The sequence below is a fragment of the Peromyscus maniculatus genome, chromosome 3 (genome assembly GCF_049852395.1).
Source record: "Peromyscus maniculatus bairdii isolate BWxNUB_F1_BW_parent chromosome 3, HU_Pman_BW_mat_3.1, whole genome shotgun sequence".
NCBI lineage: Eukaryota > Metazoa > Chordata > Mammalia > Rodentia > Cricetidae > Peromyscus > Peromyscus maniculatus.
This window is the reverse complement of record NC_134854.1, coordinates 150,525,917-150,803,415: the sequence shown is the minus strand read 5'-3', so window position 1 is coordinate 150,803,415 and position 277,499 is coordinate 150,525,917. Positions and strand designations below refer to the sequence as shown.

Sequence of the window (277,499 nt, the reverse complement as noted above, 5' to 3'; positions counted from 1 at the left end):
CTATGCAGATGAGCAGTGTCCCAGCCACACACTCTGGCCACTAGGAATTCTCCCAGGCCGTTGCCACCATGATGGACCACATCCCTCAAACCATGAGCCAAAATGGGCCTCTCCTTCATTTTCTCAAAGCAACAGAGAAAAGGAACACTTTGTGAGAAGAAAAATAATAATGTGCCTGAGGAAACATTCCATGTGGATTTGTGAATAAAATGCCATTGGGTAAAAAGAAAAAAAGAAAAAGGTCATTCCAAAGCATTATCTTGGAAAACATGCCTATTTTTGAAACATCTCCCACAGAAAGACAGATCAAACAACTCACACTCAACTCTGCAAAGAACTTCCCACGAAGATCTAAGTGTAGCCTACTTAATGTCCTTCTAATGACATTGACAGGAAAGACAGGAGAGGTCTGGAGCAGAACAGTTACCAGAGCACACCTCTCCTGCATCTCAGGACCCTGAGAACTGCAGCATTGCTGGCCACTGGGAAACACTCTGTGTCTTACCAGGGGCTGGGGCTTCTTGCTTAACAACCCTCCACCCAAGCTCCTGGTGGGAGCATTACTAAGGAGTGGAAAATATCCCAGAAGCTTAATTCAGTTCCTCAACTGGATGACAGCTCATACTCAGGTTGGGATCCCAGGATTCTGCTGTGAGGTTATCTGGCCCTGGAAGGAACATTTTTATCTCAAAATCCAAAAGAAGGAATTTTCTGGTTCGTTGTCCACCGTGGAAACAGCACCTCAGCTCAGCACCTTGAAACATGCTTTTTCTCCTACCCCAGAAGCTCCTCCCAGGTTTCTCAAGACTGCCTCCTTCACTTGCTGTCTGTGTGCTCAGCATCATGAAGTTCAGCAACACCCCAAACTAAGGGACCAGGCACACAAGGGCTCCATTCCAGGGCCCTGACCACTACCTCTCACATCTCCAGGGCTTAAGAGATGGACCACATTTTAGAACTGTGCTCTACCTCAATAATGAGAAGCATTAAGTGCTGTGGATATCGATCTTTATAAATAAACACTGATTGGCCAGTGGCCAGGCAGGAAGTATAGGTGGGACAAGGAGAGAGGAGAATTCTGGGAAGTGGAAGGCTGAGTGGGAGAGACCTTCCAGCCACCGCAATGACAAGCAAGATGTAAGACACCGGTAAGCCACGAGCCATGTGGCAACTTATAGATTAATAGAAATGGGTTAATTTAAGATAGAAGTAGATAACAAAAAGCCTGCCACAGCCATACAGTTTATAAGTAATATAAGCATCTGAGTGATTATTTTATACGTGGGTTGTGGGACTGCGGGGCTTGGTGGGACCTGGAGAGAAGCTCTCCAGCTACAATTAAGCTTCCTAAAGTTTAGTGGAAGAAATAAATAGCATCATTAAGAACCTTTCAGAATCTGAATTCACTAGGCTGGATGTACATCAAGAGAGAACAGGAAAAGGCTGTGGGGAGCCAAGTGTGAACAAGGCTGTGGCCACTTGGTTCACTGTGGGCTTTGATGTGGTCACGCCTCAATTGCATCACCTCTTGGGTTCTTCTGTTCATGTCTCATGTGGACAGGGCCTGTGGTCACAGAGACACAAACATGGCCAGAGCCTTGCCCTGTCCCCAGGATTATAAACAAGAATTCCTGTGGCCAGGTTAGCCTAGGCTCAGGCTGGATGTGACCTCTGTCTCCATCTTTTGTGTTCATTTCTCATCCCTCAGTTTCTATAGATTAAGCCTTGTCTTGTTCTTGCAAGCGATGCTGGTCTCATTCTGCTTTGGGAGTCCCCCAGATGTGACAACAGTAATGTTTTCCCCTGCCATTATCTCTGCAAGACCCAAACAATGCCCCTACATCCAGAAGAAAGTGAAGAGATCAATGATGACTCCTTTGGGGGCTGTTTCCTGGATTTGATTTACTTTTTTCCTAGTATCTCAAGGTCTAACTCCTGATGATAGGATTTGCAGGGAGAAATGATGCCATAGTGCAGGGAGCCGGGACAATCGCCATTATAAGATGGCGCCAACTTCCTTGCATTCTGAAGATTTATTACTTATAAGACAATGCTTTCGATGAAATACACGCCTCGGCTTTGCGCATGCGCAAGCTATATATATTGGTCCCTAGCCAATCCTGTGGTGCCTGGTGGTGGCAAGCTAATTTCAGCCAGTCAAGGAGCGATCCGTGCTTCTTTTCCCTATATAAACAGCCGCTTTTAGTGCTCGGGGCCCCTCACTTCCAGCTCTCCCTTAACCAAAAGGCTCTCCAATAAAGTGTGATTTGAGAAGAATCCCTGAGTGGTGGTCGTTCTTTCTCGCTGGTCGAGAAGACCACCGCACCATAGTGTCTTCTCTTAGGCCAGGTCCTTTTAGAATTGTGTTGCACTCTGCTTGGCCCCTCCCTCTCCTCCCTCCCTCCCTCTGCTAATCCTAGTGAATGGAAACAGATTTCCTAGGGAAAATAACACAGCAGTGATTGTTCCTCAGATAACTGTGTGTCAAATGAGTGGCATGCTTTCGTTGCTTCTAGGACACACCATAAAGTAACCAAAACTATTGCAGGCCTCATGGAGCATGCATTGTAGTGGGAGCATGCATATGATACACTCTAACCAGAAGAAAAAAGGAACCATTGTTTCAGAAGGTAGCAGACATTATAAAGAAGGTGTTCCAGGAAGCAGGCGCTTTAATACGGTGTCCCGTATGCAACATGATCGTCAGGAAAAAAAAAATTAAGACAGGAGAAATCTCCCTGAGAATGTCCAAGCCATGATTTCTCCAGGCTGTGGATCCTGCAGCACAGATGCACTGTGACAGAAGCATGTCTGTACGTTGGGGATGAATAAGGAAGCTAACTACTAGAACAGAGGCATGCCAGACCTTTTCTCAATGTGACAGAACCAGAAGACAGTTGCCTCCAGGGAAGTGGGACGGGACTGTTTCCCCTTTCAGAGAAAATATCCTCACAGTATCTGGGAAGAATGTTGCCTTTCGCTGAGATTTGGGCATTGAGGAAAACTGACTTTGTGCATTATATGCCAGAAAGGAAAGCCACAAAACCGAGAGGCTAAGGGGCCACTGCTGGTCTTCTTAGGGTCCAGATGTCTCAGATCTACCAAACCAAATCATGTTGGATCTCCATCCTTGAAGTCCCAGGCTTCTAGTCAGACCTACCTGGTGAAGGAGCATCGTCCTGACATATTCTCCAACTCCACACAGAGCGGAGAAGCAAATGAGGTTCACCAGAGGTGAATTTTTAACTGAAACAACCACTCTTCACAAGACACAAAGCACACAGGAGACCAAGTGGACAAGAAGCACTCGGCTCTCATCACCCTTTCCCTCAAAGCTCCTGCTTCTCTTGCCTCATCATCAGGGCAGGTACTGGGTGCTGATTTCCACAGGTCTGTTGTTCCAGCTCCTGTTTAACCAGAGAAGGGAAGCTTGAGGTCCTAGATTCTCCTAGGGCCAGTTAACATTTCTCCTGGGATCCAATAAACACCCAAGGAGAGATGGACTCGCCATCACTGGCCAAAACAGAGATTTAAAGGAACATCACATCTGAAGAACCGCTGGCTAGCTGTCTCCCTCACCATGGATCCCTTCTGTGATCACCAACCCCCCTGCACACAGATATGCTAATAAGTCAGAGAAGAAGAGCTCTAGCCACACCCAGTCCTCCAGCCAGGACTGAGCCCGCTCTGGGCTGTTTGCATGTGCACTGCAGGGATTCAGAAGAAAGGTGCCCCTCAAATCAGACCAGAGAAGGTCTCCCAGTGAGCCACTCTTGGCTTTGATTCCCATCACAGCAGCAGCAGCAGCAGCAGAGCCTGCTCCTCTGCCTGGACAGTGCCGCCCCCCATCGCCATCTGCTGGTCGGCAGCTCCATTGTCTGCTCACGGTACTCCTGCCCTTGGCTTGAGCCCCTGGCCCTCTACCCTGGTCCTGCTGCTGGACCCAGCCCTTTTAAAGCTCTTAAGCCTCTTGGCCAAGCCTGGCTTTCTCATATCTCACTCACCATTTAAATTACTTTGCTATGCAGCTTTCCAAATGCAAAATCCTCCAGTGGTGCGATCTTTTTCAGTTAAATCCTCATCCCAACTTCTCCTTTAAACCACACCAGTTCCTAATATCCCTAATCACTCAAAACCTGTTTTTCCTCTGTTCCTGAGATAGTCTGGGTATGTCCTTCTGCTCTGATATCCACAAAATCTTCTTCTTTGCCAGTCTCCTGACACAGGCATCTTCTCCTGGCTTCGTTTCACGTTACTTCACTCCTATGTGATTTCCCCTGTCTCCTCTGTCTTGGTTACCTTACTCTATCTGTGGAGAGACCCCGTGACCAAGGCAGTTTATAAAAGAAAGCATTTCATTGTAGGCTTGCTTACAGTTTCAGAGGGTGAGTCCGTGCCCACCGTGGCAGAGAGCGTGACGGCAGGCAGGCTGGCACAACATTTAAGCAATAGCTGAGGGCTTACGTGTTGAGACAACAACCATCAGGCAGAGGTGGGGGAAGGAGGGAGGGAGGGAGGGAGGGAGGGAGGGAGGGAGGGAGGGAGGGAGAGAAGGAGGGAGGGAGAGAGGGAGAGAGAGGAAGGGAGGGAGAGAGAGAGGAAAGGAGGGAGGGAGGGAGGAGAGAGAGAGAGAGAGAGAGAGAGAGAGAGAGAGAGAGAGAGAGAGAGAGAGAGAGAGCTAACTGGGAGATGGAATGTGCTTTTGAAACTTCAAAACCCACCCCAGTGACACACTTCCTAATCCTTTCAAAACAGTTCCACCAACTAAGGACCAAGATTTCAAATATACGAGCCTATGGAGGCCACTATCATTCAGGTCATCACATCCTTACACCCATTTGCTCCTCCCAGAACCTCTTCCTCACCTCCCCTTCCCTATTCACTTGAGTCTCCTGCTCAGGACACCCTTGCAGAGGGCAGAGGCGATGTGTACTGAAAGAGGACTCCAACAACAGCGCAACTCCTCAGGGGTCGCTCCTTCTCCTAGATAACAGCCCCAGATGCCACGGGCCGCTGGTGAGGGGACTGGGGCTCAGTTGGCGGAAGTCATGCCAGCCTCGGACAGACGGCTCCTGCCCGCCCCGCCTGAGCCAGAGTCGCTTCAGCACCACGGACAGTTCCTAGGATGCCCCGAAGCACAAACCCCCAAGGAGACAGCTTGCACCTCTAGCCTCTTCTACCTACCGCCCACTTGTCTGTTGGACAACATGCAACAGAAATCAACGGGCAAGAAGAAAATGCCTGAGAATCAAAGCAGAGGCTCCAGGCAAACCCAGTGGCCAAGAGGAAAAAGAGAGATGCTGAAAGACGAAGCAGAAATAGAAAGGGAAGGCAGAGGAGTTCCAAAATGTCACAAATTCTTTTTCCCATGTCCAGCCATCTCAAAAGCTGAAGCTCATCTTCAAGACTTTCTGATGAGGGACCACACCTGCCTCTTTGGTACCCAGCAATCTGCATTTCTGGGGATGCCCTGGAGCACAGAATCATGGGCCATCAGAGCCTCTGGAAAGCACTTGAGGAACTAAATCTAGTAGGTATCTGTGGCTGATGCTTCCAGACCCTTCTGGAGTGACCATTCTGCTTGACATTTAAGAAAGCATGTGCAATTAGTAAACACTGGATTCAGTTTGAGACCCCAAACCAAGAGAATAGAGCCATCTAGTTTTAGAATGGGTCTTCCCACCTCAATTAACCCAATTAAGATAACCCCTCAAAAGCATAGCCAAAGGCTTGTTTCCCAGATGACAAGGATTCTGTCAGATCAACAATTAACACTCTCACAGTGTGCTGTGATGTGTGTGTGTGTGTTCATGTATGTGTGAACATACATATGCTCGTCTGTGTACATGTATTATAGGCCATAGGTCTAGTCAAGTATCTATATCGCTCTCCACCTTATTTTTTGAGATGAGATCTCTCACTGAGCCTGGAGTTCTCTGATTAGGCAAGACTGACTGGCAGATGAGCTCCAAGGAGCCTCCTGTCTCCACATCCCCAGCTGAGGATTACAGACGTTTGATACCACATGTGGGTTTGGGGTGGGTACTGAAAATCTGAACTCAGGTACTCATGATTGTGCAGCAAGTACTTTACTGAACCATCTTCCCAGGACTATTTTTGGGAGCCATGCAGCCTAGCTTTGGAGCAGTATATGAGTGTGTGTCCAATGGGTCTCCAGATGAGGCAAGAGCCCATGGGGACAGTTGAAGCATGAACCTACTTAGTCTTATCAATAAAAACCAGGAATCAAATATTGGGGTAATAATCTGAAAGATCAGAGAAGCAGAGGAGCAGCCACCAGTAACTTCTCCCCGGGTCCCCCAACACAAAGGGCCAAGATCCTGTCTCTACCCCCTTTATCACTTCCTCTTTCTGTCTCTTGAGTGCTGGGATTAAAGGTGTGTGCCACCACCGTCTGGCCTCTACAGTTAACTAGTGGCTAGCTCCACCCTCTGGTCTCCAGGCAAGCTTTATTTGTCAGAACACAAACAAAATATCACCAACAGTCTCACTCGGCAAGAACCAGTGGACTTGGGGACAGAGCACAATACTGCTGGGACCGCGTGGCCTGCACGCTCTCTTCTCTCTCATTGATGATTCTCTTGGCAGTTTTAGTGTCATTTTGTCAATCATGCATGGGACAGGTGTGATCATTCCTGGAAATCACAATTTTCTAGAATATTTTCTCCTAAAATACTTTGGGAGCTGATGCTTCTCAGGTTTCTTGTCTGGGGATGGCAGCTGTCACTTCAGACCCGGGAGCTGTCCTGATTCAGTGCTGACAAGATCGGAGGCAGATCGTCCTGATTTCTGTAAATGTGTTTTTTTAAGTTTTGAACGATATTGCTATTCTTGAAAACGTGTGCCTATGTCAATCACCTTTTAGTTTTGTAAAGATGGGATGTACCTGGCTTGATATTTGGCTAAGCTAGCAAAATGATAAATGTTGTTTTTGGTTTAAAGATGTTTTGATGTAAAAGTTGGGAGAAAACATATTTGACATATTTGGTTTTGACAGAAGTTAATGTTGGAGAATGGGAAAACCTTGTTTGTTAGGATGGAAAAACATGCTTGTTTTTTATGTATAAATAAAGGTGGCTAGAGCTATTTGGGGCCCAGCCACTTATGTGAAATTCATCTGGTGGTCAAACATTCATTTCTTTATGCTGATAACCCTTCCCGGTCTCAGGACCTGAACCCAGGCTGCAGCAGGACCATGGCAGCCTATGAACGTTATTTAGAAGACAGATGTTTTCATTTGATTATTTAAGCTACTTCTACACCTCGGCTGTGCCTCATTCATCACTTGCCACACTTGATAATCAACCTGTATTGACTGCATTACATTGCAGCTGAGGTGTGGAAAGACCCAAAGATTAGTTTCTGGAATACAATGGCAAGCACAGCCTTGTTACCCTCTTTTAATTTTACAATTTTTAAAAAATGTTAAATCGGCCTGGAGAGATGGCTCAGCAGTTAAGAGCACTGGCTATTCTTCCAGAGGTCCTGAGTTCAATTCCCAGCAACCACATGGTGGCTCACAACCATCTGTAATGAGATCTGGTGCCCTCTTCTGGCATGCAGGCATATATGCAGGCAGAACACTATATATAATGAATAAATAAATTTTTAAAAAACTATTTAAAAATGTTAAATCAGTGAGGTTTATTACTTAGATATGTTCATTTCCTACTGTTGTGGTATTGTGTTCCCCCAAAATATTGTGCACCCTAATAAACTTATCTGGAGTCAGAGAACAGAACAGCCACTAGATATAGAGGCCAGAAAATAGTGGCACACATGCCTTTAATCCTAGCCTTCTGGAGGCAGAGATCCACTTGGATCTCTGTGAGTTCAAGGCCACACTGGAAACAGCCAGGCATGGTGACTCACACCTTTAATCCCAAGAAGTGAGCCTTTAATCCCAGGAAGTGAGGGCAGAAAGCAGAAAGGTATATAAGGCGTGAAGACAGGAACTAGGTTGGTTAAGTTTTTAGGCTTTTGAGCAGCACAGTTCAGCTGAGAGGCATCCAGTCTGAGGAAACAGGATCACCTGAGAAATTGGTGAGGCGAGGTAACTGTGACTTGTTCTGCTTCTCTGATCTTCCAGCATTCACCCCAATACTGGCTTTAGGTTTGATTTTATTAATAAGACTCTTTAAGATTCATGCTACATCCTGCATTAATGATCATAAACTTAGGACCTGCTTTATGACTTTAATGCTCTGAATATCTGAATGGGGTGGTGATGATTAGGATTATGTAAGAAATTTGTTGAACTGTGGTGGTGTCATAAAATTATATGGAGACTTTTACTTGTTTGCTTTCACTAGTGTTTGTACAGTTTTTAAATTTTAGATTTACTTAGTTTATGTGTATGAATATTTTGCCTGAGTGTATGTCTGTGTGCCATGTGTATGTCTGGTACCCACAGGGGTCAGAAGAGAGTGTCCAGTCCCCTGGAACTGGAGCTATGGATGGCTGTGAACTGCCATGTTGGTGCTGGGAACCGAGCCTACATCCTCTGCCAGAGCAACAAGTGTTCTTCACTGCTCCAGCCCCAGTATTTGTGTATTTAATGTGTAGCCCAAGACAATGCTTCTTTATCCAATGTGGCTCAAAGAAGCCAAACTGTTGAGCACCCCTAGTGGACGATGCCGCCAGGTGGCCTCTGTGTCTGGGCATTGTTTAGAGCAGGGAACCTACCTTCAGAAAGCATTCTCAGCTTAGGCTCTCTGCTTTCAGATGAATTTGCATTTCCCCAACACAGAGGCTTTGGTGGATGTCTTCTTATTCTCGGAGCATCTTTCCCACCTTCCCAGCACAAACAAAGAGGTTTTCATTAATGGTACTACTCTCTTTCCCCATTGTAACTGCTACTTCAGCCTCCTTGTCTGCAATTCTGCACTCATTTATATCCACACCAAGTGGACACATGTTCATCTCTTCCTAATGCAGTTGGTGCTCTTGCTCACTATATCTGGATAATAATGAGAAGTAACGATGCCACGCCCTGGATGGAATCTTCTCTGGAAAGTTCCTTTGTCAGACAAAGCAATCCATTACTTTTGAGTTCAGCCTCACATGAGTTCTCAGGACATGGGCAGAATACATCAGATCCTTTGCCAGAATACTAAACAAATGTTTTCTAGCCCAAGAGAGCCCTTGTTTCCCTCTGATATTTCATGAGCCATACCTCCATTGTCTGCATCTCTCTCAACATGCTTGTTTTCCAAACTCACACCGGAATGGGCCATTAAACTATGTTTATAATGATCAAGGGCTTTTCTAGCCCAAAGTTCCAAATTCTTCCACATTCTTCCACAAACTAGTTCCTAAGCATGTGGCTCCACTTCTCCAGAAGTTCTCCAGTTTTCTGGAGTACTTTACTTCCGTTGCTGTAGCAGAACACCTGACAAAACTGACTGAAGAAGAGTTTATTTGGGCTCACAATTTGTGGAGACAGTCCATCACAGCAGAGAAGCCATGTCAACAGGAATATGAGAGAGGCTGGTCACACTGGGCCCACAGTCATGAATCAAAGAGAAATAAATGCTGCTTCTCCACTTGATTTCTTGTAATGAGTCTTTCTCTGTCCCTCTAGCCAGCTCCGAAGTAATGACATGAAGACTTATTAATTATGAAAGCTTGGCCTATAGCTTAGGCTTGTTCCTAACTGGTTCTTATAACTTAACCCATTTATATTAATCTATGTTCTGTCATGTGGCGTGGCCTCTCTTCCATCTTGCAACTCCTGTTTCCTCTCAGTGTCTTCTGGCATCTCCCACATGCCTAAATTCCTTCTCCTCTTCCTTTCTTTCCCAGGAAATCTCACTTTTACCTCATGCCTAGCTATAGGCCATTCAGCTTTTTATTACACCAATCACAGCAACACACCTTCACACAGTGTACAAATACCCCACAACATTTCTCCCTTTTTATCTAAATAAAAAAGGTTTTAACTCTAACATAATAAAGCTATATACAATAAGAACAATTGTGAAGTAAGAATTACATTCACAATGTTTAGTCCATATGCATTTGTCAAATTCAGAGAAAGTACTATATTATCTATCCTATCTTAGTGAGCCCAAAGTTTTATACCTAAACCATTTTCTATCATAACTTGTATTACCACCCTAAAAATAGCTTCTTAGATAAACAATTTATGCTTTTATGTCTCTCAACCTTATATATATTATACCTCTTTTGTGAGTTTTTTTTTAATTTGGTAACAAAGAAAATTGTATACTATCTAGTCTTCAACTCCATCACAGACCCAAGAAGGATATAATATTACCTTAGTAAACAGAAGTGCAGAGCAATCAACTTCTAAAACTATAGAAATGACAGAAACAGCTGGCTGCCTGGACAGTCACCCAAGGTTTCTCTGCAACTTTGGGACATCCATCTTCAGCCTAAAGGCCTGGAATATCTGACAGACTTTTCTGTGGAGCAGGAAATTTTGAAGGACCATCCTACCTTGTCTTTGGCAGTCACCTTCTTTTGTGTCCTGCTTGTCCAATTTGGACAGCATACTATCACAGTTGAGGCAAGGGCAGTTTCTTGCCCAAATGGCTAGCTTTACCACATTGAAAGCAAACTCATATGGAGATTCTCTGATGCTCATTATCCTTTTTTGAAGTAAATTGGTGCTGCCAGGAGCAGATGTATCTTACTATCACGTAAAGCCTTATGTTATTCACACATTTTGTACAGCATAGAAATCTCTAAGACATACACCAGGAACTGCACTCTTTGGACAAACTGCATGTTATTTAAGTCATCATAATTGCAGATCATAATGCACTTTAGGTGTTGTTTTTCAATAATTATAACATTTTCACTTACAAAAACAATTAAACAACTAATTAAACAATTAAAGTTCCTGGTATTTTTTAGTGTATGGTACTACATAAAACAGTTTCCTCTCTGAAGAGGGACCAAACAAAATGTACATAAGTATCTAGATTCATTCCTTTCTCCCTGGGTGGCGCAAACTCTGCAGGCTCTCGTAGGAAACGTTTTCTTTCCACTCGCTGGAATACACGCAGGTTCATGCTGCTTCATATCACCTGAAAACCATTCGGGTGGATCTTTATGAGGTGCTCTCCTTGCAACCCTGGGGAAGAGCTGGACAGATTTGTCTCTGGTTCTGGAGATTTGTCATCTGTTATCCAGTCTCTCACCACTGATTGCAGAAACTGTTCATACTTCATTTTTGCCTGTGGATTGAGGATGCTATACATTCTAAGTGAATTGAAAAGTCTACAGTTTATAAGGAACAGCACTATTATTTTTGTCCATTTTATCGTTTTCCTTGGAATGGAACAACATGAAAGGAGTTGATCTGCATGCCTTTCATTTGGGCACTGTATTCCTTGAAGTGGATGGGTTTTACAATATCCTCTCCTGTTTTTCTATTTTTTTTTCTATTGTCAAGACAGAAATGTCATGGATCATTGATAACATTCAGACAACCTGCTTGTCTTTCCAAGCTAGGAGAAGAATATCATCTTTTCTGGAAAATATTATGTCAACTTTCTTCATTCTTAATGTTTTCACTTTCAAATTTGGAGGTAAACCTCTGCTCGCTCTAACAGTCCCACGGACTCTGGTTTTGTTCCATAGCAGCCATTCAGCAGCAGATGTAGCACTGTAATAATTATCCTGGTAAATATGGTGCCATTTGCCAGGATAGGGTCCAAGGACCCAGTTCCTTGCCATTTCTCTCCTTCGGCAGTGTATAACCCCATATCGCAGACACAGCTGCTGTCACTCTTGAACAGCATCTGAACAAACACCATATTTTGCTATTTTCACTGGGTTGTATGTGCAAAATTTTCAAATGTCATCTCCATGGAATTATTCCCTCAACCAAAGACAACTGTTGCTTTGGTTTGTATATTGTTCAAAATTTATGGAGGAAGTAATCCAGCACAGGCTGGATCTTGAAAAGTCTTCCCAAGTGACTGTCCATTTTGGTGTTATCATTGAAATGCCAGAATGTCCATATTTGCTCAAATATATGGTGACCCATTGTCTGTGGAAACATAGGGGTACATATCAAAAGATCTGTTGACCAATAGTCTTTCAAGCTACCTTTTCTTGTTTGATCCATCAGAATAATTAGGCCAAGAAGTTTCTTGATGCCCTTGTGTGTAACCAAAGACCACTTCAGTGTTCTAGACGGTGTTTGGCAGTTCACTGTGGTTTGATCATGATGTTTGGACGGCTCTTTGCACAACATCTCAAATAATTCATCACCAAAAAGAGATTGGTCACAGAGGGTACAGAGTCACATTGAGAAGTGTAGTGACCCCAGCATGACCTTCAAACATTGTAAGCATGGTGCTGTGTCAATTTCAGACCAACAATTATCAGTAGCTTCGTCAGTGTGAGAATCACTTGAAAGCACCGCCACCTTGTACTTCCTTACAAGTCTAATAATTTCACTGTCAGGAGACTTGGTGGAATCATCTCTGGAATCGTCAAAACAGTCATCTGCATCTTCATTCTAAGAATATCTGATAAATTATCATTAAATACTTCCAGAAGTGTATCAGTTCCATTGGTTTCCCTCCTTTTTCTGAGTGACATTTCTAAAAGAGCCAGGAACTTTAAGACAAAGACTACTTGAATGACCAAAATACAATGTAACTGCAATGCTTTATGGGTTCATGCAATTAAACAGTTTTTTTGTAGATTAACATGCATGGTTTCCACCAATGAGATCACTTCATTTAATGTGGACAAGACAGTGTGTTGACATCTAAGGTCCATAGCAGATGGGCGTGTAAAAATGAGAAAACTCGTGAGCAGTACAAAATGTGTTAAAAACATCTTAAATGCCATATTCTGTAGGTCTCTGAAGTGTTTGAAGACCTTTTATCTGTCTAAAATATATCTCTGTAAGGCCTTGAAAGCATACCTAATTGTTGTGGAATATTAATTTAAGATGTGTTACATTCATTTATGCTGTGGAATATTTGTTAAATGATACAAAGATGTGTTACATTTGTTTGATTAAATAAATTAACCTGAGGTCAGGAGGCTGAGTCGGCAACTAGCTGACAGGAAGTGGTAGGGAGGAACCATGTGCACCTAGGGTTCTTAACTGGGGGAGAAGCAGAAGAACGCCCTGTTTTGGGGAAGACACAAGCTAGGAGAGAAGATTAGCTACTTGCTATTCAGTCTCTCTGAGTGAGCAGAATTTTACCTCAACCTTGGAATTCTGAGATCTATAAGGAATAGAGATCTAGATAAACTTCCCTTTAGTGGCTGTGACAGAGCTGGTGCTTGAGGGAACAGAATTCCTGCCCGTCTATGGCCAGTGAGGCCAACCCTCTACCGGTAACTCTGGAGTTGCAATTGCTGATTAGGACAGCAGTTGCTTCAGGGCCAGCTACTGGATTTAATGAAAAACAGCACCTAAGATAACTATAAGTTTGATTGTTATAGAAGACTAACTACTAACCTACTGTTTTTATTTGTTTTGAGACAGGGTTTCTCTGTGAAACAGTCCTGGCTGCCTGGGAACTTGCTCTGTAGACCAAGCTGGTCTCAAACTCACAGAGATCCACCTGCCCCTGGCTCCCAAGTGCTGGGGTTAAAGGCGTGTGCCACCACTGTCCAACCTAACCTGCATTTCTTAATTGTCCTAAATAGTTTATAATAATAGCTTTCAAGGACTAGAACTTTACATTTTAAATGAGCTGCACATGTATGATACCATAAACACATACCTTTTTTTCAGGAGGTCTCCCCCAATCAAATCTGATCTTCATTAATTTTGAAAAGAATCATAACTTTTGTTTCCTATGGAAACAAAGGCATAACCTCTACCCCAAAGCAACATATTTTTTACTTCCATTCTGAAGTGAAGATGTTCTTTTTTTAAAAGATTTATTTATTATGTATATAGTGTTTTGCCTGCATATATGCATACACACACACACACACACACACACATATATATATATATATATATATATATATATATATATATATATACTATACAGTGTGTTCTAACAAAAATAACCTTAAATTTGTATCAATATATAAAAATCCATATCAATGTAAAATATTTGACACTAAGTGGTTATTCAAAAGTAGACTCAACACTCGACCCTTTTATCCCATCATTTATATAATATATCCTGCCTTTTTCCATTCAGAAGGAGATCCCTGATTCTAACCTCCTATGTTCAGTTTTTTCCTGACCATGATCACTAACAACTTGTAACTAACCCCCTTAAATGATGATAAACATCTATAATCCATTGAACAACCATAACCACCCACCCCACATCTTGGGAATGTGGGTGTTGTGTTCTCTAGACTGCTTCCTGTTGTCTGGGGGTAATGGCATCTCTAGGGGACACTAAAAAAATTGGGATAATGACCAAGTCCTGGGAGACCTAGCTGTATCATTCATTGTCCAGTCTCTGTGTAATGGGAAAGTGCAGGGCTTATCTGAAGTCCTGACTAGAGTAGTCTGTGAGGCTGGACCATCTCAGCTAGCAGCTTTGAAGTTGTTCTGGCTGTAGAATTTTGAGAAAACTGCAACAGAGGCATTCTGAGAGGCTAGATAACCTGGGATACTTGTCTTTATTGGTGTTTGGGTTTTTTCTGCAAACATGTAAACTTTTGAAGGTAACATATATATCTGTATTAATATAAGTATGGAATGTTCAGTGTGCACAAGTCAGTTAAAAATGATTTTTTGCTTTATGTTTGATCAGGTAAAAGGTATTTATTAACTTTATAAGCTTGTTTGGACTATATAACCAAGCCTCTATCTATGCCATATGAAGGGATTGTATATAATATTAAGTCATGAGGATTCCATAGCCAATAAGATTTACCATGTTTCAGTCAGTCTCAGAACTGATCCCATAGTAGAGGAATCAGCATATACACCACCTGTCCTGTAGTATTTCTTGGTTTCATTTTTCATATCTATAGTCATGATTTTCAGGAGGTCTTCCCCAATCAAATCTGATCTTCATTAATTTGTAAAAGAATTATAACTTTTTGTTTCCTATGGAAATAAAGGCATAACCCCCCCCCCAAAGCAACATACATTTTTTACCTCCATTTTGAAGTGAAGATATTCTTTTTTTAAGATTTATTTATTATGTATATAGTGTTTTGCCTGCATGTATGTCTGTATACCAGAAGAGGACACCAGATCTCATTATAGATGGTTGTGAGCCACCATATGGTTTCTGGGAATTGAACTCAGGACCTCTGGAAGAGCAGCCAGTGCTTTTAACCTCTGAGCCATCTCTCCAGCCCCATGAACACATTTTTAAAATACCTAGGTTGGTTTAATTTAGCAGTTCCCATAATCTAATGTCTCTCAGCAGCCATTGTTTTTTGTACATTAACATTTAAAAATTCGAGAGGCAGGCAGGCAAGCGCCGCGGCGGGTGGCGGCCGAAGCACAGTTGCAATAAAGACCAGAAACTGAGCTATTACCCACTGAAGAGTTAGTGAAAACAAGCTCTTAATCAAGAGCTTGGAACAGGGACGCCTTTAATCCCAATACCTGGGGAAGGAGCCAGCTCCATGGGACGGAACCAGAATGGTCTGAACACTCCATCTGAGGCCAACCCAGGGCCCAGTTGCTGATCCTGCGAAACCCAACAACTTGGAGGTGTTGGTGAGACTACCCTGCTCAGCTGAAATCCATCTGGGAGAGGATTCAGAACCCTACAGTTTGAAGTCTGAGGAAACAAGATCAGCTGAGGAGTTGACAATGAACAAAATGTGACCTGAGAACACAGAAGAAGGAGCCACCCAGCCACCGAACCAGATCACCAGAATCATAAGTATACACTTCACCGACTGAGAACAGGTAAGCTCCCATCTCCAGACCGACAGATCAGGTCCCTAGCCCCTAAGCCCCACCCATTGAAGTCCCAAAGACCAGACAGCTACCTTTCCCTGCTCCCCCACACACACAAAACACACACACAAAAAAAAAAAAAAAAAAAAAAAAAAAAAAAAAAAAAAAAAAAAAACCTAACCCCTACAAACCTAACAACCACTGAAACCATAAGCACACCCTGCACCAACTGGTAACAACTGCTCCCAAAGACAGAACCCATTAATACTGATTTGACTAAGCTACTCCCAAAGAAACAGAGCCCCATAGCACCAATTTAAGCAAGAACTCCAAGTGAACCAACCGAGACTAAAAATTAGAATGAGAGGCACCTTCAGACACAGACACTGCCTGCACCGAGCAGAGGAAGAGATGAGTAGACACCAGTGCAAAAATACAGGCAACAACATAAAGACCTATATGACAACATCAGAACCTAGTGATTCTACACCTGCAAGACCTGAACATACCGAGACAGAAGAAACAGATGAAATCAATCCTAAAAATGACTTTAAGAAGATGATAGAGGCCCTTAAAGAAGAAATAAAACATTCCCTTAAAGAGGAAACAAAAAATTCCCTTAAAGAGGAAATGAAAAACTTCATTAAAGAGGAAATAAAAAATTCCCTTAAAGAAATGGAAGAAAAAAACAAACAAAAAATTGGAAGAAATCAAAGAAAGCCAAGAAAAAGCAATTAAACAGATGAAGGAAACAATTCAAGATCTGAAAGTTGAAATTGAGACAATAAAGAAAACACAAACTGAGGGAATGCTGGAAATAGAAATCCTGACTAAACAAACAGGAACTACATAAACAAGCATAACCAACTGAATGCCAGAGATGGAACAGAGAATCTCTGACACTGAAGACACAATAGAGAAAATATTCGTCAAAGAAAACACTAAAAACAAAGTTGTAATACAAAACGTCCAGGAAATTTGGGATACCATGAAAAGACCAAACCTAAAAATTATAGGGATAGAAGGAGAAGAATACCAACTCAAAGGCACAGAAAATATATTCAACGAAATCATAGAAGAAAACTTTCCTAACCTAAAGAAATACCTATGAATATACAAGAAGCTTACAGAACACCAAATAGGCTGGATCCAAAAAAAAAAAAAGTCCCCTCACCACATAATAATCAAAACACTAAACACACAGAACAAAGAAAAAACATTAAGAGCCACAAAGGAAAAAGACCAAATAACATATAAAGGCAAACCCATCAGAATAACACCAGACTTCTCAATAGAGACTATGAAAGCTAGAAGGCCCTGGACAAATGTTATGCAGACACTAAGAGACCACGGATGCCAACCCAGACTATCATACCCAGCAAAACTCTCAATCGCCATAGGCGGAATAAACAAAATATTCCATGCTAAAACCAGATTTAGTAAATACCTGTCCACAAACCCAGCCCTACAGAAAGCACTAGAAGGGAAAATGCAACCCAAAGAAGCTAAACACATCCATGAAAACTCAGGCAATACATAATCCCACACCAACAAACACCAAAGAAGGACAACACAACACAACCACAAAAAATAACAGGAATTAACAATCACTGGCCATTAATATCCATCAATATCAATGGTCTCAACTCACCTGTAAAAAGACACAGACTAACAGAATGGATAAGAAAACAGGATCCATCCATCTGCTGCATATAAGAAACACACCTTAACTTCAAAGACAGACACTACCTCAGAGTAAAGGGCTGGGAAAAGGCTTTCCAAGCAAATGGACCTAAGAAACAAGCTGGTGTAGCTATCCTAATATCTAATAAAATAGACTTCAAACTAAAATCAATCAAAAGAGATCAGGATGGACATTACATATTTATCACAGGAAAAATCCACCAAGATGAAGTCTCGATTCTAAACATTTATGCCCCAAATACAAAAGCACCCACATTCATAAAAGAAACATTACTAAAACTTAAAAACGCACATCAAACCCCACACATTAGTAGTGGGAGATCTCAACACACCACTCTCACCAAAAGACAGATCTACCAGACTGAAACTTAACAAAGAAATAAAGGACCTAACAGATGTTATGACTCAAATGGACCTAATAGATATCTACAGAACATTCCATCCTAACTAACACAAAAGAATATACCTTCTTCTCAGCACCCCATGGAACCTTCTCAAAAATTGACCACATGCTTGGTCACAAAACAAATCTCAACAGATACAAAAAAAAATTGAAATAACCTCCTGTATCTTATCGGACCACCATGCCTTAAAGTTAGACCTCAACAACAACAAAAATTATAGAAAACCCACAAACTCATGGAAACTGAATAATGCCCACCTGAAACATCAATGGGTCAAGGAAGAAATAAAGAAATTAAAGATTTCCTAGAATTCAATGAAAATGAAAGTACAACATACCCAAACTTATGGGACACTATGAAAGCAGTGCTAAGAGGAAAATTCATAGCTCTAAATGCACACATAAAGAAGATGGAGCAATCCCGTACCATTGAATTAACAGCACAACTGAAAGCTCTAGAACAAAAAGAAACAAACTCACCCAGGAGAAATAGACTCCAGGAAATAATCAAATTGAGGGCTGAAATCAATGAAATAGAAACCAAGAGAACAATACAAAAAATTAATGAAACAAAGAGTTGGTTCTTTGAAAAAATCAAGATAGACAAACCCCTAGTCAAATTAACCAAAAGGCAAAGAGAGCACCCAAATTAACAAAAACATTTAAAAATTCAAAGTCAACAAAGCACCATACAGGATCCAGATATCCTGTGTATTTCCCATCCTTAAATGGCTTATTCTTTTTATTACTTTATTCTCTCTTTAAAGACTTTACTGTTTTTAAACTTTATTTTTTTTTTATTTTTTTTATGACTGTCTATATCCATTTTTTACTGTATCTGTTTTAAAGGTTTTCTCAGTCTGGACCACTTTACTGCATGCCTGCAGTATTCTCTGACCATAATACAAACCTTAAACAGCCAGGCCAGTGCTGTGCAGTTCTGGCAGTTGGCTCCGCCCACTTCAGTTCCCTGAGAGTCTAGCCTCATGTCCATGTGTTTACTGCCCTAGTCTGGGAAGCTGCTGTGTCCACTATGCAGCAGGCATTTTGACCTAGCAGGCAGGCTGCTCAAGTGCTCTGTTGCACAGCAGGGCCTCTTAAAAGAGCCACACCTCTATGTGCCAAGCCTACCCAAGAGACCACTTTCTCAGGCCCACATTGGGCGCCATATGTAATGAGTCCTTCTCTGTCCTGTCAGCCAGCTCCCAAATAATGACACAGAGACTTCTTATTATGAAAGCTCAGCCTCTAACTTAGGCTTGCTCCTAATTTGCTCTTATAACTTAAATTAACCTATTTATATTAATCTATGTTCTATCACATGGTGTTGCCTCTCTTCCATTTTGCATCTCCTGTTTCCTCTCAGTGTCTTCTGGCTTCTCCTGCATGCCTAGATTCCTCCTCTTCTTCCTTTCTCTCACAGGAAATCCTGCCTCTACCTCAAGCCTACCTATTGGCTGTTCAGCTTTTAATTATACCAATCACAGCAATACACCCTCACACAGTGTACAAATATCCCACAACAGTTTCTTCTGCTTAATTAGCACAGAATTGTGCGGCCCATATTTAGGTTGTATCTTCCCATCTCAGTTAACTTAATCTAGAACTCACTCAGAGACATGTCCAGTGGTTTGTCTCCTAGATATTCTAGATGCTGCCAAGTGGATAACATTAACCACCACAGACACTATCACTTACATGTATTTTTTTTTTTTATTTAACAACCCTGGGGATGGAACCCATAGACCTTGTAGCAGGGTCCTTGCTGTTGTTCCCTTTGGGGGTGGGGGCCAAGTAGACACAGAGTCAAACCACACAGACTCTGGGAGAATGTTGAAACAACAAGCTCAGTTTATTCAGGAAGAGGCAAGCCTTATATACCCTCCACCCCACCCTGGGGGAAGGTCTGATGAATATTCATCAGCTGGTGTGACATGGCTGCCTCTCATTGTTCCGGGTCAGTTTCAGCTGCTGTTGCTAAGACCATCAGGCAGACCCAGGCTGGCTCTCAGAAAGTATCTTTTTTACTGTTTGGCCCTCTGGCCCTGAAGCCGGTTAGGGATGAGTCATCCCACAGGACCTATATGTTCTAAGCAAGATCTCAATCACTCTTAAGCATCATCTTCATCCCAGCACATAGCTTTTGAGTCCCAAGGAAGTAGCAGTTATTCCAGGGAAGACAACGGGTGTGCAAGACTGATGGAGCTGGATCTCAAGGCCTCAGTCAAGTGTACAGATTTGACTCTGGCCTCTGATAAGGAGTGGGGAGCCCTTGAGGAGCAGTCTCAGGTTGGGCTTGGGAATTCCCCTACTGAGTCATGCATGCTGTGAGTGTTGGCTCCACAGATGTTGGCTCTCTCTGCCTTTCTCTGTCCTATACTACAAGATCCCTTTCAGCAGCCCAGTCCCTCTCTTGTTGAAAAGTTAGTCGTTGAGTTGGTTGCAAAGTCACTGGACCACTTGTTTCTCCTACATACTACTATGCTTTCTTCCTGATGTTTCCACTCTGTCTAAAGTGTTCTTTCTCACCCTGAATCCCTGAATGTCTATTTTCTTCTCCCATATGATTTTTGTAGTATCTTCTTGTACTCCTCCATGATTTTCACTGCTTTTAAAAATATTGGTTATTTGGAGAACTCTTCTCCACCCCCATATTAATTGCTCTTTTGTTGCTGTAGTGAAATACCATGGCCAAAAGCAACTAATAGAAACTAGAGCTTATTTTGATTTATGGTTCCAGATGGAGAGTCCATAACCGTAGGGGAAACACAGCAGCAAGCAGCCAGAACAGGAAGCTGAGCAATCACACATAGGAAGTAGAAAGTGAACAGGAAGTGGGGTGAGGCTATAAACTCTCAAAGCCCACCCCCAGTGACATGCTTCCTCCAGCAAAGTTCTTTCCTAAAAGTTCCATAGCCTTCCCAAACAGCACACCAACTGGTGAGCAAGTGTTTAAATACCTGAACATATGGGGTGCATTCCTTATTCTAACTACCACATCTTCTTAGACTATAAACTCATGAATGCTGTATGAATTGGAGTTCCCTCTCATTACTCCAGAATACACCAAACTCAAGGCCTTGAGCACAATAAAGGTTCAAACACTGTGTTCAATAAAAGAAGACAGAAGACAAGAAGCAATTGTTCTTGATTGTAGAGAAGAATGGCATTTTATTGCTGCTATGTGCTGTGGATATCACTCTGTATAAATAAAATGCTGATTGGCCAGTAGCCAAGCAGAAAGTATAGGCGGGACAAGTAGAGAAGTGAATTCTGGGAATAGGAAGGCTGAGTCAGAGAGACACTGCCAGCCGCCCCATGAGAAGATGTCAAGATACCAGTAAGCCACGAGCCACATGGCAACTTATAGATTAATAGAAATGGGTTAATTTAAGATATAAGAACTAGATAACAAGAAGCCTGCCACGGCCATACAGTTTGTAAGCAATATAAGTCTCTGTGTTTACTTGGTTGGGTCTGAGTGGCTGTGGGACTGGCAGGTGAGAGAGATTTGTCCTGACTTTGGGCCAGGCAGGAAAACTCTAGCTACAGCTATGGGATGGTCTTCCTGTGTGGTGTGAATGTTTTGCTCTTGTTGGTTGGTAAATAAAGGTGTTTTGGCCAATAACCAGGTAGAATAAGGTTAGGCAGTATAATCAAACAAGAGATAAAGAAAGAAGTTGCAGTAGACTTGAGCCAGCAGCTGAGGAAGCAAGACATATAGAAAATGAGGTAACAGGGCTGGAGAGATGGCTCAGAGGTTAAGAGCACTAGCTGCTCTTCCAGAGGTCCTGAGTTCAATTCCCAGCAACCACATGGTGGCTCATAATCATCCGTAATGAGATCTGGTGCCCTCTTCTGGCTTGCAGGCATACATGCAGGTAGAACACTGCATACATAATAAATAAATCAATCTTGGAAGGAAGGAAGGAAGGAAGGAAGGAAGGAAGGAAGGAAGGAAGGAAGGAAGGAAGGAAGGAAGGAAGGAAGGAAGAAAAGAAAATGAGGTAACAAGCATGAACCATGCTTATCTGCGGCAAAGCAGATAAGAAATATGGGTTAATTTAGATGTAAGAGATAGCTAGTAATAAGCCTGAGCCATCAGCCAAACACTTATAATTAATATAAGCCTCTGAGTGATTATTTAGAAATGGCTTTGAGACAAGGCAGAACAGAGAAAAGCCTCCATTTACATATCCCTGTATGTCTCACTTCCAAAGAGGTTGGGAGTGTAGCTAAGTGGTATAATGCTTTGCCTATCATGTATAAAGCCTCTGCCCCCCAAATGGTAAAAAAAAAAATGAATAACAAGCCAGGCGGTGGTGGTGGTGGTGGCGGCGGCGGCGGCGGCGGCGGCGGCGGCGGCGGCGGCGGCGGCGGCGGCGCACGCCTTTAATCCCAGCACTTGGGAGGCAGAGCCAGGCGGTTCTCTGAGAGTTCAAGGCCAGCCTGGTCTACAGAGTGAGTTCCAGGAAAGGCGCAAAGCTACACAGAGAAACCCTGTCTCGGAAAAAAAAAAAAAAAAAAAAAAAAAAAGAATAACAAAATTAAATGACATGGCAATATATTTAGATAAATTGTGTGCATATATACATGTATTTATATATGTCTGCATTATGCATGTAGATACATATGCTATAATGTATTTTCATGTGTATATAGTTGAAGATAAAATATCTTAAAATTTAGATTTCTAGAAAAAAAAGTTACTATGATTTGGCTTAGAAATCTTCCTCACAGGCTTGTGGTTGTTTGTTTGTTTGTTTGTTTGTTTGTTTGTTTGAAACAGGGTTTCTCTGTGTAGCCTTGGCTGTCCTGGAACTAGCTCTGTAGACCAGGCTAGCTCACAGAGATCCACCTGCCCCTGCCTCCCAAGTGCTGGAATCAAAGGTGTGCACCACCACTGCCTGGCCAGACTTGTGCATTTTAAGACCTGGTCTCCAGTTGGTGGCACTGTTCTGGAGAGTTGGGAGACATGGCTGGGGCAGGTGGATTACTGCCAGTCACTTTGAAGGTCATAGCCCTGCCTTGCTTCTGGTCCTTTTCTCTCTGCTTCCAAGTCAGCACCATGCAAAAAGTCACTGCTATAAGCCGCCATTGCTATGTATTGGCCCACTCCAGATGTTACGTGTGCCCTGCCCCACCAGCCGCCATTGCTATGTATTGGCCCACTCCAGATGTTACGTGTGCCCTGCCCCACCAGCCGCCATTGCTATGTATTGGCCCACTCCAGATGTTACGTGTGCCCTGCCCCACCAGGACGGACTGTGTCACCTGAACAACAAACCAAAATAAAGCTCGCCTCCTCAAGTTGTTTCTGGTTAGGAATTTGACCACATCGATGTGAAAAGTAACTAATACAGAAGTCATTTCTAGGCTTCCTCTTAGTTGTGGCACATACATGTTTTAAAAAGTAATTCTAGGGTAACTGATAGAATATAAGGATATTGATGAGGACTTGAGATGCCAAAGACTACCTACAGGAATAGCAAAGCCTCTGGTTTTTCTGTCCGAGGCACAGGCTGAATGCATCCCCACTACCATTTTCTATCTGTGTGGCATTTGGAACATTATTTGGGGTGCAGAAATTCACTTCATTTCTGTCCTCAGGTTCTGGTCAGATATATCTCTAGCTAGACATGTGGGGGGTGGCGGAGGAGGGGGAACTACTGTGGAGGAGGCAGAAACAACATCAGCTTCTGCCCAGAAGATTCGCTGGATTCTGGACAAGTGGGAATCATTTTTGTAGGGAGTGGGTAGGGGTATTTATTCGGTATTATAAGAGCACATCTGCACATCTTGTGGAAAGAAACCAGCATAGGCACACTATGAACAGTCCAGTTCATATATATATATATATATATATATATATGTGTGTGTGTGTGTGTGTGTGTGTGTGTGTGTGTGTGTGTGTATGTGTGTGTGTGTATATATCTGCAGCAGCTTGTTTGTGGTGAGTTGACCTTTAACCTAGATGTAACCCAGATGCCTCAGGGGGAATGTAATACTCAGTGGCCTTGGGAGTATGCAAACCCCCACTACACAGAAAGATGGGGATGGGGGACGTGCAGGGGATGATAAGGAGAAAGCGTTAAGACCATGAATCCGAAGAGACAAGGCTGACCACCTGACAGGGCGACAAGACTAAACTTTGGGATGATTCAGTGCCCTTGTTCTGATCTTCTAAAATATGAGAAACAAGGCTGGCCACCTGACCAGAGGGACAAGATTAAACTTTGGAATGATTCAGTGCCTTTGTTCTAACTCTCTATAAATATGAAAGACAAGGCTGACCATATGACCAGAGGAACAAGATTAAACTTTGGGATGATTGAGTGCTTTTGTTCTGACTCTCTATAAAGTCTGCTAGCTGGAGACAGGAGGGAGAGGCAGGATTTGGATGTCAATCCTCTGGCTTTTCACACTGATGGCTCTGTAAATAAAGCACATCTTGAAGGTTCAAGCCCTGTCTTTGCCCACTGGCGTTTGCAGTGCAGAGCAACAAAAAACATAAGCATTTCAATTACAATTCCTTCCATCCAATGCCTCTGACCCGAATACCAGCTTAAACTATGTTCTCACCCTTCTGCCACCACACAGACGAGAATTTCTGGATCATGCTTCTTGTGCATTCTGTTAGGAGACTTGAAATGAACCAGATTGTCATCCTCAGAGAAATAAAGCTGATAAAAGCCTAGAAGTGTTTGCTGAATCTCTATTCATGTTAGTGAGGTGGTCTGAGCCAACACCTGTATCCTAAATCATGTTTTAAAGATCTCTGGGATGTGACTTCCTTGACTATAAAACGGGCATAGTAACTGTGTTCACAACATAGGAAGTTACAAGGATAAATCAACTATTCATTCGAAGCATGACCATGAATAACATTTGATTCAGGCGAGTATAAACATGGCATACATTGTTACCAATCCTGATGTTCAAAAGTGATAAATGAGGCTCAGCAACTATATTATATATCTTGTCTCATTGTTATGACAAAAAATACCTGACAAGAAGCAATTTAAGGCAGGAAACGTGTTGTTGTTGTTGTTGTGGTGGTGGTGGTGGTGGTGGTTTGGTTTGGTTCACAATTCCAGGTATCAGGAAAAGACAGGATCACGGCAGCAGCAGGAGCCTAAAGCAGCTGCTCACCTGATATTAGCGCTCAGATCCTTCCAGTTCCACTAAGTCTAAATAATCCCTTCACAGATTTTCTGAGTGACTCTAGATCCTGTGGAGCAGTGGTGGTGGTGCACATCTTTAACCTCAGCACTCACAGTCGGGAGGCAGAGGAGGTGGATCTCCAGAGTGAGTTCCAGGACAGTCAGGGCTGTTACACAGAGAAACCATGTCTTGAAAAACAAAACAAAAAGAAATTATCACACGCTGGATGGTTTATAAACAACAGAACATTAAGTTTCTTTTCTTTTCTTTTTTTTAAAAAAGATTTATTTATTTATTTATTTACTTACTTACTTACTTATTTATTTATTATACAGTGTAAAGTCTGCATGTATCCTTGCAGGCCAGAAGAGGGCACCAAATCTCCTTACAGATGGTTGTGAGCCACCATGTGGTTGCTGGGAATTGAATTCAGGACCTCTGGAAGAACAGCCAGTGTTCTTAACCGCTGAGCCATCTCTCCAGCCTAAACATTAAGTTTCACAGGTCTCGAGTCCAAAATCAAAACAGATTTGCTGTCCATTCATAAGTGCTCTGCCTTCCAAATAATCACCACCTAAAGGTTACAGATCTTAATCCCATTACCTTGGAACTTGTTTTTAAATTATTTTTGTTTCACATGCATTGGTGTTTTGTCTGCCTGTGTGCCTACTTGAGGGTGTCAGATCCCCTGGAGTTACAGACAGTTGTGAGCCACCTTGTGGTTGGGTGCTGGAAATTGAACCCAGGTCCTCTGGAAGAGCGGCCACTGCTCTTAACCACTGAGCCATCTCTCCAGCCCCAATCCCATTACCTTGGATGTTAGGAATTCTACCAGTAATTTGTGAGGTCATAAACATTCAGACTATCATACCACATGCATTAGTCTGGCTACTCCAGGGAAACAGAAGCAGGAATGAGAGAGAGAAAGAGACAGAGAGAGGGAGAGACAGAGAGACAGACAGAGAGAGAGTCGAATGACTTATTTCTCACGTGACTGTGAGAAATAGTCTAACTCCTGCAGGTGAGGCTATCAGGCTGGAGACCACAGAAGGGCTGACTTGTAGTTCACAAATGCTCCTGCCATTAACTTCTGCATCAGAGTCTTTGTCCTATTCAATGTCCACCTTCATTTGCTTTACTTAAAATCTGCCAGTTTTAATGTTAAGCTCATCCAAAAACACCTTCCAAGAAACAATCAGGAAAAAATATCTGACCCAATATAAGGGCACTGTGGCTCTGCCGCGTTGTTGACGCACAACATTAACAACCACGCCAACAACAGCTTCATCCCTGTATTAAGCACATATACTCCCACTACACAGCACCATTTCAATTAATCTTGAAAACCCTATAAAGTAAGTAAATATTCTCTCTCTCTCTCTCTCTGTTTTTTTTTTGTTGTTGTTGTTGTTTTTTGTTTGTTTGTTTTTTTGTTTTTTGTTTTTTGTTTTTTTTGGTTTTTTGAGACAGGGTTTCTCTGTGTAGCTTTGTGCCTTTCCTGGAACTCACTCTGTAGACCAGGCTGGCCTCGAACTCACAGAGATCCACCTAGCTCTGCCTCCCAAGTGCTGGGATTAAAGGTGTGTGCCACCACTGCCCGGCTAAATATTCTCATTTTTAACTATGCAGTGTGGTGGTAATCTAATTGTACTGAAATATTATTTTGATTGTATGTTAATAAATAAAGTTGTCTGGGGGTCAGAGCTATTAGAGCCATAGCAAGAGTGTGGCGGTGGTGGCACACACCTTTAATCCCATAGATATCTGTGTGTTCAGGGTCAGAGTTATTAGAGCCATAGCAAGAGTGTGGCGGTGGTGGCACACGCCTTTAATCCCATAAGATCTCTGTGTGTTCCAGGATACAGTCAGCATTGGAGACATATGCCTTTAAGACCTAGGGGGCTGTACATTCAGACAGTGACGAGGCAGTCATGTGTTTGGGTTTACAACCAATGAGAAGACAGAACAACATACTATAAAAAAAACAAACCGACAGGAAGTAGGTCTCTTTTCGCGAAGCTGGGACAGCAGGAAGAAGGGTGAGATTTTAGCTCTGAGCTCTGACTTCTCGGCTTTCTCTTTTACATTGTTTCTGTGTTTCTTATTTAATAAGACGGTTGGTTACATCTACATCTGGCACCCAACGTGACAAGAATCCATTAAAAACTGCTTGGCTTGGCGGCAGGTCCGCTTTCCCGCAAGGGCGGCAGGCGGCACGCGGCGGCACGCGGCGGCCGGCGGCAATCAGCTTCTTAGTCCGAGCAGCGGCTTCTTAGCCTGGGTCTAGTTCTGCTTGACCTCAGGCTGGACTATCGGTGAGCTGCTTGCTTAAATCCTGCTTGCTTAAAGCCGGTGCTACAAACAACTCAGACCTGCCCTGCCGAACAGGGCCCTGCCTGTAAAGCCAACGCACGTGGTCGGAGCTTAAGGAAGTCAGACCCAAGCCTTGACTCGGCACAAGAGGGAACACGTGGCTGCATTTAAACTTTAGCCAGCTACGCTTTCTTGTTCTCTCTCTCTCTCTCTCTCTCTCTCTCTCTCTCTCTTTCTCTTTCTCTTTGGATTTACACCTGGGACACTAGGTGGCTGCTTTGAAAATCCCCTCGAATTTCTACTGTTCTATGCAGATTTGGTAAGTCATAATATATCAGATATTTTAAAGGAAACTATCTAAAAGTGAATTTTTTTCCACATTAAAAAACAAATGGGTTTTATGTGTACATTGGAAGAAAATTGGTTTTTGTTCGAAATTTTAGGCAGTCTGGCAATGGAACAACTATATAATATTAGTATTGGTGGAATTATGCACCTTATCACTATAATAATCCACATTTTAATATTTAAAAAGATAGTCAATTTAAGTGCCAGGATAACAGCTTTAGAAGAACTTGTTAAACCTGTAAAAATTCAGACAGAAGAAATTAACAGTGAAGTTGTTTCAAGTCGGGATCATAAGGTTGCAGAAAGAAAGCCTGTTTTCACACAGTCACCCTTAATTTATCCTGTAACCATACAGCAGATGCCTGATCAAATGGCTACACAAAATACTTGGGCTCCAATTGAAATGTTGGATTTAAAAAGGTTTAAGGAGGCAATAGTATCTTATGGCATGTATTCCCCATATGTAAAGCAAATGTTAAACACTTGGTCAACATATAATAGGATAGTACCACAGGACTGGCGGGACCTTGCACAAGGTGTTCTGGAACCCAGCCAGAGACTTCAATTTCTGACTTGGTTTAAGGAGGAGGCTAAAAACATAGAAAAACAATGGAGGGATAAAGGAATACAAGTTTGCCAGGATCAGCTTATGGGCGAAGGCCAATATGCTTCAGCACAAACACAATGTTTATATGATGTCCAAACCCTAATTTTATGTCGAACGGCAGCCTTGAATGCATGGGACAGAGTTGAGGAACCAGGAAAAAAATCTGAGTCATTTACAAAGGTGATGCAAGGCCCAAAAGAGTCTTTTACAGATTTTTTACAAAGACTGGCTTCAGCAGTAAAGAGAATGGTCTCGGATTCAGAAGCTAGTAAGGCAATAATTGAATCTTTGGCCTTTGAGAATGCGAATGCAGCATGCAAAAGAATAATCAGGCCATTAAGGGCAAGATCTGCACCTATGGAAGATTGGATTAGAGAAACAATTAATGTTGAAGCTGATGAGCATGATGATACATGGGTAGGAGAAGTAATTTCAAAAGGTTTGAGGAGTGTTAGATGTTTTGGATGTGGAAAGCAAGGACATTTGAAAAGGGACTGTAGACAGGTCATTCCCAGAAACAATGTTTCTTCAAGGAACAATGGCAACAGAATGCCCCTTCCTTCTGGAGTATGCAGAAGGTGTGGTAAGGGAAAACACTGGACCAATGAATGTAGATCAACAAAGGACAGACAGGGTAATCCTTTGCCTCAGTCTTCGGGAAACTCCAAGAGGGGCCTCAGACAGGCCCCCAGTGCAAATCCAGTTCAAACCTTTCCTGCAGCCATAGAGGAAATGCCTGCTCTGGAGAGCGATTAAATAACCAAATGCCTATTGGAATAAATCATGCTGGTCAGGATGATGAAACAGAGAGAATAGAAAATTCAGGAGAAAACATAAAGAAAAATTTTTGGCAAACTTCTATTAATGAACAAAGACCAAAATTAACAATAAAAATAAATGGTGTTTTGTTGTCTGGTCTGGTAGATACAGGTGCGGACGTTACCATAATTGCACCAGAATTTTGGCATCCAACTTGGCCTCTTCAGGAGGTAAACGTTCAACTGTTAGGAATTGGGACATTATCTCAGGTGAAACAGAGTGCAAGATGGCTCGAATGTATAGGTCCAGAAGGACAGAGAGGAAAATTAAAACCATATGTGGCTAACATAACTATGAACCTGTGGGGTCGAGACTTGTTGCAACAATGGAATACTCAGATTAACATCCCTCCAATCTCAGAAACAAATCATAAACTAGCACATGTTACTGAGAGAAATATTAGAAGATATTGTTCTAATGAGTGGTCACCAGCCATCCATATTATACAAGAACAGGGCACAATAACTGATGATCTTCCAAAGACACCAACAGCTCTACCTTTAAAATGGTTAACAGACAAGCCTGTATGGGTCCAGCAATGGCCTTTAACAACAGAGAAACTCCAGGCTTTAGAAGAGCTGGTAGAAGAACAATTAAATGCTCAGCATATTGAAGAATCAACCAGCCCTTGGAATTCTCCTGTATTTGTTATTAAAAAGAAATCTGGTAAATGGAGAATGGTAACAGACCTTAGAGCAATTAACAAAGTAATTCAGCCAATGGGCTCTCTACAATCTGGGATGCCTTTGCCTACTCTGTTACCAAAAGGATGGCCTCTCATAGTTATTGATTTAAAAGACTGTTTCTTTTCAATACCCTTACAAGAAAAAGACAAAGAAAGATTTGCTTTTACAGTGCCTACTTATAATAATTCTCAACCGGTTAAAAGATTTCAATGGAGGGTCCTCCCTCAGGGAATGTTGAATAGCCCAACTCTGTGCCAATATTTTGTACAACAGCCATTGGAAGTGATACGTAAAAAATTTCCTAAATCTATAATTTATCATTATATGGACGATATTTTACTAGCTGACTCAAATGCAGATACTTTAGAAATAATGTTTGAAGAAGTAAAGAAAATTTTGCCTTGCTGGGGATTACAAATTGCTCCTGAAAAGATACAAAGAGGAGATTCTATTAATTATTTAGGATATAAAATAGAGCTACAAAAAATTAGACCCCAAAAGGTGCAAATTCGGAGAGATAGACTACAGACTCTTAATGACTTTCAAAGATTATTTGGAGATATTTCTCATCTACGAACTATTGTTGGGGTAAAAAATGATGAACTGACTAATTTGTTCAAAACCTTAGAAGGTGACAAGGACTTAAATAGTCCAAGAGAATTATCACCTGAAGCTGAGAAAGAATTAGCCTTGGTAGAAAAGAAAGTGCATGAAGGACACGTGAATCGTATTGATCCAAAGCTGGATTGCATTTTGGTTATCTTACCTTCTAAGCGTTCTCCTACTGGAATATTAATGCAGAGGGAAGATATTATATTGGAATGGATATTTTTACCAAATAAACCAAATAAAAAATTAAAAACTTATGTGGAAAAAATCTCTGACTTTATTTACAAAGGAAAACTGAGACTTCGTCAATTAGCAGGCATAGACCCAGCAGAAATTGTCGTACCATTAACTAAGGAGGACATTGAAAAATTATGGACAGAAAGTGAACCTTGGCAAAGAGCTTGCAGTAATTTTTTGGGAGAAATTAACAGCAAATATCCCAAAAGCAATAGAATTGATCTTATAAAGAGAGCTGATTGGATCTTGCCTCGAATTGTACGGCAAAAACCCATATCTGGAGTTCGTACATTTTATACAGATGCCAACAAAGAAGGAAAGGCAGGTTACAAATCAGAAAATTTAAGTAAAGTGGTTCAAAGTCCGTATAATTCAGTTCAAAAATCAGAATTGTATGCTATTCTGTTGGTATTAATGGATTTTTCAGAACCTCTCAACATAGTAACTGACTCTCAGTATGCTGAAAGAGTGGTGTTACATATTGAGACTGCAGAATTTATCCCTGATGCTTCAGAATTAACTTCACTATTTATTCAATTACAAGATACAATCAGGAAAAGGAATCATCCTTTATATATAACTCACATTCGATCCCATACTGGTCTGCCAGGCCCTCTAGCACAAGGCAATGATGAGATTGATAAATTATTGATAGGAAATGTGCTGGAGGCCTCAGAATTTCATAAAAAACATCACGTCAATAGTAAAGGTTTAAAAAAGGATTTTTCCATAACCTGGCAACAAGCCAAAGAAATAGTAAAGAAATGTCCTACTTGTTCCTTCTACAATCAGACGCCATTACCAGCAGGATGTAACCCAAAGGGTACTCAGAGAAATGAGATCTGGCAGATGGACGTGTTTCACTTTGCAGAATTTGGAAAATTGAAATATGTACACCACACTATCGATACTTATTCAGGATTTCAATGGGAAACTGCTTTGAGTTCTGAAAAAGCTGATTCTGTAATCACTCATTTGCTAGAAGTTATGGCCATCATGGGTATACCTGCACAAATCAAAACTGACAATGCTCCATCATATGTCTCTGTTAAAATGAAACAGTTTTTTGCTTATTACAATATAAAGCATATTACAGGCATACCACATAATCCTACAGGTCAAGCAGTTATAGAAAGATCAAACAGAACTCTAAAGGATATGCTAAATAAACAGAAATGGGTAACAAAAACCCCCAGAAATAGACTGCATAATGCTCTTCTAACTTTGAATTTTCTGAATGCCAATGAGAAAGGAACAACAGCTGCAGAGAGACATTGGATAATAGAAAAAACTACAGAATTAAATCAGCCTATATACTTTAAGGATGTGCTGACCTCAGAATGGAAACCAGGGTATGTATTACATTGGGGACGAGGTTTTGCTTTTGTTTCTACAGGAGAAGATAAGCTGTGGGTACCGTCAAAATTGATAAAGGTTCGATTTGAACAAGAGAGACCTCTTAATTGAGGAGGTGATAGTTCATTAACCAGCATGAACATCCAATTTAAACTAACTTGTATCAATAACACATGCCTTTTCATTTAATCAGATAATAACTTGTCAAAAGGAAACATCCCCAAAATTAGTCTTGGGGAAAGGTTTTTGTTTTTGTCTTTTAGGAGAATGAAGGTTAAGGAATCTGAAGAACACTGGACAAATGAGACAACTGAAGAAAAGTGACAAATCATCTATCCCAAGAAACAGAATGAAACGGTGTATGGGTATATATTATCTAAAAAATTTTATGTCTTCCTAAATGTTTGTTTCTGCTTTTCTCTAAAGATTTAACACTATTGGTTTTCTAATAGTCCCAGTTCAATTAAAATTTAAAGCTGACTTTGGAGTTGGAGAATGGCTCTCTCCTTCTTTAAACTCAAGCATGTTGTTAAAAGGAAAATGCAAACTCCCTGTATCATGCCAGAATAAGAGCCATCTTCTGCTATGGTACAGGACAAAAGCAAAATTAATTAAGGGACTATTCTATTACTAATCTCAACTCTTTGATTCTATTCTGATTCTTTAAACTTTTCTCAAAGTATAAATTTTATATCAAAATTTACAAGATTAATATATATATATACATTTTAAACTTTGTTAAGATATGAATGGTCACATAGAGTACTAACTAATTCTAGAAAAAAGGCTAGCTGCATATATATGTTTTTGTGTTCGAGTCTCTTATCAGTTTTCTGCAGGAAATCATGGCCAGGCCTAACATCAACTGAAGTGTCCAGAAAGAAGATGGGGCCCCACAACAACAACAATTCCACGTGGACAATAATAATATCATTAAGCTGACAAACATCATCCACAGATCAGCTTTGAACTACAAGGTGCTCAGAGCAAATTTGAGATGACTAGCTGAGATGATCCAGTCTCAAAGACTACTTGAATAAGGACTTGAGATAAACCCTGAACTTTGGCATTATACACAGACTGGATAATGAAGGATATAGTTACCTCTCCTAGAATTTGACAATTAACCTAAAATTTTTCTTTCAGGATAAAGAAAACTTCGCCCATACCCAGCAGGAAGCAATTTTAAGAATACGACGCCCACATTCCCAAAGAGGTGGTGTGGGGCGGGTGGTTTTTTGGTCTTTTTAATGGGTTTTGGGTCTGGGATAATTTTCAGTAAATAGGGGGGTTGGTTACAAGTTATTGTCAAGGGTTAGGAAAAAGGCTAAGCAAAGGAGATTAGATTTAAGGTTCTTGTTTAAAAAAAAAAAAGAAAGAAAGAAAGAAAGAAAAAGAAAGAAAGAAAAGAAAAAGACAATTACTAATTTTAAATACTTTACATTGGATTAGATTGTTTTATATTGTATACAAATTTGAAATTGATATTATTAGAAAATGCTATATGTATATTTCTAATTGTATTTATACCATTCATTTAACAATGTAATGCAAATTTCTGATCCTTGAATGTTATTATTATCAACTATTAGGATATAAAGAAATGAAAGCTAGTAGTTAGACATTATCATAGAACTTGTAGTCATATTAGATATGTTTTAAAAATTGAGCAGAGATGTTTTAGACAGGTCATCTTCAAACCCTTCAGAGATCTACAGAATATGGCATTTAAAATGTTTTAATAACTTAGAAAATTTTTCTTTTTTGAGACATGTCGGCTCCTGGCAGTACCAATCTACTTTAGAGAAAATATGGGCATTGAAGAAACTGCATATGGAGTCAACTTTCATTCTGGCAAAAGTTAGCCACTGGACAACAAAGTATCCTCGAATCAACAGGACAAAATGGACAGACAGATCACGAAACAAGGGACTACTGATTCTTGCCAAAACAAGTGTGGTTATGGCTTTATCAAAAGGCATCTTCTGAGGCCAGGACAATATGGCACCATCCCTGAAGTGGCCTTCGCATCCGGAAAAGGTACAGTGGCCTTTTCTTCGAAGGCAGCTTAACAGGCAGAGGGCCGATGGATTCTGTTGTACAATGGAACAGCAGCTGAAAGCTCATGCCTCTCAAAAGTAGACTGGCATTTAATAGAGGGATGTGGAGAAGAAGGGGATGCTGAGATAAAGCCATATATACACAGCCAAGAAGAATGGACAGCTGAATTAAAAAACTGTCAACAATTTCCAGAATTTAAAATCCTGAATCATGACAGGACACTAGTGGAATTCAGGTGTTTCTGGTACATGGACTGCTCTCACCCAATGTGAGGTTGAACTGTTGACCTTGTGTACATCCTACTTCACAAATGAGTCTGTCAGATACACTAAGCCTATAGGCTGAAGATGATGCCCCAACACTGCGGAGAAACCTCAGGTGACTGCCCAGGCAGCTGGTTGTTTCTGTCAACTCACAAAATTTTTTGGAAGTTGCTTGCATGCACTTCCTGTTTTTTATTTTTGTTAGCTAATTATTCCCTTCTTGGGTCTCTGAGGGAGTTGAAGATTAGTTAGTTATCGTTGAAGATTAGTTAGTTATAGTTGAACATTAATTAGGATAGAAAGTACATTAGATACATCTTGGAATTACCAAAATAGGATAGATAATGGAATTATTTTCTCTGATTTGTCAAATACCTGTTTAGGTATTTATTACTTGTATATATTGTATATAGTTATTGTACTTTTGTATATAGTTTTTCTTTTGTTAGTTATAACCTTTTGCTTTTTTTCTTTTTATTAAAATAGAAAAGGGGAAATGTGGTGGTAATCTAATTGTACTGAAATATTATTTTGATTGTATGTTAATAAATAAAGTTGTCTGGGGGTCAGAGCTATTAGAGCCATAGCAAGAGTGTGGCGGTGGTGGCACATGCCTTTAATCCCATAAGATCTCTGTGTGTTCAGGGATACAGTCAGCATTGGAGACATATGCCTTTAAGACCTAGGGGGCTGTACATTCAGACAGTGACGAGGCAGTCATGTGTTTGGGTTTACAACCAATGAGAAGGCAGAACAACATACTATAAAAAAACGAACCGACAGGAAGTAGGTCTCTTTTCGCGAAGCTGGGACAGCAGGAAGAAGGGTGAGATTTTAGCTCTGAGCTCTGACTTCTCGGCTTTCTCTTTTACATTGTTTCTGTGTTTCTTATTTAATAAGATGGTTGGTTACATCTACAATGCAGAACCTAAGCCCCGGGATGATTTAACCTGAAAATGCACATAATTTAGAATCTTGGCCCAGGCATGGTGACACATGCCTTTAATTCCAGGACTTGAGAGACAGAGGCAGGTGCATTTCTGTAAGTTCAAGGCCATCCTGGTCTACATAATGAGTTCAAGGCCACCCAGGGTTACAGAGTAAGACCTTGTCTGGGGGAAAAAAACATCACTGCCAACTTCAATGAAATAATGAAGTCAGTTCTAACCAAGTAGAAACCAATTCCCCCATCTTCCTGAATTTTTCAAGGTGCTCACAACCAAGCCAGGCATGTGGCACACTCCTATAAACTCCAGCTACTGCAGACACTAAAGCCAAGGGAATCCTGTGAGCTCTCAAGCTCAAGATCATCCTAGAGAAACAGGCAGATCACAGCTTTAAAAACAAAATAGTAAGATTCCATTCTCAAAACAATAGATTAGAAGCCAGATGTGGTGGTGCACATCTGTAATCCCTGAACTTGATGAAGCTGAGGCAAGAAGGAAGCCATCTTGTACTACAGAAGAAGACTCTTATCTCAAAAAGCAAATCAAATAACTAACGGGAAGGGGGATAATTCTCATGACCAAGTTCTATTGCTTTAAATGTTTCATTACTTTTTGAAGACTGATCATTGTCCTATTCACACTAATCCACTCAGCATTTCATATCACTTGTCTCTACTTTTCACAGCAACTCTGAAAGATGAAGTAAATCCACAGGACTGGCTGTGCCTGTGATGGGAAATTCACATAAACTTCCCACCCCACCCCCAACTCCCTTACCCCACCACCTCCCACACCCCACACCCCGACAAGCCAGATAAGCCGGTGGGCAGCTCTACTATCCTAAGTTCCTCTGCCATTTTATTTCTGTCATCTTTAATTCCTCACTTCCGTTCAGTGGCCTAAGATACCTGTTATTCCTGTAGTCATTGGTTTGCATTCTAGTTGTCAAGATGTTTGGGACAAAGATGGATGTGTTCACGTCCTTTAACAGTACTTCCCACACACGTCATCTTGCCTTACACCTACTAATCAAGGTTTGTGTTTGCTGAATGATGGGGGTGTGGAGGGGGAGTTCCAAACAGCAGTTCTGCTCCCCTTCCTCCATCTCTCTCCCACAGCAGGTTCTGCAGACACCCACTCTGTCTGCAAACATGTTGGTAGGGAATTCTGAGTAGGGTTCAGCCACACCACATTGATACACCCAAAAACCATGACACACTCCAGATTCCTGGCCCGCAGGAACGCTAATAAAATTTTAATCCTTGGTTAAAAGAAACGCCATTAATAACTATTTTTTTTTCCTCTGTCAAATCTGAGGCTGGAGTCTGCCCCACAGCAGTATCAAAGATGTTTTTGATAAGGAATTCTTCAAACCATTCCAAGATGAGCCTGGCTGGGCTGGCTGGGCTACAAAGGAAAGAAGTAATAAATGCCAGGAAAACACACTTGCTAGGGAAGTTCAAGCACAGAGGGGATGTACAGATCCTGGATGGACAGGAAGAGAAGGGCATTCTGCCTAGTGTAACCACAGCAAGGGAGCTGGGAGTGGAGTTCATAGCAAGGGTTATGGAATTCAGCTCAGGATTAGTGCTCTTTCAGGGTTTTGAGCAACAACCTAAGTGCCTTTATCAGGGCCTGGAATGCTCAAGGCCCCACGTGGAGTCAAGGCTGTCTGGAAACCATGCTGCTTGCTGGATCATAGAACACTCAAGTCATCCAGTGCTCCTTAGTCAGGACAGAGGATAAGTGGGGTAAACCAGGTGACCCTAAACTATTAATAGGGTAGAGGAAAGTGGGATTCACAGCAAAGTTCTAGAAGTATTCTTTTTCAATATAAATAACAGCCGGGCGGTGGTGGCGCACGCCTTTAATCCCAGCACTCGGGAGGCAGAGCCAGGCGGATCTCTGTGAGTTCGAGGCCAACCTGGGCTACCAAGTGAGCTCCAGGAAAGGTGCAAAGTTACACAGAGAAACCTGTCTCGAAAAACCAAAAAAAAATAAATAACAGCAGGTTATGTAGACAATAATGTTACATATGTGACAATCTGATGTACTGTACTCTCTTGAGTGACAGGAAGGGCATGTGTCTGCTGTGGAATGTCTTTCTATATGCTGTGAATATGTATTGCTCTGATTGGTTGGTAAATAAAGCTGCATTGGCCTATGGCAGGGCAGGATGGAGAGGTGAGAAAATCCAAGGGAGATAGTGAAAGGAGAAAGGAGAGACAAGAGATGCCATCCTGCCATCCAGGGAGCAGCATGTAATGACACGCAGGTAAAGCCACAGAACATGTGGTGACATATAGATTAATAGAAATGGGCTGAGTTTGGTTATAAGAGCTAGCTAGCAAGAAAATTGAGCCATAGGTCATGGCCATGTGATTTATAATTGATATAAGCCTCCGTGTGTTTATTTGGGTCTGAGCATCTTCAGGACAGGGCAGGACACAGGAAACCTTCTGACTCCATGTGCCAGGCCTAGGAATGTCTAACCAGAATAGGTGGAGGGGCGAAAATGGTAACTAAATTCCATGACTGTACCTGTTGTTCCTTTCTGCCACAGAGAACTCAGGCAGCTAAGTCCCAAGCTCTAGGAACTGAGATGGAAGCAAGCTGGCCTTAGGATGAAACAACTTATTGAGAAATGTATGGTAATGGTTGCTTACCATCCCATGAGGAGATAAAGGACAAGAATGTAAATCCCTAAGATGCAAACTGACTCTTTAGTATGACCACAGTAGTCAAACTCAGTGGACAAAAAGTAGGAGTAACTATGGATGGAGCCACTGACTTGTGCCCCAACAGTAGAGATGGCATTGATTAATATCCAGCGAGGTCCCCAAGCAGCTGCATTTCATACACTCCACTCCTTTTTGTAATCATCTTCAGTGTTAAGATTTACTTTTAAGTGTGTGACTGTTCTGCCTGCATGTGTGTATGTGTGCCACATCTGTGCAGTGCCCACAGAGGTCAGAAGAGGGCATCAGATTCCCACTAGAAATGGAGTTGCTGACAATCATGAGCCACCATGTAGGTGATAGGAAGCAAACCCAGGTGCTCATAACTGCTGAGCATTATCTTTCCTTTCTAAAGTTTTCAAAACATTTTGTTAGTCGTTTTCTGTTGTTGTTGCCACATATTTATTACACATAGTGCTGGATTACAAAAGGACATTTTCTTGCAAGTATATAATGTACATGATCTCACCCAGCCCCTTCTACGCTCTTCTTTCCTCTCATTGGTTCCCTTGGTTCAGCTTTTCTCCTCTTTTCATGTCATATATGTATATGCATACACAATTTTATGTATCTATATAAGACCTAGGATCCATCAATGAGAGAAAACATGAGCTTTTTGTCTTTGAGTCTAACTTTATGCACTTAACTTGATTATTTCCACTCTCACCCCTTTACCAGCACTCAACATAATCCCCCTCTTCTTTTTGACTGAGTAATATTCCACTGTGTACACACGCCACATTTTCTATGGTGGATATCTAGGTTGGTTCTGTAACTTAATTGTTGTAAAAGATGCTACAATAAACATGTGTTAAGTATCTCTGTGATGTCTTGACTTAGGGTCTAGGTAAATACCCAAGAGTAGCACAACTGGGTCAGACTGTGAGTCTATTTTGTTGTTGTTGTCTGAAACACTTAAAGCTGATCTCCAAGCTAGCTCTTGCTTCAGCAGTACATAAGGGTTCCCTTTTCTTCAAATCCGCACCATCATTTTGTGTTTTATTTTGTTTTGAGACAGGGTCTCACTACATAGCCCTCACTGGCTTGGAACTCACTATGTAGATGCTGATCTCAACTCAGAGATCTGTCGGCCTCTGTCTCCTTAGTGCAGGGATTAAAGACATTTGCTACCCCTCGATAGAGTTCTTAGTCCCCTCTAAAACAGCTTGAACCAGGCTTCCACTGTCCACGTTTCTCCTTGCAATTTGGTCTTCCAAATACTCACTACCATGGCCTGTTAAGCTCTGCTTATAGCATTCTAGAGTTTCTCTAGCCACGGCTCCAAAGTCTTCCACATTCCTCCTGAAAACTAGTTCCAATGACCTAAGAACCAAATGATCAGTTTACCACAGTACTGATTCCATCCTCAGCACCAATTTCCCAAATTATTAATCTTTTCATCGCTGTGACAGAACACTTGAGAAGGAAAGAAGGGTTTGTTGTTAGTGTTTGTCTCCTGCTGATTCAAAATTATAGCAACTTGACAACCAAGATTAACTATCAGAACGGATCCCATCTCTTTTCTTCCTTTTGTCTACTCCATGCTGCCCTGGTGATCCTCTGCTTCTTGAATTTGTCAAGTGCTCTTCCCTGAGGTACCCTAGTGTTCGTGACCTCACTTCCCAGAGTCTGGACTGGAGAGACATTCTCTACTCACTAGTACAATACAGTACAACACCATAGTATATATATATATTATGCTGTAGTTCTCTTGCCCCTCCTCTAACACTGCCTAGGCCCTCACTTCTCTCTCTGCCCCATCTCTACAATGCACATAGTTACTTAGGCATATCCTCCTTTCCCATCAGAGTGCAATATTACTTATTAGTAATATTTTTAAAAGAAACTAATTGTATAGAGTGCAAGACCCAGTGTCAAGACATTCTATACGCTGACTACTAGGGAGGGCAGAAAATGTGTCTCCTTCATCAGACTAAAGGAACACATTCTATTCCTCCACAGATCAGTGGGGTAACTGTAGTTCAAAATTACCTATTATATAGTTTATGGAAAACTAGAAAAGGAGTCCAAAGGTGCCAAACACGAAGTATTGATAAGGGAATGGAAATGCTAGTTACTGGGACTTAAACAGCAATCACTATATACTAAATGTACTAAAGTATCATACTGTATCCCAAAATATGCATCATTATTTCAATAAAAAATTTTAATACTTAAGAAGGTAGAATATAACTACCCTAATTTGTTTGTTACATACTGTATACATTCTCTGTAGCCCATAAATGAAATATATATAGTGAAAAAAAACAATAAAAAATAAAGTCTGGCCGGGCGGTGGTGGCGCACGCCTTTAATCCCAGCACTCGGGAGGCAGAGTCAGGCAGATCTCTATGAGTTCAAGGCCAGCCTGGACTACCAAGTGAATCCCAGGAAAGGCGCAAAGCTACACAGAGAAACCCTGTCTCGAAAAACCCAAAAATAAATAAATAAATAAAAAATAAAAAAAAATAAAGTCTATAATAAATTGGCATTTTACATATATTTATATATTTACATATATTTTATTTATCTAATTTTACAAAGATCATACAATCTTTCATCATATAAATGTAGATAAATTGTATGTAGAAAATTATGTTATTTTATTTGATCTCCAGGACCTACCCACATGGTGGAAGGAGAGAACCAACTCCTGACTGTTCACTGTGAAACATGTGCAACTACAGACAGATATAAGGACAGACAGACACATATACACAAAGGGTATGTAAATAAATGTAAAAAAAAAAAAACTTAAGTAAAACATTTTAATATTGAAAGGGAAAACATACCAGCACTCAAAAGGTGAGGTGGTAAGATCATCAATTTGAGATCACTCCACACTACAAAGCAGGGTCTAAGTCAGCCAGAGCTACATAGTGAGATACTTTTTCCACCCAGAAAGAAAAGGGATGGGGAGATAGAGATGGATGGGACAGAAAGGAATCACATATTCAACTCCAATTCTTTAACCTTCACAAGTCTGATGACCTAAAGCAGAAAAGCCTTTGGAAACACCCTATTATAAAAGTTGTGGAGATCTAAGAATATAGGGAACATATCTTAACATAATAAAGGCAATATACAGTGAGTTTGTATCTAAAATCACATTAAATGGAGAAAAATTCAAAGCATTTCCACTAACGTCAGAAACAAGAGTATCCACTCTCCTGCTCAGGTTCAGTGACTGAAGTCTTAGCTCAAATGAAGAAGATAACAGGGATATAAACAGCAAAGGGAGAAGTTAGTGTATCCTTATTTGCAAATGATTCCATATATAAGACCCTAAAGACTACACCAGAAATCTCCTACAGCTGATACACACACTCAGCAAGGTAACAGGATACAAAATTAACACACAAATATCAGTGTCTTCCGACATGCAAACAACTAACACACTGAAAAAGAAACCAGGGAACCAACACTGTTCATAGTAGCTTCAAAAGTATCTTGGGGTAACTCTAACCAAAGAAGAGAAAGATTTGTACAGTGAAAACTTTAAGACATTGAAGAAAGGAATCAAAGATGATACCAGAAGATGGAAAGACCTCCATACTTGTGGATTGGTAAGAATAACATTATGAAAATGGTTGTCCTGCCAAAAGCCATCTAGACTTATTGCAATCACAATTAAAATTCCAGTGTGGTCATAGTGTTCCCCCAATATGTGGTGCACCCTAATAAACTTCCGTCAGAGAACGGAACAGCCACTAAACAGACATAGAGGCCAGAAAATGGTGGCACACACACTTTTAATCCTATCTTTTGGGAGGCAGAGATCCATTTGGATCTCTGTGAGTTCTAAGCCACACTGGAAACCGCCAGGCATGGTAACTCACACCTTTAATCCCAGGAAGTGGTGGCAGGAAGCAGAAAAGTATATAAGGTGTGAGGACCAGGAACTAGGCTTGTTAAGTGTTTAGGCTTTTAGCAGCAGTTCAGCTGAGATCCATTTGGAGGACACAGAGGCTTCCAGTTTGAGGAAACAAGATCAGCTGAGGAATTGGCAAGGTGAGGTTGGCTGTGGCTTGTTCTGTTTCTCTGATCTTTCAGCATTCACCCCAATATCTGACTCCCCAGTTTTTTTTTTATTAATAAGGCCCTTTAAGATTCGTGCTACATTCCAGCACAAATCTTTGCAGCAATTGAAAAAGATACTCTTAAATTTCATATGGAAACACAAAACACAAAATAGCCAAGGCAATCCTGAACAATTAAGAATTTCAAAACTACCAGACGTATCACCACCCAAGATTTCAAGTTATACCACAGAGCTATAGTAACAAACAGATGCTGCAAGCCGCAGGAAAATGTGATGGAATTCAGCTGCTAACACAAAAGCTACTACTTGGAAAGGTCAAGAACTTTTCCAAAGGTCAAGCCATGACTTAAGAAGTCTTTGTGGATATTTTAGCTTTTGTATATATAAGCCAATTCCTGCAATGATTTCCTTGTATGCTATGTATACTTCCAAGAACTCATAACAGTGCATTTTATCTGAAACACCTAATCAAGTATCCAAGGCCAAACCATCTCCTGATTTAAGGTAAATTAAGCTCAGACCCTCCTTTCTTATACAGCCTTAGTGGTATTTATACTAACATTGTAGACTCCTAACATTTACCTAACCACCTCTAGGAATGTAGTTTGAGCACATAAATTCCCTTTTTCTGATCTATTAACTGATTTTAGCTCTTAGTTGACCTCCTCCTTTACCACTCCCCTTTTGGGTTATAAAAGGAAGCCTGACTGATGGTCACTGCCTGAGGAAAACTCTTGTCTGCCTTTAAGACCCTGTAAGAATTCAAGCCTGGCCAGGCAGTGGTAGCACACGCCTTTAATCCGAGCACTCGGAAGGCAGAGCCAGGTGGATCTCTGTGAGTTCGAGGCCAGCCTGGTCTGCAAAGCTACACAGAGAAACCTGTCTCAAAGAACCAAAAAAAAAAAAAAAAAAAAAATTCAAGCCTGGTGACCTTGCTTTAGCCAGAGCACTGTTATTGCACGAGTATACCTCAGAGACTTAGATTTAGAGAGGATTTCGACTGTGGAACTAGATGGAGAACTAGAAGAATGAGATGGAAGATGAGGAAGAGCTAGATGGGGAGGAACTAGGTGGGGAAGAACAAGATGAGAAAGACCAAGATGGGGCTTTATTCTATTTATTCTATTAAGATAGAACATAGAGGAGACAGCAGATAAATGAAGAGAGAAATTAGGCAAGAAAGGAGCTAGGCATGAGAACAGAACTGAAGCTGTGTAGATAGAAATTTTATCCCAGAGGAATAAAGTAGATGGACTAAGAGCTTGGTGTACTTAAGAGTCTTTTTCCCCCGAAAATAATTAGCATCATCCATAGCTTCTCTTCTGGGCCCCTAGGAAGATTATTAAGACTGGACCATAATAATATTAGAGAAACAGAGCATGGTACATGGCGTAACAGTAGACATGTTGATCAATAGGATAAAATTAAACACCCACAAATAAGCCCACACTCCTATAGCTACCTAAATTCTGACAAAGAAGCCAATAATACACATTGGAGAAAAGACAGCACCTTCAGCCAACAGTGCTGCTAAGACTGAATAACTCTCTGTTGAAAAAACGGAACTAGCTGGGTGGTAGTGACCCACACCTTTAATCCCAGCACTCAGGAGGCAAAGGTAGGCGGATCTCTGTGAGTTCGAGGCCAGCCTGGTCTGCAAAGTGAGATCCAGGAAAGGCGCAAAGCTACACAGAGAAACCCTGTCTCAAAAAACAAACAACAACAACAACAACAAAATTCTGGTGTGGGCTGAGTGTCTAGCATAATAGCTCAGCAGGTAAAAGCACTTGTCACCAAGCCTAACAATCTGAGTTTATTTCCAGGACCCACACTGTGGAAGGAGAGAACTGAGCCCCTCAAGGCGTCCTCTGCCCTCCACATCTGTGCTGCGGCATGCACAGGCCCCCACACATACATACAGTAAATAAGTAAATATAATTCTTTTAAAAATGCCGGGCACTTCAAACCTGTAATAATTCTAGCACTGGGGAAGTGGAGACCGGCAAGCCCCTGGAGCTCAAAAGTCAACTAGCCAGCATAGTGGAATCAGTGAGCTCATACATGACTCAGTGAGAGACCCTGCCTCAAAGAGAATGTGGAGAAGCAACTGACTTCTGGAATATACACACAAGTGCGCGCTATAAATAAGTGTAATTTTATTTTCACTTATTTATTTTTTCAATACAGGGTTCCTCTTATGTAACAGCTCTGGCTGTCCTGCCTCTGGAGTACGGATTAAAGGTGTGTACCACCACCACCTGTCAAGTAAGTGTAATTTTAAAAGACTTAAAAAGAAGGGAAATGTAGATATTTCAGGTCTACTAAGGAATTTATCATTTAAAGTCTTTCACTAGCAGACAGGAGGATCTCTGTGAGTTTGAGGCCAGTCTGCTTTACATAGCAAATTCCAGGCCGTGCAGAACTACATAGGGAGAGCCTGCCCTAAAAGAAAAGAAAAGAGGAGGAGAGGAGAGGAGAGGAGAAGAGAAAAGAAAAGAAGGGGGAGGGGGAGATGAGGGGGAGGGGAAAGGGGGAAAGGAGGGGGAAAGGGGAAAGGGAAAGAAAAGGAAAGGAAAGGAGCCTTTACTGAGAGAACCATGAATGCACTTCCATCAGCAAGGAATAAGAACAAATTAGGAAAGTTGTCCTCTGATTTCCACATATATGCATGGCACACAGGAACCCACACTCATGCACATATCCCCCACACACTGTGGTTGTTGTTGTTGTTGTTGTTGTTGTTTAGGATGAGCAAGGTAACATTACACTGCAATTTAGTTTAGGGTCCTGTGTTGTCCAAAAGGCAGACTGGTGAGTTTTAAACTTTGTTAGAAAAAATACAGAGTTTAGAATGAATGTCCACAAATTTTAGAGTCAGAAATCTGTACCTGCAGGGCTTGAGTCACAAAGCCTACTTCTGCCTTCTTAATATCTTTGTTAGTTGACAGTACTTCAATTTAGAACATCCGACATTGACTTCACCTTCCCTCCACTCAAACACCATCCACATCTCCAGGTGATACTCAAGCATCCAGCCATCTTTGATTCCTTTTCTCCCTCCCCACCCAGCTCCAGTCCCCAGAACAGAGCATCCTACTTGGGAGTATGCCTCAGCTCCTTCTCTTTCCAGCCCTCACATGGCCCAGCCCATTTCTCACATTCTGCTGCATCCAGCATGGCTTGGTTCTGGAAACCTAGCTGGAGTAACACAGGAATAAAGAAATGACAGAAAAGCTGGGATCAGGTGGGCTGTGCTTGCTCTGATGAAGGGCAGCTGGGATCAGGTGGGCTGTGCTTGCTCTGATGAAGGGCAGCTGGGATCAGGTGGGCTGTGTTTGCTCTGATGAAGGGCAGCTGGGATCAGGTGGGCTGTGTTTGCTCTGATGAAGGGCAGCTGGGATCAGGTGGGCTGTGCTTGCTCTGATGAAGGGCAGCTGGGATCAGGTGGGCTGTGCTTGCTCTGATGAAGGGCAGCTGGGATCAGGTGGGCTGTGCTTGCTCTGATGAAGGGCAGCTGGAATCAGGTGGGCTGTGCTTGCTCTGATGAAGGGCAGCTGGGATCAGGTGGGCTGTGCTTGCTCTGATGAAGGGCAGCTGGGATCAGGTGGGCTGTGCTTGCTCTGATGAAGGGCAGCTGGGATCAGGTGGGCTGTGCTTGCTCTGATGAAGGGCAGCATCCCCACTCCGCCCCCAAAACTTGTAAACACTCATACTTGGGCCAGAGAAAGGCCTTGCCATTCCTGAGCCTCGCCCAGGGAAGGCTTTGCCATTTCCATGTGTCTGAGGCATTGGAGTCTTTAACATGGCTGTACTCATGTCAATAATGAACATACACTGAGACCCCAGAGCCCACCTAGTAACACACCTCTTCCAACAAAGCCATACACACACCTCCAATCCTTCCCAAACAGCTCCACTAACTGAGGACCAAGCATTCAATCATTTGAGCCTATGGGGCCATCCTCAATCTACCAACCATCAATAACTTCACTTCCAGGGCTCTGAGCCCTCTTCAGGGTTCTTCAGGAAGTACACATGTGTAGTACATATACATACATAAAATTTTAAAATAGTTATAAAAAAAATCAAGTACTTGGGAAAATAACTTTAATACATTTTTTATTTAAAAAAAATTTTCTTTCCAATTACATACCAACCCATTCCCCGCTCCCTCCCCTTCTCCCACTCCCCACCACCTTTCCCCATCACACCCCACCCCCTCCTCATAGAGGGTAAGGTCTCCCTTGGGGAGTCAACACAGACTGGCATAACATGTTGGGGCTGGACCTAGCCCCTCCCCAATGCATCAAGGCTGAGTAAGGCATCCCACCAAAGGGAATGGGCTCTAAAAAGCCAGTTCGTGTACCTGGGTTTAAGTCCTGGTCCCATTGCCAGGGGACCCACAAACACAGAAGCCACACAACTTTCACCCACATTCAGAGGGCCTAATTCGGTCCCACGCAGGCTCCCCAGGTGTCAGTCCAGAGTCCATGAGCTCCCACTAGCTTGGGTCAGCTATCTCTGTGGGGGTTTTTTCCCATCATGATTCTGACCCCCTTGTTCTTATAATCCTTCCTCCCTCTTTTCAACTGAACTCCAGGATCTTGGCCAAGTGCTTGGCTGTGGGTCTCTGCATCTGCTTCCATCAGTCACTGTATATAGGTTCTATGATGACAATTAGGATAGACACCAATCTGAGTGCAGGGGAACTCAGATAGTTCAAGCACCCCCTCTACCATTGCTATGAGTCTTAGCTGGGGACAATCTTATGAGTTCCTACGGTTTTCCCTAGCTGCAGATTTCTCCCCATCCCCTTAAGGGTACATTCTGTCAAGATATCTCTTTCATTGCTCTCCCTCCCCGTCTCTCCTCCAACTCGGCCATCTCAAGTGGGGAAAATAACTTTTAAAAACATTTATTTATATTTAACCAGAAATGAAAATAGCATTTACATGCATCAGTGCTTATTGAGGAATCTGTATATAGAAAGTTCAAGATACTTTTAACAATACACAAATGCTTAATTATAGTTCAGATATGTAAGACACTGTGCAGCCAAAAAACATTTTTTAAAAATAATATTTAATAACATGAAAGAATATTGATGTACATCATGTATTTAGAGACTAAATGAGAACTGGAGGGGCAGGTCGGCTGGTAGAATGCTAGCATGGTGTGCACAGAGCCCTGGATTCAGTCTCCAGCCCCACATAACCTGGGTGTGTTAGTTCATCCTCTAATCCCAGCACTTGAAGGGTGGAGGCAGGAGAATCAGACATGTAGAAGACATCTTTGGCTACATAGCAAGGTAAAGTCCCTTCTGAACTACATGGGACCATCCCAAAACAAGTTGGCTCAGCAAGTAAAGGCATTCACTTCGAGGCCTGTATCGACCTCGGTTCAATCCCCCGAATCCCACATGGTAGAAGACAAGAACTGTCTCCTGTGGAGTATTCTCTGACCTCCACATGTGTGCTATGGCATGTGAACTCATACACATACTCTCACAGACACAGGTTAATATGGGGGAAAAAAGTCATCAGAAGCTTACAGACAAGCTGCAGCCACATGGAGTGGTAAGTCTCCCACTTTTCTGAATTATTCAGAAAGCATAAATTCCCTTTTCTTCTATCTCTTTTCTAAGCATGGTTTCCTAACACTGGGCTTTCTTACTCTTTTTCCACCATGTGACTGCTTCTCTGCCACACGTCTGACCTCCATGCTGGCTTACAAGGAATGGACTTCCTTTTTCTCCTCCACCTTCAACCTCTGAGCAACGGCTTACAGCTTGCCTGCCCTGGGAGGGTTTTCTTTTAAACGCTAGTAAAAGTATCCTAAGTTTCCATTTGAATCTACTCTTTTATTAATTTGAATTGTTAATTAATTATATAATAATTTATTTATATAATTATTTATTATTAATTAATTTGAATCCACTCTTTTATTAATGCGACAAAGAACTCTAAAAGGGGACCCTGATTTTTCTGGTATTGTCTGGTGACCATTAAGGGACCCCTAAATCCAGTAACAGACCAGTTGGGACTGAAATATCTCTGAGGAAAGACAACTGCAGAAGCTCAAGAAATTTTTGATACTCTGAGCCTGAGAGATGGCTCAATGGTTAAGAGCGCACTTGATGCTCTTCCAAAGGACCAGATTCAATTCCCAGCACCCACATGGCAGTTCACAACCCCCTGTAACTAGTCCCAAGGGAATTCATTGCCTCTTCTGGCTTCCTCGGTCACTGCACAAAAACTGGTGCATTTACATACATGCATGCAAAACACATACAATAAAATTTTACAAACTTCTGATAAAATCATAATGCTCCATTTACATTTACAATTCTGCTATCTTAACTCTCTGAAGAACACCTCATCAAGCTTCAAATAAAATAGAATCACAAAAATATGAGCACACCATCACCAAAGACAAAAAAAAAAAAAGCCAACTCATGATCACATCGTCCTAGTTACTTTCTACTCAAGTGACAAACACCACAATCAAGGCAACTCATGGAAGGAAGTCTATTTGGGCTCACAGTTCCAAAGGGTCACAGTCCATGATGGCTGAGCTAAGACATGGTGGCCAGAGCAGGGAGCTGCAGGCTCATATCTTGAACCACAAGCACAAAGCTCAGAAGGCCCCTCCCAGTGACAGACTTCCTCCAATAAGGCCACACCTCCTCAAGCTACCCAAGCAGTGCCACCAGCTGGGGACCAAGCATCAGATGCCAAGACTATAGTGGACATCTCACTTAAACTACCACACACACAAATACCTGAAGTCTAAGAGGCAAGATGAAGCCAAGCACCAGCATTCTGAGAAAACCGAGAGCTCTGTTCCTGGGTCTGCTGCTGCTGCTGCAAGTCTAACAGTTTGGGACTCAGCAGATGTTTCATTTAAAGAGAACCCTTGACCTCCAAGCTCAGGCTACGCGTAGCACAGTGTTCTGAACCTGGAGTGATACCTACCAGAGTTGGTCGTGCTGTCATTGTTCCTTCGGATTTCAGGCTTGTGATGTAGTTCTTGCTTTTCATTGTGGAAAATACTGAGTTGGTTAATTAAGTTACTTATTTCAAATTCATCTCATAATTGTGTGTTAATAAAGAACGCATACAGGGCTACAGAGATGATGGCTCGGTGGGTAAGAGCACCATCTGCTCTTATAGAGGACTGGAGTCGATTCTCAGCACCCACATGTGGCTCACAAGCATTTACAATTTCAATTCCAAGCTCTGCAATGCCCTCTTCTGGCTTTTGCAGGCACTGCACACATGTGGTGCAGAGACACTCCTGCAGGTAAAACAGTCATGAACATATTTTTAAAAAGTAAAAATAAGCCAGGTGGTGGTAGCATATGTCTTTAATCCCAGCACTCAGGAGGTAGAGGTAGGCAGATCTCTGAATTCAAGGCCAGCCTGGTCTACAGAATGAGTTCTAAGACAGTCAGAGCTACACAGAGAAACCCTGTCTGGAAAAACAAAAAAGTAAAAAGTAAAAATAAATACATACATTTAAAAAAAATAAGAGAAAACTACAAGAGACATGTATATAATTTTATACACATTGGCCACATGTGAATATATGTGTACATATACACAGTCATAGAGCCAGAATATATGTATACTACACATACATCTGTGTGAATGTACACATAGACACATATATGAATGCAGACAAAAAGGAAGGAGATCCATCAAAAAAGTAACATCCAGACGGTGTAGTAGATAGCTCTTGTGTTCTTCCAAGGACTTTGGGCTACATTCCACAGCCGAGACGAAACACGTTACCACGTCTGCCATTTAAAGCAGTTCTCTAGCAGTTCTGATAAACATTCCCTCATTGAGCTACATCCCTAGTCAACATGTCCTATTTTAACAGTCTCCTCCGATGTTGAAAGGCTTAAGCCCCATATGGGCATCTTCTTAGTAGGCCAGGTTGTTTGCTTGGTTGTTGTTTTAGTTTCATTTTTATTAACATATATTAATATGCTAATAACAAAACAGTAGGTTTCCCTTGGACATTTTCATTCATGTATACAATATACTTTTGACTACATGCACCCCCATGAACCCTCTCTTCTCCTACTGATCATCTTCCTCTTTTCAACCAATGCTCCTCCTCCTTTCCCTTCGGTCAACCAATGAGCTCAATTAGGGTTATTACAGGAGCAGGACAACTTACTAGTAGCTGTACCACTAGAGAAAGGGTCCCACTAATTGCCCACAGATCCTCAGGGAAAGGCAGTGCCTTTTGAGACCCTCTCCCCTAGCAACCCTTAACTGCCTATATGTCCTCAGGGACTGGCAGGACCTTATCAGATGCTCCCTGCTCCGTGACAGAGGGTTGGTGGGCTAAATCGTATGCAGGTTTTGTATAGGTAATCAGAGCTGCTGGAAGTCAGAGAGGACAACAGCTGCGTCATGCCCGGAAGACAGTACTCTCCATCACTCCACCCCTTCCTCTGGCTCTTACATTCTTTCCGGCCCCTCTTCCGCAATGTTCCCTGAGCCTTGGAGGGGGTGATACAAATGCCCCATTTAGGGCTGAGCATCCCAAAGAGTCTCTGATTCTTGACCAGGTATGTGTGAGCCTCTTCACTAACTGCTGCCCAGAGCAAAGAGATGCTTCTCTGATGAAAGCAAACAGCAGCACTGATCTATGGACATGAACACAAACACATGAAAAGCATTTGATGGGCACATCATATTCAAACATCAGAAGTAACTGCCCCGACTCATGTCTAGGACCTTCTCTGCCTTGGGCTTTTGATCAGGTTTGTAGTATATTGTAGTGAATTCCCTTCTGTGGAGTGGGCCTCAAATCCAATCAGAAAGTGGAAGGAAGCCTGTAGAATCCTTTTCAGGTTTCAGGTTCCAAAGAACAAAAGACTTTAATACTGAAAATAGACAGTCCACTTCAAAAGAGAGAACTTTGAAGTGGGATAAAGTGAGGCACTTTGGCGCAGGATAAATTTCCTATTTCTTTAAATAGCCAAACGTGTTGTAATGCTGTGCTCTGGCCTGCCTTGGATGCCCTTCCTAGATTTGTGCACTAAGAAACACCTATCATCTTCCAAGACTCAGTTCAAGTACCTCCTTTCCCATCTCTCCTCAAGACATCGTGTGGGGAACCACATGAAAATATCACCTGCAAATTATAAGTAACTTTGTTAATGAATGTGTATAAGAAACGCAGAGATGATTTCCCTGACCTAAAAAGGGAGGAAAGAGGGATTGTCGTAACTGCCTTGCGGGCTTTCACCTGCCTAGACCCAGCCATTCAGGGTAGCTGTAGCTCTCCTGCCATTCTCTCCACCCCCAACCCATTTTCTGGCTAGGAATCTGACCTTCCTATTGGCTACTGCCTGCTTTACGACATCATTCTCCCTCCAAACCTATCAGCGTCTGTTAGAAGTTTGGAGTTTCCATGTAGTTGTCCATAAACAAATTTGGATCATCCCAAGTGACCAGTGACCAGACCTCATACTGGACACACATGCTATTCAGCTTCAGCAACCCAGACAAACCATATTACTGCATGGTTTCTATCTGCTGTTGATGGTATCTGTGTCAGCAGATACTTGTCTTCAAACACAATGGAACTTGAAACAACAGACTCTTCCAATGTGGCTTGTATTCTGAAGGCAGAAATCTGAATCAGAAGCTTTTGGTCCTGATGCCTGACCATGGAAATATCACCCTTCCACCCAAAGACAGGGCGAAGCTTGAGAATACAGTGCAATTCAATACTGCACCCTGTCAGTACTTCCACTCTGGAGTTCAAGTCATCCACATGGCATCCGTTTACTCTGAAGAAAGCAATGTTGAACATGCCTTTATCCTCTATAGCAAGTACATCAAGTCCTTCATAGAGAAGTCCCCAGGTAGCGGGATGACAAAATAGTTGTCATTCCTGAGAAGACACAGTCAAGAAATTAAAGAACTTGCTTTTCTCCAGGCAGAAGAACCAGAAACAGTTTGGAAACACACACCAAAGAATGTGAAAAATATGAAGAGAAGAAGGAAGAGTTAGAATTTTCCCAGAACACGACCGCCCAGCAAGAGCTGGGGAAAGAACAAAAGCTGCATCAGTTAGAACAGAAACAGTTCCATGCCTTTGAGAAGATGATCCAGAACCAGGAGCTGGAAAAAGAGTGACTAAAAATTGTGCAAGAGCTTATCAAGATAAATCCAGACCCGGAGGGCCGCAGGGGCCAGACTTAGAAAAGCCCCGGATAAGCATTCACAACCTGGGTGTTATCCACAGGCTTCAGACTGTAACACAGCCATAAGGCTAGCTAGGTCACCAGTGGTAGACAAGTCTTTAAGCCCTGGAGTGCTGAGCAACCCAGAGATGTTCCCATCATCAGTGGACCACACTGCACGTACGGTACCTTGAAGCTCTGCCAAGTTTCCCCAGTTCACCAATGCTAACCCTGCCCGTGACACAGAAACATGTGGAGCACTCTGTGGGAAACTGACGTGGGATGAGTTCACCATTATACACGTTATCATCCCAGACAGATGCTGGGTCTGGTTATTGCAACACGGAGAATGAAGAAGACATTTTCTCCCTCCAGATGAACTAGGTGTGCTCCTCCTTGGGTGGAGTCACACGCCCCTCGCAGTCTTTCTTTCCAAGGTAGAGCTACACATTCACTGCTCTTATCAGATGATGTTGCCAGGATCACCAGCTCCTGTCTGCATGCTCCCCTCAGGTTCTAAGCTAACTGACCACAGACTCCAGGAGACTTCTCTCTGTTCTCATAATGGCTTTCACACAACAAAAAACATACCGTTGTCATGTGACTGTTAACAACTAAGTTGTGACTGTCACAGATTAGTGTCAACCTCCTAAGAGCTACAAACCCAAATCAGTTTACTGCTGCACTTGGGTTTAAGCTTTCCAGAAAGATTTGGAAACTTCTTTCAAAGAAGACAAAAGGGCAATGGGAGAGAAAGACTGATTTTTCTTTTTGTTTGAAACAAATCACTATATATATTTTTAAGACAAATGTGAAAGGAGAAACCTATCACACTAAGCAACTAACTCAAAAATTAGGTGGACTAGAGAACATCACTCTGCCCTTCTAGATTCAACCCTTCCCCATCTTCCTCTACCCGCCAGCTTGTACATTATCCACCTTTGGACTGCAGACTGGCATCTGTCTAGCGATCTGAAAGCCGTGAAGGAATACCTGGGTTCTCCCCTGGCTTGAGCCAAAGTGACTGAGGCAACTGATGAAGACAAGTTGGGATGAGTGATTGGTGGCCCAGATTGGTCAGCTCCCTATTTCGGTGTTCAGGGTGTCACAAGTTGGCTCTGTAATTGACAGAAGACCCTGCCCCACTAAACAGCAGACTGGATTATCCCGTGTTCCTCCCTACACCCTGTCATCATCACTACTACGTCTCTGCTGCTTTAAGAAGGAGTCACTGTACACTGTGATCTGTGCTCATATGTGAAGACCCTGAAACCACTAGCTCCTTCCTATTTAAACTCAGCCCCTTCTGGTAGGATAGCCTGTCTTTGGTGTTCTGGGTTTTTTAGCTTTTGGTGGAAATCCAGATACCAATTAGGACCTCCCCGTTTCAACAAGTCATGTGATTTCACATGTTTCTGATGAGAAGCAGCAGATCTAATTGTCTAGAAATTTGCCTAACACCTAACACAGACAATGGATTAGGAAGCAGCTTGGGATTGGATGCATTATCTGTGAACTGAATGAAAAAAAGAAATAAAAGGAGGACATGACTGCTCCTAAGGGGTTGAGGTTTGTATTATATATATAAGGGAGACAGCAGGTAGAGATGGAGACATCTGGGAGAGTCCCGAGTGAACGAGGCAGACAGAGCCAGGCCATGTGAGGAGAGAGGAGGGAGAGCAAAAAGAAGAGCCTCTGACCAAAAAGGGCGGCCTGGGTCAAGAAACTGGCCAAGAGACACATGCTGCTAAAACTGGCCAGTTATGTAGGGGCCAGAGGAGCTATCGGGAGGGAAGCCCAGCCCAGTAGTTGGTTGGGCTGGAGAGTTCAGGGTAGTGCGCAGGGTATGGCAGCCAGGAGAACTCCCTAACAGGTAGGGACTGAGGGATGCTGGGAGAACTTGGCCACCAGTGTCTGCTTTGATATGTTAATAGACATCTCAGTGAGCCCTCTGTTCCCGGTTGGAGACCTAACAGAAACCAAGTGCGCTCCTGTGCAATTGAGGCGCCCAAGGCAAATACAGAGGGACTGCCAAGCATCCATCTTTGAATGCTTCCCCTCTCACACAGGGAACTCGGTAAAGGGGATGTTTGCTTAGAGAACAAATGAATGAAAGGAGAGTATGCTGAGGAGACGAGTGCCTGCGTATGGCCACCTTACCCACAGAAATCCACCCTAGCAGGCAGAAACCTGTTCCGGACAGCAGCTGTTTCTGGGCTTCCAAAGCCCCGGTCGTCTTAGTTGAGCCCAGGAAGCTGGTCGTCTTATTAGAAAGCAAGACACGCACCCCACCCATAACTCTGTGACAAGTGAAGAACATGTGAGCACCGGCCCCATGATAAACGGAACTGTAATGACCGTCACGGAACACCACACATATGCAACAGAGAAAAGAGCTCATGGTGGGGTGGAGCAATCAGGGAGGTCTTCCTGGAAGACACTGATTTTGAGCTTCCCAACAGAAGATAGAAGGAAAGAAAACAGAAAAGTCACTACCCACCGGTCTGGAGGCATCCTGGAGTCCCAGACCTGAAGCCTCAGTCAGAGATCCTGAAGCAAAGGGACATGGGTAGGCACCCAGCCCACAATCCCGCTATTGAGTACTGTACTACCAGGGCAGGAGGGGTACAGAGGACAACTCTATACTGTCCCAGGCTCCACACAACAGTGTACTCTGGAACCTTGTGCTACTGTCCTGCCCCCACCTCACTTCCAACTAGATCTCTGCCTTTTTAGGATACAGAATAACAAGGTAGGACATTACTAAGACTAAGCAACAAGCCTCCTCACACCACCTTCCTACAGTATCAGTGAGCCAGCACCAGGTGGTCGAAGGGATGGGACATGCTAAGCAATCAAACGAGCCAGAGAGTCCAAGGAGAAGGTGGCCTTGCCTTCCCAGATTCCCACTCCTCGTTGACAGAATCAGCTTGGCTCATGGAACTAGGTAGGGCCAGTCTCCCATAAATAGCCCAGCGTGTTTGCCTGAGGAGAAGGAGCTGAAGAGCGTTGTCTTCCTCAGTGTTCTTTGCTCTCCATTCAGCCACGTGATACAACCTGCATGCCTCGGAAGCCAGTTTCTCGGCTCCCAGCATCTACCAGACTGCGCCTCAGAATTCTCGCCTTCACCTCTCAAACAGCAGTTTATCCATCTGAGCCTCATCCGCTGATGTGCACAGACGCTCAGGTGCACCCTGGGCTGGCTCTCTCCTGTTGTCCCCAGGACACTGCAAACAATATGGTAGACTAAAACAACACGAACTCAGAGTCTCAATAACTCAGTCCATGGCCTCTGCTAAACCCTGAATGCTATACGTACAACAGACACAACAAATTACCACAAGCATGTTGCTTAAAACAAGAACTGTGGTAGAGGGTGCTTATAATACCATCATTCAGGGGAAAAGAGCCATGAGCTTGAGACCAACGAGACCCTAGGGCAAACAATAAGAAGCCAGGTATGGTGGTACACACCTGTAATCCCAGAAGTTGGGAGGAAGAAGCAGAGGAATCAGAAGTTCAAGGTCACCACACCAAAATTTCAAGGCGAGCCTGGGCTATATAAGACTCTGTATTTAAAAAAAAAAAAAAAAAAAAAAAAAAAAAATATAGCCAGGCATGGTAGTACAGAACTTTAAGCCAAGCATTTGTAAGGCAGAGACATAAGGATTTGAAGTTTGAGGCCACTCTGGGATACATGGTGAGCTCTCATTTCCAAAACATAAAAATAAGTAATAATGGTTACACAGTAGGTTTTGTTATGAAAATTTCGCATAAAACAAATAAAATGCATTTTGACATTTTGGTTCTGAGCCTAGTCTTTAACAGCTGACACACCTCTCCAACACAAAAGTGCATTTTCTGTACCAGCAGTAAACAGAAAATCTTTGAAGGCATTTAAAGTAGCAGCAAAACAACGAAGGGGATGCTAAATCCAACGAAGGGGATGCTAAACCTTATGAAGGGGATGCTAAATCTAACGAAGGAGTTCGAGCTCACTGCTGCACTCTTCACAACCCCTAAACGGTCGAGTAGCCAAGGGTCCAGCAACAGGCGCACTTAAAAATGTGATAGATAGTGCTCGCTTCGGCAGCACATATACTAAAATTGGAACGATACAGAGAAGATTAGCATGGCCCCTGCGCAAGGATGACACGCAAATTCGTGAAGCGTTCCATATTTTATGATTGCTCCAAACCACAGAGGAGGCAAAAAAAAAAAAAAAAAAAAAAATCTGCAGGAAACCATGACCATGCCTAACAGTGACTTTGAAATCTTCAAAAAGATGACAGGATCGTACAACGATGATTCCACATGGACTATGATAAAGCCATTAAGCCGATTAACACCATGGAAAAATCGACTTTAGACTACAAACTGGTCAGAACAATTTCGAGAGGACTAGCTGAGATGATCCAGCCTGACAGACTACTCGTACAAGGACTTGAAACAAGCCCTGAACTTTCCTATTATGCAGAGACTGGACAAATGATACAGGACTTGACGATTAACCCAGAAATTTTCTTTTCAAGATTCCCTAAAGATATTTTCAAGCAAAGAAAGCAAAAAGAAAAAGAGAACATAGATATGAGATAGATCATCGAATCTACTCTGAGAAAAAAGATAAAGAAATAATAGGATAAATAGGTAGATCATTGAATCTACACTGAAGAAAAAGGGGAAGATATAAAAATGACAAAAGGTAGACTAATGAATCTATTATGAAAAAAAAAGAAAATATGGATATGATAAGATAAAAAGGGACATTATGGAATCTACTTTTAAAAAGGAACTACTTGTTTTAAATAAGATAAGTAATGAAAATTTTTTGGTCTGAGTTTATCAGATGTTACTGGACTGGACATTGTTAATATAGATAATGGAGTTTTTTATCTGAATCTGTCAAATGTTAATGGACTAGACATCATTAATGTAATTTTGGCTGTATATATTGTATATGCTTATTGGATAGTTTTTCTTGTATTAGTTATAAGCTTTTTAAATTTTAGACAAAAAGAGAGGAGATGTGGTGGTATTGTGTTCCCCAAAATATTGTGTACCTTAATAAACTTATCTGGGGTCAGAGAACAGACAGCCACTAGATACAAAGGCTAGAAAATGGTGGCACTCACACCTTTAATCCTAGCATTCCAGAGATAGAAATCCCTCTGGATCTCTGTGAGTTCAAGGCCACATTGGAAAAAGCCAAGCATGGTGACACATGCCTTTAATCCCAGAAAGCCAGCCTTTAATCCCAGGGAGTGGTGGTAGAAAGTAGAAAGATATATAAGGCATGAGGACCAGAAACTAGAAGCATTTGGCTGGTTAAGCATGTGGCTGGTTAAGCTTCAGGCTTTGGAGCAGCAGTTCAGCTGAGAGCCATTGGGATGAGGACACAGAAGCTTCCAGTCTGAGGAAACAGGACCAGCTGAGGAACTGGCAAGGTGAGATGGCTGTGGCTTGTTCTGTCTCTTTGATCTACCAGCGTGGACCCCAAAAAAAAAAAAAAAAAAAAAAAAAAAAAAATGTGATAGATATGCACAGTGAAATGGTATTCCGCCATACAGGAAGATGGCTAGAGCTGAAGATTATGCTAAGCAAAATAAGCCAGACTTGAACAAATACTACATGTTCTCTCATGTGTGGAATCTAAATGTATACACGTGTCTCTACAGAAGATGAAAGCAGAAAGGGAAACCATTTGGGAAAAGGAAGAGGACAACGAGGAGGAGGAGAGAGGTGGGAGAGAGCACTAGGCATAAGAACAAAGGACAGTGACATCTACATGTGAAAGGCCACACTGAAACCCGTTACTGTGCATGCTGACTCCCGACCTGGAAAGACACACACAGCGTTCCAAGTCACACCACCAGGAGGCAGAACGGGCCGGCTTCTCCCACCTGACTCCTGTTGGCATTTCCCATCATTCCTCTTCTTTGAAGGCTTTTGTCATCGTCTTTAGCGCCTTGCATTTTTTGTTTTCATTCTGGGGAAATTCGTTCCACCTTCTCTAGCTTCCATTTCTGTTTCACTGACGAATCCTTTCGTTTTTAATGGTTTCTCTCTCTTCTGGGTTGTCATTCTTCAAAAACACAAAATCACAATTTTAATGGAAGACATTTTAAAAAAAGCCATTCTCTATGTGAGATATCTGGAAGATAAAATCCTAGAGAGAAACAGGGTTGAGCAAGGAAAATAGAGACCAGTTGTTTAAATGCGTAGAGACTTCCTGTTTGAGAAGAAACAGGAGGATCCCAGAGCTCTTGACCAGCCAATCAGTGAATGCCAGTTCAGCGAGAAACTGTCTCAAAAGGTGGATGGACTGAAAGAACCAGGTGTCACAGTTTTAATCCGGACACTCAGGACACAGAGGCAAGTTGAGAGCTCTGTGAGTTCAAGGCCAGCCTGGTCTACACAGTGATCTCCAGGACAGCCAGGACTTCGTAGAGAAACACTATCTTGAAGAAAAAAAAGAGGAAAAAAGTGGATGGACTGATGAGAGGGGGCTCATCCACTAAAAGCACTTTTTGGTGCAAACCTGATGTCCGGAGTTCAATTCCCAAATCCATGACAAGGTGGAAGGTGAGAACTGACGCCACAAAGTTGTCTTCTGACCTCCACTCATGTGCTGTGGGACATACATACTGAAACACACACACCACACCACATAATACATACATACATACATACATACATACATACTTAAAATAAAAATTTTTAAGGGGGAAAGGGATGGAGGAAAACACCGACACACATATGGATGCATACTTACCCAATGGGAATAACATTTAAATGAGCCAGGGAAGGAAGGGGTGAAGAGGAGGAGGAATAAGAAGAAAACACCTGAAGAGTACACAGTGAGCTTAGGCTAGCTATTCTTCTAGAGGACCTGGGTTCAATTCCCAGCCCTTCCCATGATAGCTCACAGCCATCTAACTCCAGCCTGGGAAAGCTGGTGCCCTCTTCTGGCCTCCACAGGCATTGCACACATACAGTGCACAGACACACATCCAGGCAAAACACTCATACGTGTCAAATAAAACGGTCAAAAATTTAAAAAAAAAAACCAAAAAAAAACAAAAAACAGTGATATAGACAGGAAAAAGTCCAGAAGCGCATGGCCCTGCCCTGGGATCAAGACCTCTGCCTGTGTATCACTCTCATCCTCGGCCATGTCAGAGGAAGGGCCCTCTCACTGGAGATCTGTCCTCACGTCCCTGCACACGACCTTCCCTGTTACCACAGTACTGTGCCCACCTCCGTCCCCACACGTATCACATCACAGCGATGACCATCACTTACTCACCTGACACTGGAGGCCCAGAGCCGCCCCGGTGCACAAATGCAGTTCCCTCTTTTCTAACCGTCAAGTCACCCTATTTACAGGGCTCCCAATGGAGGCTTGCAAACGAGGCGGCCTGCCCCAATTTACACAGCTGTACTTGGGCGACCCGACTCTTTTCCTATTGCTAACCACATGTTCCGTCCACCGTATTAAATTAACCTGTTTAAGCAGTGTGAAGGCAAACGTTGATGCTGCATGAACTCAAAGGCGTTAGGCCTTCCATGCTGTTCTCAAGGAAGACACACGCTCACTCCTGCAAAACTTACCTTCTCTATCACAGTTGGCTGTGCCAGATAATACCCAAAGGCCTACCAGAGTCTCTCACCAGAGAGATAACTGCCATGTGCAAGCCAGGGCTACACAAGAACCTTCACTACCGGAGAAGCAGCTGCTCCCCTTGCACATCCTACAACAGTGTCTCTAGGCATCCAGGAAGTCTTAGATTTTGGTTAAACTCATAAAACTGTAAACTGCTGGAAAGAATGGGTTAGGTTCCATCAGGAAGGACTACAACGAGTTATCTAACAGTGATACTTCAACCAAAATAATTAAGTTTTATTATTATTATTTTATTACACTAATTTGGGAGGGACAACAGGGCACACGGTGGGTGTCAGAAGACAGTTTGCAGGAGTCCGTTCTCTCAACGTTGTGGGTGTTAGGAATCAACCCCAGGTCCGCAGTCCAAGCACTGAACTATCTCGCAGACCCCGTAGTAACAGCCGACTGCCTACGTAACTGGCATCACCGAAGAGCATCGTGCCAAGCACACACGGACACAAAGTTCGTTACACTAGAATGAAAACTCACAAAGCCAATAGGTAGCCATCTGGTAGCACTTACCAGGCGCTATGTGTGTCTGTGGTACTACAGTGCTGGGCAGAGTCAGGACCTCGCCAGGCAGATCTTCCGATCACGCCAGCGCTGTTGCAGTAACTACAACTCCACAGGTATCACTAAGGAGCGGCGGCTGCGATGGAAAAAATTCCTTCCTGTCTGTCCACCTTTGGTAAAAAGGGAAAGGGGACTTTTTTTTTCCCCTCGTGAGCTCAAACCACTTCGTGCTCCACCACTAACAAAAAAAGGCTGGTTAGTATGGTGGGAGGAAGTGCTTCCACACACACGTACCCCACTTCCAAGGCCCCTGCTCACGGAATTTTGGAAGGCAGCTCATCCGGCGGGGCTGCCAGGCTGCGGGGAGGACAAAGCTGTTGGGTCCCACAGTTTGTGCACCCGGGCCTTCACTCCCTCGGCCTCGAATCCCCACATGGCTAAGGTGCCCACGCCACGGGTGCCTGGGGTCCGATCGCTGGCATCTGGCTGCCTGGCTCCGGCTCCAGATTCTACGCTGCGGGGCCGGGTGCACGGGGCGGGCCGGCAGGCAGGCCTGGACTTGGGAGTCCAGAGGATGGAGAAGGATCTGGAAAAATCGGCTCGACTCCGGCGGGGTGGGGGTGGGGAGGAGGACGTGGGGAAGGGTATGATCACTGACATCCGAGAGGCCCCGGAGCGGGAGAGGGGGTCGCCCCCAGGAGCCACAACCAGAAAAACAAATCCCACCCCCCCCCCAAAAAAAAACCTCGGGTGCCCTCGGCCCAAGAGCCCCAACCCGTTTAACCGCTTCTCTAGAAAGTTCTCCGCTCCCGCCCCTTCGCAACCCGCTCGTGCCGCTCCTCCTGGCCCCGCCCCCGGGGCGAGCGGGGCCAATCACGGGCCGGGCCGCGCCGCTCCCGCCCCTCGGCGTCTCCCCCGACTCGGCCGCCGGCGGCGAGCGCGCCGAGAGCCCGGTTGCGCGAGCCTGGAGCGAGGACCGCCGTGGGCAGCGCCGCCTCCTGCCGCACGCCATCCGCACCGCCGCTCGCCCCGGTCGGCGGCCAGAGCGCCCGGCTCGCGCTCGCCCCACTCCCGCAGCCAACGGTGCGCCTAGCGGCCATGACCGCCGAGGAGATGAAGGCGGCCGAAAACGGGGCGCAGCCGGCGCCCCTGCCTCTCGAAGGAGTGGACATCAGCCCCAAGCAGGACGAGGGCGTGCTCAAGGTGAGGGGGCCGCGGCGCCCCCGGCTGCAGGCTCGTGGGCCTCCAGGGGGGAAGGGGTGTGCCGCGGCCGGAGGATGGGGGGCATTTGCCCTCCCGGGGCGGGCTGCGGCGCCGAAGGTGGCCCGGTGGCTGCACGCTCCCGGAGGGTGCGGCCCCCGGTCGGGAAGGAGCCCCCACTGCAACGCCAACTCGATCCGGCTGCACTGTGCGGCCGAGAGGGGCGGGGCGGAGCGCGAGAGCCGCAGCCGGGGGCCCGGGCGGGGTGCACGAGGCTGGGGCGCGCCTCGGGGCTCGGGCCTTGCCTCCCGGGGACCCCCCTCGTCCGCAGCGTGCGCGCGCGGGCCACCTGGGCGAAGGTGCGTCAGGGCTCGCCCACTTGAAAGTTAAACATTAGCTAGGACCTGAAATGGCTCCCTGCAGCCGTTTTCCTGGCCCAGAGCCCTTTTGGGCCTCCCCGCAATCGCCCCCTCTGCAATCGCCGAGACCCAGCGAGGTCACGGGCTCGGCCATGCTGTGCCCCCTTTCTCGGCCCGGGGAGAGCAGGAGCGGTGCATGCCGGGATCTGTAGTTCCTCTCCCGCCCCTCCTGAGTCTTCTTGAGTTAGGGGTTCGGTGTGCTGGCCGTGGGGGAGGCGGTTTGCCCTGGAGCCAGCGGCTCGCTAATCGCCCGACGGCAAATAGCCCGGGGAGCGAGGGGGAGGGCGCCCTGACCCGGGTCGGGACAATGGGCGCCGGTTTAGAGCAGGTTCTGCCAGCAGTCCAGGACGGTGAAATCCTAACCCGCATTGCATGCGCTCCCTGTATCCATTGTTTCTCCTCCAGGCGTCCCATTGCTCAGCTCCTAGTGTGTGTGGCCTGTGCTAAGCAGAGACCTCAGGGAGCCTTGTTGGTCTAGAAATGCTCATGGCTTTTACACCAGCTCTAGCTGCTCCCGTGTGAACATGTGGCCCGTATTTCTCCCGTTTTCTGCAAGGTTCTGATTCCTAGAAGGGCCAGTTCCTCATTTACCCTCCACTCCTTTGAGGCCCCTGTACATTCTTATCAGGGAAGCCTTCCTTTAGAGCTCTACATCCACCTAGTGGCACGCCCACGAGGTCACCGTATATAAACATGTTAAACAGAAGCAGATGCCTATACGTTCATGGGAGGTACTCTGGTCCTGAAAAAAGGGGCCGCTTAGCTTGACGGTCTGGTAATTTTGTTTCCTAGGGCCTGATGCAGAGCCTCTGTGCTTACCTGTAGTCTTGCCCTTCCTTTTACCAGTTTTGAACCCATCTGTTCCCTTCATTCCATTCTATTCAAACCAGACCTTGATCTGATGACCCACTCGTTTTCTGTCCACGCTTTATCAGTTTGTTCTTCAAGCACCTCCAGGGGGTAGGGATTGACCACAGTGCTTGACAGACAATTTCAGGGTAGTCCACCAACTTGTCTAAAACCATAGACAAAACTTAAACCCAGGTCACTTATCTGAAGTTTTCCAAAACAGGTCAGGAAAAACCTAGAGGAAGTTGGGAAGGTTCCTTGAGTCTAAGCCAAACCACTAACATCAGAATCGTTTGAAGATTGAGCTCTTGGATATGCTAATAAAGAGACGGGGCAGTGGGTCGGCAGAGTCCAGTACATGCCTTTCATGAGCTTATAGGCGCTTGGGGCCCTCTACCCACATCCTTGGATACTCACTTTCTCCCCACTTCCTCCCAGGTCATCAAGAGAGAGGGTACAGGCACAGAGACACCCATGATTGGGGACCGGGTCTTTGTCCACTACACTGGCTGGCTGTTAGATGGCACAAAGTTTGACTCCAGTCTGGATCGCAAGGACAAATTCTCCTTTGACCTGGGAAAAGGTAGGCATGGTTAGTGGGCCGGCAGGATAGGCTCTGAAGTGGATAGTAGCTGTCACAAGCAAAAATTCTGTTCTCAGCCAAGCTTGAGCTGGGCACAGTAGTGCTTACCTATGTTCCCAGCTACCAGAGAAGTTGAGGCAAGCGAGTCACTTGAGCCTAGGAGTTCAAGATAGCCTTGGCAAAATAGCATAAACTAGTCATCAGAACAACAAAAAACCCAGAAAACACCAGATCTAAAATCAAGGAGGAATGGTTAAGAATCCCATCTGTTGCCAGGCAGTGGTGGCGCATGCCTTTAGTCCCAGCACCCAGGAGGCAATAGCAGGTGGATCTCTTGAGTTTGAGGACAGCCTGGTCTACAGAGTGAGTTCCAGGACTGCACAGAGAAACCCTGTCCAAAACAACAGAAAAGGAATCCGTCCATTATGCATCCTGTGTTTTCTTCTACTGTCCTGGGACTGGCTGATATCTTCCCCCAGCTCATCGATTCAGCTCCTCCCTCCCTCTGAGGTGGACAGTCTTGCTTCTTGCACTCTGTTGCAGGGCTGAGCCATCTTCTTCTTTTTTTATTTTTATTTTTTATTTACTTTTTGGTTTTTCGAGACAGGGTTTCTCTGCGTAGCTTTGTGCCTTTCCTGGAGCTCACTTGGTAGCCCAGGCTGGCCTCGAACTCACAGAGATTCACCTGGCTCTGCCTCCCGAGTGCTGGGATTAAAGGCGTGCGCCACCACCACCCAGCTGGCTGAGCCATCTTCTAATGTGCTGAGAATGACGCCACTGCTGCTGCTTGTCTCTGGTCCCATTTCTAGAGATGTTCGGGTTCCCCTTGGGTGTATGCAGCAGCTTTCCTTGGGGACATTGAGCCTGGGGTTAGACCCCTGCTAAGCAGGTTTCGTTTGCCTCTACCCACAGGGGAGGTCATCAAGGCTTGGGATATTGGTGTGGCAACCATGAAAGTGGGGGAAGTGTGCCACATCACCTGCAAGCCAGAATATGCCTACGGTTCAGCAGGCAGCCCTCCAAAGATCCCCCCCAACGCCACACTTGTATTTGAGGTGAGTGCTGGCCAGAGCACCAGGCAAAGAGCCAGACCTTATCTCACCCCATTGCCTGGCTGCCCTCCAGCCCTTCCTGCCTCTTTAGAGACAATGTAGCCAAGCCTGAGGGCCTGGCTTTAATAGGAGGAGAGGTGGAAAGGTAGCTGGCTCTGTTGCCTCCACGGTGGCCAGCAATAGAAGCTTTGGGTGGGAAGGGGGTGGGGGCTTTCAAAGCCCTTCTAGAATAGGAGTGACTGAGGCTTTCTTAACTGAAAGGAGTTGGGGGTCAGGAAGCATCGGGGTTATAAAGGATAGTGTGGAATATTGGCAACTTGGGCCACAGGAAGGACAGACAGCTTCTTACAGGTCAGGGGTTGAAGCCTCCACTGAAGGGAAGAATTAAGGCTGTTTAGTCTGAAAGTGGAAAACCAATCAGTGGGCATGAGAAAATACTCACAAGACCACCGAGATACCATGTCACTTCTGATGCCTGCCAGATTCAGTTTCTCGGGTCCTTGATAAATGAAGCAGGATGATAGCATGTCTTTCTGAGGCCAAGTGAAGCCCATGTGTCCTGCTGGCCTCTGACAAAGTGTAGGCCAGAGCAGCCACCAACAGCTTGTCAGAAGTGCCACTGTCCAGTTCCTCCTGGGACTGTGCCCCTCTGGCTAGATGTGGTCTACATTAGTCTTAACTCTTCTGAGTGACAAAGAGTTTCACTGTTGAGTTGGTGCAGAAAGGCGTTGGTCACCTTATATCTAATCCCACAGGTGGAGCTGTTTGAGTTCAAAGGAGAAGATCTTACAGAAGATGAAGATGGCGGGATCATTCGCAGAATACGGACTCGTGGTGAAGGCTATGCCAGGCCCAATGAAGGTGCTATAGTGGAAGGTAAAAAAATGGCCGGGCAGTGGTGGCATGTGCCTTAATCCCAGCACTCAGGAAGCAGAGGCGGGGTATATTTCGGAGTTTGAGGTCAGCCTGGTCTACAGAGCTAGTTCTAGGACAGCCAGGGCTACACAAAGAAACCCTGTCTCAAAAAACAAAACAACAGGGAGTGGGGAAAGTGTATTCTGGTATAAGAAGAAAAATCTAGAGTTGCGTAAGATTCCTAGCTCGGAGACAAAAGACTTTGGGTGGTTTGGACCAAGTCATTTCCTTTCTGTGAGTCTTTTGTCTCGTCCATAAAATAAGGAGTTAGACCACACTGTCTTGGCATCCCTGCAGGTCTGAGATACAATGGTTATCTTGGGTATAAGCAGTAATTCGGAGATGTGGGGAGGCTGGTGGCAACTTCCTCAGTGCTCTGCCTTCTCACACCTGGAGCACTGCCTCTCTTTGATGCCAGTGGCACTGGAAGGCTACTATAAAGACCAGCTCTTTGACCAGCGGGAGCTCTGCTTTGAAGTCGGCGAAGGGGAAAGCCTAGATCTGCCCTGTGGGCTGGAGACGGCCATTCAGCGCATGGAGAAAGGAGAACATTCCATTGTATACCTCAAACCTAGGTGAGATACAGGCACTTTGCAGAGCAGAGAGACATAACTGAATGTCCACTGTGAGCTGTGTGGTCTGCTGCTACTTCAAGGGGATACCTGTCACCATCATGAACCCTTCGTTGGGTCTCTAAGTGTGGCCCACTCTTGTCCACATTGACTTGCATTCAAGCCTCACCTGAATCCCTTACCTTCCAACATCAAGACTTTCATCTGCCATTAGTTTATTCAATCATTAACGTTTGTTGAAACACCTACTGTGTGCCACACATACTTAAGCTCTTAGGGCTTCAGAATGGTTCTTGCTTCGTTGTCTCTGAGTTGGTCATCTCAGTGGTGTATGGTTAAAAGAGTTGGGAGCAAGTGGTAGTGAGTCTGTGGGCGTGCCTAAATGTGCAGTGAAGAAATTAGGGAAATGTTGGCCATTTGAACCAGGTCTCAGGGTGAAAAGGTACTTTCCAGGAAACATACAGGAAGCCTTTCAACCCAGAGCAGACTAAGGGCTGTGAGGTGACCCAGGCGTTTTCACCCCTACAGCTATGCCTTTGGCAGTGTCGGGAAGGAAAAGTTCCAGATCCCACCACATGCACACCTGAGATACGAAGTACATCTGAAGAGTTTGGAGAAGGTGAGTTTGCCTGAGGCGTGCGTTCTCTCTCCTGGAGTCTGGCCCGTGGGTGACTGAGCAAGCTGACCACTGTGTCTGTCCTCTGGGTGTGACAGGCCAAGGAGTCTTGGGAGATGAACTCCGAGGAGAAGCTGGAACAGAGCAACATAGTGAAAGAGCGGGGCACTGTGTACTTCAAGGTGAGCCAAGGACGAGACACCGCAGGGGGACTGTCCAGGTGATACCCTGCCACAGTCATGGAGACCTCTTGCGATTGTCACCATTAGATCTTAGTCCGTTGGTCTGGGATGGGGAGGAGTGGGAATCTGGTGTCCAGGAGTCACTTGTGGCTACCAGGTAAGGCAACCTGGGCTGCTGAACCTCCGCTGGGTGCCTCAGCTTCTCTCCCATTCTAGGAAGGCAAGTACAAGCAAGCTCTACTGCAGTACAAGAAGATTGTATCCTGGCTAGAATACGAGTCCAGTTTTTCTGATGAGGAGATGCAAAAGGTCCATGCACTTCGACTGGCCTCACACCTCAACCTGGCCATGTGTCACCTGAAACTGCAGGCCTTCTCAGCTGCCATCGAAAGCTGTAACAAGGTGAGATCCCTTCAGAGAATGTGGAAGCAGCATTTACAGGCAGGGCTTAGGGCTGGTGCACCACCAGCCAGTCTGAAAATGGCCCGCAGTCACTGGGTGGCGTTAGTGGGATGGATATGTGGTTGGGAATTCTGAGTTACAGACCCATAGAGAGGCCTAGTGTGGATATAGCAGGTGCTTCAATGGTGGGAGACAATAGATGCAGTGAGCAAGCCCTGGGTTGGGGAAAACTAAAGGGAGTCGGGTTGTTTGGTGATTTTCTGTATCTGGAAAGGTGAGATTGTGTTCTTCCTGCATCCGAAGACCTGTATTTCCTTTCTTCCTCTTGAATTATATTAATTTTTTTTTTTCTGAGCCATGACCCTTCCCATTTAATGCCTCAGTCTATTTTTTTTCCTAACTTGACAACAGCCATTTTCACTGAGCCTCATCTTCCTGCGGGGTCCCTCGGGAATCCAGCTGGTGCTGCCGAGTCTGATGTCTCTGCTGCTTCCTTTCTGTGCTCTCAGGCCCTGGAGCTGGACAGCAACAATGAGAAGGGCCTGTTCCGCCGGGGAGAGGCACACCTGGCCGTGAATGACTTTGACTTGGCACGAGCTGACTTCCAAAAGGTCCTGCAGCTCTACCCCAGCAACAAAGCCGCCAAGGCCCAGCTGGCTGTGTGCCAGCAGCGGACCCGCAGGCAGCTTGCCCGGGAGAAGAAGCTCTATGCCAACATGTTTGAGAGGTTGGCTGAGGAGGAGCACAAGGTGAGGGTTGGGGTGTGTCGTAACCACTTTTCTGTGAAGAGACAACCATGACCAAGGCACCTCACAGTTTTTAGAGGATGTACAGTTCCAGAGGGTCAGAGTTCATGGCAGGCAAGTAACAAGCAGAGGCAGAGTTAACCTGGAATGGTATGGGCTCCAGAAACCTGCAAGCCCTTCCGAAAACACACCTCCTTCAACAAGGCCACACCTCCTAAGCCTTCCCAACAAGTTCCACAAACTGGGGACCTATGGGGGCCATTCTTCAAACCGCCACATGGTGGGAGTGGCTACAATGGGTAGAAAGGGGGTTTCTTGGCCCCTTCAGCACATAAGGTGTGGGCGCTGTGCCTGTGGTTGCCTGTGGGGCTTAGTTGTAGAAGCCAGATGTTATTCTTTGCCCAGGAAAGAAGCGTAAGTCCTCAGTTTTGACCGCACTGGTGAGGCCAGGCCAACAGCATGGGAACTACACTCTCACCAGGGCGCAACTCTCACACCAGGGCCTGGAACTCCTGGCTGTCTGCCTGCCTCTGCCCCGTGAGTCCTGGGTTTAGAGGGTTGTGTGTACCTGCACACTTGACGCCTAGGAGGATAGGCATGTAGTTAGCCTTCTGCCTCCACAGAGGCACGTGATCCTGCCAGTTCAGCCTCCCCCCTCTGTGTGCGCCTGTCCATGGTTCTCCCCCCGCACCCCCCCACACACACCCCATTAATTAGTGACTGGAAGCTTAGCTTACATTCCTGTAAGACCTTTCACCCTGACTCTCATTTCCTCACCCTGCTGTGTAGTATTCCACTGCACATACACAGCACATCTTACTTAACCTGTTTGTTGATTCAGTGTTTCTAACACCATCAAAAAGAAACATTATGCCATGTGGCGGTGGTGCACGCCTTTAATTCCAGCACTTGGGAGGCAGAGCCAGATGGATTGCTGTGAGTTCGGGGCCAGCCTGGGCTACAGAGCGAGACCCAGGACAGGCACCAAAACAACACAGAAAAAAAAAAAAAGAAACAGATTACAAAACATACTTTTAATAGTAACCACAGTTATGAAACTAAATAGTGCATTGGATATATTGCTCAATATATTTTTAATTATTTGGGGGGGTTAGCATATAAAGAAATGGGTTTAAAAGTACAGAAAACTTCAAAAAAATTGTGTGATAGCCTTCCTTGCTCGGGGCTATGCTAATCTCTATCATTACAATTCTAGTAGACATGCCAACTGAGGCAAACATGACATTAACATTTAAAGATATTTTTGTTTAGACAGTCGGGGATATGGCACAGTGTGCTTGCCAAGCATGCTCAGGGCCCTGAGTTTAATCCCAGCAACACAAAGTAAAAATACTTTAAAACATCGGAAATTGTGACATTCAGCAGTAGTGTGTTGAGTAGCCTTGTCAGTTCGGTGTGTGCACGCTTGCGCTTGGAAGACAGTTCCAGGGTTGCTGTGCCTGTGCCTTTCTGTCAGGAACTGAGCCTCTTCCTCATCTTACAGGCCAAGGCCGAGGTGGCTGCAGGAGACCATCCGACTGACACCGAGATGAAGGGTGAGCCGAACAACGTGCCGGGGAACCAGTCTCAGGTGGAGACAGAAGCTTAGCCTGCCTGCCTCTCCGCCTGTCGCCCCTGCAGCCGCCTGCCCCTGCTCCCTTCCCTGCTCCACCCTGTTAGTTTTGTAAAAACTGAAGAATTTTGAGTGAATTAGACCTTTATTTTTCTATCTGTTTGGATGATGGCTTTGGGGGGAAAGGGGAGAAGAGCAGGCTGGGGGTGAAATGGGGGGTAGTTTTAGATGGTGTCAACCCTCTTTCCTTCCCCCATTACACACGAGTGTATATCCTTCCATACGTACACGTCAGAATGTTAATTTATTTCTCCCTCTGTTGGCTCCATTTTTCAAGTGGTAGAAGGGAGTATGTGATAGGGATGGAGTCTGATAAGAAGCCAGGATGGAGACGACAACTCCTGGACAGCCATTCTCCTTATCCCTTCCCCCTCTGGTTGTTTTCCAAGCCTGCGCTCTCCATGCAGGTGCTAGGGGCATGGGAAAACCACTGTGTGTCCTCTCTTGCCTTGCTCTCCTGAGATGGTATCCCTGATAATCCTGGTACAGTGATCACCTCTAGACAGCGCCTTCCAGTGTGTCCCCTCTTACCAGTTTCCCTCATCCAAGTTGTCCCTGTCCCCGTCCCCTCAGCCTCTTTAATGCACGCTGAAGGTCCAGGCACACCTCAAGTCCTGTGCTTGAGCAATAAAGTGGAAACAACAAACTGGGTGTCAGGCAACCCTTTATGTTGAGCTCTGGGGTAGGGTGTGGTGGGTCCATGTGGTTGGGGCGGAATGAAGAGGGGCACACTCCAGTCCAACTCCAGTGTGTGATACAAACTGGCAAGGCAGGAGACGGCCTCTGCACACACACCCTGAGCTCCAGTGCAGGCTAGAGCAGCCCGGCATTAGAATGCTGGGGTTTTTCCCTCAATGGGAAGAGGAAAATAGAAATGCCAGAAAACTAGGGCCAGGCCTAATGGTTCTGAAGCTGGGTTTGTACTACTGCCCCTACTCTGGCAGACATCTTGGGTGTTTACATGATTTCTTTTTATTTTTTAATTTGGGTATTTTACCTGCATGTATGTCTGTGCACCATGTGCATGCTTGGTGTCTGTGGAGGCCAGAACAGGGCAACGGGTCCCCTGGAACTGAAGTTAGAATTGAGTCACCAGTTGGGTGCTGGGAATCAAACCCGGGTCTCCTGCAAAGGCAGCAAGTGTACTTAACCACTTGAGCCATCTCTGCAGCCACAGTCCTAGGTTTCTTAAGGTGTAAAAGCCCCACTGTTGCCGGGCGGTGGTGGCGCACGCCTTTAATCCCAGCACTCGGGAGGCAGAGGCAGGCGGATCTCTGTGAGTTCGAGGCCAGCCTGGGCTACCAAGTGAGTCCCAGGAAAGGCGCAAAGCTACACAGAGAAACCCTGTCTCGAAAAACCAAAAAAAAAGCCCCACTGTTGCAGGTTTTGATGTGCTTTAAGGGACTGGTGAAGTGCTTGTCAAATCCACCTTCTCTGTCTTAGCAGGAACACAGTGTACCTCCTTCATACCTCTTTCCTAACTTTGCGAGAAGCCAGAGGCCCCTGTAAACCACATTGAACTTCCACTTGATCACCTCTAGTCAACGCTCAACCTGCCCATACTTTTCTGTGTGGGCTCTCTGGCAGTCTGCCTACCCACATACCTGTACAGCTCTTGACATTGTAGAGGGCTCAGTTTTTCAACATGTCTGGCATTGTATCTGCTAGTTCCCTTAGTAGGTGTAAGTCTAGGCTTGGGCTTGAGTTTTATGTTTGGTTCCTTTGGGTATTTCTAACTTTGACTCTTGCCTTTGCTCTCAGTGACAATACCAAGCAAGTCCTTGCTAAATCCTAAGAACTTAACAGAGTAAGCTTTGACCTACACCAAGGACTCTCTATGATACAATCTTTGATCCAACTGCCCTAAGAAAGAGGCATATTGGTGGAATTATTAAGGCAACTCTGCATAGTTAAAAGGGAGGTTTATTCTGTGAGGTAACTTACAATTAAAGGGATAGGTTACAGGGTCTGGGAAAGGTGTAGTGCAGTCCAATGGTGTTTTCTTGAGAACTCTGCTCTGCTCGGTCTACTTCCACTGTCCAGGATCCAGGAACCAAGAGAGCCTGCATGTCCAGATCTCGGGTCTTAATGGCTCCTCTCTTGGCCCCGCCTTGTAGGCGTGACGGTTGCCGGAAGCCTCAATGGTGGTAGTACTTCCAGGACAAAGCTGGAACAGCTACCCACTCCAGAGGCGTGGCCCATTTTACAGATGAGGAAACTCAACCAAGGCTTTGGGAACAGCTCAGTCACTAGACTACTTACTGCAAAAGTGAGGACCTGTCGAAAGCTAGGTGCTGGGCCTAGAGACAGCAAGGTAGTTAGGAGCACTTGCTCTTAGAGAGGCCCCAGCTTTGGTTCCCAATCCCACCCAGGCAGCTCCCAGCTGTCTAACTAGTTCAAAGAGGATCCAGTACCTCCTGTGCTCTCCACAGGTACTGCACACTGTATACGTGTGGAGACTCAGGCACTCAAACATTTTTTTTTTTTTTTTTTTTTGGTTTTTACGAGACAGGGTTTCTCTGTGTAGCTTTGCGCCTTTCCTGGAGCTCACTTGGTAGCCCAGGCTGGCCTCAAACTCACAAAGATCCGCCTGCCTCTGCCTCCCAAGTGCTGGGATTAAAGGCGTACGCCACCACGCCCGGCACATTTTTATTTTTTAAAGATTTATTTTTATAGCAGGCATGGTAGCACACACCTTTAATCCCAGCACTCAGGAGGCAAAGGCAAGGGGAATCCCTGAGTTCAAGACCAGCCTGGTCTACATAGTGACTCCAGGGGCATATAGTAAGATAGTCTTTGAAAACTAATTATATATGTGTGAATTGCATGTATCTATGTGTACAATATCCATGGATGACGGAAGAGGGTATCAAATCCCCTGGAACCAGAGGTAGTTGTGAGCCCTCACCATGTGGGTGCCAAGAGCAGCAAGTGCTCCCAACCTCCAGCTCCAGGGAACCCAGTGCCCTCTTCTAGCTTACACCGTCACCTGTACACACATGACATACACTCAGTGACAAAACACATAAGACTTAGCAGGCATGAAGCACTGGGTCGGATTCCTAACACCACATGAACCTTGAATGATGGTATACATTAGTAATCCTAGCACTTGGGAGGTATAGGCAGAGGGATCAAGAGTTCAAGGTTATCTTCAGCCACTTTGGTTCAAGACCAGCCTGAGCTATGTGAGACCCTGTCTCCAAAAAAGTTTGCAAGAGTCAGACATATTTGTACTTGAAGATGAGTTCTCTGAACTAGCCCAAACTACTTTGAGGTTATGTGATTCAGGCAAGTCTTAAGCCTCTACAATGCATGGATAAAAAGCATCCCAAATTCTGTTCATGTCTGAAAGTTCCTTGAGATTCCAAGAATTTAAAATTTGACTGTACTTTCATAGAGCAGTGGAGATGGAAAAGTCCTAGCATTTTGTAACATTAAAACTGTCTAGTGAAGATGTTTTGATAACGTGATTAAGTCTTTATGGCTAAAAATAACCATGCTACATCCTGAACTCTGTTGGGTCATTGCTCATGTCTTCTGGACACTTGGGCCTTGCTTATCCACACTTCAGCATTTATGCAGGGACATGCTCAGATTAGAAAGTCCAGCAGCAACTGATATTCCGGGCTATTAATGCACATTTCTAGGTAGTTCTCTGAGAATAAGCTAAAATGGAGTTCTGTAAATTATACTGCCTAAGTCTTTCCAGTCTCCAGCCTATGAAATGTCTTCCCCTACATGTCTTTCCCTCTCCATCTGCACTACTAACCTCTTTAAAAAGGCACTTTTACCCCTCCTGCACTATATACTGTTTTGTCCCTCCACTTTGAGAGGCTTCCTGTCCCATTCAGGCCAAAGATGAGAGTCTCTGCCATGGTGTCCCACAAAGCCCACAAGGCCTGATGCTTGGTGGACCTGTGGCACCCCCCGAGAGTACTTCAAGTTGTGTGTCCCATTTCAAATTGAAGGACAAGAGAATGGCAACAACACTAAGAACTAGAAAAAAAGTTTTACAAGGAAATGATTGCTGGGAGAGGGATCCAGCTGCTTAGCTACGCAGGGCCCAGTCACAGGTTCCCTTGTGATGAACAGTGTATTCAAAGGATGTGGGCATGCAAAGATTTGGGCTAGCAATGGTTCAGTGAGGAAATGCTTGCACAAGCATGAAGACCTGCTTTAAGACCCCCAGAACCCATAAAAATTGTGCATCATGCATACCTGTAACTGAGGAGCGAGGTGGCACAGTTCACTGGCCAGCCAGACGACCTGAAGTAGTAGCTCCAGATTAAGTGAGAAACCATGTCTCAAGATGGAGAAGCAATTGGGGAAGACATTTCAAAATCAACCCCTGGCTTTCACGTGTGTCCACATCGTCAAGTACACCCACACATACAAGTGCACAGACACATAACACAATAGTTACACCCTGTCTTTTAGGGACGGACTTTCCTTTCTAACTTGATTTGGCTCTCTTGAGTGGCAGAAGGTATGGCATGCAAGTTGTGAATGACATGATGTGACCTTCATGATGATAACTACAAACAGCTGGACACTGCCACTGAAAATTCCAGAAGTCCAAATGAGGGAGATTATTGTGTAGCACTGAGTCAGGAAGTGATTTCAAGGAATTGGGTCAGAGCAGGGTGTACAGTGGGAGAAGTGGGCTGGTGCTCTTCTATTCTGTCCTAAGAATTTATTAATATGTTTATAATTTTATTCAGAAAGGAAATAGTAAAGTACAACAAAGCATAAATTACTTATATTCTGGCACAAACACTTCAAAGTTGGTTTTGTTTTCTCCTTAAACCCTAATAGGAAGTTTAGAGGTTGAGCAGGATGGCGAGAGGAGACAGCAGGTGGGTGAGCCTGCAGCGCCCCGTGAGAAACCATGAGTTTGGAGCACCAGGCACACCTGTGTGACCCAGACCTTCCAGTGGATCTAGCCACCCCACAGCTCACCACCCATAGGAGCTGGCAACCACTTACCGAGGAGTGAGTCTGCAGTCCCCAGTACTGATCTGACTGCCTCCTGTTTGCTTTTCCCCTTTGTTTTTTCAGCTGTCCGATCCACTGAAACCAAACCCATCATTTTCCCTCTCCTAGGGTAGAAAGGTCTCACCCTCAGCCTTTCCCCACCATCTTCAACATAGAAAGTAGGGCCATCTCTCTGGTCCAACATACCCTAAGTGTGTCTTTGTGTAAATCAGCCTGAGCATGCACATTTAAAACTTAAAAAATTGAGACAGCCTCATGTGTTTCAGGCTGGCTTCAGACTCGGTGTGAAGATAACTCCGAACTTCTGATCTCCTGCCCCTACCCCCTGAGTGCCAGAAAGGTTGTTATTTTGTTTTTGAGACAGGGTCTCTTGTAACCAAAGCTGGCATAGAACTAGTTCAAGGCTGACTTTGAAATCTTGATCCTCCTGCCTACTCCTCCCACGGGCTGGAATTACAGGCAAGAACTACCACATCTAGCTTAGCACTCTTGTCTCAACGAGACCCCTCAAAAGAACAGCAGGACCTGACTCAACAGGGAAAGGATCCAAAGCAGCCAGTCATGAGAATGAGGATCCCACCTAAACTAGAATAAGGCCACTTGGAAGAGGCAGCTCTGTGCTGGTGGTGGGGGCTACACCATACAGCCAATCCAGAATCCCAGTAGCCTTCACTTTACTAGGAACTCCAACAGTGACAGAAAAGCTAGTATTTTGGGTCAAACATCTTGGTTTGAGTCTCACGTCTACCGCTTTATCTAAGTTACTCAATCTTGCTGAACATGTTTTCCTCATGTGAGGAAACAATAAAGTTTACATAGTTATGTTGATTCTATTAAATACATGAAGTGTGCTTTGCAGTGGGTTTTTTCACTGCTGCCTACCAAGTACACAGCATAAAAAATTGTTTTTAATTATAATCCAGGATATATATGTAAATATAAACAACTGAAACAAAACTTTCACAAAATAATACTATATGTACTACTAGGGTCTTTTTCTATTCATATTTTTTAATGTTTTGTGATGGCTGTCGTGCTGCATGTAATCTGTGCATCACGTGGGTGTCTAGCTTCCGATCCCCCGAAACTGGAATTACTGATGGGTGCGAGCGCCATATCGGGACTGAGAATCGATCTTGGGTCCTCTGCAAGAGCAGCAAGTGCTCTTAATTGCTGAGCTCTTTCTGGTCTCTTAATTTTTTTAATGTGGGTTACAATCCACTACGTTGTGTTGACAACTTCAATTGGGTAATTTCATAAAAGAACTGTTGGGAAATATAAAATTGTTAATTATGACAGCTATTAATACGACCTGCTGACGGTTTGACTCCTCTGAGTCAAGCCTCAGGGCTCAGGTCGGCTCGTGGCCCGGAAGGCCCGCCTCCTCCCCTAAGGTTAGACGAAGAAAGCCGGAACTGGAGGCTCAGGCGGTGACGCAGACTTCCGGTTTGGTGGCCTGAACGCGCGCAGCTGTCGTGAGGACTCGGGGGTCGTTTACCCCGGTGGCCCGGCACCTCAGCTCTCAAGGGCGCCATGAGGTCGGTTAGCTACGTGCAGCGCGTGGCCCTGGATTTCAGCGGGAGCCTTTTCCCGCACGCCATCTGCCTCGGAGACGTCGATAACGACACAGTGAGTGCATGCGCACTGCAAATGACTGCATTTGGGCGGGGCGAGAGGTGGGAAGCGGCATGTGGTGCGCGTGCGCACTGCAGCCAACATGGCGTTTGAAAGAAATCTTCATCGTCAGTTCCAGTCCTTGAACAACACTGCTCGCGGCTTACCTGGGCTAGAACCTCTGGAATAGTTCTTCTTTATTTTTCAGTTTTAAAATTTACGTGTAGAATGTTTCGCCTGCATGTACGTCTGTGTGCCACGTGTGTGCAGTGCCGGTGGAGACCAGAAGAGGAACATTGAATGCCCTAGAAGTGGAGTTACAGACAACTCTGAGCTGCCACGTGGGTGCTGGGAATTGAACCCTATTCCTCTGGAAGAGCAGCCAGTGTCTTAAGCGCTGAGTCATCTCTCCAGCCACTTTTTATTTTTATTATTATTAATAATTGTAATGGATAGTTGGTCCTCTTGCCCAGTTCAGTGGCCTATCTTGTAAAGCAGTGGTCAGGTGTCCTGTATTATTGCTTCCCCGAGTCCAAATACCCTTTCAAATTCTCTACCCTTCAAAGCCCAATTTGTTGTTTTTGTTTTGTTTTTGGAGACAGGGTTTCTCTGCAACAGCCCTGGTTTTATGGAAAGGCTTTGTAGACCAGGTGGCCTTGAACTCACAGAAATCCGCCTTCCTCCGCCTCTGAAGGGCCGAGATTAAACGCCTGCACCACCACCACTGCCCGGCGCCCCCATTTTTTTTTTAACCTGTAAATTTCACTTAATAATATCGCGCTACCAATGGCTTTGCCCCTCCCATCCCCTATGCTACCAGGCTTGCGCACTTGCTGCTCTTGCCCCTGCCTCCCGCACTGGAATGGTTGCCGCCAGTCGGCCGCAGATACCCCACAGTCTTGATCATGTCAGGCTTATACTGTGCCTACCCAGAAGAGACTCAGGTGTCTGACTTTGTAGTGCTACTTCGTTGTTGAATTACAAAAGCACTCTTTTCTTTCCTAGGCAGTTGTTCCTTCTTAGATTCAGCAGGTGAAGCGCATCGTTTCACATCCAGGCATACAGTTAAAGACCTGGAACTGTTAGTGTTTTCAGTGTTAGCAGCCGTCCCAGTCCCAGTGTTACGTGTCCAGGATTCACCAGACCACATAGGAAATATTTCAAGAGGAAAGAAATGGGTCTGTACTGAACATGCTCAGATTTCATTTATTGACACCATTACCTAAACAGTACGGCATAGCAACTACAGCCCTAATGAAGGGAATGCTTTTGAGGAGTGCATTGTTGGGTTACTTTGTAGTCCTAACATCATAGTGTGTGCTTATACAAACCTGAATGGTATTTATCCTGACATATGGAGCCCAGCATTGACCAAACTATATGCAGCACGGGTCTGTATTCATATAGCCCTCGAGATAATTTAAAGTATATGGTAGCAGCCTGAGGATGTAGCTACTTGCCTAACCGTGAACAAAGCCCTGAATTGAATTCTTGATACCACAGAAATAAATAAAAGAGTAAGAATTAAGTTGGGCATGATGGCACCCTCTTTTAGTCCCAAAATTTGGGAGGCAGAGGCAGGCTGATCTCTGAGTTCAAGGCCAGCCTGCTTGACACATCAAGTTCCAGGACAGCCAGAGAAACTCTGGCTCAAAAAAAGTAAAATGTCCAAGGGGTTATGTTCAAACACTACTCTATGATTACAGAGTTCCTGTAACCATGCCCCACAGATACAGAGGTTCAACTCTCATTTATGTGTCCTTACTTTTCTTACCTACATTGTGAGCGCCATTACTATAAATTCCATAAAGATGGAGTGTGTGTGTGTGTGTGTGTGTGTGTGTGTGCACGTGCACCTGAAACCAAAGAAAATGGTTGTGAGCTGACATGTGGATGCTGAGAACCAAAAGTGGTTTTCTGCAGGAGTAGCAAGTGCTTTAAACCACTAGGCCAATCTCGTCATCTCCCATGCTCAATAATTTTAAAATTGTATTTACTTACTTATTTGCACGTGTGAGTGACAGAGTGAGTGCACACACGTGCCGCAGTGCACATACAGAAGTCAAAGGACAACCTGCAGGAGCTAGTTCTCACATCTACCATATGGATGCTGCCCAGGTACCAAACTCAGGTTTTTAATATAAAATTGTTAGGAAAGGCAAGTGTGAAAAACAAAATCTTGTATGATGGAGGTGCTGGTTATAGTGTCTTTTTTTTAAAAAAAGACAAAGCAAATGTGATTGTTGCACAGCCATGTGAAGAGCTTTGTGTGTTCTTGGGGGGAAGATGGAAGAAGTTGAAAAGGTTAACTAGTTAGCAAATGATCAGCTCTAGTACATGACTGTAGGTAAACAATTATAGGGGGGGGTGTTTAGCCCAGTAGTAGGGCACTTGTCTGGAATGTGTGAGGCCCTGCATTCCTTTCCCACCACCATTCCAAAAAGGAACAAAGAAAGAGAAGAAAATCGCTGCTAAGCATGGTGGTACACATCTGTAATTTCAGCACTCCGAAGGGAGAGAGGCAGGAAGGACATCATTCATTGCAAGTCTGTGGCCACCTTGATCTGCCTAGCAGATTCCAGGCCATCCAGGACTACATAGTGAAATGCTGTCTCAAAACTACCAATAAAACATGGTTTGCATGCCAGGCAGTGGTGGTGCACACCTTTAATCCCAGCACCCAGGAGGCAGGGGAGGTGGATCTCTGAGTTTGAAGCCAGGCTGGTCTACAGAGTGAGTGCCAGGACAGCCAGAGCTACACAGAGAAACCCTGTCTGGGGGGGGGGGGGGGACGACACGGGACATGGTTTGTGGTCCCCAAACATTTGGAGCTTTGGGAGTGGAGACAGATTGATTTCAGCCCGATAAACCCTTAGCCTAAAGGTCTCCAAACCTGATTTATTTCCTGCGGAGGTGGAGGGGAAGCCGGGACTAAAGCATGCTTTTGGACCGCCCACAGAAGCATGGCTGGACGTGGCCCAGCAAGCCTTTGGGAGGCTGAAGCAGATCACAGAGAGATTATACCTTCTCACTCAGCATTCCTGATCATGGTGGACCTTCCCTCTGGGGTCCTTTAGTGTCACCGTGTGACCTGGTGAGGCCAGAGCTAAGCTGTCAGAACAGCAGATCTGATGAGAAGCATTCAAGGGCTAGAAAGCAGACAGCCACCCTGGAAATGTCCTCTCCCACATGTTGCCTCCAGCTGCCTGAGTCACATCTGCTTGCTCAGTGTACTTACTGTGCTGTTTTATGATTCCTTTTCTGTGTCTGTGGCTCTGCAAAACAGAGGCCCTGCTCAACAAGGGGGCCGCCTGGAAACTGGGAGGAGGGCTGACTGAGCATTTTCTCTCATTTCTACTTTTTCTTTCTTTGATCAAGTCTCACAGTGTACCTACCCCAGGCTGGTCTGGAATTTGCAGTCCTCCCCTCCTTCCTCCACCTCTGGGTGCTGGGATTATAGGCATGCACACCATTGTAGGCTCCTCTCAGCATTTGATACCTGAAAAATGTAAGCAAGGACAGCAGATAAAGGCGCTTACCACCAAGTCTGGTGACCTGAGTGTGATCTCTAGGACCCACATGGTAGAAGGAGAGAGCTAACACTTACAAGTTGTCCTGTACACACACACCACATGGCACCTATATGTATGTGCATGGACGGATGGACACACACACACACACATACACACACACACATACACACACACGCGTAAATAAATGTCTGTAATTTTAAAAATATTTGTTTTGGAAGCACAAAGACAATTTTATTAGAACGTAAAAGAAAAACCTGGCAGGCACACTGTCAAACATCAGCAGCTGCCTGAGGTGAGGAAGGGAAAGGCCATGCCATTTTATCTGGACACGAGGTCAGAAACGTGACACACAAGCAACTGCGTGGTGAGAGGGGAGCTTTAGAGAAAAATCAAGGAAGCCTGAGATGCCTTTTAAAAGCTCCAAGTATTAGGGAAAGCATGCACAGAGAAGACAGAAAGGCAAGGAAAAGTCGCACTTTTCTGAATAATCCAGAAAAGCAGGCAGACTTACAACCCTGCATGGATATGGCCCGAAAGTTTCTGCCTTCAAATTTTTAAGAAAAGTGTAATCAAGGTTGGAGAGGTGGCTTGGCAAAGAGTACTGGTTGCTCCTCCAGAGGACCCCAGTTTTAGTCCCAGCACTCAAGGGACAGCACTCACAGCTGTCTGCAACTCCAGTTCCAGGGGCTCTGACACCCTCTTCTGACCTCTGAGAACACCAGGCGTGCACATGGTGCACAGATGTACATTGCAGGCAAAACACTCATATACATAAAATAAAAATAAATCTTTTAGAGAGAGAAACCAGGTGTGGTGGGGTACACCTTTAATCCCGGCACTCAGGAGGCAGAAGCGGCCCATCTCTGAGTTCAAGGCCAGCCTGGTCTACAGAGTGAGTTCTGTAACAGCCAGGGCTACACAGAAATCCTGTCTCCAAACACCGAAGAGAGTGAGAGGAAGGAGTGGAAACGGCATCAGGAGGATTGGTGTTAGAATTCAGCAGTTGCGCTCTGACCCTACACTGTGGATCCACTACACTGTGGATCCACTCTCCATGGTGTCTGCAAAAGTTCTCTCGGGGGCTGGCTGTAGTTGAGACCTCAGCTGTGGGGCTTTGTAAAAAAGCAGAATATATGCTTCTATAACCAGATACTCCCTTTTGTGTTTTCCTTTTTGTATAACTTTGCACAAAACTCCCATAACTATTAAAAATACATCTTTAAAAGTCAAATAATTATGTCAATCCCAGTTTGTCTCAAATTTCTTCTGTTTGTTTGTTTGTTTTCTGTGGGGGGATCCTCAAATTGCTGGTCTCAAATAGCTGGCTCTAACAGATCCATGTCACACCACGTGATCTCTCTCTCTCTCTTTTGGGTTTTTTTTTTTGTTTGTTTGTTTTTGTTTTTGTTTTTGTTTTTTTTTGTTTTTTGGTTTTTCCAGACAGGATTTTTCTGTGTAGTTTTGGTGCCTGTCTTAGATCTCGCTCTGTAGACCAGGTTGGCCTCAGACTCACAGAGATCCGCCTAGCTCTGCCTCCCGAGTGCTGGGATTAAAGGTGTGGGCCACCACCGCCCAGCCTGTTGTTGATCTCTTAAAAATCTAATTTTAACTTTCTCTTTGGGAGAGACATTCATTGTCTTCTTCCCAAGAGAAGACAGGAAACTGTAGAAGCTGGGGTTGGGGCCACCTGGTGATCATGAGGAACTCCCCAAATGGATTAGCAGTGGTGGGGGAGAGGCTCCGTGGAGGGACCCTCCCTTCCTCAGAGCCAGGATGCTGACACCAGCAAAACTTCAGGCCCGGTCGGTCCCTCAAACAGGTCCATTCCTCTGTGTTCCCATACACATGAAAATCATTAAAACTGAGGGGTCTTGTGAGAAGAGATGGGGCCCTGGGAACTGGCTTTGTATTTTTGACCTCTGACAAAGTAGGAGGTCTGAAGTAATATTCTTCCAAAGTTCACTATTGGACTGTTTTCAAAACATGTCCCATTTGTGATGGACAAGTGAGAGTCGCCAAGGCCAGGCATTTGGACAGAGAGCTGTGCCGATAGCTGACCTACCCGAATCACTGCTCTTGTGTCGAGCCTTTCCTTTGCGCACACACGGAAGTGAGTTCTGGGAAACTATGGCTGCCTTGGTCCCAGAAGATTTGTTTGTTGTTGGGTTCCTTTTGCTTAACTGTGCCAGGCAACTGCTCTGCTCCTGAGCCAGCCCCAGCACCCAGGCAACCAGTCTCAGAAGACTTTTTCTTTTTCCTGAAACATGTTCTTACTGTGTAACCCAGGTTGCCTTGAACTTGCTATCAGTCTCTTGGCTTCAGTCTCCTGAGTGCAGATCACAGGCAGATCTACCGTACCTCTCAATGCCTTCTTTTTTTAAAGGCAGTGTCCAGGCTGGCCTTAAATTCGCTATGTAACTGGGGAATGACCTCAAACTTCTGACACTGTGCCTTCACCTCCCATGCTGAGATGACTGGTGTGTGCCATGATGCCTGTTTTATCTTGTTTTCGTTTTGTTTTTTTGAGACACTGTGTGGCCCTGAATGTCCTGAAACAGTCTATAGACCAGACTGGCCTTGAACTCACAGTAATCCTCCTGCCTCTGCCTCTGAAGTACAGGGAGGGATCAAAGGGCATGCCACCACACCCAGCAACCATGCCTCATTTTTTGTGGTGCTGGGGATAGGACCCAGGGCCTCAGGCATTTTAGGCAAAGCACATTACCAACCCAGCTATACCTGCAGCCCATCAAAGTTTTTTTCATAATGTTATGGTTTTTCCAAAAACAAACTAAGCTGATAAGGGGTTGCTGAGGTTCAATAGAATCCCTTCCTAACATTGCTCTCTCTCCATTTGCAGTTAAATGAACTGGTAGTGGGAGACACCAGTGGGAAACTGTCTGTGTATAAGAATGATGACAGCCGGCCATGGCTCACCTGCTCCTGCCAGGGAATGGTCAGTATTCATCTCTGCAGGGCTTGGGAAGGAGCTAGCATGCCTTTGTGTTGGACTGCCAAGGAGTCCCACAAGAATTCCCTAGCCACTCAGCCCAGTCACCACTTGAGAGTTTGTTTGACGGTGGGAGGTGGGGGGTTAACCTCAGGAATTGCTCTCATCTGTCCCCCTTTCAAGTCTCCCACAAGACTTTATCTTAGTTTGCTTTCTGTTGCTGTGATAAAGGTCATATACAACTGAATCTCTATTTCATATTCTTGCGGCCTGCAGCACAAAAATAACTTGGGGAGGAAGGAGCATATTTCAGCTTACAGCTTATAGTCTGTCTTGAAGTCAGAAGTCAGGGCAGGATCTCAAGACAGGAACCTGGAAGCAAGAACTCAAGGAGAACATGAAGCTGCTTACTGGCCTGCTTTCTTATACAGCCCAGAACCACCTGCCCAGGGCTGGCCCTGCCACATCAGCCATTAATCAAGAAATTGCCTACAAGCAATCTAATGGAGGCACGTTCTCAATTGAGGTTTCTCTTCCCATATAACTCTAGCTTGTGTCAATTTGACAGAGGAAAAAAGGACAACTAGATTGTCCTTTATGTTGTAGAATGAACTTGCTGCTTTATGGAGGCTGCCTAAGATTATATGATTGTATGCAGTGCAGTCATGCATGGGTTAATAGCAAGGACGCGGTCTGAGAAATGCATCATTAGGTGACCACCACAGCACTTATATAAGCTAAGACAGTCACTGCATTTCCTTAGTTCTGTGAGGTGGGGTCTTGCTTTGTAGCTCAGGCTGGCTTCAGACTTTCAGTCCTCCTGCCTCAGCCTCTTAATTGACACCCAACTATGTGATGGGATCTTATAGGTACACCATAATATATGTGACGTGCTGTTGACTGAGATGTCCCTATGCAGTATGTGACTGTATAATCAAAATGGGGATGATAATTGGAATAATCTAGAAGTATGATAACCAGGCTATTTTCCTGTTTGGTGGGTTTTTTTTTTTTTTGTTTTTTTTTTGACGGGGGGAGGCCTTATAAGACATGGTTTTGCTATATAGCCCTGGCTAGCCTGGAATTCATGACAGTTTTTCTGCCTCAGCCTCCTGAGTGCTGGAAGAGTATAGGTGTGCACCACACAGCTAGATTTTGTTTTTCCTTTTTCAGACCTAAGTCTGAATTTTTATCTACTTGGGTCTTCCTATTGCTGTATGAATAAACCAAACTATATAACTCTCTTGTATAATATTAGAGGGACCAGCCTTAATATTATACATCCCAGGGGCTCAGGAGAGAGAACTACTAACAGCAAGGACTATTTTCAGGAAATAGAATCTCAGCACACCGAGCTCTATAGTTCACTTGCTTTAATTCCTCTGGCATAACATCCTATATATACAGCTTCAGTTCTGTTCTCGTGCCTAGCTCCTTTCTTGCCTGATTTCTCTCTGTTTATCTACTGTTCCCTCTTAAGTTCTATCTTAATTCTCTCGTCTTACTTAATTCTGCCTCATCTAGGTCCTTTTCACCTTGTTCTTACCCGGCTAGGGCTTTCCCATCTGACTTTTTCTCATCTTCCATCTTGTTCCTCTAGTATTCTCTTCTAGCCCTTCAATCTAGTTCTTTCCCATCTCAGTTTGTTCCTCTCAAGTTCTTACCCATCTAGTTCTTCCATTCTCTTTTCTCTTCTCTGTCCCCCACGTGCCCTGGGAGTCCTGGTATATATACACTTACAAGCAGTATTCCCTTAGCAGTGCAAAGCCAGGCTTCCAGGATCAAACAGAGAGGTGATAAGAATCACATAGGGAGGCAATAACCATTAATTATCATTTGCAATCCCAAAGGGAAGTGACCAATGGGAAAATAAATTAACTAAAGGCTAAATTCAGGTAATATCTAGGAAGAGGGCTCTTATGTGCTCAACTATAATCTTAAACGTGATTAGTAGAAAATGTTAAGAATCTATAAGTTGCTATGTCAATGGGAGAAAATAAAACTGTCTTCTTTATTCCTGTGGCTCCTATCTATCCAAGCTATCTGCCATTTTTTCTGCAGGGTGGGGGAAAGTGTGCTCAGTCGCTAGGCAACCTGTGTACAGCTAGATGCCTCTGGTGATAGTTAAAGGGAGATCTGGAACTAGAGGTAAGGTTTGGGAAAGGAGGAAGTAAAGCTTAATTAGCACATCCGCCAGGCCTTCTCAAACAGGTAGCCTGGATGCTTAAGTCTGTTCTTAGAAAGTACAGAGGTATCTCTGCTAAGGTACTTTCCTCCCTCTGGGGATGGACCTGGCCGGATGCTGCCAATGGTGATAATTACAGGGAGGCTTGAACCGGGGTTCTGGCTGAGCATAGCTGTCAGTGCAGAAGGTTATCTAAATATTCCCAGAAGTGGTTAGGTAAGGAGTTAAAGGTCTATAAAGCTAGTAAGGCTGTAAGAAAGGAGGGCCTGAGCTAAATTGTGTAAAGCTATTACTTAACATCCACCTGACCTAGGTGGTGTTTCCTTGTGGAATTTACCTTAAATTAGGAGACTTTCATGTGGACTGTTATTACTGCTAGTCCTTGAAAGTGGCTAAGGGAGATATCTGATTCCAGAGAAAGCCTTTCCTGAGGCTGTTCTCCAAATACCTGGAATGTGTATGTCCAGAGAGTGATCAGTCCACACTGTTAGCCCTTCTTAGGGAAAAGTCAATTGGGAAAACTATGAAGGCACACATGATTTTCATAACAGAATACAGCTGATATATAACAAGCCAAGTAACACCAAAAGCTCCTTGGAATTTGGCTTCCTCTGGAGGAATTCCCTGATCCCTCCAGGTTGTGACTTTGCCATAACCAGCTGAGTTCTTACGATATATTCCTATGCCCGCAGCATAACTCAATGTGTTTATTAATAAAGACTATTCACATAGGTCACATGACACAAGCTTTTGGTGATTAGGAAGGAATGGTCTCTCTTGGTGCCGCCATCAGTTTCCCTTTCTTTCTTGCAGTTGACTTGTGTTGGCGTCGGAGATGTGTGTAATAAAGGAAAGGTAAGGACTCGGGGCATCTCAGGCTAGGGTGGAACTCCAAGTCCTCACCTCCATTGTGACTCCCTGGGAATGTCAGCTCTGGCCCTTGAGATCTGCTCATCAGCCTCCCTCCCCAACCTGTGTATCTCTCCTGTACCTCTCTCTCCCAGAACCTGGTGGTGGCAGTCAGTGCAGAAGGCTGGCTTCACTTATTTGACCTGACATCCACCAAGGCTCTAGATGCTTCTGGGCACCATGAAACTCTTGGAGAGGAGCAGCGTCCAGTCTTCAAGCAGCACATCCCAGCCAACACCAAGGTCATGCTGATCAGCGACATCGGTGAGCATGAGCAGCTAAAGAGCAGGGCCCTAGGGCTGGTGCTGAGGAACTGGGCTAAGGGAGAGAGCTGGGTCCGTTTTGTACGTTTGTTTTGTGTTTACTTTTTCTCTTTTTATTTTGTTTTACTTTATTTTCATTGGTTGTATGTTTGATGCATAGTTACTGAGCTCCTGTTATGAACTAGAAACTATTCTAGGCTCCAGAATTACAAAAGTGAATAAAGCAAACAAAAATATCATACCATCTTAGATCTTACTAGGAAGAGACAGAATAAATTTTATAAAAAAATTAAATAATGAGGCTGGGAATTTGGCTCAGGATTAGAACACTTATCCAGCATATACCAGGCCTGAGTTCAATCCCAGCCAAAAATCAGTCAATCAATACTATATTAGAAGGAAGTAGGTACTGGGGATAAAACAAATCAGAAGGCTGAAGATACCAAAGTAGAGACAGCAGTTTTAGAGATTTATTTGTATTTAACAATATGTAGGTTTGTGTGTGGGTGTATACACATAAGTGAAGGTCAAATCTCCTGTAGTTGGAGTTACAGGAAGTTGCGAACCACTTGACGTGGGTATTCTGAACCTAACTAGGATCCTCTGGAAGAGCAGGAAGTACTCTTAACTGCTGAGTCAGACCCAAGAGGTAGCAATTTTAAATGGAGTTGTCAGGTTTTTGGTTTGTTGGTTTTTTTTTTTTGTATTTTTTTATTTTTTTGGTTTTTCGAGACAGGCTTTCTCTGCGAAACAGTCCTGGCTGTCCTGGAACTCACTCTGTAGACCAGGCTGGCCTTGAACTCAGAGATCTGAGTGTTGGGATTAAAGGCTTGCATCACCACCGCCCAGTGTCAGGGTGATTCTTGCTGGAAGGTGGCATTTGGTAAAGAGCTGAAAGTGTCAGGAGAGTGAGCTGTAGAGACATGGGACTGCTGACTGACCAGAAGTTGTCTAGGTAGTAGGTGTGGGGTGGGTCAAGGTGCTATGCCATGGATATAGGAAGCAGAGAGCAGAGATGACGGGCCCTGTGTGGCATTTGAGTGAGAAACTGTATGGGCACAAGGCCAAGCAGGGATGGGCAATAACCACAGGATGTGGTAAATGGCCCCGAAGACTGACGTGAGCTGCACTCAACTGAAAGTGCCGGGAATGTTGGCTATAGAGAGGTAGCCATGGCCCAAGCTGACCAGTTCAGGCTTGGCTCCCAACCCTTTGTTTCTGTGCCTACAGATGGAGATGGGTGTTACGAGTTGGTGGTGGGATACACAGACCGTGTGGTACGGGCCTTCCGCTGGGAAGAGATGGCTGAGGGGCCTGAACACCTGACAGGGCAGCTGGTGTCCCTCAAGAAGTGGATGCTGGAGGGTCAGGTGAGAAGCAGAGCTTGGGGACCTAAGAGCCCCAGTGAACAGGAAAGGCCTCCCAGAGGCTTGTAGAAAGTGGAGCCCATCTGGGAGGAAAGGAAAATGTCCTTGCTGAGAGAGATCCAGGTCATTTCCAGGGAAGGTCCCAGTGGAGTTCTGGTAACAGGTAGAGTGCAAAGAATGGTGCAGAATTCAGTATGTGAAGGTGTGTGCTGTGAGCCAGGTCTGGAGCCAGTGGGGCACACAGCAGAAAGCAGTGGTCCATGAGGGGATGGTGCCAGACAAGACTCACGAACCTTAGAACTCCTCCGTCCCCATCCAGCTGGAGGGTAATTCTCAGAAGCCCTGCCCTTGTCTCCCCTGGTTCTGGTGACGGTCTCCCTTCCTCCCTGATGTGTTCCTGGTGCAGGTAGACAGTCTCTCTGTGACCCCGGGGCCTCTGGGTGTGCCTGAGCTGGTCGTGTCGCAGCCGGGGTGTGCTTATGCGGTTCTGCTGTGCACCTGGAACAAGGACACTGGCTCCCCTCCTGCCTCCGAGGAGGCCACAGGAGACAGCAGGTAAAAGGGGGGGGGGTGCACCCGAGCAGGGACAGGGTGACATGGCGGTGAGGCAGGTCTGCAGGCACCAGGGCTCCATCATAAGCTGCAGCCCAAGCACTTGACCCCATTAGAGAAGACTGTCTCGGACCGGGAGTCCTGGGCTTGATTAACCCTACAGCATCTGAGCACCGTGAACCGGTCTTTGTGGAGATTCCAGTCATTGATTCTGGACTCAGGACTCCCGCCTGGCAGCCCCATCACCTTCCTTCCATCTGCTGCATGAGTCGGAAAGGGTCAGAGGCGGGCTTCCGAAATGGAAGCCCCTGCAGTGGTGGTGGGTATAAAGGGCCTGGAGAACTCCGCTCCCTTGGCCTCCCAGTGACCCAGGCTCCTTTACCCACAGGGAAACCCCAGCTGCTCGGGACATAGTGCTGCACCAGACATCTGGCCGGATCCACAACAAGAACGTCTCCACTCACCTGATTGGCAACATCAAACAAGGTAAGGGAGGAAGGAGCTGAAGAACAAGGCAGTGCTGGGAGAAAAGAGGCCCAGGGCTCTGCCCTCATTCCTTCTCCATCGCCCCACAGGTCATACCCCTGAAACTGGTAACTCAGGCCTCTTTGCCCTGTGCACCCTAGATGGTGAGTAGTCCTGGGCTGGGTGAGGTGGGTGTCTGCCTAAGGGGGTCTGCTCAAAGGCCCCCCACACACACGTACTCACACCCCCACCCCCACCACCCCCACACACACATGTACACAGCCCACACACGTGCCACCTCTCTTCCTGCAGGGACGCTAAAGCTGATGCAAGAAGCAGATAAGCTGTTGTGGTCTGTACAGGTGGATCACCAGCTCTTCGCCCTGGAGAAGCTGGATGTCACCGTGAGTGACATTTTTCCCCTTTTTGAGTTTTGCCTGTATATATGTGTGTGTGCCACATGTGTGCCTGGTGCCCACAGAGGCCAGAAAAGGGCATCCGATCCCCTGGAACTGCAACTACAGATGGTTGTTAGCCACTTTGTAGGTGCTGGGAATCAAACCCAGGTGCTCCAGAAAGGAACCAGTGTTAATTGCTGAGCCATCATTCCAGCCCCACAAGAAGACATTTAAATACAGCCGTTCTCACATCCTAGTCAACAGCAAGCCTTTATCTTAGACCTGAAACAAGTGTGTCCCTCTATTTACACTCAAGTATACCCTTATAGCCCAGACTTTAATACTTCTCTATGAGGCTACTAGAAGATCATTCTCATGCCTTTCAGCCAAAATAATAGCCCTAAAGAAAGCAGGCTATAGGTCTAGAATTGGGCTATTAGTCATGAATATAGCTGTATCTTGTGGGGGGGTTTTCTTGTCCATGAGTCTATTTGTTATCATGGTAGCCCTCAGCTGACAGATGGACCTACTTTGGTCACACTACCATGGTACGTGCTGGATGGTTTTGACTAGTAGTAGAACAGACCTCTCTGTGACCCTGGGCAAGTGGCTTTTTCCCTCTAAGAAGAAATTTTCCAGTATAAAACTGAGAATAATGTCTGTATCATAGTGTTGCTTTGAATGTTAGCAAAGTAGATTACTGAGTGCCCTGTTGAGCACTTGGCGCATGGAAGAGATACCCCAATTTACAGTTTGCCACCCAGAGTCCAGCTCTGGGTCCTTCCTATCTCACTGCCCCGTCCCAGCATCAGATCTTCTGTTCTTTTCCAACACAGGATCTTCCCATGTGCTGTGGAGCCCAGACTGGCCTCTGCCTCCCAAGCCCTGAAATGACAGGTGTGTGCCACTACATCTGACTAGGAATTAGCCCCTGACCCTTCTGGCACCCTGTCTTTGACCTTTTTCAGGGCAATGGGCTTGAGGAGGTGGTGGCATGTGCCTGGGATGGGCAGACATATATCATCGATCACAACCGCACCGTGGTCCGCTTCCAAGTGGATGAAAATATCCGTGCCTTCTGTGCAGGTGGGACAGCGGCCTCTAAGCTCAGCTACTCAAGCTAGTAAACGTGCTGGCAAGTGACTGACTGTTCCCATTCAGTGTAGCCCGATAGACATCTTCACACCCGAATGGCTTCCTTCGCTTTCATTGGTGGGTGATGGGTATCCCGCTGCCATCTTGACAGGTTGTTTTTCAATTTGGAAGGGAAGTTTTATTTGTTTTTATGTGTCTGAGTGTTTGCCTGAGTGGATGTCTATGTACCATGCCTGGGCAGTGCCCACAGAAGCCAGAAGAGGGCATCATGTCCCCAGGGCTGGCTTTACAGACAGCTGGGCGTTAGGAACTGAACCTGGTCTTCCGAAAGAGGAGCCAGTGTACTGAGCTGTCTCGCCAGCCCCATCGTGGCAGTTTGGAATGAGACGTAAAGCACAGTGAGAGTTCCATCTCAAAATCTGTAAAAATGGGATGACTGTGGGAGGAGGGTGTTTCCAGCTGAGCATGCCAGGCTGAAGAAAACGCTTCAGAGTAATCTCTGTAGTCCTGAACTGGGGACTTTGGGAAGCTGTGGTAGCTATTTGGGTGACAGGGATATATATCTGGCTACTAAAATGGCAATGGGCTGACAGTATAGCCTGGTGGTAGAGCCTTGGCTGGCATGTACAAAGCTGTGGGCTCAGTCTCTAGGATCCCAAAATAAATGGAAGGAGCTGTAAAACAGCCCAGATACCTGAAAGATTGCTGTGTGCTTTGGAAGAAAGAGACAGGCCAAGAAAAGCCTTTCTCTCCAGCTACTTTGTTAACCTGCCCCTTGCATTAGCAGGGCTGTCTCTCTTCCTCCAGACTATCGCTGAGATGAGAAGACCTACAAACACATCTTTTGGGGTGCTGACTGTGTCTTTTCCATAGCTAGAATGCAGTATATGTTTTACCATTTTATGTATTATGCTGAGTTCTTCACAGAGAAGAAATAGGAAAAGGCTTTTGTTGACTGATATTTGGGGAGAGTTAGTACTGCTGCCTCTGATGTCTTCTTGTCCTTGGCCTCCTCCCGACACCAGGACTAAGTCTTGACCTTTGACTTCTTGCCCCCATCTCCCAGGCCAGTATGCCTGCAAAGACGGCCGCAACAGCCCCTGCTTGGTATATGTGACTTTCAATCAGAAGATCTACGTGTACTGGGATGTGCAGCTGGAGCGGATGGAGTCCACTAATCTGCTGAAGCTGCTGGAGGCTGAGCCTGAGTACCACAGCCTACTGCAGGAGCTGGGTGTGGGTGAGTGTCAACAAAGCCAGGAGCCCTGCACCCTGAGGCCCAACAGCCTCTCACCAGTCTCTTCCTGGTCTTTAGATCCTGATGACCTCCCTGCAGTCTGTACCCTGCTTCACCAGACTCTCTACCACCCGGACCAGCCACCGCAGTGCACCCCCTCAGGCTGCCAGGACCCCACCTAGCTGGGCTTGGCCAGTTAGCTGGTGAAGGATCCTTGATCTTGGCAGGATGGGGAGTGTATGTTACAGTGGAGCAGGACGTGACTCTCGACATGGAAGGATGGCGGCACCCCTGAGAGCCTTTGATGAATGCCCCATGGTCACCACCTGGATCCCAGGATCCCAGGCTTGTAAATCACCCGGACCCCTGTGCTTCCCTCCCCCTGTCCTTACTCTCACTGTGGAAAACAGACCCGTTTGTGAGAAAAGGCAGCAAACCTGTTCCACGGTGCCAACACCTGACAGGACACCAGGCTTCAGGCCTGAGGGGCTAGGGGAGCAGCGGAGGTGAGCCCCACCCCTCCTGCTCCCTCCCGCTGAGTGCCGACTTCACAGCTTAGCTCCAGGCAGCTGACAGCAGTAATTACTACAGGAAGGGCAGTGTTTGTTTAAGGGCATCTTTCAGGACGTGTTCCTGTCTCATCTTCCTGTGTTCTTCCAGTTGTTGAAGCAACTAGGTCAGGGCTTTCTCATTTTGTCATTGTTTCTCTCTTTCTCTCTGGTTTTGGTGGTGATGGTGGTTGGTTGGTTTTTGTTTGTTTATTTTTTGTTTTGTGTGTGTGTGTGTGTGTGTGTGTGTGTGTGTGTGTGTGTGTGTGTGTGTGTTCAGAAGTGGAGCCCAGGGCCTTGCACTTGCTAGCCAAGCACTTTGTTATTCAGCTGCACCTTGGCCCTGCCATATTCTAAAGTTTTGTTTTGTTTTGTTTTTTTTTGTTTTGTTTTTTGGTTTTTTTTTTGGTTTTTTGAGACAGGGTTTCTCTGTGTAGCTTTGCGCCTTTCCTGGAATTCACTCTGTAGCCCAGGCTGGCCTCGAACTCACAGAGATCCGCCTGACTCTGCCTCCTGAGTGCTGGGATTACAGGTGTGCGCCACCACCTCCCGAGCAGCATTTTTTTACATATATATAATTTATTTTTATTTTATGTTCACTGGTGTTTTGTCTGTATGTATGTCGGGGTAAAGGTGTCAGATCTTGGAACTGGAGTCACAGACAGGTGTGAGCTGCCATGTGGGTGCTGGAATTGAACCTGTTACATGGGTGCTGGGCTTGAATTCGGGGGTCTCGTGCTTGTGTGGCAAGTGCTCTTCTCTTCCCCACTAAGCCATCTCCCCAACCCTCAGGGCTTTTGAACTAAACGAAATGGAGTAAAATAAAATGGAGGGTGTTAGCGTCCATTGCTCAAATGGAGGTGAATACTGATTTGTTGCAATTGCGTGTGTATTTGTGCAGCACATACAGTGTGATTTGTCCTTCACAAGCCGGTATTCCAGCTTGGGAGAGAGACTCCATTCACACTTTCCCTGTGGGTCTGAGGGCAGAGGCACTGTGGCCTCCTGGAGGTAAGAGGAAGAGACCAGAGAAGAACATGGCTTAGAGAACCAGTGTTTATTCTAATGCAGAAGCAGGCTGAGGGCCTGCCCTGGGCCAGGTCTGCCATTACAGCAGCAGTAGGAGGCAGACTGGGGGAGGAGCATAGGTCTCGAAGCAAGGTGATGAGGGAGTCAGGATGAGACCAAGTGGCACTTAAACTAAGCTGGCCTGCTCTTGAAAGTAAAGAAAGTGAGGCTGTGTCCTGGTTCCTCTTTGGTCTCTTAGGCTTAGTATTTAGTCCCCATGTAAGGGACCCGGTTCCCTAGTTCGGGTTAGGTATACCATTGTCTCTCTTCCTCTAACCATGATTTGAGAGTCATCCCAGCCAGAAAGACGCTCAGACATCTGCAGCCCAGAAAAGACAATGACGGAGAGCGCTCAGCTCAGGGACTGGACCTTCGTAGACTAACAGTCCTACTCACTTGTCACTCCCACCCAACTCCAAGCAGATGGGTGCAGGTGCCAGGAGGGGCTGCACACAGGCTGGGAGTCTGGCTGTGACAGGTAAGCCCTAGAGGTGGGAGAGGTAGTGGTAAGGGCAGTGGAGGGGTGCTTGGGTCGGACTTCAGACAGGTGGAGGCAGCAGGTGACCTTGACCCCCACAGCCAGGACAGAGTCCATTTTCCATAGGTCCTTTTCTGTAAGTGACTTGGCTGTGTTCTTAGGAGGGGATAAGAGGGAAGGAGGAAGCCAGGACCTTGGAGTCAAAGATACTCAGTAGGAACTCCTAGGGCAGAGGGCAGCTGTGGAGAAGCAGAGACTGGGGTGGCAACTGCGAGATCAGGGTGGTGAGAAAAGAGACTAGCGCGGTGGTCTCCAGACGCCCTGCTCAGGTCGTGTCCCGCTCCACACCACTCTTCCCCTAAGGCACAGCGCCGCCCTAGGGTCTGGCTGAGGCGGTGGTCACTGGCCAGGCTCTTGGTACAGAGGCAGGAAGGGCAGCTCCGAGAGGGGGGCTTTCAGCCGAAGCACTCCACGGTCCAGGTCAATGCAGCACTGCCGTGGGACCCCGGTGTGTGGTCACCTCCCTGCCAGCTCACACCCGCACCCGCACCCCTTCCTTCTGCCTCCCCTTGCTCCCATGCCCCTGCCCCTTCAGGGAGGGAACCCATTCTCTTGATTTTACTTTTGGGACTAATTAAACAAGTTCCAAGTTTCACACCTCTCCATCTTCCTCGACAGCCTACTTGGGGCCTCCACCTTGAGCCGTCCACCTCTCCTAGAATTTTGGGTCAGGCCCAAGCATGGGTGCCTTACCTTAAGGGAAAGCAGAGTCTGCAGTCCCAGGCAAAATTCAGGGCTGTCCACATCTGCAGGAACCGTTGGAAAATGAGGTTGCATCTCTGACTGATGACCTCCTCTGAGCACTCACCCCTTTCCTTCCCAGTCCACCCCAAAGTTGAGAACAGCAGAGAGGCTGATAATCTGAGCGTCTTGGGACCGTGTGCTGACAGGCTGAAAGCCTCTACCCTTGTCCCGTGCAGAAGAGGTGAGAGGCTGGAGGACTTACCCACCACCTGGGCCGAGCATGCCACCGTCTCCTGCCCCAGCTCTAACTCCAGCTGTTCCACCTGACCTGGTGGCCCAGGTGCCAGGTCCCCACCTGGGGCTTTGGGGACCCTCTTCCCTAACCTGTGGTTAGAAAGCAAGGGTTATAGCCACCGCAGTCCCCGCTCCTAGGCCCTCACGGTTAAAAAGCCAATGCTGATCTATGCTCTCTTCCAGTCCCTGACCTAGGCCAGGCTCCACCCTTTCCTGCCAGAGCTGCCTCACCAACCTCTCCCCACTTAAAAGCGATATGTACTGAGATACAGTTTGTATGCCATCAAATTCATTTTTGGTTGTTGGTTTTGTTTGGGTTGGTGGGGGAAAGCTGTGGTTTTTGAAACAGTCTTGTGGAGCTTAGGCTGTCTCAGACATCTTATGTAGCCAAGGCTGGCCTTGGGTTCCCAGTTTTCCTTTACCCCCAGATGTTAGGGTTACAGGCTTGAGCCACCAGGCCCAGCAAAATTCACTCCATAAAAGTGTGCAATCCAGTGCTAGGCACAGTGGCATACACCCTTAGACCCAGCACTTGGGAGGCAGAGGCACTCGGATCTCTGAATTCTAAGCCAGCCTGGTCTACATAGTGAAACCTTGTCTCAAAAATCAACAAAAAGTGTACAGTTCAGTGGTGTTCAGTAGTATGTCAGAGTGCAACCATCTTCACTAGATACTTTGGAGGATTTCATCACCCCAAAAGAAACCCCATCCCAAACCCAAGTGTGGCCTGTAGTCTCAACACAACCCACACACAGGAGGCTGAGGCAGAGGTTGTTGAATTTGAGGCCAGTCTAGTAAAAAAACAAAAAAAGGAGGGGAAGGAAACCCCACCCTGACCCCTGGTTTAGGCCACACTCTTACCCCAGGCGCCTGAGGCATCCAGCAGATATCTGATTATGCTGGGTCCCTGTGTCCACAGCCACTCGAAGCATCTGGTCCTGGCACTAAAAATGAAAGAGTGATGGGTTGATGAGTCCCCCAGGAGGGCACTGGGCACTTTGATCATTCCCTTTTAGAGATGGGTGGAGGGAATGAACAAGTTCTCAAAAGTGAAACTGACTCCCAAAAGGGAATCTAGCCAGGTGGTGGCACCAGCGCAGACCTTTAATCCCAGTACTCGGGAGGCAGAGACAGGTGGATCTCTGTGAGTTCGAGGCCAGCCTGGTCTACAGAGTGAGTTCCAAGACAGTTCCTCCAAAGCTACACAAGAGGAACCCTGTCTCAAAAACAAACAAACAGAAATAGTTGTATTCCACATGGCGAGTCCACTAAGTTGAGAAAGATCTGGGCCAGAATGGCAATCTTGTTTGTTTAGAGGAATCATTGGGAGGTTGAGGGCCTCCTCCTGGTCAAAGAGCTACAGGTCATGGGGAAGCTAAGAAGACAAAGCTCTTGTGCACACACTCAGATTTGGGTGACCAAGAGTGGAAGTTCACTGCCTTGGGATACTGGCAGGCATGAGGGTGAACACGTGGATACATACACATGGAAATAAGTTTTCTTGTTCCATTTATAGAGCATCTACTGTGTAAGATGTATGACTAGTAGATACTTTAGTGAATGCTATCACTCAGCAGTGTAAAAGAGATGAAATATGACTCCACATTGTAAGGTCTATAGAAGGATCGTGGATTGAGTGCCTCAGAGCTTGAAGAGGACAGGGAGCTGTTTCCTGCTGGACAGAGAAAAGCTTTCAAGGAGGAGGCAGCATCTGAGTTGAGCCTTAAAAAAAGAAAAATGTGGACAAGGGATGGTTGGAGATCAGGAAATAAGACTTCTGGGCAGAGGCAGTGGACATTTATTGAGATGTTCCACTAACAAGTGGGTGCTCCAGAGATGAGGAGCCTTGGGGCTACAGAGATGGCTCAGTGGCTAAGAGTGTTTGCCACACTCAGAGGACCTGAGTCAGCTCACAACTGCCTGCAACTCCAGCTCCAGGGAATCCAACAGCCTCTCTGGCCACTGCACACACACATGACATCACAAACACATACACATAAATTTTAAAAAGTAAAGTTTTTCTCACCTTGGAATATGAGCCTTTTGTACTCGGGCATACTTTCCCAATGTGTGCAGCACAGTAAGGGATACTCACATTTAAATATACTCTGATAAACGCATGGGAGCTTAGGACTGCTGACGGAGCATTACACGGAGAAGACAGGTGAGCAGACAGGAAAGCGGATGCGGGACAGAAAAGGAGAGGAATGACTTCTCTCCACCTTTTGACAGCCAAGGCAGAAGGGAGACCTGGGGAAGTGAGCAGGCTCAGCAGGCAAGTGGGAGAACCCTGGGAGACCTCTTACCTTGCAGTTGACAAGAAGAGCTGGAACCTGTGTCCCACTGGTCCTGCTGCTGTTGTCATGGCCGTGGATCAGTGTCTGCACCAGGGGAGACTCGCCCTGAAGCCGCCTCTGGTTTCCCTCCACCAGGCGTCTTTGGATCACGCTGTGTGGCTGCTGGCTCCATCACAGAACAGTGAAGGCAGATCTAAGCCCAGGATCCAGGTTACTTGCTTCCCCACCTTATGCCTTGCAAACCACAGGATGCTTGTCCTAGCTCTGCCCCAGATCAGAGAGCAGTAAGAAAGTAGCTGAGGGACGGCTCAGCAGGTATGAGCACTGGCTGCTTTTCCAGAGGACCTGGGTTCAATCCCTAGCCCCTACACAGAGGCTCATAACTAATTTCAGTATGGTACAAGCCTTGCATTGGTAGAAGAACAGGTGTGTCATCCTAACAACTGGGAAGCAGAGGAAAGAAAATCAGGAGTTCAAGGTCATCCTCAGTTATGTGCCAAGTATGAGGCCAGCAGGGCCTGAGTGGCTCAAAGGGAAGATATTTTTCTAAAGATATAAGCAGAGTGTCCAGGATAGAATGATGAGCCATCGTTATTCACCTCTCATCTGCAGCCACCCTCATCCGTCCAATCACTGATTGTATTCTGCCAGCTCAGCTTCCTCTCTTTGTAGGGATACCTGATGTGTCCAGACTCCCACAATTCTGTTGGGTCACTGGACATCTTTGTTCACTCACAGAAAAGCCTGCCTCCAAGATTTGTCTTTCTACACTGACTTAGCTAAAGCCCTGCTACTCCCAGGGTAGTCCGCAAGTCAACATATATAGAATTTTAAGATGCGCGTGCGCGCGCACACACACGCGCACACACACACACACACACACACACACACACACACACACACGTATATATATATGGGGGAGAGAGAGAGGAGAGAGAGAGAGAGATGGAGATGGATGGGTAGATAGAAAGCTAGATAGAGATGTAGCTGTAGATAGTGCATGAGTGTTTAGTCTATATGAATGTCTGTGTACCATATGCATGCCTGTGCCTGTAAAGTCCAGAAGAGGGCATCAGATACCCTGGAACTGGAGTTACAGATGATTGTGAACTGCCATGTGGGTGCTAGAAATAAAACCTGTGTCCTCTGGAAGAGTGCTCTTAACTCTGAGCCATCTCTCCTGCCCTAAACCAACAGCTTTAATGACATTCTTTTTGTTTTGTTTTTGTTGTTTCATTTGGTTTGTTTTTTTTTCCTTATTAAGACATTTTTTGTTCATTTTACATACCAACCACATATCCCCCTCTCTTCCCTCCTCCCCTGCCCCTTAATGACATTCTAAAGCCAGTCTAAATGCAGAGCCTCAGACCTCCTGAATCAAGGATTTTGTTCTTGTTTTCTGGTGCATGGATTTAAACCCAGGACCTTGCACATGCCTGGCAAATGCTCTATCATTCAGCTGCTCCCCTGGCCCTGAGTCTTCGTTTTGTTTTATTTTTTGGTTTGGTTTTGTTTGGTTTTGTTGTTTGTTTGTTTGTTTGTTTGTTCGTTTTCGAGACAGGGTTTCTCTGTATAGGTTTTGGTGCCTATCCTGTAACTTGCTCTGTAGACCAAGCTGGCTTCGAACTCACAGTGATCCACCTGCCTCTGCCTCCCGAGTGCTAGGATTAAAGGCATGCACCACCACTACCTGGCCAAGTGTTCGTTTTGTTTGTTTCATAACAGGATCTTACTCTGCAGCCTGGCTGACCTGGAAGTAGCTCTATAGACCAAGCTGACCTTGAATTCAACAGACATCCACCTGCCTCTGCCTCCCAAGAACTAGGATTAATGACATGCCATCAAACCCAGCCTCTAATCTTGTTTCAATAAGACTCCTGCACATTCAGGTTTGAGAAATGCTTAAGTAAAAGAAAAAATAACTATATAAGCTAGATGTGATAGTGTGTACCTAGACGTTTCCAGTGTTCAGAAGGCTGAGGCAGAAGAATAGCCATGAGTTCAAGCTCACCGTAGGCTATGTTTGTTTGTTTTTTAAAGGAAGTACCTGGTGTGGTGGTACACACCTTTGATCTCAGCACTCAGGAGGCAGAAAGAAGTGAATCTCTGTGAGTTCAAGGTCAGAGTCTACAGAGTAAGAGCCTGTCTTGAAAAAAAAATTATAGGCGTTATACTCCTGTATAAAATATGTCACACATACACATACACACACTGTGTATATGTGACATCCTGTTTTCATTTTCTGTTGTTACTTTTCTTTTAGTTTGTTCTCTTGCTTGTTTGCTTGCTTTGGTGTTTATTTTGAGACAGGATCTCTCTATGTAGCTAGCCTTGACTGTCTGGGAATTTGATATGTGGGCCAGGATGGCTTTGAACTCACAGAGATCTACTTAATTTTTCCTCCCAAGTGTTGGGATTAAAGGTGTGAACCAGTACACCCAGTTCTGTATCTTCTAACCTGATCCCTAGGTGACCTGGCTGCTGTCTGTCAGCATAATCCACACACACTGCTCTCCCGCTCTGGTGACACTGCTCCTCTTGCCTGGCCAGCCTGTTTCACCCCAAGCTCCACCCCTGCTCACCTCTCTGCTGGAAACCCTCCTCCCAGTTCTCCCTAGGCCAGTCTGAATGCATAGCTCTCACGCTCTATTGAGTAGAAGGGCCTTGCTTCCAACTCTGACTGCAGGCCTGGCCTCTGGGTTATACTGTCCTCCCTCTTCCTTCTTCATAGCTCATTTGGTCATGGTTCTCACAGATGTTATTTTTAGCTTTCACCCCCACAACAGCCTAGAAAGGCCTTCAAGTCAAATCTGTCTTGCTCATCTTTCTGTCCCAGGGCCTAGTTCAGCATATAAGTACCTCCTTGGCTTGGAGATTTGGGGTGGCTCGTCATAGAAAACTTGCCTAGCATGCACAAAGACCCATACCCAGTACTACAAATAAAGAAAAAGGAAAAAGACACAAAATAAAGTGGTTGGTTTTAGTCTCATGGTAGCTCACTCCTGTAATCAGCACCCAGGAGGCAGAGGCAGGAGGATCACCACAAAGATGAGGTCAGCCTGGTCTACTTAGTTTATGCCAGCCTGGGCTATGTAGTGAGACCTATCCCAGAAATAAAATACAACCCTGTTGTTTATAAAGTCAAAAGAAACTGTTGTAAGCCAGTCTGGGCTACATAGCAAATTCAGGCCAGCAGGACTACATAGAGACTCTGAAAAAATTAAAATAAAGTTTCCTGGAGAATGGCTATAGCCTCCCAGGCTCCACACACTCCTCCACCTGACCCTGGGAGCCTGGGATTGTTTTTCCACCCTTGGCCTCATGAGACCCTGGCAGCAAGTTGCTAGCTCTGGGAAAGTGCAGCCAGCTCACAGCCCAAGCAGTTCCCATGCCCTTCTCTTGGCTGTGACTCCATCCTCCTCACTGTTGGCAAGTGTGTACCAGAGCTATCCCAAGCAGGGAGATAGGGCTCCCAGACTGTTGCTCCTTCATTCCCAAAGTTACAGGAGCTACACACTATAGATCTGTGCAGGTGATAAGGCAAAGGGGAAGGGTGAGAAGCCCTGACATCAAAAGGCTCGGCCAGCTACTCTGAGGTGGCAGTGTCCACAGGGCAACTTCTGGGCAAGACAGCTGTGGGATTATATGGAGAAGCACAAAGCCCTGGACACCAAAGAACCTGTTTTCCTGCCCCCTCCCTCTTCCTCGGCTGTCTCCTATGTTCTGTGGGGCCGCTGCGATGGGGTTAGGAGACTCCTAGAGGGAAAACCCAGGTGAGGAGTAGGACAGAAAGGAAAAGCCAGGTCAGCCAAAGCAACAGAGGGGTGTGTTTGCCCCCAGGGAGAAGTGGCTCCCCCAGAAAGGCGTTCAGGGATCTCCGGACTCTCCAGAATTCATGCCAACACAACAGCTAAATGGAATCATAGCTAGAAGATTCCCGATGACGTTTCCCGGGTGTTTCTATGAGCCAGGCACTGTCCCTATGCTGAGGATGTAGAAGCCCAAGTAACTCTCGCCTTACCAGCCTGATGCTCACCACTTTATCCCCTTCTCACAGATGAATAAACCAAGGCAGAGTCATAACTTTCTGAATTACAGCCAGAATTTGGTCCCAAACAAGGTGGCTCCTAACCTCATGTTCTTAACCATTCTATCTCTGGGGGCAAAGAAAGTATGCAGCTGACCCTGAGCCCCTGAACTCCTTACAGTAACCCCGGAGACCATTCTCTCTGGGGCCAAAATTGTTGCAGTGGTTTGGAAGGACAGAAGGACACAGACATAGAGACTGGTAGTCCAGGTCAGAGCCATGTGAACCCTGATTGCCAAGAAGACCCTAATACTTTGATGCTGGCAAAGGGCAAAAGAAGGAGGGGGCCAGGTCTAAGGAATGAGGCAAATTCATGGGCAGCTTTGAAGGAATCTAAAAGCAGGGAATCAACCCTAAGCTGACGAATCCTTCAGGCTTTGCTGGCCTCATATGCCCATTCCACAGGATCCCCAGATCCTCTAGGCTTCTACTGAACAGCATAACTCTCCATTGCCCCCAGGACGAACCTTGGGCTCTAAGGGAGGAAAACGGTGGAAACGGTTATGAGCCCAGGGACCCTCAGTGCCAAGAAACATCCCCAATGGAGGACCTGGGGAGTGTTGGGGTCTGCAAGTTGGCCGACCCATCTCCCTCGTCTGAACAGGAGAGAGGAACCTGAAGGCTGAGGCTCTACCCCTTATACCACCTTCCCCATGCCCCAGACACAGGATATGGATGGAGGAGAGAGAAAGGGCCAGGGGCCTCACCAGGTCCTTGGAGGTGCCGAGCCTCTTGAGGCTGTCCAGAGGCAGCAGGTCAGCCGAGTCCTTGTGCAAGAACTGGGTGGCCTGTTTGAGCCGGCGCTGCTGGCTGAGGTGGGCTCGGTCCCGAAGCGAGGCTTCCTGGCCTCTCCTGGAGTCTCCCTCGTCTCGCCTGGCTTCCTGCCCGGTGCTCATGGTCCTCCAGGGTAAGCAGACAAGGGTGCCTGGGAGTCCCTCTCTACCTCCTCTTTGCTCCCAGCTCTCCCTGCAGCTTCTGCCTTTCTCTGTCTCCGGACTGCAGCTCTCCTTCTGACAGGAGGGTCTCAGCGGGAAGAAAAGAAGAAATAAATAAATAATAGGCAGGAGCAGCCGCGTCAGACACCAATTTCCAGAGATTGCAGTAGAGGGAGCGAGGTTCCGGCTGGAAAAACCCAGCTCTGGAGGAGGAGAGGGAGGGCTGGCAGGGCCTGCAGCTGGTAGGCTGCAAAGCATCCAGCTCCGGGGTCCTGTGCAGAGTGGGCGGTGGATGGCGAGTGCCTGCCTGTGTTGTAAACTGTCAGGAGGCTGTGCCAAGTCATCGGAGAGGGAGTGATGCCATTGTGTGGGGGTGCGGGTTCCGTATGCATGGGGAGGCAGGCAAGCATGTCCCTGCCCCTTTTGTATTTGTGGAGTTGGCTCTGCCGACCCCCTCCCAGGCTCTGGACAGTCAGCCATCCAGCTCTTTCTTCCTCCTGCTGTCCTCTGCTGCCAGGGTTTGGGGTGATGGCCAGAGAGGGACAGTATGAAAGTGTCCCCCCCACCTCTCTCTCTGCCATCAGAGACCTTCCTTGCTTAGCCTCTCCCTGTCAGACGGTCCCAACATTGCTCTCAAGTGGCAAGGAGACCAGGAATGTTCTAGTAACCCAAACCTCTGAGATCTTCCTTGTTAGAGGCTGCAACCCGAGTCATACAATGATGAAGAATGCTAGGGAATAGTCTGAGCCTAATATGTCTCCTCCACCGGGTTGGTCTGTGTCTTTGCCAGTGACTCACCTTGGCCTCCTCCCTACCTTGTGGTGTGATGTTATGGTTACAGAATCCAATCCAGACCTGGGGAGACAGTCCTAGAATCCCAACTACTTGGGAAAGTGAGACAGGAGGATCACAAGTTCGAGGTCTGCCTGGACTACAGAGTGAGTTCAAGCGTAGGCTTTCAGTCTAGTGATATCTCAAAAATAAAAAGAAGGGCCTGGAGAGATGGCTCAGGCTTAAGAGTGCTTACTGCCCCGATTTCAGGTGACTCACAGATACATGTGACTCCAGCACGTACATGGCATACACTCACACAGATACACAAATAAATAGGAATAAAAGTGAAACAGCGAAATGAACTCAAATGAAAAGGAGAGTCAAAAGGAGCTGGGGTGGGACTGGAGAGAGAGCTCATGGGTAAGAGCTCAAACCATGCATACTGCTCTTACAGTATGGTTCCCAGCAGCTCCCCCAGGCAGACAGCTCAAAACCACCTGCAACTCCAATTCCATAAGATCTGACACCCTCTTCTGGACTCCAAAGCACCTGTACCCACACATGCACATTTCCACACGTAAAGACAAACACATGTTTACATGTAATTAAAATGTTTTTAGATAAATCTTTTGTTGTTGTTGGGGTTTTTTGTTGTTGTTGTTGTTTTGGTTTTTGGGTTTTGTTTTGTTTTGGTTTGGTTTGGTTTGGTTTTTCGAGACAGGGTTTCTCTGTGTAGCTTTGCACCTTTCCTGGAACTCACTTGGTAGCCCAGGCTGGCCTCGAACTCACAGAGATCTGCCTGCCTCTGCCTCCCAAGTGCTGGGATTAAAGGCGTGCGCCACTACCGCCCGGCTTGTTTTTGTTTTTTGAGACAGGATTTTTCTGTGTAGTTTTGGTACCTGTCCTGGAACTCGATCTGTAGACTAGGCTGGCCTTGAACTCACAGATATCTGCCTGCCTCTGCCTCCTGAGTGCTGGGATTAAGGGCATGCATCACTGCTGCCCAGCTAGATAAATCTTTTTTTTTTTTTTTTTTAAGTAAAAAGAGGGCTAGAGATAGTAGAATATTTTCCTACCAAGTACAGGCCCTGTTCAGCCCATACTGTAAAACAGCAACACAAAAACAGAAAATCCACAACTAAATATATCAGGTAGGTTGTTCTAAGTACTGAGGAAAATAAAGAGCTTAAGAATAGTCACAGCCAGGTGGTGGTGGTGCATACCTCTAATCCCAGCACTCAGGAGGCAAAGGCAGGCTGTGATCTCTGTGAGTTTGAGGCCAGCCTGGTTTTCAGAACTAGTTGGCTAGGGCTACACATAGAAACCCTGTCTCAAAAAACCAAACAAGAAAAAAAAAAAAAGAAAGGAAGGGAGGGAGGGAGGGAGGAAGAAAGTAGTCTCAGAGGTGGGGGGATGCTAATTTCAGTTGCTCTTCCCCCTGACTGACAGAGCTGAGGGACGCCGCCCATGCCATGTCACAGAGAACAGAACACTTTTTTGCCTTCTCAGCTCACTGTAGAGCTGTGGGCTTTGTATTTGGGGCAATGGTGGTGGCCAAGCAAGGCACCAAAAGGTAAGGTTTTCTTGGCTTTCCAACCTCATGGCACACAGGTTGAAGACCTAGAAAGTTTTGTATCTTTGGCTAAAAGCAGATTCCACTCTGGTTTGTCATTTGGTGTCAAGTGATGATTGCAGATCATGTGTGCATATCCGTGTGCTGGTTACTGTTCTTCCTCGTTGTGATCAAATGCGTGGCAGATCCCCTTACAGAAGGGAGGATTCATTTTGGCTGAGGTCGAGGATAGACCATCTGTCCTGGAGCGCATAGAGACAGGAGTGGGAGGCGGGTGGTCACGTGGCTCCTACAGTCAGGAAGCAGAGAGATGAAGGCTGCTGCTGCTTGGCAGTCTTTTTCCTTTATCCCTTTCTGTTCAGCCCAGGACTCCATGCCATGGGAGGGCGCCACCCATATCATGGCGGATCTTCTTTCCTCGGTTAACACCTCTCTGGAAACACCCTCACATGCTGTCTTAGTCACTGTTCTATTGCTGAGAAGAGACATCATGGCTACAACGACATTTAAAGAGAAAACATATAATTACGGGCTTGCATATAGTCCAGAGGTTTAGTCCATTACCAGAATGTTGGGGAGCATGACAGCATGCAGTCAGGCAGTGGAGCAGTAGCTGAGAGCTACATTCTGATCTGCAGGCAGAGAGCAAGACTGGGCCTGGCATGGGCTTTTGAAACTTCAAAGCCCGCCCCCAGTGACACACTTCCTCCAACAAGGCCGCATCTCCTAATCCTTTTAATCCTTTCCAATAGTGCTACTCACTGGTGACTAAGCATTTAAATATATGAGCCTATGGGGGCCATTACTATTAAAACAAGCACACACATGCCCAGAGCTGTGCCCCCTAGGTGACTCCTTATCTAGTAAGTTGACAATGAAGATTCTCTCTCTCTCTCTCTCTCTTTGTGTGTGTGTCTGTGTCTGTGTCTGCGTGTGCGTGTGCGTGTGCGTGTGCGTGTGCGTGTGTGTGTGTGTGTGTGTGTGTGTGTGTGATAAGACAGTATCTCACTAACCCAGGATGACCTCAAATTCACTCTATAGCCAAGGATGACCTTGAACTTCCGATTCTCCTGCCTCCAACTCATTGCAGCTATATTCTAAGTACCTGTCCTCTTGTTCAAACCACAGAAGAGCTTTTTGGGGAGAGTTGATTTGGTTTGGTTTGGTTTTTTGAGTCAAGGTTTCTCTGTGTAGCTCTGATTGTCCTGGAACTCACTCTATAGACCAGGCTGGCCTGGAACTCACAGAGATTGTCCTGCCTCTGACTCTCAAGTGCTGGGATTAAAGGCGTGCGCCGCCGCCGCCGCCGCCGCCGCCGCCGCCGCCGCCGCCGCCGCCGCCGCCGCCGCCGCCGCCGCCGCCACCACCCAGCCACAGAAGAGATTTAAAGGCACTTTTTGTTTTTAAATATCTTCACACCCTTTCTATATTCATTTCTTAGTGCTGAATAGTACAATTCTTGTCTCTGCTCATAGGATGAATTGAGCCTGTGGGCTCAGTGAACCACCACCCCACCCACCCCCGACATGTATTCTGCCACATAAGGAAATTCCCAGACTATTCTAGGTGCAATGGGTTATTCAGAGCTGGACAGACAGCTCCCTTGAGCCACTGAAAGGTTGAGGGCGGCCAGCTCTATTTCAGGCTTTCTCCGCTGGGCCTGTCAGATCTGCTGAAGAAATGAATGATGTGGCTTGTGAAAATTCTCCTGCCCAGCAAGGGTCCCAGGAACCAGTGCCAATTTTGAAATCTTGAGAAGGAGAAGACACTGCCCTGCTTCCACACTAGAAGAAAGATCTTCCAAAGACAACCAGGTTAAGCTCACGTTTGGTATTAGTAACTCTGGCCTGATCCTTCCACTTTGTGGATGGCAAAGCCGGGGTACAAAAAGGATGGCGCTGTAAGACGAATTGCTAATGGTCTCATTAATAAAAAACCTGGAGCCATATACTGGGGTGAAAACGGAGAGATCGGAGGAATAGGGTTCGTCCTGACTGCAGGGCGGGACAGGACCGGAGAAGCCTTCCAGCTGCATGGTGGCTTGTGTCTGAGTTCAAACAAGCTGAGCAGGGATGTGGCAGTCAGACGTCTTGGTTAAGATTTTTACAGTTTGGGCTCAGCAGGTCAAAGTGCTGCCACACAAGTGTGACCTCCTGAGTTCAATGCCCAGAACCCACTGTGGAAGGAGAGAACTGACTCCCCAAAGTTGTCCTCTGACCTACACACACACACACACACACACACACACACCACCACCACCAACAACAACAACAACAAGTAAATAACCTAAATAAGAAAACATGATCAAAAAACAAACAAAAGATGGCAGCTATGCCTTTAATCCCAGCACTCAGATGACTGAAGAAGAATCCTAAATTGGAGGCCAGCCTGAGCTACATAAGGATGTCAAATCTCAAAAGCAAAAACAAAACAACAAACAAAAAACAAGAGACCCTGAAGCCAAAGAAGTGTCTCCTTTGGAGGTGGAGGCAGCAGGATCAGGCATTCAAGGTCACACAGAAAGTTTGAAGCCATGCTGGGCTGCACAGCAAGGCCTTGTCTTTAAAAAAAAATGATTGTGCCAGTCATACTGGCACATGACTTTCCCCCCAGAACTCAGGCAGCAGAGGCAGGAGGAACTTTGTGAGTCTGAGGCCAGCCTGGTCTATACAGCAAGCTCCAGCCCAGCCAGGGCTACATAATGAGACCCTGTCTTAATAAGTAATACATATATGGAGTCTGTCCTTGACTCCAGGAATAAAGTAACAAGAATTTCATGTCATTTTACTGGGCAATTCAGAGTGAGGTACTAATCTAGAACACATAATTTGTAGAATTGGAATGAGGTTTAAATGAGAGGTAGAACACCAAAAAGAAACTCAGTTTACCTATCTCTAAAATGGGGTGTATCATAGGAATTGAACAGTTGGTTGTGTAGGTCCCTCAGAGCAATGTCTGACCAGCAAATGCTGATGAAGTCACTGTTAGGGTATCACAAGTGCACATGCTCATTCTGACTTGTCTCTCCTTGTTCTCAAGTCCAGCTGGATTGGTATCTGTTATATTAGCAGCTGTCACATCTTATTTTTAGGGTTTTGGTGGTGGTGTTTTGAGACAGGGTTTTACTCTGTGACCCAGACTGGGTTGAAATTCATGATAATTCTCCTGCCTCAGCCTTCCTAATATGAGATTACAGGCTAAATCTTACACTTTATAATGGCTTGTCTATTTCCCCCACTTGATCCAAGGCTTCTGAGAACAAGAACCTTTATTTTTCTGCTCTCTTTTTGCACAAGTTTTTTTTTATTATTTAGTTTTTATTTTATGTGTATGAGTGTTTTGCCTGCTTGTATGTCTGTGTACCATATTCTGCCTGGTACGTGTGGAGGCCAGAAGAGGGTGTCAGATCCCCTGGAACTGGAGTTATAAACAGTTGTTAGCTGCCATATGAGTTCCTAGGAACCGAACCCACCTCTTCTGTAAGAACGGTCAGCATTCTTAACTACTGGGACACCTTAGCCCCTTGTACGTGGTTTTTGTTTTTTTTGTTTTGTTTTATTTGGTCTTGAGTGAATTGTTCACAAGACTCCACAAAGAAGACATTGTCATTGCCCCACCTCTCTGGTGACAGAATACTAACCCATGGAGCACCCACTTCATACTTTGAATCTCAGAGATCAACTGATACTACAGCAAATCACTCAAGGCCCCTTCTTCCTTCCTCTTTCCCCTACTCCCCTGGGACTTATTCTGACTATGCTAGCTAGAGGTTGCAATGATTAGGATGAATTAAGTAAGTCCTTAGGATAGAGCCCCTGTGACTGTATCCTGCTGACTCGCTCTCTCTTTCTCACTCTCTCTCTCATTCTGTGTGTGTCTGTCTCTCTCTCACGCATACATACACACACACACACACACACACACACAGAGAGAGAGAGAGAGAGAGAGAGAGAGAGAGAGATGAATTCCCATGATATGCTGTAGCCAAGGGAAGAGGAGGGCTCTTGAGCGCCTGCTCCATGCTGTTTGGATTTCCAGCCTTAAAAACTGCAGGGTTAATAAACTTCTCTTATGAGGTTGTCTGCCTCAGGTACTTCACGCTAGTAATGAAAACCTGACTAATACACTTTCCCAATTTTATTCTGTTTGTCTAGTGTTGGCTTGCTTATTTCTTCAAGAAAAGATCAAACTCTGTATCACAAGGTGGCTTTAAACTCACGAGGTTGCCCAAGTTGACTTCAAATTCATGGCAATTCTGCCTCAGCCTCCTGAGCAGCTGGGACTATAGGCACTGTAGTGTACTAGAATAATTTCCCAATCGTAATCTTGTGAATACTCTGGAAGTGTGTCAAAATTACATGGTTCCTTCCAAATATTGTGGGCCTCCAGACTTCAGCAAAGACTCCTTCCTGCCTTGCTTTCCTCCGGCTTCATTGGTCTCTCACACCCCTTCCAACCCCTTCTATTTATCTACTTCTGCCATTCCTCCTTACATAAGTTTTGGGCCTGCTTCAGCATTCATGGACACGACCTTTCTTTTTTGTTGCATGCAAGCTGAAGAAGTCACTGGCTGTTATGTAGCAACCACGTCATGATGCCTCCATCAGTGTTCAGTGAACACCCGAGAACACGCTGGTGTCCTAAGGGAAGCTATGCAGACAAGTTCAGACTGACAGTATGTAGTAGCATGATCAACAAACATGTACGTCTCTGTGAGGCTCCGTCCCTGGGCCTGCAGAGGGGCTGTTGGTGCAGGACTGACATGTGAGGGGGCAACTTCTTTCCTGAATAGTCCAAGTAGTTAGTAAGTAGTTAGTAGATCGGTAATATCTGGGCAGTTCCTGTAAAGTTATCCAAGCCCAGAACAGCAGCTTCCCCCTGGGGAACTTGCCAGAAACAGGACTCTTAGCCCCACCAGACCTAACCATCCAGAATGTTTGGGTCGAATCCAGCAGTTTGTGTATTAATGAGTTCTCTAGGGAATTTAGACACCCCATATAGCTTAAGAACCAAGTCCTTCAGGACTCTGCCTCCAGGAGAAGCCTATAGAGTTTTTTTTTATTGTTTTTATGTTGTGATTTTTTTAAGAGTCTTGCTGTTTCAATGGATGGCCTGGAGTTCACTGTGTTGCCCAGTCTAGCCTGGAACTCACAATTCTGCTTCTGCCTCCTGAGTGCTAGGATTACAGTCTGGTCCTTCTACCCTCCCGACCAGCCTCCAGGAGCTCTCCATTCCCACAGATTCCAGTACCCACCAGATCTGATCTTCCCTCAGGCAGGCCTGCAGCAGCTCAGAAATCTGAGTTTGCCTGCTGCCTGGTTCCTGGGACCAGGGCTAGAGGCTTAGAAGGGATTGCTGGCTCTGAAGGCTCCCATGCAGCTGCTGGCATTCAGCAGGGCACCATCGGTTTCAGGGTGTGGCATGGTAGGTGTATGCAGAGAGACAGGCTCCATCCTCCCAGCCCTTCCTCCTCTCAGATCTCCAGGCAGACCTCACCCCTAAAGTCCCCTCCTCACTACCTCACAAAAGGCTTTCAAGAACTCTGTGTTTATCAGTACATGGGGACAGAAGTTGGGGTGTCTGTAGTTAACAGCTGGCTATATGGCAGGCTGAGCTGAGCTGGGCATTGTCTTCTTCAAGACCTCAGACCCAGGAGAGGAATGGGTTCCATTGTCCCCCAGGTCTCTCCAAAGCTCACAGGGTGCAGGAGTTTCAGGAGGCCTGCTTCCATATCCTTGGCTGCCCAGTGGACAAGAGGACCCTGATCATGTAGTAGGTACTTGTCCAGCAGGGGAGACACTGGCCCAGAGAGGACAATTCGGGGGTGGGGAGGTGAGGCAGATGGCCTCATTGAGGCTAGGAGTCTTTGGCTTCGGGGGAGGTGAGGGGTCTGGGTCTGCCAAGGTAGGGATCTGAAGCACTTTCTGCTCTCCCACCCTCTAAGGATAGAGGGTAGGAAAATTGCTCTCAAAAGCCCCAATAGAATACGTATAATCCCAGGACAGACATGGGAGCCGGAAGATGGAGGATCACCTGTCTGAGGCCAGCCTGAACTGCACAGTGAGCTGCTGTTGAAAGAGGCGAGTAGGAGAGAGCGGAAGAAAGAAGCAGGGTCAGGGAGATGGTATATTATGCCATAGTTTCGGTTACTCAAAAACATGGTACTGGGCCAGCGAGATGGCTCGGTGACAAAATCTCTTGCTGCCAACTCTAATGACCTGAGTTCATTCTCCAGGGGCCTCATGGTGGAAGGAGAGAACTGACTCCACAAGTTGTCTTCTGACCACACACACAAAAATAAGGCTTCAAATCAAAACAGAGCTGACAGCTGTTCACTCTGGTGAGAACTTGGTCTGTCACATGGCTGATACACTCCATCGGGCCCACATGCCTGAGAAGAGACGATATGGAGGCCACAGGGCGGTGTGGGCTGGTCCTGCTCCTTTATAATAGCTTGCTTTCTAGAGACTAACTGATTCACTTGTGAGAGCAGCATTCATTCATTCTGTGGGCAGGGGCTGTGCCCACAACCTAACAGCCCCCTGTAGCTGCAAGTTTTCTCAGGTCCCGCCCAGCCCCACCGGCCCTCAGCCGCTCATAAAATCATCATTCAGAGGCTTCATATTAATTACCAATTGTATGGCCTATGACAGGCTTTTTGCTAGCTAGCTCTTATAGCTTAACCCATTTCTATTCGTCTATAAGTTGCTAAGTGGCCGTGGCATTGCCGGTCTGCTGGCATCCTGCTGCTCCTTTGGCGGCAGCTGGTGTCTCCCTCTCCTCTCCTTTCTTCTCTCCATACGTCTGCTTGGATTTCCCACCTGCCTCTAAGCTGCCTTGTTATAGACCAATGCAGCTTTATTTATCAACTAACCAGAGCAACACATATTCACAGCATACAGAAGGACATCCCACAGCAGCCCCCCATGATGCCCTACCTCTTAAAGGCTCTCCCACCCCTCACAATGCTACCCTGGGGACAAAACAAAACTCTTGAGAGACTCACTCAGACCAAATCTGAAACCCAGCAAGCCATATATGACCTTTTGTGTCTGGTTGCCTTCACTTAGCATAATGTTTTTATTTATTTACCCAAAATATGATTGTGAGGAGCTGAATGGGGTTCACCGGGTCTGCAGGCCTTTCTGAGACAAACTCACAGAGTTTGCTCCTGCCTCCTGGGTGCTGGAATTGAAGGCACGCACCACCACGCCTGGCTTTTAAACTTCCCAAATGAAGCTGCTGGACCCCTTACTCTTTTTCTAAGGCTGCCCATTGCCATGTGGATGACTTCCTGCATGTCTTCTCCTTCCTCCCAGCAGCTTTGCGATTTACAGCTTGCCTGCTTTACGCTTTCCTTTTAAACACAAATAAATTGTCCTTGAGCTTCAAAAAACTTGTTGTTGTTGTTTTCAAGACAGGGTTTCTCTGTGTAGCTTTGGAGCCTGTCCTGGAACTCACTCTGTAGACCAGGCTGGCCTCGAACTCACAGAGATCCACCTGCCTCTGCCTCCCAAGTGCTGGGATTAAAGGCGTGGGCCACCACCGTCTGGCTCAAAAAACATTTTTACTGTGGTAAAAGACACACAAAATTTCCCGTTTTCACCAGTTACTAAGTGTGAGAGCAGGGGCATTGACGACACTTACCATGTTGTACTGCCATCACCACTATCCTTTTCCAGAATTTCTTCATGGTCCCAACAGGAATTCTGTGCACATTAAACAATAATCCTGCCCCCTCCCACAAGCCCCTGGTGCCTCTTCTACTTTTTCTGTGAATTTGCCTATCCCAGGAGCTCATATATTACATAGTCTTTTGTGCCAGGCTTCTTTCACTTGGCATGGTGTTTTCTGGTTGCATCTTCATTACAGTGGCCACCAGTACACCATTCCTTGTTATGCGTGAATAATAGTTACTTTATTCTGTGGACGATGGTGGACAGATTTATGCTAGTGTTTGGCAAGAACTTCACTTACATTATTTTCTTCATCCCAATTATTACAGCCTAGTGTTTTCCATTGTGCAGAAAAACAAAACAAAACAAAATTCAGAGGGTGTTGTGGAATAGGATATTTGTATAACTTTGTAAAGATGTTTTGCATTTGTTTGTGTTGCAGAATAATTGTTTAACTATGTAAAGATGTGCTACTTTTGTTTATGTTGCATTTGTTTAACTGTGTAAAGATGTGTTGCTATTTCACCTTGTCTGCCTAACGCATCTGATTGATCTAATAAAAAGCTGAATGGCCAATAGCTAGGCAGAGGAGGGATAAGAAGAGCTAGTAGGCAGAGAGAAAAGGGGAGCCAGCCAGCCGGTCAGGAGCCAGCCAGCTGGGGGCCAGCCAGCCAGGGGCCAGCTAGCCAGACATGGAGGAAGCAGGAAGGCAGACGGACAGTACATAGATGAGGTAAATGAACCTTGGGGCAGCACATAAATTAATAGAAATGGGATAATTTAAATTTTAAAAAAAAAAGCTAGCTAGAAACAAGCCTAAGCTAAGTCCAAGCATTCATAATTAATAAGTATCTGTCATGATTTGGGGCCTGGCAGCCCAAGAAATCCTGCTACAAGAGGGGAGCAGTTTCTTTCCCACAGGTCTCACAACTGGTGAGTGGCTGAGTCAGCATAGCTAAACTCGGTCATGTCTCAAGTTCCAAGTGCCTTTGGGGCTTTAGAAATAAGTGGAGACAGAGGGGTTTGGAGGTGGCTCAGCAGTTAAGGGTGCTTGCTGCTCTTCCAGAGGACTCCAGTTCAGTTCTCAGCACCCATGTCAGGCAGTTCACAACTGCCTGCAACTCCAGCTCCTCTTCTGGGCTCTCTGGGCATCTAAATGCATGTAAACAAATCCTCACACAAACGCATAAGTAAAAATAAAATGTTTGGGGGAAAAATAGAAGTGGAGACAGATTAGTGGCAGACAGAGGCAGCCACCCACTTGAGGATATGTTACAGGAGGAGGTAAGAGGGGCCCCCACCACCTGATTTCCTTTCCTCTAGCCACGCACCCTGGCCCCCTCCACCAGGCTTTGGACCTGTGCTGCCTGCACCTGAGTCAGAGAAAACACCTGATGACTGCCTTCTGCCTGCCTCCACTTCAAACCTCGTCTCTGACCCCAGAGTCAATCTGCTGAGGCCTTCGGAGTCAACAGCAGCTCAGGTCCAAAGCCCTTAGGCCACTCTCAGCTGACTGCTGCCTTCTGCAGGGGTCCCTTTGACCACCATGGCCAGCGAGTAATGATGCTTGGAAGGCAAGAAGGTAGTTCGGTTCAACATAACTCAGTAGCTGATGTTGATTCAAACTTCAGGACTCTGACCCCGAGTAGTTTATTTTAGGTATATTTAAACACAGCACAATTTGGTGAAAATGTTTCTGATGCTCATTAACTCAATCCCCATGTGCACAACAAAGCTTAAGACATGACTACATCAAAACTCCTTGTAAACCACAAGTGACATCTTCCATAAAGATGGGCTCCACGGATTGAGAAAAACAAATTCATGATAAGGGTCTTGGGGAGGATCTGGTATGGTCTCAGCTGCACAGATAGCACAAAGGTCACAAGGCTATTAACAGTCCTCTGGGCAGAAAACAGGTTATATGTTTCTCCCTTTGAAGAGACAAGCCTGTGTGTTCAACATTCCTGGTTCCCCTAGTGCTTATCTGTGAGCACAAGGACCTCTGTGCCTCCTACACCTTTCACCTTGAATCTCTACTTGTTCCACGCTTGCCCTGCTGAGGAATGGCTGCGTTCCTCAGGCCTAACTCTCCAGCACTATCTGTGACCAAATCCTGCAGGGAGACCTGCGAGCAGCCCTACATCTACTATATGGTTGGACTACTACAAGCAGTTGTGTTTGGTCTTTGTCCAGATATCAAATAGTCCATGGAGGAGATGGCATTGAGGTTATGTTTTTTTGCCTAAGAGGTTTTCTGTCCTCTAACCAATCCCAGTGTTATTGTGAATTGGTTCTGGGAGTAGAGACAACTTTTTTTTTTGTAGTGTGATGGGAATTGAACACAGAACCTCACTCTTGCTAGGCAAGCACTGTACCACTGAGCTATATTCCCAGCCTGCACTTCCTTACCCACATTTCTTACCATACCTCTTCCTCACCCCAGCACACACACACACACACACACACACACACACACACACACACACACACACACACACACACACACACACACGCCGCTCCTTATTCTAATCTTGAGAGCTGGAAATACAGCTGCCCTACCCCCTCTCTCTGCCCCAATCCTCCCATACTACTATGAGTCCGCCAAGGAAAACACAGAACAATTCAGAGCTTCAGTTAATGTCTCCAGGAGCCTGAAACAGAGGTGGTATGAGGCTGGAGGATGGTCAAAAGGTTATTCTGTAGAAGCTAGAGTCCTCGGCCTCCTGGGGCTTCTTGCTGAGGAATGTAGGCTGCTGTGTACCCTGAGGCTCTTTTAGACACATCCAGGTCTTCATTTCCAATTTTCCTCTGATGTTTTGGCAGGTCTTGCCTTGGACAGGTAGTGGAGGGGCCTGGCAATCCGGTCCTCTATCAGGGCTTGGTAGTCTTTCACAAGGTCTTTGCTCAGGGGCACAGTGGGCAGCCGAGCCAGTTTCAGGACCTTTTCCTGGTAATGAGGCTGAGGATTTGGGCAGGGCCAGCTCCTGCTGAAATTATTGGGAAGTGGGTTGGGGAGGATCTGGTGGCCCCAAGGCTCAAGCCTTCCCCCAGTGGATATGAACCGGGACCTGTTGGGAAAGCAGTTCAGAGACAGCAGAGTCAGGGGAGGGTTCCAGGCGTGACAGGAGAGGTAGGAAGGGCAGGTGGCGATTCCCATCAGCTATTTGGGGATCAGGCTATATACCAAATGGCCTGCATTTGAACTGTGTGTTGCGCGGCATTAGGAGAGCCATACTGTCTAGCTGTATACCTTTCATCCTTGGGACAGCTGTATAGAATACCTCCTAGAATTTTTGTTACTTATTTTTATTGCACTTACTAATGTTATTATTTTATGTGTGTGAGCATCGTGCCTGCATGCTGGCATGTACACCACTTGTTAGCCTGGTGCCAGGGGAAGTTAGAAGGAGGTGTCAGATCCCCTTAGTCTAGAGTTACAGACAGCTGTGAGCTGTCATCTGGGTGCTGGGAATTGAACTCCGATCCTCTGGAAGAGCAGCCAGTGCTCTCTCCAGCCCCTCACCTAGACTCTTCTTATAGACGTGTCTGGTGCTAGGGACTGAACCCAGGGCCTTACACATGCTTGGCAAGCACTCTGGCACTGAGCTACACCCCAGTCCGAGGGCCCACTCTCTGCTTCCTCCTTTCTTCCTTCCATCTCAGTCTATAGCCCATGCTGGTCTCCTCTTGAGATCCTCTTGCCTCCTCCTCCTCCTCCAGAGTGCTAAGATCACAGGTTTCTACCACCAAGTCTGACTCTAGTGCAGGCTTTTATCTAAATTCCAGCCATTCTTCTCATCTCCTCTTTTCTGAGAACGAGGTGCAGATGGAAAGGCCGCTGAAGTCAGCACAGTGGAGCCGGTGACTTCCTCTTGTTTTGGCCTGTAGTATTAAATTGAACAGTAGCAAATTGACTTAAAAACAAAACAACAACATAGTTGAATAGTAGCAGATTTTCTGTGCTTCAACAGGTTTCATGCCTGGTTCAGCAGATATTTCTGTTTGCTGCTTTTGGTTAATCTGAGGGTCTCAGCTGCAGCTAGCTGCACATGGGAACCATGCCAGAAATGTTTCTTGGTTTTGTTGTTTATTGATTACTATTATATTACTACTACTACTACTACTACTACTACTACTACTACTACTACTACTACTATTATTAGTGCAGAGATGAAACTTTGAACCTCTTGCATGGTAAATAAGAAGCTATGTTCCTGAGCTATGCCCCGACCCTGTGATATTTTGAAAAGTTCCCCAGGAATCTAGCCAAGTATGTACACAAGACCTTGAGTTTCTATCCAGAGGGCCCCGGGGATTAAGACAGAATCTCCTGTAGCCCAGATCGTGTCTGGTTTATGTGGTGCTGGGCATTGAACCCAGGACTTCATGAATGCTAGGCGAACATTTTATCAACTGAGCTATGCACCCACCCACCCTCTTTTTTGAAAGAAGGTCTCATGTAGCCCAGGCTGGCAACAAACTTAGTATGTAGCCAAAGATGGCCTTGAATTCCTGATCCACCTGCCTCAGTCTCTCCCAACTGCCAGGATTATAGGCATGCACCACCATGCCCTACACAACCGTGCATCTTTCTGAAGATGCCTGTATGATACACATTAGTTACCAATAGTCTTCATGTATGGACAGCAGAGAAAGCCAGTGTCCTCAAGGTGACTCATCCCCAAAAGTCACCAACTTTGGGTGCTATATTTTAAAACTTGTATGTGTATAAACACACACATGTGTAAGGTATGTGCGTGTGGTATGTGCAGGGCTGGTGCAGAGGCCAGAGAGTGCTATCAGTGTCTTCCTCTTTCTCTGCCTTACTCCCTCGAGAGGGGCTCGCTCGCCGGGTCTGAAGCTTAACATTTCAGCTAGGCTAGCTGGCCAATGAGCTCCTAGAGTCTGCTGGTCTCCGTCCCCCAACATTGCTGGGGTTGCAAGTATGCATGGTTGCGCCCAGCTTTTTCTACATGGCTGTGGGGGAGTCAGACTCAGGTTCTTATGCCTGTGCAGCAATCACTCACCCACTGACTCCTCTCCGTGTGAGTGTGCCTGTGTGCAGAGCTGGGGGGGAACCTGGCCTCATACATGCTAAACAAGTGTCCTGCCCCTGAGCTGTACTCACAGGCTTCACTGGTTTTTTGTTTTATTTTTAATTAAAAATCCCTGCCTGGAGGTTGTAGTCAGAAGGTTTCTCCGGTCCCGAGTTCCTCTGGTCCCGCCTGGCCCCACGGACCCTCCGGCACTTATAAAATAATCACGCAGAAGCTTATACTATTTACAATTGCATGGCCAATGGCAGGCTTCTGGCTACCTAGCTCTTATAACTTAACACATTTCTATTCATCCATAAGTTACCACGTGGCTGTGGCTTACCGGTACGTTTACATCTTGCTTCTTCTGGCGGCGGCTGGCAGCGTCTGCCCCACTCTCCTTTTTTCTCACACTATCTCTCCTGGATTTCCCCGCCTGGCTCCATCCTGCCCTGCCATAGGCCAATGCAGCTTTATTTATCAACCAATCAGAGCAACACATATTCACAGAGTACAGAAAGACATCCCACAGCACTTCCCTTTTTCTGTCTAATCAAAAAGGAAGGTTTTAACTTTAACATAGTAAAATTATATGTAACAAACAGTTATCAAGCAAGAATTACAGTACAATATCTAGTCTATTTATATTTGGCAAAATTAAAGAAAATATTCTATCACCTATCCTATATTTGTGAATCTAAAGTTTCATATCTAATTTATCTCTTATCAGGAGGTGGTAGCACACACCTTTAATCTCAACACTTAGGAGGTGGGTCTCTGTGAGTTTGAGGCCAGCCTGGTTTACAAATCGAGTTCTAGGAGAGCCAAGGCTACACAAAGAAATCTTGTCTTGAAAAGCAAAACAAACCCTCAAGCTAGGTATGGTGGCAAGTACCTTTAATGCTAGTACTGTGAGTTCCAGGCCAGCCAAGGCTACATAGAGAGACCCTGTCTCAAAAAAAAAAAAAAAAAAAAAAAAAAAAAAAATCTCGCCAGGCTGAAGAGATGGCTCAGTGGTCAAGAGAGCTTAGTGCTCTGAGAAGAGCAGAGTTCAGATCCGAGCTCTGTGTCCCGTGGCTCACAAAAGCCTGTGACCCCAGCTCCAGGGATCTGATGCCCCCTTCTGGCCTCCACGAGCATCTACACACACACATTCTCTCTCTCTCTCTCTCTCTCTCTCTCTCTCTCTCTCTCTCTCTCTCTCTCTCTCTCTCTCTCTCCCTCTCTCTCTCTCTCTCTCTCTCTCTCTCTCTCTCTCTCTCTCACACACACACACACACACACACACACACACACACATTTCTCTCTCCTCTATCTCTGTCTCTGTCTCTGTCTCTCTCTCTCACACACACACACACAGTTCCCTCTAATATCTGTCTCTGCTGGGACCACTCCAGCAGGGCCTAGCCAGTTCTAGGCCTCTGTAACCTTCTGAAGACCTAACTTAGCCCTGGTTTCTCTGTTAAGCTCTGAGGTGTTTTTATTATCATATATTATACATAACTCATTTCATTGTGTTTTATTCCTGTATATAACATATTTTAATCATAGTCACTCTCATTCCCAGGGACCCCCTTCCTCCTCCCAGCTGGTGAGCGACCCGATGCGTTTCACTAGGGTTACTTACAGGAGCATGGGCACCCTCCGCAGTGGTTCCACCCTTAAAGGAAATGTCTCCCCTCCAAGGACTGTCATTGCCTGTTAGCCCTCGGGAGGGAGAGGTGGCGCCCCCTCATCCCTCCCTCCCCTCCTCCTGGACAAGGTAACATCTAACTTTGGTTCAATTTCTTTCTCCCATCTTTCTTTTCTTTTCTGTGTGGAGGCTAGAATCCAAGGCCCTGAGCATGGAAGCAAGTTCTCCTCCTCCGAGCTGCACTCTAAGCTCCTGGTTTGGTTCTCTTACAAACTGACGACCTATTTCAGACTTATCCAGTGAGGTAAGTGTCCGTGATCCTCCTTTGCCAATTGACCCTGGAGAAACCAAACCACTTGTCAAAATGATACTCTCTGGACTTAATTCTGACGCCAGGTTTCACTTCTGCTTCCTCTGGTAATAATGGACCTTACTGGCCAGATGTGGTGGTATATGCCTCTAATCCGGAACTTTGGAGGTGAAGGCAGGAGAATCATGAGTTCAAGGCCAGTCTTGGCTAAATAAGACTCCAGCTTTAAAGAGGGGGGTGGATTTTCCTGGGGGTTTAATATTCTTGTGCCTCAAGCACGTGATACATTCTGTATTCTCCTTGTTTAAAAAGAGGAAAAGAAGGGGGAAGAGAAAAGAAGAAAGGAAGGGAGGGAGGGAGGGAAAGAAAGAAGAAAGAGGGAGGGCCTGGAGATGGCTCGGTGGTTAAGAGCACTGGCTGCTTTCTCAGAGGACCCAGGTTCAATTCCCAGCACTCACGTGGCAGCTCTCAACTGTCTGTAACTCCAGTTCCAGGGACTCCAACAGCATTTTCTGGCTTCCTCAGGCACCAGGCACGATTGTGGTGCACAGACATACATTCAGGCAAAACACTCATATACATAATTTTTAAAAAACTTGAGAAAGAAAAAAATGACAGCCAGGCATGGCGGCATACATATGTAATCCTAGCACTCAGGAGACAGGCCGGAGAATTGCCGGTCAAGGCCAGCCTGGACCATATAGTGACATCCTGCCTCCACAGAACAAAAGAAATACGACGACACCTACCATCTCACACACACTTGGGTGCTTTGCAGGTATAGTGTGGCTTTGTTGCTGTCTCTTCTATCTTTTGAAGCCAGGGACTAAATTACGTTTCTCAGTAGCCCTAGGCCAAGCAGATGTTAAATTCACATTTTTAGGTAAGTAATGAAGCGCCTTTCCACGGGCTGTCCCCCCACCCTGCCTGCACCACCTGGTCGGCAACTTTCCGGCAGCAGTGGGGAGTGTGGCCCCATGGCACTTGTTAGTGCTCGCAAGGCCATGGGTTCCAGCTGCATGAAACAACGGTTCAGGTGACTGTGAGTGGGAAATTTGGAGACGAACATTAGATACCAGAAACAGGAAGGGAGAGGTGGGGAGGGGGCATGTGAACACCGGCAGGACCACTGCCTGGGAAGCGGGGAGCTTACTTCTTGAATTTTGGTGGGGGCAGAATGTTGCCGTGGGCATCGAGTGGAGGGGCCCTTTGTTCACTCCTCAGCTTGAGTTTTTCCACCTCCTTCAGCTCTCTCACTGTTCGCAGAATCACTTGGTTCTTTCTGTTCGTGTCCACGAAGATGGGGGTCGCACTGATGAAGGTCAGGAAGCTGTGGGGGCCCATCCAGGAGGGCGGAGGGATGGCAGCGGCTGGGAGGCGGTGGGCATCGGAGTAAGTCAAGCTGCGCCAGACATTGCTGTCGTAGGGTTTGTCCGGCCTGGTGGGGAAGGTGGCAGGCAGACGTCCCACATCAAGCCATGTGTGAAAGCCCCAGCTGTGCTGGGCTGCATCCTTCCAAGGACAGAGCGCCTGGCGATGAACTTTAGACTTCATGTCTGTGTACGGTGGCTGCTTCAGGGCCAGCTTGTGGTAGGCCTGCTGGGTGAAGCCTGGCAACTCCTTTGCCTTGTTAGGCAGGAGGAACTCACGCTGCGTCCAAGTCTGGTAGGTGGGGAAGGATTCTCTGGCGTGGACCATCTAGGGAGACACAAAAGGGAGAGCCTAGCCTGGCTGTGCCAGCAGAGGAGCAGGACGCTGCAGAGGTGCCCTGCTCTCCTCCGCAGGGACAGGCTGCCAGCCTCCAGCCCAGGACTCAGGAGGTAGATGACCTCCACAAGGAGGCATCTGTCCGTTCCCACTGTCATCAGGGGTGTGTGTGTGTGTGTGAGAGAGAGAGAGAGGAGGAGGAGAGAGAGAGAGAGAGAGAGAGAGAGAGAGAGAGAGAGAGAGAGAGAGAGAGAGAGAGAGTCAGGAGACAACCTTGGATGCTGCTCGTTTTTTGAGATGGTATCTCTCACTGGTCTAGGAATTATTGGGCCGGCTACACTGACTGGCCATGAGCCATCGAGCGTCAGGAATCCACCTCTCCCAACCCCAACCCCCAGCCCTGGGACTATAAATGTGCGTTTCCATTTGAAACTTTTTATTACCTGAAAAATATTTTTATTTTATGAGTGTTTCACCTGCAAGTATGTATACGTACATGTGTGCTTATTAACCTCGGAGGGCAGAATCCAGGGGACCCACTGGAGTTCAAATGGCTGTGAGCTGCCATGTAGGTCCTCTGCAAATACTCTTAACCACTGAGCCAGCTCTGTCGGCTCCTGCAGACTTGTTTCTGTGAGTTCTCGGGCTTGAACTCCGGCCGTCACACTGGTATAGCAAGCACTTTACAGGCTGAGGCACTTAAGAACAGCATCAGCACGACAGGCTCTGGAGTCATAGGGGATGCAAGCCTCTGGCACGCTCGCACGGGGCTGTCTAGATTAACTGAGGTGGAAGGAGCCACGTTAACTCTGACGCCACCAGCAAGCAGAAAGCAAGCTGAGCACTAGCCTTTATCTCCTTGACTGCCACAGACTCCTACCTTGATGGACTACAGGCCTGAACTGTGAGCCACAATAAATCCTTCTTAACTTTGCTATCAGGCATTTTGTTTCAAAGAGACTGGTAATTGCCCCAACGCAGAAGTTACTGTACTGTCCTCCCTATCATTTCCATAGATTTATCAAATCTCAATGTTTTTCCAATTATTACATTCTGACTTTGATTTCCCATTCTCAACTTCTAAAAATATATATATAAAATAGTATCTTGGGTATAAAGCTTTTATTTTAAAGTTCTGTGCATGGGTGTCTTGACTGTGTACGTCTGTGCACAGCATACATGTCTGGTGCCAAAGGAGGCCAGGCGGGGGGGGGGGGGGGGGGGGGGGGGACGGACGGGCACCGAATGCTCTGGAACTGGAGTTAGAGACGGTATGAGCCATCACGTAGGTGCTGGGAGCCTGGGTCCTCTGGAAGAGCAACCAGTGCCCTTAAGCACTGAACCTCTCTCTAGGCCCTACTTGTACTTACATTTTTATTTATTTAGTGTATATGTGAGTTATGGTGTGAGTGTGGAAGTCAGAGGACCACTTCCAGAGGAACTGAACTTGGTACCAGTAGGTGGCAAATGCCCTAACGCTGTGAGTTCTCACTGGCCCCCACTCTCCTCCATTCTCATGCCCTCCCCTCATGTGTCCCTGTACACACATCCGGGCCAGGGGGGTGACCCATGGCAGCCATTCTAGCAACATACTTTCCCTTGTTCCTGGTCCCTAAAGGAGGGCCAAGTGGCTTTCCATCCCAGAGTCCTCTTATTACCTCTTCTGTCCTTGGCACTTTCCCCTCATTTCTCATGGGAAGGCCAGTCAGGCTAGGAAGCATCTAGAATGTTCTTTCCGTACCTTTTCTTTTCTTCCCTCCACGAGACATGGTGCCCCCTTTCCTCCAACTCCATGAGAAAATATCCAGTTCTGCTCTGGTTTGCATTAATGTCCCTCAAAGGCTGGCGTAAAAGGCCTGGTTCCAGCTTGAGCATTGCCTTGGAGTCGGTAGAACCTCAGGTGAGGGGCCTCGTGGAAGTTAGGCCCCTGGCAGCATGCTTTTAGGGGGGACAGTGGGAGCCAGGACCCTTCCTGCTCTTTGCTTCCGGGTGCCCATGAGGTGAGAGGCCTGCTCCGGCATGCTCTTCCTCCGTGGGTGCCTCACAGGTGTAGAGCAGCAAGGCCAAATGACCGCACCCTGAAGGAAGCCTCTACCGTGAGCCCCAGTGGACCTCTCCTCTGAGTTATCACAAGAATTTTGTCACAGCAGTAGAAAACTGACAAAAATGGCAACCAAGTCCCTATTTCAGAGGCAGAAAGACCCCGTTACGGTAAGGGATTCACATGGGGTCTCAACCAAGTGGGAGAGTTCGGGTTTACGCTGTGTTCAACCTCAGCATACTTAGCTGTGTGAAACATGGCTAAGAGCTTGTTCACAGTCTGACCAGGAGCAGAAATGTTTTAAAATGTTCTTCCCTCTCACCCACTCTAGGGCTTTCCTCACTCCAAAACTCCACCAGTTCCGTCAGCATCATCCCCTAAATCCTGTTTCTTTAAAATTAAAATCTAGTGCACGTGGCCATACACGCACATGCCATGGCATGCACGTGAAGGTCTGAGGACAGCTTGAAGGAGTCTGGCTTCTCTACCACGTCAGTTCTAGAGACGGATCTCAGGCTGTCAGGCACAAGTGTCCTAACCACCCCGGCCATCTTGTTGGCTCGCTGGCATGTTTATTTCCTCCTTCCTTTTGATTTTGTGAGATAAGATCTCATGTGTAGCAGATCAGGTGGACCAGGCTGATGAATGCTAAAATTACAGGCATGACTCACTGTTCTATAAGAACACCCCGGAGGAAAGGGCTGAGAGCTGGCGCAAATAAGCCTGTCTATCCCAGGCAAGACGGCCCGTGCTAGTAACTCGTGAGGAGGTAGAGGCAGACATCCTCAGGTTTGACAATAGCCTAGCCTACGTGTGAATTTCAACAGGGGCTATATAGGGAGCTTCTGCCTCAAAATAAACAAAGCCAAACAAACAAATCCAAAACTGGGCCTAATGGCACATTATCTATAATAGCAGTCCTTGGAAGGTTGAGACAGGGCTATTGCAGGCCGGTAGTATCAGGCTAGCCAGGTAGCAAGACTACCTCAACTAAACAACAAACACCCTGGAATCTGAAAATGTAAGATCCCAAATGCAGAAAATCTTATTTTTTTCCCCCCTGGGTAAAAGCATGGTGTCACAAGCAGAAAATTCCACATTCAACCTTTTCGATCAGCCTCAAATATCAGACCTTCTGAAAATACTGCATGCACAGTCACCTTTAGGTTGTGTATAAGACATCTATGAAACACAGAGGAATCTCATGGTAAATTTTAGGTCCCTCCCCAAGATAGTTTATGACATACATCCAAACACTTTAATCCAAAAATAAATCCCAAAGCTAAGAATATTTCTGGCCCCAGTTGCTTTAGATAAGACCTCTTCAACCTGTGCTAGCCAGGCTCCTCCTCCTGGCTATCACAGGACGAAGGCAGAGGTTTGTGTTCCAGGAAGCCTGCTGCTCAGGACAACCTGAAAGTCGGGCTTGCAGAGTTGGGCCCCACTCTACCTGCAGGAAAGGCTCCCTGACATGAGATACATCTTTCACGGATGGCCTTTGGGGTGATCTTTTCCAGCTGCTGGCCATTCTTCCTCTGAGCCACAGAGCCAGGAGGGGAGGCTTTGGGGAAAAGCCCTTTCTGGTACCATTGTTTGCTGCTAGGGTTGCTATGGTGATGCTTCCTGACTGGTGCTGCTGGGAGGAGGCTCTCGCCTGTCCTGGGAGGCTCTTCAGTCCCTGATGCTTTCCTGGTGAGGTAGGGAGGGGGCAGTGCTGTCAGTTCTGGTTACAAACTGTGGTAACAGGAGCTGCTTCCAGGAGGACCTTGCCTGGGAGGCTTGAGGAGGAGGAGGAAGCAGGCAGGTTCCCAGGCTTGGGGCAGGGATAGAAGTGGTAATGAGACACCTGCAATGGCCCAGCTTTCACCCGAATGTTGAAGGGACTGGGAGGGGAGGGGAGGACTACAGTGCTGTTGTAACTTGAGGAATCAACAGGGGCCCAAGTCAGATTCTGGCCCCACAGGAGGTCTGGAGGTGGCAGGAAGAGGTGGACAGTGCAGGGGAATAGCAGGAAAATTGGACTTTGTGGGAGACAGGATCTCACGTACCTAGACTGGCTGATCCTCCTGCCTCCACCCCAAGGGCTGAGATTATAGGCATGAACCACCACACCAGACAAAACTAGCAATTTCTGAGTCAGAAAAGGGCGTGGGAGGAACATCTGTGCAAGGCCTTGCCCACCATCTCCAGTCTCCACCATCACCCTCTCATTCAATTTCTCGAGACCAGCAGTGCCACCCTGGGTTTTATTCAGTAGGTAGGTACAGTAGTGTTCTTGTGCTAGCTTGTGTATTGGAGCCTAGGGTGGCTCTTTGCAAAGCTCAGGTACAAGCTAAGGAAGCCAGGCAGGTCAGGGGTCACTTCTTCCGTCTCAGGCCTCAGCCTGAGCTCTCAATGCTAGACTCTCTGGCATGATTAGGAACACTATCAGAGAAACAAACACCAACAGGACTCACGCGAGAACCCACGCTTTGCTTCAGGCACACCCAGGATTTCTTCCTGCAGGACCACTGGCTTGGAAACACGGGGGTGTCAGGAAAGAGCAGTAAGCGGGATCCTGGCAAGCCAACCTGTATGTCTAGATGCCTCCAGCAGAACCCACGAGTGTGCAAGAAACTGACCGCAGGTCCTTTCCCCAAAGGCCACAAGCAGGAGCAAAGTGTAAGGCGGGCTACCCTCCCCACCCCTGGCAGTCTCTAGAGAACGAGCTAAGGAAATACGCTTACATTTATAATTAGAGGGCAATCTGGGGACTTTACACCGTTTGCCAGGGCTCTCCTGCCAGAGCAGCAGGTGACTACTGGGCACTTCCTGACCATCACTGCTTTTGTCATGCCCACCCTTCGGTGACCGGCAGAGAGTGGAAGACTCAGACGCCCTGGGAGACCCCACTGCACGCACAGGTCCCAGCAGTGGCTTAGATGTGACTACTGTCTTGGCATAATTAGGTAAGGGGCACGGCTCAGCCCTGCCTGCTAGCTTCCCTCGGAGGGCTTGGGGTACACTGAGCCTTGCACTATCCAGCCACACAAGGGGGCAGCTTGAGTGGGAAGGGCGAGGCCTTGCTCTACCGCAGCTCAGGGATGAACTGAGACCAGTTGATGTTGTCAGGGCCTAGGGGATCCTCCTCCAGGCCAGGGAAGCTGATGTCTAGAAGGATCTTGCTGAGACTGTCATTCATTGTGTCCAAGACCAGGCCTTCTGTGACAGAACGATTGGCTGAAAGGCTGGGGACCTGTGGCTCAGGGGAGCCTGGCTTGGGGACCTCCAGATGTGGAGGCGGAGAGCTGCTAAAGGGGTCAGAGGCAAGGTCAAAGGGTTCTGAGTTGAGGAGCTCTCGGGGTGAGTCAAAAAGGGGAACACTTTTCAGAGGTGTGGTGTTCAGCTCCATCAGCCCCAGGGAGTCAGGCAAGGGGCCAAAGGCGCCCTGGGGGGTTCGTACTGGGCTGAAATCTAAGCCCCCAACTTTGGCTGGGGGTGTGAGCCTCCAGGACTCAGGGGTTCTGGAGAGTCCAGACTTGCTAGGCGTGGAGGAGATGGGCAGCGTCTCCTTGACAGGGGTCTTGAAGGGCCCTCCCTCCTCCTGAGGGCAGCTGAGCTGGGGTGCAGGCTCTGAAGACTCTGCTAGGAGCAGGGGCCCCAGGGCTGGTTGCACTGTGCTGGGGTCCTCCGAGAAGAGCAGTTCAGGCTCCTCCAGACAGGGCGGGCGAAGGTGCTGCTTCCTCCGGGACCGGCTCACCTCCCTCTTCTCTCTCCGCTTAGTCACCAGCATTTCTGAGACACACCGGGCCGGGGATCGGAGCCCACAATAGGACTTCTTGGGCTTTGGGGTAGGAGAGCAGGAAGAATCTTCCCAGGAATTGGACAGTTCCTCTTTCAGTGATGCACACGGAGAGGGCCACTCCTCCAAGGGAGGGCTCTCCACTTTGATAGGTCTCTCCAAGTGCGGCAAGTCCTCCCCAGGCTGGATCTCTTCCTCCTTAATGGACTGAATAGGCAGCAAAGGCAATAGCCCTTCTTCAAGCAGGGGTTTCTCCTCCTTCACCGGCCCCGCAGCAGGAAGTGGGGCTATCCCTTCGTTGGCTAGCAGTACCTTGGGTGCAATTCGGACTCGCTTGCTGTGACGGGCGAGCTCCGAGCTCATAAGTGAAGCTGCCAGAGGCAACGGCACCTTCACTGAGGGCTGTAACACCAGAGACTGGTTCACTGGGAACTGGATGGGCACCAGGTACGAGCTGACCCGTGGGAGCAGTGGCTTCATCTTTCGCCCTAGGAAGAAGCAGGAGAGATCAGAGGTAGCAAAGCTGGGGGTCCACTACTCCCCACTCCAGGACAGCCAGTTAACTATGGCTCAGATCCTTTAAGTTGGCGACATAACCCGAAGACAGGCCCCAGAACCAGGACTGGGCAGCTCTGAGGCCGACTCTCATACTCACGTGCGCCCAGCGGGAGTTCACTTTTGATGGTCACATTTCTACGGAGCTCAGGGTTGGGTCGTTTCTGCTGCTGCTTATGGGGAGAAAGGAACCCGGGCTAGAAAGGTGAGGGAGGGCGTAGAACCCCACCAACTTGAGCTGATGCAATTGGCATCAACGCAATAAACAACCAGAAAGAATCCAACAACCCAGAAAGAAAAGGCTAGTTTGAATGACGGATGGGGGTAAGTACAATCTGTCAAGCCATGCTAGGGGAAAAGTGGACAGCAACAGACATATGAGGACAGGACAGTGCGACACCTACCCATGATCCTCACCACCCCCTGGGAACGCAACAGCTATCAGAGAGACAAAGAAAAGGCAGGCTGAGAGAACAGGCCCACGCCACGCACTTGTCCTTGCAGTGGCCGGGCCTGCAGTGCCCGCTTTGCTCCGCTCAGCACACCTCTGTGGTGTGTGTTTAGGGCTCGCAGCCACGGGGCCGAACACAGTCCCCCCCACGTCACAGCTTCTCTGCCCACTAACGCCATGCTGAGCAGTGAAGGGAAGGAAGGCCAAGCCCCGAGCCAGAGGAAAAGAATCTTACTGATTCCAAGTTTTCGGGCGATTGTGGAGACCCTGGTTCCAGTGGCTGGTGGCGGCCAGGCATCGAGGGAGAGAAATGAGATGAAGTTACCACCAACGTGGTCAGTCTACCCAGACTAGGAAGAAACCTATTTGATGGGTGCCAAGGGACACCTCGGGTAATGGTCCCTTCCAGAAGAACAGGACAGCAACAGCATCCTTGTGGGCACTCACAAGTTCCCAAAACAACTTTTTTCCTGCAAACATGTTCCTGTGGCTGCATTTCTGGCCTCTGACTTAGAGAAGGGGTTCTTTGGAGCAAGACTGAAAATACAAATTACAGGGCTGGAGAGGTGGCTCTGTGGGTGAGACAGCTTGCTGTGTAACACAAGGATCTGAGTTCAGAGCCCAGCACCTACACTAAACAATCAAACAGAGCCGGGCGGCCATGCATGTGCTTGGAACCCCAGCACTATGAGGGCCGGGTGCAGACAGACGGATGGATGGGGCTCGCTGACAACCAGCATGGCTCCAGTTTCAATGAGACCTCATCCCAAGGAAATGAAGATAGGTAGAAGAGGACCCCCAGTGTCCTCCTCTACACGTGCACTGGCATGTGTGCGGACAGACGCCCTCCCCCCAATCACCAGGCCCATCCCAGATTCGCTGATCAGAACCCCAAGTTACAGACCTGGAAGCTGTACAGTAACAACTGTCTACTTACAGGGGAGTTAGAGACTCCTCTATTTTGGACCAGAACAGTTCTCCTTGTGCTCGGGTCTAGTGCAAGGAGTGTCATTCGGTATCTGTCACCTGAGTTCAGGGCGTTAACAGTCATTAATTATGCAAGTCATTAACTGGCTGACTGGCTTCTAGCTCTCTCTCAATCAGAGAACGTCAGCAGGAACACTGCTCCTTTCCAGAAGGCTCTATAACCAACAACTCTGGCTCTCTAGAAGAAACAGGAACAATCACCTTAAACACTTGGTCCAGCGTCAAGTAGCGATTGGCACTTGGGTGAATGGTCCAGAAAGAGACCTTGCCGTTGGCAGATGTCTCCCGAACAAACATGTCATGGAGAGAAAGGTTGTGACGGATAGAGTTCTGAAAGAGAAAGATTAGCAGTTCGGTTAGCTTGGGAAACATCACCCTTGGAGGGAACTGGGAAAGGCGGGGGAGTCTCCCACTGTGTTCAACAGAGACTACGCCCAGGGTCCTTGCAATCTCCCCTGTTGGCACCTCCCTTCCTGATACACCACACCGCAGAGCTAACCTCAGACCTACACCCCTTCAGCTGGTTATAAAAACAACAAACCTGTTAATAACAAAAAACAGATCTAGCCTATTTCCAGGCTCTTACGGTCGTGGCCTGGAAGTTTCCCCCTCTATTCCTGCTCTCGATCCCAGTGCAGGACTAAGATGAAAAGAACCCTGAAAAGGAGCTTTACACCTGCAACTTCTGCCTCATCACCTGAGTGGGAAGATGGAGACAGACAAAGCCGGGGAGCCAAGACCCCCGTGTTTTCCCTTTGGCCTCACAAGTGAGAAGACTGCCATCCACTGCACAGTCCACAGAGAAACACTGAAGGTCAGGAGCAGCAGCAGGAAAAAACTGTCTCCATGCCTGGACATGGTGGTGTACACCCATTTCCCAGTACTTAAGAAGATGAGGCAGGAAGATGCAGAGTTCAAAGCTAGTCTGGGTTACTCAGAAAGATCCTACCTCAGAGATTGGAAATTTGATTTTAGAGATCCAGGAACATGCCAATGTGAGAATCAAGTACAACTGAAGCATTGCTACCCGTGGCCAGGTGGCAGGCAGCCCAGGTGTGTGTCTGTCAGACAGCCCAGGTGTGTGTCTGTCAGGCAGCCCAGGTGTGTGTCTGTCAGGCAGCCCAGGTGTGTGTCTGTCAGGCAGCCCAGGTGTCTGTCTGTCAGGCAGCCCAGCTGTCTGCACTGCAGACACCACAGGACAGGCTGCAGAGAGGACGTGAGGCCATACTCTGGTTCAAGCAGGAGTCAGACATCATTGTTTGTGGCAAATCCCACTTCAAATCCGGGCTCTTGTGTACACCAGGTAAGTACTCTGCCACTGAGCTACATCTCCAGCCTGGCAAATCCCCTTCTACTCAAGCTTTCAATGTAATGCAAGGGACTGAAAAGTGGGTAAAGGTATCTACCTGCTGCCAAGCCTGAGCTCAATCCCAGAACTCCCATTGAGAGACAGCTCTAACAAACTGTCCTCTGCCCTTCACAGGCCTGCCATTCCCAAACAAATAAGTGAATGCACACACGCACGCACGCACGCACGCACAAACTTTCTGGTTCTGACACGATTCCTGAGCATCTGAGCCCCGATGCATGAGATGAAAAACAGGACAAACCTGCCCAGGTGGGCATGGTAGCACACATTTGCAATCCTACCTACTCCTGAGGAAGACTGTAAGTTGGAGGCCGGCCTAGAGCATGTAGTGAGACTGTCTCAAAACAAGAGAGAAAAAGAAAAGGCCCTGCCCACTAGATGTTCCAGGAAATTGATCTTGGGGGCCAGGAGGCTCATAGTTTTTTCTTATTTTTCACTAAGACACAATCTGAAGCAAAAAGTGAGAAACAGTTATACCAGAATGACCTTGGCATTGGCTATGGGACATAATACCTTCCAGCCTGGCTTGGCAATGTGCTTAAAGTAGGGGAAGTGGTCCTCGATCCAAGTGTAGATATCCTTCAAGGTCATACGCTTTCTCTCAGTGCTGTTGATGGCAAATTGTATCATGGCCATGTAAGAGTAGGGTGGCCTCTCCGACACAGAGTCCTGCCAAGACGTGGATGCTCCCGAGGGCTCCTCAGCCTGTGCAGTTCACGAAGCCAAAGGGAGAGAACAGAGAATGACACAGTGGAGTTCATGAGAACCATTCCCTACCCCCAGGCCGTGGAGAAGTGGTTCTCAACCTTCCAATGCTGTGACCCTTTAATACAGTTTCTCATATTGGGGTGACCCCCAACCATAAAATTATTTTGTTGCTACTTTGTAACAGTAATTTTGCTACTGTTGTGAATCATGATGTAAATATCTGGTATGCAGGATATCTGATATGCGACCCAAAGGGGTCATGACTCACAGGTTAAGAACCACTGCTCTAGACTAAACTAAAAACAAGCTTTCCCCCTCCTCCTGAGATAGGGTTTCTCTGCAGGGCTACACAAAGTTCAGGAACTCACTCTGTAGACCAGGCTGGCCTTGAACTCACAGAGATCTGCCTGCCTCTGCCTCCCAAGTGCTGAGATTAAAGGCACTTGCCACCTCTGCCCAGAAAAACAAACTTATTTGAGACCACTATTTCATAATGGAATTAAAGTGTACCGTCAGTGTCCAGGCAGATGTTAGTCTAGGCCCTAACCAATTAGGAACTGACTGACTCACTTCCACCCTTTTCTAGAAGATAAGCTGCCTACTAAGAAGCCGCCTAGATGCTGGAGACATGGCTCAGTTGGTACAATACTTGCCTAACATGCATGAAGGCCTGGGTTTGATCTCCAGCACCACATAAAAAATGGGTTGTGGTGGCACATGTCTGTAATGTCAGCACTAGGGAGGTGAGGGCAGGATGATCAAGATCTCGAGGTCATCCTCAGCTACATAACCTTTTCTAAGCTAGCCTAGGCTACATAATAAGAGCCCCGTCTCAAAAACAAAAACCAAGAGGAGTCTCTTCCAGTAGATACTCTAGCTGGAGTCCACACAGTGATTTGTCTGAACCCATGCCTGTTTTCAGACTTGCAGGTCCAAGGACTTAAGTCTCAGTTTCAGTTGTAGTCCCAATGAGCTGTAAGCTCATCCTGTTTCAGTGGTCGTATAGTAGAAACAGTCAAAAGTGTGGGACAAATGCTTTCAAAGGACACATTCGGACAAAGATCTGATCATTCAGTTTAAAAATCTGAGCTGTAACTTTACAAGTACAGATGTATAAGTATACAGTTCAATTAACACAAATACAAATTCCTATCGAATTCACTTTGCTATTAATATTATAGTGTATCTCCTAATAAAACTGTCTATCAATGATGCTACACTCAATTCATACTGTTAAAAATCCAAATGGGGTGCTGGAGAGAGAGTTCAGCAGTTAAGAGCACTGGCTTCTCTTTCAGAGGACCTGGGTTCAATTCCCAGCAGCCACATGGCAGCTCACTACTGTAACCCCAGTTCCAGGGACCTGACACCCTCATACAGACATACATGCAGGCAAAGCACCAATGCATATGAAATAAAATTAAGTATAAAGAAAAATCCAAATGGATTATCATTTCCTAAATATCTACTAAGGGCTATTAAGCCCAGGATATTCAACCCAGAACTAGAGAAATATAACATAAGACAGGAACCTGCCAACCAAGAGCCATAGATAGAGACAGTTAAGAGATCCCAGAGTGTAAAGTAATTCAAATGTCAGAGCTGGGTGTGGTGGCACACAGTTGTAATCCTAGCTACTCAAAAGACTGAGACAGGAAGACCCAAGCAAGGTCAGTTTTAGCCAGACCCTGCCTCAAAGTAAAAATAAAAAAGGGTTGGAAATGTAGCTTAGTGACAGTCTTCTGTTTGCTTGTTGTTTTTTCGAGACAGGGTTCTCTGTGTAGCCCTGGCTATCCTGGAACTCACTCTGTAGACCAGGCCTGACTCTGCCTCCCATTAAAGGTGTGTGCCACCACCTCCCAGCTAGTGGTCTAGTCTTAGTAGTGGTCTAGTCTTACATACCATATTCAAGGCCTTGGGTTCACTCTCCAATACCTCCAAAAAAATTTTTTTAAAGAAAAATTACATAGAAAAGCACTAAGTAGTGTCAATAAGAGAACCTGGATGTTCTGTTCCAGCAACTCCTTGATCCGTTTCCCTTCTTAGAAATCCCCTGCACGGGGCTGGAGAGATGGCTCAGCAGTTAAGAGCACTAGCTGCTCTTCCAGAGGTCCTGAGTTCAATTCCCAGCAACCACATGGTAGCTCACAACCATCTGTAGTGAGATCTGTTGCCCTCTTCTGGTCTACAAGCATACATGAAGGCAGAACACTATATACATAATAAGTAAATAAATCTTAAAAAAAAAAAAATCCCCTGCACTAGTTTTGATTTCTGTAATGAGTGACAGAACAGTTCACCTTAACCTGATTCTGCTCCAGGTGACAATTCTCCTTCTCTTCCATCTCCTGCTTAATGTTGCAGGGGCCCAGTCCATCAGAACTCATCTTCCCAAGCCACTGGATATTGGTTAAGCTGTTGTCCAGCGTGCAGCCTGCTGCTTCGCTGCCAGCTACAAGGAAAACAACCCAAGACTTCATTAGCAGTCTCTCAGATGCCCTGAAGCGCCATCAAAATCGATGATGGTGATAACCTCTCCAAGATCCACATTCTTAGGGGCAGGGAACACAATGGTAAATTGTTGTGGCTGTAAGTTATTCTGCTCCATGATGGACTTGAGAAATTCAGGAGCAACGAACTACATTTCAACGAACCAGATGGAACCTTAGGCATCTGTCAAGGCAACTTTTGGATAACTACACTTTTCTTCCCCAGGCTCCAGTTTATTCCTTTAAGATGGAGATTTACTTCCTTATAGGTTGTGGTGGTCTGAATAAGAATGGCCCCTATATGCTCATGTATTTGAATGCTTAGGCACCAGTGAGTGGCACAAAGGATTAGAAGGATTAGGAGACGTGCGTGGCCTTGTTGGAGGAAGTGTGTCAGTGGGAGTGAGCATTTAAGTTTCAAAAGCTCGTGCCAGGCCCAGGTTCTCTCTATCTCAGACCAGATCAGGATGTAGCTCTCAGCTACCGCTCCAGTGCCAGCCTAAACGCTGCCATGCTCCCCACCATGATCATAGTGAACTAAACCTCCCAAACCGTAAGCCAGCCCCCAGTTAGATGCTTTCTTTACTAAGAGTTGCCTTGGGCATGGCGTCTCTTCACAGCAACAGAACAGTGACTAAGACACAAGTCAATACAAAGAGTAAATCAAACCAGCCAACCAACCAGCCAATCAACAAATCTTTTTCCAATAGAAAGAGAGCGATGGGAATGTTACATTATTGTAACCCTTTCAACAGTGCCCAGATGGTCAGCTCAAAGTTTTGGGATAAAGAAAAGCAAGCCTTTGCCTTGGTCCCTCCTAGATTCCTGTCCATTACAGACATCAGGATCAGACTGCAGGCAGCCTTGCCAGTAAGAAAGGCCAGCCTCCACAACCCTCCGCCTTGCAGACCACATACCACAGCTTTCCTGTCTTTGCCTTGGAAGGGCTCCAGGCGGCTTGGGAACAGGCGCACCCTTAGCTACTGGCTTCGGTCCCAACGTCTCGGTGATCACTTCTGTCTTCCTGGAATCATTGCTGGCTTGGGCTTGAGGCTGGGGACCAGGAGGGTGAGATGAGGTTCCCCCAGAGCTGATGAGGATGAACTTGTTGGGTCCACTGCTACCACTCTCTTTCCCTTTGGCAGTTAGTGCTGTGATGATGCTCTGGATATCGGCATTGTTGGGGATGGCCACCACTTGTGTGTTGGGCATGGTGGGGTGATTGATAATCTTGATTCCAGCTGGAAACTTGCAAGAACTGGACTCTGCCACCTCCTGGGAGGCCTGTGCTTGAGTAGGCTCCTGCTGGGCAGGGAGTCTCTTGGCTTCTTCCTCTGATGCTTCACCTGGGGCATTTTGAAGAGGAAGGGGTAGCCTCCGTCTTTTGAGAATCAGTGGCCGACGGGGGCTGGTTCTCATCATGAAGCTGTGCTTTCACTCTCCATTGAGAATCACAAGCATTGACCCTGCAGAGGGCAAGGAGAAGCTTCGTATCACAAACCTGCTGAGCTGAGACAAACTGGAAGTGGTCCTTTGCATGTATGGCCAAAAGCAGAAGCTCAGAGGCCCAAGGGGAATGCTGCCTGGACCTCTGTCAAGCCCTCAGACAATAAGACACTAGCTGGGTTTGTTGTATCCTTGTAAGAACCTACAAGGTTCAAGGCCACCCTCTGCCAGACAGTGAGTTCAAGGTCACCATGTCTCAACAAAACAAAACAACACAACAACAACAAAACCCCAAATAAATAAAGCCCTACTACTGAGCAAGGAAAGCTAAAAATTACAGCAAATGAGCCATTCAAGAGAGGAATGCGGGATTGAATTAGAGTCACTGATCCTGGAAGCTTAAGGAAGTTTGGCCAGGTCAGGGGTATAATATAATAATATAGCTTAGTGACAGAGAGTTTGCTTAGTTTGCGCAAGGTCCTAGGTTCAGTTCCCAGTACTTCAAAAAAGCAAACAAACAAAACACCAGATTGTCTGGGGTTGGCGACACGGCTCAGTGAAGTCGCCTGCTGTAAGCCTGACACCTGAAATCAGTCCCTGGGACCACCATGGTGAAAGGGGAGAACCAACTCCTGGATGCTGTCCAACCCCCACATCTGTGCTGTGGCATGTGGGCACCCTCCCAAGAAACATGTGAAAACATTTTTTTAAAACGTGTGGTCAATGAAATAAGTGAGAAGACATCTGTAACAATGTGGAAATGCTGCCACAGTCCCCCAGAATTAACGACTACAGAGAGGGATGAAAGACCAGAGAATGGATGGACAAGGGGTGACTAGGCATCCTGACAAAACCCTGATCCTGCCACCCATTCTTTGAGAAAGCCTTGGCACGTTTACATCTGCAGGTCACAGGTTCCGTCAGAGGCACCTGTGAAATCCCCCCCTCGCCTGCAAGATCTCAAAGGGGAGAAACTTCCCTATTTAAGGCCCACAGCAAAGCTGTGCGGTCCTTTATTTCACATTTCCAGTACTGGTGATTGAACGCAGGGACTCTACTACTGAGCTATACCCCAGTACCCTTTTTTTGGGAGGAGACATAGTCTCTTCTAGCCTGAGTTGGTCTCAAACAATGCAGCTGACCTTACAGTTCTGATTCTCCTGCCTCCACCTGTTAGAATCACAGGTGTAGCCACAATGCCAAGTTTTTGTGGTGCTGGGGATTGAACCTGGGGCTTTGTGGCTGCTTGGTAAGCGCTCTACAATAAAATCCCCAGTTCTCTTGCATTAATTAAAAAAAAAAACCCAAAAACTTCTAGAATGGCACCAAGAGCTCTTAACCACTGAGCCATCTCTCCAGCCCATTACGTTAATTTTTTAAAGTGTATTTCCTTTCAAAATCTGCAAAACATTTGCACAGTGACACCTCAGTACTTGCAGGTATTTATGGCATGTTAGCTTTTTAAATATGTTACTTTATATACCCTAATTTTCTGCTTCAAAAGTAAGATTGTAACACCCATCTCCTGCCTACTAAAATGTGCCATCATTAATATGCTTCAGTTGGCTTTTATTTTTGAGGCAGAGTCTCATGTAGCCCAGGCTGGCTTTAAACTGCTGATAATTTGGCCTCCGCCTTTGTAAATGCTGAGATTACAGGCGTTTGCCACCATGCCTGGCTATGCTAAGGGCTTTGAAATGCTAAGGAAGTAGTTTTTTCTTTAGAAGAAGCATTTCATAGATTTTTATAGATATATATAATAACTTATTAAGTTAGTGAGGTCCTTTGAGAAACAGAGAAACCAGCTGTCTTTTTTTTTAAGGACACCTGCCAAAAAAGGATTACACATTTTTGACATTTGCCAGCTGCTTAGAGTTCTCAGGTCCCTTCCACCCTGCGGCTTCCTTTCCTTTATATTTCGTTTTCTCTACCTTCAAATCTCAGTTTTCATTTTGCTTCACATTGCGCCCCACCCCAATCAAGTAGCAGACACCCCCGCCCCCACCGGGTATTTCTCTTTGACCAGTCTCTTCCTAATATTCCCAGTGCCTTCTAACCGGACGGGACTCGCAGTCACCCCGTGGACCCCATTCTCCACCCTGAACCGGGAACCTTGCAACACTCAGCTCGGATCCCGCCCTGCAACAGGGCTGACTGCGTGTGCGGACTCCGAGGGCACGTCTGTCCGCTGGGTGCCCGGGGTGCTCGGAGAACGCGGCGGGAAGGCCGAGCTGGCGGCTCAGACTTTCTTCCCGGCGGTCCCCAACACTCCCTCGCGCTCCGCAGCCCCGGCAGTCCCGGCTCCCAGCCCCTCCCCTGGCCCGGCCCGGCCCGGGACTTCCTTCTGCACCCCACTCACCTCACACGCCGCGGCTGCTCCACGCGGGGCCGAGGCAGGCCCGGGCGGCGGGTCCCGGAGGGACGGCCTGGGTGGGGAGCCCCGGGGCGGGGTGGGGGGTGAGCCCGGGCCGGGGGTGGGTCCCGCAGCGCCGCTTTCAGTTGTTCCGCTGTTTGAAATTGGCGCCGGCGGAGCGTTGCGGTCACGTGACGGAGCGTCGCCAATCGGCACCGGCTTGTCTCCGGGTTCCGGCCCCGAACGCTCGGCGTCCGGAGGAGCGGCGGCCGCGGCCGGGAGGGCGGGTAAGGCGGGCCCCCGGCGCTCGTGGGGCGGCGGGAGGGACGCGGGGACGCGCGGGCGGGCGGCGGCCAGCGAGCGGTCTGCTCCGCCCCGGCCCTCCCAGTCGCCGCGGTGGGCGACTTCCTTCCGGAGCGGCGCACGTCACTCACCCGGTTAGCGCCCCGCTCTGCCCCTCCCGGGTCCCCGACCCGACAGCAGCCTCGGTGCGGCGCGTCCCCCGACCGCGGGGACCGGCCCTACGCCCCGCCCCTGGCCGTGGCCTGCCGCCCCGGCCGCCCGGGAGACAGATGTTCTTTTATTTACACGCTTGGTGGAGTGGGAGGCACCGGGGCCGACCCGGGCAGACCGGGGCGTCCCTTCCCCGGGCCCACCGTCCGGTGGAGAGGGAGCACAGAATGAGATCAACAGATCCGTAGAATTCTAGCTACAGAGGAACTAGTTAGAGGCCGCTGGGTTTTGTTTGACACAAGGTCTCCCCCATGTGTAGAATTCTCGATCCTCGTGTCGTCTCCGCCTTCGGAGGAGCTGGGGTCACTGGCTGGCCCTCTCGTAGCCTTCTGTGATATTTTGAATATTTATTTTAATGAGAAAATCTTGACTTAGGACAGGGGAGCCTCTTTTTAAATGAACTGACTGAGACGCGGTCTAAGATCTGTTACCCATGGCACAGAAGGGAGGGAAACCTTCGAAGCAGCTGGAATAATCACCGAAGGCGGCTGTGCCTCGGGGAGGCCTGGTGAGCACCAAGGGATTTGAACCGAGGCGCAGGAATGCGGAATGCGATGAGTCAGGCCCTGCAGCCGTACTGAGTTTGGTCCCTATCTAATAATTAAAGGAAACGAATCAAGAGTTATAAGTAGCTAGGCATGTGGCACATACCAATAATCCTGGGGTGAGACGAAAGGATCTCGACTTAGAGGCTAGTCTGGGCTATCTAGTGAGACCCTGTCTGAAAAATAAGATCAGAGTGATGGTGCACACCTTTAATCCCGACACCCAGGAGGCGGAGGCAGCCGGCTGTCTGTGAATTTGAGGCCAGCCAGGTGTACATAGCCAGCTCCAGGCCAGCCAAAGCTACATCGTGAGACGCTATCTCAAAATAAATTAAAAAAATAAAAAAAAAAAGCAAAGGTTGAGCAGAAGTGAGTCAAAACCTGACTTAACGTTTTTGTTTGGGCATGTCTGTAAGAGATTATCTAGATTAGACTGAGGTGGGATGACCCCACCCTGAATGGGGGTACTCCCATTTTGTGGGCTGGGGACCTGGACTGACTAAAAGGGAGAAAACCAGCTGAGCACATTCATCTGCTTCCTGCCTACTAAAGTGTGTGCCCAGCTGCCTTCAAGTCCCGGCTGCCATGACTTCCCCAACACACAGGACTTTACCCTGGAACTGTGAGCCAAAATAGCCCTTTCTTTTTTCTTTTTTTTATTTATTTTTCTTTTTTTGAGACAGACTTTCTCTGTGTAGCTTTGGAGACTGTCCTAGAACTCACTCTGTAGCCCAGGGTGGCCTCGAACTCACAGAGATCCGCCTGGCTCTGCCTCCCGAGTGCTGGGATTAAAGGCGTACGCCACCATACCTGGCACCCTTTCTTTCTTAACTTGCTTTCCTCGGGGTATTTTATTACAGCAGCAGAAAAAGTACCCAGTGCAGTGAGACATGCCAGTAATCCCAGCACCCAGGGAGGCAGAGGCTAATGGCGAATTTGAAGCCAGCCTAGGTTACGTGAGACCCTGTCTCAAGAAAGTCAAAATAATTATAAGAGGGCCAGTATATAGCCAAATGGAACAGCTATTGCTTAACGTGGTGAGGTTAAATCTGAGAACCAAAAAGAATATATTTTCTTCAAAGCCATGCAAGGGCAGGGGAAGTTGATGGGTATAGATGGCCAGGAGTGAACCAGCAGGGGGGTAGGTATATGGGGCTTGTTGTTTGACTAGTTGACCTCTCTTTATAGTCTAGAGAATCCAGGGGTGATTTTTTTATTTGTTTTATTTATGTGCATTGGTGTTTTGCCTACATATATGTCTGTATGAGGGTGTGGGGTACCCTAGAACTGGAGTTACAGACAGTTGTGAGCTGCCATGTGGGTGCTGGGAACTGAATCCAGATCCTCTGAAAGAATAGCTAGTGCTCTTAACCACTGAGCCATCTCTCCAGCCCCCAGGTGACTTTTTTTTTTTTTTTAACAAAACCTAGATGTGGTTGGTCACAAACTCGAGCTTGAAAACCTCTAGTGACTACTCAGCCCAACTCCACACTCATGGCCCCACCTGGTTTTCCTGACCCAACGTTGACACCGTGTCTAATCTTTTTCTTATTATTTTCTCATTCCTTCCTTTAAAAATATTTTTTAAAACAGGGGCTCCCTATGTATCCCCCACTGTCATGGAACTCACCATGTAGACCAGGCTGGGCTCCAACTCAGAGATCTGCCTCCTGAGTGCTGGGATTTAATTAAGGTCTATGTTACCACACCTAGCCTTTTTCCCTTTTTATTTGTTAGCTAGACATTCACAGCCTCACAGGTACTGACATCGTGTGTGAGTGATGTGGGGAGAGGGGACACACCACATGTGGGTGTCAGAGGACATCTTTTTGGAATTGGTTTTGGCCTTCTACTTTTTTGCGAGTTCTAGGGATCAAACTCAAGTCCTTGGTTTTTGAGGCAAGTTCTTTTGCCGCTGAGCTGTCTTTCATGCTCTGTCTCCCATGAGCTTGTAATTCTCTGAGGTTTCATGTAACTCAGGCTGGTCTCGAACTAGCCAAAGATGACCTTGAGCTCCTGATCCTCCATCCTCCCTTCTTAAGTACTGAGATTATAGGCATGGACCACCACACCCGGTGTGGTGTGGCTTTTGAGACAAGGTTTTTGTACATAGCCCAAGCTGGACTTGAACTCCTGATCCTCTTGCCCCAGTTAGGATAATTGAGCGTGTTCCGCCATACCCAGCTGTAACCATCCTTGCATGTGGTGTTCCTCAGCCTGGAGTGACCTTCTTGCCTTTTGCTTCTCCCAGCTCTTCATTCCCAGGCTAGGTGTTTTCTCACCCAGAAGACCTGAAGTGAATTGAAGCAAAACCGTATTATCCTGAAGTGTAATTGTTTCCTTTTCTCTCCCCCTCCCTCCCTCTCTCCTTCCCCCCCCCCCCTCTCTCCCTCCCTTTCCCTCTCTCTCCGTGTGTGTGTGTGTGTGTGTGTGTGTGTGTGTGTGTGTGTGTGTGTGTTTCAAGACAGGGTTTCTCTGTGTAGTTTTGGTACCTGTCCTGGATCTGGCTCTGTAGACCAGGCTGGCCTTGAACTCACAGTGATCCGCCTGGCTCTGCCTCCCAAGTGCTGGGATTAAGGGCGTGCACCACCACCACCGCCGCCGCCGCCGCCGCCGCCGCCGCCGCCGCCCGGCATCATTTCCTTCTCTTAAACTCCAGCTCCTTCCCTTCCTTCTCTCCTTCTCATGTTTTCTTTTCAGCAGTACTGGGGATTGAACCTAAGGCTTTTTGCATTTTAGACAAGTGCTGTACCACTGCGCTACAAACCCAGCTCCTCAAAAACAGGGAGCTCTCTATCACTACAGATGCTCGGCACTCAGTAAGCGACTGTTGAATAAGAACGTGTCCATCTTTAATTCCGAGTGCTCAGCACGACACAGTAATGTAAGTTCAGCAGGTGTTTACTGAATGAGTGTTGTTGAGATGTGTTTCGTGAGGTGGTATAGGAAACTTCCTCACAACAGGAGGTCTGAGTGGTAGTTTGGTAGATTGACTAATATGTGTCATGAAGGACAGGGGAATCACCCATGTGATTTTCTCCCAGATTTTGTTTCTTCTCTACAGGAATGATTTGCAGCTGGACCCCGGCCCAGACCAGGAAGGCAACCTGCATCATGTGGTTACTAATTGCTCTTCATTTACCTATTGATGCCTCCCAAAAAGAGACTCCAAAGACAGTCCCGCAAAGCCCAGCTGCTATTCCACCAACCGCCACTGGAGGGCGCCAAACACCATTATGACTCTCTCCAGCAGCCCATTACCCACACTGTCCAGGTGCCCAGCAAGCCCATAGATCAGGGCACCATCACATCCTGGGTAAGTCCTTGACCTTTATCATGTTAGCTTTTCAGAATACTGACTGTGAATCGTCTTGGAGCAGGGACTGGGAAGCAGTTACTCTTTCTGGCTGTGGTAACCTGACCCATCTGGTATATCTACTTTTCTTCCTTCAGTCCAGAATACATGTTATATAGAATTGGAGTCTTCCCTGCCAGGTTCTTCTGAAAAAGTTCTGCGTGGACATTTCACTACCCAGTAGCTGGGTAAAGAAGCTAGAAAAAAACTACAAGCTTATAAATGAGATTATTTCCTGTAACTCATGTGAAAAGTACTAGGTACTCTATGGCCAAATGGACTGAACCTTAGGGAGAAAATCCTTTTAAAAAATGGCATCAGGGGGCACACTTGTAATCCTAGCATTTGAGAGGCTGTGGCAGAAGGATCTCAAGTTAAAGGCCAGCCTGGACTACATGGTGAGACTGTCTGAAACGAAAAGAAAAAAATCCATAAGCATTGATTGAATAAACCTGGTGTACCAGATCCTGTTTCTGAACACAGTCTCACTTCCCGTTCTTGTAGCTGCCATTCCTTATTTGCTGGAGACCTTCTTGCCAGGCACTCTGCTGGGGCTGGGGATGAATCTGACCTATTGAGGGCTTTGTGTTGCTGAGGACTGAACTGCTGAGTGTCCTAAGCATGGGTTCAACCCCCAAAGATCCTTCCAGCCCTGCTCTCATGAAGTTTACGGACAGACAGTTAAACAAGCCATAGCAGTGTTGTGTGGTGATGAGAAATACCTCGTCTCCTCTGTTCTCCAGGAGCAACGTGAAAGGCAGAGGGATTGGATAGCTGGCCCAAAACTGTTTGCTTAGTATTTCCTCACATAGCTGGTTTGGTTTTATTATAGCGAGTCCTCACGATTCTGGACAAAAATAAAGAAGGATTCTGTCCATTGGATGTAGTTTCTTTGATAGTTGACCTACCACCACCACCCCTTTTTTCTTTTATGCACAGGTATTACCTCAGTTTGATACAAAAGCCGAAAGCCAGTTTCCAGCACACCGGAAACATCGTCCCCGAGACCAGGCAAGGCACTTAACTCGGAGATCTACCTGTAAGTTCCCACGTCTAACCTTTGAGAGTCCACCATCTTCCAGTTCAGAGACATTGTTGCTATCCTTGAACAGAGAAGAGCCCTGCCAAGCAGAAAAGGACACTCCTAGAAGGCCTTTAGTGCCACTGCTCAGTCCCCAGAGCTGTGGGGACCTGTCAGTGCATGCCCTTCAAAGCTTATCTCATGTGTTCATGCCCCCCGATATCCAGACCCCGGGATCATCCGTGAGAGAAGATCCCGTTTCCCCAGATCAGAAGGAAAACAGCCTTGCAGGATGCATCCTTGGCCCTACAACTCCCAACAGCCCAGAGCCTGGGCCTGTTCTGGTCAAGGACACCCCTGAGGAGAAGTATGGGATAAAGGTCACATGGAGACGCAGAAGGCACCTGTTTGCTTACCTCAAGGAGAAAGGGAAGCTGGACAAGAGCCAGTTCCTTGTGAAGATCTGACTGGATGTCACAGACTTCAGTTCATCTCAAAGCTGCTCATGGTCGCCGTCGTCTCTAAAGTCTCTTCTCTGGCTTGAGAATGACACGGAGTGGACACCAATAGGAGGGAGACTTAGCTGGAGGCCTGGAGTTGGAAGTCGGTTTCTAGATTTGCTTTTTAAGCCACCTCATATCGGGAAGAGTTGAATTTAGTGTCATGAACTGTTGATATTTTACTCATAGTAACTGTTTAAACCTCTGAAGTATCTTGTACTGTTTACAATGTTTGTAAATAAATGGCTGCCCCGAGTTTTTAGAGAAGCCTACCTTTATCAGTAATGCAGAGGTGTGGCCCGTCTAGAAAAAGTCGGTGCCGATTAGTCTTCGGCCTCAAACTTGATTTTTTCCACATTTTTTGGTACTGATCGTGAGGCTCGGTGACCGCTTCCGCTGATGGAGAGAATCCGAGCGAACTCTAGTTTTTAATGGTTGACAGCTGCCAAAGGGCCACAAGCCCTGCGTTGATGAATACAGTGGGGTCAGGAGAGGTAGGGCACAGATGGATGGGTTTGTGTTTTGAGAGTCTGTTTACAGTGAAAGAATATGGTGGAGTAACTGTGTGTACATACAGTGGAAGAGCATATTCTAGTAATTCGTGTGGAGGTGCTGCCCCCGCTAACAAGTGTCTCAGTGGTCCTCTTACTCAACCACGGCATCTCTTTCAGCCCTTCTCATTTAGCATCCAGCCCAAGCAGAGCTTACGCTGCCCCTTATATGGGTTAGGATTTGAAGCACACACACAAAAAAAAAAACCAGGAAGCAACCAGGGAGCGGGCTAAGTGAGTGCAGTGTTCTGCTCTCCTAATTTATGTATGTACTTATTTCCTAGTTTTCAAAAGTTAATTTCTGGGGTCTGGAGTCGTGGCTCAAGGATTATGAGCCCCAAATGCCCAGAAGGCACATGTTCTATCCAACAGACAGGACACCAGGGATGCATATGGTATGCAGACATACATCTGGGACATGGTGGCGCATGCCTCTAATTCCAGCATTAGGGGGCGGAGGCAGTCGGATCGATGAGTTCCAGGCCAGCCAGACTATGTAGTAAGATCTTGTCTCTCAATGAATATACATCAATATTTTTTTAAAGTGAAAATCTGTATTCAACATCAGTGTGGTAGCTTAGGCCTTACTAATTTAAGGCTACAAGCAGTAGCACTGGTCAGAAAGACCTCTAGGGACCAGAACCAGAAAGGAACTGATGGCTGGAGGCATGATCTACTGCAGAGAGGACAGGCTTAGCAGCTTTGGGTGACGGCTAGTGTAGAAGGCTGAAGGCGGGTCAGCTTGCGAGGCTTCTGGCGAAAGAGGTTTGCAAACCCCTGGACCACAATCCTGGCAGCCCCCTGGGCGTTCTCATTGCTGCACAAGGAGGCGCCCGCAGAATGGAGCAGCTGGAGACACCCGGGAGGGCCAGTTGGGACCCAGCCCGGGGGGCCGCACCCCGCTCTGGCGCACGCGCCTTCGCCTCCTGGTGCCTCCCGCCCCCTGGAAACCCTCCAGCATCGCGGCTGGCGCTATTAGCCAGTGAGAGGGGAGCGGCGGGCACCGGACCAATGGGCGTCGGCGACAGTGCGGGGTGTGGTTGCCAGGGGCGGGGCCCGACCTCCTCCATCCTCTCCAGCCCGGCGGCGGTGACTCGGGGTCTGGACGCTGATGCCACGGGACGGGCGGGTATGGAGGCGGCGCGCTGCGCACCGGGACCCGGCGCGGACAGGTCAGGGGAAGGGGCGAAGGCGGTGGAAGGGCGGGTGGGGTCTCCAGGATGGGCGGCCGACGGCGGGGGCCGGAATCGGGTCCCCAGGATGGGCGGGCGCTGTGCATCCCGCGCCGCCAGCACTCTCTCGTGCCGCTCCCTTGGAGTTTCCCCCGGACCAGCTCGCCCTGCTCCCCCAGGGTCTCCGATTCCCTCACTTGCAATGCGTTCGCCCTTCACCGTGTCTCTCTGGAGTAGAGTCAAAGCTGAGGTGGAACGAGGTCCCTCCTGGGAGTCGAAGCGGAAGGTCGCGGGTGATGGTTAATTGGTTCCAAGGCCGTTGCTTTTGGCAGTCATTGCGGAATTCTGGAACGGAGTCCGAGGGCTGAAAATGCAAAACTGTTCTCGTTCTCGTTCGTTCTCTCTCTCTCTCTCTCTCTCTCTCTCTCTCTCTCTCTCTCTCTCTCTCTCTCTCTCTCTCTCTCTCTCTCTCTCTCTCTCTCTCTCTCTCTCTTGTTTGTGCCCCCTGTTTCTCTGCCAGGACCCCTCTTTTTGCCTGGTCCTCAGGGTGAGCCTGGGAAAACAAATGGGCTGCAGTCTCAGCATGCTCGGTTTTTCGTCAGCTGGACTAACGAAAAGTTAATGGGGGGCCTTGTGAAATCATTGGCTCAAAACTTTTCCATTGTCTGAGGATTGAAATCAGACATTTCAACTGCATTCTTCGTTTACCATCCCATTACCACAGCAAATAAAGACTTGGCGTGTAAGGATGTAGTCTGATGTTAAAACTCGTTTTTAACTGATTCGAAACCATCTTTTAAAAAGTTACAAAGATGTCGGAATAGGAACACACCCCACCCCCGCAACTAGGCTCGCTCAAACTTGCTAATGAGGTTGACTTTGAACTTCTGATCCTCCAGCTCAGCCTCCAATGCTGAGCTGTTTTCAGCTTTCATCAGGGAAAGCCTATAAACATAATAGCTGCTCTCTGAAATTTGTTTACACGCTCCCCGCTTTGAGAACAAAAAAATACATTTACAAGTGTAAGGTGGGATTATTAAACTTAGTATTCAGAGCCTCTGATTAAAATCAGGCAGTGATAGTGCATGCCTTTAGTGCCAGCACTCAGGAGGCAGAGGTGGGCGGATCTCTGAGTTCCAGGACAGCCAGGGCTACACAGTGAAACCCTGTCTTGAAAAACAAAACAAAACAACAAAAAACAAACAAAAAGAATTGGGGGATTTAGTTCTAATTGAATGAATTTAGAGAAGTAAATCTCATGGGGATATGATTTTATTTTTATTCCTTTTTGTTGCTGGTTTTGGCTTTTTGTTTGTTTTGTTTTGAGACAGGTCTTCTTATGTAGCCATGGTCAGACTGGAACTCTCTATTTAAATCAGGCTGACCTCGAACTCATGTAGATCTGTCTGCCTCTGCCTCCCATGACTCAAGATTTTAGGGAACAAGAAGGACTTGACTTTGAAATTGGGACCAGATGGCAGTTATTTTTTTTTCATCTCCTAGACTTAAACCTTAAAGGTGTAATTTTAAAGTTCCCCCTCCTCTCCCACATTTCCTTCCAAAGAAACCAACTCTTTAATTTTCCGTCGTCATCAAAGGGGACCGTGTGAGTCACGGTCTCTCCTGTTTAACTCATTTGTTGCTAAAAGGGAGAAGAAGTCTGGCTTTCTAGGTAGTCATTAATATTTTTTAAGAGAGAGAGAAACTGAGAAGACTGACTCTCGGGATAATCCAGTAATCCAGGCTGGCCCCAAACTCAACCCTTCTGCCTGGGCCTCAGGTGTCTGTGATAGGCACGGATCACCAAGCCTGATGCATGTGTGTACTGGTTGTACACTTTCTTATTTTGTTGCTCTTTCAAGATAATCTTATACAACTTGAAGTCTTAGTGGTCTGCTACCTCCTCCCTGCTGCTAGGACTCCAGGTGAGCAGCGCTACTGTGCCAAAGACAGAGGCCCGGGCTTCAAGCTTAACTTTTTTTAAAGAGGTTACTTATTACTGGGCATGGTGCTCAAATGCCTTTAGTCCCCATTCTTGAGCAGCAGAGGCAGGCAGATCTCTGTGAGTTCAGGCCGGCCTGGCCTACATAGTGAATGAATTCCAGTGCTGCCAGGGCTATGTAGAGAGACCCTGTATCCAAACAAAAAGCTGCTTACTATTCATGAATGGTGGTGGAGTTGCTGCAGCATAAATATGGAGGTCAGAAGACAATTTTGTGAAGTCAGTTCTGGGTCTGGGGATGCAACTCCGGTCACCAGATCTTCATGGCAAGCGCCCTCACTGCTGAGCCGTCTTTCCAGTTCTTGTACTTTTTTGATGAAAGACTTGAATACAGATCCCCTAGTATCAATGCCTTTAGTTGTGTGGGTAACACCTAACTTTTAATTTTCCTGGGATTTGGTTTTTTTTCTCTCTGAATTATGTAGTTGTTTGGCTGTCTTACCTAACAAGGCAGAGTTCTTTCGACAAAGTTGAAAGATTATTAACAAGCAAATTTCAAATATTTTTCCTTATGTCTGAAATTGGCAATGGAAATTGGAGATAGACTATAAAACCACACTCAGGAACCTCGCTGAGCCTGAACAGTCTGTGCTGCTGACTCCTCGGGGGTAGTAGCCGGCTAGCATTGGGATTTAGGTTGTCTGAACTTTTGCCAGTGATGCTGGGGTTAGTGGTATGGCTCAGGGACAGCGTGCTTGCTTGGTATTTCAAAGACCTCATGTTTGACCCCGGCAGTACACATGCACAGGTACCCTTGTTATTAATAGCATTGAAGGTGTATCGTGACCTTGTGACCTAGAATTACCTAGGGAAGTATTGGTATGCCCAGCATGGTTATACATAGCTGCAAGTTTGATATCAGTTTGAACTACAAAATGAGCCCCAGGCCAACCAGGGCTACACAGAGAGACCCCACACACACACACCTTTTTTTACACTTTTATAGATTCTTTGTGGATTTCACTCCATGCATTCTGATCCCGCTTATTTCCCCATCCCCTCATCTGCCCTCTGCCCTTGCAACTTAACCCCCCAAAAAAAACCAAATTTAAAAGAAAAACCAAAAACCAAACAAAATAAACAAAACAGAAACACAGAGAAAGAGAGAGAGAATGAATGAATGAATGAATGAATGAATGAATGAATCTTGTCATGGAAGCTTCAGTGTGGCCCCTTGGGTCACATAGTTTACCCTTTAGTCCATTCATCTTTACTAGATGCTAGTTCGTTGCTAGGAGTCATTGGCCTGGCTTAGGGCCTCTGGCTTCCGCTACACCACCAATAAGGGGCTCTCTGTGGGGCTCCTCTTGGATATCCTGTTGTCCTGTGTCGTGGAGGTGGAGGTCCTGCTGTTTTGATCATAGATGGGGTGGATGTTGGGGTGGAAAGACTTGATTCCGGGCCTGGGTAGTAGCTCGCTTGGTCATCCCGCCAGCTTTCCCTCGTCATCACTACCTGGGAGCTCTCCAGCACTGCTTCAGCTAGCTCACCCAGTGCAGCCTGCAGCAAGGGGGACGGGGAGAGGGAGACCCTATCTTAACCCACCACACCAAATGGGATTTCCCTTAACCCCAGTGCTGTGGGATCCCTAGGGCTGTTGACTATCAGCCTATCTCCAGGTTCAATGTGAAACCCTGACTCAAATGTGTACTCATAGTTACACACACACACACACACACACACACACACACACACACAGAGAGAGAGAGAGAGAGAGAGAGAGAGAGAGAGAGAGAGAGAGAGAGAGAAAGAACAGGAGTTCAAGGTCATGTTTGTCTACAGAGCAAATTCAAGGCCAGCTTGAGCTACATGAGACCCTAACTTAAAAAGAGCCCCACCAGCACCTCCGCCGCTGCCAACTAGAGAGATGACTCACGGGTTAAAAGCACTTACTGCTCTTACAGAGCCCCTGTGTTCCGTCCCCAGCACCCACAGGGCGGCTCACAATCACCCATGACTACAGTTCTTAGGGACCCAAAGCCTCCTCTGGCCTCCCCAGACGCTTGGGGCACAGACACACCCTCAGGCAAGATACTCATACATGTAATATAGAGTGGAAAGAAAGAAAATCTGACGTTCTTGCCTGGAAACTATGCCTTGCCTGGTCTTGTCAATCGTGTCTAGCATGCATGTAGGGTTTTTTTGTTTGTTTGTTTGTTTGATTTTTTTTTTTCTGTTTTGATTTTTTATGGTGAATGTCACATCCAACCTAGACAGGGAAGAATATCCTGTAACAAATTCCTTTTTGCCAGAGTCCTTTGCTCTGAGCAGAACAGTTCATCTCTGGCTCCTTAGACCTTCCTGTGGAAACACTGCCGTTTTCCTGGCCTCGGTACCCATTGGAGGAACAAGTTAATATTTGTTCTTACCAGAGCAGAGAGAATGTTTGAATTTGAAGCTGTGTCCCAGCCTGGTGTTGATTGGTTGGAGGGCCTAGATAATTACTTCCTCTGCCAGAGACCAACTCCGCAGGAGAGCTGGGGCTTCCGGCAAGCCAGACTCTCCTGGAAGCCAGTTCACCAGGAATAATTTTCTGTTCCACATAATCTTGGCTGCCTTGTTAAGCATTCTTGCTGGAGTTTTTGTTTGTTTGATTGATTGATTGATTTAAGTTTTTTTTTTGTTTTTTGTTTTTAATTATGTGTCTATGCAGGTACTTAAGGAGGCCAGAGGAGTCAGATCCCCCTGGTGCTAAGTTACAACCTGATGTAGGTACTGGGAACTGAACTTGGCTCCTCTGCAAGAGCCACACATGCATGGTACTCTTAAATCTCTCCAGCCCTAAATGTTGCTTTTGGGGGAGTATTTTTTGTTTTTTTTTGTTTTGTTTTGTTTGTTTGTTTGTTTGTTTGTTTTGTGCTGGAGATTGGACCTAAAGCCTTAAACATGATGATTTTGATTTTTAGGATAAATCTAAACTCTGAAACCTACTTTTAACATGAATAAAGTGTGTGTGTGTGTGTGTGTGTGTGTGTGAGAGAGAGAGAGAGAGAGAGAGAGAGAGAGAGAGAGAGAGAGAGAGAGAGAGAGAGAGAGAGACTCACTATATAGATTAGGCTGGCCTTTAACCCTTTTTAAAAAAACCACTTACCTCACACACCTGATGAGGCCACCATTTCTAAAGGAATTTAAACTATGTATAGGTGTGTGCATGCCTGCATACGGTATGTTCGTAAGTGCAGGTGCCCACAAATACCCCAGTTGTCAGATCCCTGGAGCTGACTTACAGATGACTGTGAGCCCCTGACAGGGGTGCTGGGAACCAAACTCGAGTCTTAACCACGGGCCAGCTCTCCAGACCCCTAGGCCACCATTTCTAAATTTTAGAAGTTCTTTCCACTTTAAATTTTTTTCTTGTATTATTAGAGGGGGAGTATTGAGGGGTGAGGAAGAGAGGGAGAAAAGAATGGGGAGAAAGAGTGTATATACAGGTGAGGAAGGTCGGAGGACAATTTTTATGGGTCAGTTCTCTTCTGTATTGCTGGGACAGAGTCTCTCCTCTGATTTGGGCTACACCAAGGACTCCAGGCTAGAAGGCCCAGATGATTCTCCTGTCTCCACCACAGGCAGCTCTTTTTATTTCTTTCTTTCTTTTTTTTTTTTTTTGGTTTTTCGAGACAGGGTTTCTCTGTGTAGCTTTGCGCCTTTCCTGGAGCTCACTTGGTAGCCCAGGCTGGCCTCGAACTCACAGAGATCCGCCTGGCTCTGCCTCCCGAGTGCTGGGATTAAAGGCGTGCGCCACCACTGCCCGGCTTTATTTCATTTTTTAAATCTATTTTCATTATTATCATCGTGTGTGTGTGTGTGTGTGTGTGTGTGTGTGTGTGTGTGTGTGTGTGTGTGAGAGAGAGAGAGAGAGAGAGAGAGAGATAATATATAATATAATAATCACTAATATATAATCACTAATATATAATCACTATATAGATTAGGCTGGCCTTTAACCCTTTTTAAAAAAAACCACTACACGTCTTTATTTATTTATGGCATGTGTTGGGGCAGCAGTTGAGGCTGGAAGACCACCTGTGAGGATCTGTTCTCTCCTTCCATCACGTGGGTCTCCAGGATTGCCCTAACCGCACTGACCTAGCCCTGATCTTGAACTTTTAAATGGCCTGTCTAAACCTCCCCAGTCCTGGGATTGTTCTTGTTAGGCACCATGTTCTGCGAGATAATCTTTTTTAAAAATTTTATGTATTTTTATTTCATGTGCACTGGTGCTTTTCCTGCATGCATATCTGTGTGAGGATGCCAGATCCTCTGGAACTGGAGTTACAGACAGCTGTGAGCTGCCATGTGGGTGCTGGGAATTAAACCCAGGTCCTCTGGAAGAGCCAGTGCTCCTAACCACAGAGTCATCTCTTCAGCCCCTGCAAGACAAAACTTTAGAATATGAATTACAGTGACAAGTTTTAAGATTTTTTTCTTTATTGACAATGTATAGAAAAAGTTTGCACAGTCTTCTCCAAAATTAAATCATTGCTGTTTATTAATTATCCTTGCAGGAGAAAACTTCAGTAGATTTTAATAAAGTTAGAATGAAACTGGTCTGATAGAGGACGGATTGTTTTCCTGTTGGAACATAGTACAAGTTTCTCGTGGGGATTCACTGCATCCAGAAAACTGGAGGCAAAAGCCGGGAGGGATGTGTTGGTTGAATGAAATTCTTAAGCTCTTTTGAACTTGTCATCCCCCTCCTTCTACCTGCTGAGTGGTGGCCTTCAGGGCTGCACCCCACACCTGCTGAGTGGTGGCCTTCAGGGCTGCACCCCACACCTGCTGAGTGGTGGCCTACAGGGCTGCACCCCACTCCTGCTGAGTGGTGGCCTACAGGGCTGCACCCCACTCCTGCTGAGTGGTGGCCTTCAGGGCTGCACTCCACACCTGCTGAGTGGTGGCCTTCAGGGCTGCACCCCACACCTGCCGAGTGGTGGCCTACAGGGCTGCACCCCACTCCTGGTTTGAGGTTAGGGAGTGCAGAGTATTGAGCCCAGGGCTTCGTTTGTGCTAGGCAAGCATTCTGCCCATTGTTCTGCATCCTCAGCCTTAAGCTGTATTTTTGTTTTGTTTTAGGTCAGGTCTCACCATTTAGCCTGGGCTGGCCTTGAACTCAAGATCCTTCACCATGCCAGGCCTTAGACTATATTTTGAAGAAGGGAGATCTTTCGAGATAAAGTGATCAACAGTGTTTACACTTGTGTGTGCTTGGACTTAGCAGTAGCGTCATCACTTTGAAGAAAACAGGGCAAATGTCGTTATCTTCATTCCATGCATAGAAACTTAGAAAGCTGGCCTGGTGGTGTTTGTTCCTGTCAGTCAGTGTCAGCCATTCTGGAGGCTGAGACGAGAAGACCGCTGCAGCCTGGGAGTTTAAGCCCAGCCTGGGTAACATAGTGAGACCATCTACGTTGAAACCTAAATAAAAATAACCAACAACAGAAAGAAAGAAAAAGAAACGCTGTGCGACACCTAAGGTTACATGAATAAATGATGTAGTAAAAAATACAGTTCAGGGGACCGTTGAGATGACCTAGAGGCTAAAGGCACTCACTGCCAAGCCCGGTGACTTGAATTGGATCCTCCAGACCCAAGAAAGAAACAATCCTGTCATTTGTCCTCTGATCTCCATGTGCGGACTGTGGCACATGTGCCCCTCCCCACGCACACTCAAATAAGTGTAATAAAACAAATTAAGTGAACTCCTGCCTGTCCTGGGTTAAAACGATATTAAGTGGACTGGAGAGATGGCTCAGTGGTTAAGAACACTTGCTGCTCTTCCAGAGGACCTCCAACAGATTGGGTGGCTCACAACTAACTCCCTGTAATTTCCTCAGGGCAGTCCCATGCCCTGTATGGTGTCTATGGGTACCTACACATGAGCGCGCGAGCGCGCGCACGTGCGCACACACACACATACACACATGCGCGCACACGCACACAATCTTCTAAAGAGTCTAGGGGGGATGGAAGGTAGGATATAGGGGGATATGATTAAGACACATTCATTTTTACACATGTATAAGATTATAAAAGAATAAAACAAAAAAATTAAAAACAAACGAAATCCAGGCTTTTGACTTCTGGCCTCCTATTCTCTTTATCATACATTTTCAAAGCATATAATGCAGATATTTGAGGTTTGGGGCTTTGAGGTGGTATCCCACTGTAGCCCAGGCTGGCCTCAAACACAGTGGCAATTCTGCATCAGCTTCTGAGTTCTGGGATGAGGCATGAGCCACCATACCCAGCTACTGCAGATGTTCTGAATGTCATCTGTGCATAGAAATTACTTTTAGAGCAAGCTGTTTAAGAAATCAAACATTATAGAAACGTATAAGTAAATACCAGTTTTATCCAAAGAAAAGTATCTGGTGAGCCTCGGGGCCTTGGGTATGCTGAATACCACCTCTACTGGGCACTGAGTTCTACCTCAAGCCCCGGAGTATGTATTTGGTCTTACCAGGAAAAAGATCATACTTTGATCTTTACCCCCGGAAAGAAAAGGAAAATAACCTGCCCAAGAGAGAACGTGTAACCAAGGAAGAGAGAAACATGAAAGGAAGGCTGGGTTTCCGTTCTGATGCCAGCTGTTTGGAGATCCCTAGGCAACGGTGCAGTCTTTAACTTCGGGATCAAGTCATATGCTGTTAGTAACGTTTCTGAGGGGGCTAGAGTGGTGCACATCTGTAATCCCAGCACTCCAGAGGTAGAAACAGAATGATTCAAGGCCATTGTGGACTACTTGACAAACACCATGTCTCAAAAAAAAAAAAAAATTAATCAAAAAATGCTGATGCCTTGAAAGAGCTAAGGTCCCTCTTTGTTTGGGTCATCTAAGTGAATGGCTGGTTTTTCTTCTGCTCTGTGTATGGGACATGAGCCAAGTCAAGAGGCAATCACTAAATAAATTCCTTGCTGTATTCTAAAGCATTCTTTAAGTTGTATGAATGTTTAAATCAGTTGCCAACTCATCCTTCTCAGCCTCCTCCCCAAGCAATTTTTGCTTTCTGATGTCTACTAAATGAGCCTTTTTTGTTTGTTTTTTTTGGGTTGGTTGTTTTTGTTTTTGTTTTGTTTTGTTTGTATGTTTTTGAGACAGGGTCTCTCTGTAGCCTTGGCTGTCTGGGAACTCACTCTGTAAACCAGGTTGTCCTTGAACTCACAGAGATCCACCTGCCTCTGCCTCCCAAATGCTGGGATCAAAGGTGTGCACCACCACCGCCACCTAAATGGGCCTCTTAGGAGATGAATTTTCAATCCCTTGCTTCAGTTAAGCGCCCTCCAGACCGCAGTGGCCTCTCAGGGGAAGACAGCTGGGTCTGGAATATTGGCTTTTCCCCTGTTTGAGGGAGGATGGTTTCATAGGAGTCTTTTCTGGAGTGTCTGATTTGTTCTTGATGTGTGTTTTCCCAGGAACAATATTTTGTTCTGGTCAGAATTATTCTTAGGGTCTCAACATGTGTACAAATATGACTTTCCAAGGTTGACTGAGTTTAGAATTTGGACAAGGTGCATTTTATTTAATTTCATTTGTAATTCTAGCTGCTTGGGCTGCTAAAGCAGAGTGAAGCTGGTCTCAAACTTATGACAGCCCCTCCTGCCTCAGCCTCCTAAGTGTGGGGTCCTTTTCTAGAAGGAGAGTTCGTACAAGCCCAGATCATCTTGAGCAACATAGGATGACACTATCTCATTAAAATAAAACAAAACAAAAAGTGCTTAAAGCCAGGAGAAGTTCCAGGATAGCTAGGGCTACCCAGAGAAACCCTGTCTGGAGAAGAAAAAAGGTAATTTGCATATTAGAGTAAATACTGTAATAACCGCCGGGCGGTGGTGGCGCACGCCTTTAATCCCAGCACTCGGGAGGCAGAGCCAGGCGGATCTCTGTGAGTTCGAGGCCAGCCTGGGCTACCAAGTGAGCTCCAGGAAAGGCGCAAAGCTACGCAGAGAAACCCTGTCTCGAAAAACCAAAAAAAAAAAAAAAAAAAAAAAAAAATACTGTAATAACCAAGGTTTTTTTTTTTTTAACTAATACTTTGTGGATGAAAATAAGCATACTGCTTGTTTACTTCAGGATGTGACTGAGGATTGCCTCAGAAACTACCATAAAAGAAACCTTAATAGATGTGGTTGTGCTTGTCTGTAACCCTATCCTTGGGAGGTAGAGACAGGAGACTTAGGAGTTCGAGGCCAGCCATGGCTACATAATGAGTTTAAGGCTAGCCTGAGCTACATGACTCTCAACAAGAAAAGGGAGAAAAATACATTTTGATTGATAGTTGCTGAGTTCAAGAGTTCTGGCTAGCAAAATAAAATTTTGCATAAAATTTAATTTTAACATAGAAAGAGTTAGCACATTGGAGGTACTAAGGTTCGCCAGTATTCAGCTCTCAAGTGACATTTGATCAAGGACTCTGAGTTATTTAGCAGTACTCCAAGTTTAATAACGTGTTTCAAAACCACCCTTACCAGGATAATGGACTCCTGACCCCATGCTGACTAATCGGGCAGCAGCCGCTTCTTACCTGGTAGATGCTGCGGCAGGCCTGAAAGGCCACACTTAGGCTTTTAACTGGCAGAAGAAAGCAGAGGAGGAAACCAGAGAACAGGGAGGAAGCTGGTGTCCCGGCAGTGGGCAGCTTGGCCGCATCTCTGATGCGGATAGTCCGGATAGACTCTAGGTTTGTCACTGCTAACAGGAGTATACACAGTTTGCTTGAGACTTCAAACCAAAGTTTGATTTTAAAAAGTGTTTTTTTAATCATAGAATAAAACCCTGCAAAAAGCATACATCATCACCCTCTCTTGAAATTATTTTTTTGTAATTAGTCAAGATAATCAGAAGATTCTTCCTAACGGGGATTTCAAAAATTCCTGATAAACCTCTATCATCCTGCTCTCCTCTCTTTTTCTCTTCTCTCTCTGCTTTCTTTCATTCAAGAAATGCACAACTTAAACACTGATTTAAATGGTCTGTGTTCTGTACACCATGAGCCATTTACAAGGCTGAGTGTGGTTAGACAGTCCTGCTGTTTGAGTTCCTTTGGAATTCTGCTTTTCTTTGGAGCGTTCCAAGTGTCTCGGGTCTTCTGATTGCTGGGCAGGTCAGTGAAGATCTCAGCAGATCATTGTTTTGGAAGTTGATCTGTTGTAGTGAAAACAAGAATTCCCAGAGAAGTGCGGAGTATTTCTCCTGACACCACGGCTGTAACATAAACACAGTCTGAAAGATGCTGATGTGGGCTGGGGAGGCCAGGGCACCAGATGCCTGTGCCGGCACCGGCCACACCTCCTCCCCCACAGAGCACATACAGGACATAAAGGACACTGCTCAGAGTCCTTTAAAACAATTATGTATTTTAATTTTATGTGTGTGCACGAGTGTATGTCTGTGTACCATGTGAGCGCCTGGTGTCTGCAGAGCTCACAAGAGGGCATGGGGTCGTTTGGAACTGGAATTACAGATGGTTGTGAGCCACCATATGGTTACTGGGAACTGAACCTGGGTCCTCTGCAAAAGCAGCTGGTGCTCTTAACCACTGAGCCATCTCTCCAGCCCCAGTCCTTCTGGAGCATGTTCTGGAGTTCATGTCATTAATGGCAGTAATGGTATGAGTTTTAGATTTCTAGCTTACACAGCAACATTTCTGCTTTTTTTTTTTTTCCATGTTAAAAAGCAATTATTTGGGGTTGGGGATTTAGCTTAGTGGTAAGGCCCTAGGTTCAGTTCTCTGCTCCGGGAAAAAACAAAACAAAACATTTATTTATTTATTTATTTATTTTTATAACAAGGCTTTGCTGTGTAATTGGGGCTAGCTTTTAACTCTTTCAAATCCTTCTGCCTCGGCCTTCCAAGTACGGGTATCATGGGTATGCAGTATTGTGCTCAACTTGCAAATACGTCTATGTGAGAGACTTCCAGAATGTGTAGAGGGAGCGTGTGTTGGTTAGTGAGGCGCCCAGTAGATAAGCTTGTGACACTCACATTGCTAGTTCCCAGATTGATACTTTTTTAAAAAGACTCCTTCATTTTTATGTTATATGTGTGTTTCACCGGCATGTATGTATGTGCACCACATTCATGCCTGACGCCCAGAGACTGGAAGAGGACGTTGCAGCTCCTGGAGCTGGGGCTCTGGGTGGTTAGGAGCTGCCATGGAAACTGTCTGACCACATGTACACCATGACATGCAGGCCCAAATATACATACATACAAAATGTAGTAAAACTCAAAAGATAAAATCAGTATTATGCCGTGTGTGTAGGAGCCTAGCAAGGACCCTGGGGGGCGGGGGGAGCCTGGTTTCCCTGCACTTTCGAGGGACAGCATGACCGTTGAGGAGGACCAGTTCTGCTGGCAGATCTGTGTTTGGATACATCGCTTTGTCTTTTCTGTATATTTTATGCATCGATTTAGTTGCATTTTTCCCTTCAGTGAGAAAACAGTTCACAAGGAGGCATGTGTTGTTTGGTCTCAGCGAGGAGGCCACAGGAAGCAGGCATGGTTATTTATACTGGCCTGCTGTTGGTTGTTTGTGTTTGTCTCTATGCCAACTGCCGAAGAACCTTCCAGGAGGCCCTGCTTCGGCTCCCGACTCTTTGTGGGCATCTTTAGATCGGCTCCAGGCTTCTGTGTCCATATGTTGGAGACTTGAAAGGCCTTTCTGTTTGACATTACGTTGTCTGACTTCCCTTAGCAGGGTGTGAAATTCAGAATGTCCTTGGTAGTTGAAAGAATTATAGAAGAGAAGGAATCCCTAAGAAACAAAGACCAGGGCTGTATGGGGGCTGAAAAGGAATCTGTCCCCTGTCGTCTGTGCTGTGGGTGACTTGTCTTCATTACTGCTTCTGCTTCCTCTTCCTGTGTCTTGCCTGGCCTCTTGGATTCATCTAGATTCCTTTCTTGTCTATTATTTGCTTATTTTGGGGTTTTTGTTGTTGGAATTTTTATTTTGTTTTGGGGAGACAGTGTCTCATTTATCCCAAACTAACCAAAATGACCTTGAGCCCTTGATCTTTTTGCCTCCACTTCCAGAGTCCTAGGATCACAAGCTTGGCCACCACACATGGCCTTGTAAGAGACATTTTTTGTGTCAAAGGTCTATCTCAGCACTTGGGAGGCAGAAGTAGGTGGATCTCTGTGAGTTTGAGGCCAGCCTGGTCTACAAAGCGAGTTCCAGGACAGGCACCAAAATTACACAGAGAAACCCTGTCTCAAAAAACCAATAAAAAGAAAGGTTCTAGCCAGTCAAGGGTCCTATTCCCTGAACTTGCTGCTTCCTCTTCACACCAGTTAGCCAGCTGTCCGATTCTGAAGTCACGTTCCCACCAATGGGGTGAGACGTAATCTCTACCTGCATCGGGGATAGAAGACAGAGGCTCTCTTGGCCCGAAGTGCCCGCTGGCGCACACATTCTTTTACAAAAAGGAAATTGCCCTGCTGGGTTGTTTTTGTTTTGTTTGTTCCTTTGTGTGGCACCCAATTACTCTTTCTAACAGCCCCATCCACGAGTCTTGTCACTTCACCCACAGCCAAGTTTCCAAAGGTTGGTCATGAACATAAATTAATGAAGCTAGCTGTGCGAGGTTTAAGAAATTATTCTTTTCTACACATGGCAGGTAGTATCTCACATGATACCTGCCAGGATCCCTTGGCAGTGGGAATAACAGAATATGAATCAGTGGTTGGAAATCCACAAAGCGCTGGTACATTAATTTGAAAAGCATATGGACATTTTCAGAATTTAAGAAGGAATTATCAGGAAAGTGTAAAGAGTCCTGTCTGGAAAGAATACAGGGTGTAGGATTCGAGAGCGACACTGAGATGGACTGTTGGGGGTAAGAAGTTTATTGTCAGAGTAATTAATGCCACGGGCGGACAGGAAGTCAGCAGTGCAGCAGGGGCCCTGAGAGACTCAGGCCCATGCAGCAGAGTTGGGGTCCTTCCTTACAGACTTCAGAGGAGCCTGCTGGCAGGCTGTCTGGCATTCCCCAGCAGGCAGCAGGGAGAAGAGAATGTGTCAGCAGCGTGTTGTAGTTCTTTGATATGTCTGGTCGTCCAGTCCGCCAGCAGAAGGTGCTCACTTGGGGAACTAAGAAACCAAGTACCTGGAAGTCTGTTAGCTAGAGATTCAGGCAGTGGTCTTAGGAGGCTGCCCGCCAGTTTCTGTCTGACTGGGGAGGGGGGATGACTGCCACAGGTGCTGTGTCCTGAGCAGCAGCATGGTCTGGAGTCTGAAGAGCTGGAGGGATGGCTCAGTGGTTACAGTGCTTGCTGTGCAGGCCTGGGGACCTGAGTTCAGATCCCCTGGCACCCATGGAAAAGTCTGGAAGTGACCATGCACGGGCCTTTGTCTCCGGCATGATATGGGAAGGAGACAGGGAGGATTGCTGGGGCTTGCTGGCCGCCATCGTAGTTGCAGTTTCAGTGAGAGACCCTGTCTCGAGGGAGTAAGGCAGAGAGTGAGAGAATGGGACACCCAGTGTTCTCTGGCCTCCACATAATGAAAGGACCGAGCAGATGCCATAACAGGCTGCTCAGTCTCCTCTCAGAGATCAGGCCTCAATTTCAGTTTCCTGAGACTTAAGCAAGCAGTCTCTGGGAGGACCGTGAACAAAAGACATAGTCCTTGCAGTAGCTCCCTTTCTACACGTACCTGACTGTTCAAGGTTCAGCCAGTTGTTTACTGTCTGGGACCCCTCACCAACTTAGAGCTACGTGTATGGGTCAATGTGAACATGCTAGGCCAGCCTGCCTCCATGGCAGCTCAAGGACAGAGCCTGGGTCACTGAGTCAGCCCCCACAGTCAGCACATGCAAGGCCAGCCAGCCCCCATGGCAGCTCAAGGACAAAGCCTGGGACTTGTCCTGGACTGCCCCCAAAATGATAATTGTAAACCCCAACCAGTAAATTCAAAGGTTACATACCCTCACCCAATTAAGAGAACAGAGACCTTCAAAAATAAAAATAAACCAATCCGAGTTGCACCCATGCCAAACCCCCAACCCCCCCAACCACTCGAAGGGCTTGTGGTTTTTGCCTTTAAATAGCTAGCCACACAAAGAAAGAGCAACTCCTCCCTGCCTCACTGTATTGGGTGTAGGAATGAGTTCCCTGCCTAGGCTTGTATCTATAGAATAAACCTTGCTGTTGCATTCTGGACATCCTTGATCTTCGGTGGTCTCTTTGGGGTCGAGATCTGGGCATAACAATAATGTACACAAGTTCATGTACCTATATATACATAGGTGCACACACACACGCACACACACACACACACACACACACACACACACACACACACAAAAGAGCTGTATCTACTTTCCTAAAGTGTTCATTTTCTTTAGATTTCCACTCATTGCCCATCTTACCCAGGGTAGAGGGATACTGCAGGTCTGTGGGGTGTCAGTTATTTGCAGGTGGCCTAGTGTTCTTGATTACTACTGAAATGTAAAGCGACGGTCACCTTGAATACATATTTCAGTGGAGTAGTTGAGAGCACAGAGCAGGACCAGAATGCCTGCCTCTTATACCCTGCAGTTGCCGCTTACTGATTGTGGAACCACACAGCCTCGCTTAGATGTGTCTCAGTGTCCTCAGAGAGGCTGTACGAAACTGGATCCCTAAGATCCAATGTCAAAATCACAGGCAGGGGAGTCTGATTGCTCATCTCAGGTATCTTCCGCATGCGTTGATTGATGGTCATGGAGACATGGTGCAGAATAATCAAGTCCCCTCCCCAGGATAGGCCAGCAGTGTAGCTGAGGCTGGCCTTGCACGATACAGAATCTCCTTAGTGAGCTGGGATGTAGGCTTGTGCCACGGCACCCATTCACATACTACGTTTGCCTTTTCTTTCTTTTTTTTCTTTTTGAGACGGGGTCTCTATATTATCCTGGCTGTCCTAGAACTTGCTATGTAGATTAGGCTGGCCTCTAACTCACAAAGATCCTCCTGCCTCTGGATGCCACTCCTCACACAATGAAAAGTAAATGTCCTAAGAGTCATTTTCAATGAAAACCTTTTCTTTGGTCTTTCCCGTAACATCTCACCAGTACTTCCTTGGTGCACACAAAGCGGTTTGTCTCTCATAAGCTTTGTCACTGTGGCTTCACCCCAGTGTGTTTCTTGCATTTAGTGTCCAGGATAGACCATTCCTTCTCACCTGTCTCCTCACTGCTCATGTCTGAGACTGACCAGCAGCGTCTGTGATCTTCAGGACCAGTAAAGGAACTGTTTGCTCCAGTCCCTCCTAGGAAAGCCATGACCGGGTCTCACGGCCATCACTTTCTGCAAGCCTTAGCCTGTTCCCCTTCCTGCAGAGTAGCTTTGCTCTCCCCAGGACCTCGGGGACTTGCCGAGCCTCTCCATCCTTAACTGTAGCACTCAATCACTTAGCGTCCGTCCTTCTCTGGTGGAGCAATCTCTCATGATTGTTCAGCTGCAGTGAGCTCCAGAGAACTTGCAGGGACTGTGAGTGTGGCCTCGAGGTGGAGGTGGATGGAGGTGGATGGAGGTGGTTGAAGATTAGTGAGTGAAACAGGCAAGCTGTCTGTCAGGAAGCACTCCACAGCAGCAGTAGAAGGGAGAGAGGTCTCCAGTGATGGAGCCAGCTCTGTTTGATCTTGGGCAAATATCCTCACAGTTCGCCCTCTCTCAGCTCCCCGGAAATACCCTGAGTGTGATTGGTTGCAGTATTCAAGGGCACGCTGGCCCGTGGTGGTCCACTCCTTTAATCCCAGCTCCAGGGAAGCAGAAGCAGGCGGATCAAGGGCAGAGGAATTGGTAAATTACTCAGGCCATAGTTATGAAATAAGCATTTATCAAAATGTCTTATTTTGTAACTCTTACTGTTTTATTTGGAAAAAAATTAACTTTTGCATCTCTGCCTTTCCCTAGCTCACTAGCCACACCCATCTTCCTAATAACTGTCATTATTACTTAAAAGAAAGAAATTAAATTTGCAAAAAAAGTTACCAAAAAAGTTCAAAAGTAACCTTTGCCCTTCACCCCATTTATCTCTCATCTAATAGTGGTCCCTCACATTAAAGAACAAACAGAAAACCTCAGACATTTAAGCTGGGCGGTGGTCAGGCACACACCTTTGATCCCAGCACTCGGGAGGCAGAGGCTCGTGGATCTCTGAGTGCGAGACCAGCCTGGGCTACAGAGCGAGTTCCAGGACAGGCAAGGCTGTTACACAGAGAAACCCTGTCTCGAAAAACAACAACAACAAAACAAACAAAAGAACACGATGCCTCAACACCTCATTACTGGAGATCTTAATTGAGTGTTTGGCTTGGTTGCTTAGACAGGTTTTACTGTGTAAGTCTAGGCTGGCCTCAGGCTGGAAGAGTCCTGGGAAGCACGATGCCCAGCCTGGCAATACGATGCCCAGCTTGGCAATCCTCATCATAGTTAAGTTCTCACTCAGCTTTCTCCTTTACCATTCCCCTCTGTGGTCACCGACCATCTTCTGTGAAGTCCTGTGACGTGAACGTGTGTGTCCCATACCCTTCCGCCACAGTCAGTCAGGTCAGCAAAGTTACGGTCTCAGGAAGTGGGGCTTTGGGGAATTGAGTAGGTCATAAGGGCAGAGGCTCCCAGAGGATGTAATAGAAAAAGAAAGAAAGAAAGAAAACAAACTGTTGTGTCTATATGGTAGACGGTCGAGGTTGTGGGGGTCGGGGCTGGAGAGAGGGTTCTGCCATTAAGAGCACATTTCAGTTTCTGCTAAATGAGAGTTTCAGTTTACTTTTTCTTTATTTTCTCAGGGCCTTGTGCATGTTAGGCGAGTGCTCTGCCACTGAGCCCCGTCCTCAGCCTATGGTTTGATTTAGAACAGCTGTAGCTATGATGTGTACGTGTTACAGTCCTACAGCATCTATTTTCTGTGCCGTTCAGCTCAGAATGCTTTCGTGATACCCTGTTATTTACATCTGCTCAGCTTGCCCAGGCTTGCTGGAAGGAATTGAATGGTGTCTGGATACGGCCCTGAAGACACGCCCAGCGTGCTCACTGTTAGAGAACCTGAAAGGAATGCCTGAGGCTTCTGGGGTGTTCAGTCCGAGTGTAGCATTGTTGAGGTTTCAGCACTTGGGAGGTGTGGTGAGGAGAGGGGATGGTCTTTATCCGTGCCAGGAGGCATCACAATTTTAGTTTCGCGTTGAGGACAGAGAGTGAGAGCGGTGAGCAAAAGCAGGTTTGCAGCATCGGTTGGGAAATGCTGAGCTGTAGCCTCAGAGTCTTTTCTCCTGGTTAACCCTTTCCCACACACTGTTCGTGACGAGTTGGTTTGTCTCAGATATTTTAGACGTCATCTTTGCAGATCTACACTAATCCCCACTGGATGCCAGCCTGTTCACCCTGTGCTAATGCACTAGCATTTAAGAACATGTGAGGATGGAAATAGAAACATCTCAGAAGTGTAGGAGCCATAGGTGACGCCAGAGTGGGCTGCATCTGGGAGGAGGGGCTGGTGTTGGAAGTGCTCCATGGTGTTCTTGTGTTTTCCTTTGTTTAGTGTGTTCTGCAGTGCTGGGTTTGAACCCATGGCCTTATGTCTGAAGCCTTCTACCACTGAGCTATACCCATAGCCAGGTTTGTTCTGTCTTTGAGACAGGGTCTTACTGTATGGTACTGATGACCTGGAACTCACTCTGTAGACCAAGCTGACCTCAAGCTGACAGAGATCTTCCTGCCTCTGCCTCCCCACTGCTGGGATTATAGGTGTGTGCCAACACTGCCTGGCCATTTTTTTTTTCTAACAAGAAGTCTGTCTCAGAGCTGGGAGTGTGGCTCAGTGGTAGATTACTTGCTTAGCCTGCCCAAGGCCCAGGATTCAATCCCTGTCACTACTGCAAACACTAGATGAATGGATGGATGGGTAGGTGGGTGGGTGGATAGATGGGTGAATGAATGGATGGATAGATGGATGGATGGATGGGTGGGTGGGTGGGTGGGTACATTAAAGGGGAGCCTGGAGAGATAGGTTAGTGGTAAGAGTACTTGCTGCTCTTCCAAAGGACCTGAGTTCAGTCCTGCCAACACCTACATGGCAGCTCACAACCACCCATAACTACAGCTCTGGGGATGTGATGCCCTCTTCTGGCTCCCAGTGGTGTCAGTCTGTGTATTCCTTAGTATTTCTCTGCGGAACAAATGTTACTAATGCAGACCTAGTTGATTTTGCGACACCATGAAGCCCCAGACTGTCCTCAAAGTCAGGGCCATCCTAGCTCCACCCCTCTGGCACTGGGATTGCAGGTGTGAGCTGCCATGTATGGCCCAGATGGCAGATCTTAGGGATGTCAGACAAGGTTAGTTAGTAGCTGTGACACCCAGACCCTGTCTCTTTCTCATAGAAGTAGCTCCAAAAAAGAGGTAAATTAATTGATTTTTAGGTACAATTTGGACTCTAGCTGGTGTTTGTTTGTTTGTTTGTTTGTTTGTTTTTTAAGAGGCAGGGTTCCTCTGTGTAGCTTTGGAGCCTGTCCTAGAACTCGCTTTGTAGCCCAGGCTGGCCTCGAACTCACAGAGATCCGCCTGGCTCTGCCTCCTGAATGCTGGGATCAAAGGCATGCGCCACCACCGCCCGGCAACTCTAGCTATTAAACTTTGGCATGACTCTCCAAGCCTCTGCTTCTTCATCTTCAGTATGAGAAGTCAGTCCTGATTAATAGGGTTGCTTTAAGTAATCAGCAAAACAAGACACACACAAAACACTTAGGCCTAGTTGTTTAGGAACAGGATGAGTATTCGATCACAGTTTAAAACAAAAAGAAAGGGCTGGGTGTGGCTCAGTGCACAGGCTTAGCAGGCTCAGAGCCCTGGGTACCATCCTCAGCCCAAAACAAAGGGAGGGAGGGAGGCAGAGAGGGGAAGAAAAAGAGATCTCCTGTGCATGGGTTTGGGTTAGCATCTTCTTCCTAGCCTGTGTAGACTCTGGTTTCCTCTGGGCCTCTGGAGCCTGTGTGGTAGTGGGTGGGCCTGTGTGGTAGTGGGTGGGCCTGTGTGGTAGTGGGTGGGCCTGTGTGGTAGTGGGTGGATCTTGCTTGAGTGTAGGCAACCCTTGGAAACAGGCGCTACCTCTAAGGAAGAATCCATTGTTTCCAGTTAGCCCAGTGGAATGCAAGTATGAAAAACACGAAATGGACAGGCTCTTAGAATGATCGTGTCTTTATGTGCTTTCTTTTTCTGTTTTTGAGACAGTGCCTTTGAAGATGAGACACTGAGGCTTCGACAGCTGAGGCTGGACAATCAGGTGAGCGGGGCTCCTGGAGGACCGCACTGACTGGAACCTTCAGTCTCGGCTCTGAAGTCATGACAGGGTCTCACAGAAAGACAGGAGGGCAGGATCGCTCATGGCTACTCATTAAACACTGTGTGAACTTAGTTGCCGAGCCAAAGCTCTGGGCTGTGGCAAGAGCAGGGTGATTTGAAGATGGTGGCTATAAACTGGCTTTGTTAATAGTCATTGAAAATCTCCTGGCACCTTCTACAAGAATAAAAGAATGTTGTAGCTGAGCATGGTAACATTAACTGGTAATCCCAGCTCTAGAGAGACTGATCATTGTGAGTTCAAGGCTAGCCTGAGCTACATAGGGAGACCCTACCTCAAAACACTAAAATAATGACAATAATAAATAAATAAACAAAAGTTGCCGGGCGGTGGTGGCGCACGCCTTTAATCCCAGCACTCGGGAGGCAGAGCCAGGTGGATCTCTGTGAGTTCTAGGCCAGCCTGGACTACCAAGTGAGTCCCAGGAAAGGCGCAAAGCTACACAGAGAAACCCTGTCTCGAAAAACCAAAAAAAAAAAAAAAACCAAAAAAAAAAAAAAAAAAACAAAAGTTGTATTAGCCTGTTTCTTGTTGCCATAACAAAATACCCAAGACTGGGTACATTATTTTTTAAAAGAAACCTATTTAGCTGACAGTTTTAGAGGCTAAAGTCCAAGATCTAGCAGCTTTGTTAGCTCTGGTGACGCCCCTGTCTTAGGTGACGTCCCTGTCTTAGGTCGCTACTCGCTGGGATAAACACCGTGACCATATTCATCTCACAACTTGAAGTACACCATGAAGAACGTGCACTGTGGACTTGCCTAAAGCCACATTTTATGGAGGCATTTTCTCAGTTGAGATTCCCTCCTCCCAATAACTCTAGCTTATATCAGAGTGACATAAAATCAGCCAGCACACCCCCTTCGATATATCACAACATAGCAGAGAAGCAGCAGGGGAAACAGCTGTGTACAGAAGAGATGTCACATGACAAGACAGGAAAATAAGTATATATTTTTTTTTCTTTTTGATTTCTTGGTGGGTGGATGGGGGGAGGCGGGGGAGGGCATAGCAGGCCTTGGCTGGCCTCAAACTACAGCCTGCCTCTGCCTCCTGAGTGCTGGGATTAAAGGCGTGCGCCACCACACCCAGCTTTTTGATTCTTGAAATAGGTTCTCCCTGCGTTGCCCACCAGGGGCCTCCAATTCATGATCCTCCTGCCTGAGTCCTAGGTTTATGGAAGTGGGCCACCACAGCTGGCGCTTCTTACGACAACTTGCTCTTGGAACCGACTGACACCCTGGGGTAGGAACTGCTCAGTCCCTCCCACAAGAGGCCCACGGATGACTTAACCCTCCTACCAGGCCACAGCTTCTCTCCCTGTGTAGTTGGTGCTGTCCTGGAACTTGCTGTGTAGCCCAGGCTTTCCTTGAGGTCAGTCCTCCTGCCTCAGCCTCTCTGGGGCTGCGTTACAGGCCTCTGTTCCCATTCCCCATCCTCAGCATGACTACACTGTGCATCTCTGGGAGACACTGCAGGCCATGTCCAAACTGGAGCAATTTCTTTCTTTTTTTTTTTTTTAAAGATTTACTAATTACGTGTACAGTGTTCTGCCTGCACATATGCCTATAGGCCAGAAGAGGACACTAGATCTCATTACAGATGGTTGTGAGCCACCATGTGGTTGCTGGGAATTGAACTCAGGACCTCTGGAAGAAGAACCAGTGCTCTTAACCTCTGAGCCATCTCTCCAGCCCATTTTTTTTTCCCTACTTTTTTTTTTTTTTTTTGTGGAGCTGAGGATCGAACCCATGGCCTTACGAATGCTAGGCAAGCACTCTACCACTGAGCTAAATTCCCAACCCCCTGGAGCAATTTCACTTAACAGTTTGTCCTTATTTAAAATTTGGTCTGAGGCAGGTCTCAGAGTTCGAGGTCTACAGCGTGGGTTCCAGGACAGCCAGGGCTACACAGGGAAACCCTGTCTCAAAACAGAATTTTGGCCTGTGCTTACTGCTGTGCTGTTAAATTTTTAATAGTGTTATTTACAGTTCTTTTTATATACATTTCATTTATTTAATTTCAGTGTGGGAAGGGGTTGGGTTTATGAGACAGTCTCTCCCTGCAGCCCACGCTGTCCATGGACTCCAGCAGTCCTCCTGCTTCAGTCTCCCAAGTCCTGGGATTGCAGGCTTGTTCCACACCGCCTGCCTGTGTTTGTTTCCTTTACTGGACTCATGGAATAAAATCCAAGGACAGATTTTATTTTTTAATTAATTTATTTTTGTTTTATGTGCATTTGGTACTTTACCTGCATGTATATGTGTGTGAGGGTGCCAGGTCCCCCAGAACTGAAATTACTGACAGTTCTAAGTTGCCATGTGGGTCCTGGGAATTGAACCCAGGTCCTCTGGAAGAGCAGTCCGTGCTCTTAACCACTGAGTCATCTCTCCAGTCCCCCAAGCACAGATTTTTAAAAGATACATTTATTTTTGATTGACACATAGTAATTGTACATATTTATGACGCACTGTGATATTTCATACTCTGCTCGTTTATTTGTGTGCTTATTCCTGTATAAGGAAGTAAGAAGGCCATCTTTGGGTCTCAGTCCTCACCTGTCTCCTGTCTACCTTGTTTGAGACAGGGTTTCTGGATGGCATAAGCCATCTAGCCATCGAGGTTAGCTGGCTCAGGATTTCTGCAGAATCGCCTGTCCCTGCCTCCCATCTCCCCCTATGGACACCCTAGCATTACAGACACCTGAGCTACTGCTTCTAGATTTTGTGTGAGTTCTGGGCATCTGAGCTTAGAGCAGACTTGCCTAACAAGCACTTTCACCCATTGAGGTATCTCCCCATCCCATCCCCCAGCTCCCCTTCCCCCCACGAAGAGTGTGTGTGTGTGTGTGTGTGTGTGTGTGTGTGTGTGTGTGTGTGTGTGTGTGTATTCATTTGTTTTTAGTTTTTAGAAACAGGGTCTCTCTTTGAGGTCCTGGCTGACCTGGAACTCACTATGTTGGCCTTGAACTCTCAGAGCTCTGCCTTCCCAAGTGCTGGGATTAAGGCCATGGCCAGCATGCCCAGCTCCCACTAGGTGTATTTTTGATGATCATTCCGTCAGCATTCCCTAGCCTAGGGACACACAGCCGTCTCTCATCACCCGTTTGAGGGGAGGGAGGAGTGTGCAGTGCTCTGTAGTAGCATGCTGTGATGATGAGGCAGCTTAGAAACTAGACCTGAGTAGACCCTGACGTCCATCGCCTTCTCGCTTGCTTGCTTATTTGATTTTTTTCAACATTTGTCAAAAACATTGAATCATCACATGAGGTTGCACGGGATCCACAGTGACATTACTGATGGCATACCAGCAAAGTGAGTCTAGCCAAGACAATGGGGAGTTCTCATTCTAGTCAACACCTGAGGACAGGCCTGGGGAGAAGGCCCAGGGTGTGGGCTGAATCCTGCAGTACAGTTGCCGTGGTCACCAGTGCATCCAGAACTCAGTGGTGGGATGAGGGCGACCGCAGAGAAAGAGCAGGTCACGTGCAAAGCACAGAGGAAGAGCCAGATGAGATGACTCTTTCCACCATGGAGGTCAGCAAGGACCAGTCCCCGTCATGGATACCAAACAGGACAGTATCTCTCTTCGGCCATCAATTATGGTCCCTTTGATCTTACCTGAGATTCCCCTAGAATCTTTAAAAATTACCAAAGGTTAGTGGAGCATGCTAGTGCATGCCTGTAATCCCAGCACTGAGGAGATAGAGGTGGGATGGTCACAGGTTCAAAGCCAGCCTCAGCTGAATAGCCAGACCTTGTCTCTAACACAGACATGGTGTAGCATTTGCTCATGGCTTCTGCCTGCCCTCTGTAGGCTTAAATCACCCCTGACTTCTGCAAGACTGGGTACAGTGCAGATGGGATGCTGAACCACTTGAGTCCCACTGATGCAGGAGGCTTATTTGTGGTCTCCAGCACTTAACTGGCTCCTAACAGCTCAGCGTGTGTGAAGTGGCAGCTGGTTTTCATCTCCCTAATGACTAACAGTGCTAAGCTGGTCATAGCTTAAAACAACAAAACAAACAACAACAACAAAAAAAAACAGGCTCTTCTGTGTGTCTCTGGCTGTCTGAAATTCCAGTTCCAGGAGGTCTGCCTCCCTCTCCTGAACTCTGTGGGCATCAGGCATGCATGTGGGGCACATGCATACATGTAGGCAGATTATGCACAAAATAAAATAAATATAATTTAAAAATAGTATATGTGACAGTGCTGTCCTTTCTGTCTTACTGGGACATTTTCTTCATATCCATTATGCTTTTTTGCCTGACTTTCTTGCTTTATCTTGCCGTTGTTTTGGTTTGGTTTGGGGGTACTTAATCTCGCCCTATTTTCCAGTCCAGCTATGAACTCCTGGGATCAGTGTCCTCCTGCTTCAGCCTCCCGAGTAGCTGAGACCAGTGAGTGGCACCGCACTCAGCGTTTCCACCCACCTCGTAACCATGACCTTACACTTGTGTGGTGTGTAGGTTGGTTTTGGCTGACAACACAAACAGGAGTCATCAAAGAGGGAGCTTCAGTAGAGAAACTGCTCCCATCAGATTGGCCTGTAGGTGATGCCATCCCTGGGATGGTGGTCGGGGGTGTAGAAGAGAAAACTGAGCCAGCCGTGAGGAGCAAGCCTGTAAGCAGCGTCCCTCCGTGGCCTCCACTCTAGTTCTTTTCTCCTCTTTCCTGTCCTGACTTGCCTTTTCTGAAGGATTGTAAATGGAAACGAAGCCTTTCCTTCCAAGTTGCTTTGGGGTCATGGTGTTTATCACCACAACCAAGCAAGCGTTCTGCAGGGTTGCCCCCGGCCCTGGCTCTTTATCTTGCTTTTACCGGTAAACTCACCTGTCCTCTGCTCGGAATGTCTAAGCTACCTTTTCTTTCTTCTCACCTCTGGCCCAAGTTCATTTGATTTCAGCTTTTGTAAGGTGAACAAGAACACAAAACTGAGGAGCTTGGCTGTGGCAGTACATCCCAGTAATCCCAAGATCTGGAAGGTTTGGGCAGGAAGATCATTAGTTGAAACTCAGCCTGGAACACATAGGAAGACCCCATCAGGAAAGAGGAAAAAACCTGCCTGAGTGTTTCCAAGACCAGGCTGGTCTCAAACTCAAGAGATCCGCCTGCCTCCTAGATGCTGGCATTAAGGATGTGCACCACCTGACCAGCTGGAGTGTTTGTATTTCTTGTGAAACAAAAAGGGATTGGCAGCAGTTCTTAGGATTAGGTTCTGTTTTTTGTTTGTTTAAGCAGTCTAAGCTATTCCAATATGGTAGGCCCCCCTGTTGTAATACTGAATTTTCTCCCTAGAGGGCGCTGCTGGAGAAGAAGCAGAGAAAGAAACGCCTTGAGCCACTTATGGTACAACCAAACCCAGAAGCCAGGCTGCGGCGGTTAAAGCCACGAGGTGGTGAGGAGCACACGCCTCTGGTGGACCCTCAGACGCCTCGCAGCGATGTCATCCTACATGGTGTGTATTCAGACAGTGCCACATCTGGCTTACGTACAATTTTCACAGACCCGAGATAAGGCAGGAGAACGCTGATGTGGTGCACAAAGACAGTACTGGTGTCCTTCCGAAGTACCTTCCTAATCTTTATAATCACCTTCTGGGTCTTTAGGGGGAAATCGTGGAAGATGCCTTCAAGTTCAAGTCCACCCTAGAACTATTGATTTTGATGAAAAATGAATGGTTCCATCTAAAATGAATGAATGAATTCTCAAAATTCTCAAGGTGAATGAAAACTGGCCCTGAGCCACACTCCCAACCTCTTGGTCTCACTCCTAGTTCTGGAGTACAGCTTGAGGAGCCAAGCCTGTTAATAGAATCGGTCCTAGTCCTGGACAAACGTGCTTGTGATGTTAAGGAAGGAGAGCTGAGATGGCTGGGTAGCCCTTGATTCTGACCACATCCCCCAAACCACCAAGCTCAATTCTGGTTAACTCTCTCTCTCTGGGCTTCTAGGCATTGATGGTCCAGCTGCTTTCCTTAAGCCAGAGGCTCAGGATTTGGAAAACAAGCCTCAAGTTCTCTCAGTGGGCTCCCCTGCTCCAGAAGAGGGCACTGAAGGAGGTGCAGATCGGGAAAGCCCTGTGGAGACTTCCCCGAAGCCAGACCTTCAGGAGATTCTCCAAAAACACGGTGAGGATGATGCTGAGCTTCGGGCGGGGTGACCTCCTTTCTCGCTGGCTTATAATCTAATGGCCCAAGCTTGCTTTGTGTGGCCTGGGGTTTCAGCATCTTTGACATCTAAGTGGGGATGCTTGGCGACTGTAGTCACTAATGCTGCTGTCTGAGAAAACAAGGTAATGAAATACAGAATAATTATATATGACTTCCCCTTTCTTTTGACAGAGAAACCCTGTAGACAAAATTCTAAACAGTCTTAGTAAATAAGAAACACAGAGCCAAATACAGAGATAACCGCCAAAGAGATCAGAGCAATAGCCACGACTAGCGTTAGCTTCCACAGAGAGAGATTTCTTCCTGCCTGACTTGTATTTTTTATTGCCTTCTGTTCTGTCTTCTCATTGACTCTAAGCCCAGCCACATGACTTCCTCATCACTGCCTGTCTGTACAGACCTCCAGGTCTCTATGGTTGGTACTGAGATTAAAGGCTCGTGTCACCATGTTTGGCTCTGTCCTTGACCACACAGAGACTCTGCCTGCCATGTGATCGCATTAAGGGTGTGTGCTACCACCGCCTGACTTCTGTTTAATGGCTGTTTGACCTCTGATCTCCAGGCAACTTTATTTATTAACATACAAATAAAATATCACATTTCAGCACAAATAAAATACCACCACAAAACCCTGTCTCTGAAAAGAAAAGATTTTATAATGAGATCAGGTGCTTGTTTTTGCCCCCCACTTTTTTTTCCTTTTAGACAAGGTATTGCTATGTGACCCAGGCTGGCTTCCAACTTGAGATCCCCCTGTCTCAGCCTCTTGGATGCTGAGACCGTAGACATTGCCACCGTGCTCAGCTGTGTGACTGTCCTTGGAGTGAGGACCGTGGAGGCGGGGAAGGAATGCTGTGTGCCAGGTGCTTGCATTACCAGTTCCCACCTGGGGATCTGCTGCCGCGTGGTAGAGGAACTGGCCACTGCAACAGGGCCATGCGTCCATCCACTTAGAAAGTAGCTTCAGCGAAATGTAGAAGTAGAGTCAGAGAGATGGCCTGTTGCTTCAAGTTACCTGCTGCCAAGCCCCACGGCCAGAGTTCAATCCCTGGAACCCCATAAGGTGGAGGGAGAAAGTTGACTCCTACAATTCTCTTCCACACACACCTGTTAACTAAATAAATAAATTTTAATTTTAAAGGAAAAAAAAAGGCCAGGCATCAGTGGCACACGCCTTTAATCCCAGCACTTGGGAGGCAGAGCCCGGGGTATCTCTGTGAGTTCAAGGCCAGCCTGGTCTACAGAGTGAGTTCCAGGACACGCACCAAAACTACACAGAGAAACCTTGTCTCGAGGGAAAAAAAAAAAAAAAAAAAAGGAAAGAAAGGGAAAAAAAAGGTTCTGAGGGCCAAGGAGATGGCTCAGTGGGCAGAGGCACTTCCGGCAGGCCTGAGAGCCAGAGTTTGAACAGAACCCATGTGGTGGAAGACAGAAACACTCACAGAATAAACATGTTAAAATGTAATCTTTAAAAGTTTAAAAAAGAAAATGAGGGTTCTGAGGGCGTAATTGTATGAGCGTTATTCTCACAGAGCGTTAATTCTGACCGAGGCTTTGTGACCTGGGGAATGTAGCTCAGTTGGTGGAGTGCCTGCCTAGCCTGCGTGAAGCCCCGGGTGTGATTCCCAGCCCTGGAGAAACTGTAGAGACACATGCTTGTAATCCCACCCCTCAGAAGACGGAGGCAGAGCGTTCCTTCAAGGTCCTTCTAGACTGTATAACAAGTTCAAGGCTATCCTGGACTACATGAGACCCTGTCTCAAAAATAAGTCAATATGGCTTTGTGCTGGAAGTGAAAAGGTGCCGGAGAGTCCCTGGATAGCAGCTAGCCCAGGATGGGTGGCTCCGCAAGCTGCCCAGAGGAAATGCAAGAGCCCGACGGCCCAGGATCTGGCCCGGTGAGGCAGCAGTGGTGGGGCATGGAGCAGGGTGTGAGGGTGGCTGGGCAAGCCTGGAGGGCTTAGAGGGGCTGCTTCTGGGTGCAGAGCTGTAGGGGCAGGTTGGTGCACACCTTTACTCCCAGCACTTAGGCAGGCAGAGGTAGGAGGATCTCTGAGTTCAAGGCCTGTCTGGTCTACACAGTGAGTTCCAAGACAGTCAGGACTCCATAGTGAGACCCTCATCTCAAAAACAAATAAATAGAGAGAGAGAGAGAGAGAGAGAGAGAGAGAGAGAGAGAGAGAGAGAGAGAAGACGCTAGTTACATAAAATATAAGAGAACATAGCAAGACTTTGGAGTTTGCCTAAAGCGTAATAGGTGGTTGTGGTGAGACAAGGTCTTATGTAGCCCAGGCTTGTTATGTAGCCAAGGATAGCCTTGACGTTCTGATCCTTCTGTTCTGCCTCTGTCCCCTGAGTACTGGGATTATACACGTGTACTACCATATCTGATTCCAGTTAGCGATTCATCATTACATTTTTGTTTGTGGTGTGTGTGTGTGTGTGTGTGTGTGTGTGTGTGTGTGTGTGTGTGTGTGTGGCAACTCTAGGGAGTCAGTTCTTTTCCACCATGTGGATCCCAGGAGTTGAACTCAGGTGTCAACCCTGGCACCTTTACCCACGAGCCACCTCGCTGGCAAGGTTTTAAGCAAGAAAAATGTAGAAGCTCTTCCTTTCCAGGATGATCTTCTCAGACCCCCCGCTGGCCGTTGCTGACAGTGTTTCCTTTTCTGCCAGGCATCTTGGGTAGCGTGAACTACGATGAGGAGACTGACAATGAGGGAGAGGAAGGGGACAATCTCAGCTCCCCGTCAGCTCAGTCAGAAAGAGAGAGTTCCGCAGCCGGCCAGGAAGCGGCCTCGGTATGTTGTCCTTTGCAGCTGGTGCGGTGACCCTCCAACCCGGGAAGTGTTCACACTGGGGCTCCTGGTGCGCTGTGTGACTATCAGCTTGCCTTTGGGCGAGGACAGAAGACGGGGAGGATTGTGTCCGCGTCTGATGCAGGGGATGGAGTTTGCACCCGATTCTGGTTGCTCACATAAAACTGTTTTCAGGAGACAGGGGCTTCCGGTGTCACAGCCCAGCAAGGGGATGCCCAGCTTGGAGAAGTGGAGAATTTAGAGGACTTCGCATACAGCCCTGCCCCTCGGGGTGTCACAGTGAAGTGTCGGGTAACCAGGGATAAGAAGGGCATGGACCGTGGCCTCTTCCCCACCTACTATATGCACCTGGAGAAGGAGGAGAATCGCAAGGTATGGGGTCCGTCCTAGGCTGTTTCCTTCCTTCTTTTCTTCTGGTCTGGCGATAAAACACCATGCACACCAGGCAGGCACTCCTTCACCAAGCCACGTCCTTAACCCTGAGATGCTCCTGGGAGGACAAGGCCGTGGTGGGAATTGGTTATGCCCGGGGAGTCCCCCTGATTAGACTCCGTCAGCTGAAAGTGGGTTATGTACCTCGAAGTCCTGTTCTAATGTCATTAGATCAGTCCTAGTCATGGGCAGGACCTCTAGTTCCCCACCCCTGCCCACCCTCTAGAAAAACTTCTGTCCATAATGTAAGGAAGTGGAGCCCGGCCAGGTGGTGGCGCACGCCTTTAATTCCAGCACTCCGGAGGCAGTGGCAGACGGATCTCTGAGTTCAAGGCCAGCCTGGTCTACAGAGCGAGTTCCAGGACAGCCAGGGCTGTTACATAGAGAAGCCCTGTCTTGAAAAGACAAAAACAAACAAACAAACAAAAAGGTATAAGGAAGTGGGGAAGTGTTTCCATGTGCCAGGATGGCGCTCAGCCCCCTTCACGACGGGAGCTGCCCCAACCACTGAGCTGCCCCAGCAAGAGTGTAGAAGTATGCTTGTTTTCTTCTCCCTCCCTCTTTTTTTTTCTTTGTGTGGGATGTCATGTAGTCCAGGATAGCTTCAAATTTGGACTGAGGGTGACTTCCTGGATGAACTTCAGATCCTCCTGCCTCAGCCGTCCAAGTGGTGGATCTCCTTTGTTCATGTATATTTTATTCTGTAGTCTGTAGTTCTTTTTTTTTTGTTTTGTTTTGTTTTGTTTTTTGTTGGTTTTTTTTTTTTTTGTTTTTTCGAGACAGGGTTTCTCTGTATAGCTTGCGCCTATCCTGGAACTCACTTGGTAGCCCAGGCTGGCCTCGAACTCACAGAGATCCGCCTGGCTCTGCCTCCCGAGTGCTGGGATTAAAGGCGTGCGCCACCACCGCCTGGCTTATTCTGTGGTTCTTGTTTTTTGGTTTTTTGAGACAGGGTTTCTCTCTGTGTGTAGCCCTGGATGTCCTGGATCTCACTCTGTAGACCAGGCTGGCCTCGAACTCACTGAGATCCACCTGCCTCTGTCTTCCAAGTGCTGGAATTAAAGGTGTACACCGCCATGCCTGGCCTAAAATTGACTTCTTTGCACATGATAGATACTGGTAATCATTTGTGGTCTCACTGGACTTGTGTTTGACTGACATTTTTTTTTTTCTCAGATATTTCTTCTTGCTGGTAGGAAGCGGAAAAAGAGCAAAACATCCAACTACCTGGTCTCCACAGACCCGACAGATTTGTCTCGTGAAGGGGAAAGTTACATTGGCAAACTCAGGTGATGAATCCTCAGGTCACCAACCTAGTCTTTCCCTAATTCCTGTAATTTCAGAATAATTGCTTTTTTCTTCTTTTTTCCACCCTCCCCCCCCCCATTCTCTTCTCTGTCACTAGGGCCTGAACCTAAGGCCTCATACATGTTAAGCAATTGCTTTACCACTGACCACATCCCAGACCTTTGCTATTGTTGTTTGTTTGTTTGTTTTTAAATGATTCAAATACATAGATGTGTTAATCTGAAAAAGAAAAAAGTTAGCTGGGCAGTGGTGGTTTATGCCTTTAATCCCAGCACTTGGAGGCAGAAACAGGCGGATCTCTGTGAATTCAAGGCCAGCCTGGTCTACAAATCAAGTTCCAGGAAAGCCAGGACTATTACACAAAGAAATCCTGTCTCAAAAAACCAAAAAAGAAAAAAGTTAAAAGAAAATCTTGAGGCCAGGCATAATGGCACACACGTTTAATTCCAGTATTTGCGAGACAGAAGCAGGTGGATCATGAGTTCTAGGCTAGTGATAGAGAGATCCTGTCTCAATAACTAAAATAATAACAATAATTTATTTTTATTAAGTTATTTAATTGTTAATAAATTATTATATTCCTTTAAATAAAAATTTAAAAGAAAGAAAATCTCGGGCCAGGCATAGCGGCTCATGCCCATCCTCCCAGTACTTAGGAGACTGAAGCAGGAGGATTTTGCCCACAAGTTCAAGGCCAGCCTAGGACATAGAGGAAGACTCTATCTGAACAAATAAGAAAGGGGAATCTCAGCTCTTCCTTGTGATGTGAGGTCTTTGAAAAGATGGTGTCCGGGCTGCTGTTTGGCTAGCAGGCAGACAGGTGTCCCCTGACCTTGTCTCAAGAGGAAACTGCAGATCATCATGGTAGCTTTTTCTCCTGATACTAGATCCAATCTCATGGGGACCAAGTTCACAGTGTATGACCATGGTGTCAACCCAGTCAAGGCCCAGGGTCTGGTGGAAAAGGCCCACACCCGCCAGGAGCTGGCCGCCATCTGCTATGTAAGTGACGCCCCCAGGCCCCCCCCTCTGCCTCCCTGTGCGCCAGCCAGGCCCAGAGCCCGCTCTTCTTCCTCTCTTGGTGTTTCTGATCCCCTTTGGGAGCTGCCATCCTTCTTGTGTTTGAGTTTTAACTGGATGTGGATCACCAAGCTCAGTTCCTATTCTCCACTAAGCTCCCTTCTCTTCCTGATGGCCAGAGGCTGCAATAAACAATAGGTTAAAATTAAAGCCATCTCTTGCATCTAACCTTTCCCTTCCCTCCTTTCTCTTTCTTCCTGCTTTTCTTTCTTTCTTTCTTTCTTTCTTTCTTTCTTTCTTTCTTTCTTTCTTTCTTTCTTTCTCTGTCTCTCTCTCTCTCTCTCTCTCTCTCTCTCTCTCTCTCTGTCTCTTTCTCTCCCTCTGTCTCTCCCTCTCCCTCTCCCTCTCCCTCTCCCTCTCCCTCTCCCTCTCCCTCTCTCTCACATAGCTGTTGTTTTGGTTTGGTTTCCCCTTTGAGACAGGGTCTTCTCGTGTGTCCTAGCCTTGCTGCATATTCCAGGCCAGCCTCAAACTCTCAACCTTCCTGCTTCAACCCGCTGAATTCTGGGATTAAAGGTGTGTGCCACCACAGCTGGCTTTCTTTTCTTTCCTTCCTTCCTTCCTTGACAAGGTCTCACTACTTTGCCTAGGCTAGCCCCAAACTCCTGGACTCAAGCAGTCTTCTTACTTCAACCTCCCAAGTGCTGGGACATGTATGTGCAGGCGTGTGCCGCCACGCCTGACTACTGGGTCCAATTCTCAGTCTCCATTTAGCTCCAGCAAAGAATTGAAACTGCTCTCGGGCTCTCAAGGCTGGCAGCATTTTCTGTGCCAGAGGAGGTTTCCTGTAAAACAGATGGAGGTTTCTTCTTCCTTTCTGTTTCCAAATTCTGCCTTATTTTACTGTCTTTCAGGAAACCAATGTACTGGGTTTTAAAGGTCCTAGGAAAATGTCTGTGATCATTCCGGGGATGAATATGAATCATGAACGCATCCCATTTCGGCCGCGAAATGTAAGTAAAGTGAAAATAGATTCACAGTGAGACTGGGTCTCAAAGGCAGAAAAGGAATTATATCCCATCAGCAAGGGTCTCTCTCTAGAAGACAGTGGTACACGTTGAATACGGAAATACTGCACAGAAGAGACCAAGTTAAAAAAGGAGAAAAGAGCATTGCTTTTTCTGAACCAGACTGGTGTGTGGCTCTTCTGCTGTTGGAAGAGCCCCTGCTCAGATCCTCAGGACGGGAAGGGTGTTCCGGAGATGTTGACTTAAGAAAGGCTCGCTGGCACATCAGAATCTTAAAGCTGGCTCTGGAGAGATGGCTCAGCAGTTAAGAGCACTGGCTGCTCTCCCAGAGGACCCAGGCTCAGTTCCCAGCACACATACAGGGTGGCTCATAATTGTCTGTAACTTAAAATTAAAACAAAGATCAGTAATTGTTTTTAAAGTAGAAAAAAGTTACAAAGAATCCCAAAGCTTGTGCTGATGTTTGACTTCAATTTTCTGTCAAAATTGAAAAGCTCCACCTTCTGACTCTCAGAATTGTGAGGATGTGACAGTCATTTTCTCTCCACACAGGAACATGAGAGCTTGCTTTCAAAGTGGCAAAACAAATCCATGGAGAACCTGATTGAGCTGCACAACAAGGCCCCGGTGTGGAGTGACGACACCCAGTCCTATGTCCTCAACTTCCACGGCAGGGTCACTCAGGCGTCAGTGAAGAACTTTCAGATAGTCCATGGCAATGACCGTAAGTGCGAGGGAAGGGCTAGGTGCGCCTGGGAAAGGTACTCTGTGTAAACTTGGAAATGAGCTCTCCCACCGTGGCCGGCCGGCCGGGAAGCCATCCATGCCTGGAGGAGTGGCTAGAGAAACCATGCCAGCAGGGAGTGACAGAAGAAATGAACTCTGAAAAGACGGAGCCACAGGGCCAGAGGAGTGTGAGCATCTTTCTGTGGCATAGCAAAGAACTCTTGGGTGAGGCCATGTAGGACCCAGGAGCAAGTGACCCCAGTGAAGCCAGTCAGGTGACTCCCGCCAGCTTCTCTGGGCTTTCCCCTGTCCTCCACGTTAGTCAGGAATAATTTCCCAGTCTATAGAGAGAAGAACAGAAGTAGAAACTTCCGGTTTTACCTTTTTGAGACAGGGTCTTGCTATGTCGACCCAGCCAGTGGAGCTGTGATCCTCCTGCCTCATCCTCCTGAATTCAGGGATTACAAGTGTGTGCAGGAGTGGAACTTGGTACCTCCCACATCCCAGGCAGGTGCTATACCGCTGAGCTGTTTCCCCTCTTCTTAGTTGCCATTTTATCTTATTTTTTAAAGGTTTATTTATTTATTTATGTAGTATTCTGTCTGCATGTATCCCTGCAGGCCAGAAGAGGGCGCCAGATCTCATTACAGGTGGTTGTGAGCCACTATGTGGTTGCTGGGAATTGAACTCAGGACCTCAGGAAGAGCAGCCAGTGCTCTTAACCGCTGAGCCATCTCTCCAGCCCTTAGTTGCCATTTTAAAGAGTTAGTCTGCCCCATCCCCAGTACCCACCACGTTAACCTCTAACATGTTCGTTTCTCTCTGTTTCCAGCTGACTACATAGTCATGCAGTTTGGACGTGTGGCTGATGATGTGTTCACACTGGACTATAACTACCCGCTGTGTGCACTTCAAGCCTTCGCCATCGGGCTGTCCAGCTTTGACAGCAAGCTGGCGTGTGAATGAGGAGCAGCAAGGAGGAAACTTCCACACCACAGAGCCTTCAGGAGCAGAAAGCGGCTGCCGTTGACCTGCCCCAGCACAAGAAGAGCAGCAACAGTCTGCTCCTTTCGGGGATGATCGAGTGCGTGCGTGCGTGCGTGTTTATACACGTGGACGCATGCTTGCACACACTCGTTCATGCCTTCTCTGAGCTTCAGAGACCACATGTGGTCTTCAGAGGGGGAGAGATGGCTTAAAGCGCAGGGAAGTGGACACCTGGGCACACTGGTGACTCCTGACTGCACACAACAGACTGTGACGAGTGTAGCTTCCCTGTGCTCAGGCACTCCCAACAGAATCAGGTTCTCATATTAAACACTTGGGCCTCCTTTTTTGAAGACCCTTGCAAACAGGGGCTCTTCCCTTGGATGCCTTTGGCTTCTAAGACAGGAGCCTGCAGACTTGCCAGCCAGTGGTCTGACAGCGTCTCTTGCACTGTCTCCAGTTAGCATCTTTAGCACAAAAACAGCCATAGCCAGTTGGTGCACAAAGACTGTAGCTGTGTCCCAATAAAACTTTATTTACAAAGTGGGCATTGGCCTAGTTTGGCCCGTGACTCTGGTTTGCCGGCCTGCCTCAGTGTGTCCTTATACTCTGAAACTGGAGTGTCTTCCAGAACATAAGTAGAGAGATGGCACAGTTTGCTCTTTAGGAGCAGCAGACTGACTTTATTTTTTGTTTTGTTTTACTTTTCCCGAGATAGGGTTTCTTTGTATAACAGCCTTGGATGCCCTGGAACTCACTCTGTAGATCAGGCTGCCCCTGAACTCACAGAGATCTGCCTGCCTCTGCCTCTTGAGTGTTGGGATCAAAGGCGTGCGCCCTCACCGGCCGGCTCCAGACCGACTCTTTAAGAGGTACTTGTGCTGAATACACTCGTGATCACTTTTACCTCGTGGTGATGATGGCTGTAGAGTGTCACCTGCCATCAATGCTAGGAAAGCTCCGCCCAGTGGTCATGTTTTCTTTTCCTGGGTCGTGTGGCACTAGCTTGTTCCTGGGGTCTGAGAGGGCTCTCATGCCCCAGCCTCCCTCTCCTGTGTCCTTAGAGCAGGGTGGTAGGCAGCGATCTCGGCAGAGTGACCGGCCAAACTTCTGAAAGTCTTGCTCTCCAGAGTCTTAATCTAGTGGAAGGGGAGACAGGATTGCCTCACTGACACTCCACAGGCCTCGCCAGGTCAACTTTGTCCTCTGGCCTTCAGCCTGGCCCAACAGTGCAGACGCCCCGTCACCGAGGCTTTGAGATCATGAACACTTACCTGCAAATCATGACAGATTCCTCCAGTTCACCAGCCCAGGATGGACCTGAACTTGAGAATTCCAGAACTCTGGCCTTGCCTTCAGTGGTGGTCCACTCCCAGCTGCTTCCCAGCGTGGGCAAAAGGTTGCTGGCTGCTGCTCCCTGGTCCTGCGGTGTGGAGGAGGTCCCTTCCTTCGCCCCTGCACCCTCTTGCTCCCTGCTCGGTATCAAACCTCTTCATGATGGCGGAAGATCTGGGAAGTGGAGGCCTGTGTTCACCCGGTGTCCTGTCTCTCCCTTCAGATGTCACTGGTTCTGCCTCAGGCATGCTTCCCACCAAGTGCCTTGTTCATAAACGTGCTCTGAAGCCTGACACACCTCTGCCACCACCCACTGTCCCTGCAAGCCACCTCTGTTAAGCAGAAAGTTGTTCATTTGTCTCCCATTAAATGGTGGGGGGACCGTGGGCCACTGGTTCTAATCTTTCTCTCTGGCTTGGAGAGCTGTATACTCCTATTCCATGGGCTCTGCTTGAATGTGCAGGTGATCGGTTTTACACAAATCATATTTATACCTTTTGTATGCCATATAAATAAAAATAATTTATATAAAAAATAACGTTACACAGCGTCGCCTTCTTCCCAGAATCCCATCCTTGGGCTTCCTTCTGCTGTGTTCTGTGGGAATGGTCTTCAGTTCTCTGAGCCAAGTAGTTCTGAGTTCAGTTCTCTGAGCCAAGTAGCAACAGAGTTTGGTCCTGGGGGCGCCACAGACTGAGAAGAAAGCTGTCTAGGAGAGAGTGTAGACGACTCATCCTCAAGATCTTATCAGGATCTTAGAGCTCTGCGTGGATCATGGAACTACGAGCAGAAGGTCCAAGGGGCCCTGATGAGCCTGGTTGCATCGTCTTGGACACCTACGTGGGTCAGCCTCCTGGATCTTTTGTTGGCCTTGTTCACTGATACAGCAAAATACATGGAGTGTGTAACAGTGAGACAGATCCCACCTCCTCGAGTGGTTACCTTTCTCTGTCTCTGTCTCTCTCTCTCCCTGTGGTATATTTTTAGATAGGGTCTTGTGGATCCGAGGCTGGCCTGGAACTCACTGTATAGCCCAGAGTGCCTTTGAACTCACGTCCCTCCTACCTCAGCCTCCCAGGTGCTGAGACCACAGGGCCGGGTCACTCACTATACCTACTCTGTTCACATTTAAGGATCACCTCATATTGACACATAGAAAGAAGGCACATGCCCATAGATCTTTCGTGGACTTTCACTTCCCAACAGCAATAGAGACAGGAAAAGTCAAGAGCCACAGCTGAGAATTTCATTCTTAATACCTGGTTTTTCTTTTTGTATAATTTGATGTGACCATGGTTGTGGGGTTTGTTTTTTTGGGGGGGCGGCTCTCACTAGTGTTTTGTGTGTGGGTGTTTTACTTGCATACGTGCCTGGAGCTCACAGAGACCACAAGAGAGCATTGAATCCTCTTTAACTAGAGTTAGACAGTTGTGAGCTGTCCTGTGAGTGCTAAGAACTGAACTCAGGACCTCTGGAAGAACAGCCAGTGCTCTTAGCCACTGAGCCATCTCCAGCCTCTGCCTCTTGAGGGTTGAGGTCCAGATAGAGTCTTTGTAATAGTTTTATTTAACATTTAGGGATCACGGGGGTTTCTGTTTGTTTTTGTTTTTTCAGTACTGGGGATAGAGTCCAGGGCCTCACATGCTAGGTCACACTCTTAGGCAAAAGAAAAGGTCCAAATTGAGCATGGTGACTTGGGCTGCTGCTGAGTGAGGAGACTCGAGCTTGGGTTACATACTGAGGTCCTGTGTGAGTTTTCCTTTTCTTTCTTTCTTTCTTTTTTTTTTTTATTTTTAAAATTCAAGGTCTCTAGACCTAGCTGGCTTGGCACTCACTATATAGACGAGGCTGGTCTTGAACTCAGAGATCTGTCCCCCTTTACCTCTTGGTTGCCACTATACTCAGCCTCTGAATTTTTTTTTAAGACAAAAATCTCATGTTGCCCCAGGCTATTTTTGTTTGAATTCTAAACGGTGTTATAATAAAAAAACCCAAACCCAGATATTAGGGTAAATGCTAAAAGGTCAGAGAAACAAAGGAACAAGCCACAGCCAACCTCACCAACTCCACCAATCCCCTGACTGAATGTCTCTGAGTCCTCACCCGAAAGACTCCAGCCGAAAAAGCCTCCAGCCGAAAGGGGACGCTAATGCCAAAAAGCTTTTGTTCCTGTCTCCTCGGGCCTTATATACCTTTCTGCAGCCAGCCATCACTTCCTGGGATTAAAGGCGTGTGTACTTCCCGAGTGCTAGGATTAAAGGCATGTGCCCCCCCTGCCTGGCCTCTATGTTTAATCTAATGGTTTGTTCTGTTCTCTGATCTTCAGGCAAATTTTATTAGGGTACACAATATATCACCACAGGCTATCCTCTAACTGTAGTTGAGGATACACCTAACCAACAGCCTCTTGTAGGTGGCTGTGCTGGATATACATGATCATGTGCACGCGTGTGCAGTTACACATGCGTGTGGAAGCCCAAGGTCGACCTCAAGTGTCATTCCTAAGGTGTCTCATTTTGTGAGAAAAGGTCTCTGACCTGAAGCTCCCAGGTGAGGCTAGGCTGGGTGGCCAGCAGCACCAGGGACTAGCCTGTCTTCCTCTGAGAGCTGAGATTACAAATCACAAACCAGGATGGGCAGATCTTTGTGAGTCTGAGGCCAGCCTGGTCTACATCATGAGTTCCAAAGCAGCCAGAGCTATGTAGAGAGACCCTATCTCAAAAACAAAAACGAACGAACAAAACCCCCACAAACCTGGCCCTTCCGTGCTTTGGTAGTAAGTACTTTTATCAACTGAGCCATCCCCGCCACCTCACCCCATCCACTCACCAACCCCCCAAGATCCAAAAATAAACATGTTTCACTACGTATATCACCTTTTATATATGTAATTTTCTAAGGGCACAGGGACATCCACAGGGGAAACACTGGGACACTACAGGCCACCGTGTCCCCAGCCTCTGGCCCCTTTCTGGTCTCCCTTTAATCACGGGTTTGTGGCTGTTTTTGTTTTTAAGTCTCAGTCTTGAGGGGCAATGTGGTATGTGCTATCACATGCCTGTAATTCCAGCACTCCAGTGACTGAGGCCAGAAAGGGGGACCTTTAAGGCCAATCTGGTCTACACAGCCGAACTAGCAAAAGTCCCAGTCTGCAAAGGACAGAACTCCAGTGCCACACAAACTTTGCGTTTGTTGTTAGGAGAGAAAGTAAGACGGTTTTGTGGCACCACCTGGTGCTCAATAATACACATTACAAGTCCTTAAGAGCTCCAGGGACACCACCCTATGTTACAGGGTAATTTTTTGTTGTTTTTTGAGACCGGGTTTCTCTGTGTAGTTTTGGATTTCACTCTGTAGACCAGGCTGGCCTCGAACTCACAGAGATCCGCCTGCCTCTGCCTCCCGAGTGCTGAGATTAAAGGCGTGCGCCGCCCGGCAGGATTGAGTCTTGATAGAACTCTTTCCACCAGCTGCACTCCTGGCTCTGAATACTTTTGGTAGTGAGCCTAGCCTTTAACGGCTGAGCCATCTCTCCAGCCCTCTGAATACTTTTAAAATAAATGTCAGGCAGCTTGTAGAAAAGCAGTTTCCTCTTCTTTGATGTTTACAGTGGGAGACTGCTTCCCTACAGAGACCTCCCACCTTACCTAGAGATAACTCCTTCACCTCTGCTGTACAGAGTGACAACCTTGGTTCCAGGCTGTCGTGTAGAAGCAAATTCGAAGCTAGCCTGAGCTACACTGAAGTGCCACAAAACAAATAAGCCAACAAATGAACAACTTTTGGTAGTGTGGACCCTGTGACCCCAGCATTTGAGGAGTGAAGGCAGGAAGATCAGGAGTTCAAGGTCATCCTTGGTACGTGAGTTCCAAGCCAGTCTGGGCTACACAGTCTAGTTTGCTACATTGTCCTGCTGCTGTGATAAACACCATGGCCAAAAGCTACTTGGGGAGAAGAGTTTATTTGGCTTACAAGTTGCAGGGAAGCAAGGGAAGGAACTCAGGGCAGGATGCTGGGACAGAAACCGCAGAACACCACCTACCCGCTTGCTATCTCAGCTGCCTTTTTTTTTCTTTAATGTGCAAAAATAAATAAATGGCAGGGTCTAGAGAGACAGCTCAGAGCACTTGTAGCTTTTCCAGAGGACCTGAGTTCAATCCCTAGTGCTTGCATGGCAGCTCACAACCTTCTATTACTCCAGTTCCAGGGGATCGACACCCTCTTCTGACCTCAGCAGGCACCAGGAACACACATGGTACACAGACCTATTGATGAACCAGCCTGCCTCCATCTTGGGCTTAAAAGACTTCTTATCATAAAGACAAACTAGGCTCATTCCTGTTTATGATTAAGCCTCTGTTTCTCAGGGACTGGGCTATGTCCAAATATAACCTAAACAACTAATTGTTCTAAACTGCCTGTCCCAGCAACCATGTCTTTGTTTCAAAAAAATGTTTATAGCCATCTTGTACCCTACCTTTGTTTCAGACGGTTGTTATGACTACCTGTTGTTATGACTACCTTGGTATACTACCTTGCAATCATGCCTTTGTTTCAGGAGGTCGTTAGGACTAACCTGTATGTTTATGTTCTGCTCCAGTAATCCTTCCTATTTGCCTGCCCAATGCCCCCTTTGGAAACCTCTTACCCCTATAAAAACCTGTCTTTCTCCTGTCCACTGCTGACCTCTCAGACTCCACCTGGGAGTTCAGGAGTAAAAAGGTCTGTTTTAATCAATTGCTTGCCTTTGTTAATGTGGTCTAATGGTTTGGGTGGATGCTCCTCTTGCATCTTGGGGATTAACAATATATGCTGGCAAAACACTCATGCGCCTTTTTCTTTTTTGGTTTTTCTTTTCTTTTCTTTTTTTTTTTTTTTTTGGTTTTTCAAGACAGGGTTTCTCTGTGTAGCTTCGCGCCTTTCCTGGAACTCGCTTTGGAGACCAGGCTGGCCTCGAACTCACAGAGATCCACCTGCCTCTGCCTCCCAAGTGCTGGGATTAAAGGCGTGCACCACCACTGCCCAGCTTCTTTTTTGGTTTTTCAAGACAAGGTTTCTCTGTGTAGCCCTGGCTGTCCTGGATCTCATTCTGTAGACCAGGCTGGCCTTAAATTCACAGATCTGTGGGACTCTGCTGGAATTAAAGTTGTGTGTCACCACTGCCTGGCTAATTTTTCTTTTCTTTTTTTCTTTCTTTCTTTTTTATTCCTTCCTTCCTTTCTTTTTCTTTTCTTTCTTTCTTTTTTTCTTTTTCTTTTTTTGATAGCAGTTTTCAAGTATGTGACCTAAGATATGGTGTCCAGCTCTGCCAGGCCTTTTCTCAGATTCCTTTCATGGCTGCCTTCCCACATAGTTAGCCTGAGCAGGAAAACAGCAGAAGAGTGCCTATGGGCAGGCGAGGAGGAGGCTGGTTTTTGTTTTCTTTTTAAGTAAAATCTGCAGTGGGGAGGGCAGAACCCAGAGCCTCATACATGGAAGGAACATGCCCTTCCTTCAACGAAACTACATTCCCAGGCCCTTGGCTCCTGGTTTTAGAATTTCTACCTTGTGGTTGGGTGGGATCTATCTTGTTTAGGCTGAGGTGTCAGATAGCAAATGACAGGAGGTGTGGGGTGTGGTGGGGGGAGAATTACTCCCACACAGGAAGCAGAAGAGAGGGGGATGGGCCAAGCCCTACCATCCCCCTGGAAGGCACACCCCCAGTGACCTGAGGAGCTCGGGTTAGAATCCACCTCCTAAGGGCTCCACCCAAGCTGGTGGCCAGCCTTTTCTACACAAGGGTCTTTGTGTGCCGGCACTCAACATCCAAACTGCAGCTAATTAACCTGTCCAATCAAAATCCAACACCTCATCCTAATGCTGGGTTTCCCCTTTACCTTTATAAACAGACATTTGCCCACGGGCCACATCTGTCTCCTCTCTATCCAGAGGCAGTCCTGTGTCCTTCCGGGACAGATATCCCTTCCTCTCCCCCCCCCCCCCCCCCCCCCCGTCCTCTCTCTCCTGTCTTTGTCCCTTGGTCCCTGTGCTCTGTCATCGCCTCTGTGAGGAGAACTCGGTCTTGAGGTGTCCTGTGCCACTGTCCGTCTCTTCAGCTTGAGAGCAGGAAGCTTGGGAGTCGGGTGGTTGAGAGGAGATGAGGATGAAGGCAAAGAAAGCCAGGGGTGAGATGAAGTTAAAGCTGAGGGCTGGCTAGGTGGCTCCGCAGGGAAGGGTGCTTGCTGCTAAGCCTAACACCTGAGTTTGATCCCTAGGTCCAGTCCCCAAAAGTTGTCCTCTGACTGCCACATGCACAAAATAAATAAAATGTAAAGAAAAACTTAAGTTGTTAAGTGTTGTTTGATTTTGGTCTATTTTACATTATCCTTAGTCAGGTATAGGTATTAATAGAGTATATATATATTTACCCCCCCACCCCCACCCCACCCCAAGACAGCGTTTCTCTGTGTAGCTTTGCACCTTTCCTGGAACTCACTCTGTAGCCCGGGCTGGCCTCGAACTCACAGCGATCCTCCTGCCTCTGCCTCCCAAGTGCTGGGATTAAAGGTGTGTGCCACCGCTGCCGCTGCCGCCACCACCACCACCACCAGGCCCCGGTGACTTTTTCTGTTGCAGTAATAAGGCAATACCCTAATAACAGCAGATTAAGGGGAAAGGACCTATTTTGGTTCACAGTGTGAGGGTCCAGTCCACCATGGTGGGGTGTAGCATGTGCAGGCAGAAGCTTGAGCAGCTGGTCACACTGCATCCAGAGACTAGCAATCAACTCCCCACTTAGGGTGTGTCCTCCCACCTGGGTTAGCCTGGTCTACATATTCCTTCCTAGGCCTGCCTAGAGGCTAACCTGCTCTAGATTATCCCTTGCAGGCAGGGCCAGAGGCTAGCCTCTTTGGTGACTCTAGTAAACATTCCAAAGAGATCTAGAAAATGGATGGAAATAATTTTTGAAAAGTTATACAAAGTCCCTTCCTACCCGCTCCTTCTATCCAGTCACTTCCAAGTTTCTCTCTAGTCTGTATCTTTCAGAGTTGGGGCAAAACTGAACACGTGAGATTTCCCACCCTGTGCTGCTGTATACTCGTCTCTGTGGCTTGTTCATCCCCACTTGTTTTCCATATTAGCAGGTAGAGTCCCGCTAGGCATGGCGGCTCATATCTACATTGCCAACACTGGGCAGACCGAGGCAAGAAGCTCGTGAATTCTGCTGACACTATGAAGGGAGGTCCCATCTTGAAATGGAAAACAAAACAAAACAAAACAAAAAAACATAGCTCTCCCTTTCACTGTATAGGCTCCATACTGATCCCCTGAGGGAGTCACTGCAAACAGTTTCTGGCTTTTGTTTTTCCTTAGGTTTTTCTTTCCCTGTTTACTCAATTTATTTATATACTTATTTAGGTGGTTTTCTGAGACAGGGTCTCATGGACCCCACCCTGTCCTTTGAAGTCCTAACTGTAACAAGATGACTATGAATTACTGACCCTCCTGCCCGCCCCCCGCCCCACACACCCAGGTGCGGAGAATATTAGAGCTATAGGTACCTGGCTGTGTAGTGCTCGGGATAAAACCCGGGCTTGGAGCCTGCTGGGCAAACCCTCCGCTGGCTGAGCTACAGACCCACACCTCCCTTTTCATTTCTTAAACTTTTGAATGGACACATAAAAATTCTACATAGTTATGGATACTGAGTCACCAGGGCTAACATATCCATCTCTTCTTCAAACATTTATCATTTCTTGTGAACAGACGGTCAGTTTGTATGTTAACAACGTTCTGTACATATATATACACCCACTTCCTCACTCAATAACCCTCAACTACCCCTCCACCTCATTTTTTTTCTTTTGTTTTTTTCAAGATAGGGTTTCTCTATATAACAGCTCTGGCTGTCCTGAAACTCACTTTATAGACAAGGCTGGCCTCGAACTCACAGAGATCCACTTGCCTCTGCCTCCTGAGTGCTGGGATTAATGTTGTGCGCCACTGCTGCCCGGCTAGGCTTGCTCTTGGTATCTCCCTCAATCCTGAGTTCTCTGCTGAGCTACTCTTAGGATATCTCCCTTTAGATGGTCCATGGCTACGCTGCCAACCAGGATAGCCACGGATGCATCTGTGATTATTATTTTTCTTTATTTATTGGTCTTTTTGAGACAGTCTTATACAGCCCAGACAGGCTTCAACTGGACCTGGCTGTGTAGAACCTGTTCATTTCAATGCAAACAAAATTAAAATTCAGCCCTTAGGTTGGATGTTGTTCACCAGCTGCAGACATCTAGATTTCTGGTTTCCAGGTTGACCTATCTTCTTGTCTCCTGAGTCGGAGGGTGTCTCCTGTCCAGCTTCCTCTAGGCTGTCAGTACTTGAGGGGAGATCACTTTTCTCTGTGTATCTGTAGTTCTTAGCTACCCCAGGGCTGAGGGAGTCATTTATGTTCAAGGAGCCTGGTAGTGTAAGCCTGTATTCAGAAGGTGGAGGTAGGAGGATTAGAAATCCAAGGCCAATCTTAGTTATACGAGGGATCACCCCTAATTACTTGGGGAGCAGAGCCAGCCTGATATAGGTTAAACACTGCCTCAAAGAAGCGGAAGTCAGGAGGTGGTTGGGGAGATGGCTCAGTGGTTAAGATTGCTGAGCTGGGTGGTGGTGGCACATGCCTGTAGCTAGAATTTTCCTGGTCCTGCCTGGCCCACGGTCAGGACAAATCTCTCTCACCCTCCAGTCCCGCAGCCGCTCAGACCCAACCAAGTAAACACACAGAGACTTATATTGTTTACAAACTGTATGGCCATGGCAGGCTTCTTGCTAACTGTTCTTCTATCTTAAATTAACCCATTTCTATTAATCTACAAGTTGCCATGTGGCTCATGGCTTACTGGTACCTTACATCTTGCTTGTCATGGCGGCGGCTGGCAGCATCTCTCTGCCTCAGCCTTCCACCTCCCAGCATTCTTCTCCTCCTTGTCCCGCCTACTTTATCCTTCCTGCCTGGCTATTGGCCAATCAGAGTTTTATTTATCAATCAATCATCCACCGCACACACCTTTAATCCCAGCTCTCAGGAGGCAGAGCCAGGTGGATCTCTGCAAGTTTGAGGCCAGCCTGGTCTACATAGTGAGTTCCAGGATAACCAAGACCACACAGAGAGACCCTGTCTTGAAAACAAAAGCAAAAAAAGATTACTTGCTGATCAATTGTACTGTTGATCACAAATTCCTATAACGACGGTTCCATGAGTTCCAATGGCCTCTTCTGGCTTCTGAGGGCATAGCCCTGCCCCACATATATGGACATACACTCACAAGACGTAGATACATGCACATAAAATTAGGTAAATCTTTAGAAACAAAAACAGGGCTGGTGAGACGGCTCAGTGGATAAAGCGGCTTCCTGCCATGAGGACACAGAGCCTGACAGTATGTGTAGATGTAAGTCTTTTGAAAATAAGAATCACAGAGCCAAATGCAGGATTAAAAGCCCAAGAGGTCAGAGCAGTAGCTAAGAGCTAAAAAACCCTTTCTTACCCTTCACTGCTGCTGCTGCTGTCCTTCCTCTCAGCAAGAGACCTACTTTCTGTATATCTGTCATTTTATTGACTTTCTGTTCTGCCTTCTCATTGGTTGTAAACCCAACCACATGACCTCCTTGTCACTGCCCATCTGTACAGACCTCCAGGTCTTCTATGGTTGGTATTGAGATTAAAGGTGTGTGTCTCCATGCTGGCTGTATCCTTGAACACACAGAGATCTGCCTGTCATGTGATCTGGGTTAAAGGTGTGCACCAACACCACCCGGCTTCTGCTATGGCTTGCTATTAGCTCTGACCCCCAGGCAACTTTATTTATTAACATACAAATAAAATCACATTTCAGTACAAATAAAACATCACCATAAGTATGAGTTCTGTCCCTGGGACACAGTTGGGGGAAGGAGAACAGAGACTCCTGGAAGTTGTCTTCTGGCTTCCATGTGCACAAGAAACAAATAACTAGAGTTAAAACAATTTAAATGTGTGCCTGAGTGCCTGCATGTATGCATGTCTGTGCACCATATGCCTGCAGTGCCCGAGGAGGCCAGAAGAGGGCGCCTGGAACTCCTGGAACTGGAGTTAACACAGGGTTGGAAGCCACCATGCTGGGAACTCAGCCTCTGTCTTCTGCAAGAGCAAGAAGAACTGTTAACTGCTGAGCCATCTTTCCAGCCATGTTGTTTTTCTTTCTGAAACAGGGTCTCACTCTACAGTCCAGGCTGGCCTGGAACTCATTATATAGTCAAAGCTGACCTCAAACTCATGGCAATCCATCTGCCTCAGCCCCTGGAATACATAGATTACAGGCATGAGTTGCCACTTCTGATATTTAATCACTTCTTTAAATAATTTTACCTCTGGGGCATGGAGACATGACTGCTCTTCCAGAGGACCGGGGTTCAATTCCCAGTGCGTACATGGCGGCTCACATCTGTCTGTAACTACAGTTCCAGGGGATCTGACTAACAACACCCTTACACAGGCAAAACTCCAATGCACATAAAAATAGATAAATGTTACCAAAAAAAAAAGATTTTTACCACACTGTCAGGCTGTGAGGTATGGGAGGTTTGCTCCTCAGTACACAGGGAAGGAATTCAATTTAACCATTAGGACCTGCGGTTCCCGAGATAGTTCACCCAGAGCTTATTAATTTTATTATTTTCAGTGCTGGGGATGGTATCTATCTACAGCCTTGAGCCAGCTAGGTATATCCAAGATCACTGATCTATACCCTCTGCCTAGTAGGCCCCTGCCGTGTGTGTGTGTGTGTGTGTGTGTGTGTGTGTGTGTGTGTGTATGAGAGCGAGAGCGAGAGCGAATCTGACCTTTTCATCTAGTAAATCATGGCTATGTGGTTTATTTAAAATATCATAGTGTAGGAACGAGTGTAGCTCAGTGTTAGAGTCTATGTCAGGTCAGGCCCTGGGTCTGATCCTCAGAACCAAATAAAGAAACACAGAAAACACTAAAGAAAATACTACAAATTTTAAATATCCCTGTTACTAGTAGCTTTGACCAATTCCATCACATAGATGTGAGTGAATTTGTTCAATAAAGGATCCTTATAAAAATTTTGATTATGACCGAAGTGGGTTAAAAAAACAGAGTTTATTACAGGAATGGAAATAATACCAAACAGCATATGGTAACACTAATTAATATGGTTTTAAAGTTTGACCTGGGGCCTAATCAACACAAATACCCTCCCCACATCAAAACCAGCTCCAACCACAACCACCTTGCCTTTGGCCTCCACCCACTTGTCGGTCTGGAGCGCCAGTAAACGAGGCAAGTCATGGGCCATTTGATGTAATCGGAAGAGCTCTGTGTCTGTCTTCCAGCTGGATGTAAACAGCTAAAGCAAACATTCCCACCAGCAGATTCAGTCCTGCGGGCCAGGGAAATGGAGGTCCTGTCTTCTAAGCAGAGCAGACCGCTTCTGTAAAGTCCCTGTGGGGGGTGGAAAGATGGCTCAGTGGTTATTTAGTGTTTTGGAGAGAACCTGGGGTTTGGCTCCCGGCACCCACATCAGTCAGCTCACACCATCACTTATAACTCCAGCTCCAGGGGAATCTGACGTCCTCTGGCCTAGAGTGGTGCCTGAGTGCATGCAGGCGCACACACATACACATCAATTAAAGAAAAAAATCACTGCCAGCCACCAGCCCCTCAGACTGGGTGCACCCAATTAGTTTTCCATAGCAGAAAGTGTTCTGGGATGGTCCTCATCTGCTCAGAAAGTAGAATTCCCAAAGACCTAGAACTCTCTAGAAGCCTGTAAGGGTAGGAACTAGGAAGCTAGAAGACACACTTTCCCAGCTTGGATCCCCAATGGTCTTGAAGAGAAGAAGCAAGCAGAGGGACCTCCAAGCAAGCATCCCCCTCTGTGCTGTCTGTGAAGGGCTGTTCTCCTGCCTGCCCCCCACACAGTCCAGGCCAGATACCCCTTCCATAGTGTCCTGTTTCCCTGTAGTTCAAATTAATTAATCATTTTATTTTTGAGACAGAGTTTTGCAGTCTAGTCCAGGCTGGCCCCTTGATTTTCCTGCTTTGACCTTCTCAGGCCCTTGCCCCCAGACCACCACACCACCGCTGGCCAGAGCTCCTACTTAAGCGTGACGCGATCAGCTGTCCAGCTGTAGCAGTTCCTCTCTCAGCTTAAAGGACAACCTCTAGTCGCAGACCACACATGGTTTTACCTTTATTTCCAGATCCCGAGGCTCTCTGTTCAGTCTCAGGGTCACTACGTGTGTTTAGGACAGGAGTCTCCACACGTTTCAGTCTGTTGTCTGAGGGTCTAATGATACACCAAGTAAGTCACATCTGGGTCTAAGTGGCCTTCATGACGGCCACGTCTTCAGCGCAGCCTGTAGGAGCCTCACAGTCCGGAGCCCACTTCTCTTACTCTTTGGTCCACGCTGGTCTTAAGCTTCAGCCTCCCCGAGCGAGGATTTCAGGTGTGGGCCACCACACCCTACCGCTTGTTTGGCTCTTAATTTTTCACATCAAACATTCCTGAAAAACCACTTGGCAAACTCATGAGTCCTTCAAGAACTGGATTGAGGTCACCTCACAGACCTGGTAGCAAAGACTTGGACTGTAGTAATTCCTGCTATTCCCATGGCTGAGGCAGGAGAATTGACCAGTTCAAGGCACACCAGGGCTACAGAGTTCAAGGTCAGCCTGAGTAACTCAATAGACACAGTCTTAAACACCCAAACAAATTAAGCCTGGGGCCACAGCATGGTGGTAGAGCCTTTGCCTAGCATACACAGGGCCCTGAGTGAACCTCGCACTGAGAAAAGCCACCCTATGCCTTGAATTTCACTCTTGAACTCATGCTGGACGTTGCGTTATTGAATGTCTTGCTTCGACGGTGAACTTCTTGAGGGCAGAGGGGCCTGCGTCTGCACTCAGTGTGGTGCCAGAGTCAACAAACACTCCACAAAGGTTTGGTGAGTTAAGGGGCAGCACACTTTGTACTTCCCGCTCACAGACAGATACACTGCCTTGCGCTGCTCTTTTCATGTGAATGGGATATGACCAGGCCTTGTTATGACTCATTGTTTAATAAGCATACCAGAATTTATATACCCAAATGAGGGCTGCTTCCTTCAAAGTCTTCACTTCGTAAGGCTGGATGCTGCTTAGCCCCGTGATGCCGGCATTTCCGCAGACTCTTTGGACCACCTCTCATGGGTACAGCCGTGGCATTTACAATCTTTCTTTCCAACATTTCCCATGCTACCCTCCTCTCATTTACTGCGTTTATCTCCAGCTCACGTTGTTAGTGTTGGGCAAAAGATAAGATAAATCCGACAATTTACTGCCTTCAAGGGTTTTCTGTTTGGCCAAGGAGCTCAGACTGGGAGAGCCACAGCAATAAAAACTAAGTGATAATGTTCCAGAGATTGTTTGATTTTTGGAAATAGCCAAATCTTTTCTTTGGTTTTAAGTTTCCCAAAACGACACGGTGCGCGCTAGAGCTACGTAGTAACTGTAACTGCTTTAAGCCAAATTGTTATAAAGATTACTCAGCCCAAGCCCACGTGTTTCTCCTAAATTAATCCGGCACGTTTCTATAACACCCGGACTTCTAACTTCATGGCGACGCTGTCCTGTATCCTGGGTCCCCAGTCAGTTCCAGCTCTCTGTGAACCCCTGCGGAGACCCTATATCCTTATTATTCTCGCAGCATCCGGTGGACCTATTAACAGGATAAAGATTCAGGGAGTTACAACCGAGCCCATGACGGGTCTCCCCTTTCCCTGCTTTCTGAGTGGCAGTTCTGCAGATCCCGAGGGACACCGAGAACTGAAAGGGCCAGTACTGGGGAGGACTGGAGAGGGAAAGCGGTGGCGGATCTGGGAGCAGAGCCGGGAGTTCCTGCTTCCTGCTCCCGGAGCGAGAGTCCTCGGTAGCCGCCTCGGGGAAGGGAACAGCCCTTCCTGCTCGCGACTGCGTCCTTCCAGGAGCGCAGCGAGGCGCGCCCCACCCCGGCGGAGGGGACGGTTTTCAGCTGGAAGTGGTGGTGGGACAGCTAGGACTCAACGCCACCGGGGGATGTGGGGAGCTGGATGAGAGCCGGAAATCGGTAGACCAGAGCCGAGGCGAGTAGGCGCGAGCGGCAGAGGCGCCAAGGGACCCGCGGGTTCCCCGGGCCGTGCCTGGTCCCGTGCCTGCCCCCGGTCCCCTGGGCTCCGCCTGCCCCAGGTCCCCTGGGCTCCGCCCCGCCGCGCAGCCCGGCCCCTCTCCGGCCGGGTCTCCTCCCCGAGGTGAGGGTGGCAGCGCCACTCCCTCCGCTCCCTCTCCAGCCGCGCGCGTCTCATTCCAGCGCCCATTCCGCGCATTCCTGCCGGGCTCCTTTGCAAACTCCGGCCCCGGGGGTGGGGACCGCCGCAGCTCCGCGCCCCGGCCCCGCAGCCGTCGCCGCGGCTGGAAGACTTGGCGCCCCGCGCGGACCTGCTGCAGCCGACCGAGCGATCCCACCCCGCCTCCCGCACTCTGGGACCGGTAAGGTTGCTGAGTTCGGAGGATCTCGGCGTCCCTCGTGGTCCCGGGCAGCACTACCGGGCAGAACCCGCGGGGCACGTGCGGGCGGTGGAGCCCAGGGGCTGGGCAGAGCAGGGTCGCCTGGGTTGAAATATCAGAAATAGGCGATTCAAGAGCCCCAGCCAGGGTCTTTTCTACTTCTCGTCCTGGAGAAGTGAGCCCAGGAGGGAGGTGTATTGCTTGGAACTTTTGCAGAGGTCTCCAGGGTTTGAGACGCTGTTGCTCCCCATGCTGAGGAGTGAGCTCCCCAAACTCCAAGGCACTATACCCTAGCAAGCAGCCCAGGGTCGCGCCGCCGCGGCGCGCACACATGTCAGGGGGCTCCAGGCACACCCACACACTCCAATTCTGTGAATGAGTTCTAGCGAGGTCTTACTGTGTCAGCATCCTTAAGTTTTGGGTGTTCCTGAGGGAGAGAGAGATCTGTGCATCGGTGACTCACCTTGCTTTCGGTAGGTGCATTTGTTTGTGCTGAACGTGACAGTGTGTACATTGTACTTCAGTACACCTTGAAGAGGGTGCTGTCTGAAACCCTGAGTGTCGGAGTGGGTGTGTGATGCCTCCTCTCCAAGGCTGTAGGATGTTGGTTCTGGCTCTGACTTCTTCCTGCAGAACCGGAGCAGGAGACAGTGTCTCCAAGTTCTTTGTGTGCAGGGAGAAAAAATTGACAGTAGTAGTTGGAGGTGGCCCCCCACCCCCACTCCCCACTCCATCCCTGCTGGGTTGGGCAGAGCTGGCAGGAAGCTGCCTACACCTGCCCCCCTTCCAGGCAGCTGTCTTTCTGAGGGAGAGTGGATCCTGTTCTGGCGGAATCGTTTAGAGAACTGCTGGAAGGCGAGGCAAAGCTGAGGTCTTTGCCTTTAGGGGATAGGATGGGTTTGGGGGAATGTTTGTGGGGGTGGACCCCCTGAAAGGAAGAGACCTTGTTAGATGGTTTTCTTTTGGGACCGAAGTCTAGTCTAGCCTGGCCTGGTATTACTACCCTAGCATAAGTTGGCTGGCATTAAAAAAAAAAGAAAGAAAGAAAGCACAAAAAAACAACTCTTTTTTGAGACAGACTCAAAAGGCCAATCTGGCCTTGAACTCACAGCAGTTCACCTACCTCAGCCTGCTGGGATTACAGGCCTGAGTCACCAGGCTTAGTTGACCATGTGGGATGTTGGGATGCTGATAGAGTGTCTAAGCTGGACTCAAGGACAAAAGAGTGTTCATGTTTACCGGTCTGAACTACATCTCAGGGTTTGCCTCTCCTTGGAGCCAACCATGGAATAATCTCTCCTTCCTTAGTAGACTATCAGACCTGACTGTTCCTTAACAGTCAGGGCCTTGCTCTGTAACCCGGGCTGCGTTCAAATTGGGTGATCCCCTGCCTCAGCTTCCAGAGCGTTGGGACCACTCCCTCCCTCACTCTTCACACCTTGCTACACTACCTCGTTTCTGGGGGGCGGGGGAGACTTGAGCATCTCACTGCGTGAATGCTTCAGTGACAATCTGGAAGGCGAGGGCTGCCTTGGCCTTGTTAGCTGGGCCCAGGATATTGACAGGAGCGTGGTGTGAGTGTCACCGACAGACTTGGCATCCGAGTTCTCTCTCATTAACACAACAGAGAGATGACGGCGAGGGTCTCTTGGAAGGAAGGAACAGAAAACCGTGTCAGGAGTGGGGCCTCTTGTGTGTACCCTTCCATCTATCCTGCTATTGTAGACTAGATGGTCTGCTGGGAAATACCTCATATTCCCAACCGCTCAGGCCATGTGTACTGCTGATTTACAAAAACAGCTCTCCTGTGGTGGAAAATGCACAGGCATGGGGGGGGGGGGGGGTCAGATAGACTGGGCAGGAATCTTGCCATTCACTCATTACCTTTAAGGCTTTGAGGCTCAGTTTCCTGATGAGTAACATGGTGGGGGTGGGGGTAAGGGGCTGGGGCCGGGGTGGATGGGATGGGAGGGTGAGTAACTAATACCCGTGCAGAAAACTTCCTCTGAAAACTGTTTGCAAAGCACCTGATAGCATACCCCGGGGCCCTTGGAAATGGTGTAGCTGATGTTTTCCCAAGCTTGCTGAGGGTCGAATGCAGGGTCTTAATAACACTTGAAACTGAAGGGTTTTGAATGACTGTTTCTCTGGATCCCCCTTGGGAAACCCCACCCTGTTCATCATGTTAATTTTGCCAACATGAATTGAACATTAGCTATGGGTCCAGTGCCAGGGGGGAGGGCAGGCCTTCCTTGGCTACCAGGTAACATCATTCTCCAGCTCTCATATTCTCATTTCCATTTTGCCTTGCCCTCAGGGTGAATTTGTTGAACACTGGTACCCTGTTGGGTATTGTTGGACCCTCTGTCAATGTCCAGCCCCTTTGTGGGGAAACTGAGACCTGAGGAGGGACCACAAAATGTTTAGAATTGCACATGCCCAGAGTGGCAGAGCTGGGACTAAAACTCAAGCTCTTCACGTTGAAGCCTGTCTCAGGATTTGTGGATCCCAATATCTGGGCCCCTAGACCCCAGCTAACTTTCGTCCATCTGGTATGGAGACTGTAACAGTCTGACTTGGGTGGTATCTACCATCTTGAGATGCAGGAAAATGGTTGCAGGCAGGCATTTTCTCCTGCATCCGAGAAGAAAGTATGTAGCTAACTGCTTTATAGTAGGATATAAGCATGCTAGTCTGGGAGGACCACGGGACAGCCTTCTAATATTTCTAATATACTCTCCTTCCTCTAGAGGTCTAAGTATTACTCTACCAGGTGGGGGGAAGTATGTATGTATGTGTGTATCTCCTTATCTAGCTATCTGTCTTTCCATCCATCCATCTATCTATCTATCCATCCATCCATCCATCCATCTCTGTCTGTCTATCTGGTTGTCTGTTTGTCTGTCTGTCTATCTGTTTGTCTGTCTATCTGTCTGTCTGTCTATCTATGCGTCCATCCACTCAGTCATTTTCTTTTTGGTTCTAGGAATGAACCCAGAGCCTCAGGTTTGCTGAGTACCCTGCTCCACCACCGCGCTTCCAACCCCAGCTCTATCTTTTCCATCTCCCAGGATGCAAATGTCACAGCCTCCTTTGGCCTCCATCCTGTAGTCTTGTGCTGGTGACTGTCACAAAGCAATAGCCATTGCCAAACTTGTGTCTCCTCCTTCTCAGGGGAGGTAGGAGACATTGGTCCCTGACTGTGGCCCTTACCCTTCCTGTGGTTGAGGCTGGTCTGGTGGCAGTTGGAAATTCAGGGCTCCTGGGGGTGGCTCTACCTCTTTGCCCCCTTGACCCTTTGTTGGCAGACGTGGCAACGGCAGCTCTGTTTAAGGCTCTGAAATCGGAGCTGAACAGCTGCTCCCCAGCACCCTGAGGGCGGGGGGGGGGGGGGGGGGGAGTGTCACCAGGCTCAGGGGCCCAGGTGGAGGCTGGGATAGGGCAGGCTGCCTCCCTGGGAGTGTGGAGTCGCCATCTCCAGCGTTGTCTGGACCTCTTGTGAAATGGGAGTTTTCTCCGTGCCCTCTCTAAGGTTATGTGTTGGGGAGCGTCTAGTCACACCTGTGTGGTTGTCCCTGGGGCCCTCAGCTGGTGGGACAGGATCTGTGGGAAATTTCCCACCAGAACCTCAGGCCAAGAGCGGTGCCCATCTGTTTGCTTGTGACACAGGCCAGCTTCCAGAGAGGTAGGAGGATGGGCCTTGCTGCTCTCTGATTTGGGCCAGGGTGGGCAGGCAGGCCCCCATGGGTGGGGACCCAGCTTCCTTTGACCCAAACTCAATGGGAACAATAGACTTCAGAGGAGTCACCAGGGGCAGGAAATGGGAGCTGAGCTAAGGCCAGGGTGACCCTCCTGGGGGATGGGATTGCATATCCGGTTGAGAGTTAGGGCCGGCGCAGAGGGCACTGGGGAGGGGCCGGGATGACACACAGGGTGGGCCCCGGGGTGGGGCTCTCCGCCTGAGGGGGCTGTTGACTCAGAGTGAAACCCGAGCAGAAGGACCCATTATCCGGCTGAGCCCTCGGCTCTGTGTCTTACCAGCGAAGATCTTGTGTCTGGCAACGTTCTGCCAGGTTCCTGCCAGGCTCACCGGGCCAGAACCGTGCCTTCCCCCTTCCCCTGGAGCCCCCAGGATGGCTTCATGAGTTGCCTTGGCCAGGATGAAAGACGGGGTTGTTTCTTCCTGGCTGCCCTCCAACCTGGCTGCCCTCCACCTTGGCATTGAGCCCCAAGTGATAGTTGATGGGAGGTGATGTTGGGCAGAGCTCCGGGTAGGGAGACAGAAGCCTTGGTTCACTTGGACAACGTGAAGAGATTTCTTCAGCCACAGTCACAGCAAGACAGGCAGGGGGAGATTCCTGCCTGAGGCAGGTGGCGGAATGTTCTAGGAGGCTGGTCATTTATCTTGCCTTCATCTGTGGAAGGGTGGGACAGATTGTGTGAGTGCTAAGGTGTACTTTGCTTTGGGAGAAGTGAGAGTCAGTCAGTCCATGGGGGTTTCTTGCTCTCTCTCTCTCTTTTTTTCTTTTTTTCTTTTTTTTTTTTTTTTTTTTTTTGAGACAGGGTTTCTCTGTGTTGCCTGTCGTGGAACCCACTCTGTAGACCAGGCTGGCCTCGAACTCCCAGAGATCCGCCTGGCTCTTCCTTCCGAGTGCTGGAATCAAAGGCGTGCGCCACCACCGCCCGGCTTCCATGGGGTTTCCTTATGTGAGCTCAGGTTGCCAGATTCTCACAGGTTGTCTTTTGGGGTTCAGAGAGCAGCCTCAGGAGTGGCCGTAGGACCCAACCAAGAGGGGGTGGGGTAGAGAAAACACGTGGTAAACTGATTGATTTCTCCAAGGGACAAGATGAAGGTTCTGGAAATGGCAGAGCGCTGGGTTTCTTGTTCATCCCTTGCCCAGTTCTAGATCAAGTTTTATTCTATTTATCGGTTAGTTGGTTTGTTTGCTTGCAGAGCTGAGACTGGATCACAGGACCTCATGCATGCTAGGCAAGTGCTCTGACCCCAGTGTCAAACCTCAGTGTCAGAGTTTTGTGCAAAATCTCTACGGAGAAATGGAGTTCGAAGTAACTAGTTTCTATCCTGGATTCACTCCGTGTAATCTTTGGGTGGAGAAATATTCTTTTTCTTTCTTTTCTTTGTGGTGCTGGGGGCCTTACGCGTGCCAGGCAAGCCCTGTCACTGCCTGACGCTGTAACTCTTCAGTAAGGGTTTTCAGTTTCGTGGTTTTCCTGGGGACAGGAGAAGTGACTGGTGTGTGTGTGTGTGTGTGTGTGTGTGTGTGGTTGGAGGACTATCCTGGGCACTGTGTGCAGAGCTCACCCTCCATATCCCACAAGGCAAGGGAGCATTCTAACGGCAGGGCCCACAGCTCCCTAGCTTTGTTCTCTCTCTATCAGTCCTGTGGGTGTTGAGGATAGTGAGCAAGCCCTGGATAGCAGAACCAGGTCCATATCATCTCAACTGGCTAGAATGTTCTAGAAGGTTGGAGGTCAGGGAAAATGAAGACACAATTTTTATTTGCCTGGGAAACAGTTTTCCTCTGGTGCTAGGGACTGAACTCTGGGACTTGGAAAACTAGGCCAGCACTTTCCCACCGAGTCACATCCCCAGCCCTACATGTTGTTGATTGTTTTCTTTCAAATGTTTTCTGCTGTATTGTGGATCTCCAGCTGGCTTCACATTCATTTTGTAGCTGACAAGGACCTTGACCTGATGCCCCTTGCTGGCCTCTACCCCCCTTATGCTTGTTACAGGCATGTTCCCACCCCTGGCTAGGGGGCACAGCAGGTGGAACCCAGGGCTTTGTGCTGCCAGGCAAGCATTCTGCCAAGTAAGCTACATCCCTAACGCTTTTATTTTTTGGAGACAGAGAGAGAGGCTCAGGTAGCCCAGGCTGACTCCGCCTTAGTCTGTTAGCTCTGGATGAACTTAAATTCCTTATCTCCCTGCCTCTGCCTCCCAAGTACTAGAACTGCTGCTGAGCGTAACGGTGTCCGACTCCTCGGCTGTTTTCAGACAGGGGCACACACTGTAGCCTATGTTGGCCTTGAACTCAGGGCAATCCTCCTGCCTCAGCCTCCTGATTATTGAGATTAGAAGGTGTGAGCCACCACAACTGGGTTTAAAAATTTTTTATTTTTTCTTGTTAAATTAATATAGACTCATAGTAAAAAAAAAAAAAAAACCTGGAAAATAAGAAGAAAATTGAGAGAAAAAACTAAAATGGTCCATAATACAACTTAGGAATGAGTTATGATGTCTTTATTCAGTTCTGTCACACTCTGGCCGCAGCAAGAGCTGTATCTGGCATTTAAAGGTGGAGAATATCTATTCTGTGAGAATTGTGCTTGCCAGGTGTAGTCCAGTGAAGAGTGTTTACCTAGATAGCATGACAGGGCCCTGGATTTCATTCCCAGGACCACTGAAAGAAAAAAGGACAAAATTAAGTTTGCTGTTTCTCTCTCTGTCTCTGTCTGTCTGTCTCTCTGTCTGTGGCAGTTTTTGTGGCTTTAAACACATATAAAACGTCTATTCATTTTCTTCACTGTGTGGTCTGGCGCTGGCATTGGTGACCGGTGGACAACTCTGCTGCTGCTTTCCATGATGGCTTTGTGGATCTTTTTTTTTTTTTTTTTTTTTTTTTGGTTTTTCGAGGCAGGGTTTCTCTGTGTAGCTTTGCACCTTTCCTGGAACTCGCTTTGGAGACCAGGCTGGCCTCGAACTCACAGAGATCCGCCTGCCTCTGCCTCCCGTGTGCTGGGATTAAAGGCGTGCGCCACCACCGCCCGGCGGCTTTGTGGATCTTGAGGAACACATTGTGAATGATCACACACCTATCTCAGCACAGTAGGATTGTGGTACATCGGGAGCACATCCCCTCCCCGGCTTTGTGGTCCAGGAAGTTCCTGAAGCCACTGGGCAGCATGTGCTTGCCAATGCTTGGCACCGGGATGTGGCCCTTGATTCCTCTCTGCACTGTGTTGGTTGTTTACACCTCTGGGTTCCCACCAGTTACACTTGGTTCACTGGCTAGGGCCAGGTGAACAGCTTGGTTCCTTTCTGCATATGTGATCTTGGGCTTCGTTGGAGGTCAAAGGGCAGTGGAGACGCCGAGCAGGAGCAGGCAGCAAGGAAGGTAGGGCTTTTGTGTCTCTCTTTTAAATTTTTAAAAATATTATTGTGTGTATGTGTGGTTTGCCTGCATGTGTGTTTGTGCGCCATGTGTGTGCAATGCCCTCAAAGGCCAGAAGAGGGGGTTAGATCGCCTGGGACTAGAGCTATGGAAGGTTGTGAGCTGCCTGATATGGGTGCTAGGAATCAAACCCAGGTCTCTGCATCTTTGGAAGAGGAGTCAGTGCTCTTAACAGCTGAGCTGTCACTCCAGGCCCTGGTTCTCTTTCTGAGTCAAAGTCTAAGGAGCTTAGGCAGGCCTTGAGCTCATTATTAGGTGGCCTGGAACTTTGGATCCCCCCTTCTCTGCCTCTGGAGTGCTGGATGGCATTCCAGACATTTGCCACCATGCCTGCCCAGTGTTTGATTGTCTGAACCGAGGCTGATGGGGGACTGGAAGCTGTGATCCTTGGTGCTGTCACTGCTCACTCCTGAAGACTAGCAGCCCCTCTTTGTGGCCACAGCAGAGGAGGTCCATCAGGTCTGAGTTACTGATGCAAAGCACAGCGTTCATCCCTCAACCCTTGGAGCCCCATCTTAGAATCTGTAGGTGCTGTTAGGATGTTGTGGAGGAGGTATCTACACTCTTCCTGCATGGGAAATTGGACGGATGACCTGGGTTCTGTTTCAGCCCTTCTGGGGTGCTGAGCTTGAGAGGCCCCACTGGTGAGGTTAGGCGAACTTTCCCACCAGAGATCCTTGCTAGAGGGAGGAAGAGCTGCCCTCTGAACTGGGGGTGAGGGTGGGAGAGAGGAGTGTCCAGGCTGGTGGAGGAAAAAGAGCAGGAAGGTGGGCAGTTGCTGTCTGCCCCGGCCCCCCATCTTTGTGTTAGAGTCAGGCCACGCCTTGGTCCTGCTTTGAAGCTAGGGTGTGGGGAAGGGGACCCCAGAATGGAGTACTAACTAGTCCAGATGTCAGAGGGGATCTACCCAACAGAAATAAAACCTAAGAAGACTGTGGTAGAACATTTGGTTAGAGTGCTCAAGGCTCTGGTCCCATCTTGAGGCTGAGGCAGGAGGACTGTGAGTGTGAGGACAGCTCAGGCTGTGTGAAAAAGTCCGTGGCTGGGGTAGTGAGCAGTGGTGGAATGCTTGCTTGCTTAGCATGTGAAAAGCTCTGGGTTTGGCCAGGCAAGATGGCGCCACAGGTAACCGTGCTTGTTGCCAAGCCTGGCCCCCTGAGTTCAGTCCTGGGACCTGCGTGGCGCAAATAGAAAACCAACTCCCACAATTGTTCTTTGGCCGCCACCCTCCTGCAAGGGGCATGCGTGCAGCTCCACCCCCAGCAAACAAATAAAATGTAGTTTTTTGTGTGTGGTGGTGCACACCTTTAGTCCCGGGGCTTGGGGCAGAGGCGGGTAGACCTCTATGAAGCTCGTATGTCTCTATATGGAGTTCCAGGCCTTCCAAGGGCTTTATAGTGAGACCTGGCCTCAAAGTCAACAAACAACAAAACGTGAGTCTGGAGAGGTGGCGGAGCTGGTAAGAGCATTTATTGCCCTTGCGGAGGACCCAGGTTCAGTTCCCAGCCCCCATCTTAGTTGGGCAGCTCGTACTCCCTGTAACTCCAGCTCCAGAGGCTCCAACATCCTCTGCTGGCCTCTGCAGGCACCAAGTACCCCTGTAAGTGCACATACATGTGCGCAGGCAAAACATTCGCACACATAACATACTTTAAATAACATATAAAAATACTTACATATGTAAAAAAAAAAAAAAAGCTCTATGCTACGTCCTTAGCACCTCCTAACATTTTATAATATGTTTTGACTTACGGCAATATTATATTTTAGCGTGTAATGGATAGGGGCCCGGTCAGTGATAGAGAACTTTCCTTGCAAGGCCCTGAGTTCAGCCCCTAGTACTGGGAGAAAAAGTAAAATGACGAACGACCTCGTTGGCATTATTCACAGAGTATTGAAAAACTGCATCTCATCTCAGTGCTATCCGCTGCCTGGGGCTAGTGGGTACTCTTTGGACGGCATAGCTTTCCAGACAGCCTGCTTGAGTCTGAGCCCCTGTCCTGTCCACCCAGGAAGGCCTTCCCTCTTCCCTCCCTCCCTCCCTTCCTTCCTTCCTTCCTTTCTTTCTTTCTTCCTTCTTTCCTCCCTCCCTCCCTCCCTTCCTTCCTTCCTTTCTTCCTTCTTTTCTTTTTTTTTTTTTTGAGACAAGGCCTCTCTGTGTAGCCCTGGCTGTCCTGCAACTCCCTCTGTAGACCAGGCTGGCCTCGAACTCATAGAGATCCATCCGCCTGCTGAGTGCTGGGACTAAAGGCATAAAGGCATGTGCCACTACCGCACATACAGTCCAGAAAGGCTTTCCTAGGGCAGGTTATTTAACTGGATGGTGTACCTCAGTTTCCTCTCCTCAGAATGAAGATAAAAATGTTCATAGAAACCCATATTCAGTGGCACAAACCTCTAATTCCAGCATTCTGGATGGAGGCTGAGGCAGGAGAATCTCAGAGTTCAAGCTACACAAGACCCTATCTCAGCCAAAGAAAGAAAGGAAGAGTAAAGTCAGTAGCAATTTCACAGCATGGATGTGAAGATTAGATGAGTTAATATTTAAAGTGCTTCGGTCCTCGCCCAGCTCCTCCTAAGCACTGTGTGAGTGTTTGTCAAATAAATGACTTACCGACGGTCCTTAAGAACTAGACACGGTGGCATTTTTAAGGAGGGGCTGGTGATATGTTTGGAAGAGTCCAGTTGTGGAGTGGCCTGGGGAGTCCCAGCAGGCTGGGCCTGTGCCCTTGGGGTTCTGCTCTGTGAAAATGAATTCAGACGAGGGACACCATCGTCTGTGGCTGCACAGACAGGACAACTTTGAGATGATGGGACAGTCTCCAGTCCTCCGGCAGGTGGATCTCAAGGGTCTGTCCGCCGGGCCTGGGAACTCTGCTGGTGTACGGGAAACACGCCGAGATCCTCAGAAATGTCCTTTATAAACTTGTGACCTCCTGTGGTGACGGGAGGTGGGGTCTCCTCCATCACCTTGGAGTTTATGCAGTTGAGTTTCAGCAGTTAAGCATACAAGAAGACATTGTATGGGTGACGTCCTGTGCCCCTGGAGAACACTGCAGGCTGGCCTCTTCTACCTCACCCCTTAGCCAGCCCACAGCACCCACAAAACACCTACTGTGTGCTCAGTTTGCAGCAAATGTGAATGGAAGGCCTGGCGGCTGTCCTGATACTCAGTGCCCACAGCGCCTAGTTAATGACAATCTTCAAGATGAAGAAAGAGTCATCTAGAGGCACCAATGACTCATTCTGATGAGGCTAGGAGGAGCCAAGGAAGGCTTCTTGGAGGAGGTGAGGGAGAAGCTTTGAGAATAGGTAGGGCTGTGACAGTGTGCACAGGAGAGGGAGACATAGGAGGAAGAAACATCTGTGTAGGTTGAAATGTCATTGTAGGAGGACTGTTATCATGTGGTTATAAAAGAGGTAGATTTGAGTTGCACACATCAGACAGGATGTAGGTGTGTGTGTGGTTTGTGTGTGTGTGTGTGTGTGTGTGTGTGTGTGTGTGTGTGTGTGTTGCTGGGGATTGACCTCTGCACTGCTAGGCAGGCAGGTTACCACTGAGTTCTGCCCAGGGTTTATGTTAAATTTACATCAGCAAAATGTGCTCTTTATGTTGTATAGTTTACGGTTTCTTGACAGATGGGTGGAGTTGTGTGTGCACATCACAATTAAGGTATAGGACAGTTTCAACCCCCCCACCCATATTTCTTCACTTACAGCCCTCTCCCCTCCCCCATGCTCGTGTCTCTCTCTTTGGTTTTTGGCTTTTGGTTTTTCAAGGCAGCGTTTCTCTGTGTAGTCTTGGTTGTTCTGGAACTCACTCTGTAGACCAGGCTGGCCTTAAACTCACAGAGATCTGCCTGCCTCTGCCTCTCAAGTACTGGGATTAAAGGCATGTGCCACCACCACCACCACCCGCCCCATGCTCATCTCTTAATAATATTGACCTATTTTCTAGTCCAGTGATTTTTTTTGCTTTTTCAAGAAAGTCATGCAAACCAAATCATACAGTTGTATAGCTTTTTGGGTCTGGCTTCTTTAACTCGCTGTAATACCTTTGATGGCTATCCAAGCTGCTACTTTTGCTTACCTTCAGCTGGCTCCTTTTTAGTACTGAGTAGTGTTCCATTACTGTAAATGGATGTACCAAGTGTGTTTAGTCATCTTGGGTTTTCCAGCTAGTTGTGAATAAAATTGCTCTTAGCAGTATTTTACGTTTCTGTGTGAACACAGGATTTTCATTTTTCTTGCATTAATACTTAGGAATGGGATGGCTGGGTCTTTCATTACAGATAGATATGTTGAATGTCTTGAGACTATGCTATATGGGTCTGGAGAGATGGCTCAGTGGTTAAGAGCACTGGCTGCTTTTCCCAGAGGACCTAGATTCAATTCCCAGCACTCATATGGTGGCTCACAATTATTTGTAGCTCCAGATACTGGGATCTGGTGCCCTCTTCTGGCCTCCATGGTTGACCAGGCATGCAAAGCATGTAATATTCATACATAAATTCAGGCAAACACTTATACACTATATCTAAGTCTGCCATACTCTTTCTAGTGTGTACCATTCTTTATTTCCACTTAGCAATATGTGAGTGTGTTCCACGCTCATCTTCATGGCTTGATGTGTCAGGGTGTTATTGGTCTTCATTCTACATGCATGTGTATGTGCTTGAGTATGTATCTGTACCACTTGTGTGTCTGGTGCCCACAGGGGCCAGAATTAGCATAAGATTCTCTGGAACTGGAGTTACAGGTGGTTGTGAGCCACCTTGTGGGTGCTGGGAACAGAACCTGGCTCCTGCAAGAGCAGCCAGTGCTTTTAACTGCTGAGCCATCTCTCCAGGCCTGGTTTACATTTCTAATGGCTAGCGATGTTGAACATCTCATTTGCTTATAACTATGGTGAAGGGTCTGTCCAATTTTCACCCATCTTTTCTCTTGTTTTGAGCATGCTTTAATAATCTACTTTCAGGCCCTTTGCCAGGTATATTCTTCTTTTCATTTTGTTTTTGTTTTGAGACAATCTATGTAGCTCTGGCTGTTCTGGAACTCTATGTAGACCAGGCTGGCCTTGAACTCACAGGGATCTGCCTGCCTCTGCCTCCCAAGTGCTGGGATTAAGGGTGTGTAACACTACACCTGGCTTTCCAAGTATATTCTTCATTGATTTTTTTAAAAAAGTTTTTATTACTTTATGGACGATGTATGCATGTGGAGGGTAGAGAGCACTATGTGGTCCTGGGTGTGGAATACAGGTCATGAGGGGCAAGTGCCGTGTGTGTGTGTGTGTGTGTGTGTGTGTGTGTGTGTGTGTGTGTGTTTCTTGAGATAGGGTCTTACCCTGTAGCTCAGTCTTCTCTCTCTCTTTTGGTTTTTCAAGACAGGATTTCTCTGTGTAGCTTTGGAGCCTGTCTGGAACTCGCTCTGTAGATCAGGCTGGCCTTGAACTCACAGAGATCCACCTGGCTCTGCTTCCCGAGTGCTGGGATTAAACCACCGCCCGCTTCTCTCTGTCTCTGTCTCTCTGTGTCTCTGTCTCTGTCTGTCTCTGTCTCTGTCTCTGTCTCTGTCTCTCTCTCTCTCTCTCTCTCTCTCTCTTTCTCTCTCTCGGCTTTTCAAGACAGGGTTTCTTTGTGTAGCCCTGGCTGTCCTGAAACTAGCTATGTAGACTGGGCTGGCCTCGAACTCAGAGATCCACCAGCTCCTGCCTCCCAAGTGCTAGGATTAAAGACGTGCGCCACCACTGCCTGGCTTCAAGTTGCTCTTGAACCTTGAACTAACAGCAGTTCTCGTGTTTCATCTTCCCGAGTGCTGGGATTCCGTGTGTGAACCACCACAGAGAAAAGATATAACAGTGTGTGCTCCTCCTCTCCAAGGTCTGCTTCTAGCTAAGCATCTGCTGTGCAGCTCACTTCAGAGCAAGAGGCTCAGGTGGGCATCCTCTGTGGCTGGCCAGTGGTACCTGGTCCTCCCTCATGCGTGATGGGTCAGGCTAGGCCATCTCCACCCAGAAGAAAATAAGGGCTATTGCCCCAGCCTGCGCCTCAGCCATTTACATGGCCTTGTTTCCAAACAGAATGACCATGTGTTTTGGAATGGGAGGTGGGGTGACTGGCAGGCCTTCAGGGGTGCTGGGTGTGTGGCTGAACCAGAGGGACTCGGTGGGGTGAGTTTTCTGGGTCAGGGTGGATCCTCTGCTCTGGTGACCTCAGTCAGCCTTATCTCTGTGGCTCTGAGACATTTCTATGGAAAATGACCAAGACGAGGTAGATGCTGTCTCCTGCCTCTTCTTAGAGCTGGGCCTACACCCTCACCTTCCTGTGTACTGGGAGTGTGGCTCTGTCCACATGGTAGAGCATTCCTTCCCCAGAGAGGAATTGAACTCAGTGAGGGGCAGAACTCCAGTTACTGGTTTGGGCTTAGCCTCAGGTCCTAGATGGACATGGGTAGCCCTGTATCCCTGGGAGAGTAGTTGGGGGCCAGCCCAGTCCTAAGGGGGAAATAAGCCTTAGGGTGTGCTCTGTCTACCCCAGGGGACTGCCACTTGATGGGATTACTTTACCATGGTCAGCCCCAGGACTTGGCTGACAAAGACTTTGCATGGAGCTCCCTTGTGTTGAGCTGAACTTTTCTGGGACAGGTCTGTTTTGGGTAAAGTCAGCTGTTCTGCTTCGGTCCTTGGCTGTTAAGGACTGTTATCACTTTTGCTTTAGTATGGAAGCCTGAAGAAAGGTCCCTAGGAAAGAATACAAGAGTTAAGTCTTCCTTGTTCCAAAATTAAGGTTTTTAAAAATAATGTTAGGGTGTGTGTGTGTGTGTGTGTGTGTGTGTGTGTGTGTGTGTGTGTTTTAGAGGGAGAGAGAATGCCACAGCACACATGTGGAGGGAGCTGAGAGGACAGTTTTCGGGAGTTCATTGCCTCCTTCCACCTTGGGAGCCCTGGAGATCAAACTCACATTGTTAGGATCGGCAGCGGGTGCCTTTACCCACTGAGAGCTATCTAGACTTTCTTTCTTCATTGTGTAGCTGTGCTTGGCCTGGAACTTACTATGTAGACCAGACTGGCCTCAAGCTCACAGAGATCCTCCTGCCTCTGTCTCCTGAGTGCTGGGACTGAAGGCCTGTGCCACCACACCCAGTAAGTAGACTTAAAAATGGCAGTTTGAGGGGCTGGAGAGATGACTCAGTGGTTAACAGCAGGCATTGCTTTGCAGAGGACCAGAGTCCATTTTCCCAGCACCCATGTGGGGTAGCTCACAGTCCCTTCTTAACACCAGCTCCAGGGGCTCTGACACCCGCTGAGGGCACCTGCACTCATGTGCGCATATCCACACACATACATAGATGCATGCACACAAATGAAACCTTATGCATCAGTTTGGAGTTTATAGAAGAATCAAGGAGAACGTATAGAGTTCCTTGATGTATACATCTTCCCTCAGTCTCTTTGATTAGTAATCTCTCTAATTAGAGTGGTGCCTGTGTTATAATTGGTGTTAGCAGTCTGTCAGCCTGTGGCTCACAGAAGGGCTCACGCTGGGCTCTGATACCTGCTGGGCTCTGATACCTGCGTAGTGGTATGTACTCGCTGTGGCAGGATCATGCAAGATAGCGCCAGTGCCCTCAAAAATCCTTTTCATATTTTCTTCCAACCCTAGATAACCTCTGACCTCTCTGTTCACCCAGGGAGTTTTTCCCTTCACTCTTCTTCACTCTTTCTATGTAGTGGGCGCCAGAAAAAAGGCTGCTGTGCGTCCTGCTCTATGATGTTCCGCCCTGTCCCCTTGAGACAGGGTCTTTCTGAACCTGGTGATAGACTGGTGGCCAGCAAGCCCGGAAGATCTGCCTGTCTTCACCTCCCCTCTGGCACTGGGAGGTGCAAGTGTGTGGCCATATGTGGGTGTTGGGATCCAAACTCAAGTCCTTGTGTTTGTACAGTAGGTGTCGTCACCCACAGAGCTGTGTCTCCAGCCCCCGAGTTTTGTCTTTTCTAGAAGAATACAGAGGTTCAGCCCTCTCAGACGCTTCTTTCATTCGGCATTCGAATACCTTCCCATGGCTTGATAGCAAATGCCTTTTTCATGACCAAATAATATTCCACTAATCTTGCCCTTTTCTTATTGCAAACTGGGCCACTGAAATTCAAAGAGGGCAAGGGTCTGCTTCTGGAGGTTCCGGTACTCGACACCAAACCTGAGCTTGAGCTTAATTCTTTTTTCTTCCATTACCTGCTCCCAGGGATGTAAAAACCATGTTTCATCATGGCTTCATTACCCGCTGTGGGGCCCCAGACAGAGGGTGGAGGGGTGTGGAAGCCAGTTGCTGTGACCCACTTCCTGGAGGTGTTAGGGACAGGTCTGCAGACACCCACGGCTCAGCTGTTGGGAAAGACTAGCCGGGGTCAGGTTCCCCAACCTCCAAAGAGCAGAGCATGATGGGATGCTGATCTGAGCAGCATGTCCTCACTCACTCACTCACTCTGGCTGAGCTTGGGGCTTGTTTCTTAGGACTCTTATCTCCCTCCATTTCTCTGGGCCTGGAGCTTCCCTTCCCACCTCTCCTGAGAGTGAGGCTCCTCCCTGACTTCCTTCCCCAAGTGCCTCCCCACCCACTTACTTATCTCCCTTCCATTCCTCCTGATTCACACACAGCCTCCCCCTCCTGGGTCCCTCCCTGCACAGTTGCCCTCCTTATGCTCGGCAGTCAGGTTTGAATTTGTTTATTTATTGGCTCATTTGTTTTAGGGACCTTGGCCCCCGCCTCCATCTGGAGCCTTGCCTCTGAGTAGCTGGATCTTCCAGCAGGGCCAGCACACATGGCTAGGGTCTCAACTGAATCCTCAGCACTGGGTATATTTTGGATGAACATGGAGTTCAGAGAGGTCCTGTACGGGCTGGATCTCTGCCCTGTCAGCCTCTTTTGTTCCCATGTCTCCTTCCTCTAAAGCTTACAGCGTACGGGCGCTTACTGATGCCTCCCGAGGTTCCCATCCTGTCAAGAGCAAGGCCTGGTCACTTCCTGGGTGGCAGGAAGACAGTGTCTCTGCACTGGGTGCCTGGGAAGGCCGCATACAGCAGGCCAACATTCTGCCACTGAGCCAGAGCCTAGCCTGGGCAGCCTGCTTATTTTTGCTTCTTTTTGAGATATAGTTTCATATTGTATCCCAGAATGGCCCTGAACTCAGTGGGTAGCGCTGATTGGTCTTGAACTTGGGGTACTCTTCCTGCTTCAGCGCCCAGAGTGCTGGGCTTACAGGCATAAGTCACCACATCTGGCTACAGTTTTTGGTGCTAAGGTTTAAACTCAGTGTCTGGCACACACTAGGCAAGTAGGCATTCAAGGAGCTGAGCAATGGCTGGTAAGATAGAGTTTTAAACTCTGGAAGCATCTTTAAGTGCACTAGATTCTATTCGAAGCCAGCATGAAGGCCAAATAAGTATTCCAGTGGTAACAGGCATGGGACGCCTAGGTTTGGTTTGATCTAATCTCTGCGTTGCTGAGGATGGAGCTGTGGGCTTCATGAAAGGCGGGTGCTGATCCACTGAGCCCCAGCGCAGCCCAAGCCTTGATACACACACACACACACACACACACACACACACACACACACACGAACACACATATTCTAGAAGGCCCCTTCTTCCCTCCGGCCAGCCAGCCTGACCCTTTGAAAGTCACACGGGTCAGTTTTTTCTGGCTGGGGAGCTGGCCTAGCCGAGGCCAGTCCACTTTGCTGGACTGTTTTCTTCCCCTGTCCCTTCTCCTTCCTCTGTTCTCCAGGAACCCATCTACCCACGGCTGGCAGGAAACTTTCTTGTTTGGCCAATCTTCGTTTCCAAGTACAAATAGGCCGCTCTTTGTCGTCTGCATTTTGGACCAGGTCCCCTGAAGTGCCTTCTCGGTCACATCTTTTTTCCCTTTCCTGCCTCTTTTTTTTTTCTCTTCTTCAGAATCTCACTATGTAGCTCTGGGTGACTTTGAATTTGCTATGCAGACCAGGCTGACCTTGAACTCATAGGCATCCTGCCTCTGCCTTCTGGGATTAAAGGTGTATGCCACCTTGCCTGGCTTTTTAATGACTTTTAAATGCCCAGGAATAGAGACATGGTGGTACATTGTCTGTGATGCCCACACTGGGGTATGAAGGCTGAGACAAAAGCACCATAAGTTTGAGGCCGGCCTGGACTACGTATAGCAAGATGGTGACTCAAACAGTCCTTATGGTAAAATACAACAGGCCAGGCTTGGTGGTGCAGATCTGTAATCCCAGACTGAGGCAGGAGGATCACAAGTTCAGTGCCTGCCTGGGCTTTACAGTGAATTTGAGACCAGCAAGAGCCTGTCTCACAAGGTTAAAAAAGGACTGGCCGGGGGTGGGGTTGGGGGATGGGCATGTGTGAGGCTCTGGGTTCAATCCCCAGTAACTCAATTAGTCAATCAAATATACTCGCAATGTAAAATTACCCTCATAGCTAAGTTTTTGTTTTCCCTTCCCTTCCTTCCTCCTCCACCCCATCTCTTTCTTTCCTTTTTGGATGCTATGTAATCCAGGATGGACTCTAGAGCTTGCAACATGGCTCAGGCCAGGCAAGAACTCTTAGGGATTTTGCCGCCTCAGTCTTTTTTCCAAGGGTGGTTTGAGAGAGGGTCTCACCGTACAGACAAAGGCGCTTTGAGCTCACTGAGATCTGCCTCCCAAGTGCTGGGGTTAAAGGTGTGTGTCACCGTGCCCAGGATACTTCAGTGCTGGGGTCACAGGTGTGCACTACCACTTGACCCTCATGCGGGTAGTAGCGGTGGCTGAGTTTCACAGGCTGGTCTGCACCTTGCAGTCCTCCTGCGTGAGCCCCCCAAACACTGGGATTGCCAGCACGTGCTACCTTGCCCACTTTTCATCATGAATACTAAAACTGTTTTTAGTGTGTATGTTCTGCCTGCACGTATGTCTGTGCACCAGATGTGTGCAGTGCCTGCTGGAGGCCAGAAGAGGGTGTCAGGTCCCCTGGAACTGGAGATACGGACGGTTGTGAGCTTCCATGTGGGTGCTGGGAACCAAACCTGGGACCTTTGCAACATCAGCAGCTACCTTGATGAATGAGCCACCTCTCCAGCTCCTCATCATAACTCCTTTTGAGTCTGCAGTTTTATGTCCCTAAGCATGTTCACAGTTCAACTATCACCGTCATCTATTTCCATAGCTTTTCCCCCTTCCCAACAGAATCTCTGTACCAAATATAACCACTATTTCCCTCCTCCCAGCTTGGTAATGTCCCTTCGACCTTCTGTCTCTGAATTTGATTGTTCGAAGTAATTCTTGTAAGTGGCCAAAACACAAACAAAAAACTATCGGTTTGTGTCCGGCTTATTCCACTTAGTAGAATGTGTGCAAGGTTCATCCATGTTGGGGCATGTATCAACTTTATTCCTTTTTTTGACTGAATACTATTCCATCGTGTGGATGAACCACATTTTGTTTATTCATCTGTTGATGGACACCTGGGCTGTTGTCACCTTTGGACTGTTCTGGAGTCTTTGTGCGGGAGGCTCCCCTAGCACGCTGGCTGTGGTACTCTCAGGACCTTGAGCTCAGCATTCCTCTTCCCAGGACAGCCCATTTACCTCAGCACATGTTCTTCTCCCTAGATACCGCCAAGCCGTCTTCTGTTTTGTTTGTTCTTTGAGGCAAGGTCTCAGACTTGGTCCAGGCTGGTTGTAAACTTGGTGTCTCTCTCAGCTTCATGAGTATTGATTACACAGCCTCATACTGCCACGCCCGGCTGGTCTACTGGCTTTTTTTTTTTTTTTTTCACGGTAATTATGTCCTATAAAGTCACTGAATTAACAAACACCGAACCATTACTCACAGGAGAAACACTGGGTTGCATTCATTCAAGCCTCTGGTCACAAGATTTTTGCCAGCCAATTAATTTATGGGCTTGTTTTGTGGGTGCTTCTGTCCCAAGACACCTTGCTTAATCTACGTTGTTGATTCATTAACCGGGAGGCCACAGCAGCAGCACCAGAACTCACGCCTGCAGGAAGCTCATCTATCTAGCACACGTGTTTTCTCCCTCAGGCACATTCCAGCCTCCTGTGCATGGGAACAGACAGTTCTTTGCTCGAGGCTGTTCAATGTGCTTTTAGTAAGAACCATGTATGTAGTATCAAGCAGAGGGTTAATGAATGTGATGCTATGCATCAGCCATGAAAAGTGAAAAATAAACAGAAACAGTGAAGCAAAATAAGCTCATAGAAGATAGAATGTCAGCACATATATATGCATATGCATACATACGCACAAGTGTTTATTCATTTTGATTTAGATAGAGACTAGAGCTCACTATATCCTGGGCCAGCTTGAAACCTGACTATGTAGCCCTTGTTCCCAAGTGCCAGAGTTCCAGGTGTCCACACACCACTGTGCTTGGTGACGGGATGTAAATATTTTTAATGCTTTACAGAGAATATTTCCTCTGTGTGTGTGTGTGTGTGTGTGTGTGTGTGTGTGTGTGTGTGTGTGTGTGTATGTAGGTCAGAGGACAACTAGGTTCTTTCCCTCTTACCGTGTGGACCCCAGGGACTGAACTCAGGTCATTGTGCTTGGCGACAAGCCCCCTTACCTGCTGAGCCATCCCACTGGCTGGGGTCCACTTTGAATAGTGACGTCAGTGGGGCATGGTGGCTCATGCCTAAAATGCTGGCATAAAGGAGGCTGAGGCAGAAAAAGTGCAAATTCAAGGCCACAGAATGAGATGAGTTAAAACATATGGGAGGGCATGTGTAAGTTATAGAAATACACTGCCATTCTGTACAAGACACACAGGCTTCAGAAAATACGGCATCCTTTTTCTGGAACCATCCCCTAGAGATCTACAGATGCTCTGGTCCCCAGTGATGTTTGAGACCACAGGTACCAGAATCTACAGATGCTCTGGTCCCCCGGTGGTGTTTGAGATCACAGATATTCTTGAGTAGATGACCCCACATACAAACCTGGAGAACTGATTGCACTTGATTTCATGGATGGCCCTGGCTCTCCACCTTGTCCATGTCTGACAGAGAGCTTTGCACCAGGACCGAGTCTCACTTGGCTTTGTCTCCAGTGCCTGCCATGTGGTGTATGCACTCACCATTTATTTTTATGTATTTCTTTTTTGAGACAGGGTCTCCTCTAGTCTACGCTGGCCTTGAGCTCTCCATGTAGTCAAGGATGACCTTGAATTCCCGATTCTCTTCCCTCCTGTCTCTTCCTCACAATTCTGAATAAGTCAGGGGAAGGTAATGGACTGGAACATAGACATGAGGCATTGCAGCGAGGAAGAGGGAGCGTTCCCTGGCTCTTCCTGGCTGGGACCAGCTCTTCTCCTTCCTGGGAGTACATCCCTCTACAGTCTCCGAGACGGATACAGGCTATGCTAACTAGGGCTCAGATGTCCAGTCCTAGCCTCAACCAGTTCTGTGGTCATTTGATGGTCGCTTCCCCTCTTAGGGTCTCAGTTTCTTCACCTAATTCTGAACAACTTCGGGTCCCCTCTGCAGGTCTGTTTCTCGCACAAAGCTTGGGGTCCAGCGTCTCCCCGCTTGGGCTTCTCCAGAGGCTGAGGGGGCAGCAGAGCCCTTGCCAATATCAAATAAAAACCACAGCTCTCATCTCAAAGGGAATAAGAGAGAGTTTATTCTGGAGCCATTAATAGTGACCATGGCCCAGGAACCCAGATTTAAGTGACCCCAAATTCCATGTTCCAAGGTGGAAGCGGTTTCACAGGGTTTTTACAGTTTTACAGAACAAAGGAAGCCACGAGTCCAGGCAAGTTTGAAATGCGTTGGTGAGTGCATCACAGAGGCAGCTACCGTGAAATGGGGGTGGGGGAGCCCCTATTCTACAGGCCTAAGCGGCCCTGTGATGACACGCTTAGCTCTTGGATTGGCAGATGCTGGCGCTCCGCTAAGTTAATGACTTCTAGAAGGATTCTATTTATGATCACAAATTGTTAGTTCAGATACAGAGCGGGCCAAGGCATGGCTGTTCCAGAAGGCTAAAATGAGACCCAAATAAAGCAATTAGCTTCTGAACCTACAAAATTCCAATCTCTCCACTAATGACATTCCGATAGGTCCATCAGTCTCTGCAGACACAGAAACTCCTTCCAGGAGTCTTTGGTTCACAGCCAGACACAGCTTCTTTTCATGAAAATTCATTCACACCGAGAAGGACCAAGAAAGCTCACCGTGCCCAGAGAGGCTTGTCTAGCTCCCTTAGCCGGCCACCCTTCTCACATCTGATTTATATCCCCCCCTGCTATGGTCAGACCATGTCCCCTTCCACTGGTCACATAATAGACGCTTGTGGTATGCTGTGAGGAAGAGCCTCTGAGCATGCAGACTGAGCCAGTCTCTCCCCAGCTGTGGGACGTGGGCACAGCAATGCACCATGAAGTGTCTCAGTCTCTCCAGCTGTGAAGTGGGCTGGGCCTTACTAGCTCAGAGGGGTATCTGGGGTGAGGGATGATGTAGTCAAGTGCCTAGTCCAGCTTGGCACGAAGTGGGTCTAGGAAAGTGTTCCCTGTAGTGTCATATTAAGGTCATTCACTGTCAGGGCAGAACGTGTCCCTCAGTGTCCAAGGCACCTTCTGCAGACACCCAGTTCCTCAGGCTTCTTTGCCATGTGTCCTGGGAACAGAGTCATGGGGGGGGGGGGAGACTGGTGAGGCAATCGCCCTCTAACCCAACCCGGCTCTCTCTCATCTAGACTGCCCCCTGCCTGGCCCTGAGTTATTGTTGAGCATGAAGACACAGGGGGCCTGGCAGAGGCAGCACCTGCCAAAGCCAAGGGAAATGATCAGGTGGTGCATTAGTGTGTGCTACAAGCCGGAGTCGGACCTGAGTGTCACACCTTCACCTGGCTTTGGTTCACTGCTGGCAGGGGTTAAATTAGGGGTTAAATTAGGGCAGGCCTGGCCCCATCAGGGAAGCATCCTGAATGAAGTTGGGATTCAGTAGGAGAGGGGAGTGGGAAGGGGAGGAGAAGACCTGGGCTGTGGAGATGGGTCTGAAACAAGCCTGAGATTTTTCTCTCCTCTCTCCTTTCCTCCCTCCCTCCTGAAAGTGGAGGATTGATCCTAGAGCCTTGCGCATGCCTAGGTGCCAGGTAGGCATGCTGTCAGCCTGGGTTTTTTGGGAGGGTGGGGGTAGGAGTGGAGGTGGTAGACCGGGTCTTATAGACCCGGTGGTAGACTGTGGCCTAGCCTGCCCTTGAACCTGTGACAGCCATCCTTTCTCACTCAGCTTCCTGAGGGCTGGGGTTACCAACCTGCATTACTATCATATCCCCCCCCCCCCCAACACACAAGACAGGGTTTCTCTCTGTGTAGCTCTGGCTGTCCTGGAACTCTCTTTGTAGACCAGGCTGGCCTCAAACTCATAGAGATCCACTTGCCTCTGTGTCCCAAGTGTTGGGATTAAAGGCGTGCACCACTAATACCTGGACAATTTTTTGTTTTTATTTTTATTTTGTTTTACTTATTTATTAATTTATTTTGAGACGAGGTCTCACCCCTCATCTGTGGGTAGCCAGGAACTGACTATGTAGCCCCAGGCTGCCTTTGAACTTGTGATCTTCCTGCCTCAGCCTCCTGAGTGCTGGAATTACAGGTGTGAGTCACCATGCATTGTCTAATTTTCTTTCTTTTTGGAGGTAAGGTCAGAGTAGCGAAGGCTCAAAGCCTCTCCCCTGCCCTCCTCCTTGAACGTTTCCAGGGCCATCATATACTCGTGCTTTAGTGTTTGTGATACCTCTGGATGAGTGGACGGTGAACTCAGTCTCTATAGAGCCCAGGCTGGCAGGAACAGCCAGGGCTAGGTAATAGTCAGGAGCCATTGTACTAGAGGGGGCCAGGCCAGTCCTGATCAAGGACTGAGTATCTGGGGTTCAGATTTGTTATTTCTCGTCTGGGTCATCAAACCGCGTGGGGAGTTCTGCCAGCCTGGAGGAGAATTCTGTGCTGAAGGGGATTCCCAGCTTGTCCCCACCATGAATTACTGCAGCTGCTCAGTCACCTCCGGTGTCCTTAGGTTAGGGTGGGTCTCCCGGAAGGAAACCTCAGGTTTTCTTTTCCCTCCTAGTTCCAGTCACAGGTTGGTCACTGCAACACAAGGGCTGTTCTAGCGACCGAGCCCACAGGCAGTGAGGGGCATGGTGTGGCTGGACCTTTGGCCTTCACCTCCAAAGTTCTTAGAGGCAGCGGCCGGGGAGGAGGCCGGAGGGAACCGTTTCTGTCTTTGCTCTGAGTGACCAGACTCTTGCCTCATCTCTGTGTCCCACCAGGCATGTCTTGTAAACAGTAGGAGTTTCAATTTCTGTCACGTCCTGTTTGGATTGGGGGCCGTGGGAGTTGGTTATAGATCATTGACAGCCCGTGAGTTATCTGCACAGACAGCCCCCAGTGTACAAAGGTCGAGCTGGGATTTTTCGGCTGTACAGTGGTGTGGAAGTGATGCATCGTTCAGTAGACGCTGTTCTTTGAAACCTGAGTTTTGCTGTTTTCCTGGCTAATGATAAACAGTATGTTCTTGTCACGTGGGGCAGCAGCAGTGAGCCGCAGTGGCAAGCCAGCCACATGGTCACAGTGCTGCCAGCCTTGCTGAGATGCGGGTATTGAACATATTTAATAGAATATGCAAAGTCAGAGTGTAAAAGTAGGTAGGCAGGGTACAGAGGTGCAAACCCTTAATGCCAGCACTTGGGCACCAGAGGCAGGAAGATCACCATGAGGTTGAGGCCAGCCCGATCTATATAGAAAGTTCTAGGCTAGCCAGGGCTACACAGTGAAGCCCTAATGTTAGTATTCTAACTTAAAAAAAAAAAAAATATCCCACTGAGGGGCTGGAGAGATGGCTCAGCAGTTAAGGGCACTGGCTGCTCTTGCAGAGGACCTGGGTTCAGTTCCCGACACTCACATGGCAGCTCCCAACCATCTGTGACTCTACTTCCGGGGTCCAACACCCTCTTCTGACCTTTGCAGGCTTCGAGCACACATGTGGTACATGTGGCACACATCCGGGCATCACACTCATAGACATAAAATAAAATCTGAAAGAAATGTTCAGTGTCCATAACTAACCAGGGAAATAGAAATCACAGTTGCTTCGAGAGTCCGCCTCACTCCAATCAGAATGGCTGTCATCAAGAAGCCAGATGACCACAGAGGCTGGTGAGGTTGTGGGAGAGGAAACTGCTCTTCGCTGTTGGTAGACGGGGAGATGGCTGCAGCCACTGGGAAGTCAGTATGAAGGTTACTCAAACGCTCTCAAACTCATGATCCTCCTGCCTCAGCCTCCAGAATCCAAGATACAGGCGTGCACTACCACTCCCTCCTACATTCGGGTATTATTAACCGACTAATAAGTTTACCAGAATGTATCCCATTGTATGTGGGAGAACACCTATGTTGTGAAATTATAGTGTTATTTGTCCTGGCCTAAACAGAGGGAGCCTTTGGCAGAGTCAACTCATTAAGGGTAATCCTGACCGCCTAAGTTCCTACCACTGAGCCAGGAGCAGGGCAGACACCAATGTCTGGGAGATAATCGCGTTCTCCAGCTGGGGGAACAGGCAAGCTGAAGTGAGATCACAGTCCAGGCCTGGCTTGTCACACCAACATTGTGTACTGTGTGCCTTGGTGCCTGGGGGAGTGGGGTGGGGCTGAGATCTCTGGTCATGTGGGAGATGGACCAGACACGGAGAGGTCTTGGGGTCCAAGGGCTTGGCTGGCAGATGCTCTGCCTCAGAGCTACAACCCCAGCTTCTGGCGGTCTGGTTTGGTTGCTTTTTCCGTCAGACTGTCCTCCTCTCTAGCCACACCGTGCCTTCTTCGTCCATGACTGGCAGGCCTTCATTCTCGGCTGTTTCTGGAAGAGCACAGAGTGCTGAGCCTTAGGAAGAGCCTAATACAATCTCAATTCCTGATTCTTCTGAAGTTTCCCCCGTGGCCAGCACCTGTGGGCCTTGGGGCAGAGTGGCGTGTGTCCTGGGGCCTGGTTGTCCCGAGTAGGACATCTGGTGGCTTTCGGGTGGGGCAGAGAGAGCTAGAAGCCTCCAGGCCAGGGCCTGAGAGCCAAGCCAAGGATTATTTTTATTTCTCTGGCCGTAGCACATGGTCTGGGCAGCAGTGGCATCTGCTTCCCACTCTACCTCTCCCCTGGCAGTCCCTGGAGGGTCACTTGGGGGAGGAGCAGGAGGAGCGGGGAGCATCTCTGGGCTGGGGTTGACTCACCCCATTCTTCTGGCCACAGGGCAGGCTTGTGTGGGCAGTTTGCCTTAGTAAGGGTGAGAGCGGCCAGCCAGTCACAACAGGGGACCAGGAGCACCACAGCCACACAGGGCCTGGGCCAGCTCGCTGCAGTAACGAATCCCATGTCCTAGGGCCTTGCGTGACCCGCTGCCCCACTTTCTCTGGGAGAGACCCAATCTTGGGAACACGGAGTGCAGATCCTCAGAAAACCTCTCCCATGGGGCCGGCTGGCACAGATGGTCTCTAGTTCCCCCAGTTCCGTTCTTCTGGGCTGTCCTGGGCCCACCTCTGTGGAGTGTAGGAAGGGGCAGTGTTGAGGAGGGGCAGGCCCAGAGACTACCTCCTCTTTTGGGGGGCATCGCATAAGAAGGAACCTATGGGGCTAGCCCCTCTGTCCACCTTGCCCTGGACTCAGAGTGTGTGGCTGTGCTTATGGAAGGCCCATGGAGAAATTGAAGTCCGACATCAAAACTCATGGGCCCTTATGCATCAGAAGGTTAATTAATCACGGTTAGATATTAATCTCCATCATTAGGGCTTAAGCTATGTGTACCTGCCAGGCCTGTTTAAGGATTCAGATCGTGCGCTCCAGGCTGGGAGCTTAAGAACAGTGGTTATTAAACACCCTGTACTGAGCGCCGAGTGGGAGGCAAGCCCTGTAGCAGACCGTAACTCCCCCACCTACTCCCCCTCACGGGGTGGGGCTGGGGCAGGAAACCCAGAGCCTTGTGCTTAGAAGGCAAGAGCTGCCACCCGAGTTATCTCCCTAGCCCCGATACCTGCACATGCTTATTGACCACTGTGGGAGCACCATCCTCCGCTGAGTGTTTATAGGGTGTACTTGGGGGCCCACGGAGAAATACGGGGTCCAGGTGTGGAGCGTGGGCCACAGACACCGCCAGCCCAGAAAGAACGAACTCAGGTCCCTGGGTTTTATGGGCGAGGTTCTCAGCCATGATGTGATTTACCCAAAGTCATAATGGTTGCTGTAGGAGGGGAGCCATCACTGACCTCTTGTTCTTCACACAGCAAAGCACCGTTTACGACATGAAGCTGGGGGGCAGGGTGGGTGGGGGACACAGACAGAGCTAACCACCTTGTCAGAGAGCTCGAGGGTCATGGCAGAATCTGCTTGTTAAGGTTTTGTGGAAAACCTTGTAGAAATCTTTGAAATCATAGTTTCACTGAGTTTTGTGCTGCTTTTATTTCCCCAGTTTTGGTTTTTACTGCATCAGCGTTGGCTGCGCTGGAACTCCCTGTGTAGATCAGGCTAGGCTCAAACTCAGAGATCCACCTGCCTCTGCCCCTGTACCCCCCACCCCACCCCCACTGCCTGGGTTTGCACGGTGTTTGAGGTGCTCATAGTGAGCGTCCTTGTTCTTATCTTTATTTTAAAAGGTATCGTTTCAGCAAGAGACCTGTTTGTGTAAGTTTTCAGATGTCTTTGCTCAGATTGAAGAAATTGGTTCCCTTTTGTTTCTATCACTTTTGATATTTTTTATTCATTCATTTATTAAATAGTTGTTGTTGTAGAAAGGTCTTAGGTTTTTGTTTTTCAAGATAGCGTTTCTTGTATAGCCCTGGCTGTCCTGGAACTCTCTCTATAGTCCAGGTTGGTCTTGAACTCAGAGATCTGCCTGCCTCTGCCTCGAGTGCTGGGATTAAAGGCGCGCGGCACCAACACCTGGATGAAAGTCTTAGGTTTTCTCAAATGCATGTTCTAAATTTATGTTTCAGAAATGTGGTCTCTGTTAAATTAGTTGTCTTTTCCTTGTAGTGCTGGTTGGCACTTGGGGCCTCCCATGCTAAGGGGGTGCTTTACCACTGTATTAACTTTTGTTCCTATGTACTCACCTTTCTGCCGGACAATTTGCTCAGTCTCTTTTCCCCTCATGGCAGGCTCACTTTTGTATACACACCTCCTTTATTCCTGTCTTGGGTTTCTGTTGCTGTGATAAAGATGAATGAAAGCAAGGTGGGGAAGGAAGGGTTTGTTTCCCGCTTACAGTTCGTCATTGAAGGAAGTCGGGGCAGGAACCGAAGCAGGGACCACGAGGAAGGCTGCTTACCCGCTTGCTCCCCATGGCTTGCTCAGTCTGCTTTCTTATACACCCCAGGACCACCTGCCCACAGTGGGGTGGGCCTTCCCGTGTCAATCATTAATTAAGAAAAGCCCCCACAGACTTGCCTACAGGCCAATCTGATGGACTCAATTCTCAGCTGAGGTTCCGTTTTTTCCAGATGACCCTAGCTTGTGTCAAGTTGACAAAAAGCTACTAACCAGCATAATTTCTTTTTCTTTTTTTTTTTTTTTAACATTTATTTTATTTTTAATTATATGAGTTGTGTGTGTTTGTGTAGGTGAGTGTAGTTATCCACATAGGTCAGAGGCATTGGATCTCCTGGAGTCACAGGCAATTGTGAGCATCTGGTGTGGGGTGCTGGGGACTGAACTGGGGCTCTCTGCAAGAGCAGCACACGCTTTTATGTGTCTGGGTGTTTTGCCTGCATGTGTGTCTGTGCACCACATGAGTACCTAGTGCCTGTGGGGGCAAGAAGAAGGCATCAGATCCCCTGAAACTGGATGACACACTGTTGTTAGCGGAGACTTGGACCCAGCCAGCGCTCTTAACCTGAGCCATCTTGCCTTTTAAAGATTTATTTTTAGTAGCCGGGCAGTGGTGGCGCACACCTTTAATCTCAGCACTCGGGAGGCAGAGCCAGGCGGATCTCTGTGAGTTCGAGGCCAGCCTGGGCTACCAAGTGAGTTCCAGGAAAAGGCGCAAAGCTACACAGAGAAACCCTGTCTCAAAAAACAAAAAAAAATATTTTTAGTTACCGTTTGTCTCTCTCTCTCTCTCTCTCTCTCTCTCTCTCTCTCTCTCTCTCTCTCTCTCTCTCTCTCGTGTGTGTGTGTGTGTGTGTGTGTGTGTGTGTGTTGTGTGTGTGTGTGTGTTTTGTTTATTATGTGTGAGTGCAGACTGATAGGCACATGGGGCACAGGTAGAGATCAGAGAAGAGCTTTTTGCCGCTCTCTGCCTCCCTTACCACTGTGCTGGGACCACAGGTGTTTACCGCAGCATCCAGCCTTTTAGAGGATCAGACTCAGGCCACCTGGCTCACGCAGCGAGTGCTTTTACCCACTTGAGCCATCTCCCTGGCCTGAGTCACTCTGTCTTGGTCCCAACTGTGTACTTACACCAGGCAAACTGGCTCCTGGGTTTCAGGGCTTGTCCTGTCTCTTCCTCTCACCTCCAGCGGGAGTGCTGTGGTTACAGGCGTGGGCGACCTCCTTCAACACGTGTATCCGGGGATCCGAACTCCGGTCCTCACACTTGCATGGCAAGTGCTTTACATCCCCCATCTCGTTTGTTAGGGTTTGAGTTATCCTGAGTCTTTTAGTATGGCTGGTGAAACCCACGATTAGTTTAATCTTTCTTTCTGGGCTGGGGGTCAGTACAGCAGCTTCTCAGCATGCAAGAGGCCATGGGTTCCATCTCCACACCACGGGCCCTTTTGTTGTAGCTAATTTGCCCGTTTTCATCCTGGATGCCTTTAAGATGTTTGTGTTTGGGCATTGTGTTTATTTGAATTTATCCGTCTTGAGATCCATTTTGGTCCCCGAGTTAGAGGAGTCAGAACTTCCATCAGCTGAGGACGTTTCCCTGCCAGTTGCTTCTTTAGCTGTTACTTTGTTTCATTTTCCAGATCCGCCCTTTCTGGAATGGTTTCTTGTGCTCCTGGGAGTTGAACCCAGGGCAGTGTCCTGCTAGGCAGGCGCTCTGTCACTGAGCTACGGAAGCCCTCCATCTTTCCCCAGTGTACAGGCCCCAGGTAGGAAGCATGTTCACACCATTGCACAACAACCCGACACTCTGTATCTCTTAGACAACTCCCGGTTTCTCCCTCTCCCAGTCCTTGGCAACCTTCATTGTTGTTGTTTGTTTTTGCTCTCTGAGGGGCCCGCCACCCGGCTCCCAAATAAATAAACACAGAGGTTTATTCTTAATAATAAATGCTTAGACTTAGCTTGGCTTGTTGCTAGCCAGGTTTCCTTAAATTATCCCCACTACCTTTGGCCTCCAGGCTTTTCCTGTTCTCTTACTTCTGTAAATCTTACTCTTAATCCATTGCTGGTTGTGTAGCTGGGTGGCTGGCCCCTTGTGTCCTCCTCCTTCCCTGGCTACTTCTTTTTTCCTTCTATTTATCCTCTCTGTCTGCCAGCCCTGCCTATCCTTTTTCTTGCCTCTTTACTAGACCATCAGGTGTTTTAGACAGGCACAGTAACACAGCTTCACAGAGTTAAACAAATGCAGCATAAACAAAAATAATATACCTTAAAATAATATTCTACAGCACTTCATTGTACCTTATTTCTGAGACTGTGCATTACCTTTTGTGTGTGTGCCCGTACTGTCTTGTCTTTTCTATGACTGGCTTGTTTTTCCTTTTTTTCTTCTGGAGCTGAGGACCAAACCCAGGGCCTAGCACTTGAGCTAAATCGCCAACCCTGGCTTGTTTTACTTAACACAATATCATCATCAACACTCATCCATGTTGTAGCCTGTGGCAGGGTTACCTGCCTTTTCAGTGCTAATGTAGTCCATCTTATACCCATACCTCATTCTGTATTCATGTAGGGATAAATGCAGGGTATCTTCTATTTTTTGGCTGTTGTGAATAGTGCTGCTATCAACATCAGTATACAGATATCTCTTGGAGCTCCTGCTTTCAATTCTTTTGAGTATATGTCAAGAAGCAGGATTGGTGGATATTATTATTATTATTATTATTATTATTATTATTATTATTATTATTATTATTGGTAGTGCTGAAGCTAGAACCCTCAAGTATATCATTGGGCTCCACCCCCTGGCCTTCATTTTAAATTTTTGAGGATTTTGCATACTGTTTCCATGGTGTTCACACTGTTTCACCTCCTCCATAATATTTAAGATCCTTTTTGCCCAGAGTGCATTTGGTATCAGACTAAATCTGTCACTCTGCCTTTGTCTACTTCCCAGCCTTGTATGTGTTCTTAGAGGTGTAATCAGAGGGGTCTTTTGTGCTCACCGGACAGTCTGGATGCTTGGTCTGCTGTGGGGAAACACCCTGTTCGAGCGTCTCTGACTCCTGAACCCCCCAGACCTTTCACTTTGCTCCCTAAGTAACTGGTCTGGTGCTCAAGCACTCACTGGGCATTCTGTGTCCTGCAGCCTTCATGGTCCTTCTACCTCTTACCTTTGCCTTGTTTTGGCCCTAACAGGTCCAACGGGCGCTCCTCCAAGCCGAGCCTTGGAGGGCAAGGCCGGCACCATTACCTCCAACGAGTGGAGCTCTCCCGACTCCCCCGAGGGGAGCAGCATCTCTGGGGGCAGCCAGGCACTGGACAAGCCCATCGACAATGATGCAGAGGGCGTGTGGAGTCCAGATATCGAGAAAAGCTTCCAGGAGGCAATGGCCATTTACCCACCCTGTGGCCGCCGCAAAATCATCCTGTCAGACGAAGGCAAGATGTACGGTAAGGAGCCTGTTGGAGCTGGGCAGAAGCTGGCCTTGTAGTTCAGCAAGAATGGACACAGTAACCTTGGGTTCCCTCCACATGACCTCCTGTGGCGTCTACTAGGTGCATAGCACTCTCTTCTGTCCTGAGTTCCAAGCACCCGAGGAAAGCTTGGGAATGGATGAGGATGGTGGAGGGGAATCTGCTGAGGAGACTGGGCTAGCAGAAAGAAATTTCCCTTTGTTTGCTTGTTTGTTCGAGGTAGGGTTTCTCTGTGTAGCTCTGGTTGTCCTGGAACTCACTCTGTAGACCAGGCTGGTCTAGAACTCAGAGAATCCTCTGCCTCCCAAGGGCTGAGATTAAAGGTGTGTGCCACTACTGCCTGTCAGTAGAAAATTTTAGGAAGATCACTGTGGGTGGAATAGACTATCTCCACAGGGCAGACTAAAAATCCCCCCTTCCCCTCTCCCTGTCTCCCTCCTTCCCTCCCTCCCTCTCTCCCCCTTCTCTCTTTCTCTCTAACACACATCATTATCATCATCATCATCATCATCATCATCATCATCATAAGCAAATGCTTGATCTCCATGCTGCCAACCTTGGATGTAAAGGGTGACAAGAACAGGGCACTTCACCTGGGAGTGTAGCTCTGACCTCCCATTATGAAATGGCCTGAGTTTAATCTCCAGTGCCACAAAAAGAAAGGAAAAGGAACATGAAGGGGTTCATTTGGGACAGGACTCCTCCTGCCCCCTCCTCCCTCATTCATGCATCCAACACATGCCAAGCCTTGTGGGTGCCAGGCACGGGTACAGCGGGTGTGGTCCATGTATGTGGAATGGGGAAGTGAACACAGGTACAGCTAACCGTTCTCTAAGGCAGGCCGCGAGGACCCACCCCCTTCAGCTTCTTGAGTGACCTGGGTGTGGAATACCACCCTTAGCAGTCACATGGAGAGGACCAGCCATCTGTATGAGGCCTGTTGACTCTGGAGGAGAGGATTCTGGGAAAGTCAAAGCAGATCCAAACTGAACAGCTGCTGCAAGGCCTGGGTCAGGATTAGGTCAGGCTTCCACTCCCGCCGGAAACACCCTCAGGTCCCCATGCTCTAAACAGTATGTGGAAGGGTGGGCGCCCCAAGGTCTGATGAAGTCAGGACAGCAGAGGGCCTCTGCCCGGTTCCCACGCCAGCTGCCACCCTCTCCCCCACGGGTTTCCATTCATGAGCTTCTCTTCCCCTCCCCCAGCACAGGTGCTTCCCAGCTGTTGGAGGGCCCTGTGTGGGGACTGAATGTATTAGTTCCCTAGGGTGATTGACAGGTTCTCACAAGCCGGGTGGCCAACAGCAACAGTAAGGAGTTGGGAGTAGCTTTGGGGGAGAGCATGATCTTGGCGTGCGCGGCTCAGGCATGAAGGTGGTATGCGGAGATACCGTTTAATTTATTTTTATGTGTATGTGTGTGTGCCTGAGTGTGTATCCGTGCACCACATGCGTGCAGTGCCCATGGAGGTCAGAAGAGGCATCAGATCCCCTGGAACTGGAGTTGCCGATGGTTGTGAGCTGCCACATGGGTGCTGGAAACCAAACCTGGGTCCCCTCTGCAAGAACAGTAAGTGCTCTTAACCATTGAGCATCTCGCCAGCCTTCCTCTTACAAAGACACGACTAGTCACCGGGTTTAGGGTGTGCCTTAGTCCAGTATGGCCTCAGCCTAACTAATGTACCCACAAACCCCTGATTCTAAACTAGGGCATGCGCTGGGCTGTGGTGTGGTTCAGTGGTGGAGTGCTGGCCCAGCCTCCATGAGGCCCTGGTCCCGTCTCCAGCATCACAGACCACGAAGTGGGCCAGTGCTGAAGCTACAGGTGTAAGTTCTAGGGGTTACTCCTCAGCGTTCCTCAGCTGACTAAACTGAAATCCAGTCCCCGCTCTGGGGGCGATAGAGCCTGCCAGCTCCTCTTTTTGTTTTTTTCCTTTTTCCCTTTTTACATAAAGTCTTCCCCATGAGACCAAAACAATGCTTCCTTCCCTTTGCTTCTTGGGAAAGTAAGATCCTTTCACATTGTGCGCCCCTTTTCCCCCCTTCCACAGACACCTGTTAAAACTGCTCCCTCCCCACCGCTCCGTTCCCAGCGTCTCTCAGATACTGTGAGGATGGCAACCTCTGCTCTGATCACTTCTTGTTCTAACAGTTGCTCCCCCAGGGGAGCTTCCTAGAGGAGAAAGCTGACCTAGGGAGCCCCCATAGGGTGCCAGCTGGGGGCAGTGCTTTCCATGGGGTACCCCCCCCTCCCCATAGCTGCCCCAGGGCTATGGGCTCTCTGGTGGAGAGCAAGGTAGATGGCAATCATAAGCTCTCATGAAGGTAGGGAAGGGCAGGAGGTATGCTGGGGAGGTGGGGATTGGATGACTGCAGTCTGTCAGCACCCTGGTCTGGAAGCCAGAGATTGTGCGCAGGACACTGAGAAGGAATCCCTGGGTGAAGAAGCAGACGAGGTGCAGAAATCATTCATTCAGCAGGGGGCAGGAGCCGAGGCTGCTGCAGGTAACTGAGAAGGCCCTGGGGTGGAGCCACAATGTGTACAATCAATATACTAAGCCAGGCATGGTGACTGCCGTAGGGTTTCTGTTGCTGTGATGAAATACCATAACCAAAAAAAAAAAAAGCAAGTTGGGGAGGAAAGGGTTTATTCCACTTATATGTCTATGTCTCTCCAGTAGGGCAGGAACCTGGGGGCAGGAGTGGAGGCCATGGAGGGGTATTGCTTCCTGGCTTGCTTCATGTGGTTCACTCAGCCTGCCTTCCTTTTATTTTATTTTATTTTATTTTATTATTTTTTTAAAATTTTTCGAGACAGGGTTTCTCTGTGTAACAGTCCTAGCTGTCCTGGAGCTTGCTTTGTAAGACTGGCCTCGAACTCACAGAGATCTGCCTGCCTCTGCCTCCCAAGTGCTGGGACTAAAGGCGTGCACCACCACCGCCCGGCTACAGCCCTATCTTAAGAAGGCATTTTCTCAATTGGTATTCCCTCCTCAAAAGACGCTAGCTTGTGTCAAGTTAATATAACAGCAAGCTGGCACAGTGGCCCATGCCTGTGCCCAGCACTCAGGAAAATCAGAAGTTTGAGGCCAGCTTAGGCTATACACACACACTTCTTATTTAAAAATAAAAAATAAAAAAATGGCCAGGGAGATGGCGCAGCAGGTAAAAGCATTTGCTGCCACAAGCCTGGTGACCCAAGTGGAGCTCAGGTAAAAAGTCACGGAGGGGCTGGAGAGGCGGCTCAGCTGGTAAGAGCATTGCTGCTCTTGCAGAGGACCAGGTTCAGTTCCCAGCACCCACATAAACTCCAGTTCCAGGAGGCCCAGCATCTCTCTGGCTCCAGCAGGCATCAGGTGTGCATGTAGTACGTGCCCGTACTTGTAGACCAAATACTCACATACATAAAGTAAAACAAGTCTTTCAAAATAAATAAATTTATTTTTTTTATTTTATTTTATTTTACAATACCATTCAGTTCTACATATCAGCCACGGGTTCCCCTATTCTCCCCCCTCCCACACCCTCCCCTTACCCCCCATTATTTATTTATTTTATATCCCGGCTGCAGTTTCCCCTCCCTCTTCTCCTCCCAGTCCCTCTCCCTACCCTCCTCCTCTGACCCTATCCACTCCTCCTCAGTTTCTATTTAGAAAAGGTGCAGGTCTCCCATGGATATCAACCTAACATGGCGTATCAAGTTGCAGTACGACTAAGCACCTCCCTTTTCATTAAGGCTGGGCAAGGTAGCCCAGTATGAGGAGTAGGGTCCCCAAATACAGGGAAAGAGTCAGAGACAGACCCTGTCCCCACAGTCAGGAGCCCCACAAGAAGACCAAGCTCCACAACTGTAACATCTATGCAGAGGGCCAAGGTCAGTCCCCTGCAGGCTCCCTGGTTGTCGGTTCAGTCTCTGTGAGCCCCTATGAGTCCGGGTTTGTTGATTCTGTGGGTTTTCTTGTGGTGTCCTTGACCCTTCCCGCTTCTAGAGTCCTTTTTTCCACCTCTTCTGCAGGATTCTCCTAGCTCCACCTGATCTTTGGCTGTGGGTCCACATCTGTAAAACAAATCTTTTAAATAGTTAGATGAACTGGCCTGCATCTGTAGTCGCTCTCCTATGGCAAGATGGGGAGGTCATTCAAAAGCAGAGATGAGAGATGCCCCCCTCCTCCAAAGCAAGGTAGAAGGCAAGCGCCAACTCCTCAAAATTGTTCTCCGACCTCTACATGCACACCAAGGCATGTGTGTGTGTGTGTGTGTGTGTGTGTGTGTGTTCACCCTCTAACCCCCCAACCCAGATATGCGTGTGTCCGTCACACCCTCAGGCGTGCTCATGCGTGTGTGTGCACACATGGGTGCTCTCTCTCTCTCTCTTGCACACGCACACACGCACACACACACACACACAACAACAAAAACACACTAAAATATATTTCATTGGCTCTGTGGCCCTGGCTCTGCCTGGCCTTGGGTCAGGTGGGTCAGTCTCTGGACAAGGGGACAGGAGCGTCCTGCTCCATTGGATGACTCACCTGGCCTGCGTGAAGGCTGGTCTCACTGTGAGCCAGACCCGGCTTACCCTGGTCTCTTCTTACCAGCTTGGGGGCGGCCAGCACAGCTGGGAGGTATAGATAGCTCTGAGCTCACTGCAGTGTGTGGGGCAGGCCCCCTGGGAGGCTGACTCAGACCTCCTCTGGCTCTGGCTGTGCTCCTCTGCTCTTCTCCTCTTCCCCGAGGGACCTGTTGTGCCCTGTCCTCACCCCTAGTCAGCTGCCAGCATGCCCAAGATCCTCGTCTTTACACTTCCTGCATGCGGAGATCATTTCCCAAGTGGACCAGCCAGTGGGGCCGTAGTCGGCTGACAGCGGATCCTAGAGTTGGGGCCGTGGCCTTTAGTGTTTTGAGGATGGGGATTAGTCCTGTTACCAACTCAGGCCACCTTATACCAGAGCAGAAGCCACTGCCCAGAGCCAGGCAGACATGCAGATGACATACAGAGCCGCAACACAGATTAACACCTGTTATTTCTGAGCCGAGGCACCCATACTTGTTGGCTGTGGCCCCCCACTTGAACGCCTCCCATCTCCCCTGGACCAGCTCCCATGCCTGGGGTGCTAACCTCCTGCTTGCAGCTCCCTGCACTTTTGGCCTGTCACTGTGTGACCCTCACTGTTATTGCCCATCCTCCTCATTCTGACCTCCTTTGCCTAGCCTGGCCACAGGTCCCTGGGAACAGGGAGTAAAGAGAGACTTCTTCACTCTTGGCTGCATCCGCCCTTGCCTTCCTTCCTCTCCTTGGCAGCCGAATTGAGTGGTCACCTTTCCCCTCCTCGCTGAGGCTGGCTCCTTAATTCTTTGCATCTGTTCTTTCTGGTCCTAGCCTTCACTTACCTGGAGGTGGCTCTTGTGTGGCTGTGTCTCCCTGCCCTGCCTTCATTCCCTGCCTCTTGGATTCTCTGCTGTGTCCCTGGCCTGCCTCTATGTTAGTCTTAAGAAGCATCCATCTCGAACCTAGCCGGAGTGGGGGGGGGGGGCTGGCGAATTTCCGTCCTCCATGGCTCCATGCTAATGAGATAGACAGGAGAAATACCCCTTTTGAGTGACCCAGACAGGCATGGAGGGTGTAGCCAAGAACTAGAGAGGGCTGGGTTTTCTTGGACATTTCTGGAGGGAAATGGAGTCTGATCTGGGGGTAGGGGTAGCAAATGTGCTCTGGGTGAAGGAACTGGAGCGCTGCACCAGCTCAGAGGATTTGACATGGTGACCCACGTAGAGCATCTAAATCAACACTTATCGGGAAAGGACCTCTCGGGTAGATAGAAATGAGTGACATACCTGTTGAGAGGGAGACTCTGGCTGGGCCTTGGCGGCTAGGGTCTTGTCAAGACTCTCTTTCCTGAGGGATGGGGCAGAGGCTGGGTGCTCAGCCTGAGCCTGAGCCTCTACCCTGTCTTAATGCCATCACATCACTCCTTGGCTTCCTAGCTTGCTTTCCATTGCTGTGGTGAAGCAACCTAGGAAAGAGTTGGTTTGACTTTCAGGTTCCAGTCGATCATCAAGGGAAGCCAGGACAGGAACGCGAGGCAGGAGGAACCAACCGCGAGGCAGGTACTGAAGCAGATACCATGGAAGGGTGCTGCTTACTGGCTGGCTGCTCATGGTTTGCTCAGCCCGCTTTCCCATACAACTGAGGACCACGAGTCCACGAGTAGTAGCATCACCCACAGTACAGGCCAGTCTGATGGAGGCAATTGTTTGCAGTCACAGTTCCATTTTCCCAGACAACTCTAGCTGTGTCGAGGTGGCAAAAAGCTAAAAGGATGCTGGGGCTTTTGCCCTTTTTGTTATTATTGCCCTTTGTGTTTCCAGCGCTTCCGTGGGCCTCTTAGACCACCACCTCTCTCGGCTTCTAGAAGCCTGTGGAAGGCTAGGTTTCTTCTACTTATGTCACCCTGCTAGCAGGTGTGATCTGGAGCAAGACTTCCTTTATTTCATGGCAGGAATATGGATGTCAAGCTGTTTGTATGGGTAATAGTCAGGACTGTTAAATAGATTCACAGTTTTTCTTGATTATTTTTTTGTCTTTAAAAATCATTATTTCCGGGGCTGGCTCCGTGGGTAAGAGCGCTTGCCATGCAAGTGTGAGGGACCTGGGTTCAAATTCTATGTACAAAGTCAGCCATGACCACAAGTGCCTGGTGTGCAGAGACAGGAGGATCGCTGGAGCTTGCCAGCCCGTCTCCATATGCATTGAGAGACCCTGTCTCTAGGGAGTGAGGTGGAGACTGACAGAGCAGGACATCCAGCATTCATGTCTGATCTCCGTAGTTGGGTGTACACACCCGAGTGCACCTAACATATTAGTATTTTAAATTACACTTCATTGGTTTATTTTGTGTGGTCGTGTCTGTGTGTGTGTGTGTGTGTGTGTGTGTGTGTGTGCGCGCGCGCGCGCGCTCCCGTGCCCTGGCATGTGTGTGGAGGTCAGAGGACAGCTTTCAGGAGTCAGGACCCTACCATAGGGTCCCGGGGATCAAACTGAGATCATCAGGCTGGAAGCAGATGCCTTTACCCACGAAGCCATCTACCTCACCAGCCTCCCACCCCTAGATTAGGTTTTTATGGTGCTGAGGATGGAACCAGAGTCTTTTGTACTCTTGCAAACACCTTAGCACCGGGTCCCAGCCCCAGCCTGGTACATTGGTATCATTGTGCAGCCAACGTCACTGTCCATTTCTAAAACTTTTTCATCACCCGAGAATAGAAATTGTACCCATCAGACAATAACTGCTCGTTATTTGGGGCCTTAGCAGCCATGATAACAACATCTATCTTTCTTTCTTTTTTTTTCCTTTTCCTTTTTGGTCTTTCAAGACAGGATTTCTCTGTGTAACCCTGGCTATCCTGGAACTTTCTTTATAGACCAGGCTGCTCTCGAACTAACTCATAGAGATCCACCTGCCTCTACCTCCCGAGTGCTGGGATTAAAGGCGTGTTTTGTCTATCTTACTTTTTATCTCTGTGGATTGACCTCAGAACAGTAGAATCCCAGTTTACTTCAGTGTTAGTGAAGGCGTGGGTTTGTTTGTGTGTGGAGGGTAGAAGGCAGGGTTTGCTCCATACGAAACACATGACCTACCACAGAGCCACAGCCCTAGCCCGAATGTCTGGCTTGCTCGCCCATCGTCAGCCAAGGGACTTGGGTGTTGCTGTGTCCTTTGGCTGTTATGACACTGCTAGTGAGCATGAGTGTGTCAGTGTCTGAGCCCGTCCCTGCAATTCCTTTGGGAATCCAGGAGAGGAAGGAACTGTTGGCTTCTATGGAGATTTTTATGTTTAATTTTAAAAACAAAAAGCAATGTTTAGCTGGGTGTAGTGGTGCATGCCTTTAGTCCCAGCACTCAAGAGTCAGAGGCAGGAGGATCTCTCTGTGTCTGAGGCATGCCTGGTCTACATATGGAGTTCTAGGACAGCCAAGGCTACATAATGGGGCCTTGCCTCAAAATAAACAAGCAAACAAACAAACAGACAAATAACAATGTTCTGGGCGGTGGTGGCGCACGCCTTTAATCCCAGCACTCGGGAGGCAGAGCCAGGCGGATCTCTGTGAGTTCGAGGCCAGCCTGGGCTACAGAGTGAGTTCCAGGAAAGGCGCAAAAGCTACACAGAGAAACCCTGTCTCGAAAAACCAAAACAAACAAATAAATAACAATGTTTACTATCATTTTCCTTTTGCTGTGATAAAATACTCTGACAGAAACACTTCAGGGAGAGAGTTTGTTTGGCCTAAAAGTTGAAAGTTACAGTCTACTGTGAAGGGGAATCACGTCAGCAGGAGTTTGAGGCAGCTCGTGACATTATGTCTACAGCTTAGAAGTAGAGAATGGTGAACTTCTAAATTTAAAAAAACTTGAAGTTTTATTCTATGCACGTGGGTATTTTTCTGTGCACTATGTGCATGCCTGTTGCCTATGAAAGCCAGAAGGAGAGCATTGGTCCTGGGACTGGAGTTCCAGGTGGTCCTGGGCAAGCGCGTGGATGTTGGGAATTGAACCTTCATCCTCTGGAAGAGCAGCAAGTGCTCTTAACTTCTAAGCCATCTCTCCAGGCCAGAGAATGTGTGTGTGTGTGTGTGTGTGTGTGTGTGTGTGTGTGTGTGTGTGTGTGTGTGTGTGTGTGTGTAGGGGGGCACATTCATGTCGTGGCACTCTCACGGAGTTCAGAGGATGACCTGCAGCTCCCCCAGGTTGCTGGTTTTCCTCCTCTGCCATGTAAGCCCCAGGACCCGAGCCTGGGGTGTCAGCCTTAGCAGTACGACCCTCACCCACCGTCTCAACAAGCGGTGAATTCTTGTGCTTAATTTTCCTTCTCTCCTTCCCATGTTTCCAACTCTAAGGTGCTGCCCTTTTAGGGTGGCTCTTTCCAACGCAACCTAGTCAAGATAATTCCTCACAGGCAAGTCCTGAGCCAAACTAAATCTAAGTAAATCAATTCCTTTCGGGTGTGCCTGGTGGCGCCCTCCCTAGTGATTCTAGATCAAGTTGACAATCAATAGTAACCGTTTCCCTTAGCGAATGTCCCACTTTATACCCACCCCCACCCCGGCGAGGCAGAAGGTTCCAGTCTTTCCACATGCTTGCCAGCCTTGTTATTTTCCCTTTTCTGTCATAGCCGTGTGAGTAGGTGTGAGGTGGTGTCTTGTGACAGCCATGCTCAGTGTTGCTGAACACCACTTCACAGGGACACGATCTGTGATGCGATTGTGATGATGAGCGCCCCCCGGAGTTAGGAGAGGGGCAGTGCAGAGAAGACGCAGCCCTGAGAGCAAAAGTCCTTTCTCTCAGCAAGCTCCATGTTTAGTAGGGACCGTGGCACGGAGCTCAGCCAAGGAATGCGAAGGCCCAAACCTTCAGCTGAGGAGTGGAGGTGTGAATGGGCATGCGTACCTGTTCAGGGAAAGCTCTGGGGGGTGCCAGCCGGCATGCCAGCCGGCAAGGATTTCACCAGAAGTCTTGGGGCCCATTCAGGGATGACAGAGTTAAGTCCCATTGCTGTGGTCGCCTCTCCACAAATAAGCTCCTCCCCCAGCCCTCTGCCGTCCGTGGATCTTGGACAGACTCTCCTGCCATCCAGATTAGGGCGTGGCTTCTCCTTCCTGAACCCTAGCCTACACGAGGGGGTGATGACACACAGAGCTCAGAGAAAGGGCTGGCTCTCTGGAGAGACCTCGAGTGGGTTCTTTAGATTCTCGGCCCATTTCGATGTTTAAAACTGGTTGCATTCATTATGACATACGGCAAGATAATATAATGGGATAGTAAACAGGAACACCAATTAAGAGCAGGGCCCGACAGTCTGGGGAAGCATGGCTGACCGCCCTGGCCTCCCACTAAGCAGCTGGTCCTTTGCTTCCTTGATGCTGTTTTTATGGCACGGCGAAAGGGCTGGTGTGGAGAGAGCAGACTGCCTGCCTCGGGAAATGAGACGTAGAAGTGACTGTTCCAAGTAGGATTTTGCAGATGGGACAGCAAATCTAGTGGACTTGTGTCTAAGCCCAGGCCCAGGCTGATCTGTGCCACTTGTGGGAAGCAAAGAGGTCATGAGAAGTCCACGGTAATTCCTCGTCAGAGGTCCCCACCCTCAGCCTGAGGTCAGGCGAAGGCACTCCCCACTTCTTCTTGGGCAGTCGTTCCCATGGTGGGCCATGGATCTCAGCTGTGTGTTCTGGCTGTTGGACACATGTTCTCTAACAGATGGGTCTACCATCTGTCTGGTGGGGATATCCTTCCCAGCCCCTCCCAGGTCCTCTCTGGGGTGGGCCAAGACCACCTGCCACATTGCAATGTTCAGCCGCTCAGGGTCTCCTCTGAAGGCCAGGGTGGGCTCCTGCTTCCCTGGTTTGCAAGCTCAACTGTTGAGGGGCCTGGCCGCAGAGCTGGGCCGGGACATGTGTCTCTCTCCCTCTGAATTATCTGGACTTTCTGTCCTGACCTCCCTCCTTCCCTCTCCACCCCCTTCCTCCCTTTTATCTCCTTTGGTGGGAGATGTCTTTGAGACATACCACTGTATAGCTCAGGCTAGCCTTGAACTCACTGTAGTACAGGCAGGCTTCCAACTAAAAGTCCTCCTGACTCAGTGCTGAGATCATGGGTGTGCTCCACCACTCCTGGTGCTCCTACAGGTTTCTTCTTGCCAAGGCTCCTTTTTACTACATGGACATACATGGACGTTCCCTCTCCAGGACCACATTCCTGCCTCCCACCCCCACCGCCCCACATGCTTTCCATCCTGCCTAGCCATCTCTTCTCTGCCCCTAAGTAAATCCATAAATAACTAACTCTTTCAAATGAAACAAAAAAAGGAGAAATAAAATAAGAGGGTCTGAGGCCAGTCTGCATAAATTTGAATCTCAGTCACTTGTGATCCTGATCTCGAATAACTTACCAGACCTCCCCATCTGGAGCATGGAGGTGACCCACCAGCTGCAGGGAGCTGTGTGAGGATGTAACACAGGGGTGCCCATACAGCTGTGACTCCACAGCTGACCTTGTGTAAACACTTCTGCTGATAACACTGCCGAGTCAAAGGGAAGAGGTAGCTGATGGTTGCTCTGTGTATACTGGTGTGGACTGGATAACAACCAGTCCTGGAGGCGGCCTGTGGCTGCAGTGACCTTTCCCATGTGGCAGGAAGGAAACTCTGTTCCTCTTGGCTCCAAACACCCTCAGAAACTCCACTTCCATGCTGGGGCATTCACCTCTGCCAGGGTCTCCTGTGGCAGAGGGTTGATGGCCAGAGGTGAACGGCACAGGGACAGGAGAAGGCAAAGCTGTGGACAGCATGCTGAGCAGACAGAGAGGGCTGGGCACGGTGTGACCAACCCTTAACCGTGGAATTAAAAATGGCAGCTCACAGGAGAGAAGGGAGAATTTGGGCTGCTGGAGGCCGGGGAATGTGGAGATGGTGGTCCATGGTTCAAAGATCCCACTGAGCAGGAGGGAGCTTTCCAGATACAGCAAGGGGTATACCTCAGAATTAGTGAGAGGTATTTTCTCTTTTTAGATTATTGGCTTGGGGTCTTGTTTTATAGCCCTGACTGGTCTGGAAATTTATGTAGTCTAGTCTGGTCTTTAAATCAAAGTGCTCTTCCTGCTTCTCTCTTGAATTACATACCTGGCTAAATTTTTTTAAGGAACCAGGGGTGGTAACACGCTTGTCATGCCAGCACTGGGGAGGCTGACAGCGTCGGCTTTCTGCACTGAGTGCTCCCCTGGGCTTGGAAGAGCGTCTCAGCTAGTTCCTATGGTGGCCTGTCCTGTGAGAGACATTTCCCAGCATCCCCTTGGGCCTGGCTCAGTACCACAAGCAATTGGCCTGGACAGTCATCACTCCTATGTCTGTTAATGGATAGTCTGGGTGAGATTTTTTTTTCCAGCTTGTTTTGTTATTTAGCAAATAGGTGGAGTGACCAGACTGTTACAGAGAGGTGGGCTTACTCTGATTGTGTGAGTTGACATTACAAGATTCCCTGCTTGCCTGTGCACCTACCACACCCCTAAACTTCATTCCTCATAATTCAGGCTGGCCTTGCTGTGTTCCTGAGGATGACCCTGAACTTGTTTTTTTTTTAGACAGGTTTTCTTTGTGTAGCCCTGGCTGTCCTAGAACTCAGCTCTGAAGACCACCCAGCTCTGCCTCCTTAATGTTTGGATTAAAGGTGTGCACCACCACCGCCCACCAGACTCTGAACTTCTTCTTTTTTTTGGTTTTTCGAGACAAGGGTTTCTCTGTGTAGCTTTGCACCTTTCCTGGATCTCGCTCCGTAGACCAGGCTGGCTTTGAACTCACAGAGATCTGCCTGGCTCTGCCTCCCGAGTGCTGGGATTAAAGGCCTGTGCCACCACTGCCCCGCCACCGCCGCCACCCAGCTGAACTCCTTCTTAAAGGAAGTTTGAACTAAAATTTCTAAAAAAAATTACATATTTATTTTATTTTTTAAGTTTAAATTCCATTTACTTATTTGTGTGGATGGATGTGGGTGGATGTGGGCGTGCCACAGTGTGCATATTGAGATCAGAGGAGGACTCCCCTCCCACCAAGTGGGTCCTGGGAATTGAACTCAGGTCGTCAGTCTTTATAGCTAGCACATTTACCTGCTGAGCCACTTTTGTGACCTCTGATTATTTAGATTGGTTGGTCGATGTGTGTGTGTGTATAGGCACACACATGCTACAACATGTACGTGGAAGTCAGGGGACACGTGGGTAGTGTTGATTTTCTCCTCTCACCTTTACAGCTCTGGTTGTTAGGGCTATGGAGCAAATGCTTTTACCTGCTTTGCCACCTGGAGACCCTGATGACCTTGAACTTTTGATCCAACTGCCTCCATCTCCACAGCGTTAGAACTATAGGCACGGACGTGACACCTGATTTATGCAGTGTTAGGGGGCAGGGTTGAACATCAGGCTTCCTGCGTGACAGTTGAGCATTCTTACTGAGCTGTATCATCTCTCCATGATGTTTGTGGTTGTTGTTTTGAGAAAGGGTCTCACTGTGTAACTCTGGCTGATCTGGAACTCACTCTGTAGACCAAGTTGGCTTTGAATTCAGAGAGATCCACTTGCCTCTGCCTCCTGAGTGCTGAGATTAAAGGTGGATACCACCACTCCTGGCTCTAAGATTTTTTTTTTCTAATTTTTTGAATCTGTGTGTGCCTGCATGAATTTATGTGAACCACATCCATGTAGGTCCACATTCTGTAGGGTGCTGGGAACTGAACCTGGGTCTTTTGCAAGAATAGTAGTAGATGCTCTTAGGTCACTTAGCCATCCTTCAGCCCTCCCCCCTTTTAAACACAGGGTCTTGCTCTGTACTCCAGGCAAGCTTAGGACTTGCAGCAATCCTCCATTGGGCCAGGATTGCAGGTGTGAGCCACCACGCCCAGATCCTAAACCTTTAAAGTTTGTTTTTTTTTTTTTTGGGGGGGGGGTTGTTGTTTTGTTTTTTTTGTTTTTTGAGACAGGGTTTCTCTGTAGCTTTGGAGCCTGTCCTGGACTAGGTCTGTAGACCAGGCTGGCCTCGAACTCACAGAGATCTACCTGGCTCTGCCTCCCAAGTGCTGGGATTAAAGGCGTGTGCCACACCGGCCCAGCTGTTTTTAAATTTTTGATAAGTAGGTTTATTTAGGAAAATTAGGCAGACAACTCCCAAGATTGGGAGGAGCTTCAAGGGAAGAATACCTTTAATTTAAGAAAAATAATGTGTGTGCGCGCGCGCGCGCGCGCGCGCGTCCAGCACATTTATCCATAACACACATGTGGAAGTAAGAGAACACAGCGGTGGTGGCGCACGCCTTTAATCCCAGCACTCGGGAGGCAGAGCCAGGTGGGTCTCTGTGAGTTCAAGGCCAGCCTGGGCTACAGAGTGAGTTCCAGGAAAGGTGCAAAGCTACGCAGAGAAAACCCTGTCTCGAAAAACAAAAAACAAAAAAAGGAAGAGAACAATTTTTGAGAGTCATTTCCTTTCTTCCACCACGGGTTCTGGGAATCAAAACTCAGGTGTCATGCATGGCACCTCCTTGTCCCCTGAATTTAATCTTCAAGGCATCTTTTTTTTTTTTTTTTTTTTTTTTTTTTTGGTTTTTCGAGACAGGGTTTCCCTGTGTAGCTTTGCACCTGTCCTGTATCTCTCTCTGTAGACCAGGCTGGCTTTAAACTCACTGAGATCCGCCTGCCTCTGCCTCCCAAGTGCTGGGATTAAATGTGTGTGCCACCACCACCTGGCACTTCAAGGCATCTTATTGGAGTGTCAATGACATGTGCTTAAAGCGTACATGGTGATAAGTTTTGGCAGATGTGGGCACCTGTGAAGATATTGCCACCATCAAAATAGTAAGCATCCATCAACTGTCCGAGAGGTTAGCTTGTTTTCCTTTCAGTGTTAATGACAGAACCTAGGGCCCTGTGCATGCTAGGCAAATGCTCTACCACTAAGGCACACCCTTATCCAAGAATTTTCAGACCTAATTTTGTGTTTGTAGTCTTTGCCTTCTCATTCGTTCTCCTAAAGAGAGTCTCCTGTGTTTTTAATGCCTTTAGCTTCATAGAACTCCCATTGCTTACAGAAAAAAAAACTCGTAAGATAAAAAGTGCCTTGGGAATTAGGAATAGTCTGAAGGCATTGCTTGACTTCATTTAGCTCCCCGATTTGTCTCTGGACCAGTTTCCTGCATATTTGATCTCCTTATCATTCAGTTCTCTTTCTTTTTGCTTTTGTTTGTTTGTTTTTGTTTTTGGTCTTTCAAGACAGGGTTTTGTAGCTAGAGTTTTCCTGCCTTGCCCACAGTCAGGACAAATCTTTGTCAGCTGCTCAGACCCAACCAAGTAAACACAGAGACTTATATTGCTTCAAACTGTATGGCCGTGGCAGGCTTCTTGCTAACTGTTCTTATAGCTTAAATTAGTCCATTTCTACAAATCTATACCCTGCCACGCGGCTCGTGGCTTACCGACATTTTCACATGCTGCTTGTCCTGGCGGGTAGCTGGCAGTGACCCCTTCTGCCTTCCTGTTCTTTTATTTCTCCTCTCTGTTAGTCCCGCCTATACTTCCTGCCTAGCCACGGCCAATCAGGTTTTATTTATTGATCAATCAGAACAACTTGACATACAGACCATCCCACAGCACAGCCAAGTGCAGACCATCTCGACACCTGCACTCAGGCCCGTGGTCCTAATCATCCTCTATGCGGACCTGCTGGGTAAAGCCACGAGGAACCCGAGAACGGGCTCCCATAGGACATACAGAACATCCCACAGCAGGGTTTCCCTGTGTAGTCCTGATTGTCTTGGAATTCACTTTGCAGACCAGGCTGGCTTTGAACTCAAGAGATCTGCCTATCTCTCCCTCCCAAATGCTGGCATTAAAGGTGTGTGCTACCACCACCTGACTGCCATTTGGTTCTTTATTGTTTGTTTAAGAGCTATTTACTGCTGGGCAACGATAGCATACGCCTTTAATCCCGGTACTCAGGAGGCAGAGCCAGGCAGATCTCTGTGAGTTCCAGGCCAGGCTGGGCTATAGAGTGAGATCCAGGACAGGCACAGAAACTACACAGAGAAAACCTGTCTCAGAAACAAAAACAGAAAACAACAAAAAAGAGCTATTTACTGAGAACCTACGGTGTACAGGCAGCTTTTTAAAAAAAATGTATGTGTGGCATACATGTATGTCTGTTTGTTTCCCTGTGTGTTGATATTGGAGTCTTTACTGATCACTCTATTTTGTTCGCTCTCATAACTGAACCCAGAGTTTGCCGATATGGGCTAGTTGAGCTATCCAGCTTGCTTCAGGGGTGCCCTGTGACCACCTTCCAAGCCACCAAGCTTGCCTGGAAGTTATATGGGTTCTGGGCATCCAATCCTCACATGGGTGTTTTATCCACTGAATCATCTCCTCAACCTTCCAGGGAGATTTCTAGGTATCAGATAGAGACAAAAAATAAACACCTGAGTGCATTTCATTCTCAGGGTACACTTTCGGGGGAAAGACAGTACCCAGAATATCAGTACATTGCATGGTATATGGATGAAAGCGGGAATTACAAGAAGGGTAGGCTGAGATGTGCTGGTGGGGAGGGCCATCCTTGCTTGCTCTCATATCGTGGTCAGGGAAGATGTCACAGACCATGGCATCCATCTCCACTCAGGCCATGAGACCATTCCAGACACTGCCAGGAACATGAAGAAGGTGAGGTTCTCTGGTGGAAGGATGGCTAACACAAAGCCTAGTGGGCAAGTGGGCCCAGCATGTTCCAGGAAGCAGCTCAGAATGGCAAATGGTATCAGAGAAGTGACTGACCTGGTGTGTGGGGTGGAGAAATCCTTTGTGTGTGTGTGTGTGTGTGTGTGTGTGTGTGTGTGTGTGTCTATATCTATGTGCCTGTGTTTTGCAGGTTCCTTGTGTCCACTAGGAAAGAGCTCTGCCACTGACCCCAGCTCCCTCACTCTTTATTCCCCTCCCAAGTAACTCTATCTCTTATGTTGCTTAAGCTGGTGTCCGGCCCCTGGCAGAAACAATCCTCCTGCCTCTCAGCCTCCCAAGTAGCTGAGACTCCAGCACCGCCACTACACCTGGAGGAACTTGGACTCTTTTCCTCTGAGGAGAACGGGAAGCCAGGGCAGTACTTTTGGATTTTAGTAGACATGTCAGCTGCTGGGCCGAGAATAGCCTGAAGCAGGGAGCGAGGTGGAGGTGACTAATAATCCAGGCCAGAGCATGGTTGCTTGGACCACAGAACTGAGGTGGGGAGAAGAGGCCTAGTTCTGGGAATATTTTGGAAGTGGAACTGTGATAGACACAGTCTTTCCTTCATCCATGCTTTGATTTCATTCACCTGGTGCCAAACACTGGAGACGTTAACATGTTTGTTTTATGGAACATGGTCTCGTTATGTAGCCCAGGCTAACTTGTGACTCCTGATCCTCCTGCTTCGTAAGTGCTGGGTCACAGGCATGTCGTCACCACCACCACCCCCCCCCCCCACCCACCCCCCCCCCCCCCCCCCGTGCACGCACACACGCCATTCCCAGCTTTGGAGGTACAGATTGGAGTGAGAACAGCCTGAAGCTTGAGTGTATTCTTTTCCTTTGGGGTACTGAGAATCTAATGGGCACAGATAACTCATGAGCTGCCAAGGCGTGAGAGAGAGAGGAGCAGCCCAAGAGCTATTTCCCAGATGATCCCCGAGGTTCTTAACATCCCCTGCCGGGTTGGCTTGTTTTTTGTCAACTTGACAGGAGCTAGTCAGTCATCAGTGAAGGGAGTCTCAACTGAGAAAGTGTCTCCTTAAGATGGACTGGAGGCAAGCCTGGAGGCATTTTCTTCATTAGTGATTAATGTGAGGCCCAGCCCGTTGTGGGTGGTGCCACCCTTAGGCTGGTGGTCCTGAGTTCTCAGGCTAAGCAAGTCATGCGGAATGGCCTCTACATCAGCTCCTGCCTCTAGGATCCTGCCCTGTTTGAGTTCCTGACTTTCTTTGATGATAAACTGTGATGTGAAAGGAGAAGCCAAATAAACCCTTCCCTCCCCAAGTTGCTTTCGTCATGGCGTTTCATCACAGCATGTAACCCTGACTAAGACACCTGCCTTCCCCGTCCCTCCAGCTATCCCACTACTAACGCTGAGACTGGACACCATATCTCCAGGCTTGGATTGGCCTGCGGCTCCCAGCAACCTCTTCTCTGTCACCCCAATTTATCCCTGGCCCTTGTCTCTGAACTCTGACCAGAACTTAGGCTAAGAACGTATTCTCCTTCCTGAGGAAGAGACTGACAGCTACAACAGACCTGTCTTCCTGCTCCTCATCCTGCTTTTAAGAAAAAAAGTCTGGGTTTTCTCGGTAGCCCAGGTTGGACTCAAACTTGAGGCGATTTTCCCACATTGGGCTGCTAAGTGCTGGGATGACGGTTATGGCCACCATGCCTGGCCATAGTTCTCATTCAGCTAGGATTAAGCTCAGCATCCTAAGGCAGTAAAAAATCTGTGTGATCAAACACAGAAGAAAGACTTTAAGCTGGCTTAGAAGAAGGCTGGGTGGAGGTCCATGGAGGGAAGTGACTTGCCGTGGTCCCGGAGTCGCTTTGTAGATCTGCAGGTTCAAGCCTGGCTCCCTAGACCCCACTTTTGTGGTCCTTTTTCTGTAACCAGCCACTGATGACTTAGGCCTCGTGGTTCACAGCTGCAGCACAATCGCCTGTAGTTAGACACAGAGTAGAACTGCTGGACAATCACCTATGGAATGCATTTCCCTGGAAGGCTTTGGGAAGAGACATCTTTCAGGACTCACGGTTTTAGGTGCAGACTGACGCACAGAGCACCGGGGGCCTGATTCTCTACTCCTTCTTTCCTTGGACACAGACAAGCTAGTGCTCCCAGGCCAGCACATCTTCCTGGCAGTTCAAGGCTCTTAATTTGGACTTGGCCACGGGGAAAGGTCATCGTGGGGGCCAGCCTGGCTTCGGCCAAGCTCTCTAGTTACAGCCCCGGTGGCAGGCAGCCGGTTCGCCTCACCTGCCCCTGCCACGCAGCTTCCTCACATGGCCACTCCAGCCTCAGCTGACAGGGCAGGCCTCTGCTATGCCCTCTGGCCTAGATGTAGAGCAAAGAGGAGACAGTTTTTTCTCCTTCAGCCTTCCTCTCGCTCAGCTGATGCCTTCCTCCCTCCCTCCCTCCCTCCCTCCCTCCCTCCCTCCCTCCCTCTTTCTTTCTTTCTTTCTTTCTTTCTTTCTTTCTTTCTTTCTTTCTTTCTTTCTTTCTTTCTTTCTTTCTTTCCTTCCTTCCTTCCTCTCCTTTCTTTCTTTCTTTCTTTCTTTCTTTCTTTCTTTCTTTCTTTCTTTCTTTCTTTCTTTCTTTCTTTCTTTCTTTCTGTCTGTCTGTCTTTCTTTCTTTCTTTCTTTCCTTCCTTCCCTTCCCCCCCTTCCTTCCTTCCTTCCTTCCTTCCTTCCTTCCTTCCTTCCTTCCTTTCTTTCTTTCTTCCTTTCTTTCTTTCTTTCTTTTCGAGACAGGGTTTTTCTGTGTATCCTGAAACTCACTCTGTAGACCAGGCTGGCCTGGAACTCAGAAATTTGCCTGCCTCTGCCTCTTGAGTGCTGGCATTAAAGACGTGCGCTGCCACCACCGGGGCATCTGATGATCTTTGTTCTTTGCTTTTATTCTACCCAGTGGCCGAGGTCCCCCTGAAGCCCACTGTTCCCCAAGCCTGAACTCATCCCTCATCCTCAAACACATCTGTTTCTAGCATACATTGCTCCATTGTGTGGATATGTGCCCCCTAACCTAGGCACTGAGTTCTGTTTAACAGACAGAGGCAGGAGAATCAAGGATGGACATATTTCCGGGCTAGGCAGGGCTAGATAGCAAAACCTTTTCTCAAAAAAAGCAAGTGAATACACACATAAAGCAAAGTAACAACTAAAAAAACAGGCTGAGGATGTAACTTAGGTGGGAGATTGCTTGCCTAGTATACATGATGCTCTAGGCTTGGTTCCCAGCACTCTATAAAACCTGGCGTGGTGGCACATGCCTATTATTCCAGCACTTAAGATATGGAAGCAAGAGGATCAGGAATTCAGAGTCATTCTCAGCTACGTAATGAGTTCAAAGTTGGCCTAGGCTACATGAGACCCTGCCTCAATACTAATAAATAAGAGTAATAATAATAATAACCCAATGAATCTCCTTTGATCTCATTTATAGTAATAGAGGGTGTGGCTGGCTCTTACAGGCTTTGAGAGTCCTGGGCACATAGTATAGCCCCCAGGTGGTGGCTTTTCAGATGTTAGATGAAGCCTGCCACCTGCCCTGAGGCAGAGCCTTGGACTAAAGAAGTTACCTAGGTTTTGGTTTTGGTGAGGCCTGGTTGAGAATTAAGGCCTTGTGCCTGCTAGACAAATCCTCAACACTGAGCTACATTTCCTGGGAGCTTTTTCTGTCTGAAGAGGCAGGCCTCCTCCCTGGCTTCTATTAGAGTCTCAGCACCATGCCTCTCATGGCTCTGTTGCCCATCAACCATCTTGAAGTTCCTCCTCATTTCCAGAGGTAGCAGAAACTGTGGTAGTCTCCTAGGCAAGGGCCAGATACTCCCCACATAGAAAGCCCGGGAGGGGCCAAGGTGTTTAAGGAGCCCCGTGAAATGAGGAGCTTGGGCTGAGGGGCAGTGAGTGGCCCATGTGTCCTGATTCTGCTATTGCCACCAGTCTGTCCAGTGAGGGTGTAGTCTCTTCTCACTACTGGGATATCCCTGTGCTCCAAAGAGCGCAGGGGAGAACTCATGGAGTCCTTATTCCAAGTCCCATCCAAGGTGGGCAGAGTGAGACGCTCACCCTCCAGCACTCCTCACTGAGAGGTTGTGGGTGTTTCTGCAGGTCGGAATGAGCTGATCGCACGCTACATCAAGCTCCGCACAGGGAAGACCCGCACCAGGAAGCAGGTGAGGCCAGAAAGGTTGCCCTACCCACCACACCTGCTCCCAAGGAAGTGGGAGGGGAACCCACTTCTCTGGGTTCCCTGGTCCTTCCCTTCACTGGACAGTCTGAGTCCCTCTCCAGGGTACTAGGGGGAGAAGCAGATCATTGATGTTACCCTGGTGCAGTACTGCCAGGCTCAAGGTGAACTGGGGCAGGCAGGAGTGAGCTCCCCACAAAGGCTGAGAGCCGGGGAAGCGTAAGCTGTGTGGGAGGTAAGGACAGGAACTCTCTCTTTCTGCAACAGGTCTCCAGCCACATCCAGGTGCTTGCCCGTCGAAAAGCCCGGGAGATCCAGGCCAAACTCAAGGTAAGGAAAGCAGTGTCAGCAAACAGAGAACCTTGGGACTTGGGGTGCAGTGGGGGCTTTCTAGAAGTTGGGGCTCTTATTCCAGTTGAGAAAGTCAACCCAGTGGGCTCAGGGGCTCCCACTGTGCTGAGCCTATGTCCTTCCCGCCATTAAGGACAGCCAGGCCTAGCCTGTGGCCTCTCTGTAGATCCATGTCTATGGGTGGCAGTCTCCTGCTGGGCCCTACCTGGGATTTAGTGTAGAAGGGCCCAGACTCAGCATTTCTGTTCCCTCTCTGATCTCTGAGAGGGCAGTTCCATCCCCTCCCCAGATCCCCCTCAGTGTAAAGTCAGTTGCAGGTAGGTCTCCTCGGGAAGACAGTCCTCCAGGACTGTGGACCCAGCGCCTTTTGGGGAGCATTAGGAGGAAGTGAGCTCTCCATCAGGGAGTTAGTTCTTAACCACATGGCCTGCCTGGTCACTTGGGAGGAAAGTCTAACATTTGAACCCTTGGATTAGACCAGTAGATACATCTTGATTGAAGCAAAGAGACTCTTGTTTTATTTTTCTCAAACAAAATCTCACCTCAGTGTGCCTTCCAAGAAGTCATTCTGGTAGCCAGTTTGGCAAAGAGTAGACCAGGACCCCCCCTACCTGTGCACCAACTTCTGAGCAGCCTCTCATACCTAAGGAAGAACCCTGTACTACCTCAGAGCCCAGTCTAAGAGCTGCTGGACTGGACCGGATGACCTCACACTGTCCTGTCCATCACCTCTTTTTTTTTTTTTTTTTTTTTTTTTCTTGTGGGCAGGGTTTCTTGTGTAGCCCAGGCTGTTCTGGAACTCACTCTGTAGACCAGGTTGGCCTCGAACTCACAGAGATCCGCCTGCCTCTGCCTCCTAAGTGCTGGGATTAAAGGCGTGTGTCACCGCCGTCCGGCTTGTTCATCACCTCTTATCTGATGCCGGCCGGAGGTAGAGCCACTGACCTCTGCCTCCTCAGAAGCCACTCCCGCTTCCATTCTTCCAGTCTGGAGCCCAGCTGTCCTCCACACCCCGTAGCTGGGGCTCGGCACCTCCACCCTTTGTTCCCAGGACAGCTGGCCTGCCTGCAGCTGTGAATCCCTCCCTGGAACACCCCCAATCTTAGAGCTGCTTGTTCTCCATGTCCCTCTCTGGTGACAGCAAGGACAGAGTAGCTATGTTATGTTTAGAGTGTCTAGGGGACTGTTCAATTCCTTGAGATGTCTCTACCGTCCATATTTGCTTCACGGAATCATGTCTGCTTGTAACTTGAGACTTGAGGACAACAGTCAGTGGACCTTTAGTCGGGCATCAGGAGGAGCCACAAACCTCGTTTTGTTTTGGTTTTTTGTTTGTTTTGTTTTGTTTTTCAAGACAGGGTTTCTTGGTGTAGTTTTGGAGCCTGTCCTGGATCTTGATCTCTAGACCAGGCTGGCCTCGAACTCACAGAGATCCACCTGGCTCTGCCTCCTGAGTGCTGGGATTAAAGGCGTGCGCCACCACCACCCAGCCCACAAACCTCTTAAAATACCCAGAGTGTCATGTATCTGCTTCTTCTCAGAAGCTGGCCTGAGGACTCTGTCCTACTTTTGAGGCTCCCGGAACCACAGTTATCAAGCTCCGGGATGGACAGTAGGGTGGTCAGACATCCTTAGGCTTGTTGTACCCCATCCCACCTCATGGTCAGGTCCTGCACCCTTCGTGAGCCCCATTCAGTAATCTCATCTGGAAAAGGACAGGGTGATGTGGCAGGGTGATAGGTAGGTAAGGTCCCCTTGAACTGGAGAATACAGGACTCCTGACCCTGCCGTCCGGCCGCTGATGTCATCCTTACGATGTCCTTTCCCCTTCCTCCTGCCTCACATATTGAGGATGTGGTTTCCTGAGCCCTGTCATTTGTTTAGATTAAGGATACAGGAAGGGACACATGTTGCTGGCATGGAACGGATGGAGCTCTCTGGACTCGGGGTGCAGTTGTTAATCTCGGCAGCCTTGAGGATGTGGCCTGCCAGGTCACCTCAGGGAGAGGCCTGCCTGGGAGGGCTGGCCTAAAATATCTTTTCCTCCTGGAAGTACATGACTTCAGTCGTCAGAGACAGCCTTTGAGAACAAGGCCCAAGTTTAGCCACAGAAGGACAGTGGGCAAGGGCGCCCATGACACATCTCACCCACTCACTGCCCTGAGTGGGGAACAAGCCCAGAACATAGCATGGCTTCCATGTCCTCCATAGTGAGTGTAGGCTGCTGCCATGTCCTAACATGTTTCTACTGCCCCGTTGGCTAGCATGGCTCTCTCTGTACCAACCTGGAATGTCTTTGTCATTTTTTTTTCTGTGATGATAGAAAAATTCCTCAGACTGGGTAATTACAAAGTAAAAAACTAGTCATGATTGTATGTGCCTATAGTCTTATCAGGAGGCTGGGGCAGAAAGATCACTCAAGTCCACGTGTTTGAGAACAGCCTGGACAATATAGGCAGACTCTGTCTTTAAAAAGAGGGACACTTGGGGTTGGGGATTTAGCTCAGTGGTAGAGTGCTTGCCTAGCAAGCACAAGGCCCTGGGTTCAGTCCTCAGCTCCGGGGGAAAAAAAAACAAAGAGGGACACTGGGCATGATGGTGTGTGTGTGTGTATAATCTCAGTTACTTAGGGGGATCCAAGTTCAAGGCCAGCCTGGGCATTCCAGTGAGACCCAATCTCAAAATTTTAAACAAAAAGGCACTGGTGGTATAGTTCAGGGGTGGAGTTGTTTCTATAGTATGGGTAAGGCCCTGAGTTCAAGCCTCAGCATCGTGAAAACAGTGGATAGGGCTGTGGATAGAGCAAATGCAGTGGTAGAGTGGGTACCTAGCATGTGCAAGGACCTAGGCTCAGACTCGACACAAAAGGAAAAATAAAAGAGAGAAAGGTTTAAAGAATAGGTGCTTATGGGACTGGAAAGGTGGATCAGTGGTTAAGAGCCCTTGTTGCTCTGGCAGAGGACCTGGGTTCAGTTCCCATACCCACATAGTAAGTAGCTCATAACTGTAGGCACATAACCACCTGTGACTCTAGTTCCAGGGGATCTGACCCCCCTCTTCTGGCTTCTGTAGGTACCAGGCATGTGCATACTGCACACACATAGATCATACATACAGGCAAAACACACACACATAAAACAAATAATTAATAGAAAAAGGAATAGATGCGTCTGTGGCCCGCAGTCTGAAAACACAGCTTAGTATCTATCCAATACCTGAGAGCCTTCTTCCTGCATTAAAACATGTAGAAGGGTACCACCACATGGAGAGCAAGCTAGCACAAGTCATTCTTCCTCTTTTTGTAGACCACTAATGCCATCATGAGGACTCACCCTTGTGACTGCATAATTATCTTCCAAGTGTCCCATCTCTAAATAACCATCAACCTATGAATTTAGGGTAACATTTTTGAGCCACAGCATGGATCTCTCTCCTCTCCTCTCCTCTCCTCTCCTCTCCTCTCCTCTCCTCTCCTCTCCTCTCCTCTCCTCTCCTCTCCTCTCCTCTCCTCTCCTCTCCTCTCCTCTCCTCTCCTCTCCTCTCCTCTCCTCTCCTCTCCTCTCCTCTCCTCTCCTCTCCTCTCCTCTCCTCTCTCTCTCTCTCTCTCTCTCTCTCTCTCTCTCTCTCTCTCTCTCTCTCTCTCTCTCTCTCTCAGACAGGTAGCTTTGGAGCCTGCCCTAAAACTCTGTAGACTAGGCTGACCTGGAACTCACTGAGATCTGCCTGGCTCTGCCTCCCAAGTGCTGGGATTAAAGTCATGCGCCACCACCACCTGGCTTAGACCACTCTCTTAAGGCTAAATTTCTGAGCCCCAGTTCTTCACCTTCTAAGAGGGATCCTGCTGATCCTCTACTTTCCCAGGGGTCAAAGTGCATTAGCGTTTCTCAGGATCCTCAGTATGCTGTCTCAGGCCACACCTATTTCTAGACTTCTCCTGAGTGCCTTCTGGGTAGACACCTCTTGAGCCTCAGGACTACCCTGTATTCATCCTGCCTCAGAGCCGCTGTGTGGACTGAGGGAGATTGCCCTGCAGACTGTTAAGCTACAGAGGTATCTGCCAGCCTTAACTCTTGTCTTATTCAAGGCAGACTTAGTTCTATCAAATTTTCATTCTTAGTTCTATCAAATTTTCATTCACTGTGAAATATTGATTCACTAGGCTCTCCATTTTATAAAGATTGATGGGGCTGGAGAGATGGCTCAGAGGTTAAGAGCACTGCTTGCTCTTCCAAAGGTCCCAAGTTCAATTCCCAGCAACCACATGGTGGCTCACAACCATCTGTAATGAGATCTGGTGCCCTCTTCTGGCCTGTAGGGATACGTGTAGACAGAACACTGTATACATAATAAATAAATAAATCTTAAAAAAAAAAAAAGCTAGAGAGATGACTACTCCTCCAGAGGTCCTGAGTTCAATTCCCAGCAACCACATGGTGGCTCATAACGGTCTACAATGAGATACAGTTCCCCCTTCTGACATGCAGGCAGAACACTGTATACATAATAAATAAATAAATCTTTAAAAAAAAAAAAAAAACAAAAAAACTTTAAAAAAAAAAAAAAGGTTGGGGATTTAGCTTAGCAAGTGCAAGGCCCTGGGTTCAATCCTGAGCTCAAAAAAAAAAAAAAAAAAGATTGTAGCCGGGGCTCTGGGTTCAACGGTAGAGCACATGCTTGGTATGCTGGGTTCCATCCCAACACTTGAAAGAGAGAGAGGCGAGCGGGAGGGAGGGAGGGAAGGAAGAAGAGTGGGCAGTCAGGCAGTCTAACATAGTCCCTAGCCAGTTTTATTCTTCCACAACAGATGAGGAAACTGACCAGAGAAGCCAAGTCCCCTGCTCAGTTACCAGCACGTTAGTACGCCACAAACTTAAATCTGGTCCCCAGCTCTGGCTACTGGCACTGGACAGCTCTTCTGACCCCGAGGCCAGATCATGCCTCCCCTGAGCCTGGCTGGCGGCCCTGCTAAGGCCCTCCCTTCCCATGTCTCCCCAGGACCAGGCAGCTAAGAACAAGGCCCTGCAGAGCATGGCTGCCATGTCGTCCGCCCAGATCGTCTCCGCCACAGCCTTCCACAGTAAAATGGCTCTTGCCCGGGGCCCTGGCTACCCAGCAATCTCAGGGGTAAGTGGGGCAGCCCCGAGCAAGAGGCCAACGCAGCTTTCCTCATACCTTCTCTTCTGCAGAGCTGGGCGCAGTGGCCGGTCTCAGTCCCTCTCTCTGAGCTCTCCCCAGAGCCCGTTCTAAACCATGGCTCTGCTGGCGGTGGAGCCACTGTTTAGGACCTTAGCAACAGCACAGCAGGCCTTTCGAGAGGGGCAAGAGCCTGCTCCCCTTAGCTGGCCAGGTGAAAACTGACTTGGTGTATAGATGAGGAGGCAGAAGTCCGAGGTCTGGGGATGCATCCTGAGGCTTTGACATAGCGTTGTGGAGTCCACACATAGCACCACTCACCCTTAACTCTACTCCTGCTCAGCGTCCCAGCAGAGCCCACCTTCCGTGTGGAGAGCTGATGTCGAGGGACAAACCTGTGCTCAGATTTTGATTCTGTCAGCCTGACAACCAGTCTCGTAGCCATGTCCACATTGCCATGCTTTTGGAATGTTCCAGAAACGGTCCTCCTTCCCAGCCTTTGGGATGCCCCACTTGCTCTGTCTGTCCTCACACGTGGGGAAGGGACATGTCTTGAATTCCACAGGCCTTTCCACCATCCTATTTCATAGGGAGTCTTAGAAGGTACTAGTTGTAAATAGATAGGACATATAATGATTGTGTAGAAGACACTCGGATTACATCATTTCTGGTATTCGAGGTAGGAACCATGTACCTTATGCAAGCTAAGCACACGCTCTACCACTGAGCCCCTGGGTAGATTTCTTGACTTTAGGACCTCAGAACCTTACATGCTGAAGAGCCCTGTGCGTCTCGATGGGAGGAAGAAAGGTGCAGGGTCAGCAAGTCTGGCTCTCCCCGTGGCGCACAGGGAAACACTCCGTGGTGTGGCTGCTGCCTGTTAGCATCAGCCAGTTAAACAGAGGCATTGGCTTTTCCTCCTCCCCCCACTGCTGGAGCGGCCTTTCTTTCTCCTTTTACACCCAGAGGCCTGCGTGGTCTCTCCCTTACAGACTTCCCACAATCCCCGTGGGCTCTGGCCCTAGGCACAGCACAGCCAAGCTGAGTCTATACCTTTTACCTCCACAGTTTTGGCAAGGAGCTTTGCCAGGCCAACCTGGAACGTCCCATGAGTGAGTATGGTTTGATTTCCTACCCCTCACTCCCTGAACTGGATTTGAACCCAGAATTTTTAGGAAATGGAGCCTGGCTTCGGGAGGTGGAGCTGGGGGAGACGGGCTGCAGTGTGAGACCGGCCTTTCCAGGATGGCCGTGACCTTGGGAAAAAGGCTTTACTCCCAGACAGACGTCACCTACTTAGTCTGCAGTGTCCACACTCGGAGTGCCATGTACTGAAGTGCACATCTGGACAGGATATAAGAGAGGCTCTGAAGCTTGATACCCAAAGAGACATCTGCTTGCCCGGGGAGAGGGTGTGAGGTGGATTGTCCCAACATGCATTGCTTCCATGACTCAGACACAAAACCTGAAGGAACTGGCAGGGGTGGGTCCTAGAAACCAACGTCAGCTAAGGCCACCAATGGCCAAGCCACCAGGGCCACCCTGCAGCTCTTCCCTGTGGCTGATGCCTCCTCTCTCATTTCTCCCACAGTGTGAAACCTTTCTCCCAAAACGCCTACACTGTTCAGCCTCCACTGCCTCTGCCAGGTAGGTAGATGGTGCACGATTCCCTACGTGTCACACCCTGTGGCTCCTGCCTCTGGTCCCAGGCTCACAGCACCTGGGATCCTGTTGTTAGGTGTCATGACATCATGTGTCCAGACTGTACATCCCAATTTTCTTGCTGTACCCCATTTCTTTCCTCCGGTCAGCATGCTGCGGCCATGCCTCACAGGTGACATGGCGTTCTGGGTTGACACCACATGCTGAACTTCTTGCCGCTTATGCTCAGGGCTGGCTGGGACACAAAACTGGAAGGAAGTGCCTATGTCCCCAGGCCACTCTCGTAGGGTACATGTGCTGGCTCTTCAGGCTTCCCTCTTTGCCTGCTGCCTCTCAGTTGGGAGCTGAGGGACAATGGTTTGCAAGTCTAACCCCTCTCCAGCACAGGAGACCCTGCTGGCTGGAAAGTGCTGTTGGGCAATGTGACAGAAGCAGCTTGAAGGTGCTGGTTTGGGCCCTCCCTCAGGCCTCAGCGGACCAGCTCTGATCATCTCTCGAGAGGCTTCCTCAGCCACTTCCACACTGCAGTTCAGGCCAGGCTTTCAACCTTCCTTGGAGAGTGACCAGCTGTGACATTCTGGCCTCTCAGGCTTTCCTGCCACACCTGGTGTCTGCTCACTGCTTCTTTCACCCCCACAGGGAGCATCACAGAGTTGGGGCCTGTCCTCGTGTCCTGTTCTCTTTTCTGTTCTCTTCCCTCTGTCCATGCTGATGCAGTCTGTACTCAGATCCTCCTAGTTCTCACCTGGATCACTGCAGTGGCTTCTTAACCGGCTCCCTGAGATTCTCAAAGCATCTCTCACCATGTTATTTCCAGGCTTACCATGCTTCCTGGAACCCGTAGTGCCTTCACGATGAGATCTGAGCTCTGCAGTAGATCTGCAGGACTCCTGAGACTCAGTTACTGTGTTCCCTGGTCCTGTCCACTCCCTGCTCTGCCTCTGGGCTGTGGCTAGATTGCTCCTCCAGGGCCGTGGTTCCTCCTACCTGCCCCAACCATGTCAGGTACCTGCTGTTTATTAGGTTCCACCTTGGAGTTTCCTATGCTGTGTACACAGCAGTTCCTGGTGCACTGGGGCTGTAGGAAGGAAGGGAAGAAAGACTGGGCAGATGCGCTAAGCATGGGCTGGAGTGTTCAGCATGCTTGGCCACTCTTCTGGACTGTTCTTTCTTGGCATCCTCTTTTTGTTTGTTTGTTTGTTTGTTTTGTTTTTTTACCCGGTGCCTGAGTTCACTGCTTCTGCCCAGGATACTAGTGGCCACCAGGCTTCCAGAAGGAGAACTTGATTCATGAAGACCTTGCCTCTAATGTGTCCCTCTCTGGCCCACCCTTCTTCCACAATGAAGAAGAAATGAAAAACTGCCAAACTCAGTGGCAGAGAGCTTGCCTAGAGTGCTGTCAGCATGAAAACCACAGCTCTCCTCTTAAATGGAATAAGAAAGAGTTTATTCTGGAGCCATTATGAGTGTGACCTTGGCCCAGGAACACAAATTTAGGTTACCCCAAATTCCATGTTCCACTGTGGAAACAGTTTCACAGGGTTTTCATAGTTTTACTGAACAAAGAAAGTCATATATCCAGGCAATTTTAAAATTGATGGGTACACCAGAGAGGCGGGTACAGCGAGATGGGGGAGCCGCTCTATAGGTCCAAGATGCTGTCTGATGTCACTCTTAGCTCTTGGATTGGCAGATGTTAATGTTCGGCTGAGTGAATGGCTTCTAGGAGGATTCTATTTATTATCACGGGGTGTTAGTTCAGACACAGAGTGAGTCAAGAAATGGCTGTGCCAGAAGGCAAACACTAGCCCAAGATAGAGTAATTAGCCTCTGAACCTATACATTTCCGATCTCTCCACAGTACTGAATTCCAATCGGTCCATGAGTCTCTGCAGACCCAGAAACTCCTTCCAGGAGTTTTTTGTTCACAGCCAGCCAGACACAGCTTCTTTTCAGGAATTTTTGTTCACATTCCTTGCTCCAGGCAGGATTCCATCCCCAGTATTACTAGGAAAGGAAAAAAAATTGTAAAGCTGACAGTTTCCCAGCCCCACTTAATTCAACCACTGGCTTTCCTTGACTTAGGAGTAGAATCCATCCTGTTTGCCAGCCCCCCTGGCTGACCACGGGGCCTGTTTCCTGCCACCAGTTCAGGCCTGCTCTTCCCTGAAGTCGTGGCTTTCCAGATTCCCTCAGCTGGTTCCCAGCCACCCCCACCCTCAACACACACACACACACACACACACACACACACACACACACACACACACACACAACTTGTCTTTGTTGCTTCCCAGCTTGGGGTACCGTTTCCCCATCTTCACTCAGGACTCCCCGCTTGAACTTCAAGACTTCCTTAAGCCTCACTTCAATTAGCCTCAGGGGCACCAAGAAGTCTGTGGTGCTGAGGGCACACTTTACCAGTGCGGACCTAGGCCTGCATTCATTGAAACCCTATGTTGTAGGTAGTGTTCTATGGGTCAACTCGGAGCCTCCAGGAAGCTTCCTGCTCCCGGGGCCTCAGAATCACTGTGCTGGTTGATTCAGCTGGCTGTCTTCCTGCCTCGACTAGCAATCGCCCTAGGGCAAGACTCCTGCAGTGCCTGCCCTGGCAGCTTTCCAGGCAACCTCCTGGACTGTTCCGCATGCATCTGCCTTGAGCGCAGGCCCGTGCAGAAGCCTGGGCCCACTGAGCTGATCACGTACAGGCTCTGTCCTGCCACTGGGCACACTTTTCACTGGTGTTATCCGGTCCCCACTGAGGATATCGACGCGGGGGGCAAGCAGGGGCAGGTTCCATGTGTCTCTCTCCCTTCACATAGGCTTTGAGTCTCCTGCAGGACCTACCCCGTCGCCCTCTGCACCGCCAGTTTCCCCGTGGCAAGGCCGCAGTGTGGCCAGCTCCAAGCTCTGGATGTTGGAGTTCTCAGCTTTCCTGGAGCGCCAGCAAGATCCTGACACGGTAGGTCTCCCATGAGCGACTGTCTTACCCCAAGAGAGGCCATTTTAATTTCAGAGGCTCTGCCACTGCTGTGGGACTCCAGTCCCACAGGCCCTGTCCTCAAAGTAGGCCTCAAGTCCTGAAGTTTCTGTCCCCATGCTATTCACGTCCCTGCCACTGGAGGCCCTGTCCCCATAGTAGGTTCCCCAGGCCCCACCCTAATAAGTGGGTTCCTGCCCCTGGAAGTCCTGCCTCCATAGGAGACCCAGCAGGCCCAGAGATCTCACCTTCCATCCCCCCACCTCCTCTGGCTTTCTTACCTTTCTTCCCCCTCTCCCCTCAGAGCTTAATAGATTCCTTGTTCTTCTCCCCTTGCCTGCCCGCCCCCTCCTCCTTTGCTCTCTTCTTCTCCTGCTCTCTGCAGGTCTCTCACCTCAAGCCTTCTGGGTCTCTTTCTCCCTCTCAGCTCTCAGGTTTCTCTTCTGTCTCCTATGTCTCCTCTTATTCCAGTGTCCTTTCCTCCCCATCCCCACCCCCATCCTCCACTCCTTGGCTGTGAGGGGTACTCAGGAAGCAGAGGAGTCTCTGGTGTGTGCTCCACATCCTCTGGGAAACTAGCCCGGTATATAGCAAGTTGCCCCTGCCCCATCTTGTCTCCCTTCTCCCAGTGAGGAAACTGAGGCCCAGAGAGGTAACACGATTTGCTCCAGGTCGTAAGTGAGGCTCGCAGTGGAGCTGTCTCTCTACCCCGCCCTTTGGCATCCCCCGCAGATCAGTTGTTCTTCCGTCCACAGTACAACAAGCACCTGTTTGTGCACATCGGCCAGCCGAGCCCAAGCTACAGTGACCCCTACCTCGAAGCCGTGGACATCCGCCAGATCTATGACAAATTCCCGGAGAAGAAGGGTGGCCTCAAGGAGCTGTTTGATCGGGGGCCCTCTAACGCCTTCTTCCTTGTGAAGTTCTGGGTAAGCTCCGGGCCTCTCCTTCCTTCACTCTGTGCACTGAGAGGGTGAGGAAGAAGAGCTGGAAAGGCGGAGGCGAGGATGCAGGGAGGCGAGGGGTGCATGCCAGCGGCCACTGCTGCTGGGAGAGCCAGAATGTGGCGGTGAGATCGTAGAGCTGCGGCAGGTGACGGAAGGTCTTTGTTTCATTTCTTCCTCCCTCCTCCTGATCTCCGTTCTTCTCTCCATTTCTTACTGTGCTGGAGATAGACAACATTGCCTCCAACTTACTAAGGTGGGACCTTCCTGGATCCCATCCTAGCTCAAGAGGCTTTTTTTTTTTTTTTCTGATGGTGGCTGTGGCAGGGTTCTGGTCAGGGTCGGGGCCTTAAGGAGGTGGTAGTGTTGGGGGGAAACTGAGGAATGAAAGTCTACATGGAACAGTTGGTTCTGAGCCTGGTTCTCCAACTGTGAATTTTATTGGGCTGTACAGAGCTATGAAAAGAGGAGTGTGGCTAAGGATGTCACCTGCTGTAGCCCAGGCTGCCCCAAAGGAAATACCCATGTCTGTCTCCAACAGTCCTGTCCACAGACTTGCCTTCTGCCGCTGTCCTCAGCGAATGTTGGGTGCCTAGTGAATAAGGCGCTCTCCTCCGAGGCGAGGAGACACAGAACTGCCCTCACTGCTTTCTTCCTAGAACACTCAGAAGGGACGTAGGGGAGACCAGGCCAATGGCCAGTAAGGGCGGGAAGTCCTTCAGGCCCCTGACTGAGCTTCAGACATGGAAGTTTTTCCATCTCTGCTTCCAGGCCTGGGAGGCCAGTGCTGACTTCCCGCTTCCCCTGGCTGCTGCTCACCCCAGAGGACCACCCAGGTGCTTTTCTTTCACGTATTTAGCTTGCAGTGTTGGCATGCCGGCTGTTTAGCTGCTTGTTTTTTAATTTTGTAGCACTGGGGTTGGAGCCGTGGACCTTAGCCTTGGTTGACAAACATTCTACCATCGAGCTGCACCCCAGCCCTACAGGGCCCCTCTTTCCACCTCCGCCTCAGATTGTCTCAGCCTAATGTGCTCCCAAGACTCTTGGTGATCTGGAAGCTTCTTGTTCTGGAAGGAACCTGTTGACAGTAACCGTGTATACAGTATCCCAGCTGGCTGTCGGGCCCTGCCTAGGAATGCCCAGCCCAGCCCAGCTCTGCCTACAGCTAAGGCAGCTCCTGGCTCTCTGCAGACTCCAAGTGCTGCCTTTAGGGGCCCTGGGCCTTACAATGTGTACATTTTCTTCTATGATTCATAGCTAGCTCTTCTCCAAACAGGATGGCGCCTGGACCTGGATTCGGGGTAGGCAGGATCTGCTAGGCAGAGAGGAGAAAGGCCATTTCTTCTCAGGCAATGTATGAGCAGAAAAGGCAGGAGGGAGCAGGGACCTTTGGAGAAAGGTATGTGAGATTGAATAGATCTCTGTGAGTTCGAGGCCAGCCTGATCTACAAATTGGGTTCTAGGCTAGCTAGGGCTGTTACGCAGAGAAACCCTGCATCGAAAAACCAAAAAAACAAACAAACAAAAAAAAAAAAGAAGAAGAAGAAGAAGAAGAAAAAGGAAAGCAAGCAAGCATAGCAGTTAAATTAAGATAAGTTGGATGCTAGATCGTTAAATTAAATTCTAGGACTTAATTAGTATGGGATGGAAAGCAGGGACTGTCTTTTGGGGGAGGGGTGGTGGGGATCATCACAGGGCCCTGTAAGCACATGCTCTGCTATTGTGCTACGTATCATTCCGTTGATCTTAAATAAGTGTGGTCACAGTTGTTAATTAATTCCAAGAGTCTTTTAAAAAATTTTTAATGATTCCTTTTTATTTATTTATTTATTTTTTTTATGAGCATTGGTGTTTTGCCTGCATGTGTGTCTGTGTGCGAGTGTTGGATCCCCTGGAAGTGGAGTTACAGAGAGTTGTGAGCTGCGATGTGAGTGCAGGGAACTGAAGCAGGATCCTCTGGAGAGAGCAGCCAGTGTTCTTAAACTCTGAGCCATCTCTCCAGCACCCAAGAGGCTTTAGTAATGAAAAACATCGGATTCTTCTGTTAATGCCTTCCTAAGTCCCAGAGTGGTAAATTATAATTTTCTTTTCTTTATTTTTTTTAAAGATTATTTATATGTTTATTCATATATTTTGTGTATATGAGTGCTCTATCTGCATAAACACCTGCACGCCAGAAGAGGGCATTGGATCCCATTATAGATGGTTGTGACCATGTGGTTGTGGGGAATTGAACTCAGGACCTCTGGAAGAACAGCAGTGCTCTTAACTGCTGGGTCATCTTTCCAGCCCACAAGCTTCTTTATATCCTGTGTTAGTAAATATTTAGGTTGCTGTATCTTGATGTCATGACTAAGGTATTATAGAAGAAAAATCAGCCGCGTTACGTCGCTTTCCCATCACCCCTCAGTCCACTCACATGGAATGAGTCATAAACGCTTTACCAAAAGCCAGGCAGTGGTTGTATTTTGTCTGACCGTGTAGATTGGTCCCCAAAGAGCTGGAGACTATAATATGACTACATTTCCTTTATTGCGTACCTTTTCTTTTTCCTATATGTAAATGGATTTGTACATGTAAATTGGATATTTTTAGATGAAGTTATTCTTAAAATTTTACAGATTGCTCCCTAAGAACCACCATATAAAACTGGGAGGAATTTTTTTTTTCCTAATGCTCCTAGCTGTTGTCTTACTGGTCCCGCCTTCCTCTTGGAGAGCTTTTTCCTGGGCGCCTGCCTCCGTTCCCTGAGTGAACTGGTAGTTACACAGCTGTGAGTCTGAGCCTCTCCTGTGCCCTATCAATAGTCCCTGGGCTCTCAGAGTTCGCTTATTGGCCCATCCAGCTCATTTGATTGGAGCACGTGCTGTAGGAAGTTCCAGGAAAAAAAACCACAAGACCTATCTGTGTCTTAGGGTTTCTATGACTGTTGTAAACACCATGACGAAAAGCAATCTGGGGAAGAAAGAGTTTATTTCATCTCACAGCTTACAGCCCTTCATCTGGGGAAATCAAGGGCAGGAACTGATGCAGAGGCCATTGGGGAGTACTGTACTGGTCTGCTCAGCCTGCCTTCTTTTTTTTTTTTTTTTTTTTTTTTTTTTGGTTTTTTGAGACAGGGTTTCTCTGTGTAGCTTTGTGCCTTTCCTGGAACTCACTTGGTAGCCCAGGCTGGCCTCGAACTCACAGAGATCCGCCTGGCTCTGCCTCCCGAGTGCTGGGATTAAAGGCATGCGCCACCACCGCCCGGCCTCAGCCTGCCTTCTTATAGCATTTAGGACCACTAGCCCAAGGATGTTGTTACCCATGGTGGGCTCGGCCCTCCCACATCAGTCAACAAAATGCACTACAGACTTGCCTACAGTCCAGTCGTCCGTTGCACTCCTCCCCCCACTCCCCCCCCCCCCACAGGGTTTCTCTGTGTAGCTTTGGAGCCTTTCCTGGAACTCACTCTGTAGCCCAGACTGGTCTTGAACTCACAGAGATCCACCTGCCTCTGCCTCGAGTGCTGGGATTAAAGGTGTGTGCCACCACTGCCCGGCCCTGCAGTCTAATCTTAACAGGAATTTTCTCAGTTGAGATTCCCTCTTCCAAAATGACTCTAGCTTGTGTCAAGTTGACACAAAACTGACCAGCACAGCCTATAAATGACTCTTCCTGTTTGAAATGTGTGTGTGTGTGTGTGTGTGTGCATGTGTGTGCATGCTTACACATGATAGAAAAATCTAGATCAAAAACTATTTTCTCTATTTTTTGCTTGGTGCTAGGTATTAAATGCATGGGTTTTACACATTAAAGAAGCTACATGCTCTGTGCCTGTGTGCATGCATACATGCACACACACACACACACACACACACACACACACACACACACGGAGACAGGGTCTTGCTATATATCTTAGGCTGATCTAGAACTTACGACCTTTCTGCCTCAGTTCCTGGGTTCTGGGATTGCAAGTGTCCACCACCACACCTGAAGCACAGCAGCCATTTGTAAATACATTGCTCCTCTGTCTTCTGATGTATGTGTCTGATGCCATTCTGCTTCCCTATACACAGGGAATTATATGACCTGCTTTTTTATTCTCTGGTTTTAATACCTCCTCGATTTCTGTGTTCTTCCATTTTGCATTGATGATCTTTGGGGTATATGTTGTCTTATTTCCCATCTTCGGCTCTGTACTTGGTAGACACCTTTACTCAGAAGATTAGAGTCTTTCTATTTGGGAATATTTATGCCTCTTATTTCTTTGACCAATTCTTTCACTCTTATTTTCCTGAATCCCCAAAGCTGCCCTACTCCCTGGCTTATTCTCTTTGCTTTTTGCTTTTTCGGGGGCAGGGAGGGCAGGCGAGTTTAAACTGAATCTCACTGTGTAGTCTAGGCTAGCCTGGGACTCATTATATAGCTCAGGCTGTCCTCAGACTTGTGGTGATTCTCCTGTTTCAGCCTCCCGGGAGCCAGGGTTGCTGGTGTGAGTCATCCGTGTGTTTGTGTTCTGTGTCTCTTGTTGGCCTGGAGATCGCTGATTAGGCCGAAGAGCTCCAGGGATCCACCTGCCTCTCTCTAGAGCCCGGGTGACAAGTATGACGCCGAGCCTGGCTTTTCTGTGTGGGTTCCGAGGATTGAACTTAGGCTCTCATTCTTGCAAGGCAAGCCCCTCAACTGTTGTTTTTATATTTTCCAGTTTATTTGCTCCGTCTCTGTTTCCAGAGGCTTCCTTATTTTCTCTTCTAATTTCTGGCTTAGCACAGTGTTATATCTGAGGGCAATTTATCCAAAGCCCAAAGCATTGGTGCATAAGTCAAGTTTTTCGTTCCTGTAGAGGGCCCCTGGGGGTAGACTCTGCAGGGATGGTCTGACTGCTCTGTCATCATATCCCTGTAGCCCGAGTCCTCTCTCCTTCCATCCTCAGTGTGTGGCCTCTGTCCTCAAGGTCATGGCCGCTGGAATTCCAGCCATCATCTCCACGTTGCCAACATTAGGAAAGAATTCTACAGAGCTCCCTGTGGGGTCTTTAAAGTCCTGTGCAGGGTGTGGTAATTGGTGTGGCTGCACCTCGCTCTGATGAACCAGGGAAATGTGGACTCAGCGGCTTTGTTGTGGGCTTCAATTAGCATCACTGTGGCATACAGGCAGCCTCCGATTTCTGGTGTGTTTTCGGGGACCCTGGATTCCCCTCCAACGTGAGGTGACTCGTGGCTCTCTCAGACCGGTCCAGCTGCCCTTGGGATGTGATCGGAGTCAGAAGGGAGGCCCAGCTGGCAGTGGTAAGGTATGGTTATCAGTGTACTGCCTTGGAGGACAAGACATATTAGGGCCCTTCTCACTGGCTCCTGCCTTCTTTTAGCCGGTAGATTCCACTTATTTATTTATTTGTTTGTTTGTTTGTTTGTTTATTAAGTTTTGGGTACAGGGGGCCCAGGGCCTCACATGTGCCAGGCAGTCACTGTATCAAACATGCCGGGTAAGCCCTGTCTAGCTGAGCCGCACCCCTGTTCAGTTAGTGGCAATAGTTTACATTTTACTAGACACATTTTGTGTAAGGCTCATCTCCATTTTACAAATTGGGGAAACGCATGTTGCAGACAAGGGCTTGGGCCTGAGGTGTGCATTTTGGGTGGGCCTCCATCATTCCTGTGGTCATTCTTGGTATATTTGTCAAGGAAGACTAAAAGATCACAGGGACATGCACGTTAGCAGGTCACGTGGCTTCTCATTAGTGATTCTTGCCACACCGTCTAAGGTGGATCTAGTTGATAACCTGGTCCTCAGAGGACAGATAAACTGTTTTACCAGTTTGCTGTACCAGACCGACTGTAGACCTCAACAGTATGGCTCCACAGCCAGGCAGTGGGACCTCCCAAGCAGAATGCCCCCAGGCACAGATTGGCTGCTCCTCCTGGTCCTGGGAGAGGCTCTGGATTGTTTGAAAGGCTCGGAGGAATGCCAGTTGGTATCAGAGAAGAGGGCAGACTTAGCTCTGACAATGCCCTCTGAAAGGAGAGCAGCTGGACTCTTTTTGTAGCTCTTGACCTCTCTCCCAGGAAATACTGGCAAAGTCTTCCTTCCAGGGGAAATAAAACCAGAGACTCCTCCTACCACCCTATGGGCTCTTTACTCCTCCGCCTTCCCTCGGGAGACACTGGTAGGGAACTGATAGAAGAAGGAAATGTAGGGGCAGCTGGGACACCAGAAGTCTGACTGGGCAGGTCCCGCAGACATGCTGGGTCATGGCTGTATAAACAGCCATGTGGTCATTGCCTTTATCACAGACTCTGTGGGAGCTCCACAGTGGGTCTTAGACCTGGGGCAGTATGGACTTTACAGGAGCATGGTGGATATGAGAGAGCCCTCACAGTATGACAAGACAGACACGCTCCCTGAGAGCTGGATCTTGAGGGAGTCTTGGCTTCTGTGTGCCTCTGGTTTCCAGTTTAAAGGTTAGCGGTTGTTCTGTGGGCTCCAGTCTGGGAACTCAGGGAAGACCTTGTTCTTCCTCTTCTAGCTGCAACCCAAATGCCATCGCCTTAGGGAGGCTGAGCTGCAATCAGGAGAGAGAAATCAGAGGCCAGGGCACTTTAGCAGCCATCCTCCATCTGTCCCCATGGGAGGGGCTCAAAGGCAGAAAACTGTAGTGAGGAGCATTTGCTAAGAGTGAGAGTCTGGGTCAGTCATGGGAAGTCCCCTGCCCCCTGGCCTGCTCCCTCCTCCTACCACTGTCTGCTGTGGGATTGGCCACACACACTTAGGAAAGAAACCTGTCCAGGCAAGAAACTGTTGCCTGTCTCACAGCCAGCCTTCCTCCTCCTGCCTGTTTGCTCAGTCTGCCTCCCAGGGGCTGGAGAGCCCATGAGAACCTGCCTAGGGCAGAGGCCACTTTGGTTTCCCCCTGTCCAAGCTGCTGCCTGTACCCCCACTGAGAGTTAGCGTTCACACTGAGGGGCTGTGGTGGGAGTCCTCAGCATGCCCGGGCTTATCCCCAGTGCAGATGGCACCAAGGTGTAGCAGAGGAGGAGGAGGAGCCCCTAAGGCCCAGCTCTGAGAGTTTTCCCACCAGAGTGAGGGCTGGAAATGTAAATCCCATCCCCCAGCACCTGTTGAAAACTACTTGTCCTGGGCAGGGGAAGGGACACCAGTCTGCACACTGGGTGGACCCGGGTAGCAGAACAATTGGCTTTCCACCATCCAGCCCACAGCTCTCCTCTGGGCCCGACATTCCTCCGGACACATACCAGCACATGACAGTCAAGGCTGTCTGCTCGCCACTTGATCCCCCACACCTGTTCCAGGCCCAGTCCATGAGCTGCCCACCCTCACGAACCGCTATGAATAGGGTGCATGGAGGGGGTGGGGTATTCAGAAGCCTGGTCACTGAGAGAGACAGCTGTCCTGGATTCCAGCTGCAGGGTAAGGCGGTGGAAAAGTTGGATGGACCCTGGAGCCCAAGGAGCCCAAGGAGCAGCTGAGGCACTGTGGGATGGGTCCTCGGGCGTTGGCCACCGTCTCCCAGATCTGTGCTTCACAGGCTCTCGGCAGATTCTAGGGTGACGTCGGACCCCCATCCATCTCACTAATCTTACTTTCTCTAGTTACAAATTTTCTCATAGTACACAAATATTCCTTAGCCGTTTTCTGTCCCACAGAGCCCAGAAATGCTGGGCTGGGGCTGGATAAATGTTTTTTGTTTGTTTGTTTGTTTTGTTTTTTGAGACAGGGTTTCTCTGTGTAGCTCTGGCTATCCTGGAACTCACAGAGATCCACCTGCCTCTGCTTCCTGAGTGCTGGGATTAAAGGCGTGCGCCGCCACTACCGCCCGGCTATGAGTGAGTGTTTTAAAGGGGTCCTAGGGTGGGAGGTAATGACTGAAAAGCTGGAATATGTTTGAGATGGAGGGCTTAAGTCGAGGTCAAGAACTCGGGGGTCAGTAACTGATGTCCTCTGGGACCTGGCTCCTCTGTCATAGCACCACCCAGAGCCGAGAAGAGGAACAGCCGAATGCAGCCTTTATTGAAAGGCCAGGTGTGCCAGACAGACACTGAGTGAGATTTGTCAAGGACAGGGATCTTGTACCCCGTGGACCTTACCCTGGACAAGTCACACAAGCTTGGGGTGCAGAGACAGGAAGGCTGCTTGTGTGTGTGGCCTGAGGAGCTCTTTGGTATCGGGTCTTCCCAGCATGGTGCACTGAGGCGTCTTACAAGTGCTCCATCTGCTGACATTTCTATTTAATAGTTAAGTTGGCTTATATAAGAAGAAGAAGCCACCGTCCTTGCTTTCATGATCATATTGCTTAGGGTAAAATTAAAGAATAAAAGTGAATTGATGTCAAAGATATCACAAAGTCCTGCCACATGGCTCAGTGAGTAAAGGTGTTTGCCATTAAGCCTGATGACCTGAGTTCAACGCCTGGAATGCGCATATTGGAAGGAGAAAACTGACTCGTGCAAGTTGTCCTCTGACCTCCACATGCACACCACCATGCATGTGCAAGCACGCACACACAAATAAATAAATTGATAGATAAACAAACAAATACTTTTTAAAAGTGCCATTAAGCTGGGCGGTGGTGGCACACGCCTTTAATCCTAGCACTTGGGAGGCAGAGGCAGGCGGATCTCTGGGTTCGAGGCCAGCCTGGTCTACAGAGTGAGTTCCAGGAAAGGCGCAAAGCTACACAGAGAAACCCTGTCTCGAAAAACCAAAAAAAAAAAAAGAAGAAAGGAAGGAAGGAAGGAAGGAAGGAAGGAAGGAAGGAAGGAAGGAAGGAAGGAAGGAAGAAAGAAAGAAAGAAAGAAAGAAAGAAAGAAAGAAAGAAAGAAAGAAAGAAAGAAAGAAAGAAAGAATCATTAAAAGATGTACAAGTGGGGCTGGAGAGATGGCTCAGAGGTTAAGAGCACTGGCTGTGCTTCCAGAGGTCCTGAGTTCAATTCCCAGCACCCACATGATGGCTCTCAACCATCTGTAATGAGATCTGGTGCCCTAAAGAAAAAAAAATTAAAAGAAAAAAAAGATGCACAAGTTAGATGGATGCCTGTAATCCTAGTACTTAGAAGGCAGAAGGAATAAAATTGGAGATTGGCCTGGGCTACATAACAAAATCTTTGCTCAAACAAAGACACCATGAGGGTATGGAGGATCTGTGAGGTTAAGGAGTGTAACATGTTGTCTGAGTATTGTCACCCTGGCCTCATCCCTCAGAGCCTCTACCTTTCCAGGCAGTTGTTTTTGAACCAGAAAGTTGGCCCATATTTCTGCCCTACCGTTCTAGTCACAGTGTACTCTCAGCTCACAAACTGTCTCTCAACTTTTTCAGGCCACTCTGACAAACTTGGTCTTCTAGGATGGTCATATGACTTAGAGAAAGTGAGAGAAAGTCTGGGTTCGGGTCCTTGTTCACTTCACTTGTCACAGGAAGACCTTGGACCATGGCTGACCCACACTCCCCAGCTGCCCTCCCCTACAGGGTCATGATGGCGGCAGGATGGGGAGACTGAAGCCATTCTGGGTAGGGAGTGGAGGGGGTTTAGTAAGGGGACTAAACATTGGCTTGGATGCTGTTGTAACTGTTTTTCCTTCCTCCTGAAGAATGGCTCCATTTAACCCATGCTCAGTGCAGTGAGACATCCTAAAAATATTTCTGTATTCTGTTCCATAATTGCTTTCTTCACTCAGCATGTTGTGTTCATCCATAATGGTAAAGGCTAGTCATTCTCAGTAGTGTGTGTGTGTGTGTGTGTGTGTGTGTGTGTGTGTCTCTGTCTGTCTGTCTGTCTGTCTGTCTGTCTGTCTGTGAGTGTGCGTGCGTACGTGCCTGCATAATATGTTTTCTGTGCCACATTAATTACAGGGTAATTAACACTTCCTTGTCAGTTTACACAAAGATTTTTGCTGTTGAAAGGAAGGAGCCAAAGGAGAGAAAACCAGTGCTTGAGCGTCACCTAGCGGTCGTGAGTAAGACTGCTTGTCACTTGTGCTCAAATATTACCCAGACCTTCCCTGGGCTCCCTGCTGAAGCATTGTGGGTCTCAGAACCTGCATCATGATTGGCAGCTCACATTGCATTCACAGCCTGCACCCTGGTCCACGTGCCAGTTACCTCTGCATTGTGTTGTCGATGAAGAAGCCCCACCATGAGAATCAGCCTTCTGGACAGGCGGAGTGGTGCAGGCCTTTAATCCCAGCACTTGGGAGGAGGCAGAGGCAGGCTGGTCTACATGGTGAGTTCCAGGACAGCCAACTTCCATAGCCGACCTTGTCTCAGAAAAACAAAAAGAAAACAAAGAATCAGCCTTCTGTAAGTCATCTGTAGGGAAATGGATGGAGTTAGAGGTCATCATGTCATGCAAAATCAGGCCAACCCTGCCAGGCAAACACCTGTTTCCACATACACGCAAAAAATATATAAATTTTAGAAAGGATTCCTTAATTAAAACAAAGAATATTTAAGGACCAGTGAGATGACTCGGAGAGTATATGCACCTGCTTCCAAGGCTGATGACCTGAGTTCAATCCTCAGGAAGTACATGGTGGAAGGACGGAGCCAATACCCAAAAGTTGTCCTTTGGCTCCACATGCATCCTCTGGAATGGGTGTACTCATACACACAAAATAAATAAGAAAAAGCCCACCCCAAAATAAAAGAACACCCCCCAAACCAAACCAAAGAGCTGAAAGGGTGTCCTGGAACTTGTTTACCAAGTTCAGCCACATAGGCACTCAGATGACACCGAGTCATGTCTGTGGGGACCCAGCTGCCTCTCGAGTTAGCAGCAGAACTTGCCATCATCCACTGCTTGCTGGCTTTGCAAGTCTACAAAATGCATGAGTTATAGGGCCATGGGGCTTGCATCTAGGTTCTAAAAAAAGCCTGTGAGGCCACACAATGTATAGAAGGGTTGGATTCTCTGATAGGTGTCTCAGTGCCAGCTACACGTGAAGGGATATCTGTGTGTATGTGAGCACACGTGTACAGGTGCGCATGGAGGCCAGAAGAGAACATAAGAGTGTGAGCTGCCCAGCATGGGTGCTGGGGGCTGAGCTCAGGTTCTCTGTAAGAGCAGCAAGTGCTCTTAACTGTTGAGCCATGTCTTTCCGGTGCCCGAGTTTCTTCTTGCTGCGCTCCTTTTGACATGGAATGTTTACCCGGTTCCAGGATGAATGGGAAGTGTGAGGTTTTTCTTCCTGATTTTGCAGGGTCATTGGCTCAGATTGCCTCAGAAGAGACTTTGCACTCTGGACACTTCTGACTCCATGTTTTTGTTTGTATCGTAAGATGGATACGAGCCTTTCTGGGCCAGGGATAGGCTTTGAATCTACAGTGTCTCCTACAGACAGACTTGCGTTTGGGATGCTTGGTCTTCAGCTTGTGGCTCTCTGGAAGGCTGTAGAGCTTTTAAGAGTTGTGGCCTTGCTGCTGGAAATAGGACACTAGTGGCAAGTCCTTGAAGGTTCTACCCACTCCTGGTTTGGGCTCGTGTTCTCTCCTTCCTGTCCTATGCCGTGTGAACAGCCTCGGGATCATTCTGCCATGCCTTCCCAGCTCTGAGGGACTGAGAGAGGCAAGATAAAAAAACCTCCCTTGGGTTGTTTGTATGTGGTATTTAGTCACAGCAATCCCAAAGTAATTTATACAATATCCAACCAAGAAGTAATTGCCTGGCTCCATGTGGGCAGCTGTGGACTTATTTCTCACAGGTGTGGGGGGTGGCAGAGGCTTTCTTTTGCTTGCTGTGTACCAATTTTTTTTCTTTTTTCTTTCTTCTTTGTTTTTTGTTTGTTTGTTTGTTTTTTGTTTTGGTCCTTCCAGGCCAACAGCCGGCTGCCCCACTGAGCTGTACCCATGTCCTGCCCCCATTCTTTTAAAGTCATGTTCTCTCGTCCAAGATGAAGTGACCAGTATTGGCACAAGACACCCCAAGATCAAGTTCTCAGCACAAAGGAGATTTATTTGCCTCAGAGAGACAAAGGGCAGGGACAGAGGACAAGGGAGGAGGGAAGGGATATTTGTTCCAGAGGGACATAGGACTGCCTCTGGATAGAGAGGAGACAGACGTGGCCCATAGGCAAATGTCTGTTTATAAAGGTAAAGGGGAAACCCAGTGTTAGGACGAGGTGTTGGATTTTGATTGGACAGGTTAATTAGGGCAGCCAAAGGGGGCTTTTGATTGCTGGACTTTAATATTTGACAGCTGGACCTTGGTAGTCAGCCTCAGGAGGAGGGAACAGACCTTGGGGGCTAGCCTTCTGTAATCTAATGGTTTTTAGCAAGACAGAGGAACGTGAGAGAAGGGCAGCGCCTGCCACAGCCATGTTTGTCACACCCAGGCCGGCTAGAGTCCCTTCACGAGAACCTGCACTGGGACCCCAACTGTGTCTTCCTGTTCCTCCGGCAGGCAGACCTCAACACCAGCATTGACGATGAGGGCAGCACCTTCTATGGCGTCTCGAGCCAGTACGAGAGCCTGGAGAACATGATCATTACCTGTTCTACTAAGGTCTGCTCCTTTGGCAAGCAAGTGGTGGAGAAAGTGGAGGTAGGAGGCCACCTCGTGGGTGCAGGGCCAAGGGGGTGGCCCGTGTGCTCCCTTTTCCTGGAGCTCTCCTGGGGGCGGGGTTGCTGAGGGTGGGCCCCATGTGGCTTCTGTGCACCTCCAGGAAGTGTGTGTGTTTGGGGTTGGGTGTGAAGCTTCTAGTAAGTTACTGATTTAATTGTCCATCTGTGCCTCAGAGCCCTGGCTGAATTTCCTGGTCAGGATTCCTTTCAAGCCTTTCTTGCAAGCATCCCACATCTTCTAGAGTAGGGCCAAAGCACAGGCTAGCCCAAGGATTTCTCCCCAATCCATCTGAGTCTGACAGCTGGGCCGGAGAATAGGAGTGGGCTATCTCAGTCACACAGCTCTCTCTAGGGGCAGAGACAAGTGAGAATGGATGTTCAGGGTCTGTTCGCTTCCTGCTTTTTCTCCTTGAGTGCTGAAAGCTCGTGGAGTCCCTGTTTGTCCAGATGTTTGGGCCTTTGTAAGAGCCTGGTATTTGCTAGGCAAGTACTCTACCATTGAGCTATACGGTCCTTTGTCCCCACCTCCCCCTTTTTGAAACAGTCTTTAGATCCCCCTTCCCAGGCATCCCAGCAGCACACAGCTTTTCAGTTTTGGAGTACCTTGGAGACGTTACACTTGGGCAGAACTCTCTGCCTCTCTCCCACTCACCCTGGCAAAGGCAGGCAGGCTGGTAGTGAGCACAAGCTAAGAGGACCTGGGTTTGACCCCTGCACACCTCTCCTGACCCCCACTTCCTGGTTGGAGTTGTGTTAACCACCCCTCCACTTCCTCCACTTAGCAGGTTGTCTTCACCACCCACTGGACCCAATAGCTGTGACATTCTGCTCTTATTTTTTTTTTTTTTTTTTGGTATTTTTTGAGACAGGGTTTCTCTGTGTAGCTTTGCGCCTTTCCTGGAACTCACTTGGTAGCCCAGGCTGGCCTCGAACTCACAGAGATCCGCCTGGCTCTGCCTCCCGAGTGCTGGGATTAAAGGCGTGCGCCACCACCGCCCGGCTTCTGCTCTTATTTTGTAATGAGAATGACAAAAGGGCCCTAAAGCCTCCACCAGAGCGTACCTGTGGCTCTAACGTCTGTGACCCTGTGATGTCAGGCTGGTCACCTCCTGGCCCACGTGGGTCTGCATTGATGGTGTCCTCTGTACCTGGAGTTGACAGTCACCCATGTCAAGCAGCTAGGTGCCTGGCAGGACCTGGGAAGTGACCTTTGCTTCCGGGTCCCAACCCTAGCTGTTCCATGGCCAGGAAGCTTTTGACACATGTTAGCTCCCCTGAGCCCCACTCGTATAACTTCGTTCAATCTTGGGGATGTAATCCAGTAGTTGGTGTGTGTGTGTGTGTGTGTGTGTGTGTGTCTGTCTGTCTGTCTGTCTGTCTGTGTCTGTGTCTGTCTGTGTCTGTGTCTGTGTTTTGTTCTGTTTTGGTGCTATAGATGAACTCCAGGGCACATCTGCCCTACCCCAGCAAAGGCAGTTTTTACAAAGCTCCCACAGTTATGACCATCATTAAACTCATCAAGGTTTGAGATGCTCCTGCCTCTATCCAGTCATCGTCCCATGTGCCATCCATCCAGCTCCTGTACCAATAGCATCCACCGCCAAGCTTCACGCATGTGGCAGTCCCACGGCACAGGTGCTGGTGCCCTCCCTCACCTCAGCCTCCCGTGCAGCTGCCCCAGCTCATTGCCACTGCTTCCAGGTCTTTACATGTCCCTCTCCTGGAAGTGTCTGCCTGCCATGTCAGTGACAGAGAGGAGAGGCCCGGCCTAACGTCCAGAAACCTCAGAGGATGGCTCTGCTCCTGGGCCATCTTCTGCCCCCGCTTCCCATGGGCGGTGAATGGGTTTTTGTACATCCTTGCCAAACTGGGCTTGGGTAAGGGGTGAAGGGAGTCTAAGCCTCCGTTGTCCCTGGGGTTCTACAGACAGAGTATGCTCGCTATGACAATGGCCGCTATCTGTACCGAATCCACCGGTCGCCGCTCTGTGAGTACATGATCAACTTTATCCACAAGCTGAAGCACCTACCTGAGAAGTATATGATGAACAGCGTGCTGGAGAACTTCACCATCCTGCAGGTATGAAGTGGAGCAGGTGCCCAGGGTGTGGTGCGCGGGTGGGTGGCACCAGGGGCCGCCCTACCCAGGGCTTTGACACCTCACCTCCGTCTCACCGACAGGTGATCACCAACCGAGACACGCAGGAGACCTTGCTGTGTATTGCGTATGTCTTCGAAGTGTCAGCCAGCGAACACGGGACTCAGCACCACATCTACCGGCTCGTGAAAGAATGAGAGACTTGGAGAACGATGGTGGGGGGACAAATCCAGGAAATGGGGACCTGGGAGGGGATCTTCAGGGACGGCCCCCGGAAGTGCCGAGAGAGCTGAGCAGAGGAGAAAACGGCCTGATCTTGCAGGGCCCAGCCCCCAATAAACCCGAGGTGCCGAGTGTTTTCAGAGGAGCTGGTCTGGCTGTATGAGCCCAGAAGGGCAGGGGAGAAGGGGGCGCCAGGAAGCAAGCTGGAAGCAAGCCCAGAGATGCCTCCAGATGGTCCAGGACCCAGAACCCCAGTGGACTCAGCCAGGCACTCATCACCAGACACCAAAGCTCAAGACCCAGTGATCCCTTCTCAGCTGCCGGAACATTCTGCTGTCGGTCACACTGGTGGCCTGAGGACAGATGGCATGTGGGTCGCACAGCCAGAGACGCTGTGCATGACCAAGTGTGCACTGTCAGCCTGGCCATGACTGCCTGAGGATAGCTGTAGCAGAAGGCTCCACCCCTGCTCACAGGGCTGGATTTAGATGTGGCTGCAACAGAGTCATTGGCTGGAGACTGGGTAAGAGTTACTCAGGTGGCCCTGCAGTGGCCCTGCAGGGGGCGGTGGCTCCAGACAAGGCTCGGAGGTAGGGAATCCCACTTCAGGGCCAGCGTGGGCGCTGCTTGGCCCTGTCAGGCTCCTCAGCTTCCCTGTTAGTGCCCTTTCCTCTCTGCTCAGCGCTGGTGAGGAGAGGATGTCTGTAAAGTACCTGGGTCATGCCGGGCGGTGGTGGCGCACGCCTTTAACCCAGCACTTGGGAGGCAGAGGCTGGCGGATCTTTGAGTTCCAGGACAGCCAGAGCTACACAGAGAAACTTTGTCTTGAAAAACAAACAAAACAAAAGTAGCTGGGTACTGTGCCAGTTAAATGATCTGGTCCTCAGCCCCAACCCCTTGCTTCCCTCCCTCTGGAAGGCTTGGATCTGGCTCTCTGTCTGCTGCCCTCTCAAGGCTTCCTGGTGTTTACGGCCCCAGGTGGAGCCTCCGGAAGAAAGATCCAACCTGGGCATGTTTGTGTGTGCCCAGAACTCAGGGATGTATCTGTGGTGATGTAGAAATGGGCAGGGCAGCATTGAGGGGATGCTACAGAGGTGAGAAACGAGGGCTCTGGAATCAGTCTAACCTGACTTTGATGTGCAGCCTCTGGTGTGTTAATGTCATGGTGCCTCAGTTTTCCCATCTGTAAAATGGGTATAACATTCACCTACCTCGTGTATGAACGGTGCCTCATATAGTGCTGAGCACACCCACATGTTCAATAAATATGCATCGGTACTAACCGTGGGAGCTTCGGCTCTAGCTGAGGAGCCCGACTCGGGAGCTATGCACTGGGGTGGAGGGGGGTGTGGTGGTGTGATCCTACGCAACTGCCCTTCAGATAGGGGGCATCCAGGGGTCTCAGGGAAGAAATAGCCCTTGAGGGAACAAGTTCTGAGAGGAGAATGGCTAGTATTTATTGATGCTATTTCTGTGGGGTTTTTGGTGCTGGGGTGGACCCCAGGGCTTGGCACAGGCTGAGTTAACTGTGCCAGAAGTATGCACACAAGCATAGGGCAGGAGTCGGGCAGCATCTCAGATGAGGAATACAGACAAGTCACCCGGTCTTTCTGTAGCCCCCACATTCCCTCTCCTTAACCCAAAGCAATTTAACCCATCCCTCCCCGCCATGTTAGGATGGTGTCTGCGGACCTGCTTCCTACTGCACTGTGTAGAGATCCTGCTGTCAAGGGGGTCAAGGGTCCCAGAAAGACTGCTGCATCCCCAGCCCTGTGGTGAGCATTCACCCCTCCATGTATGTGCAGGCCTGTGTTTGCAGCTCCCTCAGATCTTAGCCCCGGCCCTCTCCCCCTGTGCATGCTGCCTGGGAGCAGCATTCTTGGAAAGCCTCAGCCTCAGACACTTCAGACTTTTATGTGGGCAGCCACTAGGGACAGGAAGGACACAACCCTCTCCTGTGCGAAGCAGGTCAGATGTCGGGTCCCAGAGTGGGTCATGAGTTTTTCCTGTGCGAACTGACCTCAGTGGCCTCACGGAGACTCGCCACAGAAGACAGTAGTCTTAGCTTCCTCTCCACTTGACTCAGTGTGGCCCTGGACTAGGGCACCTCCACGCCACGTGATGATACTGTGCTGGCGCCGTGGTTTTTTCTTTTTTTTCTTTTTTTAGATGAGCTCACCCTCTCTGGTCTGGGCTAATATCTCCAGTGATCCTCCTGCCTCAGCTTCCTGAGGAGCTGGGACTATGGGTGCTCACCACTGTGCCTGCCAGTCCTATTTTGAAGATTAAGAAAGTGAGGCCCGGAGAGCTTAAGGAAGTTGCTTGGTTGTTGGTGCATTTTTTTCTTTTGCTTTGTGAGTAGTTGTTTAATTTCTGAGATGTGTCAGGCCCCGGGAATGTGTCCATGAGCAAAACAGCCAGGGTGGCTCTGAGCTTGCTTTGGACTAAGGAAGGGGTGCCTGGAGGTGAGTTAAGGAGACTTGTGGGCAGTGGGAAATGCTGTGGAGAAAAGGGCACCAAGGTTAGCGTCACTTTAGGGGAGGCTGCTGAGGCCCAGAATCTGCACTAACTCTTGAACTACACACAAGTGGATCCGAAGGAACATTCCAAGGGAGAATGGAGAGTCCTGGAGACAGGGAGGGGAGGGGTGTGCCCCGGGGGTATGTTGAGCAACAGAAGGTGGACATACCTGCGGCCAGCATGGCAGGTCGAAAGGCAGTGGCTCCGTCTTTCGAGTCCCCTGCACTCCCTGTGCGGATGGATGTGGACTTTGGAGTCCTCTCAGGGTGGTGGCGAGGCCTGGAGGTGTTCAGCAAGGGAGTACATTCCTTTGATGCTATTTTTAGAGCTGCCCTAGAGCTGTTGGAGTCTACCAAGGAGCAAGTGCGGTGGTTCCTGAACCCATCCAGCACGCTCCCCCCGGCCTTTGGGGGTGGAAACTTTGTTTCCTGGGCATGTTCTACTTGGCAGCCCTGTGATAGGCAAGGGAGAGTGGACCAGACAGGGCTACCCGTGTCACCGGGCCTGCGAGATGACGAAGGGTCCCCAAGTCCTGGGAACAGAGAGCCCTCTACCCTGGGAGTGAAAACCCTCCTGGTGTATTCTAGTTAGCCGGAAATGGCGGCGGTAGGGACAGGCGAAGGGCTTCCTGCCTCACAGGGTCTGACACTAACAGCAGATTGTACCAACCGAGTGTCAGAGGAATGGAAAGAATGTGTCCTGACCAGACAAACAAACACAAGCACAAAACCAAAACAAAACCCAATAATTAAAAATAAATAAAATATAAAGAAACCCACAACCCCCTCCCCCCCATGCATAAAAGGAACTAATGTGTTTGTGTGTACAAGTAGCGGTGTCGTAGGCAGACCTACAGGTGAAGGGGCCCGAGGTGTGGTCTTATATCTCTGGTCTGTGGTGCACCCGTTCTTTCCCAGGCTGGGGGCTGAATGCAGAAGGGCTGAGGGTAGGCTGTGACAGGAGGGAGCTTCCTGAGACCTTGACTACCCAGGCACCGGAAGAGAGACAACAGAACAGTGTAGGCTTCTCTCAGGGGTTCTGCCCAGTGGCCACCGGCATCTCACCCCTGCTGAAAACCCATTTTCTTTCTTAGAGCTATGGTAACAGGGGGCAGTGGCACCTTGGATAACTTGTGATCTTACAGATCAGAAAGAAAATTACCTTTTCCTCAAAGACTTGACTCCATATAGAGAATGTGGTTAACTAATATGCCCAGCCAGGTGCCGGGGTGCATACTTTTATTCTCCGCTCCAACACACACTCAGGAGGAAATTGAGGCCAGCATGAACTACACAGTGAAAATGATCTCTGAAATAAAAATTCTTTAAAAAGTGTCTGAACTCGGCTTTTGTATATATATATTCGTGAGTAAGAAAGGGCGCAGATGGGCACGGGCCTTTCTGGCGAGGCAGAGCCCAGACTGTGGAAATGATGTTTTTTACACCCACAGATGTCTGATATTCAGCTTTAAGGCTTTTGTACTTTTTTCTATGTAAACCCCCTTCATCTCTTCAAATCTTCAGTAAAGACTGCTACAAACACAGAGGTCTGCGCGCATGTGATTTCTTTGTGCAGGAGTGGAGTTCTGAGACTATTCACAAAGACTATCACACAAACCAGCCATGCGCACAGGGCAGATGCACTCTGGGACTGGCCGGTGCTGAACCAAACCAGTGGGAGCAGGAACGGAACTCAGAGCTGAAGAGTTAGAATGCTTTTTGAATAGGGCATGGTAAGAGGCTGGCCATTGCCGCCCTGCATCCTGACTTAAAGCCTCGTCTTAAGGAAAAACTCGGTCGTCCCCTCCCCTCCCCCACTCCTTCCACTCCCACGAGGTGCGCACCCCTTGACCCCTCTCTTTCCCTCTCTTTCTTCTTTCCTATCCTCTCTTCGTCTCTCTATTATAATAAACCATCTCTGTGGGGATGTAGCATCTGGGTCGTGAACGTCCACCCGCCACCACGCCCACATGGAGTGGGTCACCCGCCAGCCTGCTGCTGCATCTGCGGGGCATGCAGGCATGTCTCCTGGCATGCGCAGGATACCCTCGGGGGTCCCCCGTGTAATAATTCATAACAGCCATCATCCCACAACACTACCAAACACGGAATTCGCATCAACTACTGTTCTGTGCTAAACTGCACTAGTTTGGGGTTCAGAGGGGCTGACACAGGACCCCACTTGTACCTGCTGCACTCTCTCCCTTTGCTCCCTGTCCTGAGCAGGGAGGCAGGAGACCTTGCCTGGATGACAGGGCCTGCCTTTTGGTGGGCACCTTCCTCCCTGGGCCAGACTCAGGAAGGACAGACACCCAGATTCTTATTTGAGTCAGGAGTTGGGTCATGACTGAGAGGAGAGTCGGGCCTGAGAAGAGAAGCTCTGGCCAACCCTGTGCTGGGACGCGGTGCGTTTACAGACAGAGGAGGAGGAGGAGAAGCAGGAGTGTGATTTGCTCTCAGTAGTAAAGGAACTGTTTTGGGGTCACGGGAGGC

The 277,499-nt window shown here is 47.9% G+C and overlaps 8 protein-coding genes, 2 long non-coding RNA genes and 1 other non-coding gene across 31 annotated transcripts; 6 read left to right on the top strand and 5 right to left on the bottom strand.

Annotated features, from left to right (window-relative positions):
- Nucleotides 1-46,383: 46,383 nt before the first annotated feature.
- On the bottom strand, nucleotides 46,384-61,323 carry LOC143272537 (uncharacterized). The gene is made up of 3 exons (XR_013050183.1): nucleotides 60,549-61,323; nucleotides 49,125-58,442; nucleotides 46,384-46,815 (listed from the first exon to the last, which is right to left on the bottom strand). It is a non-coding gene; the product is annotated as an uncharacterized LOC143272537 (long non-coding RNA).
- Nucleotides 56,438-56,544, top strand: LOC121828474 (U6 spliceosomal RNA). The gene has a single exon (XR_013050265.1). It is a non-coding gene; the product is annotated as a U6 spliceosomal RNA (small nuclear RNA).
- A 126-nt stretch (nucleotides 61,324-61,449) lies between the features above and the next one.
- Nucleotides 61,450-70,354, top strand: Fkbp4 (FKBP prolyl isomerase 4). Its single transcript, XM_006987855.4, has 10 exons — nucleotides 61,450-61,742; nucleotides 63,446-63,590; nucleotides 64,503-64,645; nucleotides 65,398-65,518; nucleotides 65,976-66,132; nucleotides 66,658-66,748; nucleotides 66,844-66,927; nucleotides 67,144-67,329; nucleotides 67,839-68,078; nucleotides 69,580-70,354. Exons 1-10 carry the CDS (start codon nucleotides 61,638-61,640, stop codon nucleotides 69,682-69,684), a joined length of 1,377 nt encoding a protein of 458 aa, XP_006987917.1. The 5' UTR covers nucleotides 61,450-61,637; the 3' UTR covers nucleotides 69,685-70,354.
- A 5,769-nt stretch (nucleotides 70,355-76,123) lies between these two features.
- Itfg2 (integrin alpha FG-GAP repeat containing 2) lies at nucleotides 76,124-92,693 on the top strand. 2 transcript variants are annotated; one of them, XM_006987856.4, is made up of 12 exons: nucleotides 76,125-76,335; nucleotides 82,714-82,809; nucleotides 85,802-85,843; nucleotides 85,993-86,161; nucleotides 87,391-87,530; nucleotides 87,934-88,082; nucleotides 88,468-88,565; nucleotides 88,655-88,708; nucleotides 88,857-88,948; nucleotides 89,911-90,028; nucleotides 91,104-91,277; nucleotides 91,353-92,693. In XM_006987856.4, exons 1-12 carry the CDS (start codon nucleotides 76,240-76,242, stop codon nucleotides 91,454-91,456), a joined length of 1,332 nt encoding a protein of 443 aa, XP_006987918.1. In that variant the 5' UTR covers nucleotides 76,125-76,239; the 3' UTR covers nucleotides 91,457-92,693. The 2 variants fall into 2 exon arrangements, with proteins under 2 accessions (XP_015861867.1, XP_006987918.1); XM_016006381.3 differs by lacking the exon at nucleotides 82,714-82,809 and having other exon boundaries at nucleotides 76,124-76,335.
- A 139-nt stretch (nucleotides 92,694-92,832) lies between these two features.
- Nrip2 (nuclear receptor interacting protein 2) lies at nucleotides 92,833-102,421 on the bottom strand. 4 transcript variants are annotated; one of them, XM_006987857.4, is made up of 6 exons: nucleotides 101,498-102,408; nucleotides 96,713-96,865; nucleotides 95,268-95,350; nucleotides 94,375-94,496; nucleotides 94,122-94,174; nucleotides 92,833-93,860 (listed from the first exon to the last, which is right to left on the bottom strand). In XM_006987857.4, exons 1-6 carry the CDS (start codon nucleotides 102,203-102,205, stop codon nucleotides 93,768-93,770), a joined length of 1,212 nt encoding a protein of 403 aa, XP_006987919.3. In that variant the 5' UTR covers nucleotides 102,206-102,408; the 3' UTR covers nucleotides 92,833-93,767. The 4 variants fall into 4 exon arrangements, with proteins under 4 accessions (XP_006987919.3, XP_076424160.1, XP_076424162.1 ...); XM_076568045.1 differs by having other exon boundaries at nucleotides 94,122-94,496; nucleotides 101,498-102,420; XM_076568047.1 differs by lacking the exon at nucleotides 92,833-93,860 and having other exon boundaries at nucleotides 93,874-94,174; nucleotides 101,498-102,416.
- Nucleotides 102,422-113,289: 10,868 nt separating this feature from the next.
- On the bottom strand, nucleotides 113,290-124,567 carry Tex52 (testis expressed 52). The gene is made up of 3 exons (XM_006987894.4): nucleotides 123,929-124,567; nucleotides 119,884-120,428; nucleotides 113,290-114,819 (listed from the first exon to the last, which is right to left on the bottom strand). Exons 1-3 carry the CDS (start codon nucleotides 124,004-124,006, stop codon nucleotides 114,543-114,545), a joined length of 900 nt encoding a protein of 299 aa, XP_006987956.1. The 5' UTR covers nucleotides 124,007-124,567; the 3' UTR covers nucleotides 113,290-114,542.
- Nucleotides 124,568-124,705: 138 nt separating this feature from the next.
- Nucleotides 124,706-136,778, bottom strand: Foxm1 (forkhead box M1). Of its 6 annotated transcripts, none has more exons than XM_076568041.1 (8): nucleotides 136,624-136,778; nucleotides 133,736-134,284; nucleotides 132,636-132,781; nucleotides 130,135-130,326; nucleotides 128,454-128,582; nucleotides 127,501-127,545; nucleotides 126,915-126,987; nucleotides 124,706-126,747 (listed from the first exon to the last, which is right to left on the bottom strand). In XM_076568041.1, exons 2-8 carry the CDS (start codon nucleotides 134,238-134,240, stop codon nucleotides 125,546-125,548), a joined length of 2,292 nt encoding a protein of 763 aa, XP_076424156.1. In that variant the 5' UTR covers nucleotides 134,241-134,284; nucleotides 136,624-136,778; the 3' UTR covers nucleotides 124,706-125,545. The 6 variants fall into 6 exon arrangements, with proteins under 6 accessions (XP_076424156.1, XP_015861869.1, XP_006987920.1 ...); XM_016006383.3 differs by having other exon boundaries at nucleotides 132,630-132,781; nucleotides 136,624-136,777; XM_006987858.4 differs by having other exon boundaries at nucleotides 126,915-126,984; nucleotides 132,630-132,781; nucleotides 136,624-136,763.
- On the top strand, nucleotides 136,776-142,818 carry Rhno1 (RAD9-HUS1-RAD1 interacting nuclear orphan 1). Of its 9 annotated transcripts, none has more exons than XM_076568043.1 (4): nucleotides 136,798-136,904; nucleotides 140,415-140,559; nucleotides 140,740-140,991; nucleotides 141,970-142,818. In XM_076568043.1, exons 3-4 carry the CDS (start codon nucleotides 140,824-140,826, stop codon nucleotides 142,516-142,518), a joined length of 717 nt encoding a protein of 238 aa, XP_076424158.1. In that variant the 5' UTR covers nucleotides 136,798-136,904; nucleotides 140,415-140,559; nucleotides 140,740-140,823; the 3' UTR covers nucleotides 142,519-142,818. The 9 variants fall into 9 exon arrangements, with proteins under 9 accessions (XP_006987925.1, XP_076424158.1, XP_042130101.1 ...); XM_042274169.2 differs by lacking the exon at nucleotides 136,798-136,904 and adding an exon at nucleotides 136,919-137,054; XM_042274170.2 differs by lacking the exon at nucleotides 136,798-136,904 and adding an exon at nucleotides 136,919-137,054 and having other exon boundaries at nucleotides 140,720-140,991.
- Nucleotides 142,819-144,067: 1,249 nt separating this feature from the next.
- Nucleotides 144,068-230,295, top strand: Tulp3 (TUB like protein 3). Of its 3 annotated transcripts, XR_013050181.1 has the most exons (12): nucleotides 144,190-144,274; nucleotides 164,481-164,536; nucleotides 169,915-170,074; nucleotides 170,570-170,746; nucleotides 173,465-173,589; nucleotides 173,782-173,979; nucleotides 175,216-175,328; nucleotides 176,235-176,349; nucleotides 177,282-177,380; nucleotides 177,948-178,119; nucleotides 178,954-179,223; nucleotides 230,277-230,295. XR_013050181.1 is itself a non-coding variant. In XM_006987864.4 (11 exons), exons 1-11 carry the CDS (start codon nucleotides 144,114-144,116, stop codon nucleotides 179,085-179,087), a joined length of 1,506 nt encoding a protein of 501 aa, XP_006987926.2. In that variant the 5' UTR covers nucleotides 144,068-144,113; the 3' UTR covers nucleotides 179,088-180,981. The 3 variants fall into 3 exon arrangements, 2 of the variants coding, with proteins under 2 accessions (XP_006987926.2, XP_015861873.1); XM_006987864.4 differs by lacking the exon at nucleotides 230,277-230,295 and having other exon boundaries at nucleotides 144,068-144,274; nucleotides 164,485-164,536; nucleotides 178,954-180,981; XM_016006387.3 differs by lacking the exon at nucleotides 230,277-230,295 and having other exon boundaries at nucleotides 178,954-180,981.
- Tead4 (TEA domain transcription factor 4) lies at nucleotides 194,848-275,748 on the top strand. Of its 2 annotated transcripts, XM_042274162.2 has the most exons (13): nucleotides 194,848-194,985; nucleotides 224,204-224,329; nucleotides 225,762-226,016; nucleotides 246,461-246,525; nucleotides 246,807-246,869; nucleotides 251,886-252,014; nucleotides 253,092-253,135; nucleotides 253,615-253,670; nucleotides 256,508-256,647; nucleotides 257,421-257,594; nucleotides 270,008-270,148; nucleotides 272,095-272,247; nucleotides 272,349-275,748. In XM_042274162.2, the coding sequence occupies exons 3-13, from the start codon at nucleotides 225,953-225,955 to the stop codon at nucleotides 272,460-272,462; spliced, it is 1,143 nt and encodes a 380-aa protein (XP_042130096.1). In that variant the 5' UTR covers nucleotides 194,848-194,985; nucleotides 224,204-224,329; nucleotides 225,762-225,952; the 3' UTR covers nucleotides 272,463-275,748. The 2 variants fall into 2 exon arrangements, with proteins under 2 accessions (XP_042130096.1, XP_042130097.1); XM_042274163.2 differs by lacking the exon at nucleotides 251,886-252,014.
- LOC143272535 (uncharacterized) lies at nucleotides 255,111-257,149 on the bottom strand. The gene is made up of 2 exons (XR_013050182.1): nucleotides 257,060-257,149; nucleotides 255,111-255,692 (listed from the first exon to the last, which is right to left on the bottom strand). It is a non-coding gene; the product is annotated as an uncharacterized LOC143272535 (long non-coding RNA).
- Nucleotides 275,749-277,499: the final 1,751 nt, after the last annotated feature.

Excerpts from the sequence above, each read along its gene's own strand:
- Tead4 (XM_042274162.2), top strand. The coding sequence starts at position 225,953 with ATGGCCATTTACCCACCCTGTGGCCGCCGCAAAATCATCCTGTCAGAC. Across the intron at positions 246,526-246,806 it reads AGACCCGCACCAGGAAGCAG|GTCTCCAGCCACATCCAGGT; the intron begins GTGAGGCCAGAA and ends TTTCTGCAACAG. Across the intron at positions 252,015-253,091 it reads GCTACCCAGCAATCTCAGGG|TTTTGGCAAGGAGCTTTGCC; the intron begins GTAAGTGGGGCA and ends TTACCTCCACAG.
- Fkbp4 (XM_006987855.4), top strand. The coding sequence starts at position 61,638 with ATGACCGCCGAGGAGATGAAGGCGGCCGAAAACGGGGCGCAGCCGGCG. Across the intron at positions 66,749-66,843 it reads ATCTGAAGAGTTTGGAGAAG|GCCAAGGAGTCTTGGGAGAT; the intron begins GTGAGTTTGCCT and ends TGGGTGTGACAG. Across the intron at positions 68,079-69,579 it reads TGGCTGAGGAGGAGCACAAG|GCCAAGGCCGAGGTGGCTGC; the intron begins GTGAGGGTTGGG and ends CTCATCTTACAG.
- Rhno1 (XM_006987863.4), top strand. The coding sequence starts at position 140,824 with ATGCCTCCCAAAAAGAGACTCCAAAGACAGTCCCGCAAAGCCCAGCTG. Across the intron at positions 140,992-141,969 it reads AGGGCACCATCACATCCTGG|GTATTACCTCAGTTTGATAC; the intron begins GTAAGTCCTTGA and ends TTTTATGCACAG.
- Nrip2 (XM_076568045.1), bottom strand. The coding sequence starts at position 102,205 with ATGGCTGACTGTCCAGAGCCTGGGAGGGGGTCGGCAGAGCCAACTCCA. Across the intron at positions 96,866-101,497 it reads TCGGCACCTCCAAGGACCTG|CAGCCACACAGCGTGATCCA; the intron begins GTGAGGCCCCTG and ends TGATGGAGCCAG. Across the intron at positions 95,351-96,712 it reads CTCTTCTTGTCAACTGCAAG|TGCCAGGACCAGATGCTTCG; the intron begins GTAAGAGGTCTC and ends TTTCATTTTTAG.
- Tex52 (XM_006987894.4), bottom strand. The coding sequence starts at position 124,006 with ATGGCCAGCAGCTGGAAAAGATCACCCCAAAGGCCATCCGTGAAAGAT. Across the intron at positions 120,429-123,928 it reads TCAGGGAGCCTTTCCTGCAG|ATGGTCCACGCCAGAGAATC; the intron begins GTAGAGTGGGGC and ends GTGTCTCCCTAG. Across the intron at positions 114,820-119,883 it reads CCCCCACCAAAATTCAAGAA|GTCCCGGTTCATATCCACTG; the intron begins GTAAGCTCCCCG and ends CTTTCCCAACAG.
- Foxm1 (XM_016006383.3), bottom strand. The coding sequence starts at position 134,240 with ATGATGAGAACCAGCCCCCGTCGGCCACTGATTCTCAAAAGACGGAGG. Across the intron at positions 127,546-128,453 it reads CGCTGGACCAAGTGTTTAAG|CCACTGGAACCAGGGTCTCC; the intron begins GTGATTGTTCCT and ends GGCCGCCACCAG. Across the intron at positions 126,748-126,914 it reads TGAACTCCCGCTGGGCGCAC|GGCGAAAGATGAAGCCACTG; the intron begins GTGAGTATGAGA and ends GCTTCTTCCTAG.
- Tulp3 (XM_006987864.4), top strand. The coding sequence starts at position 144,114 with ATGGGCGTCGGCGACAGTGCGGGGTGTGGTTGCCAGGGGCGGGGCCCG. Across the intron at positions 144,275-164,484 it reads CCGGGACCCGGCGCGGACAG|TGCCTTTGAAGATGAGACAC; the intron begins GTCAGGGGAAGG and ends TTTTTGAGACAG. Across the intron at positions 173,590-173,781 it reads CCGGCCAGGAAGCGGCCTCG|GAGACAGGGGCTTCCGGTGT; the intron begins GTATGTTGTCCT and ends AACTGTTTTCAG.
- Itfg2 (XM_006987856.4), top strand. The coding sequence starts at position 76,240 with ATGAGGTCGGTTAGCTACGTGCAGCGCGTGGCCCTGGATTTCAGCGGG. Across the intron at positions 87,531-87,933 it reads AGTGGATGCTGGAGGGTCAG|GTAGACAGTCTCTCTGTGAC; the intron begins GTGAGAAGCAGA and ends TTCCTGGTGCAG. Across the intron at positions 88,949-89,910 it reads TGGAGAAGCTGGATGTCACC|GGCAATGGGCTTGAGGAGGT; the intron begins GTGAGTGACATT and ends GACCTTTTTCAG.